Source organism: Uloborus diversus, chromosome 2 (genome assembly GCF_026930045.1).
Source record: "Uloborus diversus isolate 005 chromosome 2, Udiv.v.3.1, whole genome shotgun sequence".
NCBI classification, from domain to species: Eukaryota; Metazoa; Arthropoda; class Arachnida; order Araneae; family Uloboridae; genus Uloborus; species Uloborus diversus.
In genome coordinates this window covers 145,310,377-145,598,734 of record NC_072732.1, presented here as the reverse complement: position 1 = coordinate 145,598,734, position 288,358 = coordinate 145,310,377, and the positions used below count along the sequence as shown (strand labels likewise).

Genomic DNA, 288,358 nt, shown 5'->3' with positions numbered 1-288,358 from the left:
TAGAAAAATATTATTTAAAGCTTTTAATGCTTCATCTTATTTCAAAGATGGTCTTTCTTGTTATGAAACTTTTCAACGGAAAATTCTAAGACTGGATTATTTTCTGATTAAAATATGAAAACGAAAGGCGTCATTACCAAACATACATCGTCAAAAGATAATTAAATTTAAGCCTCAAATAACGAAAAAGAAAAATATATTTATTTATTTGTTTTTTATTTTAGTTATTTATTTGTTTTTGTTTATTTTTTAATTTATTTTATTTATTCATTTATTTATTTTATTATTTATTAATTTATTTTTTCAATACTATGTAAACCGAAAACCTCATTTGTACTTGATTTAAATTAAATGTTAAAATACTGCAAGAAATTATATATTACCCTTGCGAAAATTTGTCATTGTACAAATTGATTATTGATTACTTTAAAAAGTGAAAGAACGAATCGAATTAAATAAAGCCGATTGTTGTGAAATAAAGATAAGTAAAACTTTGGTTTAAATGCGGAAAAGCCTTTAAAGTCTAAAATTCGAACCTCCCTTCACAGAAGAACATAAAAATTGGTTTCCGATACCTGGCAGACCATTTAAAATATCGATTAATCATTTCCCTTTATATCATTAGCTGTGAATAATAATTATTATGAAGCGATGAAAGATATCAGCTCTAGTTCGAAAGAGTGGCATGAGGAGATAAAAAAAAATCAAACGGGAAAGCTTAATTAAATCAGCATTTTGGTAAAAGATTATTATAATTTCTCCTCCGGTCATTTCCTATAATGAGAAGCCCCAATCATTAAAACTATATTTCCTTTTTATACTGTCTTCGAATTAACTTTTGGAATGAAGAGATCAATAATAATGAAAAAATGGCAATTTTCCTAAGATATGCGAAAAGATAATTAATGGAAATTTTATGTCCATGAGTGGATGACAAGAATTTCATAAAAACTGAGATTTAATTAGCGTTTGAGAGCAATTTGCAGATTGCGGAAAATAATTGTAAAGTTTTTTCTTGACATTTTTTCCCGGTTCATTAGGTTACCTTGTTCTTAGTGTTGGAAAAAAAAGTTTAAAGTTCTAATAATTTCTTTCTACTAATTTGAATAATTGAGTTACAGAAAAATAGGGTGAGGTGCACTTATTGAAAAGACAATAGAAGAAGAAAACAAAAATTTTAAGGAAATATTCAACTTCGTTTCCTTCTCAAAACGTAATTTAAGAAATATAATGATGATGAATCAGTTCATTCCATGACATTAAATACTAACTGCTCTACTTTAAAATATTAAGTCTCTGAACAAATTTCACTTAAACGAATTTCATATAAATTAACAAGATCCAGCCCGTTAAAAAAAACTATTCATTCTTGCAACAAACTTATTATTCGAAATTTCCTCCACCAGTTCACGCCAAAAGGGTTCATTTATGTACCATATTTCGTTCGATTTCATGCAGTAGTTTTTGATCTAGAGCGGTCACAACAAAAAAAAGTCGGACACACATTTTCCAATGAATGTGGAAATGGGCTCCTCAAAACATGCAAATTCATTAAAAATCGAAAATGTTGATGAATTCAATACTTTTTATACGGAGAAAGTAAAAAGGAGTCATGCGTTAGAAAAAAAAGGAGCGGCGATTACAAATTTGCTTCTACTTGCATCTGAGCTTTGCTTCTACTCTCAGAAATATTTTTCAACCTTGATCTTCATCCCTCCTGTGCAAAATTGTGGCTCCGCCATTGGTTCAAAATGAAAAAGTCAATTTAACATGCGTGTTTTTGTTTTTTCATATTAAACTTTCTTTAAAGAAATTATTTTGCTTTGTTCATTCATTTTGAATTACCATTGACTTTGTTAATTTATATTTATTTATTTCGCATATTTGGTTATTTATGCGCTTGATAGAATTACTAAAACTCACTGCCTAAGAATTGAAGGAATCCTTTTAACAGCTATTATTCCTATAAAGATTTTTTTGTGGATTGTGAAAAAGAATAGAATTTTTTTTTCGACAAACCGAAGATTGATAACTCATGTTAAAAACATTGCTGTTGTGCAAAAAATCAGGCTCGTTTAGCTCTACACAACATAACTTCTGTATGCCGCCGTCAAAACACAGAGTGATTTAATTTATTCCGATTTCTTAAGTGGTAATAAGTGCGACATATCTGCTCAAGGTCAATAACAAAAGCGTCGCTCTTAGTTGTACTTCACAAAAAATAAGGAAATGACACAATTCTTTCATTTAAAATTTCGCAACATGTCAGACAAGAAAATTTTAACCTTGAAGTGGGAATATGTTTTACGCAATAAAAGTCGAGCAATTGTGCAGCATCTCTTGATTTCGAATCAAGTTTCCTGTTGCGGAAAACATCTGATGGGTGTTAGTACGCAACGTTTAGCCTCTTCTAGCTTTTTCTTTCAATTGATATTTAACTCAGATATTTTTGAGATCCATTAAAAAATGAATTTGATTTTTAATCACAAATTTTTATGTCTTGTTTCTTACGTCAAAATGCCTTCAAAAGGTTTAATATCATTCAAACCGTTTTTATTTTAAAATTTGCTACAATATTGCCATTCCACGGAAAACGGTCATTTTGTCCCACACGTGACGTCTCTTACATTTCATTAAAAAAAATACTTTAAAATATTAATAAACAAATTTTTTCTGCTTAACAAATAACAAACTGATGTATGATTTCTTATGCAAAATATTTTGTCATCACCCTTTAAAATTATTACTTTTTAATGAAATATAGGAACCGTCACGTGCGGGACAAAGGGCTGACTTTTTCGCGGAATGGCCCTATGATGCAACCGAAAAGAACTAAGCTACTGAGTTGTAGATGAAACTTAATTCTGATTTATTTAGTGTCTTAGGTAAAAAATGTTAAGCACTTTTGTACAAGAATTTTGGATTCAAATTTCAAGTACGCTTTCTTATTATTATTATTATATTTATTTATTTTTTTTTTCATAGATACGAGTTGATCTATATTTTTTTAGCAACATAGACTGATATCTCGCTTCCCTCCTGGTGAAAAGCACATGACCTTTTCCGTAACAAATTTGGGGGGGGGGGGGGGAGGAATGAAAATTTTGCAGATACGGCGCTTTATCTTCCCACGGCAGTGTAGCACTCCCACACTTTTGTCAAAACTTGTCCTAGCTATAACACTGCTAAAATAACAACATAAATGCAACAAAACGCAACAATAAGGATAACAACAGCACAAAGAAGCAATAACAAATTATAGACACTTGTTTTAGAGTTACAAACAGAGGTGCTCACATGGGGGGGGGGGTCATGGCCTAGACTGCGCCATTGAAATTTTTAGGAGGGGGTCTTTTGAGGGGTATTTTTCTCGTTTTTTGGGACGGAGAGCTCTTGCTTTTGAGGGGGCGTGCGCCCTTGCTCTTAGGTGGGTAGACTCCTATGGTTACAATAAACCCCTTCTCAATGAAAAAAAAACAACATCTGGATCAAAAGACATCCAAACAAAGCCTGACATGTAGTTTAAAAATGTATTTCAACATTGCGTTTTTCACATTAAACCTTCAATTTTAATCGACGTATTTTTTTAAAAACCTTTTCTAAATATACTTATGTTATGTTAGGATTTTCACTATTTTTATCCTAATCTTTAATAATATTTATCACAATTCAAACAAACAACGCTTATCATCTTCACTTGACTTGAAATATCAATCAAAATATCTTTCTTCTCTTCCAAGACTTTCACTGGAATACTGGAAGAAATCAACCCATTCTTTTATGACGCAATAAAGTGACTCCACGCGCGTTGAATTTAATCATGTTCCAAACGAAAGAAGCAAGCTATTACACACGTCACTTTCACTCTGGTCTCCCTGGTTTGGATTCTTTCCATCAATTCTTTTTCCTTTCCTTTTCACTCACTCGTTCCATATCTGGGCTTGTTTATAGCAGAATAAATTAGTTCGCATTTTCAAACCACCTGCTACGTCACCTGCTTGTGACGTCATACAGCGTGATAAGATTTTCATAACTCATCATTCTTGATGTGAAAATTTTTCCGGTTAATACCAAAGGGAATTTTTGAGTGCTCTTAACACACCGACAGCTTTTGATTATTAATCTCCCATAAGGTATGTTTATATTTATTTAATTTTCCTGAAGTTTGAAAATTTTTGATTTTTTGTTTTTGTAAAAGTTTACAAAAGTTCGTGAAATAAATGTCATTTGTGATGTTTTTTACCTTTTGGATTTTCGTAGCTTTTTCAAGGCTTTGTAATTTCCAGCTTGATTTCAAACATTAAAAGGATTTTTGAATAAATTCAAAGATAATGTTGGTAGCTTTATTTGAAAAATAATTTTTTAACTGTGTTCTGACTTTTTCTTCTAAATTTAATCAAAATATAAAAAAATAATTTAAAATGTATCACTTATATTGTTACGGTGGTGAATAAATTAAACACAGCTTTAACACAGGTCTCAATTTAAAAAGATAACTGGAGAAACCTCATTTATCACACGCATATATACATAAAAGACGATGTTTTTTCCTCGCTTCTCTTTTTTCCCTCGGTCCTCCCCCTCCCCTTTTTGTGGTATTTGTTTAAAACATTTTGCTCACCAAATACTCACCAAGACCAAAGTTCAATTTCACTTTAAAATTAACACTTCTGCAGTTAAGAAAGAAATTAATAAATAAAAATTAATTTACTTGTAATGAAGTTATTTTTAAACAGTACTCAACAAAACTTTAATTCTTGTCTTTATTAGGAAAAAATAGTACTTTTGAAAATTAGTAAAAGTACAAGTAAAACTTCGTACTAAAATTCCTGCGTTTTGGTTTTCTTTTCTTTCATTTGTATTCATAAAAATAAGGTTTTTCTTACTGATATTAATTTCTATGACTAGAAACCAGACTTTAACAGAAGTAAAATTTGTTCTTTAAATGGAAATTTTTGTATCTTGAATTCAATGAAAAGTAAAATAGTTCTTGGAAAAATACACGTATGAATTTTTTAAAAAAAGCTGAACTTTAGAGTTTATTATTATTTTTAAATTTTGATAAATGAAAAGATGCGTAAATAAACTGAACTCATCACTTCATTCATATTTTATCATCAGTTCTGTTTAACCTTCTAGCATTCTAATTTGAACTTTGAACTTTCGTAATGTTATCCATGCTTCATCCGTTTTTCCTTATCACTTTCGAAAGTGCTCGTGCCCTTTTTTATTTAATTTTCAAACTTCCGTGTAAAACAAAAAAATAAATAAAAATAATAATCAGTTCTGGAATCTGTGTCTTATCAATGGCTGAAGAAACAAACGTCTTGTCATTTTATAACTCTAAACATATTTCTGTTAGTGTTTTAAGGGTTAATTCCAAAGTTTCGGTTACGCAGATTTAATCTTCTTATATCTATTTGTTGACGTGGAGACGAGAAAAATATAGAGCCTTTTTTCTAGTTTTAGCAAGTGGTAAATTCACATTTGTGCAGGCTGAACAAAATGGCTCCTAAGTTTTTTTATTCAAAATAACTATAAGAACGATTTACAAAATTTATAACTTCAAGCTCTGCAATTTGTAGTTCTTTTTTTTTCCTTTCCTTTTTTGAACAAATATACTGGTGCGATTGGTAAATACTTGCCCTGTAAGCAAATTTAATCTCATGATATCTAAGTGCGCGAGTTCATTATTTTTCCAACTTTTAAACTTTCATTTTCAATTCACCCGAACAATCTACACTATAAAATGAAACGGTTTAAGTTGAACACTTGCGATGCACTGCTTTAGTGATAAACTTACAAAGGTTGATTTATATGATAAAGGCTAACTTGGTGCCCGAAAAAAACGGTCAACTTAGACAGGTGGTCAACTTAAAAGGATGGTCAACTTCACAGGTTTTACTGTATGACCAAAAGTATTGGGACACTTTCAAAAATTCACATTTTTAAGGATTTCTCAAGAAATAAGAGGCCGATTGCTTTGAAAATTTTGTCACATAAAAAGTATGCTCCATCTGTCATTTTGCAATAAAAATTATATCACCCTTGCGTTTCGGAGGTCAGTAGCAAATTAAGGAAAGCAAAAATATTTTTTGGTCATCATTCATCGTAAATAGCTGAGAATAAGCTGTAAATTTCAGAAATTAGTTAGCTTACTATGTACAATCATTTTTCGTACTTTTGAGAAGGTATCACTGATGTTCACGAAAATATAAGTTTTTTTTTTTTTTTTTTTAACTGCAAATTTAATTGAAGGTTTTTGGCTCATAACACGCAAAGTTTTTCAACAAAACTTACGAAACTTACAGAAAATTTCACAGCATACAAGAGAAGCATAATACAGAAATTTTAAGTCAAAATGTTTAAAATTTGATAAAATATGGACATTTAAAGCAATTAATTTTTTCAAAAGATCGCAATTTGAAACTTTCATAATTTAAAACCCAACTAACTTCTTCAACTCAAAAAAAAATCAGTTCATTTTCTTAGAAATTTAGAAAGTTATCAGCGATCTAATAAGCCGAATTTCAATGATTCTTGGGTAGGCGACGAACCGTGAGGAGTCGCTCGCAAGTTTGTAACATTTGCTTGCAATCGTTCAGTGTGATTCATGATAAAAACAGCTTATTTGCTAACGTTCCCTCATGATTTGTAGCCTATCCAAGAGTTATTCAAATTCGGCACACTAGATCGCTGATTTTTTTAGATATTGAACTGGAATTTTTTTATGAGTTAAAGAAATAAGTTGGCTTTTAGATTATGAAAGTTTTAAATTATCTTTCGCGCATGCGCAATGAAAAATTAATTGCTTTAAATGTCCATATTTTATTAAATTTTAAGCATTTTAACTTCAAATTTCAGTATTATGCTTCTCTTGTATGCTATCAAATTTTCTGAAAGTTTCGTAAGCTTTGATGGAAAACTTTGCGTGTTATTAGCTAAAAACCTTCAAATAAAATTTGTAGTTTTGAAAAAACTGCTTCTATTTTCGTGAATATCAGTGGTACCTTCTCAAAAGTATGAAAAATGATTGTACATAGTGAGTTAACTAATTCCTGAAATTTACAACTTATTCTCAGCTGTTCACGATGAATGATGACTAAAAACCATTTTTGTTTTCCTTATTTTCTTACTGACCCCGAAAACGCAAGGGTGATATAATTTTTATTGGAAATAGACAGTTAGAGCATACCTGTTATGTGACAAAAGTTACAAAGCAAATGGTCTTTCATTTTTTGAGAAATCCTTAAAAATGGGAATTTTTGAAAGTATTCCAATACTTTTGGTCATAAAGCGTAGTTTTCCATATTTCAGAGAAAAAAAAAGTCAGTGCTTCATCGTAACTAATATTTCGTAATTTATTTTTATTTCCGTTCTTTTTTAATTTTAATGTTTATATATATATATATATATATATATATATATATATATATATATATATATTATATATATATAGTATATATATATATATATATATATATATATATATATATATATATATATATATATATATATATCTGTCTGCCTTACTACCCATTCCAAAATTTTATTATTATTACTTTCATTTATTACATTCAGTTCACGTCTCACGTAACACTTTCGAGTGTTACACAAAGCAATCAAGTTTGTAAAAACCAAGAAGTAAATTACAAAATAAGATTAGTCAAAGCAATCATCTCCTTACCATGTAATTCACGCACATTTTTATTCGTATTTTCTTTAATTTTGTTTGAAAAGTTTATTAATTCGAGAAAAATACATGAATGAATATGAATTATTTATCAAAGCATTAAGCATAACAAATTGCTTAGATAAAAAGTAAGAAATTCTACTTTAACTTTTGAAAGCATAAGTATAATATGCTGAATTTGATCGCCGGGGAATACAAGGTAAAGTGAAATAATTAAGATAAATTACTTCCCAAATTGAAAGTTTAGTTTTAAAATTACTGTGCATAAAGCAAAGTATTTTATAGTAGAATTTGTAATTAAATTTTATGTTTAGTTTTGGCAGTAAGTTTGAACCTTCAAATAAATGTAGAGAGTTATCATTTTGCCCCATATTATATGGTTCAAAGTGACAGTTAAAATATTTTTTAAATGAAATATTTTATTTTTATTATTAAAAATATTTTTCTATCAATGATTTAAAACGTGAAATCATTTATAAATAATGATTTATAAGAAATACGTCAATAAATAATTGAATGAATAGTTTAATACTGTGAGAATAAAGAAGCGAATCCTGACAGATAAATGCATAAGTCAATGAATAACTTAACTCCGACCATACTACAGCCAAACCTCCCCTAACGGACACTCCCAGATAGCGAACACTCCCCGTTAGCGGACAGTTTCTGAATCCCCAGACTCTCGATATAGGCGTATAATGTATTTCACTCCTCGATAGCGGACACTCCCGTTAGCGGACAGTAAATCTGAAGAATTTCGTTTTATTTTTCTGTGTCTGGTAAGATTTTGCTTAGCACTACTTTTGTGTGGAAACATTTTTTCTACTCCTTTACGATGTTCTGGGGTTAACCGGCACCAATAAGAGGATTAACACCCCTTTTTCTTCGAAAACATGAACCATTCAAGTCAAAGCTTATGAAAGTTTTGTTTTCATTTCACTCACGAAACTCCAGAAAAAACAAAAGGTAAAAAATCTTTCTTCTTTTACGCAGTACTTTGGTTTATCAGTTTGCATAGGGGAGGGAATTTATTCAAAAAAAAAAAAAAAAAAAAACTCTCCTGCAACTTAACGGTACCCCCCCCCCTCCCACTAAATTTTGGGAGACAAGCTTCGGCGCCGTGCTCCCCCCCCCCCCCCGTTTCCCTTCAGACACTGATGAAGAAACGGTACAGTAGTAGTAATAGTGATGAAATAAAAATGACATTTCGCTATACAGTGGCCAATAATAAAGATGTCCTGGATTATACTCAAGGTTTAGATCAATTTTTCATGCAGGCGGATGATTATAAAGGATTAGAACTAGCCAACAAACTAAAAATTCATTTGGGGAAAGATTCAGCGAGGTATTTACTTAGTGAGTAAGTACACGATACACTTATGTGTAGACTTAAAATACAAAATTAAAATGTCATGTAAATTCAGATTCCCCAATAGTGGACCCTCCCTGTTAACGGACATCAACTTTGGTCCAGTTGTCCGCTATTGGGAGGTTTGACTACATGGAAAAGGTGAAAATCCGGTTGACAGGAAAAGCGGGGCGCATCTATTAGTTTGCAGGGATGCCAGCCTTTGCTTACAGATTTGTGTTAACCTCTAAATTAACCTGAGTCACATTGAACAAAGTACGTGCTTTTTTTTTTTTCTCTCTTTTTCTTTCTTCCTCATTTAGATAGGATCGTCTCAACTGGCGCTTGCCAATTCCATATGGCTTACGTGGGCAGAAAATACTTGTCTTTTAAACATTCGTTACACGGAAAAAATTAAACCGAGTTATTTCTGAAAAATATGGGAACTTCATATTTACATAAAACATTAAAAGCTTTGGGGGGGGGGGCGGCACAAATAGACTTCCCGGGAGACACCCATGCTAGAAACGCCACTGGTTTATAGTAAACACGACATACGATGTTAGTCGGAACAAAAGTTTTAAGTGAACTACGAAATGTCTTCTGAAATTGATGCTCAGGAAGCCTTATTGAACTGAACTAACGACGCGAGGTTCTTACAGTTGACGTGATGCTATTAAATATGCATTTCAAACATGCTTCACCAAGATATTACGCGTGTGTCAGTTTCGTGATCCTTTGATACAGATTTGAAAGAACGTGATACAGAATGAATCTGTTATATCACAAAATTTTGCCATTTTGAAAAGTTGGAGAATATGGGTGGCAAAGTAAAATAGTTGAGATAACTGACTTTTTTTCAAAAGGAACAAATTCAAAATTTGTCATGAAAATTACAGTATGTAAGGAAAGAACAATGTATACTCTCATTGAAATACTTTTTTTTGTTTTTGGCAGTAAATCTGTACCTTAAAAAAATGAAAAAGTTTCATTTTTATTTTTGCATGGAGCAAAGTAAAAAATAAAATCATTCTTAGTAAAATATTTTTTATTTGACTATTAAAATATTTTTTTTACAAAATGAATGAATAAAAAAGAAATAAGTAAATAAATAATGAAACATTAAATGAAAAAATAAATTGATTAACTGATGTATTGAAAATAAATGTGTGAATAAAATATTGAATGAAAAAAAAAAATAATGAATAAATGAACAAATAAGTGAATTAATGAATGAAGGAATGTAAAGGAGTTGATTTATGATTAAATACGTACCTAACTCATTTAATGAATAAATGAGCAAATGAGATGAAATTACCCTTTCCCCCGCGTGCACTTGACAAATGGTATTAAACATGAATAATATTAACAAAATAACTCGGCATCACTAGATCTCAATTGATCCTTAAAATATTAATCTCTAAGACTTTACCATTACAGTTTAATAACAAAAACCTTTTTTGAAAAGAAATAAAAAAAAATGTTTACAACAAACAACAAAAATTTTTTTTAATAACAATAATAAAACAAAATAACGCAGTTTTTTGATAAACCATATAATATTACTACATTGATTTTGAAAATTACTTGCGTAATTATCTACCTTAAATCTCAAGAGCATTTTATCTTTTTTACATGGAATCATCCATATTCTAAGAAGTTGGTTAAAATGCTGTTAGATAGGTGGCGCTGCAAACTGTGAAAATATTTTGTCATTTCACTTTGCCCCGCTATTTCACTCTACCCCACATTCCCCTACTTCAGTCATTCAGAATAGCTTTGAACCACAAGTTCTGTATTTTAAACTGTCCCACTCACATTTTGAATAATCTTATTTTTTATGTTGGCAGTGCTGTACTAGGAAAAAAATATTTGGGTAAACTTACCTTGGCTGCTTTATGAGACTCATTTAAAGAAGGTAGTTTGAAACTAACTTATAATACATTTGCAATATTTTTACAATTAAAAATATATATATATATTTCGGTGACGGTGTCCCCCGCTTCTTCCCCTCTCTCTGAATCAGCAGTAGCACTGTTTGATAGTAAAAAAGTAATTCAAAAGTTTGAAAAAAAAAGGGGGGGGCCGAGATGGGTGGGAGGGGGGGGGGGTAAAGTAATTTTGACTTATAGTTTAAGGGTGTAAGTGCTAAGGGGTCTTCTGAACGTGGAATAGTCACAAGTACAATTGCTTTGATGAAACATTTTTAAAATATAACGGATAAGAAACTTATTTCACTACCTCGCTAGGAATGTGCAACCCTGGGACAACTGGTTTTTTAAGTCAAATATACTAAAAGCATTGAAGTGGCTCAAATGTAGCTGGTCTGTAGGTTAACCTGAATAACTGTACTATTTCATCATGAACTAGAACTGCGAATTTTTTTTTTTTTTTTTTTTTTTTTTTTTTTTTTTTTTTTTTTGAGTTTGCGATAGAGCCGGAAAGTTAATCAGTTTTCATCAACCTCGAAGAAGTTGTTATCTATTCTTTTCAAAGCAGGCTTAAAATTTTGATTAACAACTTTCCTTTCTCGTGCACAAAAAACAGGGATTAAACGAGAATTGTTATTTAAGAAAAGGACGCATGTTCTTTTTTTCTTTCTTTTTTGTGAACTACAAGCGTCGTCTTGGGCATTTTTCACTAAAAATACATTTAAATACCAAGCTTTATCACAAGAATAAGCTATGCTGCTGAAAGTGTGTGTTAAAAAAATCCTGTGGCTCCGCATATTTACATAATGGCATCTTCATAATGATAGTTTTTTTTAAGAATGTATTTTTTTGTCATATGGTGCATTAAGAACCACTTTTAACTCTAAGTCTCACTTAAATAGAAAAAAAATCGTATTTTTCTTGCATTCATTTTCAGCAGTTACTTTTTTAAGCTTCTAAGAGCCCAAGTTTTTCTAAGTAATTAAAATAAAAGCAAACAAAAAATTTTCTTGTATGCAGACATCGTCATATGAATATTTTGAATAATTATGACCGTAGGAAGAAACACGTAAAAAGAAATTCCTGGAACTGACAGGAAAGTTATTAAAAATCGAATCCCATTTTTTCATTGGAAAAGTAATTTAAATTCAAATTACGATGTACATAAATCAAAATTACTGAAAGAAAACAAAGATATTTTTCAACTTCTGGCACGACAGATGCCGAACAATTTCTTTTGGACCCTTAGAGAAAATAGAATGTTGACCTATTTTCGGTTTAACTTGTGAGAAATAGCCTATTTTTTCGTAAAATTAAACATGAAAAAAAAATCCATTTTTGAAAAAAGAAGACGGAACTTTTCGTAAAACACCATTAGTTTCAAAATAAAGGAATACAGGGTGTTTCAAAATGAATAGCGGGGTTTTAACATGTTATAATATTTATTACACCAAACTTACAGACACAAGTGATATATCAAATGAAAGAGAAACTCAAACAGTTTTACATAATAGCCTACAAGTGTTCAATGTGAGTACCATTCGTCACTCGGCACACGTCAAGACGATATTCGAGTTTTTCCCAAACTTTGATGAGTGTCTCATTAGTAACTGCTGCAACAGCTGTTTTAATCCTGTTCCTTAATTCGGGAAGGTCGGCTGGCAGTGGAGGCACATACACACGGTCCTTAATAAACCCCCAAAGATAGAAATCACACGGCGTTAGGTCAGGTGACCGTGGAGGCCATGGGAAACAAGCCCTGTCATTAGGCCCCTTACGGCCAATCCAGCGGTCGGGTACAGTTAGGTTAAGTCAATCACTTAACCTAACGTTGCACAGTAACAACAGATTCCGTCTTTGCAAACTGTAAATCACAAAACGCTTTCTGTTCTTTAATCGCCATCTTTACTACAAGCGCTTTCTAGCGGATTGCAGCAGAAACATTCCACGCATATGCGTACTGAAGCCAACAAACAAAAAACTGTTTGAGTTTCTCTTTCATTTGATATATCACTTGTGGCTGTAAGTTTGGTGTAATAAATATTATAACATGTTAAAACCCCGCTATTCATTTTGAAACACCCTGTATTATACATTGATGGATTTAATTTCAAAAGTAAAATATGAAAATACGTGGTTGAGTTGGCGAGAATCGGTTGACTTGTGTATCATTTGAGCCATCTATGATATAGTCATGGCGAAAAAATTTAAATAATCGAAGCATTCTTTTGCATTTGATGACCATTGAAACTGGAGACACGTGAAATGTGCCACAATTTCAGGAATTCCATTATTAACAGGTTGTTAAAGGATCGTTTTTAAATTAAAATGAGTATCAATTTTTAAATGTTTAATGATAACCCCCATTTTTTAATATTTTTAAGATGCCTTAAGCCTTATTTCATGCTTTTTTTTCTTCTTTCTTTTACGCAAGGGATGTGTTCCAAGTCTCCTCGCGTAAGTCAAAATGTCGCGTTGTGGAAAAACGTTTTTAATAAATAAATATGCTCAATTATTTTAAACATTTATAAACACCCCTCAAACTGATTTAACCCATTTCTTAACTTTATATTACCTTTTCTTACATAAATCTTTGCTGTATTAATTTTTTTTTATAAAAAAAGTTGTGTTATTCAACGTAAAATACTGTTACAATGTACAAAATCAATGGGAGAGAGAGGCACAAACTGAAACAAAATGGTACGTATAGTGTGTGCTCATAATAAAATGCAGCGTGCTGTACAGTAGTTATGTTCGACCCACATTTAGTTGTTCAAACATATCAACATATCTCAAAATCTTTACGTTTTCTTTCATTGTCAGAAACTTTCTCTTTGTCTGTCCATTTTCACAAACTTTAGATAAACAGTCTGCTTAGATGACAGTAGGGGAGGGTGGCCCAAAGTGAGTAGGTTTTCGAAGAACGCTCGAAACTTGCAGTTTTTGGATTTTAATCGCAACAATTTTGGTTTTATTTCCTAGCAGGGTTCTTGAACTTCAAAATAAAAAGAGATTTTTGTATTATTTCACACCCAATATTTATTTATTATCAAACTTTACAAACATTTGACAAACCCGCTTTGCCCTACCAGGGAGCCCAAAGCGAGTAGGCTTAACTAGTTTTGGTTTGGTACATTTGCCAATCAAATATGAAGTTATAAATTATTAAAATAGTTAACTAGCTACCTTCCGTTATATTAAAAAATATAAAACAGTTGTACTTATCCAATTTAAAGTCAGCACATTTGTTTATAAAACACAAAGAAATAAATGATTAAATTAATAGACTAATTGATTTCCATCCCGAAAAATAACTTTTTAAAGTTATACTTGTCCTATTGAAATAGAAAATCTGAGTCAACACACGATTCAAGAAATTATCAATAGATATATGATTAAATTCTATACCCGGTTTACCCAAAGGCACGTTTTTTATTTCAATAATCATAACCTTAAATTAAGAATTAAAAAAACGAATGACCATCGTAGTTTATAGGTGGATAATGTCAGAATAAGTTAATATTATTGACTATCAAAAAAAAAAAAAAAGCTGGTCTTTGACTAATCACAAGTTACAAAACTTTTTTTTTTTTTTTTTTAATGTATCATTTCATTTTGAATTTTAAGCCTGGTTGCGCCATGCAGCTTCACTGCTGCTCGCTGTTACTGATAATAACTCGTGGGTGTTCGGGTAAACACGACGTACGTATTCAACGCCGCTAACACTGCATGGGGGGGGGGGGAGGGCACACGAAGGCCTACCCGTTTTGGGCTACCCTCCCCTATTTTATTTTCACTTTATATTTAAAAGAAAAAAAAATTAAAAATGCGGAATGATTATTTGGGAACACTAACAGAGCAATGTTTACGATGTGGGGAAGTTTCACAATCAGTTATACTGAAGGAAAAGTCCATTCACGAAACCAACATTCAGTAGCCAAGAACGAAGGCGATACTCAAAGCTCCACGATTCTCTTCCAAAAATGTTCGTGTTGCGGGTGAGAAATTCGCTTTAGCTCAAATATTCTTTACTTGGGAAAAACTCGTATTTAGCCATTTCGTGTTAGTGAAATCGCGTTGTAGCGCGGGTCGACTGTATTTGAGTTCATATTTTTCTCTCCCTTTCTTTCTGTTTCCCCCGAAGGTGGGTATTCCCCCCCCCCCCCCACCACCACCACCACTAGCAACCCAAATTCAAAATAATAGAATATCTAAACTGTTTGGACAAAATTCGTACCTGAGTCGGGGAAAATGAACGCAGGCAAATTAAAAAGAACAAAACACGTTATTCATGAATGGGCAAATCAATTTCAACAACTTTGAAGATTTTAATTTAACAACTTATGGTTCATTAACACATTGGAAAAATAGATTGATTTTTTATATGGATCAAAAAATTAGAATGATTTATTCATTCCATGAAAAAATTTAAAAAGTAACGAAAATATTTGTATACCTGTTAACCGATAATTTGTCGCAAGTATGAAGCTTGGCGCACGGATAATTTTACGCCTTTTTAAAAGCGCGTATTAAATAATTTTACGCCTTATTTCTCAAAATGGGTCGTCAATGTGATAAATAGGGAAAAAATAAAGTTACATACTGTATCATTGCTTAAAGTTAGAAAAAAAAACATTTAACTAAATTCAAATGAACGTTTTACAGCCTACGGTAAGTAAGATTTTGAAGGAATATAGAAGGACTGACCAACTAAAAAGTAACCGAAGTAAACGAGATAGAAAAATTATAACAACTGGCAGAGATGAACCAAAATCAAAGTGAATCGATCAAAATAATCGTTGAAAAATGCTTCTTAAGTCCATAGGTGTTGGAAAAAATCTACAGTTATCATGTCTACGCCAACTACACTTTGATAGTTGCATAAACTGCAGTTGCAATTGCGGATGAACGAAGTAAGACTAAAAATAAACATAAAGCAGAAGAGTGCACGACTCTCCAGGAGCAAAGAGAAGCTCATACAGGGGCAACAAGGTTGGAAAAGTATTTATTCAGTGATGAATCTTTTTTTGAAATATCTGTGAATAAAAAAGGTGTTCGGGTTTGGCGTTTAAAAATTAAAGCTTATGAGAAAACTTGTGTAAGACGTTCTCTCAAATTTAAGACATCGTTTATGGTGTGTGGGTGCATGAGGGCTACTGGAATCGGACGATTGCACGTATCTTAAAGTAAAACAATGTGTGACTTCCACTGTTTATCAATAATACAGCATGATACTTCATCTGAGGCACAGCAGTGACACATTTTATCTTTCAGCAAGATTCTACTCGGTGTCACATCTCTAAATCAACTCGCTGATTTTAAACCCAGAAAGAGGAATTTCGGTATTAAACTGGCCAAGCAACTCTACCGATCTCAGAAGGATCACGAATTTGTGGTACCGTCAAATCTAAGGAAAGCGGTTCAAGACCGAGTGCCCACCAACAAAATTGAACTCGTTGCAGCATTGAAGAGATTATGGAAACAGTTTCAAAAAATCGATGAATGTAAATAGGTGGTAGAATCCATGCATGAAAGGATTAAATAATTGAGGCCCGCAAAAATGACGAATTCAAGTATTTTTATTGTTTGCTTTGAAAATGTCCCCCTCCCCCCTTTAATTTTAATATTCTGTTTTTTAATACTCAATGTAAACTCTCATCACTATAAACTTTTGGATTATTCTGTCTAAGATAATTTTTAAATAAGTTTATATAAAATGAAAATGTACACTTTCATTTATATTTAAGAAAGGTGGCACGTTCATTTATTTAAATACCTAATTTACACTTATTTTTGGTTAAAATACACTTTTTTCCAAAAAGGGAAAAATATTTTATTTTGAATTTGGATTGTATTAGAGCACTGCAGCCCTCTTTCCCTCCTCCCGCGGGTCAGTGCGCGAACAAATGTTTAATTAAAACAAATACGCAGCTCGCGAAACTATCGTACTTATTTCGTAAATGGTGTACACATTAAACCGATTGACGATGATCATGAACTTCTGAATTTTCACTTTGATGATTCAATATATTGTTACAAATTCTACAAAAAAAAAAATTATGCTTAATTTGTTGTAATCTAGCTAAATTAGGCGTTTATTCCATTATTTTTCTTCTAAAATTATCTTAGTAACGTAACCTGTAAATATTTTTTTGTAATGTACATACAACCCCTTAACATTCGTCTGAAGTATAGGGTCCCCGGATAAGATTTGTGAATGAAATAAAAAGAAAATATGAGAAATTTGTAGAACTTAATAGGATTTTCTAGATATTACTTCGCTCGGTATAAAACGCCGGGCGTCTTGTGAATAAGAGCAGTCAGTTGTGCTTTTTAACGGTCTGAGATTCGTCTGGGCCGTTGTTCTGTTTATTGTGAAGCATTTTGCGCTGTGTTTTTGCGTATTTGGATGTAAATATGTGCAAACGTTGAGTTTTACTGTGTTATTTGGTATTTGCTTCATTGCTGATGATCGATTTAGCAGTTGTAACTACATTTCCTGTACATAGCTGTAAATAAATCTCCTGTGCTTTTCTCAAGAACTGTGTCATCATTCAAAGAAAGTTTGAAGTTGTATCACGAACTCTTAACAATATCATCAATTCAAATCTCTTCAACGAAATTATTCATTACTTTTTGATTTCATTACCCTAATGTGTAGTTTGTAGTAAATATATCAAGGTCTTAGGTCTTTCCCAGAATCGTCATTTCATTATTTTCCAGGAAGGGGGAGGGGCAAGGGGTAAATACTCATAGCGAAACGTGAAATAATTCATTTATTAAGTAAAGGTCCCGAAAGGGAGGGGAGGTTGGAAAAATCTCTACATATACTTACTTTGGGGAGGGAGGGGTTAAACCCGTTCTTACGTAATATTGTCGAAGTCGATATTTTATATCGGAAATCGTGCGGTCAAGTGGTTTGACAGGGATTATATTTCATCTGCGTCTAGAAGGAAAAAACGTATTACAAGGAGCTGGTTTTTATTTGTTTTACAAAGAATGACCAGTGTAAAATGTGATAAAAGAATCGTACTTTGTATGGCACGTTTTATTTTTAATCAGTATCGCATCTTTTTCAAAAAAGAAATATTGAAAAAACATTCAGTCTAGCCTTTTAACTTTTTAATAAATATTTCTTTACACAGAAAGGTTTAATTTTTATAATAATGAATTAGTTACGTTTCCAGCAACGTAAGATTCGTCATTTTATTATTTTGAAAAACGAAATGGAATCTTGGAGGAGGGGTTTGAAAAATCTTACGTACTCTTACGTAGGGGGAGGGGCAGTGGCGTAGCTAGACCCGACTTTCAGGGGGGGTTACTTCTTTTATATATATATATATATATATATATATATATATATATATATATATATATATATATATATATATATATTGTGTGTGTGTGTGTGTGTGTGTATGTGTAATTGCTTGGAATTTTTTCTTTTCTTCTTTTTTTTTTCTTTCTCTTCTCTCTTCTTTTTCTCTTTTTTTTTGAGACTAACTTTTCGGGGGGGGTTTTGTCCCCCAAACCCCCCCCTTAGCTACGCCCCTGGGGAGGGGGGTTCAAAAATTGCCAAAAACATTCATACGTTATAAATGGCCCCTAAGTTGTGGCCAAGAAGCCAAGTACCAAAAGGAATCGTAGTGCTGCCATCTTTTAGTATCTAGATGAATAAAATCAGATGTTTCATAATACGTAACAATACTTTGGTTTTCGAAAACAGTTATTTATTTTTTGTCTTCATTTATAGACTTTAAATTATTTTCTTTTTTTTTTTTTTTTTAAATCGCGAACCCTGTTTAAATAGAATAAAATAAAAATCTATGAATCCGCATATTCCGTCGAATGCCTTTAGAGCAAGGTTGGGTTTTGGACTGTCCGAAACTGGTTTAGGACAAGACAGGTGGTTTTTACCGTCGAAAACTGTCTTTAACTGTCCAAAACTGTCTTTAACTGTCCAAAAGTATGCTAATGCTAAAGGGGTGTAATCTAATCAATTCGTATTTGCTGCAATATTCATAATGCATAAATATAGATATTATGAAGTTTAAAATATTAATTAGTATTTATTAATTTAGTAGTTATTAATAAGTGTTTGATAATATTTTTCTCAAATGTTCATTTGAAAAATATTTTACTTCAAAAAAATTACCAATAATTCTAATATATAAAAATTTCCTCAGGTAGCAGTTAGTAGAGTAATAAAAGGAAATTCGCAACACTACCAAGAGAACTAATTTCAGTTCCATTAATAACTCAAAGGAATGTTATTGAATGTGCAATATTTAAGTGCAAAAAAAAGCTTAATTTTTTAATGATTTTTTCAAACGAGTTTTACATGACGTTTTAACCAAAACACTGATATTTTAAAACTTGTGGTATTCCTTTTTTATTCATACTAGCGGCTCATCCCGACTTTGTTAGATTTGTTTTAAAAAAATAAATCTATCTTTAAAAAATATTATGCTGTAACTATTTAATTTAAAGTTTAATAGTAAGCAACATTTATTGTTTAGTTTTTATGAGATTTGAAACAAATTGATTTACCTCATTTCCTGATCAAGAGAGAACAACATATAATTCTCCATGAACAAAACAATCTTTCCGTACGCACCATTTTACTGCGGATCGTAAAGTTGTACGTTTGAACTTCAGATTTGATGATGGTGATGGCATAAGAAATTTTCTTTCGAAATTGCTGTCACTTAAATTGGAAAAGCAAATATGCAGGGACCATGCGGATGCAAGGAACAACTGATCTACTGCTGACGCAGTAAAAACAATGCTCTAAATCATATTATTTTTGGTGATTTTAATTGAAGTTCAATTGCATTTCATAGATTAGGGAAATTAAAGTCGCGCAATAAAATTATTGGGATATCGGCTTTAATATCAAAAGCATGAACAGAAGTCCGGAGAAGTTAAGTGAATTTAGGAATTTATGAACATAAAGCACAGCGTTGTGGTGCCAAAAACTATTTCCCTCTCACATATCCACGTGTAATTTTGTTGACAAACAGTCTTGGTTTCTGGATAAATATCAAGGATCAAATCATTTTGAGAGAATTTCACAACTCATTTATTTTGATAAGATATCCTTTTCCAGGAGTTTTTCCCGTTACTTACTTGTAATAAAAGATTCTAGTAACGCTTATCACCACGTCCTAAACGGACTCTTATAGTTGTTTTTAAGATACGGAGACAGTAAAGGGCTCCCAAAAGGAAACGACTTTAATCAGGATTGAAGTATATCTGCACGCTCTCCTCTAGGGCACAACAGGTAGAGTTGGATGAAAAATCAACGTCAAATACGAAGGTTCAGCCTCTTATAATTTTGTCTGAACCTTTTTATCCTTTTAGGGTTCTATTTAAACCATCTATAGCTAAACGGTGGCTCATTGAAAGTTCGTCCTACATTACGAGACACCCTTTTGAAAAAGTTCTCTCAATTGCCAGTTTTTTCTTGTGGAAAATACGGAGTCTTTCTGGAGGAGATATTCAAAGTAGTTTAAATGTGGAATATTCAGTTTTTGAACCATTGAGTAAAATCCCAGCAGTTCTGTAAAAAACCATCGCAAAAGCCACTCTGCCTGTTGATCGATTATTGGCTAGTGTTGAATTTATAAGATTGTCCAGTTCCACCGGGTATGCCGAAAAACATTGGTTTGCGTCCCTGGTTTTCATGGATTAATCTTGTTTTTATAGAATTGTTTCCGTTCATTCTCTGTGGCGGTGGCAAACTAAAATCCTCTATTGAATTTCCGCTTCATTAACAAATTTTGCCTTTTTTTTCAAAATATTAGATTTCAGTTTATACCCTTTGACATTGAACTACAATCTTAGTATTTCTGCTGACGCTCTCCTTGCAATATGTCGTGATAGAGATGTTTTTTAAATATTTGCCATAAAGCAATAGGATTTAAAAGTTAAAATAGTTATAAACAAGTGTCTGAGTTTAGGAGTGGAGTCAGAAAGTTGCATGTATTAAATAAAGTTAGTTTCCAAGATTTTTCTTCCTCTATAAGACCGAGTTATATACATGTTACATAATTGATAGATTGGCAGGACCTTTAACTGTCAAAAGACTGGAAATATGTTGGACCACGAAAATGTTCTAAATGAATTCTTAAATGACAAAATTCCGATTGGCTAGAAAGATGAATATTGTATATTCTAACTAAGAGATGAGTCTTTTTCAATCCAATTTAATTTTAACCTTTTTTACTCGTTTTCTTCGGAAAATTTGCTTTCTTTCATATACCGCTGCTTTTTTTTTTTTTGGCACTTTCTTTCTGATATTTTCTGGTAATAGATGTGTGAGCTATATTATTTTATATCGTTGCTATCGTCGTATATAAATGCTTAAATACGGTCATCAAGAAGAATATTTCTCCAAATATTTTTTTTCCTCTTTGTCAACTTCTGTCCTATCGAATGTTCTTTGTTCGTCATTGTCAGGGCCCGATCAAGCCAAACTGGTGCCCAGGTCCTGAGTAGATGTTGGTTCCCCCCCCCCCCCCATGAGAAAATCCGCGCAATTTTAAAGTCAATGTTTCATACTAGAAACCTAATTACTAGAAACTACATTTTAAAGGAACATTACTACATTTGAAAGGAAATCTGGGATTTGAATACCAAACACTTGATAGTCACCAAACTAATCAGAGTTAAAATTGCCTCTTAAGGCAAAAAAGAGTTAAAAAACAATTTAAAACTGCAAAAAAAAAAAAAAAAAAAATCTTACTAATTCTGACATCAAGCTTTAACAAAGCTTCTTTCAGGCTTTAACAGAGGCAAATGTGTCGATCAAATAATCGAAATCTATGTTTGATGTCACAGAATTTTCAATGGTCAATAAGGAAAATGCCTGTAAATTATCCTGAGAAACGCAGCTTCTCAAATGATTTTTTATTCTTTTCAAAAATGAAAAGGAACGTTCACTGGAACAGCTGCTGATAGGCAAGGTAAAAAGAAGCTGCAGGGGTGAATCCACATTCGGAAATGTATGTGTAATTTTTAGTGATCTTATCCTTTTAAAATATTTTCCAGGAGAAGGGTTACCTTTTGCAAAAATTTGAAAGTGCGTTAATTCTTCTGGAAAATGTGTTCATCTATGTCATCCCAGTAATTATTTTGAAATTCCAGAGCTAAGGGACAATGACTTCTTTACGTGAATTGTTTTTAACTTTATGAGGTTTCGAGCTGATTTAAAAAAAAAAAATAGAGCCTCCTCTCCCTTAAAGTTGATCAAAAGTAAAATGAGCTTTAAAGAAAAAAAAAGGAAGTAAGTAAATTTAGGCTAGGCTATTTTGGTGCCCCTAAATTTGTGGTGCCCAGGTCCGTGGACCTGCCGGACCATGCGTTAATCAGGCCCTGGTCATTGTTTTAACTCTTAACTTTGAATTTTCGGTACTTATGTATGTGCAATTATTCTTTGAGTTGAGAAATTTCTAAACAAAATGTCCTTTAGTGAATTCCTTAGCAGATGGTTTTCATTTCGATTTTAGTATGAATAAAAAACCTGAAAGGATAGCCCAAAATGCGTGCAACATTACAACTTTCAGAAACATGGATTATTATTGTCTGTCTTCACTACTTGGATTCAAATACTAATTTTCCCGAAGCGAATCTCAGTTATAATTCATTTAAATAAATTTCGAGGCAAAAGCACACGATGATTCGAAATGATTTGCTATGTCCAAGGTAAATAGAATGCTATACAACTTATCTTCTTCAGCCTCAAATACATGCAAAGCTTTCGGCGGTTCGTAAGCTGACATCGTGATTTTTTTTCTCTCACATGTTTCCATTCCTCAGCATTCAGCTTGAAGAGAAACTTTAGCCATTTTGTTATTGCAACTGCTATACAATCGGAGTTGGTTTTTACGTTTATAAGAAGAAAACAGTACGAAACGTAAACTGGTGGTGAAGACAAACTATTGTTTTTAAAAATTAGTATAAGTACATATATGCGTAATTTATAGTTTACGTCACTCAGTTAGAATGCATCTTTCATATAGTGAAAGAATTCTTAGAATAGTTGCAATGGTTTCGAAGATTACCTCGAACATATAAACACACAAAAATAGGCCGTCTCTCTTTATAATATTAGTACAGATTTTTAACAATACATTCTGCAATTACAAAAAATTGTGATTTATTGCATTTAAGTCAATTTCTGAACTATATTTTGAACACTTTCTTTTGCACACATGCATAAATGTCGAAAAATTTGGTTTATGAAAAAAAAAAAAAATAATTTGTGCATACAAGTAATGAAGAATTTAATTTCTTCGTAACTAGAGTAAAATACGCTGTATAAATATATTTGAATGTTCACATTGAGTAAATATGTTTAACAGTCAACTTTACAAAAAAAATATAATTTTGACACATTTTGTTCTGTTTTTGATATTTTCTCAGAAAATATAGTTTCTCAAAAAAAAAAAAAAAAGAAAAAGAAAATAGTTTTGCACACTTTCGAACAGTTTTGGACACAAGGGTTTTGAACAGGACGGTAAAAAACCTTGGCAACCCTGATTTCATTTGTACACATGCATAAACATAGGGAAATTTGGTTACTATTATCAAAAACAAAAATAAATTAAATTCATGCATACAAATTGAAGTTTTAATCAAGAATTCACCTTCAGTGATGTAACTATATTTAAAGCAGATGCATAAATAAGTTGAATGTTAACCATTGAATAAAAGTTCAACATAAAACATTATTTAGATACATTTTATTCTGTTTTTGATGTTTTCTCACAAAATACAATTTTTCTCAAGTTATAGTTCTGGACACTTTCGGACAGTTTTGGACACAAGGGTTTTGAACAGGACGATAAAAACCTGATTTTACCGTGGTTTTTACCGTAGTGTTCAAACCCTTCAAACCCTGCTTTAGAGACAAAAACATTGCAAGAAAGCAAGAATTATAATTAAGAACAGAGCAAAACGTACAGAAAAGTTCAATCATAGTAAATCAAATGTCTATTTTAAAAATGGCATACAAAGAAGAAAATCCTATCTCACTCAAAAGCTCAGAGAACTTCCTTTTTTAAAAACAAATTTCCTTTAAGAAAAAAAGAAGAAAACAAGGTCAGAGAAATAAAAGTTTGCTATTGTATTTACCTGCATCACAAAAATTCACACTTCCTTTTCGTCGTTGTAACCAATAGATTGAATACTAACTGATAATTAAGAACTTTCATCTGAGCCTAGTCCATAAACTACAGTACCAAATAATAAAGTAAGAAATAGGAACGCCAAAAAGCACAAATTGCAGACATGTGTTTCGGCGTTACAAGAAACGCCTTTTTCAATGCAAAAAGTAATGAGCTTACGGACAAAAAGACATCAGACAAAATCCAAGATCTCGATAAGCAAACAGCTCAAAAGATAAAAATAGTGAATTAACCAAACACCAATGAGAAAATTATAAACCAAGAAAAAACCAATAGGAATGCAAACAAAGGGAAAGAGTTCTCTCACAGGTACAGTAAAGCAGAAAGAAAGATTTCAATTGAACCAAGATTAAGCCAAAGCTAAAACAAAAAGAAAATGTCACTTGCGGTTCACGGTTATTGGGCGTTCCTTGTAACATCGAAACACGTGTCTGCAATTTGTGCTTTTTGACGTTGTTATTTCTTACTTTACTATTCAGCACAAAGGTACTATCTCACAGTACTAAATGTCTGTATAATATGTAACACATTTGGATTTGTGGAGACTGATTGGATGTTTTCTTTTTCCTTCTTTACTTTTTTAAATGAGCAATCATTTAAAGTATCTTATATAAATTTCAGGTACATGTATCTGATCAATTATGAAAGTTATTTAAGATTAAATAATAATTTAAGTTAATTTAGTCTCGAATATATTGTCTTTTCTAGTTTTATTTTTAATGCCTTTTTTAATTATTTTAGCAGATTTAAATTTCAAGAATAGAAATTTATTATGAAGTGGAAATATTTTGTAATTGCTGCTATAGTATTCATCTCCATCAACCTAACTGGTGAGTGCAATAAGTTTTCTTTTATACTTTTTTTTTTTCAGTAGACCCTCGTTTTACGCGGGTTTATTTAACGCGGTTTCAATTATACGCGGTTTAAGATTTGACACCTTTATTTTGTTTTACGCTGTTGTGGCATTGAAAACAGATAAAATATTCCCTCTTTCAAATTCCAAACTCCTGAGGTTGCAGATAACAAGAAATATACTGCATTTTGGCATGCTAACAAGTGAGCTTGATCCACTGGAGACATTTTTTTTTTTCGATTGATCCCAGAGCCCTTTCCAAAGGTAAAGTTATTCAACTCGCATAATTCAGAGCTCACTGAAAGAAGAGCTTTTAGAAATGACAAAGGAGAACGAAACCAACGAGGATATCGACATCGATGACACGCAACCAAAAGCTTTTACACTGAAAATTTTGAGCCATTCCTTTGCAATGGCAAATAATCTTTGATTTATTAGTGAAGGAAGGTCCCGTTGTGAAAATGACACAATTGATCATTGAAGCGTCAATGCCCCACAAAGAGCTACAGAGGATTTTTTTTATTGAATGCCAAAAGAATAACATTAGCAGCTCTTTTTTATAAACACTAAGTTAATTCATGTTCTCTTTATACACGTCGGGCAGATGTATCGGAAGTACGCATTAAACTTATTATATATGTTTATTTATCCCTAGAATGATGTATTTCTTTCATCTACAGAACCTAACTTCTATTCTAGCACTATTATTAAGTTTTAATTTACGCTGCATTTCTGTGGGAAGTAAGTGATGTAAATGATTTTCGTGCAACGTTCTAAAAAGACTGTACGGCAGCGGTTCCCAACCCATAGGTCGCGAACAGCGTGTGATTTGGCCGTGGACATTGGTAGAGAATCTAAAACATCAAAATAAATCTCGGGGTCTTAATTTCCATTTTTTGCGAAAATTCACGTACTAGATGTGCCGTCACTCACTCGTGAGCTCTTCCTGGCTCATAGCCAATAAGGAACTTAAGATGAAGATTTTTATCATTTCTTGGACTTTTCCCCTATAGTTGGGGATGAAATCTTATGAATCAGAAACTTCTTTAAAGAAAATTGTCAAAGAAACCAGTATTAGCTTCAAGTAAGAATTGCTCCTCTTTTTTGAACTGACATGACTAACCAGTGAGTTGAAACTTTTTAGAGACTTTTTGACAACCTACTTATTTGAATGAGACTTTTCATTGCCGTTTTTAAAAAATAATAATAATAATGTAGAAATGCATTGAATGTTGCGAGTTATTTGAACCATTTTCAATCGAGATATCAAGTTCCTCGTAGGGGAAAAAAAACGTCAAGGATTCAAAAATCCTATGCAGCTTTAACTTTTGATGACTTTAACACAAAAGAGCAGTTTTCGTAGCAGATCCCCCCCCCCCCCAGAAAGTAAATTTTGGCTGTGCAGAAAATTTATAGCAGTTAGTGGGCCTCAATGGTGTTTTCTACAAAACTGGTGGGCCGCACAACTAAAAAGATTGGGAACCGCTGTTGTACGGTGTTATTATCAATGCCAAAAAAAAAGTTAAACTGTAAACCAAGGCTATGTAATTTTCCTCTGATGGTTCTATTTTTTCAGCCTTGTATGTAGTAATTTTTAATTATTGCAACTACATTACACCTAAGTGATAATCCCCCCTCCTCCCCCTCCCACCAACACAGACCAATGACGCATCCCCCTCTAAATGCTGTCAAGAATGAGACAAAAAAAAAAAAAAAAGAAAAAAGAAAAAATGCTCCTGAAACACACATTAAAAATTTCCATGACCATCCCGTCCCCCCTGGTACTCCTACACTATATCTTAGATAAAAATCTAAATGATAAATTATGTGTAAGCAGACCCACTATTTTAAAATTTCCCGATGGGGGTGGGTCAGAGTCACTTAGTGCATATTATGTCGAAAAACAATAGAAACCACTCCCACATGTATAGAATTAATTGATTTCTCACAGACAGGGGTGTCAATATTCCCCTCTTGACCCCCCTAAATGACGGGACTATGTGCAAGAAAGTTTTATTGCAAATTTGTGCCTCTCCGAGTTTGATATTCTTTTTAAAAAATTTTAAGTATTCAATAACTTTATTTTACAGTTCACAGCGTTTTTCTTTTAATGCTTTGCTTGATTACTTTTTCGAAATGAGTCTTTCAAGACTAAATTATCAATTAAGTAGGGAAATGTTTGCTTTTAAGATTGCTTTTCCTTAATGCAGGTAAATTATGCAAAATGTATTAAAGCACAACAAATAAAATCCTTTTGTGTAGTGTTATTTCAATGAATGTCAATTCAAAATTAATATCTTGCAATATTTACTCATTTGGCGTAAGTATTTGCTGAGATATTTCGAACATCATGTGAAATGAAGATAGAGATAAAGCTTTATATATAACAGTGAGAACAATTTGCGAATAATTGGAACTCGGGAAGAAAAAAAGAAATTCTATTAGGCTAATAGTTTTGCATCTTTAGAGCATTTCTTCTGGAATAATTATTCCTGCTTTGTTTCTCCCCGAATTACGAATAAATTTTATTTCATATCCAAAGTGAAATTAAATTTATTGCAAGTTTTACTTATAAAATTTAATGAAATTTCTCTCTTCTTCGATTACAGTATTTAATAGTACTGAGATTTTTATAAGAATTGAATTTCATTTTCACAAACTGTTCAGAGTTAAACGCGAATTAAAACGAAATATTTTTTAACCGTTTTATTTTAATCCATAAAATCAAGCATGTGTCACAAACACTGATGTAAAGCGTCTGAACTGCAGTTTTCATTAGTCTTTAAGATTTTGCAACCGAAAATATATGTTACAACATAAAATCGTACAAATTTGCAGAGAACAGCAAACACGTGTTTCGTGGTCATAAAGAACTTCTTTTTCAATATAAGGTAGGTGCGGGTAATAAGGCCGATCTAAAGGAGATTTGAAATAAACTAAAAACTATTTATCCGAATTAACCAACTTGTAATACTAATTAAACATACAGATCAATTCTTGCAAAAAACTAACAAAAAATCACCAGTTTTGCAGAAAACAATCATGAAATAAAACATTTTTTAAAACCTTGTCAGTTGGCCTTATTATATTATGCTAGGATATAAAGGCCAAAGGACTTTAAAACCCTTAAATAATCAAAATAAACTTTTAATATTCATAATTGAGATCAATTGTAATACATATGCATTAATCATGATTAAAGTCTTCAAAATGACAAAAAAATTCTTTGTTTAATAACTGACAGGGCAATCAAAATTTCTTTTATCATGGACTGTCATACTGACGCATTCCTTATGATAGGATTTGCCGCATTTTATATATAGTCTCATGTCATTCATTTTATTCTCTCCCAAGTGTGTGGCAATACCAAATAGCATCGTTTTCTTAGTATCATTCCTTCATTGGGGGTTTGCGTCTTTTTTATTTTCTTCTCTTTCTTGCTCCTGTCAAACAAGTCTTTGATGACTGTGGTTCTCTGTTAATTCATGGCTTTTCTTCTAACTCTTGGTGTTTTTTTTTTCATAATTTTCTCTGGTGTAGGCATAAGCTCCTGAAATTCTGTACTTTTTAATGGAGTGAGTCGCACATTGTCTTTTTCATCGTCTGAGCTAGAACCGTAAACCATGTGGTAAAACTTTTCAGAAGGTCTGCTTGGGGTACTACTGTAACACTGAACCAATTAGTAAATATTCGTAACTACTTATAAACATCCATACTATATTGTGAAAGATTTAAAATAAGACGCAAAACTGACAAACATGGCTGCAAAAACAAAGAAGTATGATAAGGCCTACGATCCAATTTGGTACGCCTTATTAGCCGCTGACATCATCCACAAAGAAGCACACCAAAGTTCAATAATTGCTTTATCTATATAATTCAGGCATCAAAGATTGATAGAAGCATTGACAACAGAAAACTGGAGGGCAAAACTGTATCTAAAATTGTAATATTTCAAAGGTATTTAACATTCAGTAGGACGATTTTTTATTATTCGTGTTGCACAACCGCTCCGCGCTAATGAATCAAGTCACACTGGTCGCAACAAGTGAGCAACATGTCGCGACCAGTATGAAGTGCCATCTATGAGTGTTAGCTATCTACGAGTGCGTCCTTGAGTGGGTACGAACATTTTAAATTGTATTTTGTTGTTTAGGCCTTATTGGCCCACAGGCCTTAATACCCGCACCTACCTTAGAAGAGATGAGCTTGTGGATGAGAAGTCCACCAACAATCCTTTTCATCCATAAACTACCACTTTTTCGTTGAAAAATGGGTTCAGTTTTAACCCCGGAACACCTGTGCAAGTTTGTGGGGATTTAATGTTCTAATATGTTCTTTTAACTTCTCTGCCCAAATGTTTTTTTTTTTTTGCAATACATTTGCTAAAAATTGATAAAAACTTGTTTTTCAAAAAGATGAAACTATTAATTAACAGGGATGCTTTTGGACATGATTTCTGATCCATAGAGATCAGGATTGTTTTATTTATTTTTCAAATGTATGCTTTTATTTTTTTTTTATTAATTTATTTTTTAAATATATTTATTTATTTATTTGTTTATTTATTTATTTATTTATGTTTCTTTTATTTTCATTACTTTTTAAATGCTATTTATACGTTTTGTGATGTTTCATTATTGATTCATGATGTTTTCTTTTACTCTTGCAGAGCAAACAAAACTAAATCCAGAATCGGATGGACACCATATTCAAAAGTAAGATATTTTCGCCAAATTAAAAAAACTGAACTGTGATATGATGATTTCAGAATCCCTTGAAATAATTATTTAACTACTTTAAATATATTTTAGTAATCTTTACAGAAAAACTAATTTATCTCCTTCACTAAATAGTGCTAGCTGCAAAAAAAACTAGTATGTTGTGACCATCACGAAACTTTCTTCTACATCTTTCTTATGAATTCTGATCCCTCCCTAGGCTTGATGAGAAAGCAATATTCAAGCAAAAATAAAATTACGTACATAAAAAGTTGTCGACCGTTCCAGTGGGGCAGTTTCCAAAGATTTAAAAGTATTTTTGTCTGAAAGAGCATGTTTAAAAACGTAGGATCTGAGCATTTTTTAAATAATTTGCTTAAATTTAATATTTTTGTAAAAAAAACTTAAATGTGTGCACTTTTATTGTTTATATTTCTGCCGATAACATCACAAATCATGAAATGCCATTCAGTGTTGCCATTCACTGAGCAAAATATTTAATTCGCATCTTTACTCACGTGTATTGGCAACGATATGGTTGATAGCAAGCGTAGAGTGCAATGTTTAATTCGCTTCTTGATTATCGTAACGTAGAAACGCTGTAGAAAGATGCGCCAAAATTAATCATTTGTGACGTCATCAAGATCACGCCTTGTTTGAAAAATCGGACATTTTAAAAAATTAAAAAATAACTGTTAGGAAAATGGGAGTATTTTCTGGGTCCACATTATTATTTTTGCTTATTCTATCAATTTCAGTGACTAAAAGCAAGGCTTCACTTGATACGCGTCTTATCAGGCTCAGTCATTTCAATAAAAGTTGTAGTATGAAACCAATCAATCAAGCAAAAAACCTGGTCAGACTCCAGTGACATCTGGTGGATTTTGTGGCAACTTTTAACTATATAAACAACAGATAAGATTATTCTTAAAGAGAATAGTTATTCGAAATTGAGTTCAAAAGTATTTGAGTTAATTTAAAAGCGGTTTTTTTTCTTCCTGAGGAAAAGTGTTTGAAAAGATATTTTAGGCAAAAAGTGAAAAAATATGAAACTTTGTTTTCAAGAAAAATTAAGTTTGGAATGTTGTGATTAATTATTCCAACTTTTCGCAATAAGCATTTTCAAAATTATTTGAGTAATGTAACTGCAAACCTTCAATAAATATAAGTAGGAGTGAGCATTTATTGCAATTTATACATTGAATAACAATTTCAAACGAGCTTAAAAAGAAGTTTTCTGTTCTAAAACGTATGTGAATAAATGTTTTGGAAATACTGTTATTTTTTCTTTTGGGGGGGAGGGGGGGGGGGTAATTTCTGCTTCCAATTAATAAAAAACAAAGATTGGAAATTTGGCTCTGAATGAAATAATGCGTAATATTATATAATTAAACATTACATCTTATGGACGAAACCATACTGTCTATTAAACGTATGAACTATGCTTAATAATTTGTATCAAGAAAGAGTATTTTTTTGGTTTTATTATGCGAAAAATTAATTACATATGCTTCATCAAGCACAACTGATAAATATATTTATCAGTTAAAACAAAAAAACAAATGAAAGTAGCGATTGTTTCTCATAATTATTACTAACCCAGGCAACGCCGAATATTTTTGTTAGTTGATAAATATATTTATGAAAACATTCAGAGAGCTTTTAGTATTTTTTTTCTTATACTTTAAAGTTTAATTCAAAATTAGTTATTTTTTAAAAACATGTTCTGAAAATGATGAATAGCTCAATTTGATATCTTTAGTTTTTTTACAATAAGAATTATTAAAATGCACAAAAAATGCATACAGATACAATTTTTCTAAAGAAAAGTAAATAGAAAAGATATCAAATAAAAATTGTCATAAAACTGATCGTTAGTATCGATCATTATAAATTACAATTTATATCATAAAGGAGTACGTTGTATGTTAAAAAACAAGAAATTTAAATCATTTAAAAGTACATTGAAACAATAATGAATTCACCCATAAAAACATGCCAATAAAAATTTCAAAAAAGGGAAACATGGCAGCTTTTCATTTTAAGATTTTTATAAACCTATACATTCCAGCCTTTAAAAAAATAATAATAAAAATTCCTTCTTTTTTGAACAAAACTTTTGCTTGTTGAAAAAATAAATAAATATAAATAATAATAACAGTTAAAAAAATAAAAACAAACATGTTAAAAAGGTAAACTGTATTCCAATGTTTACGCATTGTGAGGAAATTTCAAGGGGAGAAACTTCGCCATATAAATACATTATTGCACAAAAAAACATGAAAAGTTCCACAAATTTTTAAATTATTTGTTAAAGATCAAATTTTAAAAAAAAGGCCGTTAAGTAGCATAAAAAGTTACATTAAAATGAAAAAAAAAAAAAATTGGGAAATTAAATTAAGCTATTTCGTAATCCGCCAAATCAAAACTAAACAGTATTAAGAAGCAACCATGTTAATGTATTCAGCCAAGGATCCATTAAAGTGTAAAATAATTCGCCAGATAAATGTATTAATTAATTAAAAAACAATAAAATTTCCATCAAAGTATCAAAAGAACAAACATTGGCGACAGCAATTTTAGCAATAGAAAAAATTTTCGCCAATTTCACATGTTCCGTGACTCGATAATTCCCCCATGATTTTAAAGTGAATATTAAATGGCAAGAAATATAATGCTGTCAAATTTTGTGACGCCAAAGAATTTCATATATGTGCGTCACGATGCATTTCAACTCTTGGCGATTATTTTTCATTTTATTTGCTGTCCCCGTATTCGGTTTTTTGGTTTCAATAAAATGAAGCTTTTATAGTTGTCAAATATAGTTTGTTCAGCATATTTTTTTTATATTTTACTGAAACTTTTAGTGTCGTTTCGTGGGTAGTTTCATTTACTGAGAGGATTATTGAAACTTTTAATAAATAAATGGTAATAAAATTATATGTAATAAAACTTTAAATGCTTTCGATCATCGAATTTATTTATGTTTCGATGTAGTATGTTATTTTGTTTGTTTTTTTTTTCGCGGATTTTTAATCAAAACAAAGTAAAATAATTCGCCAAATAAAAACGAGATGATAAAATAATATGAGAAATCTCGTTAAAATGTTTCGCTAAATCAATTTCAATTCTCCATTATTATGTGAAATAATCAGCAGAATAAATTAACCTTAAGCTACTTTCTAGGAATAAAATATGCCTCACTCATCTAAAAAAATTAGGTGCGTAAAAAAAAGAAAAAAAAACAAAACGAACAAATAAAATAGCAGCAACTTTTAAACAAAGCAGCTAATACACTTTTTTCCATTTAAAAAAAAATTCTTCAACAGCTTTCAAAACGAAAAAAAATAATAAAAATTAATACCACGGAAATATAAGTTCGTTGCTTGAGGCACCTGGGGCCCTGCCCCTTATCCTCTGGTGTGGTATGTTGATAGTTCCCCGGTTGGGGCCATGGCTTTATTTTGGCGCAGAAGATGGTTGCGTGGATGTACGAGAGATGTGGCTTCCTCTAACGGGAGTACCATGATGGTTAGCCGAAGGCTCTTCAAAGTAAATTTCAACTAAAGCTCTTCTTTATTTAAATAAGTTTAAGTATTATTTTTTTTCGCTTCCTACATATTTTTTTAAAGTTTTATACTTTTTTTTCCCCGTGGGGGATTTCTAGGCTATTTGAATGAATAAAAATAAAATAAAATTAAGACAATGATAAAATGTTGATAAGAAATTTAAAAAGAAAATAGTGAAATGAAAATAGATAGGAGCAGGCTCCCAGCCAGAGTGTAGCACAATAACTAGAGTCGAAACGAGGTATGAACCCGATAAGGGATTCACTCACCCCGTTTCGAAATTGAAACTAAGCTAGCAGAGCGCGAGGCCTGCGAGAATTTGCCGGATCCAATGGATCGTAATTTGGAAGGTTGTTAAGTAGTGGATTGCCAACACGGGGGATGTTGTAGTGAAATCTCTTGGCGAGCTTTTTGCAAAAGTTGTGGAGTGTCGGGATGCCAACCTCTTCCACCAGCTTGTCCGTACGGACGTACCAGGGAGGGTCGCACGCCGCTCGAACCATCACTCTCTGCAAGTTCTGAACTCTATTAAAGTTAGAGATTGCAGAAGTCGCCCATATGGGCGCTCCATAGGTAATAATGGGTCTTAGGCAGGACTTATAAATGAGCAGTTTATTATCCGTTGATAAAACGCTTTTTTTGTGCAGGAGAAAATTTAGTGGTTTTTTGGAAGTGAGGTACTTCTTGCGTACCTCTTCAATGTGAGGTCGCCAGGTTAAATTACGGTCGAACGTTATGCCTAAATATTTCGCCCGCAGAGACCAATCAATCGGGTCGGTATAAAGATGTAGTTTAATAGGAGGGAGCTCAGTTGTTCTTGTAAAAAAGCAGGTAGCTATACTTTTGTTGGCATTAACTTTGATTTTCCAAGTCCTTAGCCAGATATCTAGATGTGTTAAGTGGTTTTGAATTGCTGAAAAGGCTTGATAAAGTCCCTGAGCGGAGGCTAGTATGCAGGTGTCATCTGCATAAATGGCAAGATGCGTGTTGTCCATGTGTGGGATATCGTTTGAGAAAATTGAGTAAAGAGTTGGGCCTAAGAGGCTGCCTTGAGGCACCCCGGCCCGTAAAAAATTAATAAGCTCATTAAAATAAATACATCCTATCAAAAAAAAAATCGTTTCTTTTTCCCCTGTTGCCAAAAAATAATTTTTTAAATGAATTAATGCACTTATCAAGATAAATAAAAACAATAAAATGTCAACGTAAAGAAATTCGGAACTCCAGCGCTCGAATACGCTACCTTGCGGTGATTTACAAAACTGCCGATGGAACTAAAACATTACCACGTTGCGTTCCACGTGTGTCTGTTAACGTAAACACAGGCAGTTTGTTCTGAGTATTTATTAACGCAATCGATGTGTCTTAGTTTGCTTTCAGCTACAAAAATTGTTTCGTCCCTTAGTAGTATTCTCGAGCTTCTCAAAATAATATTAGTTTTCCTTATTTCTTTCAAAAAAGTATTAAATGGCGGAAGGGTAAACAAGAAAACTCTGGATTAAGAAAATTGGATAACGTTATACCAGGTAAAATTTTTTATTGTTTTGTATGAATTTGTAAGAATATGAGTTTTTTTTAATCTTAAATTAATTTAACTAATCATATTTTACAGCAGCATTTAGTTGGAATGGACAGTATGCAAAATATTTTCTTGAATTTATTATCGTAGAACAAAATGAAAAATGTTTAACCGAGAAAGAATTTATTTTATTCCTTTTATTCTCAGCTGAAAGGTTTCGCCAAATTTGTTTAGGGTTATAGTTTTAGTATTGTGCGAGCAAAGTAGCCTTGGCGAGATTTCACGTTTTTAGTTAAACCATTTTTAATTTTTATCATGAGTGGAATAAAATGATAGTAAGATTACAGAATTCGATAAGTAAAAAGAAATAATGGTCAATCAACTGAAAAGAAAACTACCACCATATATAAACTGTGAATACACATTTTATTTATTTTGTTCTGAGTGAATTTGAATAAATATCAGTTTTTCAATTCGATGAAAAAAAAAAAACGAACTTAACAACATTGACTGGACACTTTTCCTTAACCTAATTCCACATAAATGATTTAAATAACCTTTGTTACTACAGCATTCTACTGAAATAGACAGTATGCAAATAAATTTTCTTGAAAATATTTATCGCAGAACAGATTGAAAAATCCAGAAAGAACGTTAAGAATTGGAACAATAAAAAATAAAAGTTCGCGAAAAATCTGTTTATAGGGTTATGGTTTTAAAATTGTGTGAAAGAATAATGTATCTTGACAAGATTTCGCATAACAGGTAAATCATTTCCATGACGAATGAATTAAATGCATGATTTCTTTGGATATCCAATCATATAGTCATAGAAATAAATTATCTAGTGTTAAACGTTACTCTTGACAGTCTGCCACGTATGTGCACTATGTGACAAAAATGTCAACAAATGCTGGAAATGTCACGAAACTGAACTGAATATGTACTAATGTATAGAAAAAACGGTACAAAATGAAAATGCCGTTCGAAGCGAACCAAAAATTTATGAATTCCGAATTCAGCATCGTGAAAATGGCTGCTTCAGAACAACTTACTGTGTGTTCTGCATTAATTGTTTACTTTCGTAATACTTTTTGGTTTCTAATCTCTTTCTATATGGGTCAGAATAACCAAAAGACTTTGAAAAATCTTTTCAAATGAATAAAGCGAAAAAATCATACATAACAACAAAAATCACAACACTTTTAGCGTTTTCTTCGTTACCACATGCGTTTGTTTTAGTTTTTAAGTCCGCCATTAGACAGTGACTGCAGTGCCCCCTATAGTTCGTTGGAGTTGAGAATACTTTTCATTGTCAAAAAAAAAAAAAATCGTCTGCGCGTATCTTTACGTGGAGACATAAATGACTTCGAGTTTATTCCATAGACTAATAATAAGAGTAGACCGAGCTATGGCAACCCTTTTGCTGCTCATAAACCAAACCATGTGACTGGTGGATATCCTAGCAACAGCGGGCGTTAATCGTAGCAGACGATCAACGCCAGCGCGAAATAAAATAAATAGAATTTATGGAACACGGAAGAATGATCTTTTATGGAGTCCGATTTGTAAATTTGTTATTCTAAGTTGTAAATATTTTGTTAATATAGTGAGTTTTTCGTTTAGATAGTATTGTGCATTTTCTTTAGTCAATTTCAATAACTCTCTAAGCAATAAAAGATGCAAGCGACCAAGAAGAATCAGCAAACGGTAAGATTTTTACCTACAGTTTCAATTTAAGATACCGATTAGTACATTTTTGCATTAACGCAAAACGTTTACGCCATTTCGTTCACGCCAACGCTGACAGCTCCAAATGAAATAAAAGTTACCGAAAACTGATCAAAAACTATTACTAATGTCAAAATAATGCATAACTAAAAGAAAAACAGTTCAATCTCTGCACCTGGAAGTTTTTTTTTAATGAAAACACATTGTCTTAAAATACATGTCGAGTGCCAAACTATAGATAATGCTGCCATCTAGCAACCATGCTGACAAAGTCTTCGCCAAGCCCTTCCACTAGTCACATGATACATCTATGAACCAATTTTCTTCATCAGCAAGAATGAGAAAGCTCGGTCTACTCTTATTATTAGTCTATGGTTTATTCACCGAAAAGTAAATACCTAAATAAAAACTTTAGCGTTAAAATAACAACAAATCACATCAACAATAATTATTTCACAGTTAAAGCGTCGGAGTCGGAGTCAATCTAATTTTGGGATGAAGGAGTCGGAGTCGAATATCCAAGAATCGGAGTCAGTCATTTGTCCGTGTATAAATTTTTGCCAAAGCTAGGAAGTCATAGTCGAAGTCGGGGAGTCGGAGTCCGATTAATTGTCGGGCACAGGAGTCGGATTCGGATTCAGGTGCCCCTAAATTCTCGGAGTCAGAGTCTGGAGTTCGGCGTCAAGAGCTATTTCCAACAAAATTTGTTTGAAGTAAATCCGCCTTCAAGTACGGAATCTACATTGACTTTCAGTTTCCCCGTAGGCGCTAATGTTAAGGGATTTGAACTGTTCAAAATTGAACAGAAAATTGTTCAAATCAAAAAGATATTTTATATACAAGTTTTTCATCAAAAGCTTTTTCCTACAAAGTTTGTTTGAAGCAAATTCGCCTCACAGTTCGGAATTGCCTTGAATTTCCCCGTAGGAGCTAATGTTAAGTTTTTTCAAACTGTTCAAAATTGAACAAAAAATAGTTCAAACCAAAAAGCGAAATATGGGAATGAGGTGTCCTTGCCGAGATCTTTCGAACAAAAAAAAGTTTGTTCGAATCGGACTATTCATTCAAAAGTTATTAGGGGGGGGACAGACAGACAGACCGACAGACATTTTTCCCCATCTCAATACCCTACTTTCCAATTTTTAATTTTTCGATATTTATTTAATTATTTTATTTATTTTTTACTTTTTTTTGTTTTTCGTTATATTTTTAAGATGCATTAAGCCTTCTTTCATGCTTTTTTCTTCTTTTTCTGACTTTTACTGGGAAAGTAGGCTAAAAAAGAAGCAAACATACGACAATGTAAGCCTTATTTTTTAATTTTCGCCGACGATAATGTAAGAGCAATTTTTCAGTTTTCGCCAAGTTAAGGTAAAGAGAAAATTCACCAAGCTGAGCGACGTACCTGTAACTAAATAATATCAAAAGAGCAAATATGTATTACAGTCTCACCGATATTGTGAAGATAAAACTATTATTGTCGAAATCTTGACGATTGTGCCATTAAATACCTCCTTTAAATATGCAGTAAAATGCTATAGAATTTATAAACAACAAGGTTTCCGTCTGAGACATTTTTTTTTTTTTAATTTAGAGGAAGAGTAATGTTCGAACCCTTCTCGATATCAACTCACATTAAATGTCTCAAAAAATGTATACGTAATCTCTGGGTCCGACTTACTAAAAGTGAGACCAAGACTCAAAATGCTTTGGAGTTCCCTGTGCTTCAGGGATGCATTTTACCAGAAGTGAACGCCAATGAGAAATAGTTGAATACTGAGTTGAGACCAGTTTTACCTAAAAAAGGAAATTAATTTTCCTTGAAAAACAGACTTGGTACGCCGTTCCGGTATCAATTTACCCTGTACTACACTACTACACATCGGTTAACCATATCAATGAAATTTTAGGTTAAAGATTGAAAAAACATCACTTTTTACAGCAGAAATAATACGTTAACTAATGTAAACAAATGATTTCACCCGGTCATACTACAGCGCCATCTTACGGGCAAGGCGGCGCCTTTGATCTTTTGAGAAATGACTGAGCCTGATAAGACACGCATCGAGTGAAGCCTTGCTAAAAGTAGTACTTTTGACTGAAGGAAACAAATCCATTTCCAAATTATCGCAAAAGCAAATCAAAGAGCGAAAACTGAATGTTATTTTTAAAGCCTTGCTTAAATTAATTACAAATATTTTATTTGTTAACAAACATAAGATGGCAACAGGTTAAAATTTTTAATTCAGTGAGAAGAAATTTAAAAAGACATGGCCGACCCTTTATTTTTTCTTCCATTTCTAATATATAGCAGAAAGTATTGGATTCGTACAAATTTTCGAATTTCGAAGGATTTGATCGTTTTGAGGTGTGCTGAGTCTGTTTCGACCATTTTTAGAAAATGTCTGTCTGTGTGTGTGTATGTTTGTGTGTGTGTGGCCGGTTTTTTGTGGCCGCTCTACAGCAAAAACTACCGCACGAAATCAAACGAAATTTGATACACATATGTGCTTCTATGTGAACTTGTGGCCATTGGTTTTTGGCGCGAATTTCTCCAAGGAGGGTGGAGCAATGGGACGTTTCTTGAGTTGTGCTTGCTTGCTATTCCCCAGAAAGTAAGAGACGGAATCAAACAAATTTTAGTCCATATGTTGCCCTTAAGATTTGCAGGTGCTAATTCAATTTTGGTGTCAGCAGCTCAAACGAGGAATGAGCTATAGAACGTTTTTTGTCGTCAATTGTGACTGCTGTATCTCAAGAAATAATAAACGGAATCAATCAAAACAAGTAGCCCTTAGAGGGTATATGAGCTGATTCTATTTTTGAGACGCTAAATCCCGGTTATCACAAATTTGCCATTTCAGCTGCGCTTGAGCGCGGACTTAGCTGATTTCAAAAATCTTGCTAAAATTAATTACAAACATTTTAAATTTGGTGATAAATATGAGATAGCAACAGATAACAATTAGAAATCACAAAGTTTTTTTTGATTTAGTTTTTAGGCCTCGGTAAAGATTGAATTTTGCGTCTCAATTATTAATGGATTCGGTGTCTGATTTGTCTGTCCTTTTTTAGGACCAAATTTTTAACCTCAGAAGAGCGTACTACAATTGCAGCATCACTTCCAATACAAAGCCGAACCCTCAACTTAAATAAAAATGTATAATACTAAGCTGTTTCCGTCTAGCGTAAAATATCCGCTAAAGACGGATTTCTGTACTAATATTCCAATTATTTTTGAAGTAAACAACGTGTTTTACTTTTATGTTAAATAAATATTTCCAAAATAATAAAGATTGAAGTGTCAATTTTCTCTTAAGATAATCAGTTATTCATATCCGTAGTTTCATATAATACTAAAGGAGTCGACAGACGTTGTTCTGTTCAAACTTCGTAAATTGAAAAGTTAAAAAAGTTCAATAAACCATCAAGTGTTTGAACCGTTTTGTTGAAAAAAATAAGTAAAAAGAAAATGTTTTAAGCTGTGCTTGGTGTTAGAATGCGAATATTTATTACAAATTGATTTATCTAATGCCCACTGAAGAGTTGTTTTATTAACTATTTTTTCTCCCGTACTTGATGGTTTGTTCCTTCAGCCATACTCAAAGGATAAAAAGCGTCCTCAGATATTAAGTGTAAAAAACCAACTACCCATCTAAAACAAACGGGAAATCCCGCTGCAACATCCCCATATGAAAAAGAATAAAACGAAAGGATATCGTTTTAGAAAATGATAAACGTAAAAACAGCTCTCTGAATGAGCGAAAATCACTCATTACCCCCTCCCGATGTAAAATAAACACATTCTTCAACTAAAATGACTAAAAACTCTTTAAAAACGAAAAGCAAGTCTTTGCAGTTTGAAATATTTCGCCAAATAAACAAATAGTACAATAAATTACATTAACAGTAGCTTTAAAATGTAAACAAATGATCATGCAACTCTATTGTTTATAGCCAAAGTCGCCAAGTCACCACGTTACTGTAATCCAGCCGATCAGTGAGCGAAGCCAACTCCGACCGATTAGCAATCCGATCTTTTGAACGAAAACTTTTAAAACTTCATATATTGTCTAATTTGTTCTTTCCACCCAAGATAAGGATCTTCAACTGCACTGATCTTTTGTGTACAGAACTACCCTATTGTAATTTATCTAGGACGAAAATAAAATTTGTTTCGTTTTTAGATTCCATCATCTTTTTCTTTAATAATGTACTGATTAGTTAAATAGTCCTTAATATATTCTTGACATTGGTGCCAAAACTCAGATGGATTTCAGCCGTGAAACAAATGTTGCTAGGTACGGTACTTTCTGATCATTTGTTTAGGAAAACCTAAAGCACCGATCCGGTCACATGGTTCAACTACGACGACAGAACACACGTTTTGCGTCAACTTTCCGGAACTTTACTTTAAAATATATCAGGGGATCTAAAGTCGTTGCTTTCAAGAAATGAAGGCTTCACACTCTCTCTCTCTACGTTTTATCTGCTCTCAATTGACATATCACAGTAGGAAATTTCATTACAAAAAGCAGAGCTGGCTTTCTTATTGTCCTTTGGCAACGGGTTAAATATTTATTTCAGTTCTTGCTCAACAATAGATTAAAATAAATATTAATCATTTGGGAGATGTAACCATCCAATGTTTAAATTAATTAATTAATTAACAAAAACGTTTTCGAGTGGATCCATCGCGGTTCGAAACCATGCTTGCCACAACTTAAATACACACAAAAAATTGATCAAAATCGGTCCAGCCGTTTAAAAGCCTTATGGTGACAAACGTCCGCACAGAAGATTTTTATGTATTAAGATATCACGAAATCGCTGTGAAAATATTCTAATCGCATTCATTAATTTGGTGGGACTCTCGCTCAGCTTAAATATAAACAAGCAACACGAAATCTTAAAACAGAAAGCCCAAAAAGCTTAGTCCGCGCGCAAGCGTAGTTGAAATGGCAAATTTGTGATAACCGGGATTTAACGTCTAGTATTCTATTTACGCTTTAACAGCTGAGAAAGGGGTGGCGCAATCGAACGTTCTTTTTTTTTTTTTTTTTTTCCATTGTGAGTGCCATATCTCAAAAAATAATGCTACGTTCTGTATGAAATTTGGAATAAACGTGAATCCATATGTAAATAGGCGTTGCTTCAAGTTTGGCGCCAATCGCGTCATGGGGGCTAATTTTTTTTTTTTTTTTTTTTTGAGCAATCAATTGCTTATTGTTCTCATTTGACTGTTTTTGGCGTGCTATGATTTTGTTTTTCCCCCGCCTCCCTCTGCCAGCACCACCGTCGACCGGCCTCACGATGCTGCTCCTCTAGCGAAAACCGTCTCTAGGTTGCATCCATATCCTACACACACGCGCATACATACACAATTACACACACACACGCACACACACATATACACACAAACATACCCACACACTCATGCCTGCACACAAACACGCACACAAACGCGCCTGCACACAGACACAAACACACACCTACACACACACACACGCTCCTGCACACAGACACAAACACACACCTACACACACACTCACACACATACCCACAGCCCACACACATGCCTGCACATAGACACAAACACACACCTACACGCACACACACACTCATACACATACTCTCACACACACACATGCCTGCACACACGCAAAAAAACATGTGATAGCGAAAAACATAATTTGAATTCAAGATGTCGAAATTCAAATTATTATTATTATTTTTTTTTTTTTTGTGAATAAAAATAGCTTTATAAATGCAACAATAAGAAAGATAAATCGTAATAGACTGTCGTCTGCGTATTTCGCGTGATTTTAATTGTTGGAAAATGACCAGAAAATCGCGATGATGTACACTTTTGAACTGTTGTCATCTTCTGTTTGTTAACAAATAAATGTGTTCAGTTATTTTAAGCAAAGCTTTTAAAATAATTTTCACTTTTCATTCTTTGCTTTGCTTTTGAGATAAATCGGGAATTGGGATGGTCGTCGAGTTTTGGCGTGTGTAATTTTGTTTTTGCTGGGAATATTGCTTCCTCGTCAAGCATGGGGAGGGATCAGAATTATAAGAAAGATATAGAAGAATGTTTCGTGATGGCCACACCATACTAGTTTTCTTTCTTTTCGAAAATTTTTACGCAAAGACTATCTTTAGTGCTTTTATGTTCATGTGATGTATAGTTTTAGTATTTCATTAATGGCTCCTTTTTTATACTTTAGGAGAAGCTGCAATTTTCGCGGAGAAGAATGCACAAAAGATGTAGAATGCTGCACTGCTCACTGCACCTGTCTTAATGATTCTTGCAAATGTGGCAGTAGACCACGAGTCAAAATTGCAAGATTTGTTGCAGAAAGTTTGACTTGTCGCCTATGAAAACATACATTTGTCAAAAAAGAAGTGTCGCGTTTGATTCGTTCGTGCCTTTTAAAGATATACATTCGTTGCCAAATGATGTTTCAGTATATAAATATAATATTTACATATACATATTGTACATAGAAATATTAAATATTTTACATTGTTTTATTTTCTGCTGTTTCTTTACTCGCAGCAACCGCATATTGGTTTGTAATTACAATATTGGCTTTACTGTTACCACATTTCTATTGATTTCTTTTTGATTTCTTTTAAGCATTTACAAATTATTGAAATTACGGAGGCAGTTTTTTTTTTTTTTTTCATTAAATCTGTGTTCATCTGAAATTTCTTTTATTGCAAACGAAGATATGAGAATGACATAGTTCTGCGAATGAATGGTCGATGGATGTTACTCTGTCTACCTCACTTCTATTTTTCGGTACTCTCTCTTGATCAGGAGTGGATCCAGAGAGGAAAGTGACTAAATATAAAGTGACTAAATGTAGCCTAAAGCTGCATTTTTGAACTTTTATTCCGAAAAATTCGACCTAAACCCATTATTTGTGCCCGAAAATTGTTCTTTGACCCCGTCCCCTTTTTTAAAATGACCCGCTCCAAAACCAGAAACTGGATCCGCCCTTGTTCTGAAATGCTGTTTACTTATGTTTTTCTCCTTTTTCTTAAAAAAAAACTTTTGCTTATGTACTTTTTTTTTTGCAAACTAATAATTTTTCAATGTCAAGCGTTTTAAGAACAATACTGATCGAGTTTTTATTTAGGAAATGCGTTTTCAAAATTCGATATAAAATTCTTAAAACAATGAAAAAGGTGATAGTGGATTCTCTCTTCAGGGGTAGAAGTAGTCCTATATATCCTATATTTAATATATTTTCAAAAAAAGCATCAAGAGTCTCTTGTATTTCCTATATTTTTGCCAATTGTCCTATATTTCCTATATTCTCATAATTTGTTATAAAGATTTATAGAAAAAGACTATTGAAAAGTCTTTAGGTTACTTGATTTGCACTTTATCTCGCAAGTTGACAAAAGTTAATTCAAGACTGCTTAAAAATAAGATACATAAGTATAACTTTTTTTTTTTTTTTTTTTGAAATGTTTGCCGGCATCCGTCTGTTTAAATTTTGTTTTAAGTGTAGAGTATTTTTGACAGAATTTAAAATTTTGTTTTAAGAGAAAGCTACAGTTATCCATATTTTATGACAAGCTCTTCAAACTTTTGATAAAGCACTTTGTTAATGAATCTTCACTAACAACAAAATGTTTTGACAATTCAGCCATTATTAATACAAAAAAAATCTTTTTAAAATATTTAAATGTAGGTAATTATGCAAAGAAAAAAAAAGAGATTAATATAAAAAAATTTCAGGAATGGGGATTTGATGTACTTGGCAAAAGATGAAATGCAGAAAAATGTTAGGCAAAAACTTTTCCAAAATATAAATAATCAATTAAATGTAAATAGATTTCAGATTGTTTAAATTAGTTTAAAATATTTTTTGTATGTAAGTAAACTTATTTTCTTATTACATTATTCTTTCAGGAACAAGAAACTCATTCTAAGTATCATTTTTATTTGGATTTTTAAACTGTATGCAGTATGATTCATTGAAATCATTGATAAAAATTGGTGCAAAGAATAATTAGAGACAATAAACTATGTATTTTGTTTATTTTTTCACATCAAAATCATTCATAAAACATGCCCTATATTTGTCCTATATTTTTCATGGAAAATGTCCTATACATTACAAGTCGACCACTTCTACCCCTGTCTCTTGGATCAGGGGCGGCATTCCAGCATTTCATTTGGGGGGTCGAGTTTCTTAAGTATGAATTACCTCAGTATGGAACAAAACACATATTGGCTAACAGCAAGTAATCATGATATGGGCTTAGAATTAATAAAAATTATTTTTCAAAAACAATTTAAATTTTTGTGACAAAATTTGTAATTTATTTTGTAATGTGTTATCATACAAAGTATCTTGATACTACAGTTTTCATCTTTTAATAAAGTTTTGATGCCTGATCTTTAAAATACGGAAGAACAGGAAATCTGGTTACTTATTTTCTACTAGCTGAGCTGATTGGAATAGTTGAAAAATAATTAAATCGAAGTTACGTATGAAAACATACATTTCACATCTTGCTCGTCAAAATCACCCTGGTAACTTTAAAAATTGTTATGGTCTTCATTTTTCATCATTGAACAGTCTAGTCTAGTCTAGTCTCTAAACAATTCTTCTTGCCTCATGCTATAAATTTTACTCATAATTGAAACATTTTATTTTTTGTTTTCAATATCCGACCCAGATAACAGGGAGCTAACAATACAGGAAAATATTTATCATCAAATCTTGTGCTAATTTTATTAGAAACTGATTCTATTATTTTATACAATATTTTTAATAAATATGCATTTTGGTCACCTCTTCTCAAGTCATTTGAATATTTTTTGCGTTTTTGAAAAATTATCTTGGAGTAAGAATTTTGTTGAAATGATCCACACACTTGGATGAAATGTACATCTGCGTGAAATTTATTAATAGTTTCAATTGTACACTGTAAAAAAATTCCGAAACGTTGCTGGTTTCCGTGGAACGTCTCGGGATTTCACACGTTTTCACATATTTCCCTGTAAAAACAAGTATCATCACAAAAAAGTATCCTGAATCGCTACTAGTTTCACGCGTGCAGACTTTTCACTGTTGTGGAAAATATTTTTAGCAACCAGTTTAAAGATTGAATGAGCGTGTTTATTAGGTGTATCGGCCTAAGGTTGCTTTCGACTTGTCCAGATCGACTAAGCTCCCAACGAGAGCGAAAATGTCAATGGGTATCTACAGCTTTGCAAGGCAGGAATTGCAGGCAAGAAATATGCTTGGTTCCTTCTTGCATAGCCGTGGTCGTTCTGATTTTTATGGAGCCTTCTTGGTAAATTAGGAAGGTTCAAATCAATTACACTAAGCCTACTTAATTTTTCTAGAAGGCTCCTGGCTTTAACAGGGCACATTTCGCACGTCTTCATAAAGTTTCAAGGTTGATTTCAGAAAGGTTACTGACTTTTAGCGGAAAGCGTTCCTGATTTTTCCAAGATATATTACTGGAAGAAATTGGGCACATCAGCTGCCCATTATTTTCCAGGAACGTTTCTGAATCGTTTTTACAGTGTAGCTTCAACATTCCAAAAATTAATTTTAGCTGATCGAAGATGTTTTGATAGAGCAAGGCATTGTTCAAAAGCGAAGAAGCATTCAAACGAAGACGTGTTAAAGTATAGTAACTTTTTCATTATTGAAAAAGTCGTTTTCCAAAATCACTGCTTTGAAATTATCGAGGAGGGTTTTTATAGTTTAAAAGACCATCTTCACTCTAAAAACGATTCAGAAACGTTCCTGGAAAATAATGGGCAGCTGATGTGCCCAATTTCTTCCAGTAACATATCTTGGAAAAATCAGGAATGTTTTCCGCTAAAAGTCAGTAACCTTTCTGAAATTAACCTTGAAACTTTATGAAGAAGTGCGGAATCTCCCTTGTTAAAGTCAGTCATATCTCCAGAACCTTCTAGAAAAATTAAGTAGGTTTAGTGTCATTGATTAGAAACTTCCTGATTTACCAAGAAGGCTCCATAAAAATCAGAGCGACCACGGCCAAAGCTATGCAAGAAGGAAGCAAACATATCTCTTGCCTGAAATTCCTGCCTTGCAAAGCTGTAGCTATCCATTGACTTTTTCGCTCTCATTTGGAACTTAGTCAACCTGGACAGGCCGTAAGCAACCTCAGGCCAATACACTTAATTAACACGCTCACTCAATCTTTAAACTGGTTGCTAAATATATTTTCCACAGTAGTGAAAAGTCTGCACGCGTGCAACTAGTAGCGATTCAGGAAACTTTTTTGTGAAAATACTTGTTTTTACGGGGAAATGGGTGAAAACGTGTGAAATCCCGAGACGTTCCACGGAAATAACCAGTAAAGTTTCGGAATTTTTTTACGGTGTTGTGTTGTCTCTTGAAGAGAAGACCCTCTTGTGTCACTTCAAGATTGCATATTCAAAGAGCCCGCAGGAAAGATATTTGTTGATGTGAGATATTTTTTTCAACATTAGTATGTATTTTTAAGAAGTATAATATGAAATCATACTATGCATTGAGTAGCTGAAATGTTTTTCTGGAAAAAGAAAATAGTGGTGAACACTCATTAAATAGACACACTTAAAATATGAGCGTAACAATGAATGTAAGATACCAAGGCATTTTCTAGTGAAAATCATGCAGCCGCACCACTGCACGAGCCTCATAATCATAATTGCACAGAGCACACAAGAATGAAATATTTAGCCTATATGAGGAAATTACGTCTTTAGTTAAAATTAACTGTGATTCTTCATCAGTTTTTTCTGTTCTGAAAAGGCCGGTAAAGGATTGATGTATTTCTAATAAATCATTCAAAAAACGGAAAACACTTGCGCATGTTTGGAAATGGGTCAAGTTTCATCAATAATTATGGAGAACCAGCAAGATTCTATTTTTATGAACATTGTTTTGCAATTTACATAAACTGAAGTTGCTCATTTTTTATCATTCCTCTCAAAAAAATTGGGGGTGCGACCGCCCCCACTTGACCCCCCTATTTGCCGCCCCTGTCTTGGATAAAATACCGATTTTGACATAGAAAAGTTAAGGAAAAGGGAAAAGTGTTTTACTCAGGTTAAAAAATTCCATATTGAATCATGTTATTACATAATGCAAAAATCTCATTCTTTGTTGAATTTTTAACCAACACTGAAATGTATACTACTAAGATATCATTTCCTATCCTATACGAAATATGGTAAATTTGCTATATTTCATCAAGTAAGTGATTTTCATTAAGAAGTGCGAGTACTTCATTCATACAGAACTGAAGTGAATAGCAGCAAATCCTACTAAAGAAACTCTCTAAAGTTACATTAGGAAATCCTCACCGCAAAATCGAAGTGAAAAAAAAAAATCAGAAAATAACTCTTTTCTTTTTGGTGACATTAGAAAGAGTTATCTCCTGTTTCAAAAAATAATTCTTCGAGTCAGCGGCGCAGCGAAGGGGGGGGGGGGGGGGGGTGAAAACACCCCAGAGCTATTGATTTAACATAAATGTAAATTGTAACACAGTAGTTTATACATACGAAAGGGCTCTTTTGATCCAAAAAAAAACCTTTAGAAGGTATTTTTGATCAAAAAATCCCCTTCAGAAGGTATTTTTGATCAAAAGGTCCCCCTCAGAAGGTACTTTTGATCAAAAAACCCACTCCAGAAGGTATTTTTTTAATCAAAAAAGCCCCCTCCAGAAGGTATTTTTCGTCAAAAAAAAAAAAAAAAAAAAAAAACGCTCCAGAAGGTTTTTTCAACAAAAAAAACCTCCAGAAGGTATTTTTGATAGAAAAACCTCCTCCAGAAGGTATTTCTGGCTGCGCTAGTGCTTGGAATTAAAATTCGAGTGAGTTAAAGTTTACGTTAACAACCAAAAGTCAGCAGGGAAGAACATATCTAAAAGTAATATAGTAAATATGGATACAAAGAAAAAAATAATCATCAAAATACATTGTCAGTGATTTTTCAAATCTTTATTCTTTATATTAATACTTATTTCATGAGAGTATTATTCAAGTTAACTCAATTTATAATGGTATCAAGGATCGAGGCTTATTTTCTGTGAAAGGTTGAAAAGTATGGATGTTATTAGGTGCCATATTTACTATTAGAACGTTATTAGGGACATTACGTTATAAGGGATAAGATTACGTAATTAGGAATATACATTTTACAGTGCACTATGCAACAAAAGGTCAGAAAATTGACACAAAACTAATTTTCATCTAAATTAGTTCGTGAAATCTGTTTCTGCACTAAAAAACTGTATGGTATTCTGCAAAGCTTTTATGGAAATAAAATGACCGATTCAGAATATTTTTGAAGGTATAACAACACATAAATGTTTGTCAAATTAATTTTATTGGGACAAATTCTAGATCAACAATCATCATCGTGTAAAAGTAAGCATCTTACTAATAATCATTTCAAGAAACAAAGCACAGTTTAAGATTGATGGGATTTAAAGTACAATGTAAGTAAATAATATCTTGCTTGGTGTAATTTTTGCTTGAACAGAAATTGAAAAAAAAAAAAATTGAAAGTTAAATGTTTTTAAGTGTTCATAAGTTTTAAACTTGCTCAACAAAACAAGTAAAAGTCTGAAGTTCAGCCATCCACTATTTCAGGAGACTTGAAACATGTCATTTGAGCGTTATTGCATAAAAAGATATTAAAGCTTAATATCATACAGTTCGAATTTTATCAATCAATGAGACAACTAGAAATACATATTTAGAAAAATACTTGCGCAGAAATGTGAAATAACATTTTAAATTGTCTCACGTTTTTGTTTATAAAATAAGAGCTATACACAAATCCTTTTTTCCAATACTGTGTATCTCAATTTTTCGCTTTATATGATATTGGTTTCCAATTTTTACAGGTACGAAAATATAAGTAACTGAAATGGAAAACTTCGGCAGAAACTATGTGATGCACAACATATTTATTCGATAAAAACAAAACTTTTCCCAGAACGTATTTAAAGAATATTCGATAAAACAACATCCTGCTGCACTCGAAACCTTTATGGTGTAGTATGCACTACGTGTTTAGAATGAAAGTGTTTTCTAAAAATAAAAACGGCACACATTCTGATCCAGACGTTGAATAAGGGTTGGAAATGATGAGCAATGAGCAGTGAAATGCATAAAAGAGTGGGGAAAAAATGGAATATTTGGAATCAATAATTTGAAAGAGATAGAAGTATCAAGCTTCGGATGAATGAAAACAATTTCAATTTTGCATCCACAAAATCGAGGGATAAAAAGATTTTAACAAAAAAAAATTAGGGGGGGGGGAGTTTAAGGGGGAGTTATTTTTTCCTTTTCTTCCAAATCTGGAGAAAGAGTTCCATTCATTAGTTGGAAAAGGTACTATGGAAGTAGTACATTAATAAAAATGCTTTCTAGATTGTGGACAGGATTATTGCCACTGAAATGAAAACGAAAATCGTTTACAACATTTTCAACAATATCCTGTATTTTAAAACTTTTAAATTGTGTTTTCTCCAATTTCTCAAAAATATTTTTCTGAAGAGCATGGTCAAAAACATGGGCTGAGTTACCCTTTTTTATTATTATTAATTTTGACTTATCTTGTCTCTTAAAAATAAATAATCTTAAAATATGTGAGGAGTTTACTTTCAAAACGGAACCACTTTTGGAAAAAAAGTTTTTTTTTCCGCTTTCAGAAGCTTTTATATAAGCCCTATTGACCCATGAATTTCTTTCTTCTCGAAGTAGTTTATATCTACTGTTAAAAAATGCGTGAACATCGGTTTTACCACCTAAATGGTGTATATCCATCCCCTTATTTCTAGCCAGGTCTTTCTTATCCCTTATTTATCGGTACCCACTCATTCACTTTCATATCAAGAGGGCACATATCCAGATTTTAATTTGAAAATTCAAAATCTAAATCTTCTAATTCAAAAGTAGTTCACAAATAAAATGGCGGAGCGAAGCATTGGCTGAGCGTGATACCCGTCCGTAGAGATCGCAGCACCTTGCGCAATGACCCCCCCCCCCCCTTGCATGTGCATTAGGGTGGGCCGCAAAAAGGATATTTTCTAGAAACAACTTCTAATAGCCAATAAAAATCTGTGTGTTGTCATCTAAGACATCTAAACATGGGAAAAGTAATGAAAAAAATTAATATGTCATGTCTTTAGATCGCGCATTGGCTGCAAAGTTTGATGAAACGGTAAAAAATGGTCAATATTCAAATATTTTTATAAAAATCCAAATATTAAAATTTTTGTTCTAATCCCGTTTTAATAGTCTTTTTTGAAAGTATTTGCATTCCTTTACAATTTTTAGTTCGCGCATAAGCTGCAAAGTTACCTGAATTCAACCAAAAATCGACGTTTTTAGCTTATTTTGTATATTGCAGTGTTTCTTCTTTTAGATCCCAGTTATACATTTTTTACAGTAAATGTGCACTGTACTGCTTTTTGCTGAAAATGCAATTATATTGTGTTGCATTAACAACCCAGAACCCACCCCAAGTTGATGGTTGCACTTTGTGTTCCACCCTGCATTTCCTAAGAAGAATTATTGACAGGACTCATACATTTGTAAAATAACTTATAATCATCATAACTATTTGGTTTTGAACAAGTTTCTGCGTTTCGATCAAGATTTGAAGTTAGACTTGTGACTCAATATTTGCATTGATGATCGCGAGCATAAAGATTTTCACATTAATCCATATCTTGTCTCATCCCTAAATACTCTACCTACCGACTCACTAACCAGTTTAATAACACATTCTACAGCCGGAGTGCAAAAGAGGAACATTTACTGATTTATGGGTAAATCAACAACTGTTTTTGTAAAATTAAATATTACTAACTTAGAAAGAACTCTGTAGGAAAAAATCGAAGTTTTGGAAACTGAATTAAAAAGCGAGCAAAAAGTATTTGAGGGATATTGTTAATGTAGTATATAAAGGAAAATGTGACTTTGATCTCTCTTTCACAAAACTAAGACGTTTCAGTCATTAGCTTTCGTTAACTTATGCTAACGGATTGCCGGGCCTGTATAATATTTAAACTAAACTTCTAATGGAATGAAGGCCCTTAAACGTTATGCTTGTATGGTTTAGTATAATTAAAATTTTAAAGAAAAGAACAAACTTCCGGGAAACATGGACCTGTACACTTATTTAAAGTTACAAAATCTTCAAGTCAAATGTGTGGAAATCTTTCAAGCATCGTGGATCCGGTGATTCAATAAAATGCTTACTTTGTTATTTTTAAGAATGTTATTGGTCATGGCAGTGCACTAAATGCGAAATATAAAGGAATTAGATTATAGTAGGGTATCTATACAATGCAAAAGACTACCAATCAAGAAACACTTCTAAAGCGAATTTCTTCCATCAATATTAAAATTTGAAGCTTCGAACTACAGCAGTTAGTTGACAGGTCAACGTCTTTACTTCCTCAGCTTTAGTGATGATGTTAAACACGCCCGTGTCCAGGATTTCATAAAGGGAGGGGTTTTGGTTTCAATATTTTTTATTCTTTGCTACATTGTCAGGAAAGCACAGCAGTGTGTCATACACTTCATTTTCCATTATGCCCCAAATTAGTTTCAGAAAAGTTCTGCGATATGTTTTTTAATGCTCAATTTAACTATAAAAAACACACACAAAAAAACAAAGGATATTGTACAATAATTTGATGGGAACGTAAGCGCATGGACTGATAGGAACGTAAAGGAGAATATACCATTTGTCAAAAATGTGTCTTCCCATCAACCCTGGCTGCAATCCTCCTTTTATCCACCTTTTGCTTCAACCGCATATCGACCGTTCCCAAGCGCATATTGACCGATCCCAAGCGGTAATTCTGTAGACGTGCTAATTCTTTCGTGAACACTATGTGGCACCACTATTTTATTGTTTACTAGTGGTACCCGCACGGCTTCGCCCGTAATAGTAAATTAAAAGGTCTTTTGGTTCGCCTGTATATTTACAAACGATGTGTAGTGAATTTTCTCGCCAATTGGCTTGTGCCCACGTTACGGTTCCACGTTATGATAATTTCGTATCTCGCCAATTGACTTGTGCCCATGTTACGGTTCTACGTTATGATAGTTTCGTAATTTATTCGTCCATCTTATGATATTTTTTTCTTAAAATTGGAATAGAAAAAGAACAAAATCGAATTTTCGAAAAATCGCTTCGAGGTGCACACCCCCATGCTACGTACTAACTTTGTGCCAAATTTCATGAAAATCGGCCGAACGGTCTAGGCGCTATGCGCGTCACAGACATCCTACAGACATCCTACAGATATCCTACAGACATCCTCCGGACAGAGAGACTTTCAGCTTTATTATTAGTAAAGATTTCATGAAATAAAACTTATATTTTTGTTGAGAAATTCAGTTTAGCTTTGTTTTTAGTGTGTGAGAAGAAGATATTAAAAGTAATCAGTCAGTGCACCTATTGATGTGTAATTAACCAATTAATTAAGAAATAAAATACCTTAAAACTTCATAGCTAATATAATTACTATCTTTTTTTTTAAATTAAAAAATAAAAATCTTAATGTAGAAATTCGAGAGAAAATGATCTATGATACCTTATCATGTGTCGATAGGTTTTATGACGGTGTATAACATATATTTAATGCTCAAAAGTTTACTTTTCATGTTAAAAATTACATTGGCTTTTTTTTTCATATATAATGGGGCATTTAACATAAAATGAAAATGATTATTTTTTTGAAAAAAAATTCTGTTCTGTTTTATTCAAATAATCATGCTTTTAATTCTGTCCCGCCTGCTCCCCCTCAGTTCTTATATTATCAAAATTAAAAAACAAATTATGGTTCAATGTTTCTGATTATGAACTCAAAAATAATTTCAAGAAAAGATCATCATTACCCTTATCAACTTAATATAAATAAATAAAAAGGCAAATTGAGAACCAGAAACTGGTATTGGATTGTAAACTACTAACCAGGCTGGTCTTATTCATGCAATCTGCATGCATATCCTCCAGACAGCATGGTTATCCCTCCCAGAGGCTGCTGTTTTGCCCTTGTTATGAACTCATCAGTTTGGAACAGTCAATAACCATGCTGGAGGCAAATATCCTCTTATTGGTGCTCAGAGTACCAACAGACTGGCAGTTAAATTAAATTAAGAAACCCAGCGAGAAACACCAGCAATGGTGTTCTTGGGTATTAAGGAGTAAGTTACTGCCTTAAGCCAGAGCTAAGGCAAAACTACAGTTAAACCTCTTGTTAAACCGCCCCTCGAAAAACCACCACAGTCGTAATTCGCCAAGAAAGATTATTTAAAAAAAAGTTATGTATAGAAATGTAATACAAATTCTCTCATTAAATTGCCACCCCTCTGTCCAGTACTGGACAACACCGCAGTCTCTGGATGAGATAACTGGGCTGTTGGTATATTGCATAGCACTCTTTCGAGATTTTTTTTATGAAAGCTGCTGAAGGATTTCATAAACATATATTAATAAACATATTATATATACATTTAATTGAAAGTAACTTGCCTTTGTATTGTAATTGTCAATTTAGCAGTGCATCCTGTACAGAGCCTGATCATTCTGATATTGGACATAGAGCACAATTCTATTTCAGGGCCCCCTTAAGGCCCGACAAAGGTTTTTGAGAACACTGGGCATGAAATTCATTTTGTGCTCCACCCCTCCTATTCCTGCTTATTCTATGTAATGAAGCTATAAAGTATTTCGATACTTGCGTATTAGCACAGCCATGCTAAATTTGGTGGTACCTCATGTCAAAATATAGTACTATATATTTAACAAGTAGAAGTGATATAGTATACAATAATTATTAAAGATGTAGTTGGACTTTGCCCGTTGCAGTAAACCGTAAATATTCAAGTTATCTATGATATAACTTTTAATAGTAGATACAGACTAAACTTGGAGTGGTTTTAGGATTTGCACAGAGATCAAGTTTTTAAGGGGAATTATTATCAACAAATAAGAGATTTTTTTCCTTGTCTTAGCATTTGCAAAAATATCAATGACATCATTGCACTCTAGATTCTGAGGAAAATTATTATTTATTTTGAATTAGCATGATAAATAAAGGGGATTTTGGGCCCCCCTGAAATCTAAGAGGAGGGGCCTGTGCCACGCATGCCCCTGCGGTAATCAGGCTCTGATCCTGTATGCTTTGAAGGACCATCCCCTGGTCTTCTGTCTGTCTTATGCACACAGCGATAGCTGATTTTGTATTTATTAAATCTCCCTTATTTCGGATATGTTGTTGCAACACGCCAAGTACTTTTTGTATCTTCACTGTATTGCTGTAACCAGTTCTGTGTATAAAATTAACAAGCATATTTAAGTTAATTCTGTATAAGCCATTCAAAAGAGAAATTGATTCAATTTCTATTAAAACACAAATACAATTTAAAAAATCTTTAACCTAAAAAGGCCCAACATAGCAATTAAGTAAAGAACGTGTAAGTATTGGTGAAAATAACAACAAAACGTAAAGAACAAACTAAACAGAAAATTAATTTTAAAAAATGCTGCAAAACATGGGTAAATAAAACTAAGGGGGAATATGTTCCCCTCTACCCCCAAAAGGAAGCGATCACACCCCCATCACCAAAAAAAAAAAAAAAAAAAAAAAACATTGGCATATATATATATATATATATATATATATATATATAAGTGTGTGTGTTGTTTTTTTTTGCAAAATAAATAAATAAATAAATAAACTAGAAAGCCTATTGTAGTACTTTTGTAAAAGAGCTGTTCTGACTTACATTTTCACACTATATATATATGTACTTCCCCCCAATACTGCATATAATGTTATCTAATTGATATAGTTGTAGCAATTAGACCGTTGATTAAATTATTAATTACAACGTTAAATCTATAGGCACATGGATTGTCACATTTTTTTTAAATTCCAATAATTTAAATCGGCTGTTCTGTCCCTTTAATAACATTTTTTTTTCGGGTTTATCCGCAATTAAATTAAAAAAAAAAATTAAAACTTACATTTGCAGCATTTTTATCAGTGATTTCTTTGACTCTGAAAGTTAAATTTTCATTTTGATCGTTTGTAATATTAATATTTGAATAAGTAAAGCCGGATGGTAAGCTATCCATGGTTAAAACTTCAAAAGACATAAGACATTTTTAAAAAGAGCGCAAAAAAATGATGAAAAAGTAGTGGCGCCATCTATCGAGCACGGAAGAAACCAAGCCGTCTTACATAACATAGCGTAGCTTACAGAATTACCGCTTGGGAACGGTCGATATGCGTTACTTCCGATAAATACACTTCGATTTTGTATCCATTAGTTGAAAGTTGTTTACCAGAAGATATTATTAGAATATGAGAAAGAAGCATGACTTTAAAAAATGAAAATACTAAAGAATTAAATAAATTGACCTCTCTAATGAATTTTTTGAAAACAGAGGTTGAAGGGGAAGAAAGAATTTCCTTAGCGAAAGAAAGTTTCAGCTTCGATTCGAAGCGAATGAAGAAACATTCCTCACCACCTCGCCCGAGTAGAGGGGAAGAAGAGAAGATTCCAACTGCATTCGGACTTTTTGGTTCCACAAATTCGAACACGTGTGTATTTTGTGAGAAGAAAAATCATGAATCATCTGCTTGCCGATATGTGCTGAAAATGAATTTAGATGATAGAAAGAAGATATTAATGAAAAAGGGCTGTTGTTTTTGCTGCCTTAAAGTGGGTCATAGAACACGAACGTGTAAAGTAAGAATTAATTGTGAGCGATGTAATGGAAAACATGCAACTATAATGTGCAACGAAAATAAAAACCAAGAGCGCGATAAAGTGAAAACAGACGTGCTGAAAGGGAATGACGGTCAAAATGCTATCAATGACACAGTGCTAAATAACCGCACTTGTAGTCCCAACATTATGTTACAGACTTTGTACGTCAGATTACGAGGCAACAAGGGAGGGAAAATCATGAGATGTCTTATTGATTCTGGCTCCCAACGGTCATATCTGAGCAAACGAGTCGCTGAAGAAATGCAATATGATCGTCTTAAAGAAGAGAAAGTTATACATAATTTGTTTGGTGGTAAAGAACACACAGAAAAACATTACCGACACAGAGTATTAGTCAGCAGTATTAACAAAGAATATCACTGCAATTTTGAGGTACTTGACCAAGAAAAAATATGTTCTAAAATACCAACTTTGAAGTCAGATCCATGTGCGCAAGAATTGAACAAAAGAAATATAATTTTGACAGATCAATTAATTCCAAAAGAAACAGAATCTGAAGACATAGATTTATTAATTGGAGCTGATGTAGCAGGTAAGCTTCTCACTGGAAAAGTCATAGTTCTGCCATGTGGACTCGTAGCTGTCGGAACACATCCTGGATGGACCTTGATGGGGAAGATGTCAATTGATGATCCTGATGACAATTCTACAATGGTGGTAACGAATTTATTTATGAAAGATTTTACCATTACAGAAATGTGGAACCTTGATGTGATAGGCATTACTGATCCGATCATTAAAAAAGACAAGGAAGAAAAGGATTTGCAAATGAAAATGCAATTTCAGAATTCTGTTTTTATAAATAATGAAGGACGGTATGAAGTGGCATTACCGTGGGCCGAAAATCGTCTACCATTACCTACAAATAAAGAATTAGCGCTTAAACGCCTGGAGACTTAGCGCTTAAACGCCAACACGGAAACTTTGCTCTCAAAATTTAATTAATCGATATGATGAACAGGGGCGTGTCGAGCCTCGCAACTTTGGGGGTGGGGGTGGGGGGGGGTGCAGAATTCTCAAATTGCCGACTCTAGAAACAAAATTTGCCGACTTCGGAAAATTTGATTTTTATATATATATATATATATATATATATATATATATATATATATATATATATATATATATATATATATATATATATATATATATATATATATATATATATATATGGGTGGTTCTTATTTATATGGGAAAAAAATCGGAATTTAACAAGTGACGCCCCCTAGTTTTGTGACACTATAATAAAAAGTAACTTGTGCAAAATTTGAACTCGATCGGTCAATAATAACACGTGCCCCTAGGCCGTTGAACTTTAATACTTTTGATAATTTTCCCACAAATCTTTCGAATTTTTACTTCAGACCCAGTACGTCGTTTCTCTTAGGTTTTCAAAATATTTTTACAGTGAGGTAGCACTAAAATTAACCTTTTTAATTACTTTATATCATCTAAAGATTTTACTTTGAATAAGAATGAAATAATGCTTTAGAAACTTTCCTTAATCGTACGCTTTCCTCAATGTATCTCGATAGTGTGTATTTTTTCCCGATAGTCTTGGACGGTCTGTAAAATAAATTGCTTTGTGACTCATACAGTAAAACCTGTAAAGTTGACCACCTTTATAAGTTGACCACCTGTCTATGTTGACCGCTTTTGTCAGGAACGGAATTAGTCCTGTCTTATATAATGAAGGAAAACCTCTGTAACTTGTCCACCTCTCTATCTTGACCACCTGTCTATCTTGACCACTAATGAACCCCAAATTTGGTTTGGAGCATTGTAAAAAACCCTTTGTAAGTTGACCACTTGGTTTATTTTTTAAAATTTTACTTAGCAAATCATTTTATTATTTTTTTATAGCTTTCCAAGAACATTTTTGATACCAGACCAGCGTTTTACTAACTAAATGAAACTGTAGCATAACTAAACCTCCTATTGAGTTTAACCACATGGGAAAACTATTAAGAACCCTTTTATTCCTCAAACTTGTTTTTCTTTATGAAAACATGTGTCAATAAAAAAGTACAAAGTATTTTTTTCCAGTTGTAAAATTTCGTGACAACAATTGTGCTAAAGAGTAAAGTTACTTGCATTGCAGTGTTTCTGGTGCAAGGGATTAAGAGATACGACATTTTCATTCTCAACTGCTTTTTTGAACTATGAGAGTCCAGCTTGTTGCTCTTTGTGTTATAGTTTTGCATAAAATGGCTTCAAAAAGAAAGTTAGTTGAACTTGAGATTGATAAAAAGTATGAAACATTAAAACTAATTGAAAAGGGAGAAAGCTAGAGAAAATTAGTTGACACATACGGAATTTCTAAAACTAGTGCCTAATAAGTGCGCCAAATTCAATAAGGAGTTATTTTGTTGAAAAGTAGATCATCATGGGGTTATAAATGTATATGAGAAAAATTTGCAGCTTTTGAGAAGCTATGAATTTTTAGGAACTATTAATATCAAATGAGTAACTTTTCATAAACAATAAGGTTTTTTTTTTTTTTTTTTGATCAATTTACTGAAATTTTAAATTTGCATGACACATTATACGTCATTCTGGGAAAATAATCTCTAAAAATATTTGAATAACATTTTAAATTATTGTTTCAAAGTAATACTAAACAAAGAAAGTGAGTTAAACAGAAAGAGTAAGTGTCAATCAATCAAAAAATGAATACATGGTGCAAGAAATGACAAAAAAAAAAAAAAAAATTACCCCCTCCATAAGTTGACTACCTGTCTAAGTTGACCACCAAAGGACAGCACCGCAAGTGGTCAACTTACACAGGTTTCACTGTATTTGGTAAATTAGTTGTGAATTTCTTCGATTAATTGTGCTCCTCTTTCAGTTGTATCATTCACAATTTTCAGTATTTTAACAATCTTCCCTTTAAATAGCTTAAACATTTTGCCGTGAATCAGGATCAAATAGGAAAAAATCTTTTAGTATTTGCAACTTATCAAACAATTTTATTGACTCGTAATTGATTCTATAAAGAGGAAGATCTTTACTAAGAAAGTATTCTATATCACCTATAATGTTATCTGAAATTTGTTAAACAGTCATCAGACACGTCTTCCTTATCACAAGCATTTTTTGGACTAGTCGTTTCCAATCTTCAAAGTTAATTCCTTCATCCAATACGGACAAAGCTGCTAGTTTATCCTCTAAATACCATAAGTGATAAATGAATTTTCCAGTCACTCTTCTGCTGCATGTTTGTCGTCATTTTGTACGCTGCTAGTTTTTCAGATATATTATTCAAAGGAGCCTCGATTGGGTTGCTGCGAAAAACCATATCTTCATACAGCATTTAATTGTAAAACAGCTTTGTAAAACGGCATTGAAGGGCTTTCTTTTCATGTAAGGTCAATTTAAATTGTTTCCTAAATATAAAAATTTTCAAACAAAAATTCCTTTTGCCACCTATGTGGCTCAGGGATAAGCTCCAGGTTGCCGAAAACATGTCCCTGTAGGAGGAAATTCACCAAATATTATTACAAGTTATGAGAACTCTCTGTAATATTTCTCAATTCCGCTTTTTACGAACAATAATATGTCATCCACTTCGTCTTTTAGACACTACAGCTAGAACAGTTAGCAATAAAGAGCTATCCTCTAAGATACCATATACAACTGAAGAAATATCTAAGGAATTCCGAGTAACTGTTCAGTCTTAGGACCTGAAGCTATCACGGTAATCCTGTCGGCGATTTTCCAGTTACATCTGGATGTAGCTTTGTATCCCAGTGAATAACTACAAAATCTAAATTTAAATTCATAAAATTTAATTTTACCTCTCGAAGATTTTCTTTTGCTCTCTTAAGGAATGTACAATTGATCACTAGGTCATTTGGATTTACATCTTGATTCCTAATGGCATTTGTCTAACAGTGATGATAGGTTAGCAGATATTAATAGTTGTCAAGCTTTTTTGCATTGAGGTAAACCAGCTGTAGAAAATAAAAGTTCAACAGTTTAGGATAGATATCCATTTCGGTTTCTAAATCTTGTGAATCGCAATAATTTGATGATAATAAAGGACTATGTACTAAAGTAGAAGAAAATTAATTTAAAGTATAGATTTCTACATTGCTCTGATCTGGATATTTTTTTAAAATTTATATTTTAGCTATGGAAAATAAAGTATATTTTTATGTTAGGAGTAATCGAGGATTTTTCGAAATTTATATTTTAAAAATTAAAAACTGTATAAGCATTTAGGTATGTTTATAACTAAAGAACAGCGAATTAAAATATAATTGCAATTACTTATATTTGTAGCATTGAAACCGTGCGACTCTATTTGCCACACCTATTACATACACAGGAAATTTTGTAAATCAACACCCCCAGAGCATGGAGGAGGCAATTTGTTGCTGTCAAAGATCATTCATTAATGGTCTAGACCATTCATTAATGGCCTATAGAATCCCTTGTGTCCATCTTGGTGGGAAGAAACGTTCCCCTGCTGCTTGGTTGGAACAAGCGCAGAAGAGCAGTACGCTTGACCCAAGGCCATTGGTGTACATGTACCCTCTGTAACATGTTAAATTTTACAGAATGAAGGTGAGAGAATGGTCGGTCTGGAAGTAGCAGCACCTATTGAGGTTCAAAATTACTTTAAATATAAAACGTTAGAATTATTTTTACACAAAAATGAGAAAATCCGCAATCTTTTCTTCAAAACTCGAAAAAGGGGGCCCTAGGGGCACGTGTTAATATTCATGGATTGTCTTAAAATTTTGCAGGGATCATTTATTTGTATAATGGAACAAATTGAGGGGGCGTCGCGTAAAATATCTGCAATTTTTTCCTGCATCAAAGGTATCTTGTTCCAATTTTTCCAATTAGTTAGAACAGCAGATATAAGGGTTTATAATTTAATGAAAGTCCTATGATTTACTCAATTGAAGCCCGGAGCTAAGCAGCGAATTATTTCTAGAGACCACGAGTTTGAAAACGACTTTTCAAACTTAAAAAACGGCCGTTTTCCTATGTAAAAGATGCAGTTGAGCTGTGAAATTTCGTATATGTCAGTTTGTACTGAATGGGATTTTTTATTCTTCTGCATAGAACAAATTGATGTTTTAAACATAATACTGAACCAGCATCCAACACATCTAGGGTTCTGAACTTTTCACATTCCCCCTTTGAACACTAATGTGAGATCAACTCCACCCCTGGGATGTGGTAAATACAAGTACGTAGTACAATCGGAAAATCGCAGTTTGAAATTGAAGCTGAATAGAAGCACTGAAGCTACTCGTAGTAATTACATGAAAATACAAATAAGTTTGTACACAAAATTTAACATTGCGACACATTCCCACATTATTTTAAACGTATCAATGTAACAACACATGAAAGAAATGAATTACATACATATTAACTTGAGATAGAAGTTTTACACCACACATCAGATACAGAAGTTTCAGTTCAGAACATCAGTGGGAGGGCTCAGCCGCTACTTTGTTTTTTAATATTAGGTTGTAACTGTGGCAAAGCGCTCCTCAAGTTACTTGTAATGCCTTACTCAATATTTTGGTTTCTCTTTATGTTTGTTTTTGCTGAAATTTAGATTCAAAGAGATGTGTGGATGAAATCTGTACTACATGTCCTAAAAAACGATAATAATGAGAATATTTAAAATAAGACCACAAAAATATGACCGCGAAAATTATAATTGAACTCTCTCTGTGTTCTCTCTTTCTCTCTCTCTTAACATTCAGGCCTCTCTTAAAATTCTACGAGCGCAGCGAGCTCGGAACGTGAAGTGATCCGAATGAAACTGATGCAGGTTGGTCAATTTATCAAGTCACAATAGTTTTCGAAAAGTCAAATTAAATTCAGCAATCAGAAAATGTATAAGAATAAAATTTAAAAAAAAAACTCGAAATGCAATTTCCTTCCCGTTGCAAAGCTGCAAAGATGTTCTCTTCACTTCAATGGCTGGGTAAAAAATTAAAAACAATTAAATTAAATAAGTTAAATACGCTGCTCTTAATTCAAAACCTCATGAAAATATTTATATTGAGAAAGAACGATTTAATGAATTATACATCATGTGATTCACAGTATGTACATGATTATGAAACAGTTCATAAATTATCCTACAGCTTATTGGCTTTTTTTTCGCGTTAACATTACTGCAACAAGTCAGTCAAATGTTTTAAAATGTCAAACTACAGTAGACCCTCGTTTTACGCGGGGGTTACATTCCACGGAAATGCCGCATAAATCGAAACCGCGTAAATTGATACCTAATACTAGTGTTAAAATAGGGGTTTTGATTCCGTAGGTAACAAAATACTTCATTCTTGTGTTGACTAATTGTATAATAAGCTTAATGTGTACTTATATCGACTTTAATGTACAACATGCGTAAAGAAAACAAACTAATTTCGTGTTCTGTTTATAAAGAGGAGCTGGCTATGATAGTCTTTTGGCAGTCATCAAGAATTTTTCTTTGTAATTCTTTGCAGAGCATTAACGCATCCATGATCACTTGCGTCATTTCCATGATAGAATCTTCCTTCACTAACAAATCAGAAAGATTATTTCTATTGTCTAGAAATTTCTCAAAATTTTCAATATGAACGTTTTTGGTTGTGCGTCACCGACGTCGGTATCCTCGTTGGTTTTGGCCTCCTTTGTCTCTCGTGAATGCTCTTCTTCCAGTGAATTATGAACTGTGTGAGTTAAATAACTTTATTTTTGGAAAGAGCTCTGGAACCAATCGCATAAAATGTCTCCAGTGGCTTAAGCTCGATTATTAAAACGCCGAAATGCAATTGATTACGCGTCATCTGCAATCTTTAGGAGTTTTTGAAAGTGGGGAAAATTTTATCTCTTTACATTGCCGCATCTGCGTAAAACTGAAACTCATCCGAGTAAAATAAAATACATACAGGTGTCAAATCTTAAATCGCGTATAATTAAAATTGCATAAAATAAACCCGCGTAAAACAAGGGTCTACTGTAATTATAAAACTTCAAAAATTGCTATTGAAATTTAGTTTTGTATTTTTTTCATCCGAGTAGAAAATTCTTTAAAGTCGTTTCATGTCAGATCAACCAAAAATTAAAATTAAAGAACAGAGGGGGGGGGGGAATCATTCTCAACTTGAACATTTCAGATTTTCATGAAATTTTTAAAACTCTTACTCATTGACATCTTACATTTAGGCACATTTTTAAAAAACTTAAGAAGTACAAACTTAAAAACTTAATGAATACATCCAAAAAGTTCAGAGTTGGACATTGAAAGGATTAGCAGTTAAAGCAGTTACTAAACTTTTTTTTTTTTAATCAGAAATCTTATTTAAGTGTCCTGCATTATTTGCTGTAACTGCCGATCATTTCATGGTACAATTCTGAAAATTTTTGGATGTATTCATTAAAATACATTGAAAATTATATTCGTTTTTCTAGAAAAATGAATCGTATTCAATAAAATCATATTCGCCTAGAAAAATTCTTTTATTTTAAAATTTAGAGGAAAAGAATTTTTTTTCGAAAATTATTTTAAGTTATTCACAAAATTAGAGTGTATGCAATTCTCTCTAAAAGGGGCTGTTATACTACTTAGTTGCTCCCCTAAAACTTGAGTCATTACGTTTTTAAGCAAGTTTTAGCAAATATTTTCCCACATTATTTGCTGTAACTAGTGATCCATTTATGGTTCCACTCTGAAAAGTTTTGAAATGTGTTCATTGAAATACATCAAAAATCATATAATTTTTCAAATGTTTTTATGAACACTACGTTTTAATTTCTGAATTTTAAAATTTTGTTAAAAATGTTTCTTAACAAATTTGAAAAAATAATTACTCGTTATTTATGAATGTCAGATTAAAAAAGAAAAAACATCTAAATTTAAGGTGTCAAAGAGTAAGATTTTTGGAAGTTTCATCAAAATCTGAGGTGGACAGATTTTGCTGATTTGACATGAAAATTAACTTTTGAGAAAAATTATGATTTTTCTTTGTTTGATAAATTTGCTTGTCATGAGGGATTTCTATAACTATATTATTTATTTATCCATGCATTTGTTTCACTTCACATTTCACGCAAAGAAAACCTTAATTGGAAAATATTTAGTACATTTTTATTTCAGAAACGTAAATTAAATATTCATATTTATAATGTTAATCATTTTAGTTGCTTGTATAGAAACTGATTTATACATATTGTGCTTCTTTCAACAACCTGGCTGAATTATTTTATTTAAATAATGCATAAAGATTGCTGGTCTGCAAGCATAATAAAATAAAAAAATTGCGTAGGATCGATTTCTTTTCATAACGCAAAACTGAAACTTCGCCTCCTTTTTTCATAAGGTTGATGCATCACAGAATTTTGTTTTCGATACACCCTCTTATATTTTAGTCAAAACAATTGAAAAAAAAACGTTTCATATACTTTGAAAAACGGCAACCCGTGCCGACTTGCTCCTGAAAGTGGGAACCAGCACTGTGTTTGTGTACTAGACCGAATCGGAAAAAAAAAATTTTTTTGGAAAGTTCGAAACTTCATGTTGCTAAAACGTTGCCCTTATAGCCCCACATGTACCACAAAAATATTTATCCAAGTCAAAAAATATTTAGGTGTCCTGCAGAAGGCCTAAAACTTACTTTGAAAAAATTGATATATATATATATATATATATATATATATATATATATATATATATATATATATATATATATATATATATATATATATATATATATATATATATATATATATTAGGGTGGCCCTTAGCTATAGGGTATTTTTCGAAAGTTATAATTTTATTGCTCCCAACCTCTTATCTTGTTCCAATGAATAATAAAGCAGGCTGTGTAAAATTTCTCTTCATTTGGACAATTTCTAGGGGTGCCGCAAACGACTTGAAGTTCAGCAAATCCTAGAAATCTCGTGCTTTTTTAACAATATTTAATTTTTCTTTACTAACACAACAGCTTTTAGAGGATAAATACATTTTATTATGACAAATAATTTCTACAGAACCAAAACACAGCGGGAACAAGCGAATGTTCAACATTATTTTTTCCTAAGTGAGGATTTAGTAGCAGTAGGGTATCTTTTGCGATCTTCAGCAACAATTTGTAAAACAAATTGTTTTTCATTTTCATCTTTTGTAAGAATATTGTTGTATTCCTGAATTAGTTTGACTCCTCTTTCTGCAGCATCATTCACAACAATTATTTTATCAAGTTTTTCCTTTCCACTTGTGTAACCAGGGTCATCTTTCCAAGTTGAAGGGTCTTTGTTGAGAAAATCAGAACTTACAGAAAATCGGGTGAGGAAATGTTTTGTAACAGGTGTCACAAAAGATGAAAATTCGTTGTTAATAAACTTAGAAAAATTGTTTTGATGTGGAATGTATCTCTTTTGTTGGTTTTCTGCTTCTTGCGATTCTTCATCTTTATCTGCTTCCAACATAATTTGTGCCATGTTTCTCTTAACCGAGGTTGGAACATTATCATCAAATAAGGATAGAGCCATAGTTTCAGGAGCTAAGTACCAGAGATGTTTTGAAAATTTTTTGAGAGCAACAATACTGATTTCTGTATCAATATCCTGGTAATCGATCAGTTGACGCATAAATAGGAAATCGTGATATGGAGCTTTAACTGCTTCCGGGGAGAGAAACCAAGATCGAACGTAGACTCGAGCAAGAAAAATACATATTCTTCTCAAAGAGTTCTTCTCCCTTTCAGATAAGGGAAACTGATCCTGAAATAAGTAAATCTTGAGTGCATAAATGGACTTTGACATCCACCTAGCATGACTTACAGCTCCTGGCTTACGAAATGATATTCCACACTTTGGAATACCCACCAAGAAATATCATACTTAATTCCAACAGTTCTCGGTATTCATCGCGCTGTTGTTTCCGAGCTGAAAGGTGTTATCAAGAAATTCGAGCATGGTTGCACGAATATCATGAGGTACTTCATTGCTACCAGTGGTATAATTTTTTTTGTCGAGTTTTGTCCAAGTTTCTTTAAATCTTTTGAAAAGTGGCATGTCTGGACCAGAAGTTGCACTCATTAGAGAGTCAAAACATCCCTTTAAAACTAACTCAAAAATGTGATGATGACAAGGAAGGTACAGCAGATCACGATCAAACAATTTTTCTAGATTAATACAGGCACCATTTATTCGGCCTGTGTTGCTGGCTGTTGTATCACAGCAAAGTGCTTGAATTTTATCGTTTAATCCCCACTTTTCAACTGCTTCATAAATAGCCATGGCTTGTTCTTCTCCTGATGAGGATGGGATTTCAGGAACTCCCAACATTTGCTCCTTGCCTTGGAAAGTTACTATTATTGCCAGTCTGTCAGTGTTTTCGACTCCTGCAAGTGTTGGGAGCAATTTTCCATCCCAGTGTAAGACAAGCTCTTGGCAATCATTTAAATTAAATTTTTTCTGAATTTCCGCATGTCTTTCTTCTCTAAATTTCTTTCGGAGGCGTTGAAGAGAAGTTCGATTAATGATCAGGTCTTTAGTATCAAGTCCAAATGCTTCTGCAGCAGCTACCAGTATGTAAATTCCATTTCTATCTGTGATTTTACATCTATCAAAAACTTCAGATAGACGAGGAGTAAAAAAATGCAATGTACCTCTAGTTTCTGCGTAAGTCGTACTGTACGTACTCTCAAGTGTGTCTATATCAGTTTCTGGTAATTGTTTATCAATGACAGAAGAAGGACTGCTACTGTCGTCAAAACCGTCACTGCTTGGGTTGCTTGAAACTATATCATAAGATGTGTCGACTAATTGTCGTTCCATTTCTTCATAAGTTCGTTTCTTTCGGGCAACTTCTGTTCTGTTTTTCTTTGATTTCCTTTCTTCTTTTTGTGTTAATTTTAGGTCAACACCAACCATGGAGCCCGGGTCTTCCTTTTTGGCGCTGAAGAATTAGAAATTTCCTATCTTCTTCAATTTTGATGTCTTCTAAAGCATTTGCATGAGCAATATCGAAAAGATCGTCCATAATTTCTTCAAAAGAATCTCTTCTCATTTTTCCTTTCCCTGAAGTTCTCGAAAAACTTTTCTGCAAATGTTTCCATTCATCATGGAGTTTGACTAACTTGTCAACGCAGTGATCCGTTCTTTTAGTGGGAATTCTTGCCTTTTGCCAAAAAACAGATACTTCTTGAATCACTAATGTTGCACTTTCTTTTTTTGTCATATTTACAACTTTTATATTGTAAAAAAAGACGCTCAAGACTTGTCTATTCGATGGTAGCTTTGCTCCAACAATTTGATTAGAAATGTTGCCAACAAGATCAATGTAGAAATCTTTTCTCAACTTGTTTAATGAGCTACCGGAAGACGTTGATGCCATTTTGCAAGTCGGAGTTGATAATGACACGAAAGTCAGGCGCAAGTTACCAGCAGCACTCTTGGGGGGCTAAGGCCCCTAGGGGCTCTATTGTGGGCAGCTGCTCCCACGCTCACCCAAGGTCGTCTCTCACCCCCGCTTGACTTTTGACCTCTGACCAAATGTGGGGTCTTCTTCGGAAGGGGATGGTGGGAAACGGTTAAGGGGGATGGGAGATATACTGGACAGAGAGAGGACTGATGTTCGCCTAAAAGATGTTTCAATTGGAACTCTTATTTTGTACAATTCATCAAATTTTCTTCTAAATAGATGTAGATCATATGTATTGTGACTCTATTTAAAACTTGGGATTAAAAAGCAGCAGTCTTTATCATATCAAAGCAGCAAACTACCGTAAAAATGAAACATGTTCTCGGCTCGACAATTGATTTGTTTCATGTATTGGAATAATAAACGATGGAATGGTAATGATGGTAATGAACAAAGACAAGGTTATACTTAGTTAGAAAATAATCAAACGAAGCACATAATAAAAAATAGAGTTAATTTAAGTTTATCCAATCATTTGGGAAAAAAAATAGGATTTGATTAATAATACAAACATTATATTTACTATCATGGTCCTAATCCTGATATATATGATAATACTCAAATTATATTTTTAATTAGTTTAAAAATTACTCATAAAATTAAGTGTGACTACAAAAATAACTCAATTAAAAAGTTGACAGGGAAATTTTCATAAGATTGATGTAGAAACAATTGCAGTAGCAAGAACGCGTCATGAGTAGTGAATGGTGTCTTGGTCAAAAAGCTTTGATACCACAAAAGACGTCAGAGGAAAAAGGGGGAAAGACATAGAAAGTCTCTGAAAAACCAGTTAGAGCAAAATAACACCTGTAAGAAGATATAGGTACGTCAAAAATGTAAATATGTGAGATGCTTTTTTTTTTTTTTTTAACTTGAAAAGATTTGAAAAATTCCTTTTTTGGAGAAAATTTGATAATTTCATGCTTGTTGCGGCACCCCTTAAACTTTTCCGATTGAGCTAATATTTTGAACACATCATTTTTTTGTCCATTGGAACAAAATAGGGGGTTGGGAGCTAACTTTTTCGAAAGTTGAAAAATAAGGGCCACCCTAATATATATATATATATATATATATATATATATATATATATATATATATATATAATGTAAGGTAAATTTTAAGAAGTTATCAAGCTGAAAAATATGGATTTTTTCAACTTTAAGTTAAATTTTTCATTTTTAATGTATTATGTATAATTTTTTAAAAAGTAAATCGAAAAAAAATCCATTTTTTGAAGAAAATCAAATTTTAGGCTTCCTGCGAGACACCTAAATGGTTTTTTTTTATTTGGATTAATGTTTTTATGGTACATATGGGGCTACAGGCTACAGGGGCAACTTTTTATAAACATGAAGTTTCGAACTTCCAACAAAAATATTTTTCGATTTGGTCTAGTACACAGTGCTAGTTCACACTTTCAGGCGCAAGTCGGCACGGGCTGCACGTTGTTCAATTTAAATGAAACTTATTTTATCATTCGGTAAAATTTGGAGTTTCGTTCGATAAATTGAAAATTTCTTCCTTCCAAAGATTTAAGTTCTGGGCACCCCTTCAAGTAATATATAAATATTTGAATGCATTACAATTTAAAAAAATAAAAAATTATTAAAACACATTAAACTTACCTCAAAAAAAAAAAAAAAAAACAAAAACTCATTGTTGATTTTCAGGCATAAACACACGATTAGAAGAGAAGTAGATGAAGTACGATCAGGAGTCGGGAATAAAAACACTATGTATAACGAAAAGGAAATGAATGACTAGTACTTAGTCCGGAAAAAAACCACAGACCTTCCAAAAGTATCTGTAATTGGCTGAAATCGTCTGCACACAAACTGGTACGGAAAATAAAAAAAAAGAAAAGAAAAAGTAAATAAATAAGAGAAAGAAAACCCAATTTTAAAAAGAGCATGAATACTTTCTTGTCATTTATGTGCTGTACGAATGGCGCCTTTTCCTATTTCATATGAAAAGAAGAAACAAAAGTGAACTTTTCCCAGACAGCTTCAAAAGACAGTCATAAAGCCCCACCCGCACACCCCTTCCCCTTTTACTATAATAAAGATCCCTATCAGAATCCAAGAGAAAGCATCAGTTTCGAAGAAGGAGGAGTACATGTCCTAAAGGCTTCAAGTCAAAAAATAAAAAATTATTAAAACACATTAAACTTACCTCAAAAAAAAAAACAAAAACTCATTGTTGATTTTCAGGCATAAACACACGATTAGAAGAGAAGTAGATGAAGTACGATCAGGAGTCGGGAATAAAAACACTATGTATAACGAAAAGGAAATGAATGACTAGTACTTAGTCCGGAAAAAAACCACAGACCTTCCAAAAGTATCTGTAATTGGCTGAAATCGTCTGCACACAAACTGGTACGGAAAATAAAAAAAAAAAAAAGAAAAAGTAAATAAATAAGAGAAAGAAAACCCGATTTTAAAAAGAGCATGAATACTTTCTTGTCATTTATGTGCTGTACGAATGGCGCCTTTTCCTATTTCATATGAAAAGAAGAAACAAAAGTGAACTTTTCCCAGACAGCTTCAAAAGACAGTCATAAAGCCCCACCCGCACACCCCTTCCCCTTTTACTATAATAAAGATCCCTATCAGAATCCAAGAGAAAGCATCAGTTTCGAAGAAGGAGGAGTACATGTCCTAAAGGCTTCAAGTCGGACGAGTCGGACCGACAGACCCCACAGAGATATTGTCAACAACATAACGCAAAAGTTCGAGTGAAAAGTGAGACCATTCCAAGACCCTGCAGCTAGATGGTCAAACACAGACTTCTTGCTTCTACACCGCTTCCTGTTGGGGTTCAATTCTTGATGCGAGCCCAGCTTTGTTAAACGTCGTTAAGCTGAGCATTTTACTGATTCTTTACTCTACTCTCCCTCGTGTACAAAAAAAAAAAAAAAAGACGATTTGAGCGAAATCGAATAGATGCCGATTCGTTCCATTTTAGAAAACTGCAGTTAATTTTTTTTTCTACTTTTTTAAAATTTGATGTGCAGTCTGAGATGGCATGTTAAGATAATTCTTCCAAATTGCCGACTGATTTGCTAAAAATGCCGACTAGGGAAAAAGTCTGGGGGGGGGGGGGTCTCACCCCACTCACCTCCCCCCCCCCCTCGCCACGTCCCTGATGATGAAGTTTTAAAAAATTGGGAAGATTCAGGCATAATCGAGGAAGTGAAACAAAGCGAAAATATTTATAGCGGACACTACTTGCCTCACAGACCAGTGATTAAAGAAAGCAGTTCTACTCCCGTTCGGCCTGTGTTTGATGCGTCTGCAAGAACTAAGTTTTCGCCGTCACTGAATCAATGTTTAGAAGCTGGACCCAATTTAATTGAATTAATCCCATCACTTTTGCTAAGATTCAGAGAGAATAAATACGGTGTCGTTGCAGACATAGAAAAAGCTTTTTTACAGATTAGCATTAGGCCACCAGATAGAGAATATCTTAAATTTTTCTGGTGGAAGAACATAGATACAAAGGAACTGAAAATATTTCAGCACACCAAAGTTGTGTTCGGAGTAAATAGTAGTTCATTTTTATTGGGTTCAGTTTTGGATTATCATTTTCAAAATTGCATGAAAAATACAGAACACGATCAGAAAGTTGTAGAAAAACTGAAACATAGTTTTTACGTAGATAACGTTTTATCCAGCCTTGAACGTGAAGCTGAACTTCAAAATTTCATTGAAGAATCTCGTAACATTATAGCACAAGCAAAATTTAACCTAAGATGTTGGCAATATTCGAACAATAAAAACCCTGAAGTCGAAACAAATCTTTTAGGATTGATTTGGAACCGAAAAACGGATACAATTAAATTGAGTTTGAATTGGATAGAAGACCAACATTTTGACAAAATCACTAAACGAGTGATTCTAGCTGTTACACACAAAGTGTTTGATCCAGTGGGTTTTGTAAGTCCAGTTCTCCTTCTACCTAAGCTGATGTTGCAAGACTTGTGGAAATCTGGAATATCCTGGGATGCAGAAGTAGACGAAAGCATGAAAGAAAAATTTCTTCATTGGTTTGAAGACCTCTGTCTGCTAAAATAAGTCTCAATTCCACGATGGGTGCAGTGCCATGAAAAGAATAAGAAATCTTGTAGCATCCACTCGTTTTGTGATGCCAGCGGGCGTGCCTATGCTGCTACGGTATTTTTAAGAATCAAGACGGACACAGAGGTTGAGGTTCACTTATTAGCTTCGAAATCCAGAGTGGCTCCTGCCAAGCAGATAACTATACCTCGTCTTGAATTGATTGCTGCCACTGTTGGAGCAAGACTATGCACATCAGTTTTAGAAAGTTTGCAGTGGCAGAATGTTGAACTTACATTTTGGACAGACTCGACTGTTGTCTTGTCTTGGATACAAAAAGAAGAAATATGGACAGTTTTCGTGGCTAACAGAGTACGTGAAATAAGGAAGTTAACAAAGCCAAATTCATGGAAATTTGTGAAAGGAGTAGAGAATCCAGCCGACCTTCCTTCCAGGGGCTGCTCAGTTAAACAACTGCTGGCGATGTTATGGTGGGAGGGCCCGCTTTGGTTAAAGAAGAATGAAGACGAATGGCCACAATTTGATTTGGTTTTCAATGATGAAGAAATTTCTCGAGAAAAGCGAAGGAATGCTGTGATAAATACCAAATCAATGTGGAAAGCGAAGATATGTTTCACAGATACTCAAATTATCCGAGACTCATTAGAATCATTGGATGGATTTATAGGTTCTACTTGAATTCGAAGTCTAAAAATTCTTAACAAAAAGGAAATCTAAGTGTACAGGAGATGGAAAAATGCGGAAAAATGTTTGCTAAAGATGGTACAACGAGAATCATTTCCAGAAGGAACCAATGAACAACGAATTAGACAACTTAATCCCGTGTTTGATAAAAATGGTCTCCTAAGAGTAGAAACGAGAATTCTTAGAAGAAAAGATAAAAAGGATTTTCGATTGCCAATAATTTTGCCATCGCAACACCGAATCGTAAAGCGTGCTCATAGAAAGTAAACATCAAGAACTTAGGCATGCAGGAGTTCAGGCGCTGATGAATCATCTCAGAGAGAACTATTGGATTCTCCAGAACCGGAAAACGGTTAGAAAAGCTATCTCGACATGTGTACGATGCAAACGATTCACTGTGACCCATTCAGAACCGAAATGCCCTCCTTTACCTGAGGATAGAGTTAGAGATGCAACAATATTCGAAATCACAGGAATAGATCTTGCTGGACCGTTATACTTGAGAGACGGAACGAAAGCCTGGATAGTTCTCTACACTTGTGCTGTGTATCGTGCAGTGCATATAGAACTGATAACCTCTCTAACTGCAGAAGCCTTTTTCTAAGCATTAAGAAGATTTATTGCTAGACGAGGAAGACCAGAAATTTTATATTTCGATAATGGAGGCAATTTCGTTAAAGCTCACAATGAATTAAGCAAACTAGATTGGGGAAAGATAGAATCACAGTCGTCGCTGAAGAAAATAACCTGGAGGTTCATACCACCTTCAGCCCCTTGGTGGGGTGGATGGGTGGGAGCGGTTGATAGGTACGATAAAGCAAATTCTGCGTCGAGTTTTAGGTCAAGCTTCACTGACTTACGAAGAGCTGAACACAGTAATGTGTGATATCGAAAGCCTGATAAACTCAAGACCTTTAACGTACTTGTCAGAAGATGTAAATGATTTGGTTGCACTGTCTCCTTCCATGTTCCTCCAAGAAACCAGAGAATGCGGCGTACCAGATATCGATATAGTAGATGTCACCTACTTGCGAAAAATATATTCATATCCACAACGAGTACGTGAAGACCTACGAAAGAGATTTCGGCAAGAATACCTTGGACAATTGAAACATGCAAGAAAATGTCCAAAGAAAGCTAAGCCTCCTTCTGTAGGCGAAATTGTTCTCATATAGGATCAGACAACCTAAAACGGTTGCAATGGCCTCTTGGACGAATTCTTGAAGTCCTTACCAGGCAAGGATGGCATTGCCAGAGTTGTCCGCATAAAAACTGAGTCCGGAATTGTCACACATCCTGTGCAACGTGTGTACAGTTTAGAAATAACAGAAAACGATGAAGGTTCACTTTTAAGAGATAAAGCCACTACTCGGAAGAACCAGGAACCAGTGGTAACGCGAAGTGGACGAATAGTAAAAGAACCCAAGAGATTAGGCTTCACAGCAGATTGAGTTCTTCATTGGTGAAGAGCTCAAGGTGGGAGGATGTCGCGATCAAGGTTAGCCTTGAACTTTTATTTTTTGAACTTTTCCTTTCGCCCACCGCTTTCCTGATTTGAAGTGAACTGATTGAGATAAAAAAATAAATAGAATCGTTAGAACAACGAAAATGATTTTTTAATTCAGTCCGATTTGCAAAGCTTGTTCTTTGAATTTGTAAATATTGTTAATATATTGAATTTTTTTTCGTTTGATAGTACTGTGATTTTTTTAGTCAATTTTAGTAACTCTCCATGAAGTCAAAAGATGCAAACGCCCGAAAGAATCGGAAAATGGTAAGATTTTTACCTGAATTTTAAACTTAAGATACCGATTATTACAGTAGCGAGGCGTGTATGATTATTGGTATTTATATGCTAGAGTAAACGTTAACTGAATCTTTACTATGCCCCTTCGACGAAAATAAGGGAAAATTTGAGCAAATTTCGGAGTTTGAACGGGGCAGAATCCTCCGTTTTCATGAAGCTGGACTGTCTTATCGTGCAGTAGCCGCTCGTGTGCAGCGTAACAGCAGCACAAACATGCGTGTTTGGAAGCAGTGGGCGGACTTGGGTCGGAGAGCTCGGAAATCCGGGAGTGGACCCCGAAATGTGACGTCAGCTCACGACGACAAATACCTGGTGCGTATGGCGCTGACGGACCGCACAACTTCTTCTAGACAATTGGCAGCACAGTGGTCAACAGCAACAGGTGTTTCATTGTGTGTTTCATCAAGTCGGAAACATCTGCTGCAGTGTGGGCTGCGCGCAAGGATTCCTTTATACAGGATCCCTCTCACGCAAAACCATCGCCGCCTGCGGCTACAGTGGGCCAATGTGCATAGGAGCTGGCGTGCTGATTAGCAGGTCGTCTTTTCTGACGAATCCCGCTTCAATTTGTGGCACTATGATGGCCGAATTCGTGTCAGGCACTATGCCGGTGAACGGCACATTCCGGAGTGCATTATCGAACGCTACAGTGGACGAACACCCGGAGTTATATTCTGGGGTGCCATAGCATATCATGGACGATTACAATTTCAACGAATTGTCTAGAATTTGAACAGTACCCGACACATAAATAAAGTTTACAGCCCCAAGCTATTCCTTTCCTGCCAGGACTCTCAGGGGCTGTATTCCAGCAGGATAATGCCTGTCCACCTGTCGACAGAACTGTCAAATCCTACCTTGATTCGCAGCAGGTACAGCTTCTTCCTTGGTCTGCATATTCCCCGGAAATGTCACCGATTGAACATGTGTGGGATTTCGTTGCGCGGCGTCTCTCCTCGTCCTGTTGCTTCGGCAGACGAACTTTGGTTGCGCATACCCAGCTAGCACACGAACATTGGCCCAACGTTATCATATTACATTGGACCAGCGTCGGCATCTTACGTCGGAACGTACCTTAAAACGGTACGTCGGAAAACGATTATCCAACGGTTGGTTATTGGTTAGTTTCAAACGTTATTCTAATGTAAAATACAACTGTAAACTAACCATTTACAAACGTAATTACGATGTAAAATACAACGTTCAACCAATGTTGTTCCAATGTAAAATACAACACTAAACTAACCATTTAAAAACGTAATTTCGATGTAAAAAGCAACGCTTAACCAACATTTTCTAATGTTATTCCAATGTAAAACACAACAGTAAACTAACAATTTCCAAACGTAATTTCGATGTAAAACGAGCTGATGTGTGCATCACATGACTTCCTTTTACACCAATTTAATGCTATTTCCCTATTATTGCAATTTTAATGGGATTCTCTCTCTAACTCTTTAAATATCACTAGCAATGGCCACATTGAAAGCAGATTTAAAAAAAAAAAAAAATCGCCAAATTTTTCGCCAAGTTGGCGACAAAACTTGGCAACCAAAAGACTGGCGATATATCGCCAAGTGACCGCCAAATTATAACACCACTTGAGTTTGCATCGAAATTAACAATGATTTCCCCCCAAAAAGGTGCAAAAGACCCCTTTAGAAACACCCGAATGCAACCAAAATAGGAGGTGCACAACTAGACCCCACTACGAGTCTATGTACCAAATTTCAACTTTCTAGGACATACCATTTTTGAGTTATGCGAGATACATACGCACATACGCACATACGCACATACACACATACGCACATACATACAGACGTCACGAGAAAAGTCGTTGTAATTACCTCGGTGATGGTCAAAATGGATATTTCGCGTGTCTATACATTCTTAGGCACTTTTCCGCATGTGGTCGAATCGAAAAAAAAACTCAACATTCATTTGGGGGTGAGCAAAATGGAAATTAAGGGCGATTTTTGAGTGAAAATTTTTTCGCGAATACAATACTTCCTTTTTTGTAAAAGGAAGTAAAAACAACGCTTAACCTACATTTTCTAATGGTATTCCACTATGAATTTCAACGCTAAACCAACTATCTTCCAATGTTATCTACTTCAACTGTAGCATTGATTAATAAAATAAGTATTACGAGGTGCTCTTAGAAGAGCGAGTGTAAAGAATAATTTTTCATTCGTATTAACATAAAATGATAAAATGGCTGAATTTGACATACAATTTCTCATTTCTCTATCATTTACAAACGTTTCAATAGAATATGAACAAAAATTAAGATATTGATGATAATTCTTACCTTTTATTTTTCTGAATAATTACTCGAAAATTATCTTCATAAGCATACATTAGTTTCTTTTTTTCCTTTTCAGGAAATATTAATTACCAGCAAGGTTATTCTTAAGACAGAATAAAATTTTTGACTGTAAAATTCTGCCATGAAAAATAACCTAGCTTGTTTGAAGGTTCAATTTTGCTTTGACCTGAAATAAGAATTAAAAATAAATAAATAAATAAAAATAAAAAATAAAAAAAACATACGCATACACATTCAGTTAGAATCTTCATAACAATTAAAATGACGTGGGTTAAACTTGAATATCATGAAAACTACTTATTTTATTGTTTTGTCGAACTATTATACTCTCCCATTTCATTCAAAAATTCATGTTCATTGACTTTTTTTTTTTTTTCATTTTAGTATTAGGGAAGGAATTTTAATGTATTTTATCCATCAACGAGAAAAGTTCATGCAAAGACATAATTTTATTTCTATGGTAAATTGCACATATATTGTGCGTTTAAAATTACCAAAGCTAAACAAAGGAACAACATGAAATTCTAAAACGAATTCAAAGCATTCACAAAATTCTGTTAAAAAAACTAGTTAAAGCATCTATCAAAAAAAAGAAAATCAGTTCGAATGAGCAAAAATTTCAAGAATTTCGATTCATCGGAGACCCTTCCCCCCCCCCCAAAAAAAAGAGAAAATTTCCCTAGAAACAACCTCTTCCAAAACCTCCTGACAAAATGAATTTGTCGAAAAAATTCTAGCAGTTTGAAACAAGAAAAATCTGGGCCTGCACAGCCACAATCATTTGTCGTGCTTGGAAAACAAATAAAAGTAGAATGCATTTAATAATCAAACACACACATACAAAAAAAAAATGTTTTATCTTAGTTTTAAATTTATTGAAAGAAAGAAAAATAGTTGGAAAAATGAATTGACTTACTTTGGAAGACTGTAGTACTTGTGAGATTGAACGACACTCGCCGTGAGCAAGTACGACACGTGTGAATGTGTATGTGACCCTGGAATGAAAAAGAAAATGGCTATGCCCCTGGCGCACTCACTCCTCCCTCACCCCTTTTTCAAGTACTGGGTCTCAACAAGACTGCAGAGGCGGGGGGGGGGGGGGCTTATGGGACGCATTACGCACGCTTCGCAGAACGCGCAAATCAGCAACCAGCTTACAATAAATGGGCGTAAATGTGAAACAGGTTTGAAGGTTAGAAATAAGTTGGGAATGCGTTTAGTCGGATATAGGTTGGTTTTAAACCGTTCTCCGATGCTTCAAATGATCGGATGAGCGTATGAAAAAAACCAATATCTAACCAAAACATATTTCCAACCATTACGATGCATTTTCAACCTTTCTCCAACGTAAATCCGATGGTTTGTGCTACCTGGGTACAAACAATGGGTGCGTTCGACGAACCTCACCGGTCGATAGGTAAGTAACCGGTGACTTACCACAGCGTTCTATGATCAACCGGTTACCTCACTGGTTACCATTCTAAGGTTGCGTTCGATGAGCACGACCGAGAGCGACCGGTTAGTTAATCACGTGACAACTAATGATCACGTGCTCCAATCAACCAATCAACTGCTTAGAATGGTAACCAGTGAGGTAACCGGTTGATCATAGAACGCTGCGGTAAGTTACCAGTTACTTACTGGTTAACCGGTGAGGTTCGTCGAACGCACCCTAAGCAGTTGATTTGTTGATTGGAGCACGTGCTCATTAGTTGTCACGTGATTAACTAACCGGTCGCTCTCGGTCGTGCTCATCGAACGCAACCAATATGAAATACTCTTCCGCATCAGATATTTAAACTTTGTTTCCCTCCATGCCAAGTCTTGTAGCAGCTCTAACTGGAAATTTCATTCAACTATGATACTTCCTTCATGGTGTTGCAATTTTCACAAACAGGAGTGTATTATTATAACTTTTTTTATTATTATTATTTCCCCCTTGTTTAGGATGGCAATACACAACTTTTTTTTGCTATTAGAAGTTGCTTCTCGAAAATATTTTTTTTTTCCGGCCCACCCTAATGTGCATGTTCTTTTATCAGTTAGGCAAGCGCGACGTCAAACTGTGTTTACTATAAATTAATATTGAATAATTAATATTACTATTAAATTGCGATTAATTAATGATTAAATTGTGATTAGTTTTGTAAACATTGTAATCTATTAATATTAATGCCTACAAAGTTGTTATGTGAATCGGCTTGGGCGGTTTCATTGTTCATACACTCCTGTTATAGGGGCCTTACCTTTGCAAAAGGAAAGAAGCTTTTATGTTTGCTTTTTAAAGATGCATTTGTGCATATGAAGATTAGTGCATTTTTGCGTACGGTGGACACAAGCTAATTTTTTTATTTTCAATGCTTTTACCCGAAAATGACAACTTTAGAATTTTTAGCACATTTTTACCCCCCCCCCCCCCAACAGGATATGATCGCCTAGTATCGGTTGATTTGATGACGTAGTTGTGAGTTCGAGATCTCCGGCTGGTCTTTGCGAACAAACCTGCAATCGCTAAATAAATCAAGCAGCTGCTTCGTCTATCCATAGCCGAAACCACGGCAAAAAGAAACTGTTTGGTCTTGTGGTAATTTAAAAAAGTTTCGTCATTATTTCATAGTGCTGTTTTAAAAAGAAATCAAAGAAATTTGCTACCATTTTTGCGCTTTCAAGTAAATTTATAATTTTTTAAATGTTTTATTTGTTTTCTATATCTTTGTTTAAAAGTTCATTTGCAGAAATTCTTATTTAAAGTATTGAAATTTTATTAAGAAAAAGTATTAAGTTGATATATTTTAGATATGCCATCATGGATCATATTTTAAAGAGAAATTAAGTTATATTTTCTGCATATTTGAGTGTTATTTATTTTTACTTCCTTATATTACATTTTTACTTACTTATATTCTGCCTTCCTTTCCTAATAGTGCACCTGAAATAAAAAGTGGTAACCAATGTTAAAATGGATTAAATGCCACTCACACGAATAAACGTTTCATGTTGTGTGTGAAGTAAAATAAAATATCAATGGAAGACAAAACTGTCAGAAGTTTGGTGCTGAGAAAGGAGTTCTACAAAGATTAGTTGTTGAATTTCATCTACAGAATCAATTGTCTGTTTCAGTTTTTTGAGAAAATGATTCATTTTGTTAATCCTCCGACGATGCTCGACTGCACACCGCGGATGCCATTCTCTTATATTGCATGTAGTTAGGATGAGAAAAGTTTTTTGCCTTCTCTCCCTGATCTCGCACCAAGTGTTTTTCATCTTTTCAAGCACCCAAAGTGCTTTTCTACTGGCAAACAGTTCTGGGATGATAAGGACATCCATTGTTACCTAGCGGTTGCTTATGCAATCAGAATTGTCTTTTGAGGAGCTGCATGGTAGGGTTATCCCTTGTGGAAGCCTGTGTATTAGGGGTTAGTGAATTTGTGGAACTTCGTATACTGTGACTTTGAAATCTTCACTGTTTATAGGATTTGCTGCAGAGTCGGGGTGGATTTAGTCTGTTCAAGGGGTGGTGATTGAAAACTGTAAAAGCTTCCTCCCCTCAAAACTGTCATGTAGGGGGGAGGGGCAGGGAATCAACTGCCCCCTTCTTATCATGTATTTTAAATACTAATCACCCCTCACAAACTTATCGCCCCCTTGAAGTGTTAAATCTCCGCGTTGGGGGCTATCACCCCCAGGGTTGGAAACCATTGTTCTAAGTCATAGCAAAATGTATTTTCAGTATATGTAACAGCATTGTGTAGACCATGGAAGAAAAAGGTTAGAAGACACATATAGAAATATAAAAATTATTAAAGTTTGAAAAAGGGGGGAGGGGCGAGTTTAGGTTCAATTGAATAAGTGGGTAACCCTGACCATCCTCGACTACACAGTCCAAACTTAAATTTAAAGCAAATTTGTGGAATGTTCTTGATTGAAATTAGTAGCAATAGCTAGTAATTCTTTCAATTCTATATATTGGTTTTAGAAAATGACGATCATGGAGGGGGCGGTCGCCCCCTTAGTAAATCCACCACTATGCAGAGTCCTGTGGTCCTACAGTTTGCAGATATGTCCAACACCACTTGATGAGAATGAGAGCATCTGAACATGTGACCTTTTACTAGGACTTAACAATGGTGGTGTATGAGTAAAAATGCAGTTTGATCAATACAGTTCTTTACAGGGCTGGATTTAGGGAAGGGCAGGCGCCAGTCGGAGCTACTGCCCCGGAGCCTCCACAACAAAGGGGCCCCCCATAATAAAATTTTTACAAACTATCCTAACTTTCACGGGTCGAAAATATCCGATATATACATATATATCAAAATATTCGGATATATATCAAAGTATCGTATATTTTCGAAAATATGATGATCTTTTCGAACCTTAATTAGGGGCCTCCACTCCTTCGTTGCCCCGGGGCCTCCACAGTTCCAAATCCGGCCCTGGTTCTTTATTTACTAAAAGTTAGTTCTAAAAGATAGTATCATCTTTTATGTTGCTAATTAGAGCTTCCTTTCTGTTCTGTGTTACCTACACAGCTCCAATTGCACATTGCAGTTTATTTATTATTCTCGCAAATCTCGAGACCAAGATGAATCTTGCTCGTTTTGCTTTGATTTGCAAAGGTTTCAGTTAGCTTTTTTATGTTTGATAGAATTCCATGTTATATGCTTTATTTCTTTTTCCTCTGATTAGCACAATGGGAGTTCGTTCATACAATGAAGAGCTTCCATACTTGGAAAAGATCAACAATGTTTGCTGGAGGATTAAAAAAGGCTTTGTGTCAAATATGAAGGTTTGTGGCATGCATATTTTTTTTATTACTTGATAAGCAACTAATTTATATATTTTCATTAACATAATATTTTTATTTCAAAGGAAAATTGTTTTGTTTTTGATATTCAGGGGTCTGGCCAGAGAAAATTTGGGTCCGTTAACGGACCCTTCACAAAAATCCGATCAACCAAAACGGACCTTTCACAAAAATCCGATCAACCAAAACGGACCCTTCACAAAATTCTAGTAAACAAAAACGAATCTTTCACAAATTGTTTATTGAAAGAGCAAATCTCAAATTAAAATAATACAGCATATTTAATAGAGGAATCAACTTATACAAAATCGGCACTCTTGTGATGCTCCTGCAAGCCATAAATAATTACTACAGCCATAAATAATTACTACCGCCAAATAAATATAATGCCTGTTGTTGGTTTCTTTGAAATAAATTAACAGCTGAAAGTCAGTTTGGTTTATAATTTTGCTTGTTTGTTTTATGCAGCGGGGGTGTTGTTGTAAACTTCTTTGGAAAAGCATCTCTGAATAGGTGTAGTAAGCACTTTTCTCCCCACTCATGATTTAATCATCAATAATATACAGCGAAATGAATTTAGAACTGCAAAGGATAGTATGGATGGGGCGGATGTGATCGCTTCAGATAGGGTTACAAAATTCAAACTTATCGCCACTTAGTGTCTGGTGGTGCGATGTTAAACTGTTATTTTGGGAGAAAGTTATATGGGTTTGGTTTTTCGATACTAAAAAGGATAATTAACTTTAAATAAACTTTTATTTACCGTTATTTTTTTCTATAGATGCCTACATTTTGAAAAACTCAATCTTTTTACATCCGATATGAGAATCATATTTTATTCTTTTTTTCAAGCTAACTTCGCTTTATTAGGATGCAAATAAATGAAAAGTCTCTTTATTTTTGTAACAAAGCTTATTTCAAGTTTTTAAAGGGGAATTCCATTTTCTTTTATGAGTCAATAATTAAAATGCTGAATCGATGGTTTATTTTTTATTTTATTTATTTATTTATTTTTGCTTCAACTGTGTCCAGATATTAATGATATGTTTATCATAAGACTCTAAAATGCAATTCAAAAGTAATTTTATCAAAAATATTTATTTTACAAGCCGTTTTTATACTTTTGATTCCTTCACTTTGAGTATTGCAATCTCTTTGCATCCGCTGTGGAAATCTGATTTTTAGAATTTTCGATGTTTAGTACGCTTAGTTAAGTTGTAAACAAATAAAATATTTTTTTATTTTTGTGAAAATCATGGAGTTTATAAGGTTTGAACGAAACTTTGTGCTCTTAAACAGTGTCTTTGGTTAAAAAGTTAAATGCTGAACCCCTGCCTATTTTTTTTTCTTATAGTTATTTTAAATACTGTACAAAAAAAATTTCTAGTATAATTTAACATGATGTAGAATGGTAGATAAATATTGATACTTGAGGGGTGCCCATCTCCCAGGGAGCGATGCCTCCCCCCTCTCCCCAAATACAAGAAAAACAGTCAAGAATGATATTCTCAACTGAAAAGAGAGAAAACACTCAACTTTAAGTGTCAATGATGCAGTTTCCACCATCTCAAGAGTCTAAACTTTCGTTTTTACAAGAATTTTTTTTTTTTTAAATTATTTGATTTTTCACAAAAATAATTGATTTTTCACAAAATTATTTTAATTTTCACAAAAAACGGACCCTGTGAAAAATCCTGGACAGACCCCTGATATTGTCAATTATGTTTAATGCCAGATTCTCAAAATTCAATGTTCTGAAGATATTTTTCATGAATGTAGTTAGTTATTGTAGTTTGCATAGTTTCCTCTTCACATTTTACCATGTATTATTTAACTTTTTATACGAAAACTACATAATATAAACAAATTTTTATGTTGTACCTTCAACTTTCTTTTTCTAGGTGCAACTGTGTTGTTATTTTTGTTCAAGTTGCGTTGTATTTTTCAGCTATTGTAAAACAAATCAATACCTTAAATCAATCATGAGAAGCTGCTCCTGTTTAGATGAACTTAATCTTACAAGAAAAGTGAGGAATTAAATTAATGATGATTTGTTGGATAGAATTGAGTATAAAAGTCAGGGTTCGTACGGGTCATGGAAATCCTGGAAAGTAATGGGGGAAAAAAAAACATAATTTCAGACCTGGAGAAGTCATGGAAAATTGAAATTTTCATTGAAAGTCATGGAAATTTATTTCAAGTCATGGAAAAAGTTCCTGGACAAAGAGAAAGGAACAGTAGCTAAAGGAGCATTAGAAATCTTGAGTGATTTAACAGTACAGCACATAAAAGCTATTAAAAGTGGAAAATTGAACGATCCAAAAGGCAAATCGGAATTTTGAAATCTCATTACATCCACTTCTGTCGCAGCCGCTTGCCATTTTTTGCGATGTGATTTTACTGCCTGGACATCACTTATTTTGAATTTTATGTTATTTTCAACACTTCTTATGTTTCATATCCTGTACTAGCAAAATTTCACGTTCTTAGTTTTGTCACGCCGACACAACAAAAAAAGCAATTCAATTGCGTGCGAGTTCGATTCCATCACTCCTAAGGACTTTATTATTAAATTTATTAGAGTTTATCTTAATTTGTTGAATGTTTTAGAAAATAAAGATCTTAAGTCAGGCGATAGAATACAGAAAAAGAGGAATTCTAATGCTCTAAAACAGTAATGCCCAACATACGGCACGCAAAACTAATCTATGCGACCCACTGCTATGATCAATGTTGGGAATTAAACGTGTTCTGGAATTTCTGAATCTATTAATTTCTATGCATTTGAAAATATGCAAATTTGTAAACAAAACAAATATACTTTTGAATCAGAAGATTGATTCATTACTGAATGGTTTTTTCAAAAAAGATCTGGTTTGGAAACATAAAGAACTAAACTATGTGGCTTTACTTCAAAGAACAAAAATACTGTCAAGTTACGTGGATGATTAAAGCACTATTGACACTAAAAGGTAATTTTTGAAGCAAATTTATTGAAACTTAGTGATGACTCATTCAACCTTTGTCCCATTCAATATCATTCTGCCTGTTTTTAAAAAAATATATCAGACATTTAAGCATCATCATATTCGTTTCACTGCATTTTTACTTTACTTAAATTTATATAATGAAGACAAATAAGAATAGTAGAGACGTCCCGAGTAGCACTTAGGCCGAGTAGCCGAGTACCGAGTACTCGGCCTTTCACTACTTGGCCGAGTACCGAGTTACCGAGTACTCGGCATTTCACTACTCGACCGAGTTAACAAGTACCAATTATGTTTTAAGAAGAACCACTGACACACATGTGATCAATTTTGAGCTTATTGGAATAGTAGTATGGACCTCTTTGTCCATATAAAAGTTTTTAAAACTAAATTCCTGCTGAAATTTAATTTCACATTATTTAAAAAATTTTGTTTACATCAAAAAGTTTACAAAAAAATTATTTTTAAAATTAAAAATAAATAAATAAAAGGTATGATTGATCAAGTTGGAATTAAGACAAACTATACCAATCTATTTTAGTTCTAGTCCGCCAAACATAAATAATTTTTAAAAGCAAATAAAGCAAATGTGCAGGAACACTGCACACAGGTGTTTCTGCGCTACAAAGGAACGTCTTTATGAGTGCATAAAATGTGAGCTAAAGAATGTAAAGACATTCGCCAAAAAAATCTGACTTTTGTCGGATGCCTTTAAATCTACAAGCTCACATTTTGTGCATTGAAAAAGGAATTTCCTGTAACGCCAAAACATGTGTCTGCAGCGTTCCTGCACTATGCTTTTAATGTTGTTTTATTTCCCTTTTTTTAAGCAAAAGATTTTTTATATTTCTTATAACTAATTTTTGTTTGTAGCAAAAATCTATTGTTTATGTAAAAATTCCATATTTTCTATACTTACCTTTTTTGCACAATTTTTAATAAATAAGTTTCATTAACTTTGGGGGACATTAAAATCAAGATTTATTCCATCAAAGCATTAAAAACTTCATTATTCTCAAAATTTAAACTTGACTTGTAAATGATTGCAGAATATTAAATATGCTTGCGCTTTTTTATAAATTTTAATATCTGTCTTGAACAATATTCAATTTTTTGCAACTACTCGGTATTGGCCGAGTATCTGATCAAAATTTGGCCGAGTACTGAGTACTCGGCAAATTGGCCGAGTATGCCGAGTACCGAATAGTTACCGAGTACTCGGTACGTCTCTAAAGAATAGTTTAGTTTTTTAAGTGTGCACTTATATTTTTTCCATTACAAGTAAGTGCTTCAATGAGGCTGTGGCATTCATGTAGACGTTTTGCTAATGCTCATTTCCAAATATTACCAAGTTTGAGATTAAATAGTGCTATTCGCTTCGTGTAACGAGATCATGAAAATTTTCATTGAAGTCATGAAAAAGTCTTGGAAAAGTCATGGAATTTTTTCATCCAAATAGAGTATGAACCCTGAAAAGTGAATTCTTACCCAATTAATTTAAAAATTTTTAGCAGAGCATGGCTATAGAATTCATGAGTCATATGTACGACTGAGTCATATGTTGAGCTCCCTCATAGTTTCCGATATTTTCATATTGTCTTCAGAAAATTTTACTTTTTGAGTCCACTACCACCCCTCTGTCAAATGTCAAGTTTATTGCCGGATCACTTGGCTGAATTTGATAGTTGATTCAATTATTTTAGTTTTTTGATATGTACATGACATCTCCAGTTAGTATGTCACTTAACTGCATCAATAAGTATGCGAAATCTTAGAATCAGATTACGTTTATTGTTCTGATAAGGAGCTTTATATATTGGAGCTTTAGAATTATCTTTCTTTTTCCATAAAGTTGCAATTTTCATTCATTAAAAAATATTTTCAAAGATCATATTGATTTTTTGTTGTATACCTTTTGATGTCACTTTGTCAATGATATGCTTGAAATAATTTTTTTGAAGATGATTAGTAAAATACCAGCTATAAGTATATTTATATATGCCATTAAGAATTCAACTAATTCAATATACAATATTTTTAGTATAAGAAATCTAGCTTGTACATTTAATAAAAGTGGTTAAGGTATGAAAACAAAATGTATATTTAAATATTATGGCTCTTAAGATAAATAAATATCTTTGTGCTGAATAGTAAAGTCAGACCAAACAACGTAAGTAGAAGCACAAATTTGTAAATTCTTAGTTTAAAAATTTTTCACCAAACTTCTCCAAATTTTCTCAAAAGTCCCGATATTTTTTATAAACTCACGATCATTGCTGCTAGCTTCAAGTATGGTTGTTGAATTTGATTAGCGCACTAATCTTAAGGGACATATAGGTCCTCCTTTTTCTTTATTTCTTCAGTAAAACTCAATAACACACTATTTTTTAGAAACAACTATGAGCAAAGTGCAACAACAGACGTAAACCCTTGAACCATTCTTTTAAAATTAAAAAAAGCTAAATGACATACTTAAATTCAATGAAAGTGTTATTGATTTGTTTAAAAAATAAAGAAGTAAAAATAAATGAAGAAACAAAAAAATATATATATTTTAAATATAAAAATGTACTTTTCTCCGAATCACCCCATCTCTTAGTGATGCGCTTTAGTTAAAAAAAAAAAAAAGTACTATAAATTAACTTGTAAGTAATTTCATATCTGCGCTTAATTTTCAAAATTTATTTTGTGAAACTCCATTTAAATGTTGAATGATTCACCACTGTCTCACAGTTTCAATGTTTATTTATTTTTGCAATATATTTTGATTGATATAAAAACAAAAACATTTTAGGTGGAAGGAATATTTTATGTGAATAGTAAATTAGAGAAACTGATGTTTGATGAACTTAGAAATGCATGTCGCCCTGGTAATATTGGAGGATTTTTGCCAGCAATGAAGCAAATAGGAAACGTCGCTGCTCTCCCTGGTATTGTGTCCGTAAGTATATCCTTGTGTAGTTTTTACTTACTTTGAATTGAAATATATATTTGAATTTGTTTCGATAACATTACTTCTTGGTGCTACTTCTTGAAAAAAGAAAAGTATAGAATTCAGAGATTTGCTATGTGTAACCTGTAGATTTCGTGTTAAGTAGTTTATAAAAGGTATAACATATTTGGTAAAAAAACCACTAAGGTATGTATTTGCACTGTAACAAATGTTGTGGAGTCAGAGTTAAGACCAATCTCTGAGCAAAAGGTGCTGGAGTTGAAAACTAATTATTTCCTATTTCCACTTAGTCTTTTGTGTCCTAAAACTTGACATTTTTTAATCTGTAACAGATCTGTAACAATTTAATAGATCTGTCCATATTTTATGCTTGATTTCATTTTAGGCATTGAAAATGTTTTCTCTTCAACATTATCTGGGAAAACTCATAAAATATTTATGATTATACAGTAGAAGACCGTTATAATGCACACCTTGGGACCAGAGCTTTTGCATTATACAGGTTATTGCGTTATGTAGATCATTTCACAAATTTTGAAACTAATATTCAGAATACATGTATATATTAGCACTTCAGAATGGGTTTTATCTGCAATGAGTATTAAATCACCAATATTACAATTAGTTATTCACAAATAAATATGTTCCATTATCAAAAGAAAGTGCATTATCCTGCACTTCTAGCTTCATAGTTTGCATAACAGCTGCATTTTCAAGAGCCGTCTGGTATTTTCTGTTTACTATGAGTACTAATTTTCAATTTAAATGCTTTGAATTAAGATGGAAAGCTGAAAAACTTCCAAGATTTATTTTGCCTAGCACTTTTTATGTTTGTAAAGCAAAACAAAGGGATTTTTAAACTTCAAACCTATTCCTTACTTCTGAAAAGTTGTGCGGTTTATAGAGAATTGTTATATAGGTCGGCATTATAATGGTCTTCTACTGTATATATATGTAAATTTCTGTTACTATTTTGCTTTAGCACTATAGAGAGAGATGAACTTGTGTGGCCCCTCTCATAGTTTGTCGTTCAATAAATCATATAATAAATAATTGAAAGTGATGGAATTTTCTGACTTTTCATAATCTAACCCTATTTAAGTGTGCTTAGTCAATAGCCTCATAGTAGTGTAAATATTGAACATAATAACATAGAAAGAAAGGAAAAGCTTCAATAACAATCCCTGAGGTATTTTAAAGTAGAAGTAGATTTTTTCCTTTCTCCTACCCAGTATAACATGAAAAACTGCTCTACACTTTCGTTTCACCTTTTCTTTCCCCTATTTGCAGTCGGGTGGCAGTCTAAATGTTGAATACTGCCGGCTACTCACCAGCCAAGCAGTTGGGTCTGCTCTTCCAGAGAGAAATTAGCTCTTAACACTTCAGCATGTAGAGATTACACTACTTGATCATTATTGTGAATTCAGTTTATATTTAGTCACTAGTAGTACCCTCATGGCTTTGCCTGCAATAGAAAAATAAAAGGTATTTGGTTTGCCTGTATATTTACAAATAACGGATGATGAATTTCTTGCCAATAAGCTAAGTTAATTTGCTCGTCCTTGTTATGATAATTTACTCATCTTTGTTGTGGTAATTCGCTCAGTGCTGAGGAATTAAATTCACCAATGGTCGTTCGTAAAAATAAAATCATAGAAAAGGAACAAAATCGAATTTTCAAAAAATTGCTTCAAGACGCACACCCCCATGCTACAAACTAATTTCATGAAGATCAGCAGAACGGTATAAGCGCCGTGCGTGTCACAGACATCCAGATAGAAACTTTTAGCTTTATTATTTGTAAAGAAAAAGACGGGGCCGCCGAGAGCTCGACCCCGAGCCCTGGGGCAAAATCGTAACTTGTAGCCCCCCCCCCCTCCAACCACTAAAAAAAAAATCCTGTTGACTGCCCTCTTTACATTTTAGTAATCTCAAGTGCACCTTTTATACTGCAACATCAGCTTCATAGTAATCCTAGGCATCGTAGTGGAAAACAATCTTATTTGGTAGTTTTTTCTTTGTAAAAAATGTAAAAAAAGCTGGTTAAAAAAAAGCTAACCACTCTAATGTTAAACAAACATCTTGGCCTCGACACTTTCAAAATTCTTGAAGTCATTAATTTTTATTCTCAAACGTATGTATAACAAGAGAGAGAGGGTCTACATTTTTGTTTGGATGGGGAGGGACTGTCACTACTAGTATCTCACAATCAAATTCAAAGAATTGCATTGAGTGGGGAAAGAGGATAGAGAAATAACCATTTGAACCTACAGTCATAAGTGTGACATTTGCGAAGATCCTCCTCCCTCGAAAAATGTTTGAAACTATTGTTCTAAAATTGCAGTTTACACTATCACTGGTAATGTTAGGAGGAGGTGAGGTTCAGGGATTTTTATGAAGGGTTAAAGCTCGTAAATTTTGCCTTGTTGTTATGGAGGGGGTGAGGTTAGGAGGAGGTAAGGTTCAGTGGGTTTTATGAAGGGTTAAAGCTCGTAGACTCTGTCTTTGAAATTTCTCGAAATTAAAGTTCAAAAAATGGAAGTTTTTGACGATTTTTAAAGAGAGGGAGGGGGTGGGAAGAGAGAGAGAGAGGAGGATCGGGGATGCTCGCTAATTTTTCAAAAATGGAAATGAAATATCCTAAAAATGCTAAGTTGCAAGCTATCTTTGTTAATGTTTTGGAAATAAAAGAGGTTTGAGCAACCTTTCCCCGGAAGGTTTTTGAATTATAGGTGTTAAATTTGCAATTATAAGCCCTCTTTGTAAACATTAGGGGAAATGTTTGGATTCGAAGCCTCTCTGCCGGAAGTTTTTCGGAAGTGAAAATCCAAAAACGAAATCTTAGACGTGTTTTTATGATGTAGAGGGAGAGAGGAATTTTAAGTCCCAAAACAGAGTAGTAAATTATCTTTGATGACGTCAAGAAATGCTGGAGAACCTTCACCCAGAATTTCTTTTGAAATTTAAGTCCTAAAAATGAAATTTTATATGATCTTTAATTATGCTAAGAGCACAGTAGGCACTCCTCCGAAATTGTTTTTTGATTTTAAAATCCTAAAAACCCATTTCTTGGCTATTTTTGATGAAGTTAGAAGATGGGATGGGATTGAGGACTCTTTCCAGAGTAGTCCCAAAATTAAGTCCTAATAATGCAATTACAGGACAGCTTTTAGGATAAGGGCTGGAATCTCTCACAGAAATTATTCGAAATTAAGTTCCAAAAACCGAATTTTAGGCGATTTTAGACAATGTTAGAGGGGTGAATTCGGGACTCTTTCGTGAAAATTTCTAGGAATGGAAGTCCCTAAACCAAGTTGAACCCTATGTATTTTAATTTTTAAACTATGCAGTGATGTAATTTTAAATGTAGGGATAATGTCACGACCCCATAAGAAGTGCTTGGGGGCGCGACCCCAAGTTTTTGAACCCCTACCTTGATGTCACCCAATTGTGTTCCAAGCCCGAGTAAAAGGAAGAAAGCGCTGTTTTTCGTGGTGGACCCGCTACTTTTTCCTTCATAGAAGCGTCTCTGCAAGATAGCCCCCTTGAACATGCAGATGTTTAAAAATGGGCTAAAATGTGGAATGAGAGATCTTTTTACTTTTCCGGCACCAAAAAGAAGTTCAGTTAGCAGCACATACTCTGAAAAATTTTTTTTTTCTTTTTGAGGAGGTGCCCGAGCCTCCTCTCAGGCCGGGCCCCAGGGATTTTGCCCCTGCTGATCCCCCTCTCGGCGGCCCTGGAAAAAGATAAAAGAAGGTAACATGGGTCATTTGCACTTTTTTAGGAGGAAATTTTCAGGTATTCAGTCAAAAAATTTGAGCGGACCACACCGGCCCCTTCAGCTTTTCTAAGTATATGGCAGTTTTAATACAAATACAAAAGTGACGACCAGCAACAGGCTCTGGGCCCAGCTAGACTGGTCCTAGTCAATTTACAATCCTTGCTCATTACCACCTCTTTTGGTAAGCTGTTCCGAGGTTCGACTACCCTGCTAAAATAATTTTTCCTAATATCCATGTTAGCCTGAGATTTAAATAGCTTAAAACAATGACCCCTTGTCCTGTTTTCAGTGCTGAACTTCAGCCCCATAACATCTTTCGTTTTAATAAATTTAAACAGCTGTATCATGTCCCCTCAATCTCTTCTTTGCTCAAGACTGTACATTTTAAGCCTTCTGAGCCTGGAATTATAATCTAAGTAGGAAAGTCCCCTTATTAGCCTTGTAGCCCGCCTTTGAACTCTTTCCAATACATTAATGTCTTTCTTAAGATAAGGAGACCAAAACTGAACAGCATACTCCAAATGGGGTCTTACCAAACTTCTATATAAGGGCAGAAGAACTTCTTTAGATTTGTTTGAAATAGATCTATTGATAAACCCAAGCATCTTATTGGCTTTGTTGCTAGCAATGCTGCATTGTTGGCTAAACTTTAAATCCTGACTTATTAAGACCCCGAGATCAGTAACTTTATCTGCCTGATTAATGACTGAACCTTGCAAATAATAACTTGTACCAGTCTTTCTAGGTGTCTTCATTCTAAAAATTGCAATCTCTTTGGGAATCAAATTTTTCTCATTTTTGTTGTTGACTATGCTTTGCTAAAAGGCAAACAAATAAAGTTTTGTTTTATTTTTATTTGATTGAAAGTTTTTTAATGAAATTCTGTGCTCTTTACAAGTGTCAAATGAGGCAGTGAGATGCAAGTGGACTATTTTAAGTTTTAAGTAAAATGCATTTAAAGATCAGATCCTAGGTAGGCTTTCATTGAAATTTTTTTTTCTAAATCATGCTGTACAGCAGCACCTATCAGGGCTACTAGTACAATCTCTTTCCCCAAGACAGGAGAGTTTCACCTACCATTTGTACAGGTTATCTCCAAATTTTTAATTTTGCCACTTGCCTCCCTTTGTTTCTCACTACCTCAAATGTCAAAAAGTTAAATATGTTAAGAAATTACCTGACAGTTATATGGTATCATTATTAAGGATGACATTTTTCATTTTCTGCATTACTGATCTTCAACTCATCTTTAAGTTACTTGCTTTTGTCGTCAATACCGTTAGTTGTCATGCTACCGTTTATGCAGGGGTTTTAAAATGACCTTATTCTTAAAACTTCTTTTTTTTCTTTATAATTTCAAACTAGAAATCAATTGGTCTACCTGATGTTCATTCAGGATATGGCTTTGCTATTGGTAATACCGCTGCATTTGATATGGATGATCCAAAAGCTATTGTGTCACCAGGTAATTTAAAACAAATATTTTATGTTTAGTATTAAATTTATTCAGTTAGAATCTGTTTCAATTAATCCTAATTTTCTTCTAGGTGGTGTAGGTTTTGATATTAACTGTGGTGTTCGTCTGTTAAGGACAAACCTGATGGAAAAAGATGTTCAGCCTATCAAGGAACAACTTGCACAAAGTATGTTTGATCACATTCCTGTTGGAGTTGGTTCAAAAGGCATCATCCCAATGAATGCCAGGTAATATAATCTGCTTTAGAAATGCTGCCTTTTTAAAAAAAATTTAGTACTCTGTATCGTCTTCTCAGAGCAACAGCATGATATCTTACTGTTATTCCTGAGATGAAATGTCTCACTGTTGCTCTGAGACGACGATATAAAAAATAGACTTTAGCCCATACATTATGCTGTTTACATGAATTGCCTTACTGAAAATGTCCATAAATCATTTTGAAATAGACACTGTTTGCGTATTTGGGACCAGCAGAGGAGATTGATTTTATGTTCGTTTACTCATAAATGCAGAAAATGCAATAATAATGGTGTTCCATATTTTCCATGTCAGTTCAAACAGATCAAGTAGAAATGCTGCAATTAGATCTGAAAATTCTTTTGTTTTTTCTTTAAAGATAGGTGCAAGGGTATGTACTTGATGTGACTTCTACTCGGAGCAGAGCTTTGAACCCTTAGGATACCACTATGTGGATCCCTGGGAACTGCCAAAAATTTCAGTTAGGACACTGCTGAAATTTGTTTCGATTATCGGGCTCTACTAGTAGTCAAAGAGGGGACAGTACAATAGACCAGTGATCTCAGTGCTCGTGCTCATTTCAAGCGCCTCCTTTTTTACTTCATACTTCATGTACTCGATGCAAAGTGTTTCAAAAAACAAAAACCTTGTTCACTAATATGTAAATACAGTAGAGAACCAATTACAGTAGAAGACCGTTATAACGCACACATTGGGACCACAGCTTTTCGTTATACAGGTTTTTGCATTATATCTTACCAGCGGTTTTTCACGTCTTATCACGCCGTAGCAAGTTCCCGTCGAAAGCGTTTTACACGTATTTTTCTGACACTAAATTTTCATTGTCAAACGGTCCAAGGCGTAGAATCCTGCGTTTCCTTTCCCCTCTCCTGAGAGCGGCACCCCAGAGCGCAGGGGCCCCACCTTCTGTATTCACATTCGCAAACAATGCCCATTCATCAGGTTGGGGTTTCAAGGTTCAGTGCATCCTTCTTATCAATGCAAAGATTTCTAAGCAAACCTTCTTGCTATTTATTGTAAGTATCTGCTAGAAACAAAACTGTATTCCAAGAATGAAATATCCACTTCTCCTTCTTCTAAGTTTAAAATTTACATTTAATTAATAATTGTGCTGTAAATGGATGCAACATAATTTAATTGACGACAATGACATTCAATTACATTTCAAATAAATAAATAAAAGCCGGGAGATTTCAAATTGAACGAAAACAAACTAAGTATCCTTTTGGAAATAAATTTGTAGCTACGGCTTTATTCGCTACTAACATATAATTTAGGAACTTTAAGTGTTATAAAATCACAATACTGTAATGAAAACAAAAGAGCGGAAATACATGTAAAAGATCAATTTTCAACTTTTATGTGCACTTACGTCACTTTTACGCACATTTAGGCAGATGTTGTACTCAAAACACATTATAAAAAATATTTAAAAAAAAAAGGGATATTTTTTTCAAATTCATTTACTCTAACTGATCGGCCTTAGTTTTGGTCGCAAATTTCTATCGTTAATATGAGAAACATTTTAAATTCACAGATTCTGTCTAATACTTCAGCTTATAATTATTTTAATCACAAAGAAAACAAACAATTATCTCTTATCATACAATTTCAATTCTGTATAAGTAAAAAAAAAGACTAAATAAACAATATATAGTAAGAGCAAAAATTTTGCACAACACCAGGCGGCTATTGTGTTAACTTTAATACAAAAAAAAAAAAAAACTTCAGTTGTTAGCAAAGAACAATAATAATATTTTTTTATTGTTATTAAAAATTGAAAAATATATGAAAATGAATAGTTTTCAAAAATTAAATCGTTTGTAGCTTTTTTTTTCAATAAAAAATAGAGAGTCTAGGAATTTTTTTTATTGAGATGGGGAAGAAATTCAGAAGAATTGGACCTGACTAAAGGAAATTTCTATGGAGTTGCTTGAGATCTACAGTATTTTGTAGGAAGATGGAAATGGGAAAAAGGTTAAGTGAGAATTTAAAACTATTTTTTTATATAAGGAAAGGAATAATAATAAATAGAGAAAAATAAATGAAAGTTTAAACCATTTCATAATTAAAATAAAACTTCAGCAGAGCTTAACTTTTTGTACTTTATTAAGCAACAAATCTAGAATTTTCATTGATCTCAATTTGCCCAAAGCCTGTTATTTATCTCAAATCACTGTTTAATCTGTGCAATTGCTAGATACCAGTCATATGATCTTTCAATTCCTTGGAATAACTTATGAAAAAATAATTATACAACCTTGATTTTTATAGAAAATCATCGGAAATTCAGCCATAATTTTTGGCTTAAAAATTTAAATTTTCACAAAAACTTCAATTATTTTGAAAAATTAAGCATTTTCTACACTTTGACATAAGAAAATCTTTAATGCCCTTACAATAAAAGTTAGCTATCATCCAAATATCTTTTCATTTTAAGTAATCCAGAAATATGATTGTGTGTTGATAACGGAAAAGGTTTGCAAAATGTTGAACCTCCCCCCCCCCCCCCACACACACGCACAACACATCCTAGTTCTAAGAAAATATATCTCAGTTTACTCTGCAGTTTATAATTGAATTTGGATTTTCAAAGATGATCCATTTTACTCAACTTTGAACGCTTAGATACCTAGTTATGAATGAAATTGCATTCCGGTAAATGAGTCTCTTAGGGAAAAAAGCGATAAATAGTAGATTTGAGGAAATATTTTACATTTCAATGGAATTTTTCTTGTAACAAGTGTTTTTTTTTTTTTTTAGCTATTGATCTGGCAGATTTTTCTGAAAAGTTAATGGAACTCTCATTATATCGCGCGTTTAAATCAATAGCGCTTTTAATCAGTCTTTTCAATTTCTTTTTTTTCTTTTGACTTCTGTATTTTGCTTCTTTCCCAACAAGCGCGATAAAATGACCGCCTTGGTAATTATCTGATTTGACTTTTTTTTTTTAGCTCCAGTTAAACGTTTTTTTTTTTTTTTTTGTTTTTAATTTTCAAGCCACCGTTTTGCTCGTAGTAAATATCAAGGAAAAATCTGAGACCAATTCTTTCAGCAAAATTTTAAACAATCAAAAAATAAAAAGATTAATAAATAATAATAATGACAATATGTTGAAAAAAAGAAAACCATGTAACCAACGGAAGAAATTCAAACAGAAATTCTATTCCAAAAACATATTGTACTACACTCAGGGCATTGATCTGCAAGATACACCATTTTTAGTTTTACAAAGAGCTTTTGCCCTCGATAGCTTCAAGGACACATTTTATTTACAGGTAATGAAAAAACCTACAAAATGCATGCCCATTCTGGCATTGTACTTCTAAAAGACTTTTGTAGAAGGATAGTATATTTCTTTGTCCAGAATCGTATTTTACTTCATTCTTTTTCACTTCCTAATATCAATATACTAAAGGAACTAGTAAGATTAGATGGTGTTTCTTTAATAATAGCTTTGTTAAATACGCCATAACTCAGTGAATGTTGGATATAGTATTTGTTTTCCGATTTTCAAACGGGATCATAGACAGTCCCGATTTTCATTTCAAAAACCCAGTGTCCTCACCAGTTTACTTCACGTCTCGGTAAAATATAAGTTTCATTACAGATGACCAAAAAAATATAAAAATCATTAATCATGAAGGATTATTTAAAATAATAAATTTGTCATTTCTGTACCTCATAGCCAGACTGACGTTAAGTTCAAAAATTTGAATTTTCTGTTTATTACTACTAGGGTTCGTCGATATATATCATGATGTATATCCGATATTTATTCTGAAAATAACATGATATTTTGATATTTTCAATATTTATTTTTCCAACTACGGTATTTTCAATATAAAAATTACATTAATCATAGCAATATCGCTCATTTATTATTAAAAACAACTAAAAAGTCACATACTATAGTTTTATGATGTATTAATACACATTAATATAACAAAATAATATATTCTTTTTTTTCTTATTCATAAAATTATTAGTAATGTAACAATTTTAATGCATATTAAAATTAGATAGTGGGAAAATTCCAGAGGTAAAGGGGAAAGTTATTGCTGAGGCGACTGACTGGGAAACAAAGGGTATAATTTTGGGAGATTCAATGGTGCGTGAGGTGGGAAACTCAATAGGCAGAGTTAAGACGTAAGGTGGCTAGATGTTGTTTGCCAGGGGCTCGGGTGAGAGATGTAAATAGGGTTGCTGAAAAGAAGGGGGTATTTAATAAAGAGGATGTAGTTACTTTGTGGGTGGGAACTAACAATGTAGGCCATAGTAACAATGATGAGTTTATAAAGGAATGGGATTCCCTGTTGGACAAAGCAACCAACTGTTCGGCAAATGTCCAAGTGGTTGGTTTGCTTCCCAGGTATGGAGTGCATAGCAGTTGGTTAAACCAACGGGCTAGGTGTATGAACCTGGTACTCAAGGAAATTTGTGTTAAGCGTAGTATCAGGTTTATTGATGTGTGGAGTAGATGTAAACGAGATTGGATTGCTGGGGATGGCCTACATCTGAGCTCTACAGGGGTCAAAATGGTTAGTGGTCTGGTTTTAGAGGCTTCAGAATCAAAAAACTAAGTTGGAATGGGGGGCATGGTTTAAGGAGCAGAATTCGAAACGGTACTAACTATCGGGATTTTAGTAGAAACGGAAATAGGGTGGCTAATAAGAGAAAAGATTTTAACACTTGGGATTCAAACAATCGTGCAGCATTAAATAAAAGTAAGATGGGCTTACTTAAGGTTTTTCGTACAAATGCTCGTAGTATTAGGAACAAGATGGAAGAATCGAAAAGCATAATTATAGACGAGAGGTTGGATATTATTGGAGTTACCGAGACATGGGCTACCGAAAGTGATGATGATTTATTATCTATTGCTGGGTATAATTTGTTTAGACAAGATAGAGTAGGTAAAAAAGGTGGTGGGGTTTTATTTTATGTCAGAGACACTTTAATTTGCAATGAATTGGTAATTAATGATAAACCTAATGAGATTGATATGATTTGGCTGGAGTTGATTAGTAATAAGGGCAAAAAACTACGTTTGGGGAATATTTATAGGCCACCCAACTTAAGCCAGGGTCAAGACGAACAGATGTTTAGTATTATTAGTGACATTTCTAGCAAGGGGTCAGTCATCATAATGGGAGATTTTAATTTTCCAGGAATTGATTGGAATAATTTTTACCATAGTAATAGCAGAGAAGAGGATTTTTTGAAAGTAATTGGTGACTGTTTCTTAGATCAAATTGTAACTCAGGGTACTCGACAGGACGCGATTTTAGATCTAGTTTTCTGCGACATGGAAGGCTCTGTTCAGGGGTTATGTGTAGGGGAACACATTGGAGATAGTGACCACAACAGTATTAGGTTTGGGATTAAATTTGATATGCACAAAGTAGAGAATTTTAGGTTTGTGCCCAATTTCAGAAGTACTGACTTTGTGGCACTTCGGCAGAGTTTGAAAGCAGTTTTTTCTTCTGGATTGGACAATAGTGATGTGAATCTTCAGTGGGCTGAGTTTAAGGAAAATCTAGCGAATACGGTTAGGGATCATGTTCCTTTTAGGAGAAAGGGTGTCAACACTAAAATTTGGCCAATGTGGTTCTCCAGGGAAACTAAAGACGCTCTAAATTACAAGCAAGCTGCTTTTCATAGGTTTAGAGAAACAGGTCACAGTGCAGATTGGCTCCAATATTGTAAGGCAAGGCGTAAATTTAAGTATTTGGTACGGATTCAGAAAAGAGAGTTTGAGCAAAGACTGGCAGATAACATAAACAGGAATCCCAAGAGGTTTTTTGCATACGCTAATTCGGGGAAAGTTCGAAATAGTCATATTGGGCCACTGGTTGATGAGCACGGAATTTTAATTCAGGACGATAGTGATATTGCTAATGTTCTTAATAACTTTTTTTCGAGTGTTTTTAACGATAACTGTATCTCAACAGTTGACACCAACAAGAGACAAGCTATAGTACAGCTTGAGGACTTTGTATTTTCCAGGGATGACGTTTTACTTCATTTGAAAAAAATTAAAGAGACTAAGGCTCCGGGGCCAGATAATATTTATCCGAAAATTTTAGTTGAATGTGCAGAGGAATTAGCAGATGTAATCGCAAACATTTTCAATTCTTCTTATAATTCGGGGACAGTGCCAGAGGACTGGAAGCTGGCTAACATTACACCGCTCTTCAAGAAAGGGTCTAAAGGGAGTGCAGGAAATTATAGACCTGTGAGTCTAACTTCGGTGGTTTGCAAAATTTTTGAAACATTGATGAAAATTAAGATAGTAAATTTTCTAGAGACTAATAATCTATTGACTAGTTTTCAGTACGGTTTTAGGAAAGGTAAATCTTGTGCAACTAATTTATTACATTTCTATGAGAAAGTTACCATGGCTTTGGACAATAAGAAGCCTGTAGATGTTGTTTACATTGATTTTCAAAAAGCTTTCGATAAGGTACCACATGTTGCTCTACTTAGCAAATTAGCTGATATAGGAATAGGAGGGAAAATTTTCATTTGGGTAAAAAATTGGCTGACCGGAAGGAAACAAAGAGTTGTTGTAAGGGGAAATTATTCTAATTGGAGTGAGGTCTTAAGCGGGGCTCCTCAAGGATCAGTGTTAGGGACTGTTTTGTTCATTGTCTTTATGAACGATATTCACAAAAATATTTCTGGGAACATGAATTGTTTTGCTGATGATGTCAAAGTTATGGGGACTGTAGAAAATGAAGAACAAGCAAATCAGCTGCAAGAGGATCTAGATCATATTACGGAGTGGGCTGATAAATGGGGTATGGCTGTTAATGTTGGGAAATGTCAAGTGCTACATTTAGGGCATGGGAATAAGTGTACAAGTTATTATTTGCAAGGTTCAGTCATTAGTCAGGCAGACAAAGTTACTGATCTGGGGGTCCTAATAAGTCAAGATTTAAAGTTTAGCCAACAGTGCAGCATTGCTAGCAACAAAGCCAATAAGATGCTTGGGTTTATCAATAGATCTATTTCAAATAAATCTAAAGAAGTTCTTCTGCCCTTATATAGAAGTTTGGTAAGACCCCATTTGGAGTATGCTGTTCAGTTTTGGTCTCCTTATCTTAAGAAAGATTAATGTATTGGAAAGGGTTCAAAGGCGGGCTACAAGGCTAATAAGTGGACTTTCCCACTTAGACTATGATTCCAGGCTTAGAAGGCTAAAAATGTACAGTCTTGAGCAAAGAAGAGACCGAGGGGACATGATTCAGCTGTTTAAATTTATTAAAACGAAAGATGTTACGGGGCTAAAGTTTAGCACTGAAAACAGGACAAGGGGTCATTGTTTTAAGCTATTTAAATCTCGGGCTAACATGGATAATAGGAAAAATTATTATTTTAGCAGGGTAGTGGAACCTTGGAACAGCTTACTGGAAGAGGTGGTAATGAGCAAAGGAGTAGACAGTTTTAAGAGGGCCATTGATCTTCACTGGGGATTGTAAATTGACTAGGACCAGTCTAGCTGGGCCCAGAGCCTGTTGCTGGTTGTCACTTTTGTATTTGTATTTGTATAAAAGTACCTAATTAAATATTAAACATTGGTTGGAAAAAAAGAAAATGTCTTATGAATGTGCTCCTGATTGTTGCATATTTTTTTTTCTGAATCATATAACTGTGTAAAAGTAGCTAACAGAAGACAAATGAGTAGAACAGCTAATGCTATATTAACTCTATTAAAATTGACTAAAATGTAAAATGAAATATTTGATATGGATAATGAAAGAAACCTTAATTTTAAGTCTACATATTATAATAATAATTAAAGAGTGATTTGAGGATGAATTTACTATTTTTAAGACATTAGTTTGTGTTGATTGAAAATATCGGATATATATTAAAATATCGGATATTTTAGATATTTTCGAAAATTGCACTCACCAGGCATTTTTTTCTCTCCTGTAAAGTAGCGTATGTGACTCACGTTAGTTTAGCTCTAAGGTACAGATAAAGGGTTTTCTACTGTATCCGGGAAGTTCGGGACCATCGCCATCCCGGGTATCTGAATTTCCCGGTTTTCTAGATCGCTAAAAAACTCTGTTGACCGATTGTTTAAAAACCTTAAATTACTATAATAAATAGTAATACATATTAAAATAAGAAGAAAACAGTTCAAAAATGATCATAATTACTATCAGACATATTAAAAACTACTAGTGAAAGAACAATTCAAACACCAAATAACTTCAAGTTATTCATAAGACCTGAGACCCTCACATTCTCTCTCTCAATCTGAAAAAGAAAGAACCCACCACTTTTCGATGCTTTGAAGAAAAAAAAATGAAGGGGAGGGCTAGAAACAAATTGTTGAATGTAAATGTGTGATTTTCCTGCTATAGTGTATGAAAGAATGTTTTCATGACCGGGCTTTTTTTTTTGAATTTTATAAAGTTTTTGTGTTTGCGATTACTATGGTTATTGATTACCATTGTTTCTTGCAATATCAATAGGAATTTGATTTATGAGTTCTTGCAGCCTTATTACAGTCTTGCGTTTAACGATTTCTAGATTTCACCATCAACCAACTATCCAGAAAATTCGCAAATCTGGTTTTTGACGTTTCCTGCAATTTTGTAGTGTCACTTAAGCTCTAAACGGCTTTAATTTTAAAGGCCGTCCAATAAAATATTGCATTTGAAAGTGACAATATTCATTTCTTTAGTTTTCAGTTGAAGTAAAACACGAAAATTTCCGACTTACGAGTGTGCTTCTTAATTCAAAAAAATGTCGGAAATTTTGCCCAGCGTAAAGGATAACTCTTTGAAGTTCGTTTTTTGTAAACATTTTCCCCAGTTATGCGTGAGTAATATGGTATTATTAAGAAGCAGTTCATATTCTTTTAGGTATTTCAAAAAAATGCTTAGTTTTTCAAAAATTGCCAAAAATGCGTATTTTTAAAAAAATGGCGTGAAAATCCCCAAAAAGTTGCCGGTTTTTTGGTTTCGGGATAAAAGGTTCTGCACTGTACACAAATTCTTTAAAGCAAGGAGAAGGAAGCAATTGCCGGTGCTCTTGGTCCTAAAAAGTCAGACCTGGTATGAGAAGAGTTCTGAAGTGCAGAAGAATTATTGAATGTTGTCATTTATTTTTTTCATCTCTTAATGTATTTGAAGAATGGGGAAGAGGGTGTGGGAGGGGGTAAAGGGGGAGAATTTCATTGAATGCATTGCTTTTACTTATTTAAATTTTTAACAAGTGGCAAATATTAATTTTGGGTAAATGGAATTGCAGCCAAGAAATACCTTTAAGCATGCTAAAGTTTTCCTAAGGGAGGAGGCAGACTTCATTTTCTGGACTTTATGTAGATATCGTGTAAAATTTGTTTTGAATGAAAGATAATGCAGAATAATACCCTTTTGCATTTTATTGTTGTTTAACATTCATAATATCAAAGACATGTTTTGCATATTGATTTTTGCAGAGATCTTGAAGAAGCTTTAGAAATGGGAATGGATTGGTCCTTAAGAGAGGGTAATTTATCTTGCTGTTCTTTTCTCTTTCTTTCTTGCATGTTTTGTTCTTGCATTTTGATGGTGTAATTTTGAAAATATATAAGGCTAATTCTCAATATTTTATTGAATCTATAAGTTTCATTTTCAAATTATTTTACAAATTAAATGCTCCTATAAAAATATCAATATTTTTTCAATAAGCTTTATTCAAAATGAGTACTAAATTTTTTTTTGTTCATATTTTTTAAAGCATAAATGAGGCTGTGAGAAACAAAGGGATGTAGTGGGCATTTTCAAGTTTTGAGTAAAACACATTTAAAGATAACATCCTAGGTAGGCTTTCATTGAATTTTTTTTCTAAATTATGCTGTTGAGCAGCACCTATCAGGACTACTAACACTATCTCTTGGCCCAATATAGAGGAGAGGTTCGCCTACCATTTGCACTGGTTGTCTTTAAATTTTTAATTTGGCACTTAACATCCCTTTACTTCACATTGCCTCAAATAAAGATTTTATCTTTATAATATTAAAGTACTCTTATCAGGGCTTAATTTGCATTTGTATGCTCAGCTCTCTCACTTCTTTTCAATTTCATGTGAATTTTTTCATAATTAGTAGAAATCAAACTATGTACGTTCAAATAAGTTCTGGAGATGGTAGGGCTCCTGCAGTCTTTTTGTTAGATACAAAGCCCTGACTTTAATACTTGGTTTGCAACAAAATTCATATTTTTGTCATTTATCTAATTTCTCTAAAGCTCCTAAACTTGTACCAAAATTTTGCTGGTGTTTTCAAAAAAAATCCATGATTTAACTCCTTGTACTTGCTTAGGGAAAACTAAAGCATCCATGTGCCATTAAATATAGGTACTTTTTCTCATCACCATTTTTGTATTTGTTGAAATTTGCCTGGGGAAATGGAGGGGGAGTTATTCTTGGCAGAAAACCAGTGACCAATAGAAAAATTGAGGAACTATTCAATGAGGTACTGTTTTCATTGTAAAAGGTTTTTTTTCTATAGTATTCTTAAAAGAAATTCAATGTGTCATGCTTCCTTATGTTCCTTTTCTTGTTCCAAAATCCACATCCCAAGGTCAGTAGAAATGTCATTAAACAGGGGAATAACTGCCTATTGATGTTGAATCATCTTTTTTCCTGCAAAACTCTTCAAAATTTTAATATTTGTAATATTTTGATTTTCTTTGAATTCACTTGAAAATTTGAATTGCTTAGATTGTTGTTGTGTGCCAGCTAAGCTGGCACTTTTTAAGTGCGCTGCTTCACTTTTCCAATTGTACCTCAATTTGGTGTGAAGTTCGGCTTCCAGAGTACACACATGCTACAAGGACCCTTTTATAGGGTAGGCAACCATTCACAACAAAAGAACACATTCATACAAAGACAGGAGAGAGAAAGTACATCTATGCCCAAGCTGGGATTCAAACCCGGGACCTCCCCATTGCAGTTGCTCTGACCACTAGACTGGATGGCTGCCTAAGTTCTTAGGTGGAAACAGGATTTTTGTTCTAATACAATTCTCAATCCTTGATGGAGGTAGCCATCTCATTGGGGCCTTTGAGCTCTGCCATCAGGATATACATAACTCCTAAATTTTCTGTAATGTTAAAAACATTGACCTACTGCTGCCCATAGTAAAAGACTTTAAGTGCTAGTTCTGGCATTGGAGAAATTCTGTTTAAAGTCAAAGCATAGGGCTGAGACATGCAATTTTCTTTGGAAAGTAGGAGTTTAAACTACTAGTCAATGAGACATACTGTTTTTTCACTCTTTCAATGCTATTCTTCTCTGACCTTAGCTCAATAGACCTCTAGTTGCAGTGCTTGGCTCTGTTGACCCTCCGCCCCCTTCCTTCATTTCATTCTCCTCTGATAGGCAGAGAAAGGTCTTTAAAAGTGCCCTTTTCTTTTTTCTTGATATATTTTGCAGTTATCTGAAATAATTGATTTACAACTAATACTATTTTTCTCTTGCACCAGTTCAATTAAATTATTCTTCAGCAAATACCCTTCTATCCCTAAAGACTGTCAGATTTATGAAATGTTTATTCTCTTTTAGAACAGTTAAAAATAACATACTAAACAAATTATAAGAATTATTTTAGAGAAAATTATAATTTATTAAGTACAACATATTTTAATACCTTTATTACTATATATTTTTGATTTTTTTTTTTTTTGAAATGGAGTCAAAAAGCTGTATTTTTATATTGTATTTTTTTTACGCAAGGTTATGCATGGGCTGAAGATAAAGAACATTGTGAAGAATATGGTAGAATGTTAAATGCTGATCCAGCTAAAGTTTCCATGAAAGCTAAAAAAAGAGGTTTGCCTCAGGTTAGCAGTTCAATAAAAATATGTTCTAATATTATTAATTAAAAATGTATAATTTTTTTTTTTTAAACCTATTTTTAGTTTATAAGAATTTTAATGTGTTGAAACTTATTGTCATTCGAGGAAAGCTTTCCTTGGATGACTTTTCATCCAAAAGCTCACTTTTTTTCATTGAAAAAGGTGTTTCTTGCTACTCCAAAACACATGTCTGCAGTAATTTGCAATTTTGTGCATCAAAATGTTGGTTAATTGATTCATTTAATTTTCAAGCACAAAGGTATTTATTCGTTATTTAGTAATCATTTATTTGTGTCGCTGAGAATGAACTACCCTCTAAAACACTTAAAAGCAGCCAAGGGTGTTTGTGTACCTTTTTGAATATCCACAATGCTGAGAGGGGGGAGGGGGCTCCAGTGTTCCCGTGAAACATTTGAGAACATTGAGGTAAGCATAGCTATAGCTGAAGGTTCCTTACATCTCATTTTAGAACCTTTTTTCAATAAAAAGATTGGATTGCTAATGCATCAGAGTTTGCTTTGCTCGCTAATCGCGTGGACTGCTGAGTTAAGCAATACATTTTAATAGCTGTTAATTTAATGTCTTATTTATTTTTTGGTGAAATATTTTAAATTGCAAAGATTTTTTTGAAGGTTTTATAATAGGTGTGTATTCAATTTTGTTAAAGAAAATGATTATTTTACATGGGGAGAGATAGGTGATTTCCATTTATTCAAAGAACTTATATTAAATTCTCAGAACTGGTATAGTGTGGGTATTGCGAGTGAGTTATAAAAGTGGTTTGTCTTTTCTTGTGTACATGGCATATTGAATAATTCTCTAAATTTCAGAAGAAAATCATGCCTATGCTAATTAAATTATTTGGGTTTATTTTCCCATTCTCTTTCCAGGGGTGCCCACAGGGGGGGATTATGGCGCAAGTTGCGCCATCAAAATTTTTGGGGGGGGGATTTTTTTCCAGATGTTTTGATTTTCTTTAGAACATGAAATTTTTGATTTTTGGAAGGAAAAAATATTTAATCTAATTCAACAAGAAATAGATGCATAAGTAATACTTTTTTCACGTACTTTTACCAAAATTTAATACCCGTGTCTCTTTTCAATAAAGGGAACATCAGAGACGGGATGGAGTTTGTGCGCGTTTCAAAGCTTGATCAGACGATTTGCTTCCTATTGAATTTATTATAAATCTTCCGAAGTAGAACAATTCTGATTGATGAATATGTATGACAGTGATAAGAGGGAGAGAGAGATCAAAAATGACTAAAATAAAAAGTTTTCTCCTCTCCTTAGTTTATTGTTTGTAATGATTCTGACCACTATGCACTTGTCTTTCATTGATTCATTTGCACATTGACAATCGTTAAGAACTAGTTTTGATGTTTGCGAATAACATATTTTTAATCCCTCTAATCGACAATTACTATAGTTTTCTCATAAACTAGCTTAAGTTTGTGTAGACTTTTTCATTTCACTTTACTATCATCTTCTCTACCATTTTTAAACGGATTGGTTCAATTTTTCATTAGATGATTTTTATTAAAACTTTCAGTGATGTTGGTTTTCGCCGATGGAAGCATAGAAGGTATCTGATATGCATAGAAGAATATTTGAATCGTTAAAATTCTCGAGTTCTGATTTTCCATGTGTGCTGAATAGCTGAATCCATTTTTAAGGATTTACGAAGGATATCTGCCACAGGGTATATGTGTGCTATCCATCCTTTTTGACTATGTAACTTCAATTTTGGAAAACTTTCAGGAGAACGCCCTTCACTGTAACGCCCGAATAACACCATCTTTATCATCAAGAGTCATCTAAATCTGCGTTTCTAGAACTGCAATTTTGAAAAATTTATAAGAAAGAGCCCCTGATTCCCCCCTCTCTTCTTAACATAATCTAAGAGAATCCTAAAATTGCGTTTTGGAGTATATATTTCGAAAAACTGCCGGTTGAATGGCACTGAAACTCACCTTCCACTAACATTATCAAAATCAGGGCCGACGCCAAGGGGGGGGGCGGTGCTACCCCCCCCCCCCCCAGTTTTTAATAAGGGGAGCCGCCAATTTCCTTTTAGAGATGTAAAAACGAAGGAAAAGGAAAAACTCTTCGTTGTTTTAAAAAATAAAATAGTAAATACAAATGAACAACTGAAATAATAGTGACAAAAAGCATTTTTGTAGTAAAATTTAAATGGAAAAAGTAATGTTAAAATACCATTTAGGAACATCCATGATCTCTTTTAATCAGATTGTCAAAGTAAGGGCCGCGGAAATGTGAGTTTCAAACATTTTTAACACAAAAAATAGTATTCAGTGCACTATTCACTAGGCCACAGAGTGGGTATGTCTGCTTAAGCGGAAACTATGGACCTGGCTCAAACTCAAGTATTGTGCATGAGTAAAATTAGCATAATAGGAGGGAGAACCGGCGAAAAAACTAACATGGTGCACGCCTCATCTCTCGGCTGCCCTGGTTATACAAAACCATGCTTCATGGTTCTTCAGTTAAAAAAAAAAATAGATAAATAAATAGGATGGCTTCATAGGGGCCGCCGAAACATTTCCCATATGTAATTTTTTTGATGAAAAATATTGTTCTGAAAATCGTTGCTTAGTGGAGAAAAATGCCTGGGTCGCAGAAATATATTTGAAACAGAGAGAGAGAGGGGGGAAAAAAACAGTTTAATGCTAAGAGAGATTAAAAATATTGTGATGAATGATCACACCAGGAGTTCTAAATATTTGAACGTAAAAATCGTGGGTAATTCAAAGCTTAATCAAGAGATGCAGAAGTAACATGTAAAGTAAAATGAAGTGGAATAAATAAGACCTAAGGTATCGCACAAAATTACCACATCCGTTCAAAATGTTAAAAGTTCTTTTTCTGGGGCCACAGACGCTTGTGTTTCAAGAAAACAAAAATATTAGGCTGGAAATTGACAATTTTATGGTGGAAAATCCAAGCAAATAATCGTGTTTGGCAAACTAAAATAGGAAGAAAGTATTACCACACTATGTTTACCAATAATTAAAACTTAAAATGAAGACAGGGAAGTAGACAAACTGAGGTGGACAACTCCAATTCTTTCTTTTTACGTCCCAAAAGCTGGTCAGGAATTGAGTTTTTAAAACATAGGCCTTGAAAAAATTTCGGGAAAACGTTCTAAAACCCATTGCCTACTCAATTAATCAATCATCATCATTCACGGCCGAATAAATTTCGTGTTTTGGACTTTAATTTTAAAAAAAACTCCCTGAGGTCTTTCGAACCTGACCTCCTCCTAATATTACTAAAGATCCTCAAAAATTTTATTGTCAAGGCTTCAGAAAATTTTTCCAGAGAGATCTCCCAAACTCCCCACTCCTCTAACAGTATTTAAAATCGCCTACGATTGCGTTAATTGAATTTCAATTTTGAAAATTTTTCAGGGGTGGACTTCGAATCTCTCCACCTATTAACATTAGCTTATCAAAAATCTTCTAAACCAGTGTTTTCTACAGATCGGAAATTTTTCGAGAGAATGCTCCCCCCCCCCTCTCTCTCTCGCCAACATCACCGAAAAACGTCTTAAATCTCGTTTTTAGTGCTTCAATTTCGAAGCATTTTTGTGCGTGAGCCCCTTCAATACTCCCCCCCCCCCCAATCCTCCTTCAGTGAAGTAAGTGAAGTAAGTTCGGTAAAGCTTAAATTACGTTTTCGGAGCTTTAGTTTCAAGAAACTGGCGGTGCACTTCATTTTAACAAAAAAGTCAACAACCACATTTTAAAGCTTTCATTTTCAAAAACTTTTGGAGGGATGGCGTTCGCATCTCTATTCTCCTTAATATCACTATAAATCGTCTAAAACTGCATTTTTCGAACTGCAATTTTCAAATTCCCCCCCCCCCTTTACCTGTCGCAATCAGAAATAATTCACAATTACGTGCTTGGAGTTTGAAGAAGTTTGAAAATTTATCAGGGGATGACTTCGAGTCTCTTCCTCCTGTAACATAACCATAGATCGTCTAAATCCGAGTTTTTCAACTAAAAATCTTGAAAAATTGCCGGGGGAGAACCCCCAGACCGCCTCTCATAATCAAATATAACGTACGATTGTGTTTTGGGAACCAAAATTTCTGTAAAAATTATTGGATATATTGGACCTCCTCTCTACTTACTTCCTCTCCAACTTAAAATATATTCTAAAGCTGCGTTTTTATATCTTCAATTTCGAAAAAAATCCAGGAGGTAGCACTTCGACACCCCCTATTTCTGATTGAATATTCTCCTTACAATTAAATTTATATTACTTGTATTAAGGTCCAGTAAAATGACTATCCCTGCTAAACCAGAAGCTAAATCTCTCTCTCTCTCTGCATATTGGAACATGCGTTTTAAACAATTAAGGGGCAGCCAAATGTGTACCCCCCTCCCAGTTTTTTGACCTAACGACGGCCCTGATCAAGATCTATCAAAACTGCGTTTTTACGTAAAGCTACATGTTCGAAAATTTAAGTGGAGCGAAACTTTCGTCAACATTATTAAAGATCGTCTTAAATTTCAATTTAGGGCTTCAATTTCGAGAAAATTCCGGGAGAGCTTCCAAAAACTCTTTTTCTTAACGTCACAAAGGTCGGCTACAATTGTAATATTAGAGGATCAATTTCAGAAAACTGCCTGTCCCCTAACCATAGATAGTCTAAAATATGGTTTTAAAGACTTATCACGAAAATTTTCCGGGGGCGAGCCCCCAAATCTCTTTTTCCCCTAACATTACCACAAATAGTTAAAAACTGCGTCTTTAGAACTACAATTTTGAAAACTTATCGGAGGAGAGCCCCCGAACCTGCCTTTCTCCCTAACACAACGGTAGACTATTTACAATAGCGTTTTTGAAGTTTCAATATTGAAAAATTACCGGAAAGAGGCCATCAAACCTTTCATCCCCCATACATCACCAGAGATCGTCTAAAACTGGTTTTAAAAATACATTTTCTAAAATATTTTGGGGGAGACCCCCCCCCCCCCCCCCGTACTCTCTAGCTAACTGACTATTATATTTCTGTTTCAAGGTTCATGTTGCATACATCTAGTAATCACTCCGTCCCTAAACAGAAAGTTGAATCCATTCTCCCTGAAATTATTCATACCTTTGAAGAAAAAAAAAGGTGCAGCAAAACTCAGGGGTCTCCAAAACTTGTTTACTCAAGGTCCACGTTGCAAATTTTGGGAAGGCGAGGCGGAACAATCCAACAATATTTAAGTTCAAATGGTATTTGTTAGCGCTCCCCCCGACCCCCCCCCTTCGGAATTCGACTGGAAATTAGATATTTTCAAAATTTATGTTTAACCCGATTCGAAAGCGAGAAAAATTTAGGGGGGGGAATTTGCGCCATTCAGCTTGGGGGGGATGGGCACCCCTGTCTCTTTCACTCAGATATTTTCTGATTTCCATCCAGCAGAATTTATCAGTTAAAGTTGTTGTTTTAAACAAAGTGTTAATGTAGATTTTCTGATGTTTATGATTTTATTTTAGCTGGGTACACTTGGAGCAGGAAATCACTATGCAGAAATTCAAGTTGTTGATGAAATTTATGACAAAAATAGTGCTAGTAAGATGGGTATTGATTCAAAAGGTCAAGTTTGTGTCATGATTCATAGTGGAAGTCGTGGTTTTGGGCATCAAGTAGCAACAGGTTTGATTACTTTTATGTTTTCATTTTTAAACTAAATATTAACTTCCACCTATGCTGTTGCATAAGTGCAGTATCTGCAAATTTTTCATTTTTCTGCATTTAAGCTTTATTGTACAAGCTTGCTCATTTGGTTTCCGCTGAAAACAAAGCACAGGAAAAGCGTCAAATACCAACATTTCTGTATTCTTAGTATGGAATCCAAAATGGGTTCTTTAATTATCTCTAAAACTCATTTCTGCAGATACTGCACTTTACCTTTCTGTGAAGTATTATGTATATACAGTCAGACCTCGATATAGGGTCACCCGCTTATAAGGTCTATTGTCTATGTCATGTATTATCGGATATATGGTGAGGTCGTAATACATTAATCGCTTATAAGGTCATTTTGTCAGATTTCTTTGAATGATTTCAGTGCCTAACAGATTCACTTCCAAGAATTCACCGTGATATACGATCCTTAAAAAGTCGTTTTTCCTATTAACGTAGCACAGAATGCAGTAGCAAGTGAGCATTACTACAGTGATACTAAAATATGAAGCAGTAATGCGGGCACTCAGCGTGTACATATTGCACTCTTTTACCAGTCATGAGAAGCTGAAGAAATTTTCAGAAAATAATTAGAAACCATTTTGTTTAAATTAAAGAAAAAACACATTAGTCCTGTAATAATGAATTTTAAGTAAGGTAAGTTGCACATCAGTTGCAGCTTTACTCTAAATGAAAGTTTTAAAAAATAATTTGAAAATTTCTTATTGAATCCAAAAATTTAAATTGGTTCAAATCAATTTAACTATAATAACCTAATTAACTGATAGTTTTGAACGTATTAAATTTTGAAGTGATTTAATGAATTAAATGTTTATTTATCAATGAATATATATGAATCGCTTATAAGGTCAACCCGCTTATAAGATCAGTTTCGTGAAGTCCCGAGGGGTGACCTTATATCGAGGTCCGACTGTATAGGGCTCAATTTGTGGCAGAGGTGAGATTTTCAACAAAGATTTGAGTCTGAAAACAAAATACAATGCTATACACTTCTATTGTTCAATCTTAAATGCTCCAATTTAAAAAGATTTACTTCACAGCACTAAACTCTTATGAGATATGACAAAGCTTAGAAAAACAGAAGGATTTACAAAGGAAAGAAAAGAAAAAAAGAAAAGAAATGCAAATGCAAAGTAGCTTTGCATTTCAATATGATGCATAGAGAAAAAAAGAAACTCATGACTAAAGTCATCTGAAGTGATGAAAATCAATGTTCAATATCTACTAAAAGAACTTTTTTAAAATTTTACTCACTTTTTTTTTTTGAAGTAAATGCTAAAAGGTCTATAATATTAAGCAAAAATTATTAAATGTTTTATTTGACATGCATCTTCAACTTAGTATAAATTTAATTTAGGAAGCATGCAAGGTGTCATATGTTTTATTCTCCTCAAATTTTGCTTTTTTATGTTGATGTAAAGTCCTTTTTTAAATTCAAATATATATAAATTAAATATTCAATGAGCATACTATTATTTCAGTCATAATGAATTCTATTCTTTGTCTTATTTTTATGTATTTATTTGGTAGTTATTTTTCTGTGATGAAACAATCAGATCACTGTTTGCTCGTTGTTTACAGTGCTGTCATATTCATGCATGGGATGTTTTTTTGTTCAGTTTTATGTTCATGCTTTAATGTTTATAATAAATATTTCTCTTAACCAAATGAATCTTGAATCTAAGAAAAAGATGATAAAAAGGTGCTTCTTGATTTAAAATATTTTTATTCTACTTTTTCATGTTTTACACAAAATATTATCGGTAACAAAGATAACTTCAGTTTGATAGTATCAATAAAAATAAAATGAAAAAATTATCTTTGAATTAATGTACACAATGCATGCAATGTGCAAGGAAAAAGAAATTAATATTTTGTATACCTGCCTATTTATTCTATTTGTCAGTAAAAAATTTAGAAAATGAAGATTCTAATGCTTATTTAAATTAGATGCTTTGGTTGCAATGGAAAAGGCTATGAAGCGTGACCAAATTGAAGTCAATGATAGACAGTTAGCTTGTGCTCACATAAAATCTCAAGAAGGTCAAGACTACTTGAAATCAATGGCTGCTGCTGCAAATTTTGCTTGGGTGAACAGATCTAGCATGACTTTTCTCAGTCGACAGGTAAAATACTAGCTATTCATAAGAACTAATGTATTTTAAAATCTGAAAAATAAAGTAGATATATTATTCTATATTTTCGAATGCATTGTTACATTTTAAAAAATGTATATTTGTTCTCAATAACGGATTGGATTTTGGCAAGTGCTATTTTATACTCCAGTGCAAGAATTTGGACTAGCGAAGTTTTTTTTTTATTGTTTTCCCTTAACAGTGTATAAGAAATACAATCATATATCAAGTGAAATTTGAAGTGTAACAATTGGCATGGTAATGCATTACCAAACTCTTGGTTAAAAATTAAAAGTTGCAGTTTCATTGAGCAGTTCACGGGGCAGTGGCATAGCTACAATGCTGCATGGGTGGCACAGAGGGCAGATATTGATGGTATCACCCCATGAGAAGTGTTAAAGTAAAACAAAAAGGTCATTTAGGCTTTAAGTATGGATTTTAATGCAATATATTTGAATAAACATTAAAAAACATGTAGGTATAAATGCAGAAAAATCAATATGTGATTAATTAGAACTTTCTTTCTCTTTGAGTATTTTAGAACTCCTCGATTTTGGTTTATGACAATATTGCATTGAATAAATTTTTTTTATAAAACTTGCCCGAATAAAAACTATGGGGGTGCTGATCACCTCTAGAAATATTTTTTGAGGTGTTAAAATGCCCGAAGCATTCCCACTTCTGACTAACCTACTGTTCCAAAAGCATAAAAACTGGAGGTATTTTTCTATTACTTTATGCACTCTTTTGAATTCCAAATTTTTGACTATTTTAGCTCTTAAAAACACACAGAACATATTTTTGAAAGGAAAGACAATGTTCAGTTAAACATGGCATTGAAGAACCTACTTGTAGTTCTTGTCTTATTTTAATAAATTTTTTTTCGTGGATTATATCTGGGTGTCACCAACTGGGGACAACTTTGGCAGGCCTCCTCAACTTAGCTAGGCTGAAACCCAAAAGGTTTCACAATACCTTACCCTCAGTCAAATCTTATTATGCTCAGATGTCACAGCACTTTGAATGTCATTTCATTTTTCTTAACTCTCAAACTTGCAGCATTTAACTTGAATGTTAAGCAGTTCTCAATTCCATTGAAAGTATTTTAATGTTATGTGAAATTTCTGGTTACCAAAAGGCTTTAAGTTGCTCAAACAGGATCGAATTTTACATAATACCGTATTTTCCTGCGTATTATCCGCAGGTTCTAAAATCGGCCTGAAGAAAAAAAAGTTTCGTATAATCCACGACGGCGTATAATCCGCGGATAATACGATGCAAAAAGATAAAAGTTTGAATTTAACATACCATTTGAGCAACTAAACTAAAAACGTGAAAAAGTAATTACTTTGAAGGCATAATCAAAATTAATCTGAAATATAATCTAAAATATAATGATTTCTTCTTGAAATCTTGATTATAGTACGCTAATTACTTGAAAAACAAAGAGTCAAGACAAAGGAGCAAATGGTCTAATCTTGTGCAGATGGCTACCTATTGCGCTGTAATGTTGCTTATTTTACATGACTTGAATCGCCAAGAGGAACATTCAAGCAACGTAAAATAACCAACATACAGGCAGGCAGCGAAGAAGAACATGCATGTTTCGTAAAATAAACAACATTCAGTCCGGCATATGGTCTCAATCGGTTAATCCTACTGTAAAAATATTGAGGTTCAATGTGTTGGTGTTAAGGGGGAAAAAATCACAGATAATCCGCGGCTGCGTATAATCCGCACCTCACTAACTTGGCCTTTTTTAGCAGATAATACGCGGATTATACGCAGAAAAATACGGTAACTAAAATTGTTAAGTAGTGGAACCTTGGAACAGCTTACCGGAAGAGGTGGTAATGAGCAAGGAAGTCGATAGTTTCAAGAGGGCCACTGATCTTCACTGGGGATTGTAAATTGACTAGAAACCAGCCTAGCTGAGCTCAGAGCCTGTTACTGGTCGTCACTTTTGTATTTGTGTGAGTGAGGGATGTCCTCTACCTGCTCAGGAACCCACTTTTGTGAACCCACCGGCTGTATACTTAAGTCCTGAAAGCAAAAAAGACAAAGGGAGAATATATTGCACCCCCGCAAGCACAGCCGACTCTAGTAGTTCTGCTGCCCTAGGCGATGCTGACAAGTGCCCCCCCCCCCCCTTTGAAAAATAAAAATAACAGCAAAGTTTAATAATAATATTAATTTTGTTAAAATAATAGTTGAAAAAGTTCCAGAAAGGGTTTCTAAAACTTAATGTGTTTGCTTTTCTTTGCAAATAATCCCTTCTGTGTTTGCTTTTCTTTGCAAATAATCCCTTCTGTTATTCCTCCCACCGCAAAAAAAGTAAAATTTTCCCCTGATTTATTAAGTAGAACCTGGGACCAATATTTCCCCATAGTGCTCAATGAGATATTGAGCTTAGAACATTTTCACTGTAACGTACAAATATTATTCTCATACCTATATTATTAGGTCAGCCCTCCTGAGCTCTTTTACTGATAGCAAATCCTATTAAGTATTTGTTTGATTGTTGCCATATTGAAATGTATAAAATTGGTAAAACAAAATCATTGTAGAAGAAATGCATTGTATTATTTTTTAACAGCACGCTGTTTTAGTATTTTAAACTCAGCAATATATATATATATATATATTATATCTTATGTAATGAACCTTGTAAATGTTCTTGCAGGCTTTTGCTAAAGCATACAACACAACACCAGATGATTTAGATATGCATGTAATCTATGATGTGTCCCATAATATTGCTAAAGTGGAAAAGCATTACCTCGATGGCAAAGAAAAAACGTTACTAGTGCACCGTAAAGGGTCAACCAGAGCGTTTCCACCCCATCATCCTCTTATCCCAGTTGATTATCAGGTAATTGTTATAGGTATTTTTAATTTCATTTTCTTCAAAATTTATATTGTGTTAAATCTTCTAAAATATTCTATTGAATGATTTTAAAAAGAGCCTAAGATCTGAGGAATTAATTGATTTGTGTGTATATATATATATATATATATATATATATATATATACATTATTGAAAATGAATATTTTTACTTTAATAAAAGTTTATATTCACCTACATCTTATAATGTATCTGTCAGAAAGTTGTTTATTTCAATCAAAAGGCTTATTTCATAAAAGGGATAAAAATGGAATGTATTTTGAGAAAGAAAAAAGCAAGTTTAAATATAATGCAGTGCTAATATTTACAGGGTGGTTATAATTAAAGTTACGCTGTTAGTGACCGTTCTACCTATCGGATTTCGATGAAACTTGGAATATAGATTATATAGACCATGGGGAGCAGGATTATGCAATAAACCAAATTAGTTAAAAAATCTACCACCAGGGTAGAAAAGGGCGCATGAGTCAAATAAGACGGAGAATATGTCACAAAATCGATTTTGTTTACAAAATTTGTTCAATGTGCATTCCATTTGAGTCAATTACGTATTCAAAACGTGTTATAGCATGAGCCACAGCTGCACGAAGGATTTCCCTATTAATAGCATGAACATGGCGTCTTATGCTGTTCTTTTATTCAGGCACCATCCGTCTGTTTCCACCATAGACCCGATCTTTCAGGAAGCCCCACAGCCAGAAGTCACACGGATTTAGGTCCGGCGATCGCGGGGGCCAAGTTGTAGGAAAATTCCTAGAAATTGTCCTGTCATCACTGAAATGCATACGGAGCAGTGCTTTTACTGGACGAGCAATGTGAGGGGGTGCACCATCGTGCATAAAGACAGTTGAGTCCAAACACGCTCGTTGTTGCAAAGCAGGAATGACTTGCTGCTCAAGAAGGCCGCAATATCAGAGACCTGGCGGTACACCTTTTAGGACTTTGGGACGGGCTCTCCTCGAAAAACTAAGGATCGAGGATGAAATCATTAGTGAAACCACACCATACGGTAATGTAATCAGGATGCAGTGACTTTTCATACACAACATGGTTGTTGCTGGATGTTTTACGTGTGTAGAGCGCCCCTATCGTCGATTTTTGAACTTTTTTTTGTATAATCCTGCTCGCCATAGTCTGTATAATTTATATTCCAAGTTTCATCCAGGGGTGATTGTGAGTTCATCAAAAAATATCTGGAAGGTTCAAAACGAGAACGGAGGGAGGGGAGAGGGGTAATCTTTGGCCCCTACTATTTAAGTGCACCTTTGCCATAGTATTAAATAGTTCTGAGTCAGAATATTGTGTGTACATTTGATTAAATTTTTAATGGGTTACGAAGTTACTTTTGTGCTGGTGTTATATAAATTATCTTGACATTTGTCCATCTTAAGGGATATAAGTGACCATCTTAAGGCTCTTGCAGGTATGTTTGATGAGTATTATATAGTAAAAAAAAATTGCGGAGATAGGGAGATAAAAGCATAACAAAAAAAACAACAACATAATTCCCGTATTTTCGGACATAAAAATACCGGAAATACGTCCAAAAATACCGGAAATTCGGTAAAATACCGAAACACAATCACCCCTGTTCATCGAAACCCATTTAGTAGAACGGTGACTAGAGGGGTCTAAACAGGGTAACTTTAATTATAACCACCCTGTATATTAAAGCTTTTGGCTAAATCTTATTAAGTAAACATTCTAATGCAAGATTTAAAGAAATATATATCATGATCATTGACCCTGTAGTTGACCCCTGGAGCGATAGCCTTCTTTAGGAACATAACATGTTCCAGTTTTCCAAATATCTTCCTCCATGTGATTTTTAGTAGTTATGTTTCTTCTCGTTATTTTTGTACCAAGTGGTGTTTCATTTTATGATTTTTTAGCTGTTTATCTCTGTTCCACCCCACTTGCTTGCTCCTACCATGGCAGATTCTTAATTTATGCACTTCAGATATAAATAAATTCAAAGATATAAAATTTATGCAAAGATATAAATAATTTTTCCTTTCAATTTTGTATACATGGTACGATCCAAAAGTAATGAACCTCAATTTATACTGATGCATGCACATGCAGCTTGCTGCTTTTAACAGCGACGGTGGTGAGGGTTGTTTGCTTTACACCGCTATGCAGGTCAGTTGCCTCCCAGCTTTCGGAGCGGCACCATCGGCCTTAACAGTAACCCCAATATGGTGATTCGTGACACAGTGATAAGAAAAGTTCGTCAGAGCAATGCAAAGATATCAAATTATGCTTCCGGTTTCCTTCCCAAGCGTTTGCAATGCTTCAGCAGGCGCTTCAGACTGAATGTTTGGCTTATTCGCAAGTTGAAAAATCGCACAAGGCCTTTCCAGGTAGTGGTGACTGACGAACCCTAGACTGGACGGCCGTTCTCGGCCCGATCTGACGTAAATTTGCAACGAGTGTGTGAATTTTTGAACAGGGACCTGTGTTTGAGTCTCTACGAAGTAACAAAAGCCCTGAACTTATCAGAAACAATGGTGCAACGCATTGCTACGGAGAAGTTGCACATGCGGCTTGTGGCCTCCTGACTTCTTCTTGTTTCCATTATTAAAATCATCGCTGAAAAGGAAATGTTTCGACTCCATCGAGCACATCCAAGCACATGTCGAGGCAGCTCTTGCAGATACCTTGAAACAGGACTTAAGGGATGCCTTTGAGGTCCTGGAAAAGCCGCCTACAGAAGTACATTGTTGCCGGAGATGCTTAGTTTTATGACTATTAGGCAGTTGTACCGATCAGCTTAATAAATATGTTTTTTTAAATGAAGGCTCATTACTTTTGGATTGCACCATGTATCTATGAGTGGAACTTTTCCATCTTAAGGCCCTGCTACTAAGATTGTTTGTGGTCTTTCATTTTAGCAGAAATGTATCTCAAGTTCCTCAAATAATGCTTTTTAAATTAATGTTAAATGGTTGTGCCATTACTACTACTGTATAAAACTCTTTGTCAAAGTGGATCAGCCACCAGATTTTCATTTTTGAAGCTTAAAATGATTAGTAAACACATTCGTTAAAAAAAGCACTGTAAAATAGCAAAACTTAAAGTCAAATGGGTAATGTGTTAAGAACTAAATGATAATTTTTAAATTCATTGTTTCACGATGCTTCTATGAATATGATGGAATTCCCAAGACATATAGAACTAGAAATATAACGTTTTAAACAAAGTTTTAAATGCAATGATAAGCCTTTGTTCACTGGAGTAGTAGCAATTTCATTGTTGGCACACAAGTGATTTAAAATTGTTTATTTGTTACCAATCTGGAAATTATTTTAATCTATACGAAAGGCTTTTAAAAGGATTTTCAATCTTTCCTTGTGATTCTACATTTGCAACTGGGTAATTTTTCATGTTTCCCATATTATCAAGAATAAAATTCAAATCTATTTAAATTTTTATATGCGCTCTGACCAGTGAAGTTCATCTTAATATGAGGTTGATAATCAGGGCCAGTGTTTTTTTAAAATTTTAATTCAATATTAGTTTTTGTACATATTCATTTTTAATTGAACCCAATAAAAAAGGGAATTCATACTTAAATAAATATATATAGTTTTTGTTATGAAAATAGTTGTGGTGTGTTCAAAGAAGTTTCTTAAACCTCGAATTTTTTAGTAAATATATTTTGGTTTAACATTTTTGAAATTAATTGCTTCTCCCCGTGTTTCAAATTTTTGTGTTATTTTCTTTTGAAACAGTTTGTTACATAATTTTATCTCTAAAATTCTTAGTTAACTGGCCAGCCTGTTCTTATTGGAGGTACTATGGGAACTTGTAGCTATGTGTTAACTGGTACAGAAGAAGGCATGCGAGGAACATTTGGTACTACTTGTCATGGTGCAGGTCGTGCTTTATCTAGAGCGAAATCTCGCCGAAATTTAGATTACATGGATGTCCTAAATAATCTTGCAGAAATGGGAATTTCAATCAGAGTGGCTTCACCCAAATTAGTCATGGAAGAAGCTCCTGACTCTTATAAAGATGTTACAGATGTTGTCAATACATGTCATGATGCTGGCATCAGCAAAAAATGTATTAAATTACGACCTATTGCAGTCATTAAAGGATAATTTAATAATTATAGAATTGACATTTCTTTCTAATCTTTATTACTTCACCTTTGGTTCACTTTTTTTTCAGCTGTTATTTGTTTTCTAATCAACATATTCTGCTCAGCTACAAAAATACAATAGTGTTTTTCAAGAAAAATATTTAATTGGAGCAATTTTTGTATAAATTTGGATAAATCTTAAATGATTCTTGATAATATATAAACAGAGCTCTCCCCCCCCCCCCCCAAAAAAAAAGGCATAAGAACAAACACAAACTAGCTTAATATCTCTCTGACCAAACAGATGAAAATTTCTTAGGTAAAAATTATGTTGAAATTAAGTCCTATTTCACACCTAAACTGTGTCCTTTACTAATCTTAGGAAAAGTAATAGACAGCATTATTTCCCCTTCTAAAATTGTAATATAATTTGCACTTGGCTCATTTTTGTATGATTTTTAAATGTTGTCAAAAAGTAACTTTCATTGTTCTAACCTTGGAAAGTAGAAAGTTCTTGCATATACAGAATTTATCTGAGTAAACAGAAAAAAAATCCTAAAGCTAAAATTTTTCATAAAGCTTGGAAGGTGTGAAAATAATTAACGTAGGGTTTGAAATAAGGATATCAAGAAATGGCACAAAAGGTAAGAATTATATATGACTTTATTACACATCATCAAGAAATTTTGCAAAAGGTGATATTATATATTACAAATCTTTTGTACAATAGTATCTTTGGTAAAATTCGTAATAAACACTTTTAAGTACTCAAATACTTTGTGTTCTTGTAAATTGTTGACACAAAGGGGGAAGTCTTATTTGCACTTTTTACATAAACTCATCGAGGCAGCTTGTCTAAACATTCCATTTAAGAAAACGTCATAAATACAACATAAAATACATTTAACAATGCGAATAAAATTACATTATTTTCTATTTTTTTGCTATTTATCATATAAGGGTTAAATTTGATTCTAACAAACAACAAGATAATATATTTTAAGACTTTGTATAACTTTTTATGAAAGTGCTAAATTATTGGCAAGTATACAACAACTTTAAAAGGCAATTGTACAAGGTGCAGTTTATTATTATTTATAATTTTTTAAAAAATTAACAACTGCTGTTTAAACTATTTTATAATTTAAACTTCTCTTGTGAAATAAGAAAATTCATAAGAAATTTCAAAAAACTAGGTCTGATTAGAAGTAATAGTTTTTTTTTTTTTTTTTTTTTTTTTTTTTTTACAAGGGAAAAGTTATTTTATGCCCTTGGAATTTAAATTTTTTTTCCTCCAAAAAATTTAGTGGAATTAGTAACTGTTTGTCATTGAAACATTCTTTTAAAATTACGCTCTTTCTTTTTTCATGAAAATCATTACATAAAATTTTTTTAGTAGCTACAAAAAGGAAATATTTTGAATAATAAATTTCTACAGAACAGAACTGAAAATTGTAATGAAGCAATTCCTATTAATATTTTAATTTCTTCTTTCATGTGTTCCGAACACTAATTTTGTGAACAGTAATATTTTTCATGACAAATTTACTATGTCAGACAAAGATGTCTGTTCTAAGACTTCAGAATGGCTATTAGCAATTATTGTAAATTTGTGCTTTTAATATGCTTTTATTCAAGTTAAATACCTTTTTAAAAAGTCTACTTTTCTTAGTTAAATTTATATGGTATTACTAATAGCACATTAAGTAAGAATGAGTTAATATTCAATTTATAGCTATTTTAAGCTCTAAATGTATTTGCACAGACTTATAATCAGAATTAAAAGTGTAGACTTTTTCTTCCTTGAGAAAAAAGGATTATAATATTCAAAAAACTCATGTAATTAAAACTCACACTGCTTGTGCAATTTTATAAAGACTAATTTTCAAAAATGTATATGTCTTCCACCTTAAAAGCAAGTAAAAGTTGACATGTTTATGTACAAAAATTACTTTCTGCTTAATGAACAGTGACAAATGCATTTCAATTTCTCAAACATGGATATGTGCTTTAATTTAAAATAGGATATGTAAATGAGTTAACGCAAGTTTGACAATAAAATAATTGAATATTTAAGTATAATAGCCCTTCCATTAGACCAGCCTTTTTTCTGAAAGCATTTATTTATTTATTTTGTAACAATTACAGTTACAAGTTCGTCTATAACTAAACAAGCTTACTTTCCCATATGTTAACAAAAATTTTCTAGCAGCAACCATATCTCTCTTTCAATATCTCGCTTCAATGTATTTAAACCTAAAGAGCAATTTTTGAAAACAAAATTTTAAAAACAATGTCTTTAAACACTCCAATTTGAAAAAGTATTTTTGACTCGCATTATTATCTCAAAAAAAGTGGAGGCGGGGGGGGGGGATGCTAGTAAAGGTACGAATTTGATGCTGTCAAACTGCCAGCATTATGTTTAAGCAAATAGTTTTTTAAAGTATTGTAAATGCAATATATATATTCTCTCAACAGGTAAGTGCGCAGAAATAGAAGAAACAAACTACACAGGCGAGGAAGGAAAAGTTCTTCCAAGAATTCTGTACACAGATAAATGTTTAAAAAAAAAAAAAAAATCTTAACCATTGCTAATGAAAAACTCTAATATCAGCTTTTACATTTAAATCATTGCTAATATGAATAGCTATAAAGCTTTTTGTAAAAATATTTAAAAAATGCACATGAAACCTTTCATATCAAAAGTGTAATCATTAGCAGTTTTGTAGCACTTTGATAGAATGAATCAATGTTAAGTGAATTCAATCTAGCTTTCACCAGTGTTAAGTATATGAGAAACTACATTCTAATTTTTAATCATAACTTGTTTCTCTTTCTTGAAACAAAAACTAAGAACATATTCAGAGTCTCGACAATTCAGGTTTGTGGCTTGGCACTAAAAATAGTTTAAGCTGGTTGATTTTCAGATAAACATGTTTAAATTTATCCTGCAGGCATCAATGTTAATTTCGAATTGTTCAACAAATACCCTTTAATTACACAAATTTAAAAAAAAACACAGTTTTTTGTAGTTTCTTCATCAAATTATTCAACTGCAATCAATATTTCAAACTGCTGAAATAATATTTTTTTTAAAAAAAGAGAAGAAGGTGCTTAAGCCCAATATCTTTTGATTAAAAAAAAGATTTCTCTTTAGGGGAGTTGGAGGGCAGACAGACTGAGAAACACACATCTCAAAATAAAATAAAAATTTTTTTTTCAATATTTATTATTATTTAATTTACTTTGACCTTTTAAATTTTATTTAAGTGCTTTTTAGGAAAAATTTTGCATTTCCTGCTTTTACTTTTATGGGAAAGTAGGCTACAAAAGGACGAGTTCAAAAATTTGTAGGGTCTACAGGCTGAAAGAAAAAAAAAGGGTTTCCCCCCAAGATTTTTACCCAATGAGGGTATGATTTTTTAAATATTACCAGAGTTAATAATTATCTAAAAGTTGTTTTTTTTTACTATACAATGAAATGAACTTTTAAAAATTAATCATTAAAGGTAAAAAAAAAAAAAAAAAAAAAAAAAAAACTTTTTGCAATCTTTGCATTTGGTATAAATTTGTTCAAAACACAAAATTTACATCATATATTTCAAAAGTAATGTCATGATACATTTAACATTGCAAAACAAATACATACAAGATGAACTGAACATAAACAGACTGGATACTTCAACCCACCCAAAATTTCCTAAGGGAAACTCTGTATATATTTATATATGTATTTAATTTGCAAAACTGTACAAATTAACTTAATAATTACTTGATTTAATTTCAAATGTAGTAAGCTTTTAGTTCTTTTCTATTCAAGAACTAATAGTATTACACAAATTAGTTATAAAACAAAAATTTTGTTGGTGTATCACATGAAAAAACGGAATGTTAAACGGTTAGTTCTATTTAAGGGATGTATTCAATGTCTTATTTTTTGCTGACGTTTTAAAATTGGTTTTAAAATTTCAAATAATTTGTGTTTGTTCATGAATAAACTATTCTTTATATCCTTATAACATATTGAATTTGCATATTCTTGTAACATATTGCAATTGATGAAGAAACACAGACACAAGAGCTAGTATGCAACTAGAGTGTGCTTCTTCATCAAAAGGCAAAGACTGGCTGTCAACATGAGAAGGCAATGTGGGGGGGGGGGGGAAGGGTTCTATATTTGGCATCTTTCTTATTACATCATAGTGGAGTTAAAGTATGCGTTTAACTAGGTTTACTTGCTTTAAATTGTTATGATCATCAAGCAGCAGTAGTCAAAACCATTTTCATGTGTACAGTCAAAATATAACTTTAGGGCACTCTCTAGTTAAATTCTAACTCTATGACTTACAACATAAAATTTTAATTAGATTATGTTTTTCCTAATTTTGTGTGACATTATAGTTTTAATTGGCATTAGAGTTTCCCAACTGTAATGCCATTCATAATACATTTCAGGAATCGTAATTTTTTAAGGGTTAGTTTTTATTCAAATTTATTGAAATTTGTGTTTTAACAAATTTAGAAAAACCACTCATTTTAATCATGTAAAATGTTCATGAATAATGCAGCACTTTTATTCAAATTATACCAAAGTTTTATGTAAACATTTTATTTGTGGAACATAACTTCATAATCGGCCAATTTACTACTTAGACTAACATATTATTTACAAAATAACTTAAATTATTTTAAAAATTTTAGACCACTCAAGACAGCAATAATTATTTTAATAGATTATTCATTATTATTATACAGATTTATTGAAAATTGCAATAAAATTAAATGTTTTATAATTATGTTCATATTTAATATTTGAAAACTCAATAGAATTTTTTTTTTTTTTTTTTTGGAAGCGTTTGGTACTGAAAATCGAAGACAGTACAAACTTAGAAAATAAAAAGATAAAAGCTACAATTCACTTTAAAAACTCTTAAAAAACGTTTTTAAAATGACATTAAACTAAAAAGTGCTTTGAGTAATTCTGAATTAGTTTGTGTTTAAAAGTACATTTTTTAGCTAATCCTATCAAAGCTGACTTTTTATCTATTTCTTTTCAAGGAACTATTTTTTAGTTCAATCTGAAGGAATAAGTAAATAGAACTTTATACAAATAATCTCTTCCTGTGGCTATTGGAGATTTATATTTAATTTTATAAAGTGCAAAGTAGATAATGCAGTTGTGCCATAGTTATTTAGAATTAGAAGTTGAAGTTATTTACACCTGAAATTTCAAGCAGTTTTGTTTAACGTCAATGAATTTTGCTGTTGATTCTTAATGTGTCTGCTATGAGCAAATTCAGGACAGGGAAAATTCTGACCCCATTGCAAAGAACAAAATTAACTCCTGAAAATAAAATCATGTCTGCCACCAAAAAAAAAAAAAAAGAATTAATTTGAATTTCGACATCTTGAATTCAAATTATGTTTTTTGCAATCATGAGTGTGTGTATTTATGTGTGTGTTTGTGTCTGTGTGCAGGCATGATTGTGTGTGTAAATGTGTGTATGTTTGTGTCTGTGTGCAAGCATGATTGTGTGGGTATGTGTGGGTGCGTGTAGGATATAGATGCAACCTGTAGACAGTTTTTGCTATAAATGCAGCATCAGGAGGGGCCAGTCGACAGTGGTGCTGCGGAGAAGACGGGGGGAAAATAAAATCAAAGAAACGCCATTCAAAGACCAAACGGAAAAAAAAAAGCAATGTGATTGTTAAAAAAAAAGGACTTAAATAATTTGTATAATTTTTTTTTCATTATTTTAAAGCCATTGATTTTTGCAATCAATGGCTTTAAAATATTGCTGATGATGAATTAACATCTTAGATAAAAATATGATGAGTTATAATGAGTAGCAGATTACTTCAGTTTTCTGCCAGTAACAGAAAGCAATGCTTTGAGATTTCATTTTACATATGGGAAAATTTCATTCCTATATTCCTCTTCATTCTGATGTTATGCTATAAATATACCCTCCAACATTGGTCACTCAGTCATCCATAGCTCTTACTGTACTATGACTTATGTTACGTAACATAAACATACATTCAGCATCTTAAAAAAAAATCAAATATGGATGTCATAACATTTCAAAAAAGTTTAGTGTAGATATTTCCAAATAATTTTAAACATTTATTCATTTATAATCTAACTAATTTCTGAAGAAACTATGGAAACCCCTTAGCAGTTAGAAAGATGTGTGCATGAAGTTTTGAGCATTAAATTGTCAAGAAATGAAATAATGAATGAAAGAAGAAGGAAAAATGAAAATTTTTAACAAGATGTTTTTTCTTCCTTAAAATACCCAATTCCAGCTACTTTAATTCTTGAAAAAACAGTGTATAGCTACAATATTTTTAATGAAACTATGTAACTCATAATAAAAGAGATCAACACTTTGAAATTCAGGAATTAAAATGTGTCCTGAATTTAGGAGTTGATAAACTATTTTATTATGAAATAAAACCAAAGGTCTTTGAAATAAGTTTCTGATTACATAGTATTTCTCAACCGTTAGTCTGTGAACCAGAACTAGAATGTGGAACTTGGCTGCCAGTCGCAAACTATTTTTCGGATTTTGAAAGCCCTACCTAAGATTATTAATACTTCTCAAGTATTTTTCAAATATAAGCCAAAGTACACAAACAATGCATACATCATATGGCAATACATAAAATATGCAACTTAGTTTTGAAAGCAATTGCAAATTTTACTTGATTAAAGAAATCTTTTAATAAATCATGACACCTGCAATGTTACCACATTTGAAAGAGTTTGAATATCTCTGGAGGAACTAAAAGATAATTTGTACAACTTAAGATTAATTAAATAAATTACCTAGTTGTAAATTGTTTATAACTGATGCAGTTATGTGGAAATTTTACAGATTTACTGGCATAAAACGTTGAGAAACATTGATCTAAAATTGTACTGTTATTTTTTTCAAAATATATGTGCAAATCTTTTCCATTGTCCCCTATTTTAATTGTTAAGATTAGTAATTGAAGTAAGTTTAGTTTAAAAATTAATTGAATAATAAACTTATAGCATTTCCTGATGCAAATTAGAAGGTGCAATTCTAAATAGGTGAAACACTATTGTGGCAGATTCATACTATGCATCACAGTTGATAATGTAGAAACATCACATGAAGATACAAAGACTGAAACATGCTAGCTTTGATTTTCTGATAAGCATAAGACTATTTTTAGAAAAAAAAAAAAAGATTTTTCTTGGAAGTTCTTGATTGTTCCCATTCTTTTTCTTTTATGAGGCTTAGATACTATGCAAGTGTGAGTTTGTGTACCATGGAGACCCTGCTCTCATTACCAAGGGCCTATCTAAATTATTCGATATTGGTTGTAGAGTTTTTCTTTTAGATTTTTAACTTAAATTTTAGCTAAAATTTAAATTACTAAGAAAACCCTTCGTGGTTTGAAAAGGGCTGCAATGTTTTCTACTATTTTAATAATGCTGTATTTTAATTTGTTTTACTTAATTTTTTAACACAACATCTGACTGTTAACCAGGGTTTGCGTTTTTATTTTTTTTAAATCAAAAAAGTCTGATTATTTCAGGCAGTAGATGAATCTATTCAGCTTACTTTTCAAACTAAGATAAGTTCTATAACTATTCAATACATTTTTAAGATTTATAAATATGTTATAATACTTCAATAAGAAGTAATTTTGTTTTATGCTTTGCTTAAAAATATGATTTCCATCATCATGTAAGTTTTTGTGTAAAAGAATATGTTGAGCAATTACTTTTAATAATTATATCAGTGATGGTGTATGAGAAAAACTGAAAATTTTGTGTGGTTCTATACTGAATTGAACTGAATTTTGGAGTAAAAGCAATATTGCAAGAAGGAAAATCTGTTTCACACACATCAAAAGGGATCTATGTGGTTTTGCCGGTTGAAGTTAAGATTGTATAATGCAGTGTAGTTAAATTTAGAGCAACACATTCTAAAAATGCAAAATTAATTTATAAAAAAAATGAACTGATTTTAATTAAGGATTTTGATAAAAAAAAATCACTTGATTCAAATCAATTGATTTAAATCAATATATTTTTAATCAATTGATTTAAGTCGACGAAGCCTGCTGTTAACAAATCTTTTTTTACAGTAAAATATAACTAAGTGACACTAATGTTTAGAGAAGGTATTTAAAAATAAAAAATGTTATCCATATCTTACGTTATTTTAGGTAATTATATAAAAATGGTTTATAAATTTATAAAAACTGCTTGAAATTAACAGATGGTATCTAGTTATTTTTCTCTTATATATATTTTAAAGGATGAAAAAGCAATTCTGAATACCCTGAGACATGTAACTTTATCAAACTATGGAGCAAAGAGTATGGGTGCAAATCACTGGCCCTCTTCCTTGAAGGCACTGAGACAAGAGAATACATCTTTTAGCTTCTTACAAATAGGGATCACAGACCCAATTAAAATAAATACTTTAAAGTCTGTAAAATTTCATCTCCTCAACAGCTCGTAGTTATATTTTTTCCTCCATTTTTCTGTAAGCAGCAAACTCAGAAACTTACAGCGTTCACAACATTAAACAATTTTATTCCATAGTGAACCTGAAAAACAAAGTAAATTTAGTATACTATAAAAAGCAATTATACATACATCTCACAATAACTCAAAGCGTTATAGCTTAAATATTCCTCTTGAAGTTTTCATTGTGTCCCCCGTTCTTGAGAAGGCTGTGGGAACTTCCCATAACTCAAAACTACCAATAGTTCAAAGGTTTTAACCTGTCCCTCGAGACTTTGAGTTATCGAGAGTTGACTGTACACAGTCATGTCATAGTATTCTTGTAAAGTTATAAGATGCGCTATTTTTTTTTTGTTGTTGATCTTTACATTACTTATTTTATATTTTTTGTTTGAAACTAACCCATTTGATAGCACACAATCTTTGATTGGCAGACAAAACATCTTAAAATGATTTTTCTAAAGCAAAAAGTTATTAACCCTTTCATACATGTTACTTGTTGAATGAGTGTATGCAAACTGCACAGGGCCCTGTTACATCCTCAAAAAATCCAGGCTCTCCAAACGCTCTCCTGCCAGAAAAATTGACTGACACATGATAAATTACACTTTAAAATATATTTTTTGACTTTAAACTTCTCTGCAAATCATAAGAAAAATACTTTAAAAATCATAGTTTAGTTTAGATATGGTTTATAGTTAAAAAATCACTTGGCAATATTGGGTTTGAACTGAAAAAAAAAAAAAATACCATCAAATGTCCCAAAATAATAGTAAAATTGCTTTACTATTTAAGTAGTAGTAAAACTTGATAACTTGATTCATGACAGGATTAAAAGAAGTAGGCATTTTCAAGAAAACTAAACCAAGAACTAAGAAGATGACAAAAAAAAAAAAAAGATGTCCTACATTTTTGAATTCCAAAAAAAAAAAACTTTTTATGTTCTATTAGATTGGTAGGTATTTACAAGTGCACCAATCTAGTAGAAAATAAAAATGTTAAAGTGCACTGAAGATGCTACTAAAAAAATAAAAAGTGGGAATTTTCTTCATTATTGACAACTACAGAATTTCAGTTTGCTTTTATAGTATTTTAGAAGATCAAATTGGGTATGTTGCTAAATGGCAACTCAATGTATTTTTGGTTTGATTGTTCAAAGTAATGTTTACGTTGAAAAAATATTTAGTAAAAAAACTGAAATATTAGTAATTGTATCATACCTTTTTGGACATAACCCTCTTTTATCTTAAACAAGTTTCAAAGCACTGAATTCAGTTCCAGAATTTAAGATAAGCCAAGGGACATATGCCATCCCTTCTTGTTTTGTTTGATGAAACTGCATGAACACAGAAAATAAGTATTGATTCTTTTTGTATGTGTTTGGTACTATAAATCTGTATCTTCGGTACCATAAGGACTCTTATCCAATTTTGAATCTGTTTGTTCAATATTAAAGGTGAGATTTTTTGGGGACAATCTACTATTGCCATTTTCTGAGGGAAAATATTCTACTGGTGGGTCACATGTCCGCAGGTTTGAACTGTCATTTTCAGAATGTATAGCTGCCACATTGTCTGCTTCAGACTGTGGATTGGTTTCGAGGCACATGTGAGGCATACTTTGTCTTCGCTCTAGCTGCATGATGTGATGGGCAGCTAGGTCCATTTCTTCTTGGGTCAAATTGATTGCTTCAGCTAGTTCACGCTGGGTCGTTCGAACAAAATCTGGATCACAGTACTTGCCAAGTCCTTGTTCTAGGAGTACCTTTAATGGATGAAAATATTAAAATTTATGTAGAAAAAAATATAGATCCGTAAATAAAATGAAATATGCAAATATTGTAAGACTAGTGAGGAAAAAGTTTAAAATGAATAATAATTGGACGTGACTGCTTCATAGGTGTCAAGCATGCACCTATGAAGCATGTGGTTTATTATTTGAAGTTAAATTGTTGACATTTTTTATTTGCTTGTTATATGGAGTGCATTTGGAATAACATTTAACAGGTATATTTAATATTAGATTGTATCTTAAATTATTATGCATATTTTTAAAATGATATGAGCTTATATGCAATGACTCATGCCTCTTAAGATATATTCCCTCTTGCATTTTCAACATTTTTTAGTCATAACAAGTAGAAATAAAGTATATATTTCATGTTTAACTTTTAAATGCTTTTAATACATACAGTGAAACTTCGATAAGTCGAACTTCGATGAGTCGAAAACTTCGACAAGCCGAAGTGGTTATTAATTCCCGTCCAACTGAACGGAGAATGCATGTTAATTATTTTCGATAAACCGAATTTCGTTGAGTCGAAATATTCGATGAGCCGAATTTTTCCCCCTGACCTTGTCAAATTTTCCATGTTAATGTAACTCTATAAGTCGAAATCGTTTTTTTCTTCTGTATGAACAAAAAGAAAAAAGCTGGCGCCACTGCATTGCATCAAAAGGCGTCTAGACCAAGTAGATCTAATAAATAGGAATTCGATATTTTGTAGGTAACCTTGTAAATGTTTTATCTTTTTTATTCCTAAAGGTATTGTTTGCTTCATTTTTTTTTTCTTAAAAAAAAAAAACCTGCACAGGGGGAAACCAAAGCTCTGACATTGCGGAGCCCAGGACAGAAAAAAATAGAGAAAGGGGGGGGGGGGCGGTACATTTAGGACTGAAATATCCACTTTTGGGGAAAAAAGGTCGGGCGGGGACTGTTGTCTCGACAGAAGGGATTCTTTCTCGAATTAGCGTTTTGTTCTACAAAGCTGTAAGGTCGTTCTAAATTTGCTGTTTTTCTTTATGTGTTAAAGAAAGCGTGTGATTGAGGGGCTGTCTCGCTTATCCCTCAAAGTTTAGACCTTAAAAATATGGCTAAGAGAAAACTTAAAATTTTAAATTTGCAAGAAAAAGTTGAGCTGATCAAAGAAGTCGATTTAGGCATAGCAAAAAAGAAGGACATTGCATTGAAGTTTGGTGTGCCTTCAAGTACGCTTTCAACAATTTTAAAAAACCGAAATATCTACCTCCAAGCGGTTGCTGACGAAAAATTTAATGCAAAAAGAAAACGCCTTAAGGATGGAAGGTATCCAGAGCTTGAAGAGGCCTTAGTAAAGTGGATGCTAGTAGCGAGAGAGAAAAATGTTCCGTTATCTGGACCAATGCAGAACGTGAAAAAGCAGAAACTTTCGCAAAAAATATCGGCATTTCAAATTTTGAAGCTAGCGCAGGATGGCTAGACACATTTAAAACTCGACACAACATTGTGTACCGAACCATTTGTGGCGAAAGCGCAGTAGTGGATGAAAAAATTTGCGAAGAATGGAAAGGAAAAGTATTAAAAACTATTCTAATGGAGTACAATGAAAATGATATTTTTAATGCAGATGAGACGGGACTTTTTTTCAAATGTCTCCCTGACAAAACTTTTACTATAAAAGGTGACACATGTTCGGGTGGAAAGTGGAGCAAAGAACGCATAACTGTTATGGTAGCAAGCAATATGTCAGACACGGAGAAGCTGCCTTTGCTTGTTATCGGTAAGGCTAAGAAGCCAAGATGCTTTAACAGCGTCAAGTCTTTGCCAGTCGATTACACAAGCAATAGTAAAGCCTGGATGTCTTCAGAGGTGTTCAATTCTTGGCTTAAAAAATAGATAATAAATTTATCTCAGCTGGAAGAAAAATTGTAATGTTTATTGATAATTGCCCTGCACATCCCAAGGCAGCGGCAAATAACTGCAATTAAATTGGAATTTCTTCCTCCGAACACAACTTCTATCATGCAGCCTATGGATCAGGGCATCATAAAAAATTTAAAGGTTCACTACAGAAAACGTGTTGTATTAAAAATTCTACAGTGTCTGGAAGAGAATTCGGTTCCTTGCATTACTCTGCTCGACAGTCTCCGGGAACTGCGGAAAGCATGGAGTGATGTTACACAACAGACAATTGTTAACTGTTTTAAAAAGGCTGGTTTTGTAAAAGATATATCTTGTTTGGAGCTAGATAATGAATACGAAGAAGACGAAAATATGGACGATATAAATTTTCAAAGTGAGTGGAGCGTTTTACAAAATAAAATGAACATTCCTACCAACAGAGATTTTATAGATTTTGTGTCAGTTGATGACGGAGTTTTAGTGACTGAATACCAGACAGATGAAGAAATTTTATCAAGCATAACGGAAAAAAGCGAAAAAGATTCTGGTGATGAAGAGGTAGAAGTATTTGCGCCAGTGATAAAATTACCTTCGATTCAAGATGCAAAACGAGCAGCAGATATATTGCGCGCTTTTGTAGAATCGCGTCCGAATGTTCCAGACTCTCTCTTTGACGCATTAAAAGTATCCGAAGATTATTTAGTGAAAGAACAAATATCCGCGCAAAAGCAATGTTTGATTACAGATTTTTTTAAAAAATGATACCTATGTCTTTTTTGGTAAGTTAAAAAGTTGTTCATTATGCATACAAATTTAAATTTGTTTTTCAACCTACATAAATTCTTTAATTTTTACAATTATATGTTAATTATGTTATGTATGTATATAGTATCACTGGTACATTATTTTATCACTTTTTTGAGCATGTTATAAATTTTTTGAGTTTTAGTGGTATCATTTTCTTTTTCTTCTATAGTTTTGGTTTTGTTTTCGATTAGTCGAATTTTCGATAACTCGAATTTTTTTCGCGTTCCCTGCAATTTTGAGTTATCGAAGTTTCACTGTACTATTAGTAAGTAGATTAAATTAATTAATATTCGTCTAACAACTGTATGTTATTAATAATGCAAAATTAGTGTGTTATGCTAGTTAGTAGTTGAATATCATATGAAGCACTTTAATTCGGCTAAAAGAACATTTTAATCTTGTACACTTTTTTTGTAACCCATTCTTATCTGAAATATGAAAATTGAATATTCTTGAGTATATTATGGCTGCCCTACTTTAAATTAAATGTTTCTGGTAAATAAATAAAATGTTTCTGGTAAGGAAATATATAAGTTTTTATATTAGCATTACTGGTCTATTTCTGTGATCACAATTTTTATACAGGGTTCATTTTCAAGTTTTAACTTTTTATTCATTTGTGTTTCTATTCCAAAGGAACAGCTCTAAAATTTTACTACTTGTTTTCAGACAGCCATTCTATTGCATTCAAGATTTGAAAGCAACAAAATTTTTACTCAGCTGTCTGAAAAATTTGTTAATTTCCTGTATACTCGATTTACACTTTCCATACTCGAATTAGGGTAGAATGAAAATAAATAAATAAATAAATAAATAAATAAATAATAATAATTTTGGAATTTCAAAAACATTGCTTTGTAGTGCCAATATTTTCTCATTACAGTTTTAGCCTGCTAGGATATTTTTGGGTTCTCAAAAGGGCTCCAAAAATGCCAAATGTGTCAAAAAGTGATCCTTTTTAAAAAGGTCAATTCAGGCAGTGAGAAGCAAAGGGATGTAAGTGGACATTTTCAAGTTTCGAGTAAAACGCGTATAAAGATTACGTCCTAGGTAGGCTTTCATTGAATTTTTTTTTAAATCATGCTGTACAGCGACACCTATCAGGGCTACTTAGTACTATCTCTTTCCCCAAGACAGAGGAGGGGCTCACCTACCATTTGTCCTGGTTATCTCCAAATTTTTAATTTTTCCACTTGTGTGTATCCCTTTGCTTCTCACTACCTCAATTCTCAATAGAGATTTGAACTTTTAGAATAGAGATATGACTTTTGCCAATTATCTTATTTTTTTAAAATAAAATTGAAAATATTTCATTTTAAAAATGTTTCAGATTGTAAAATGTTATCTCTATGAAACATTTTCTCTAAGAATAAGCTCGATAAATTTATATTTATTTCTTTGGGTTTTTTAGAAGCCCCAAAAATGGACACAAAATTGGCTATTTTTCCTTGTTATAGGAAATTTTTGTTTTGTAAAACCTTTCTAAGTTTTCACATGTGACTTTGTAACCGAATAAGTATGTTTTTTAAATTAATATTTTCCCAAAATATAATTTCTTCCTGCTACTGAGATTTTATTGCTAAAAAGGTTAATTTATCAAATGCATATTACATTGCCAAACTTCACATTTGAATAACTAACTGTAAGAGACCTGAACTAATTTATCTTAGAGAAATACGTAAGAATATCAATCACTTTACATTGAACTGATTAACATATAAACTCTCATAGCTAAATTTTCATTGTTAATTTCATTTTCAAGTTAAAAATGAAAATTTTCCTCTGAACTGCAAAAATTGCTCAAAATTATATTTTATTTTTGAATTTTTATTAACAAGAATCATATTAACCTTTTCAATAAGTAGAGCTATTTTTCAAGATCAAAGACATACCCTTCCTATAAGACTTTCTGCACTTCCTATAACATCAGCATTTGTTATGTCTCCAGATTTGGATTTTATAGGAGAATCACTACTCCATCCCAATGAAGTATCTCGTGATCCTATAAAGTAAAATTATATTCATTGTAATTATTCAGAAAATACTCATTTCTCAAAAATCATTGATATAAATCATTAGAAAAGTACACAAGAACAACTGTTTGAGATAAAAATGTGCTGTTTTCAACACTTTCATTGGATAACTAATAAATTTTGAATAATACATTGTGCTCAAAAAGTTTGAAACATCATCTTAGAGGGCGCTGGCTGCCGAAAAATTATTACAATACTCTATATAGCGGCCCTTTGCAGCAATTAAGTGGTGTATTTGGAGAAAAAAATTTGCAGTTCAAATAGCTTGACGTGCATTAGACATGGTTTTGCTGGTCAAAATCTAAACTTTTGCAGATGCGTGAAATTATGTCTGTAATGCAAGTGACACAAATTTGACTGAGATACTGCCATGCGTATGTAATGTGTAAATTATGTTCTGTGTTCACATTATTGCTGCCAAAGGCGGCTATATTGTGCTGTTTAGTTTTTTGGCTGCCAGATCCTCTAATGGTAATACTTTAAAATATTTGAATGCAATGTATTTTTCAAAATTTATTTTTTTCTGTTAAAAATGCTGCAAACAGCGCATTTTTATCTCAAACCATGTTGTTGAACATTGTACAAAAAAATCACATCCTTCAGAATCAAGGAGATCTAGCTTTTGGTTTTTGAGAAGAAGATTATTAAAATATAACCACACAAACTGAAAATATTGAGTTCATAAATGCTATATTCGGGCACAAGTAGGGGATATAAGGCACTTCCTCAATATTTTCTCAAAGTTGGAATGCAGTTACCCCAACATGCAGTTTTGTGCAATTTTGGTTGCTGTAGGAGGAAGAGGAGTCATGACTCATGACTCGCCCCTTAGATCCATGATTGTTCAAGATCGTAAAAGCTATTGTCATTCCCAGACTATGTTCCACTCTTATAGTTTCAGAAATGCTATTTTAGTGATTAAAACTAAATTCGTTAAACAACTATTTTGGAAATATTACCATGATATGAAGCTCTATGAGTAGGTATGTGTGATGATCCATCACCCAATCTTCTTCGCTTTTTCCACTGGTCTGTTGATGGCTGGACACCAGCAACTGCCATGGCTGGCAGATGAGCAAAGCAGAGTGAGGCAGCAATGTGCCTCATGTTACATGGCTCCCCACTGTTTGGCCTAGTTGTGACTTCTGGGGGATCTTCCGTGGACGAACCACGAAGATCACTGCAGCTATGAGTACTGGAAGACTGTCGAACAAGTATTGGGCGTTCACTGCTAGTTCTTTTTCCTATGCAGGGCAAGCGGAACGAGGCTGTTGCACTTCTGGCAGAAAATCTCCTAGGAGGTGGTGTAGGCGGCCTTAAGCTTGCCATTTCTTCATCTTCCTTTACACAAAGGCTAAAGAATGGGACAAATAAAATATTCAAAATCTAACCTAGGCTGTTTTGCTGTTTTATCTGAATTAGTCTAGTTGGGTTTTATACAGTGCCTAAATAAAATAGGTTGATGAACAAATGTAACAAATAGAAGCACATTACCCTAAAAAAAAATTTCAGTAAATCAATGCAAGAAAAACAATAAAGGAAATGAATTAGAAAAATAACAGAGGATTGATCAAAGTAAACCAATATCATTTGAAATCCAGTTACTGAAATGGAATCTTAATTTTATATGGTAGGTAATTTAAACAAACAAGAATTGGTTATTCCACTATTCATTATTTTTACCTCAAAAGGCTTGTATCAATGACTCCATTCTTATCTGAAGATGACTGACTTAGCAGGCTGGAATTGTGGCTTTCAATGCTTTCCACTTTAGCCAAAGGACTTGGGCTTGTCTGATTGGATCGCAGGGAACGAAGTGGAATCGTTTCTCTACCAGGTGATGGTTCCCTAGTCTCGAGGGTGAAGCTGCCTTCGTAACTGCTGCAACTGCCCATAACAGAATAGTTTATTTGGGAAGCATTGGGAGGATTACTTGCAGAATCTTGAGGGGAATGGATCGGGGACTGGTACAAGAAGATATCTTCAACAGAAATTGAGCTGCAGAGGTCAAGATAAAATTTCATGCACAGCCCAAAACTTAGACCCAAAAACAAATTTCAGTTTCAGGCAGCAGCTATCATATGCATATTAAAACTAAATCATATACTTTTCATACTAAAACTCAACTATATAAAAAAAAACTTATTAAAAATATCAAAAATAGACTACAATCACAGTAAAAATAAAATGGCCGTATCATTTTTTTAAACTACTTCACGGCACTAAAATTTGATCAATGAATAAAAAATGCAAGCTTATTATGCCATTATTTATAAAATGTAAAATATATCTAGCATCTACAAAATACAAATGCTTAAAATAATAAACAAATATATTTTTAACCTGTTAAATTTCCAACACAATGCAAAAATCACTTCCGACATGCCATTGAAAAACTCCTGAGAACTAATTGCAAATTATTTAAATTAATGAAACTATAAAAACACCATCATCCAAAAATCATACATGAATACAGGGAACAGAAAAATACTTTGCTTACATTTTGTCACACTGATTTCTTGCAAAGGGTTGTCAAAATTCAAATTTATTAACTCCATGCAGGGAGTACATGAACAAGATTAAATGATAAACGAAATGGAAGGCTCAATCGTATTGCTGTATGAAGATAGAACTAAAAATCTTTTTTAAAACTTGTTATTAAAGTATTGTAAAAAAGGAAAAATCATTTTCAGAACAATGATTTAATTCAATATGATATGCAAATACAGGAATATATGTAAAGTATTATATATACAGTAAAACCACTCAAATGCAGGCACTAAGGGGACAATTTTTTTGTCCGCAATAGAGGCATCTATTTGCCTTGGAATCGGGGAATTAAAAATTGTCGCCATAAAAGGGGTTTCTGTTAGGAGGTGTTTTACTGTATTTGGAACAAACATTGGGACATAGTTTAAAATCAAAGAACTCAAAATATAAATCATAATTACTTACTTTAAAACAGATCCAAATGTTCATTAACAAAAAAAAAAAAAAAAAAACTATACCATTTAAAAACAAATTATATCTATACAAGGGAGGTAAATAGCGTTATGTCATTTTTGAAACTAACTTTAAAAACTGCCATCATAAATGTTAAAAGCCATAAGTTGAAAGATTATAAAAACCACATAATATAATTAACGGCTATAATAAAGCTCATAAATGACAATCCAGTCAACAAATGATTCATTGATAAGAAAAGGGATGTAAGTGCCAAAATTACAAATTTCATGATAACAATTAGTGCAAATGTTAGGAGAACCTATCCTCTGTTATGGAACAGGAGATGGTGGGAGTAGCTCTGGTAGGTGCTGTTGTACAACTAGATTTGGAAAAGAAAAATCAATGAAAGCCTACCAAGGACCTGAACTTTAAAACACATTTTACTCAGAACTTTATGAAGTTCACTTACATCCCTTTGCTGCTCACTGCCTCAAATAATCATGACAAAAACATTGAAACACGTGTTTTTGGTTTTGGAACAGTGCCTTTAATCCCCCAGGAACAGATATACAGTCAATAATCTTTAAAATGACTTCCCATTACAGCAACTAATGCCTGCAGTCCCATTTACAACTAAATAGATGCAATGTTATTTTAATGTCTGTTTTAGAACTTCCGAACTGAACCGTTCATTCTAATATGACGTCCAAAACTGAGTATCAACTTTTTTGGAATTCTCAAGACTGTCTTTTTGAAAACTAGTATTTAACCACTTTATGTTTCTTAGTGTATACATTGGAAGGAGTGAAGAGCTTGGTGAAAGAGCTAAAGAGTTAGTGAGAAATGAACACAAACAATAAACATTCCCCTTTGAAATTTTTTCCCCTTTGAAAAAGTGAAAAAAGGAGAAAGGATCTACAATAGCTAAATAAGAGGAGAAACTTTAATATTTTGAAAAAAATAAAATAAAATAAATAAATAAAGCAGAGCATAACTATTTTAATTCAAGAAATGACTGATCTTTGCCAGTTTTCAGTGTATTTTCTGAAAATATTGCATGTGTAATTTATATGTGGCATTGTGACATTAAAAAAAAATGCAATTATTTATTATTTAGTTGGTTGTTTATTTATTTTTTTAATGAGGCATAAATAGCAAAACTTATTCCTGTGTTTTAAAATGTGATTAAAAAACATGCAATATCTTGTACAATTGCATCATTGCAACATCTGGTTATAATCTTGATATCTTGAAGACCTATAACTTGAACATTCCTTTATCTCAAAGCTTTCATTGTGTCTCAAAATCTCTTGAGAAGGCTGTGGGAGCTTCTCATAGCTCAAACTAGGGATAACCTGAAGGTTTTAGCACATCCCTTGAGAATCTGAGTTATTGATAGTCAACTGTATAACAAGATTTTGTTTGGACTAAAGGGCCTGTTATAACAAACTAATTTAATGTGATAGGATGTAATATTTATTTATTTTTATCGTTTATGCAATTTACTTTTGGATAAAGTAATAATTATTGCAGGATTGTTAAATATTCTTAATACCACTAATTACCATTTTTAAATATGTATATGGTTTTAAATATTTATGTTACTGAAAAAGACATAAAAATAAATCTTGGTTTTATCCAAAGGAAAAAAAATGTTTTAACCAGAATTTTTTTCTTTCTTTCTTTCCTAACTAGAATTACCGTCGAACTCGCTTAAAAGGGGCAGGAAAGGACCATGATATTTGCTTCTTGTAACAGAGTGCTCGTAAAAAACAGGTTTGCAAAAAAAAAAAAAAAAAATCATAATAACTCATGCATATTTGGTTTAGTTGCTTTTTATTTCAGGACAGTTCTGAAGATAATGATTAATTTGCTTTGAAGTAGTCTCTTTCTTATTATTTTTTGATGAACATTCATAGCAAAAGACATCATCATTTACACCCCTGATTTTGAAAACAGTTTTTCTACACATCAAAAACAATGGAATTTGTTGAGGGTAGTTAAGCTTCAAATTTCACACATTTGTCATTAGCATTGTAGTTTTTTTTCACCTAAATTTGCTTAAATTTCAGTTTCAGTATCTTTGGAAGTGATAACATTTGTGTCAATATATGTACAGTCAACTATAGTCAATGTATAATTCTCAAATGCTTTTCTACAACATAAATTTTGAAAATTGGGCTGTCATCACTCGTTCTCAGGATTTATGACTCATCACTAACTTTAAGTTGATTTCAGGATGCTAAAGGATTGTTTCCAAAAAATAGATAAGCTGACCTGAAAGTCAATTGAAATTTTATGAATTCCAAAAATCTTGCTCGCTTTCAATGGTGTTTGCTTGTTAAAACAGAGTTATGCTCCCATAGCTGTAATTTTATACCAACCAAATATTTCTGATTTCCTTGATAAGTCTGGGTTCTTGTTAAATCAGGGCTTGTTATAAGCGAGTTTGACTGTATTATATTAACCTTAACAGGAAGTAAACAATATCAGCAGAGCCCACTCTGCTCTCTGGTAGCAAAACTTGTCATTTGTATGCTTCATAAGATATAGCTATCGTTATCAATTCATCTCAAACAGATTCCTATTTCTTTTCAAAATTCTTACCTGGATTTACTTCCTCTTTGTAAAGCAAGAGGTGATGTGACGGTAGCACCACTGGAGTCACGAGTAAAACGAATATGATTTCCAGGCACATGAACTTTTTGAGAAGGTGACTTGGACACATCCAAAGAATTTGTTGGAGATACTTTAGCATGGGATCTGGCAGTGTTTGTTTTCAGCGATCGAGTTCGCTTCAAAGGAGGATGCCGAACAGAATGCCACATGTGTCCAAATAAAGAATGGTTTCGCTAAAATTAAGGAACCATAAGAGAAATTAATATGAAATTAAAAGAATATTTTTTGCTATCTTAATATCCTTATTTAGTAAAATATTTTTTCATTAAGTATTCTAATTGATATTAACTTTAAGATTAATGTCATGTATTGCACTAGACTTTTAGAAACCATTTTGATTTTTATTCAAGTGAAGCACTTTTCATAATTTGTATATGACAGATTTAAGATTTTTTCATTTAAATGAGATTTTTTTAATTTTCAAAGAAACACAACAATTTTTCCAGGCTTTTAAAAAATGACACTTGCAAAAAGCGCACAAAAGTACCATTACTCTCCAAGGAGCACCTTTCTAAGACTCTATAAGCACCTGTTAAATTATATTTTTTTAAGACGTAATTTCTAAAGAGCCTCAGAAGTCTGTACAAACTCAGGCGAGAACACTAATTTGAATTACTTTCTAACTAACTAATTTCACTACTTTCTATTTAAAATTTGATTTCTTTTGTACATTCATACATCATTTCACTTTGTATAGCTAGCTTTTTTTTTCAGTTATTTAAAATAGTTGAAAAAAAAATTGAGAAAAATTGAATTCTTTTAAAGTTAACATAATCTAAACTTCTTGTAGTTTAAAACTATGGATATATTTATTCTGCATGTTCCGCATTTAAAAATTTTCTAGATACGTATTTTAAAAACCTGAATATTGTGCTAGAATTATTGGAACAAGTTTCATGCATATTTCATTATCTTGTTTATAAATTTTTATTCACAAAACAGTGAAATAGTGAAACATGCCTCATTGAAAAACAAATTAGTCCCTATGCTTATCAATCTATTTTAAGGTAGACTAACCTGAATGGAACAAAAAATTCACAATACAGTAATATACTCCATATTTGAGTATTTTTCAAACAAAATACCTGTCAAGACGAAAAAGGTGACCAATTTTCAGCTTAAGTGTTTTGCTTGCAAAAGAATAAGCTTTATCTATCACTCTCTCTCTCTTGTTTTTGCTAAAACTTATTTCCAGGTCATTAACTTTGTTTTCCAGGACTGAGAAGAGCAAGAGTATTTCTCACAGGGTTGTATACAGGGTGTTTCAGTTCAACATTTCAGAACACATAGGATGGGTAGGGTGCATCCTGATGACTCAAAATCATATAGTAATGGGGGTCGGAATTGCTTTCCTGACACTGCGATGTACACAGAAGCACCATAAAGAAAGAGATTGTGAGTGAAAAATGTTTCTAGTTTTAAAAAAGCAAAAGGTACAAGGGCAAAAGTTTGTGTTCGAAGTTTTTTCCCCAGGCACCACCTCACATCTTTGGCGCATGGAACTCTGAACAGTCTGGAATACTCTTGGCATATCAAAAATTTCTCGAGTCGAGAAAACTACCCCATTGCTAGATACCCCATTGCTAGATTATTTCAAGTCGTCAGAAAGCATCATGCCCATTCTAGGAGTTCTGAAACATTTGACTGAAACACTCTGTATACTCTTTTAACTGACTTATCGCTTTAAAAAATGAATGGGTGCAAATTTGAACAAAAGTTTGTGCTCTGGAGCGATGCACATTTTGCACTGATCATGGTCACTACTTCTTCTTCCATACACACTTACTCGTAACAACATGGCACTGTGCAAAGATAACTCTCTTTTCAACCTGTACAAGGTATATGAAAATAAAATCAGTTGTAATCTGTTCATAGAGACTTGGAACTACTCTAAGAATCTAACTATTGTTAGTGACAAAACTGTGGGCATTTGTTAGAAGCTTAAGCTAAGCTTTGTGGTGAAGCTGCTGATGTTGATCCTAAAAATGTTAAAAACTTTGAAGAGCAATAGCTTAAAATAATTGAAGGGTACGAACTGGAAGTACTCCATTTCATCACATAGAAAATGGTGATGAAATGGGGTTTTACGGGCATTGTCAAGCAAAATTTTCTGCATAGAAAGCTAAAGCTGTGTAGTTGGGGAAAAACACGTAGCTGTATTTCTTTATGCATTTATGACTGGGGAAGAAGAAAAATCACAAAAAAAAAAAAAAAAAAAAAAAAGCTGTCAAAACCCTGCAGCTTAAGAAAAAAGAGTGAGAATTCAACTAAAAACTTGTATGGCAGCGAAATTTGCGACAGGGTGGTTAGTCAGTTTTAACTTCACAAAAAAGAGAAACTTTTATTATTTCTAGATAATGCAAAAGCGGTCTAGATAATGTCATGTGTCATCTTTATATTGAGTTCAACAATGTAAAATTGGCCTGCTTTACAGTAAACACCAAATGTGTTACATTTAAGTGTGAGATTAAATTAAATGCATTAAAATTAATGACATTACATGATAAATTAGCCATTGAAATAACATTTGGCAGAGTTGAAAAATTTATCCTAAGTCACCTTAATTTTATAAAATTTATCCTAAGTTGATGAGAATCAACAATGCTTAACCCTTAACAAGGGAGGTGCAGTCTCACAGACCGCTCAAAAGTTCATCCGATCACCCCTATTTCATTTTCAGTCCGATTGAATGGTTTTTCCCAATAGCTTTTTGTTTTGTGACCTTGAACACCCCCTTGCTTATCGGTATCTTTAAGCATGTCCATCTTGTTTAAATTTCATTGCATTCTTAGAAGCAGACTGTGAGACCGAACCTGCCCTTCAGTGTTACAATTTTTGGCAGTAGTAGACATGGCTCTTAAAGTTGGAAACCGCAGATATAGGTTCATTTAATCTTATCTGCAGTATGTGGTAGAGATTCAAAATATTCTAGATGAGGTTGAGAGTTGTCTGAAATGTTCACAAACGTTATGCAATGATATTCTAGGCACAATGAAGGCTGAGTTATTCCTCGAAATACAATGCAAAATACTAACAGTTAAAGGGCTGTCAAAAATTTCCAGTAACGTGATATAACCAATTTTCTGGTACTAAAATGCTCTGTATATATTAAAGAACTTAAATGAAGTCATTAATAAATAATAGATCATTTTTATTACGAGTAGATAGTTATTTACTACAGCATATGATTTTCTCGAAAAATCTATATCTGATATTTTATAATAAAACTATTTTATAAGACAATTATGTATGTGATAGTTATTACAGTCGAACCCTGATTTAACGACCCTCTATTTAACGAATTTCGGGATTTAGCGAATTTTTCTTTTCCCCTGACTAAAAGGAAGGCAAAAACCTTTATTTACTGAATAACAAACCTCGAATTAACGAATTATTTTAACAGCCAATTTTTTTTTTAAATTATTAATTTGAGTTATTAATATTGGATGGCTTTCCCATTTGCTATATCTATCTTGTCCGAAGCAGAAAGATACTTGGAACCTGTCATTTTTGACGGGCGAGGGGGTAACCAATGCTGCATCCAATAGCGATTCTGATGCAGAAAGCGATAATTAACTTCCATTAAAACTTACTTTTTCTAATGCTTTACATTGCCTGGAAACTAAAAGCATCTTTTATGCAGCAAGCTGTAAATGATACAGTACTTTCTTCTCTCCATAAAGTCGAAAAAGAACTGTTTCGAGTCAAATGTCAAGGGAATTGTCAAACATCTATTCTTCAGTACCTTAAAATTTCAAATTAACTAGCATGTAACTAGTTGCAAAATGCTGAATAAAAATGTACACTTTCTAATTATGGATATGTTTGTTCAGTTGCTTATTAGGGCTTTTAGATAAGGTAAATGCAATTTTTTTATACATTTTTTTTCGCACACCAATATTATAAATAACCCCGATTTAACGCATAAAAGTTTTGGTCCTGATGAATTCGCTAAATTGGGGTCTGACTGTAATAAAAAAATATTTTAATGTTTGTTTGGAAAAATGTATGTTATAAATGTTAGACAAAACATGTTCCCTGATTTGTTTTTTTTTTTCAAGTACATATACATTTGTTCAAGTTTGACTGTTGCATATTGCTTGGCAGTAATTTCTGTCAGTTTATAAGAATTCATTTAACACTGAAATAAGCAATAAAACGACAAATTTACCTTAAGATTACCCTATAAATATATAAAGTAAATATTAAACATAAATTTTAAAACAGCCCTTTTTTGTGTATTGTAAATGCTTGTAAGCATAAACTTTTACACTACACAAAATAAATTATACATACATAAAATCATCAAATATTTTGTTAATTATACTCATTCATATTGATATATTGCAAATAAATCAACATCATGAAGGATTTATTTGTTTTTTGAGTAAAAATAGCAAAAATACTGTTAAATTGAACAGCAGCTGTAAGAAAATATTAATTAGTGTATGACGAGTTTATGCAGCAAGTTTAAACACATTAAAAAATCTACGATTTTGATAACACTGCTTGCCCTCTTATGATTACAGCTTTAAGTATTTTTTTCCCCTGAGTTTGCTTGTGTGTTCATATGTTAAGAAAATTGTAAGGTAGTACAAAAAATAAATAAAATTGATACTTTATACATTTAGCCTAAAATGTACATACTCATCTGTTCTCATGGTGAAATTTTAGAAGTTAGATATAAATTGAATTTTTAAAACAGATTTACGACATTACAGTTGTTACACTTAGATGAATATCCCCTTCCCCACTTAAAACTTTTAATGACAACCATTTAAGGCTAAGTAATTCAGTAGCAGTAGTTTAATATGCCAACATCTATGATTGCATTTGTAAAGCAATTTGGATATAGTAAGACTTACTTATAACCAAAAGAACTACCAAAATAATCTACTGATCATTCTGTTCAAAAATCTTCTCTTCTTGAGATTAGTTGGCAATAAATTCATTTCATACTTCATACAATGTTATATTAATTTACTTTATCATGATTCTACACAGATTGCATTGCAAAAATATCAAAATTATCAATTCATGAGCACACAAGCAGTTCTAAAAGCATGAGAACAAAACACCACAATGAAATTCTGAGGGATAGCAAAAAATCACAAAAAGTGTTGCAATGTAACAATAGAAGCAAAATATTCAAAATATCAAAGATGAAAACATCAGTACTTAAGAAACCTATTTCCATCAATAACCACCATGTTTTAGGATTGATATCAACAAAAATACAAGAGGGTCCCATGCATAACAAAAACACAAATATCATAAATACTTAAAAACATTGGGGAAAAAAATATCAAAGGGCTTGCCATCCTGCAATATCAGTTAATGGAAAGTAGGTTGTGTCAAAAGTAGGAAGTTTCAATTTTGAAACTTGGAACAATGGCAACCCTATGATTGGACCACTTTTGCTTGGGCAACCCCATTGTTTTTGTAATATTTTTACCCACATTTTTTTATATAACTTATGTGAAAACTTGATGATGGTAAATTACTCATTTCTGGACATCTTTCAGACCCTGGCAACCCTTATTAGTTCACATGCAATAGGTAGGCAACCTTACTTAAGCATTTTGTATACAACTTTCTCTTTATTTACGATAACAGTTTTTGGAAACTCAAAGAGGGAAAATCACCTAATTTTTGAACTTTTTTAACGTCTGGCAACCCTGCTTAGGGATTGGAAAAAGATGAACAACCATACTTTAGCATTTTATTTACAGCTTTTACTCTTCATTTATGATAACAATTTCTAGAAACTCACTGAGAGGTAAATTATCTCCCTCTTTGGACACCTTTCAGCCACTGAGTACCCTGATTAGCAACCCTAAAAAGTTAAGGAACCTTGCTTAAGCATTTTATTTCCATCTTTTACTCTTCATATATGATAAAAATTTACGAAAACAAGATGAGGGTAAGTTACTCATTTTTAGGCACCTTTTAACCTCTGGCAACCCTGATTAGTTCACGTGAAAGAGGTAGAACATCCTACTTTCGCATTTTATTTACAACTTTTACGCTCATCTATGGAAGCAATTTTCGAAAACTCAATAAGGGTAGGTCAAGCTTAGTGGGATCTTGGTCTACATCTTGTATGCTTTTATATTGAAGTAAGCAAAACATTAAAAATTGTAGAAAATAAGCAATATTCGTTACATTCATTTGTACTATCTGTCAGAAGATGCGTCATACAAATGGGCAACTCTGCAATGAAATGTAACATTTCAAAGGTCAATATTCCTGAAAAACTAGTTCGAATTTTCCTTTAGAAATTAAAAAACTAAAATGAAGTTGGAACTAAAAAATTAAAAAAACAATTGTTTTTAGGTCACCTAAAATGAAATCTTTTAATACAATCAATACTACTAAAATGAGAATATAAATTAAATTCTTAGAAAAAGTTTTTTTTTAAATTCTTTTTTTTAAAATATATATATATATTCAATAGTACAAAAAAAAAAGTAAATAAGTAAAGTCAATAGTAAAAAAGAGATTGAAATAAATAAACGTAATTTTGTAATGAAAATTAAATAGATCTATCCTTCATTTACAGTAATGAATATCTTATTAATTATGATGCCCACACAAAAAGTTATCAGTTCATGAAATCCAAAACTGGTATTAGTACAAAAAATTGTAATTTTGTACTTTCATACAACATATTACCTGCCAAAACCAACAATATAGTTAAATAGGAAATGTGTTTAGAAAATATATAAATTTGGACAGACTATTAACCTTCTTTCGAGTGAAAATTATAAATTAAAAAAAAACCTAATGCATATTCAAAACAAAGGAAGAAAATATATCTTCCAATTCTGTATAGAAATGAAAAGGCTTTTTCCTGTCCAAACCAAGTTATTAACCCCACAGATCATGAATCTAAAATAGCTAAACTAACCCTATGTGCTGGCTCTGATTCAACATTTTCACTTTCTTCTACTTCCAGACTTCCAGAAATAGCACGACGAATTTCTGGACCAATTTCATGTAGTGTGCGAAGCCCAGCCTGAACAATGGAGAGCAGCTACAATTAAGGTTATTTGATGTTACACACAGGACAATCACCACGAAACACAACAATCACAAATTACAATATATACAAGCAATACAACAATCATTTCATGCAGGAATATATGTATTACAAGCTCAGAGCAAGTATACAGAAACATGCAGATTTTTTTAGGAATTCAGAACATCACCCCATAGATTCAAGTTTCGGAAATTTATGTGCAATTCCTTTTGAATTCTTAATTTTGAGTGGAAAGTGATGCTTTATCCCTTACTTATACAAATAATAGCATGCTATATTATGAAAATACTAATATATATTTGCAATGCTGTTATACTATTTTTTGAAAATGTATGATGCAATAGCATCAAAACGAGTAATGAATTCATAAAACGATTAATAACTGATGAACTGAAATTGGATAACTAACATACTTTATAAAATTAATGTTTGCATTGTGCATGCAAAATAGCTATCAGAATTTCGGCTATGCACAACAAGGCTTTTTCCCAGTGTAAAGTGGACTGTAGGGAGCATACTAAAATGCAAATACATTCTTTTTAAATTCATTCTCTAACATTCAGATGCTTTGTAACACATAAATCTAAACGTCGCAGTTCAAGAGCAACATTTGGGTAAAATAAAAATAACACATGCAGCTTGCTTATTTAACATTTTTAAACAAGAACAACATGCAACATTAATAACAAGTATCACATTTTTATAAATACAAAATATATAAGGAATATAAAAATTTTAGTATAAAAATATCAAATTTAGAGAAAAAGAATTCAAATTTCATGTCAATGAAAAACAATGACATTAAGGAAAATAATTATATTTCAAGCATCAATTAATTGTTCCACATGGTAAAAGAGTCCTAATCAGTTTTAACATTAAGCAAAGTGCTTTTAATTCAAAATTAAAACTTAAATTTAACTGCCATTTCATTTAATTAAGAATTGTTCCATCTACAAGACACACAATTTTTTTAAGTTAAAATTTTAATAAGCACTTTATCTTAAACTATACTTTCTAGTAAAAACATTTTTCTCTTTTTTGAATTGAGTATTGAAGCAATGAGAAAATTCTTGCATTAATTAATGAGGATAAAGTTAAGACCCCCCCCCCCCCCTTTTTGGCTCACCATGATTTTGAAGAAAAACTTTCTTCACTAAATTTGGGGGGGGGGGGGGAGAGATTATTAAGCTTATATAAAAAACAAGTTTATTAAAGAAATAAACTTGATGTAAAATTTCTAAAGAGAAGATATTCATAGCTATTTGCTTTTTAATATGAAAAATATGTTATTTTTAAACTCTAAATCTGGCAAAAGTGCAAAATATTAAAAAAATGAAAATGATGTGAAAAAAAAAAAAAGTTGATGTGAGCATCACATGACTTCCTTTTACACCAATTTAATGATAATAGCGCCCTGGAGTAAGCAAGGAAACACTAAATATTTTCACCCCTAGTTTTTGGCGAACTGAAGCAAAAAAACGTTTTATGAAGATATATTTCCTCATTATAAGCAGTTTTAATGCGATTCAGTGGTTAACTCTGCCAAGTTGGCGACAAAACTTGGCGGCCGAAAGCTTGGCAATATAGCACCAAGTATTTGACAAATTATAACACCACTTGAGATAGCATTGAAATCAACAATGACTTACCCACAAAAAGGTGTAAAAGACCCCCTTAGGAACATCCAAAATCAACTGGCCTAACGCATTTAGACCCTAGTGAGGTCTACATACCAAATTTCAACTTTCTAGGACATACCATTTTTGAGTTATGCGAGATACATACACGCATATATACATACGGATGTCATGAGAAAACTTGTTGTAATTAACTCGGGGATCGTCAAAATGGATGTTTCTGGTGTCTGTACACTTCTAGGCATATATCCACGTGTGGTCGGGTCAAAAAAAAAAAACCTCAACGCTCATTCGGGGGTGAGCGAAATGGAAATTAATGCCGATTTGTGAGTGAAAATTTTTCGCAAATACACTTCCTTTTTTGTAAAAGGAAGTAAAAAATGAAAAACAAAATGTCTTTTGTGCTACAATAAAATATGTTTTTATATTGTATTTTGAACTGTAACTAAAATTATTTTTTTAATTTATTGAGAGTCTTGTTTTGAAATTAGTATTGCTATGTATTAAAAGTGAATGACATTAAAACTTTTAAGAATTTTAATAAAGTACAAACTGAACTACTTCCAACTAAAATTAAAAGCATTAAGAGAGATAAAATGTGGTATGCTATTATGAATGCATGGAACACAATTGAAGCTTTACTTGTCAATACTTCAAAAACTAAAATATTGATAATTTACATTCGTCAACCTTTTTTGATATTTCTTATTATTTATTATAACTGATCTAAATTAAGAAAAGTAGCATGGTGAAATTTAAAATTCTCAAACAAATTTCAATAATTCAGCATAATACTGTATAGATCAAATTTTAACTGCATATTTACAGCAACTGAAAAACAGTTACTTGGAGTTAATATACACTAAAACAGTTTAATTTAATCTTATGACAAAAAATATTCCAAAAAAAAAAAAAAATTAAAAACATAAAACAGTAATTAAATGACAAAAGTTTTTTTTTTTTTTTTAAATCTTTTTAGGTACAATAGAATCCTTTTTAAAGGCATATATTTAACATGTATTGATGGGGGGGGGGGGTGGAAACGTTAAGTCCAAAAGCAGAATTTTTACAACTTGGAGTTCAATGCTAAATTAGTTTGCCGACAGAGTGGTGTATTGATCAGATGATGACCTCTTACACCCAAAGCCGCAAGTTCAGACTTGGCTCCAGCTGGTGAATTTCCAAGATGCAGAAAATCAACAGCACCCATATCATATGATTATGCAGCATGTAAAATATTGTTCCAGCACTCATTTGGCTACAAATACTCTTAGCAATATAAAATTTCTAGTTCAGTTTCACATCTAAGAGACCCTAGATGCCTCCATCTGGTGGGGAAACTGGGCGTCAATATTCTAGTGGTAATGGCATCTGCCGATAATGATGTCATATGAAAGAATGGATTGGGGAATTTAGGAAAGAACTGGGGGTTCGTACCAGGTCTGCAAAAGGCAAAGCCTCAAACATATCCCCATTAAAACAAGATAAAAAATAGTTAAAATTAAATTTACATGCTAACTACATATTTCTTTTTCTTCATAAGCATTTATGCATAAAATTTTATATTGAACTGAATGTAGCAAATATGTGATTTTCAGTTAACTCTTTTCCATGACATGGAAGGTACAATGAAGTGCTTTGAAGAAATCATGTATTACTTGATATTTTTCAGATTGAGAGTTACAAAATGTGATAAAAATGCAGATAGAAAGTTCGCAATTAAAAAAAAACCTTTTAATCAAATACATTACAACATAATTGAATTCATTTTTTTATCAATTCAGTTTCATCTCCCTAGTTTGAAAATGCATTACCATAGAATGCACATCACTGACTCCAGCAAGGACTGATTTATACAATAATGTTTTAAAGAAAAAATGATCAACATAATTTCTTAATGCATTTTATTTCTTTTATTTCTGACCTTTAATCATTAATACCAGGCTAACCGATGCAAATATTTAAAGCTATAAATATTTATCTAGATATTATAATTAATTATCTTTCATAGTCTACAGGCATAATAAAAGTACATTTGAAACAAATTATCACAAACTAGCCAACTTTGATTGTTTTTACTACAATACATTTATCATTAAAATTCTTCATTTTTATTGAAACCCAAATGTAAGAATTTGGAATTGAAAACTACACTTTTCACTACACAAACATTAAATATAATTAAAATAAATACTAAAAACTATTATTAGTTTATTTCTTATTGGCTAATAAAAATGTTATTAGATATAAATGTATTATTTAATTAATCCTAACTATACTTAATGAAAATTCACACAAGCACGTAATATATTACAAATGAACTAACTTAATTGCAATTATTATCCAGTTGCTTAAACTGGGGAAAAAATATTGAATAAAAAAATAAAATTATGTATTTTAAACTTTGAACATGCAAAATATACCTGCAAAGCTACTGTAGTTTCTTGACCTTTATGACTAGCTTCATGAGATCTTTCTTCTTTTCTTTTTTTAAAACGCCTAAAATAGTCTTGGATAAGGAATGTTGCATAGAACTTGCCAACAGTTACATCATCATCAGCTGTAAATATAAAATCAAACCTGTATGTAACATAATTAAACTTTTGATAATTGAAAAAAAAAAACATTCGCTGGAGTGCTAATTGTTTAAAATATTTAAATTATACAAGAACAATGTATTTTTCAAAAAATTTACAGTTTACATCACCATAAAATGACTTTTAAAAGAATTATAACCAAAGGAGAAACTGATTGATTTGTTCTTCCAATGTCAGACATGTATTTAATATTTATGATTTCATTGATTATCATTTTGAAAAAATTACCAGTCATATCTAAACTCAAAGAAACCAGAAGAATAGTCTGCAGAACCAAGTACAACAGAAAAAAGGAAGGGGGAAGGGGAAAACTTGATAGTAATATAAATAATAAAAGCTCCTGCTTTAATATGGTGAAACTAGAACTACCGTATATACTCGCTTATAAGTTGATCTCGTGTATAAGTTGACCCCCTACTTTTAAGAAGAAAATTGGGAAAAAATTGAAAAGCCGCATATAAGTCGACTTTCTACTTTCTGAAAAAAACAGGAGCATTTACCGTAACTTTTTAGCCTTTATTTCACATTCAGATCATGTAAAATAATAACAGAATGTGTAAGTATTTACTTCTTTACCATCTGTTTAAAAGGGTTGAAATAAAATCAGAAAAAAGAATGTTTTTTTCCAAAAATTGTTCTGGGAAAATTTTTAGAAATTCTGCCCTGCGTATAAGTTGACCACCGAACTTTAAACCTAATTTTTTGTGCTAAATTTCTCGACTTATATGCAAATATATACAGTAACTCTATTCCCAAATCACAGCAGATGTCTCTACTAGCAAACTAATCTAAAACGCTGTCTTTTGCATAGGAGAAGCTTTTTTTTTTAAAACTGTTTGTTGATCAATAATCAGCTGTTAAACTATGTATTTGCTTTGAAAATAAAATAAGAACAAACTTCAATTGTTTTATAAAGCTGAGATGCACAACCTACGCGGCACAGCCCGCGGCATAAAAACTTTTTCTGATGAAAATTGACACAATTAATTTTTTGAAAAAAACATAAAAGTATTGTATTTTACCTCCTGCTGGTGGTACTACTTGATCAAGAAGTTGTTCACTTGTGCGCTTCCAGATTTTCCGTATTACAGCTCGCAACTCTTCATTTGCTTCATCGATATTTCCTAACATTTTAAACCGCTTTAATTCAAATTTATATATGTAAACACAGACATACAATCAACATATTCTTGAGCAGTAGAAATCCAATAATTTCAATTACATTGAAAAAACATTATTAGTAAAAAAAAGTCAAATAAAATAGCTCAAATTGCAGTTAAGGTAGACTACTAAAATCAGTGGACAAACTTTCTGGCAATGTATTAAAGAAAGTTACTACTGCCAAGAAAAGTGTTTTACAACTGTATTTTTATCAAAAAAAAAAAAAAAACTATGAGCTGTTCATTTACTGATCAGTCTACTCTAAATAGATTTGTATGTGCCATCAACTATCAAACTCCTAACTATTACACAGGCAGATGTATCATCGATACTGTGGATTATCCATAGACATTCATGATATCTTTTTTATGATGGTAGTTTACAGATAATGTAATAATGAAAATAGACTTACAGAAAGAGTATACATACATTATGAGCAAATGTAGGAATTTCTATTAGAGTCACAATCCATAACACAAAGCTTATAATATTTAGTTATAAGATGCTGTTAAAAATGTTAATCTTAGAGACAGAAAATGATCTCGAAAATCAAAAGACAAAAGCAATTAGCGACATTTATAAATTAAGGTTACCATTAAAGTAGACAATTTAAAAGGAAACTAAAAATTCATAAAAAAAGTTTAAATGCACTGTTGTACAGATTTCTATCTCTTATCAGCTATGTTTTGGACATCCAATGAATGTTCATCCAATTTTGCAATTCCAAATAATTGAAAGCTTCTAGGGTAACGGCACAAGTAAGACAATAGTCCAGTAACAGATAGTCATAAGTTTGGATTTAAATAATAAGAACTTTAGGCGAGTAAACCTGATGTTGTGACCCATGAACACGGTGCAACCATCTAATGTCATTAGAGTGAATTTTATGAGCCAGTTGGTATTTACAAGGCAGTGGTGGAAGGTTATGAACAGCCACCATGAGGTCTGCCGGTGTTTCATGTTCATTTGAATTTAATAAGGTTTTAGATCTAAAAATAAAGAACTTTTGCACATTTTGAGGAGAAAATGGGAATTATGTCCATTACCCATCTTTTTTCTCATCCTATCTGATACTGGGTATCATCAGAATTGCAGGTGCCTGTTATTGGAGGTCGATCCATTTTTCGAAACTGAGCAAACAAAAACAGGATAAACTAATTCAGAGGATCTAGAAGCAGCCAAACGTTACATGAGATGTTGTTGCATGAGAGAAAAATAGTTTAAAAAGTCGAAATTCATATAAAGGCTCAGAAAATTGAGTTAATTTGAGAGCGATGTCTTAAGAATGCCTGTAACTTGTGCCGTCACCCTAGTACTTTTTTGTTTCAAAAAAAAAAAAAAAAATTTAAATGTTCTATAGATTATATTCTATGTTAGATAGACAAAAGTTCAATGGAAGTTTTACATTGGATCCGAAGCTATATACCTTCTGTTTTGATATGCAAAGATGTCCTCACTAGGGCAAATAAAGTTGCATTGAACATAACAGTGCCATCACTGTTCAGAGGCATATTCATAGAAACAAGTTTCTAAAAAAAATTGTATAGTATAAAACAAAATGCAGAAAATAAAAATAATAATAACACAAAACACATACATTAGGTATGGATGCCAAAAGTCAGTTCTAATTAAAATTTAACCTTGCTCTTTTTAACATAAAACTAGGATATAGATTAGGGAAATTGGTTTGCATAATAGTAAACCATGATAAAATGACTATGAAATAATAATTTTTGCACCAACTGACACTTGAAAAAAGGCAGATGTAAGAAAGACAAATCTGAATCGAAAATTTCATAAAACTGTTTCCAAGTTACAAGTGTGAGGATAAAGTAGCAGAACTCACTTACAAATATTAATTAACTAAATCTTTATCTAATTTTTATCATAATGTTTATACAACTGAATTCATTGATATGAAAACTTTATGTCAAAATACAATGGTTATTAGTGAAAGAATCAGGGTCAGGCTTGAATTGGTAAAATAACTTAGGAAAACAGTAAACGCTGGCAAAACAATAATAATAATAATAATAATAATAACCCCTGTTCACTAACTAGAAAGCAGTGGTTCATTATTTGTTGTTGAAAAACATACATACTATTTTGATATTTAGGTACAACTGAGAAACAAACATAGGCATATTTTTTTCTTATACTTTACTTTAAAACAAAAGATCTCTGGGGATTATTTCATGTACACCAATCCAGATTTCTGTTTTGCAAAGTTAAGGGGCCCTAACGGGACATTCTGCATACTTCAATATACTTATGACAGCACTACACTATGAAAAAAAGAAGGGAACGTTCCTGGAAAACAATAGGCAGAAAGTGCGTCTAATTTCTGCCAGTAATATGCCTGATAAAAAATCAGAAAAGTTTAATTAGTAACATTTCTTATTAACAAAGATAGCTCTAAATAAAATTTCTTTTTGTAAACACGCCGTAAGTCAATATTATTTGTAAGTTGACTTATACTCTTTAAACGAAAATGGATTCATATGTTCGAAGCTAAGAGAGAATTGCAAGCAAATGGTGAAACTGCTTACTCGGCTGCAATTCTTGGAAAAGCTACAATATCCAGAGATGGTACTTTGCCCTTGTTTCGGGCTCAGCTAATTTAGAAGGGTCACAAGGTAGCTGAAGGCAAAACACCTAGTTCGAAGCTGAATATCTTTTCACATTTGTAGATAAAAAAATTTAACAGCAGCGAGAAGAAACATGCAAAATCTCGGAATGTTGCCCGGAAATAATCTGTGGCATTTTGGCATTTTCTTACAGTGTGTAACAATATTCAAGTCCATACTTACAACACTGCCTTAAATTTAGGCTTTTTGGAAAAAAAAAAAAAAGAAGGCAAGTTGACATTGAATATTGAGGCAAAAAAGGTTATAACACACAACAATTTATAAAAAATCTAACAAAAGAACATACTTTACAGGCTACTCTGTGAGGACATAACTTTCCAAATCCTAAAGGAGGAGAAATTTTTCTGAGCAATGTAACAACGTCCAGATGCTTTATCCTACCTCTAAGAAAATAAAAAATGTATTTTCACAAAACTATTAACAAACAGCATGTCAAAGTAAAATAAAGTACTTTAATAAGTAATTTTAAAACACACAGGTTAAATTTTTTTTACTTTAAACCAGACAAGATCAGTTACTCTTCAACCTCACATGAGAAATGAGAAAACTTGCAGCGGAACAAAATGTAAAATGCTTCAAAAGTGTTATTGTACATGAATTTTAAATCAATAACCAAATATTGATAAACAAAGATGCTTTAATAAAATTTACTTATCAATATTTCAACTAACATGTTTTTATGCATAGATGTTAAATGATTATTCATACATATATCAGAACATGTGGTTATAAAACACTGTTCAGAAATAGTGATGCCCAAAGACATTTCAGTTACTGATATATGATATTTTCAGTCATCAGTTTCAGTACTGGATCAAGGATTTTTCCAACCTAAGGCTGAGAATTGAAACCACTCAGACACATCTTACTTCAAGGGTTTAATTGCATTTCAACTAAAAAAAAACACAGATAGGATGAATTTGTCACCCCCAAAAGTTAATGCCCAAGGCAGCGCCTTGACTTGCTCCCCCCTAGATGTGGCACTAATCAGTTTCTATGCAAATTTTAGTACTTTTGACATGTTTTACCTGTCCTCAGAGTTTGCTAAATTTTATGCATTTTTAATTATATACAATTAATTAAATACAATAAACTAAGCATAATTTATTTTGGGAGCTTACTTTGCATCTGGATCATATTCCGACCACAGTCGAATGAATTCATCTAAGTGATGAGGTCCTAATATTGACCAATCACGAGTCAAGTAATCAAAATTATCCATTATTACAGCTACAAATAGATTAATAACCTGCACAAAAAAAGATTTAAATTTAAAGCATAATAATAAATTGTTGAAAAAATGAGCATATTTATCTGAGATTACTGAGAAATTTACAAATCATTAACAAATTTTGACAAAAATACAGTGCACAATGTTGTATGCAATAAGTGGTTCAAATTTAAATGTAAGTACCTATAAAGGTATAACACATTCGAATACTTGAATACTTCTTGTAGGAATAAGAGTAGCATAGTCAAAAAATCTGGTATTAAATGCAAGAAAATTTAGCAGGCACTATCGCTAACTATAATATAAGTTTATTATGCAAATACAGTAAATACAGTAGTACCTAAAAATAATGGACAGCCACCAGATGGAAGTTTTCTCTATTATAGTTAGGTGCTTGCTAGCAGAGAAGATTACCTCTTGAAATTTTGCTTTAAGTTTACAGCAACTCGCTTTATGAAAAACTTCAGTATTAATTTAAATACCATTATTACCATGCTCTTAGAGAACTAAACTAGTTCTGTGTTATTTAATGCATTAAATGTGTAATTAGAAAGTCCTTTTATCTTGAACAAAATAATGATTAGGAAGATAATTTAATAAACAAGAAATTTCATTTCAAAATTTTAACTTTTTTCATTAAAAATCTGTTTTTCAACGGGGAAATATTGGACTTGTTTATGGCTGTATTTCTCTCAGACAGTGGTGGCGCTAGGAATTCCCCGACAGGGTGGCAAACTTGCCCAACAGGGGGGCATAGCCAAATTTTACTTTGCAAGATCCCCCCCCCCCCCCAGAGCCTGATCATCCTGACATTGGACATGGGGCACATTTCTATTTCAGGAAATTCATTTTGTGCCTCCCCCCCATTCCAGCTTTTTTTTATATGTTGAAGCAATAAAATATTTCGATACTTGTGTTTTTACACAACCGTACTAAATTTGGTGGTACCTCATATCACAATGTAATATATACATTCAAAAAGTAGAAGAGATATAGTAGTATACGATAAATATATAAATGTGGTTAAACTTTGCAGTAAACCGTAAATACCAAAATGATCTATCATATAACTTTTAATAGTAAATACAGACTAAATTTGGAGTGGTTTTCTGATTTGCAAAGAGATCACACTTTTAAGGCGAATTTTTAACAACAAATAGATTTTTTCCTTGTTTTGGCATTTGCAAAACTATCAATGATATCATTGTACTCTAGATTCTGAGTGAAATCATTATTTATTTTTAATTAACATGATAAATTAAGGGGATTTTGGCCCCCCTCCCTGAAATCTAAGAGGAAGGGCCTGTGCCCCACATGCCCCTGCGGTAATCAGGCTCTGCCCCCCTCCAATTAAAGTGATAAAGAAACTAATCATTCTTTGCATATAAAAGTACGAATTCCCTATAAAAATTAAAAGCAAAAAATAAAAAAATTAAAATAGATAAAATGAAATATGTATGGAAAAAAATCAAATTTAAAATGCAAAACATGAAACTAGGTTTTTGTGAGCAGGGTCATCGCGAGATCAATAAACTAGAACTGTCTGAGAATCAGATATTGACGAAAAGTCTGACTATGATAATTTTAAGAAATTGAAGTCCAATAAACGAACTTTTAGTCGATCTGTAATGGTATTTTATAGGGAGTGAGAGCCGAGGTGCATCCTGAAAAAGTTTTAAAATTAAAGTATCGAAAACGCAATTTTAGGTCATGTTTGGTAACGTTAGGGTGATGGGGTTAGTGACCAATTAAGATACTGAGGGTTCCCCCCCCCTCCTTCCCGTAATCAAACCTTATAAACACACAAATTTACGGAGGGAAACTCCAGGGCTCAAGGTTATAGCAGTGCTCATCCACTAGCTCAAAATATTTATTGGGGAGCAGAGAAACCCACATCTTAAGTAAACAAAAGAAGAGCAACTAATATTAAGTTAAAAAATTCAAAAGAAACTTGAGTTCGATGCCTAGCTTTATATTAAGATGAACCTCGCGAGTCAGAACACGTATAAAATTAAATTTATTTATATTTTCTTTCATTATATTATTTTTCCGGGATAACTTGGGAAAGCATGGAAAAGGGAAAACGATTACAGCTACCAAGTTTTGCTAGCGCAAAAGCAGAATCAAGAGAAAAAATTGAAAATATTTTGAAGAGCCTAGTTTGCTAAAACCCATTACAAGTATTTTATTTGATAACAAATAGAAACTGGAAACGGGTAAAAATTTTGCGCTAAAAAAATTAGAAAAGGTGCAAATTTTTACGATTTTTTAATTAATTTGTATGGTAATAAAAGGTCTACATCGATTAGGCCTAGCTGGTGGTGGATGGAGCCGGCGGGCAACCGGGCTAATCAGATAAATAATCATGATAGTTTCATAGGGGCCGCAAACATATTTCATTCCTAGATTTTTACAAATATCATCGTACAAATCACAGCTATTTGGAGGAAAATGTGTGGGCCGCCGAAGCATGTTTGAAATAGAAAATAAAAGTTAAAATGTAGTGAGATTTAAATTATTGAAATGAATAATCACACCAGCAGTTCTAAGCAAGACTGCGGAGTCGGAAGAAAAATGACCGACTCCGACCTCCGACTTCGGGAATTTTAGAGCCTTCGACTCTGATTCCACAAGAACTGGCAGGGTTGCTGATTTTAAGTGAAAATGATCGACTCCGACTGTTGAATTTTTAAACCTTCGACTCCTGACTCCGACTTCTTTACCTCAAAATCAGTCCGACTTCAACTCCTCACCGTTGGTTCTAAGTTTTTGAATGTACTAAACGAAAGTAATGTGTATGTGTGTGTGTTTTGTGTAATCCAAAAAAAAAAAAAACGAAACTTTATAATATGATTGGCACTATGCTAAACTCGGTAACGAACGAAGGTGAAAAATCGCGAATCTCGTTTTTCAAATTCAATGGTTTGCCGTAGTACTCAAAAAGGGCTATTACTACTGTACACTCCCGATTATCCGCGGAATTGAGTGGCTCAGGTACCGCGGATAAAGAAAGTCGCTTATAATCCGAAAAAGGTTTAAAACCAGAGGTAAAGAAGACAGAAATTATCTTTTGCTTGACAGTGATTGTATTGTTAATAAAACGTGAAACGTTTAAAAGAGATGCGGCATTAAAAAATACTTGTATTTCAAGTTCTACAGAACTAAAATAAACTAAAATTTAAATCATGAGTAGGAACTTTCCGTCAACCTAAAACATTCAACAGCCCAGAAGTGAAAACAGTGACCACAACAAAAAAAGACCCCATCAGATAATTCCCAGAAGACCTGTAGGCGTTTTCCTAACCTTTCTCAATCGGAACAGATGATAAAGATAATGTCTTACGCTCTTTTAAACTAGGGGTCTTCAGTAAACACATGTGTTTTACCGAAATCAGCTGAACGCTTTCCCTTGAGGCACGTGTCAAAGAGAAGTTGATGACAATGCATACCGACTTTCGCGTTTCTTGAGAAGGAGCACTTGTCGTGGGAAAGGGAAAAAAAGTCTGGGACGAATTGATTTCAGATCCGCGTTTTTGAAGAACAGAATTTTTCAACTATTTTTTTTTCTTTTTCCGAGACTTTCGCGGATAATCGAGAGTTTACTGTACTTCAAACAATAAGATTTACACTTAATGTTGTTTATAAAAATCAAAAAATTGAAAATAACTAAAGCGTCTGGTGGACAAAAATATTGTTTCGGCTCTCCTGAAAAGAGCCAATTTTCATATTCGGTAGTTCAGCATAGTGCCGACGATATTACGTCATAAACAAACTTATTAAGTATCAAAGTGATTAACATTAATTGCACCAGTTTCTTTTGTGTAAGTTTTTTTTTTTTTTTTAAATTAACTATATACCTAACTTTTTTATTTTTCAAATTTTTTGAAGCATTCATAATTCGAAAATGCATAACCATTAGTTTCAAACTTTTTATTGAACATGCCAGTTGAAATAGGTCATAATTTCAAATTTTAAGTTTTAATTCTCTTTCCAGACTAAAGAGGGAAAATGTAAATTCAAAGTCTTACCCCAAAATTTATCTACATAGACCATTTTTGCAGATCTACTGAGTCGGAGGGAAAATGGCGGACTCCAACTCAGGGCCAGATTTAGATTTAACGGGGCTCTAAGCCATTTAAGGTATGGGGCCCCTTTTGCAGTTTTAACAACGTTTCTCTCGGTGGTGTAAGAGATGCATTTTTTAATATTTTTTTTTCTCCTTTACTATGTCTGTCTCTTTCATCTTATACATACAGCGATACAGCAATACTTTAATTTTGGATGATCGTGTTTTAATGTGTTTTCCCTGATGTCCTGTGTTGGATCAACCTTAAGAGGGGAAATGTTATCAAGAAAGTGACACATGACTCCCCTTTAAGTGGAGTACAAAATATTCCCAATTGGTAAGAGGTCCGGGGATTTCTTCCCCGGAGGAAATTTTGAAAAATTGATATAAAATTCTGCATTTTGAAGCCTTATAAGATGTAGTTGGAACTACAAAAATATCAGGACAGAATTAGGCAAACAAAACTTTGTTTAAGTTATAAACTCTTTCAAAAATTAAGATAATACACAGTAAAAATTGTTTTTGATTCGAAAAACCAATGACAGCAGTCGACAGAGAGAAACAGCGCGGGAAACGAAAAGCCAACGCATTGCTTCGTGCTCACATTGGCTTTCGATACAATTAGTTTTTAATCACCCCTCTAACTCACCGACAAACAATTCAACTCCGACTCCTTTACCTTAAAACCAGTTCGACTCCAACTCTCACTCCGACCCCGCAATCACTGGCAGTGTTACAAGCATTGAGGGAAAATGACTCCGACTCTTGGAATTTTTAACCTACAAATGCCGACTCAGACTCCTTGTCTCCACAATCTGTCCGACTCCGACTGCGCAGCACTGCTTTTTTACACTATTTTAGTACTTGAAAAAAAGCATATTTAAAAAAAAAGAATATAGCTAGCAAAAAAAAAAAAAAAACTTAAACAAGATTGAGTCTGGTATCAGTCTGTAAGTTGGTTTGATCGATCTCGAAGGAGCAATGTTGACTTTTGAATTGGACTTGGTCCGATCAAATGATTACAGCGGTCTGGGCTAAGCGCAGCTTTTACTTTAAGTTAGAAACATGAGTTTCGACTAAATGATAACATCTGAAAAAAAAATAAATTTGGAAGCAAAATGTATGTTTTCAATTGCTTTTAACACATAATTTATTCATTTATTTAATTTTGCCTTTTCCAAAAGGTTCGCCCCTCCCCCAAACATTTTTCTCAAAAAGAACCCAAACCCGATGCATTACCAACCCGACGTTTAATAATCCAATGATTGTTTAGTTGTGCCAAGCCCGAATGTTTAGTAAATCATTCTCTATTCCCAACAAAACTATTATGCAGCCTACAAACAAGATCAATATAAGTTTTTGAGAAAAATGTATTTAAAATGTTAAACATCTATTTGCTTTTATTATATTAGGCCAAAGAATTTTTTTCCTGCATTTAGCATTTGCCGACAAGACATCATTGCACTAAAAAATTAAAACATTAAATCTACTTTAGTACACTTCTTGTATGAGGTAAAAGGATCGTTTACTCATCGATATGCTTTGTTGCAGAATAATCAACAATAATCAGAAAAGTTGTAAATAACTATAGTAATAACTTACTTGTAACTTCTGAGTGAAAATAAAGTACTTTAAAACGCATCAATGAGTGCGGTCTGCGCCTGCACACTTGACATGCTGATGAAGAGCTGTTTAGCGAATGTAATGGGAAAGCAAAAATCTCCGAAGCATGTGTTTTCTCCCCCGATGACCCCCCCCCCATCCCCTCTCGTCTCGTCCTGGCTATTGTCATTCGGTACGTATTTCTCTCGTAACCCGATGACGACGCCTTAGGTCTGACCGGTAATCACCACTGCATTCTGCAGGGACGGGGATGGTACTCTTTTAGTCTAAGTGGACACCCTGAGGTCAAAACCAGCTCATCGACACCCTGCATCGACAAACAGAAATTTCAAGGATCAAAACACCATTTCCCCCGAAGCAATAGCTATATTTTGTCACCATCTGGACGACGTTATATGGACTCGGGCTAACCTTGCCTCAAAGGAGATTGATTTTTTGTTCATTTATATATATATATATATATATATATATATATATATATATATATATATATATATATATATATATATATATAAGATACTTCTACTTTTTTCTACTAATTTTTTTTTTCGAGTTCATATATAAGAAAATTTTATCATTTACGATAAACGCCAAAGCAAACAGATTCCCCGACGAAATACAAAATTTTCCCCGACGGGGGGGGGGGGGGGGGGGGCAAGACGCTTCCGACGAGGGGGCAATTGCCCCCCCTGCCCCTCCCTTGGAGCCACGTCTGCTCTCAGAGTTTCCCTTTATAAAGGGGGGGGGGGTAAATTGCACTCCATCTAGCCCACGATGAAAGGTTTCATTGATGATCATTAGAAGAGAACAAGTTATTATAGCACGTTTTCATATTAGTCATACTAGATTTACTCGTAGACATCTCTTTTGCAGCAAACTGCCTCCAATATGTAACACATGTCATGTCAATCAGTGTTGCATATCCTTTCCGATTGTCCAAATTTTAATCATATTCCTTTCAAATTCTCCAATCATTTTCATCCATCTGTGAGGGAACTGTTGGGGGATTTTCTCCATCTTAAATTGTTCCCCTTCCTTCAGGAGATCAGATTTTTGTCTTTGATTTAGTGTTCGTCCTTGGTTTTGTCTTGGTGCTTTTATAAATGTTTTTAAATTGCTCAACATTGTCTTCATGTTTTCATTTTTGGCTTGTTTTTCAAAATTCAAAACTTCATTTATATGTCTATTTCAGCTAAACTCTTCAAAATTCTAGAAGTTTTGTGACCTTTACTCTGAATAAAATTTCATTTTTTGGCATTTTTTTCTATTTACTAACAATTGTTTGGCGCAGTATAGGCTATTAAGGCTTTTGCTCCAATAAATTAAACATGAACCAACTAAAGAGATGTTTTGCTGTTTGATAGTGCCTGTTAGAAGAGGTTTTACTGCACTGACTTTCCTAAAATACATAAATTAAAAGCAAGAAACATAATTGGACAGATCAAGGAACTTACTAAAAATGAGCATAGGATATAAAAAGAGATGAAATATGGTAATGCAACTTCAGATCCACAAACATCTCCAAATGATTCATCTGATCTAGGATCACACTTTGTTGTTGGTTTGTTCAAACAAGCTAACATGATTTCTTGCCAACCTTCACCAGTGGCAGATCTAAAATATATTAGTTTTATTATAAAATGAAAATTTAAGTAATTTGCACACGTGTTAATTGCATCCAGACACAAAATACATTAAAAACAATTTACACTGAGCATTCAAATATGCATTTACGGTATAACTCAGAACAACTTATCATTTTTACAATAATAATAATAGTAGTAACTAGTCGACCCGTGCGGAACTCCGCACTGTACTTCGAATCGTTTCATAAGGCATTTCGCTCTTTAAAAATTTCAAAGAAAGAATATTATGAAGAAAAACCGAAAAAAGTAAGCGCACAAGAGAAGGCATGTAATTTGAAGACATCAGTAACAAAACCTCGTTAAATACAACATTGTGATAATTTGATCATCGCTCCCCTTTTGGTTGTACGTATTTTCAATGCAAATATAAATATCATTAAAAGTGCGGCTGAGTGACACGTGAAAAATCAGTAATTTTACATGTGAAAAAACAGGTTGTGGCAAATACAGTCCTGCCCATGTGAGCGTCTGATGGAAAAAAAGAAACATTAAAGAGATATTTAGTGGCACGGATTCGAACTGGCGCCATTCTGATTAACAGTACGACGCTCCAACAAACCTATCAACTGTGCCTTCCTTTTCGAATGCTATTCATTGAAGGAATGCGTTATAAAGCACAGTAAAAAAGTTTTTCGCCGAAAAAAATATAATAAGATCATGCATCTATGTTTTGTCATTAGCCAGCATGATACGATTTAAAATTATTCGTAAAACATGGAATTTGATTAAAGAATGAGGAAGATCCACGTAGCGATTGAAACAAACATTCTAGAGAAGTAATAAATTCAGTTGAAAAAATAAGTGTTTTATTTATGAATATTCAACAATTTACCATAGCAGGCTTCTTTAACCTGTACGGCTTAAAAGCCCGCACTTGTTTTTCTTTTAATCGAACACTTAAAATTCAAAACCAAAACCAGTTGAACTGAGTCCGTTTTTTAAGTGTAATTTTTCGAACGTAGACAAAATGTTTTTTTTTTTCTAGCCGAAAGCAGAGGAGTAGAAAATGATTTCTTACTAATGAAGTTGATAATAATTTTAATGTTTTATATCGTATCGAATAAATAATTAAAGATTTACTGGGTGAAACGCGTAGTTTCGATTTGGCGTAGTATTTTTGCATTTGTACAAAAGTTCGAACACTGCTATTAGAAAAATCTACATTTCAGCATACAATGAAAATGTTTTTCTGCACAAAAAGGATTCAATTGAGGTATATCTAATACTTTTTTTATGCTTACATTATGCTCAGTGGTCTGGACGGAGTCAAAGTTTTAAAAAAAGGGAACAACATCCTTCGATTAGCAGTCAACTTATCTGAATGATAACTGTAGCCTGAATAAAGGAGTCGAAACACCAAATAGCATTCCCACTGCATTTTTTTTATTACATGTGTTATCTGTTGTATGTTATGAGTACATGTAATGCGTAATATTACTGTAAATTTTCTATTATGTCGGACAGCCCGAACTGGCCCGAAGTTCATATAGTTTATAGCCGAACGCTCTACCGAAAAAAAACCCATAGGTAATTTTAATTTTTTTTTCTTGCTGAGAAGTGTCTTTGTTTCTGAAAATTTTTACAATTTGTTATCGCAGGCTGTTTGAACCGTTATGACTTAGATGGCAGCACGTGTTCATCATTTGACAGCACGGTTAAAATACAAAATAATTTGAACTAAGTTCTTTTTTAAGCGTAGCTTTTCAAATGTAGTAAAAATGTGATACGCTATTTGTTTTTTTTTTTTGCAAAAAGAAGAAAAATATATATATTACCCTTTAAATTGAGGTAGTATTTTTTTTATTTGTACAAAAAGTCAAAAACTCATTAGAAGAATCTATATTTCAACACATATGATTAATTATATTTTACTGAACAAAAAACAATTCCAATGTTGTCTAAAATCTTAAACCTGATACTTATATTTTCGCTTACATTATGCTTTCTCTTCCTGGAGCCAAAGCTGAAAAAAAATTTAAAAAACCTTACAATTGAGTATCAATTTAGCTCTGTGTTGCATCAAGTTTTGATAACAGCTAGGAGCGTTTCTAACTCATGTTTCCCTCATATTTGTTATTCATTGCTCACGTAATGCGCAATATTTTTCTAATCTTTTGGTGCAGCTTGTCCGGACGTGGGCCCGAACACGCATTCTCCTGGTTGCCAGTCGAACGCTCTGCCGATCAAGCTATTCAGCTCTGTCCGTAATAGTGCAAGTTAAAGTTATAAATTTAACCGAAAACCTCATTCTGGTTCTTTAAAACAGGTATTTTTGCCCGAAAAAACAATCTTTAGACCGTGGGTCTATTTTTCGTCAGTAGCCTGCACGATAAGCTTTAAAATAAGGTGTAAATCATAGAAATTAATCAAGAATTGAGGAAAATCTCACGTAGAAACCAAAAACAGGCTACAGAAATAATATATAAGGATAATAATAATAATAGACATTTATAATTTACCATGTTTAATTCAATAAAAAATATCTAATATAGTTTCAAAATAATACTAATTTTACTTTCAATACTCACCTAAACAAAACTAAAACTGCTTGTGGAAAAGTTTGAAAATGATTGTTTCTATGGATAGCAGTTTCTGGATCCAACGCGATACGTCCAAACATCTGAAATTTTTTTTAAATAAAATATGTCAAAAAATAGACAAAGAATGCACCTACTAGTTAATTTAGCATGGAAACGAATTTTAAAAAGAGTTTAAGCAAAATATGAATTGCATGTTTACCTGCATCCCTATGACAGCGTATATGAAGAATAACATTACTATCAATAAAGCTACATAAGGCAAAGCCTGAAATAAAATAATATATTATTAAATTTAAAAAAATAATAATCCCATTTTTATATGATTACCAATATTGACTTTGATTATTTTTATAAAATGAAATCATTTAGTTCAATTTTACATCTATACACAGATATCTATACAAAGAATATGCTTTCGTAACGGCCTTTTCAAATTACATTTGCAAAGGTATTTTTATTATTGAAACAAATAATAGAAAGTTACAGAGTAATTTCTTGGGAAAATTTGTGTATCTCACTAAATGATAATTTTTAGGAATGAAAAAGTTATTATTTTCTTTTGCTTTCTTTCGCTCTTTTGTAATTATTTTCATTGGTTGAGCACCTAAATTTCGGTGATTTCATTTTAAGTAGTACTATCCCTGAAAACTAATAGATGCGTCCACTTTCACCTGTAAACTGGATGCTGGCCTTTCCATCTCATCGGTAGTCAGATTGTACAAAGAGATTCCTATTCCATATAAAGCCATAACATTGTAATTTCGTATTAAAAAAACAAAAACTTTACCTTTATTGACCAATTTTATAAAAGCGGGTTTCCCAACCTTCGTATGCAGTAAACAAATGTTTTATGTGGCCCATGTTAGTCTTGCTTTGAGGTACAGATATTTATTGTAACACATCAAATTTGAAGGACAACCTCTCTGATAAAATGGCAATTTGCCCCCGTCATACATGAGATTATTTTCTCATATTCTCCCCAACATTAGCAAAAACACTAAATAAGACACAACTAATGATAATTTTGTAATATTCTGGGCTGTTGTGCCATGGTTTGAGTGTTGTTACCCCAAACATTTCGGCTGTATCAGCGGCAGCCATCTGCAGTGTTTTACGTGGTCGAAGCTTCCAGGGAAGTGACTTCCCAGCAACTGATGCAAATATCGAAGTGTCACTATTTATGTGGGAAGAGCAAGTTCTAGCTTCGTTTTGGGTCAGGATTGGCTTATGAACATTTGTCCCTGTTTCTGGTTGGTTGAAACTTGAGCTCTCTTCATTCTGGTCGGGGATTGGCTGCTGGATGTCCGTTACTGTTTCTGTTTGGCTAGAAGTATTTCTCAGGATAATCCGTCTAAGTGTAGCATGCCAGAGTTTTGATCTTAATTCCTTATTCCCTTTTGTTCAAATTGTTGGGATGTTTGAAAATTTCTATAGCTTCTTTGCTTAATCTAGTGTAATAATGGGAAGTCCTTGAAAGTATTTTGGTTTCTTTGAATTTAATGTTATAGGTGCCCTCACTAAAAGTGTGTTCCTCGACTGCTAATTTCTCACTGTGGCCAAGACGACAATTTCTTTGGGGTTTCTTGATTCTTGCAGTAATGCTTCTTTTTGTTGTTCCAATGTAGGTCAATCTGCAGGAACATGGGATCTTGTAAACTCCTGCAGCGGACAAAGGGCCTCTCGCATCTCTCACTGATCGTAGTAAGTGGCTGATTCGATGGGACTTGAAAACAGTTTTAATGTTGTGTTTTTGCAGCAGTCTTTCAATTCTGTCGGTGACGTCCTCAACGTAGGGGAGGTAGGCAGTAGATTTGACCGGTTCTTCTTCAAAGCGTACCTTTTACCTCCTCTACCCGCAGATGGCCGCAGCAGATGTGGTCAAAACATTTGAAGTAACAACACTCAGACAATGGCAAAACAGCCCGGAATCTTAAAACATTATTGACAACGGCTGTTGAAAGCCTTCATTCTTACAGGACATAACTAAATTTGGAATTTCAAAAACCTTATTCAAAGAAGCACACACAAGTAAACACAATCATTAATTTATTTTACTTAAATATATTTCTCATACCTATAATTTGCCATTTACTTTTACAATAAATAACCTTTCTACTGATACTTAATGTAAATTACAGAACATGAAACACTAACCAAAATATTGACTAAAACTGTAGAGGAATTATTTATCTAGTGTTACATTGTACACAAAGTCACACTCAGTAAGATTTTTAGCAACTTCTGCAGCAGGGAAAATCAAGTTTTGAAGCAAAAAATACCACTTTTTTATCAGAGAAAAATTAAGTTTTTTAGCAAAAAAAAAAACACTTTCATAGCGAAAAAATTGGTTTTTGAAGCAGGAAAAAAAATGTTGCAGGGAAAATCAGGTTTACCAGCAGAAAAGAAAAAGAAGTTCCAAAAATTTTTTTATTCTTTAAAAACTTTGAAAAAAAGAAGAAAATAATAAAAAGAAAAAAGCTTGCTGACCCAGAAAACAAAGCTGGTTGGCATTAAATCTAACCAACATTCCTCATTTTAGTTTTGGCTTCTCATCAACCATGTGATACTTATCATTTTGTTTAAAATTTACTGATGCAAAAGGAATGAAAGGAAGCAAATATTTTATATAATGCAATAAAAGTCTTACAGGACTTCAAAAAATTCAAAACAAAATATTTCATATGAATATTTGAAATTGTTCTATGTAATTCATGTTTCATCAAAATAAAATGACTTAAATCTAATTTTAAAATGCAATACATATAAGCTCCATTAACCACACAATCACACATCATCCACATAAAATGAATTTTGATTCTTTTATTTAAAATAAAAGTATTTTAGTAGAAAATGAAGAGTAAGAGACAACTCCACAATACCAGATTCTAGGCCCTTACCGAAAGTTGAATTTTGTCCATTGCAGTCATCTAAAAAGACCTTAGTTTTTAAACAAAATATTTTTAAAACTACATTAATAAAAGTTATGATGTTTCATAGTTCTAATGACTAATTTGATTACTAAAACTTTAAGAAAGACTAAAAATAACCTCTGCATTTAAGTAACTCAACATTTTAGATTTTTTTTTTCCAATTTATTTCCAGAACAATAGAATTCCTTGATTTTGGAATTCAATTGGGCATAGCAAAACAATGCAACAGATAGTTCTGAACAAAAAGTACACTATAATAACGGGGTTGAAAATAACCATCAACACAAAGTTATTAATTTCTAAGCAATAGAAAGGCACAGTAGACAAAAATAATTGAGCGCTACAGAAGTGGATGTTAAGAGCTTATGAAGGCAAAAAAAAGGTCTAAATAACAATGTTCCTTGCACAAAGGTATTTATTTATTGCCTAAACACATGCTTGTTATGCAAAAGCATAATAAGGGCCAAAACATGTAAATTTAAAAAACAATGGAACATTGCAAAAAAATAAAATAAAAAATAAAGTAAACAATGAAAATTCATGATTTGATACGGAACTAATTAAAAAAACAACAACAAAATAACTTTTGCAGCCAATTTTTCTGTTAAGCGCAATTGGCACAGAAGTATGACTCCTGTACAAGTAATAAGAGAAAAGTGACAAGAAAAAAGTTACCTGGAAAGATTTAATAAAAGTCCATAATAACGTTCTTATACCTTCACCTCTGCTTAGAAGTTTTATTAGCCTCATGACACGGAAAAGACGAAAAAAGTTGATGCTAATAATATTTGTTCCAGGCTGAAAGTGAAGTTATTTTTTTAAATAAGGAAATTCACACTAATTTAAAATTTATTAATCAAAGTAATGTTACAAAAAACATAATTAGAAATACTGTTGCACTTGGAATAAAAATTAAAAAATATTTTTTGCAATGGCCATTACTGATAAAAAAAAAAACCAATCGAGGATTGATTTACTAAAAATAAATCTGCAATATCATGCTAAATCAGAAACCTGCAAAAAAAAAAAAAAAAAAAGCTGAATAACTGATAAACATGTGAAATGACTATTCAACACACAAAATACTGTTCAGATTATAGAATTTTAGCTTTTTAAAAACTACTCTTACATCAATATATATTTAATATTAAATAGGAGTTCAAATCAATCAAAGTATTAAGTTATAGGAAATAGTAAAAGACCATTTCTTAAAAAATGTGCAAAGTGCAATTCAAATCAAGTTGTTTGGTTTCAACCTGATTTAGCTTAAACTTATAATGTAAAAAGAGAACATTTTGTTTCAAATGCTATTCATAAAATCCTGAGTGTGGATGCAAAGTTTCATTTTGATCAATAAAGATTTCCTTTTATTTGAGTACCTTAAAGTGTAATTCAGAATTAAGCTAATGCAAAGCCAAATGAAATACTAGTCCTGCAAAGAGCAGTACCATGGGAATGCAAGTGAATTGCAAAAATTATAATTGAGAAGTCAATCAAATCTTGGCCAAAGCTCTGTAGGCACACTTGTTATACGACCAGAGGGAATGAAGACTATTGTTGAAATTTTGATGCACACACAGACACTTATAAAAATTGCCTTTATTTTTGTAAGTATAAAAGGAACAAAAAGTGTATAAGTGGGTAGATTGTTTTTTGCACTAATCTGAAAGTTTTAAGACGAGGCAATTTTAAAAAAAGCTAGTATGCATTTATAATAGAAAATTTATATCAATTTTGAGTGATTTATATCAACCCGGACAAATTTTGGGCACACTGCAAGAAATCAACAGGGCATTTAACCACCCACTGGATTACCCCCCCCCCCTCCAATAACTATTTTTGTTAAACCAGTAATCATTTGTTTTAACTGCTTCAATATTTCTATCTTACTTATGAATTCATTTGTTTAAACGTTCTTATTTATTTATTGATAATTATTTATTTTAAGGTTTTAAGTAGTTATGTGGAGCTTTTAATCCTGATTTTTGGCTATTTGTTTTACTTTAAAGTTATATCAGCAAGTAAACAAGTTTCTCAGAATTCAATTTTTTAATTTAAGATTTTGAAAAAATAGCCAAAACTGTTCTCCACAGTAGATCTTGGCTTTGAAAAGGGTTTTGACATTACATGGAATCGGCTTAATTTGGTATATGATAAAGCCTTCATTCCATAATTTTTACAAGTTTTGGCATGTTTTTGTGGTATGAGGGTTTTCTTTTTAATATTTTCTTGGTTCTTGCCTGCTGTTCAACTGCTTGAAATTTTCTATGAATTCATTTTGGTCCCATTGAATTAATTTTATTTCATTTGTATTAATTGAAAGTCATTTTAGATTTCGTTCTGTGGTCAACCAAAATGCATGAGATTTTTGTTCTTTTGAACTGGTCAAAACATTTTTTGGGAAAAGGCTTTACTCAGTTTTCACAGCATTTCTGGTTAATCAAGTTTCTTACAGTGGAAGATGTTGTTCGGCTAAATTTTTGTTCGGACAACAAGATCAGAAGTAATTGTTTTAAACTTCTAAACTCTTTAGCCAACCTTGATATCGGGAAACATTACTACTTCATTAGGATTGTAAGCATTTTGAATAGTTTACCAGAATAAGCTATTGCTTGCAATGGGTGATATTTTAAAGAGGACTCTTGATTTTCTTTGGGAATCCATAATTTGGCTGGCTAGCTTGGCCAAGAGCCTGTTGCTAGCAGTCAGTTTTGTATTTGTTTTGATGTACACAAATATGTGAAAAATTAATAAAAGCAGCAGTTTAAATATTCAGGAGTTACTAAACAATATACTATGAAAATACAAAAAAAACCACCATTACAGATTGGTTAAAAGTAACGAAAAATGACTTACATTAACTTCGGAATAAACTATATCTATAAAGCTCCCTAATACGATGATAAAATCAAATACATTCCAAGCGTCTCCAAAATAATTCTAGATGTGATGAAACAAAAGGCAAAATTAAAAACCTGAATCATAAAACATTACTTTGCATTATGACACTATATTGAAGAACTTTAATATGGATCAAGTTTGCAACATAATAAAATTCATTCTTTTGATTTATACATAATTAGAAAATAAAATTTTCAGAATAATCATTTTAACAGAGCCTAAAACTAAACATTTTGAACACAGAGAAGATTGTTCACCAGACCGAGGGTCAGAAAGGAATAATTGCTCCCCCCTCCCATTTTGAAAAATCAATATTTAAATATATGTGGAAGGGTTTTTGCTGCTTTGTGAGATAATTCATATTGAATTAATAACCTCCCCATACCCCTAGAAGAATTTCCAACAGCGAGCATTCTCTTCTGTAACTTTTGCGCATAGAGTGTTCACAAAAGTTTGGAAAAGGAGGGAGAAAAACAGCAATATTTTTTTTAATATGTCAAATTTTATACATTCCTGCACTTTAGAAATATCTTGCCTTTTTAACCACAACTTAATCTAAACTTTAATCAACCATCTACTTTTACATCATTACCCCCAGTGCCCCCCCCCCCCAATGTGCAACCCCAAAATATCAAAAAGACCTCTACCCTCCCAAACAGTGAAGAATACCCCTCCAACCCCCTACCTAAAAATTTTAATGGCGCAGTTGCACCATGACCCCCTTGTAGGTGGGCCTCCTGTGATTACCCAAGTAAAGAATAAAGTGTCTGAGTTGAATTCAATGAATCTTTCACAGGTGGAAGTCTTCCGCCCAGACTATTTTATAGGAATGGATCGGAGAAATTTCCGCAGAAGTTCTATCATCCGGTACTGAATTTTAGCCTCTGTTTAAGATATGAAGATGTGTTGGCAAAAGTGTGTTTACTCTAGGGGGGAGAGAACTCTAAAATAAATTTAAAAATGAGAAAGGGATTCAATACTATTTGCATTTATTTACATTATCATTAATGTAATATTGCATTAAAGATATCCTAAAGCATAATTAACAGCTTAAAATTTACAGCTTAAATTTATAAAATTCCTAAAATCAGTAGAAACTAAAATTCTTTCAAAATTGTAATTAATTGAACTTTTAGTAATACTGCAATAATAAACTTAGAATTTTTTCAAAATATTGTTAGCATTTTAGTTTAAAACAGTTACACTTACCTTAAATTTAAATGCTATTAGTTTGAGGAGGAATTCAAAAGCAAAAACAGCAGTAAAAATCATATTCATTATATCTAAGGCAAATGTATAATCTTTAGGCTGGCCATAATACTAAAAAGGAATAAAGAAAATTACATGTGTGGTACTTATTGGTTCACATTAAAATAATAGATGAAAAAATTACTATTTTAAAACTCAATAAAACACCATAAAAAACTATCTTTCAATTTTCACCCACAAATTCGGTTTAAAATAGTTTTCTGCTTACTTTATCAGTTTTACTAAGTATAGCACAAAACTGCCTAGTTTTAAATATTTTTTTTTCTTTTACCCTTTTTTTTAAATTTAAAAAGATCAGTGGTACTTGAAACCCCTGTTTGAAACTATAGAATAAATTAATTGAAAAAAAAAAGAATATGTTGTAACTGCAATCAACATATTCGATAATTGAACTAAATTTACAATATTTCAACACATCTTTAACTTTTGCTTTTAGATGTTTCTATTGTGGATACATTATTAGTAGTTATCACAAATAAAACTATAACATACACCTATACTGTTATGGCTAGAGAATTGGGTAAATGTTATTCAAGCACATATTGTATGGCAGCATGCTTCATATTTTTTGTCACAGTACAAGATTAATGTACAATCAACTATTTTATATTAAAATTATTTAAAAAGTGTAGCTTTTGATCTAAAATAACACATAACATTTCATTCATTTTACTTGAGTGACCGTAGATAGTACTTGATTGACATTGCATCTTGACGATATCAAATGTAAATGGCATTGAACATCAAAGGATATTCAACAGTGGAGCTAGTCAATTGCAGAACTATTACAGTTGAATTCAAATAAAACAAGCAATGCCTTTAAACACATTTTATTTAAGCATAGAAAAATGAAAAAATTGATGAACAAACAACACATTAAGCAGTAAGTTACTGCCCTTTAAGCAAGGACTAAAGTTTGCTGAAATTTTAAGAATAATGGCAGTTTTGGTATGAAATGGAAGACATCTTTTACATGCAAAATGCAATTTACTGACAGCTCAGTTATGACAACCAAAGACAGCAGTTTCATCTTTGTTATGGATTCGTCAGTATAGAATAAACTAAGCTGGAGGCAGATGTCATTACATTGAAGCTAAGAGTGCCAAAAACTTAGTAGCTAAAACCAACTTAGCCCACCAGCGAAAGTCCACAGCAATGGTGAGGCAGCTGGTACGTTAAATTTTATTTAACTAAGGTCAGTTGGGGTAAGTGCGGTCTTGGGGCAAGTGCGGCTTAGGTTAATAAACAGAAACCGGGAAAATCTGCAAGGCTGCTTGCCATCTGGGTAGCTAGGTAAACGTTATTACTTTGCACTGCGTGCGTTAGATCGCGCTACTTGAATGGTAACTCTACTCCCTCCCTCGTTTCCTAAATTTTCTCGTTCCCACTACAGTGCCATGTTGTTATGGTTCGAGAAATCATTGTTTCTTCTGTTGTTGTTCTCACTTTTTCGTGCTTCCAAAACACAAGTGCAACTATTTTATGTCTACTTTTCGTATTTTTAAAGCTGAGATTTATTATTTTTTACTTTAAAATCAATTAATTTGAGGGCTGCACTTGCCCAAGAAAATTATATGACTGGGAAAGTGCAGCCCGAAAAAAAAGGGGATAAGTGCAGCCTCGCATTTCTTGGGGCTGCACCTTCCCATTAATCTGGCAATGTTCTTTTATGACAAATATAATTTGCTTGCAACAATTTAATGAAGCAATTTAATTAATTTTTAATTCCTGCATCTTTGTCTAACTAACAATAGGTGTCACTAGTCTATATTGCTCTAATATAACTGCTTATATATACTGCTCCATTATATTAATTAAATTATTAATTACTATACTAAGTGTACTTATACAAAAAAATATGTTCAAGTTCATCAAAGACATGTTACCTTTTGTCAGTTGTATAGTTACCTTTTGTATTATTAAGTTGATATTTTATAAGTTCGTTGATATTCAAGTTTTAAAGATTATTCCTTGATAAGCAAGTTTTGTTTTTGTTTTTTTAAGCTTGTTAGCATAATAAAAGTTATCTTTCATGTTCTTTATTTGATTTAAAATAAAAACTTCATAACTTTGTTTAATAATCCATTGTTCCTTGAACGTTCTTCATTTTACATTGACAGGTTTCGTTAGGAAAAACGTAATAACTTCCCAATGAATAGGTGAAAATAAAAGTAAAAAAATCGTTTTTAATCAGGAAAAAATACTCTATTGATTGCATTTGCCCCTTATTTTCTCAAACAGTTTTTAAAAAAAATTCAGATAGGTGATGCTCTTGCCCCACTTGCCCTTATTGAGAAAGTGCGGCCCTAGAGCACAATAGTTTAAAACAATTTTTTTCAACTTTTTTACCTGCAATGATTTTAACAGGCTCATGTCTTGGGAAACGCCCTAAAACAGGTAACATATGAAACAAAAATAATTTTTTTTTTTATCAAGTCTTGTAATGGCTAGGCCTTAATAAAGTTGAACTATACAATTTAAGGGCTGCACTTCCCCCAACTCACCTTACCAGCTTTTTGATACTCTCGGTTTCAACCAGATAAAAATTGCCTCTAGCTCTGTTTGATGAGTCCTTAACAAAGACTTAAACTGCAGTCTTTGGCTCATAAACGGGTTGTTGCATGTAGACAACAGTGAGCAAAGAATAACTGGAGATCAAAAGTTTTAGTCTATAATTTCAAAACCTTTAAGTTGCTTAATTTACAAGCTCATTTCTTATTTTCCAATGATATTAAACATTTTTGATAACTATTATTCAATCTAATTAAGTTAAATGCAAAAAATTTAAAGTTAAGATAAACTAAAATTATTTGGGCATTTCAAATGCAAAATTAATAATAAAAGCAACAATAAGTTGAAATTCTTACCTTCATAGCTAAAGCTAGAGTATTGATCATAATAAGAATAAAAATAGCGTATTCAAAGTATTGTGATGTTACAAACCACCACACTTTGTATTGAATTCGATGTTTGGGGATATAGCGGCGAACAGGTTTGGCTTTCAGAGCAAATTCTATGCAGTTCCTCTAAAAGGAAATAACAAATTTTGTATTCATTCAGTCATCCAAAACACAAAAACTATAAATGCACACATCAGTTAACATTAACTTTATCATCAAATGTAATTAAAAAAGGAATCCTCATTTTAGATATTGTTTGACTTGTGATAAAAAATGTAAAATCTGGGCAGGGTTGAAAATCTAAACATATTGTTTAACCTGTTCGCGTCACACGGACGCTACGCAACGATTCCTCTCTTATCAGCCCAGTGGCACTTCCCTGCTACACGTTCTGATCGATGCTGACGTCCCATATATGCTTTCTCGAAATGGAACAATTGAATCGAATATTTAAACGATAATAGATGGTGCTGAATGGCTGTAATTTTCATCATATTTGAGTCACAAGGTATTTGACCTTCATGTACAAGCATCAGTTTCTTGTTTGGGCCTCTCCATAGGATGAATTTTTTTATGTAAACAGACTATATCACTGCGCTGCGCATATGATTTATGAGGTCTCAATTGCTCTTGTTTATATCTTTGCTTCTCTTTTGTTACCAGTAATTGAAAGAGATATACATCTAGCTGCATAAAGTATGGAGGGGGAGGGGAGGAAGGTTAAAATATTTTTGCGTACATGTGTTCCAGACTATTGGGATTCCCCCGTTCAATGAGAGTACAGGAATGATTTCAAGAGGCACTGAAGTATGTGATTATTTTTGAATCCTTTCTGATATTGTTTTTCTTTATTTATTCTTTTTCATTTGGAGACTGAGAAACTGCAATAAAAATGGTTAGCGAAGTGAGTGAAAAAGAATGTTTTCGAGTGCATTATGAAGTAGTTTTGATCTTGTCGTGTGGGAATTTAACTAGTTTAAATTTGTTGACCTTAGTTATTTTAATTAAAATTACATAAGGAACAGATTTTTTTGCTAAATTTCTTTTTCTTTGATTCCACACTCACAATGTCTAACTCTAACTTTGTTTTTGTGCACATATCATTTAACTTTGTGCATAGTTAAAGTTTTAGTATTCTACTTATTTCACTCCCTTCTAATAATGTCATAGTTTTTATATTAATAATTAATAATCAATAGTACATTGTTTAAGCAAATTAAAAATTTGGAGTCATTATTTTGAGATGCTGATTTTATATGAATATTTTTGTAAAGTTAGGCTTAACTGCTGTAAATGCTCAGGCCGATAGCAGCGTTCCATTTTGGAACGTTATGTGTAGCGCATTCTCAGCAATCATTTATGGTCAGTTTCGAGATATATTGCCAAGTTGGTGAAACACATGGCAACAAAATAAGATGCCAAACCCATTGAGAAGAGTTAAAAATGGAGGGAGTCAAGCCTTTTGTTCTTGAAGCAAAGATTCCAAGTCTCATGAAAGATTTTAAAGCAAAGCATTGGTAGAAATCAGGTTTAATTTGCTATTTTCGTGCAAAACCTGTCTAGCATTCGTCACAGTTGAATCATGTGACTTAAGATCTTTGCCTCAGCTTTTCCTAAGCCAATGATTGAACTTGTCTCCCTCCAGTTACTAATTCCTGCTCTAAGACCCAACCCAGTGTTAGTTTGGGAATATTTATATAGAAGCCATGTTAAATTTGCCGATCTTTGTAATAGGAATCTCTGTTGTAAAACTCTTTTCTATATCAATTTGCAACAAACTAGGGGGTGTAAGTATTTAAAATGTTTTTTTCTGCTGAATCAAAGGCACTGTTATATTGTATTTTGCCCTCATTGCAAATTCTATTTAGTTTTTGCTGTAACAATTTCAGATATCAGAACTCAGCAAAATGTCAAATTTCTTTCATTTTAAAAGTGACATTCTCTTAAAATTGATTTAAAAAAACCTAAACACTCATAGTAGAAATATGCAGTTGCAAAGTCTTACTTCTAACATGCATACATGATGCCCCCATATCTTTTGAGTTATGGAAAAACATTGAACATTTAACTGGCGTACAAGAAAGTAATGTGGTTTCTATACCACATTTTTTAAAAACAATACATTAAAAAAAATTACCTGATTTTTATCCAGCTCACAATTTTTAAATTCTTGTTCTCCTTCATTTTGGAAAGTTACAATTACAAAACCAACAAAAATGTTTACCATAAAAAAAGCTATGATAATGATGTATACAATGAAGTACACTGCTACCAATGGATTGTAATTATAAATAGGACCAATATTTTCTGCATGCGAATCTATAGCCACATATAATAAACTGAAAAAAAAAGGAAAGACAAAATCAATTTATTTTGCAACATAACAGTTGTTTACAAAAAAACATGATGAAGTAAAAAATAAACCAATACAAAAATATGTAACATTATTCAAACACTGATATAATTTTCATTGAAAACATAAAATTCATGTTGATAATTGTTTAAAATGTAAATAACATTTTGCATAGATAATACAAAATTCACAGGAAAAAATCACCATTTCTGTATGCTTTTGTAGGTGTAGTATTGTGATAATTTTTGAAGCAACTGTGAACCATTTTTGCAATGAATATAAAAATTATGTGCAGGCAAAAGTATAAAGCCTTTTTAGGTATTTTTGTTATTATTTTATTTTATTAATTTATTAGCGTTTAATAATACTTTTTGGAAAAACAATCATATTAGCATTTATTAACTTATGTCTAACTGCAGTCCTCTTCCAGAGACTGTAGTTTAGACATTCTTGGGAACTCATCAGTCCGAAAGTCATAACCAAACTGGAGGCAGATGTCCTTTCATTGAAACTGAGACAACGTTCAAACTGGTAGCTAAAATTAATATAACACACAGCACCAGCCTTCACCCAATGTTGCGGCTCAACTCATAAAGTGCACAGCCTAATTACGACATCCAGAGACTGCAGTTTTGTCTTTCTTGGGAACCCATCAGTCTGAAACAGTCATAACCAAACTGGAGGCAGATGTCCTTTCATTGAAACTGAGACAACGTTCGAACTAGTAGCTAAAATTAATATAACACACCAGCGCCAGTCTTCATGCAATGTTGCGGCTCAACTCATAAAGTGCACAGCCTAATTACAATATCCAGAGACTGCAGTTTTGTCTTTTTTGGGAACCCATCAGTCTGAAACAGTCATAACCAAACCGGAGGCAGATGTCCTTTCATTGAAACTGAGATAACGTTCAAACTGGTGGCTAAAATTTATTTAACACACAAGCGACAGTCCTTACGCAATGTTGCAGCTCAACTTATAAAATGAACAGCCTGATTACCATGTAAAGAGACTGCAGTTTCGTCTTTCATGGGAACTCATCAGTCTGAAACAGTCATAACCAAACTGCAGGAGATGTCCTTTCATTGAAACTGAAATACGTTCAAACTGGTCGCTAAAATTAATTCAACACACTACCAAGAGTCTGTATGTAATGTTGCGGCTCCAATCATAAAGTGAAAGTAAAAGCTTTAGGTAATAGGCTGTAATTATTGCCCCAAATGGGCGGTAACTTACAGCATAATAAAGTAATCCTATGCTGTAATTCTGTTTTTCACTTATATATTTATTTTTACTTTCTTACTTTTTTACAGAAAGCTGGATTAATTTATACACAAAACAATGAAAGATGGCAGTAAAATTGAATGCTTAAAAAATGTAATTTTAAGTTATAAATAGAATTTCCTAAATGTTCAGCAACACAGTTAAGTAGAAAGATTTCCTCAAGCAAATACAAACATATCAGTCGTTAATTACCATTAAAAACGTATATATACTTACCGAGGCCAACCTTCGAAAGTTGAAACTGTACAAAGACTGAGCATAGCTTTGGCAACATCATCAAAATTAAATTCATTATTTTCCCAAATTCTATCTTCTAAAGAAATTTTTAATGAATCACCACCACCTTGGTAAAGAACAAATTGGCCCCTGAAAAATAAATCGAGTATTAAATAAAATTATTTTTCAAAAATAAACCTTGAACTTAAATTACATTTTAAAATGACTCAACTCAAAAAATACAGTTTTCTAATTTTACTTTGATGAATTAAAAGTAAATATATTATTATTTTTTTTCACACTGAGTAATAAGTAAATAGTTTTAAAGGACTTCATACTTAATATATTTTTTATCATTATAAGTTTAGTATAATTTTAAATTTGAAGCTTAGTAACGACTGATTATTCTGAAAAAAAGTTTCCCACACTCAATATTTATTTTGCAAAGCAAAAGACCCTTCTAATCTAATTTTTACCAGCTCTTAATCCTTCACAAACAACTTTATCAATTGAAAAAACATCTAAAATCGAGAATAAAAAGTCAGAAAAATTGCTGTGATTAAAATATTTTATTGAGCAAATAAAAATGTGTTACTTAAAGATAAAATAGAATATATATTACATTTCAAAAAGTAAATAATGGCTGCCACAATCACGAGTGCTTATTTATCTGAAAACATAAGGAAACTTTTAGGGCATAACATCTAAGAAATTGTTTGGATGCTTTTTTTTACTTATTTTATTTATTTATTTTAAAGAATGCTAATGTGTTAATTTCAAGAAAAGTAACTACTGGTTGACAAAGAATACAAGGCCGCCTACCTAGGAGGGAGGGAGGAAGGTCAAGGCGCAGACTGCGCCATTGAAATTTTTAGAGGTGGTTGTTTTGAGGGGTATTTTTTTATTTTTGGGCGCTCTTGCTTTTGGGGGTCTTTTCAACATTTGGGGGGGGGGAGGGTTTGCTCTTAGGAGAGGGCAACCCTAAAGAATTTTTAAAAAAGCACAAAATCTTATATTGATGAAAAATATTGTCATTACAGCCTTTCATTTCTGAAATTATTTTCTATATTTTTCAGAGTTATTTATTGCCTACTCACCTGATAATAAGAGAAGGAGAAATATTCTTCAAAATAGAGCAACAGTTTTCTTCACTTTAATAATTCAATAGCACACAGATGATTAAGATGCATCATGATTTGATATGCTACATTTAACAATGTCTCAGTCAACAATTAACATTAGAGTATTCAATCTCACTAGGATTGGTCCCTTGTTGTATGGAATAAAAAATATAATTCATTGTGGTTCATATTGTTATATTACTTTAAAGTTGATATTTAGTTAAATGCTATTTGAACTTGAGTTTTCAAAGTTTTACATAACATTACCAGAAAGCTGATTTAAAGAATTTTTTTTCCCTAGAGCGAAAAATTTATTACCTAAATTTAAACATCAGGTAAATTTTGTTCTATACTGAAGCAAAAACTTCCCACACATGTTATAACTCTACACACACAATAACTTTAATGCTCACATTGAAATAAAACAATTCTGAAAGCTTAATCTAGTTGAATCAACAAATTAAACATATACTAAAAATATGTAGCTGTGCAGTTTGTTTGTTTGAATGTGCTAATCTCAAGAACTACTGGTTTGAATTGAAAAATTATTTTTGTGTTGAATAGTCCATTCATTAAGGAAGGCTTATAGGCTATATAACATCACGCTATGACTAATAGGAGTGGAGCAGCAATAAAAAATGTAATGAAAATAGGAAAATTTATAATAATAAAATGCTTGGAACTTAGATTACGCATAGCCACGGTGTGTGGAAAATGTGGACTTCACGATCCGTTGGTCATAGGTTTAAGTCAGCCATGAGGCAAATCTCGAGGGTACTTTTCAGAGAAAATCCTAAACGATGCTAAAATTTGTAAAAAAGAATATATATACGTATCATTGTCTTATTTTTCTTATTAAAAAAAGCTGAAGAAATTGTTTGTTTAAATGTGCTGATCTCATGAACTACTGGTTCGTATTGAAAAATTCTTTTTGTGTTGAACAGTCTATTTATTGAGGAAAGCTATAGGCTATTTTTTAAATTAGGTTGACCGAAATGTTTGTAATTTCAAATTAAATGTTTAATTAATTGTTTAGTTCTATGAATTCCTAATAGATGGCAGGGTAAGTTAACTCTCGGAGAGGGCGCTGGCTGACAGTGTCGATAGCTGCGAGGAACAATGCCCATGCTACGCTGCTGTGATCGGCGAACAGATTTTGGAATGCGTTTTTCTTTCATGTTCAGGTGCATAATTTGATTTTGTAGGATTTTTCTATTGGGTTTTGTTTTCCTTATTTCTTCAATGTTTGTTTTTGTTCTTATAGTTGAAGACAGTTATTTATCTAAGTAAAAAATATGATTTGTCGTATTATTCAATTGTAATTGTTCTTTATAAGGTTCTTATTATAGCATTGTTTATTTGTCAAAACACTTTAAATTGCAGGGAGGAAAAACCACTTCACTTGCTAAAGGGCAGGGTTATGGTAGCGTGGCTGCTTGGCGCGTTAAGCGATGAACTATGTAGTTGAAGGATTATTTTGAGTTTTAAAGCTACTGTTAATATTTTTATGTGCTTTGACAAATGGTTTTAAATTTCAAAGAGGTTTTAATAGGTCTTTTTGAAAAGGTGTGTATGCATTTTAGTTGAAGAAAAATGGTCATTTCACATCAGAAGATAGGCGGGGTTGAGAGGGGGGGGCATGGATGTTTTTTTGTTCAACAGATTTCTTTTTACTTCTTAGCACCGGCATCACCATGTGGGCACTGATATTGCTTAATACTAAAGCAACAATTCCACTCACTGATATTTAACTATTATGAGTTATTTAATTTTTCATAACAACAAACAACTAAATATAAAATGCTCACCGACATTCTTCCTCAGTCATTTTAGATTCATCATTGCAACGATAAAATTTTCCCTAGAACATCAATGTGACACGATTACAAATAGAAATGAAAATTTTTCAATATATAAATACAAAAACACAAGCATTTCTCACCATTAACCTATATTTTCTGAAATTATTTGGAGGGAAAATATTAATACACAGTTAATAACACAGGGCATTTATAAAAAAATATACATACACATACATAACTTGAAAGGGAGAAAAATATGTTATAAGGAACACCATTAAAACAAATTTTTCCAATGTGCACCATATACTTTTGCATTCCACAAATATTACTAATTCACAAGTGTACAATCAAAAGCAAAGATAGTATAGATGATAGCTGAAAGGTGCCACCAAGATTCATACAAGATTCTCTGTGCTCAAATATTGGTTATGTTAGTCTCATTCCCACAGTAGAATATTCACCAATTGTTATTCCAATTTTTGTCGTTTGTTAAATGAATGTTTAACGATTCTCATTTTTAAAGAAAACATTTTGACTCAAAAATATAAAAATGTTTATCACAAAATACACTGGCCTTCAAAAGTTTAAGTGTAAAATAATTTTTAGGTTAACTTTATTATTTAGATTCAGAGCATGGATCTTAAGACATTTATGCATCTATTTATTGTTTTTCAATATTTTAATTTAATGAATAGTTTATGATTTAGACAAACACAACAGTAAAAAGTTTCTTTCTTTTAAAAATGCACAAAAAATTGATTTTTGTTTTATACTGTTTGCTAAGATTATTTTATGTTTTACACCTTTTTTTTTTTTGCTTGGTGTGTAAGCAAGTCAAAAAACAATAAACTTTAGAAATAAAAAACTTAAGGTACCTTACATAGTTTTGAAGAATGGTCAACATACTTCAACAGTTAACTAAATATAACAAACATGGCTTTAAAGAATAACCAAGTATTATCTGCTTAGGCTTCTCAGGTGAGCTGATATGGCTCCCTGGTGGTGATGATGCAGAGAAGACGAGGATAGACATCAAGAAAACAAAAAACATTAAAAAGCAATTCTTAATTACTTGCAATGGTTTGAGAATAGCTTTCACACCTTATGATTTTACTTTAATATTTTATCAAACATAAATTTAACTAAAGTCTTGTTAATGCTTATAAACAAAAGCTAACTAGTCGTAGGATTTTAATTGTACTATTTTGATAAATTTCAGAAAAATTCAGAGAAGCTGGCAAAAACAGTAAAAGAATGATTATTTGAATTTATTGCTGATTCAGTGTATAATTGATTAAAATTACAAGTTGCAACTTCTGTGTGTAGAAAAAAAAATAGTTGAGTGGTACATTAAGTTAAAATTCGAGTTAATGTTTGAGTGAAATAAAAGTTGATTTAATATTCAAGTGAAATTAACAAGTAGCTCATAAATAAACAATATTGATAGTTTTGTATAAAATTTGCATAAAGATGATAAAAGGAACAAAACTGAAAAAACTTCTACTTTCATAAAAATAATAAAAAAATTCATAAATAGAATTACAGCTTCAGTCTTAATATTTGCTCTATGTTTCGGTTAAGGCTGTTTAATTTACACATTTTTAATTACAAAAACATTACATATATTTGTTCAAATTATAATAGGAACTGTAACTGCTGAAATAATTGTGACCAACCTTTTGAGCAATCAAAATCTTAGAAAAATCCAAAATGTTTATGCACAATTTTATAAATGCTATTTCTCATTACATATGACCAAAAGCGCTTTATAAAAATCAAAGCCAGAGCAAAGTACAAACAAAAAATGTAGTACATTGTTAGTATATACAGTTGCAAAAATTGGAATTTTTAAATACCTTTCAGAAGCAAGCAGCAATTTCACAAGGAATTGAAGTTTAGTAAATTTTTGATTGCTTTGCATCTCTATTATGGAGTTTTCATTAATAACCTAAGTCCTAGTCATTCTGCTGCTCTTTTTGACAAGGAGAAAATCTTGAGCATATGTGTCTATCAATGAAGTGTTGGGAGAGGGAGAAAGTTATGTTTGCAAAGATATAAGATGTAAACATAAGAAAGGAATGTCTCAGATGTAAAGGAAAAATTCTTTAGAAATGAATTTGATTTAACAGTTTTTGGATAAATTAGAGAAAAAAATTGTTTGTATAGAGGAATTCTGACAACATAGTTTTGAGCAAAATAGCTTCAGATAAGTCATCTAAAATTAATAAGTCCTAGAGGCATGCAATATTTACTAACGTATAGGTTTGGGAAATTTCGGCCATACTGTTAACATGACACTTTTTTCTTTCATGAAAGCTCATATGAAAAATTTTATAAACAGTTTCATACAAAAAAAATATATATTCAAAACATTATGCCTTTAGCTTTTGAAGGCCAGTGTAGAAATAATTAATACATTTCCGAAGTTTTAGCCAGAAACATTAAGCATCGTTAGATTTTATATAATTTTTTAATTATAATCACATATAAAGCGAAAATAATTCTTTGAATTATCAAAAATTTATGGTTGTTTTAAACAGTTTCTGGATTATTTAAAACAAACTTTTAGTACAAAAACAACAGAGAGATATTACACAGTAAAGCTACAAGTGTTACTATGTGAATTACTAAAAAGTGCATTGGTGCAGTAGAAGAAGAATGAAAGCAGAAGAAATGCAGGGAGAGGGTTAAAGGACACTATATACATACACAAAACAACAAAGTGTGCACAGGTGCAAAGAATGCTTGAAATATTTCATATTATAATTGTACAATAGATATTTTCACAATGTCATACTTTTATGCTTCTCATAAAATCTCACATAACAACAAATAGTTAAGAAATCAAAATTTTTAACTATTTTATAAAGATAAATTCAGCTTTTTAGATGACAAAAATAACTTAATTCAAATATGATTAATATTAATAAGATAAAAAGAAAATAAATCAGACAAAGAATATTTTTTCTAGAGAGAGAATAAAAAATAAATACTTGGTTTAAAACTCAACTCTCAAAGCACTCTTTCCATCTCATATATGAACATGACTGAATAGAATCTAAACTGAAAAAATTGCCTTAGGATTCTGCTGACAAGTAACCATATTGTGCTCTTTGCTACTAACAAAATATTTTTTCTCAATTACGTTTCTCTGTTGCAGTTGGAATTTCTTTATTAAGCATTAAATAAGGAATTCCTATCAGCAAGTACTTACTTCAAAAGTTGAAGATTAAGTTAGCAACCACACATTCGTTAAAACCATACTAATGAGTTTAAACAAAATCCTGTTGTGTTTCTGTAAAATATTTGAAAACCATTTCTTACTCTACCCTCATCACTTAAAAAACAAAGTGTTTTTCTCCTTCACAAAAAGAACCACTTTTGAAAAACAATTTTTTGCAGAAAAAATGAAATGTACTGGCATATCTAATACCACTAGCCACATAGGTATTCCTAGTGGTCCATCCTGCTTCCCACTTTTAGTTAAAAAACTTAAAATTCTTAATAACTTAGAAAATAAACATAAGAGAAAAAAAGTTCATAAGCTGCCAATGAGGTGGATACAACAAGTGCATTGCATACGATAAGTGTGTGTCTGTGTTTTCTTAAACATTTTACCATGTTTTGGAGAAAATAAACACAAAGAAGAAATGAAAGAATTTTGAAAGATGAAAATAAATTATAAAGAACATGCTTCAAAAATGATCTCAAATGTGTTCAATTTTTAATCTTGTGTATAAAAAGGTTTTATATTTTTTAATCCCAAATTTTGAAATGGGTTAGTTTCTCCGATTTGTTTTTTGCATTAATTGTTATTTTAAATCTAAATAAATATCAATAAAAGTTTCCTTTTTAATTTCTTAAAGCATTATTTCACCTGTAATTGAATTCAGGGTAACTTGTATGTAATGCAAGGGGGGGGGGGGACTTGTATGTAACTGATACATACAAGCAGTGGCATAGCTAGGGTGGGGCAAACGGGGCAGTCTGCACCGGGCGGCATATTTTTAGGGGCGGCGATTCAGCACCTTTGATGTGGAAAAAAATCTAAATAAGGGAATCATACTTTAAATCTATTACTGGAGACAAAAAAACCCCATCAAAATGTAAGGTTTTGTTGTGACTATAACCCTTAATGTCCACTAAGACAGACTTAATTTCTATTTTTAAAAGGATTTTGTAAAATACAGTAAAACCTCTTTAAGTCGTCACTCGAGGGACAAAAAAATTTTGACCACTTATGCGGAGTGACTACTTATGTGGAGTGGGAAATAAGGAAGGGAAAAAAAAACTTCTCACAAGCACTTTCATGAATAGCTGTAAAAATCAGTGAGAAAAACCAAAAGCCTGTGTAATCTATGTCTATAAATTAATGGAAACTTTAAAAAGAAGTAAAAAACACATTATAGTTACCTAGTTTTATTTTCTTTTACTTATACATTACTTAATCATAATAACTCATTTTAATGTACTTACTGTTCATTAAAAGAACCCATCAGTGTTGACTGATGAAGTTGTTGCTTACTGAAAATAACTGTCTTTTAACGTGCTTCAAGCTTTAAATTCTGCTTCTATTGTACCTATAACAAATGTTAAATACTGACAAACTTTCTCCAGGTATTAAAATTTTGTCTGCCTTGCTGGATGGAGTTTGATTCATATGATTGGTACTAGACAGAGTCGCAGCAAGAAATATGCTTTGAATGACTGGAAGTGAGGAGCGAGATTTCAAGGAAAAATAACTATCACACAGCATTCTAAATCTAACACTAGTTTCTAAGATCCGATAAGAAAAGAGAATTTTAGAAAACAATTTTTGAGTGACTAGTTAACCGGGGTAAAATTAAATTTGGTGACCAGTAAAAGAGGATCATTTTACATTACTGTGAATGAGACCTTGTCGGGACCAAAGGAAAACGACAACTTAAGCGGAGTGACCACTTAAACGGTTGACTACTTATTGAGGTTTTACTGTATTTGAGAAAAGACCCTGTCTTCCTAAAACCACTAAAGGCTAAAACTGACTTCAGTTTCGATGAAGTTTCGGGGGAGAACTTCATCCCCCTAAACGTTACTCCTAACTGAGGTTCTTGATGTAAATTTAGAATATTTCACAGAGATAGGCGCCTACTCCCCCCCCCCTTTTTTTGCAGGAAGAATACAGATTAAATTAGTTTCCCCTTTCTTCCTTAAATAAAGCTTTCATTTTTTTCAATAATTTTCGACGGTTTAATGTATTAGATATGTCTCAATGAAAGGGTGGCAAATAGAGGAACTGCCCCGGGTGGCAGAAACTACAGCTACCCCACTGCATACAAGTTCTATAAAATTACAGATTTCCAATTGTTTTTGACAAACTTATTTCCAAGTGATCAAATACTAATACAAGTTTAGACTTAGAGTAAAATTCACATTAAATTTCAATGTTATTCAATTGTTGTTTAATTTTAATGTTACAGGAATGTTATGACTGATACATACAAGTTCAATAAAATTACTGATTTTCTATTGTGAACTTATATTTTAATGTGAAGGCTGAAGACCATGTAATATATAAGAAATCATTTTTAAAAATTCATTATATTTATATAAAAAAATAGAAGACAACTTAAAAGCAATGAAAAATACTGGAAACATGTAGAATTTATCTGTGACAAGTATCATGAGGAAAAATGATGAAACATCATGTAGCAACAAAAGAAGAATCAGTTTTTGAAAGGTTTTTTCCCCTTCGCTTTTTTTAGTTCGAATAATTATTAATTATTAATTTGTCAAAAATATCCTGAATTCATAATTGCAGATAACTGTTTCTTTTATTTATCCTTTATAACAGTGCATTAAATTTTTTTTGAGGTATTTTGACTTCATTACACACATGTTAAGCATAGTACAAAATTGCATTAGTTTTCTAAACAATAATTATGTTTTTTAAGTAACAATTCAAAAAATTAATAAACAAATAAATAAAATAAAATCAAAGAAGGCCCTTTTTAGCTAATTATTATGTCTAAGAAATGGAAGCAGTTTAATGAGGTTCAACAGTAGATATAAGTTTTTTTTTTTTTAATTATAAAAGAATATATTTAATATAGAAAATCTTCATTAGCTATAAAGTAAGTTTTAAAAAAATAATGATAATATATAGTGATAATTTAGAAGCTTAATAATTTTTAAAGCAGAACACATCTAAAAAATGGGAAAAAAAATAGTTGAGAAGACATTAAAGTCAGAAGAAATGTTTATATAGCACGATTTAGAAGCACTACATACCGTCATATAAAATATTTCAAGCATTTTCAAAGGTGCAACATGCCACAAATGACCTATGTGCAACGTGCAAAACTAGCAGCCAAAAGGTATTCTAAATCTTGAAGAAATTTTGGACAGGATAGAATACTTCTGAATCCATGGAAGTGTATTTGAAATATATACTTCAGGACTTTCTGAATTCCATTAACCAGCTTCAAAAATCAATTTCCATAGAGGTTTATTTATTTATTTTTAAATTTTTTTTTTTATTTTTATGAATTGACTCACAAAAGTCAAACAACAAATTTTCAATTCAATAGTTAGAGCAGTCCTACTCAATGGCAGCAATACACGGAAGCTAACTAGACAGCAAGAAAAAGAGCTTGATGCCTTTCAAACTAAAAGCCTGAGAAAAATACTAAACATATACTGGTCAAATAAAATATCCAATATGGACCTAAATAAACGTAAAAATTGCAAGCCCATAACCACACTGGTAAAAATGCACAGATAGTCATGGATAGGACATGTTCTCAGAATGGAGGCAATAGATCCAACATGAACTGCTCTCACGTAAACCCCTCACGGCAAGAGGAAGCGCGTGCATACAAAACTAACCTGGCATCAGATGGCCATACAAGAAAGAAATGCCTTTGGTTGGATAATCTGGTGGAGTGCCAGGGAGGCAGCATTAAACCAGCCGGGATGGAGTGCCACGCTAGCGGCATCATGTGTCATTAGGCATAAAGAGAATCAAGTCAAGTCAGGACTTGCTGAATTCCATTAACCAGCTTCAAAAATCAGTTTCCATAGAGTTATTTTTTTTTAATGAATTGATGAAAGCAATTTTAAATCTTATTAAGAATATTGTAATCATGATACAGTACACCCTTTATATCTCAAACTTTGATGTCTGAAAACTTAGAAAACTCCACTCAATCCATTGGATGAAGATTGAGGATTAGTGTCCTAAGTTTTACAACAGAATCCTACAATAGCATCCTAAAGTTCTGCTTAAATTGACTCACATGGAAATCCGTGGCTATTGAACAGAAGACACAGTAGAAGAATTCAGAATACTTTTTCAAAAGAAAAAGATATCATCAAAGTCAAAAAAAAAAAAAAAAAAAAAAAAACTTTTTAAGATGCATAAGTTTGAATGAATAGATTGCAGGAATTTTATGAATCACTGCTAGACAAAACAAGGAAAACATTTTAAACCATTTAACATTTGGAAAATGTACTTCCAGGAAAAGGGGAAAATAATGCCCATGAAACTATTCTGATAGATATTCTTTAAAAAACTTATGTTAAGAGCTTATTTTGTCATTAATTTTCAGAAGATGTGCATAGCACTTCAGTTTTACTGGAATAATTTTCATCGAACATTGACATTTCAAATTATAATATCTTCCCTTTGAGTTTCAAATACAAGAGTTGACTGAACTTAAAATGTGCGAGGAATTCAAATTAGCGAAAAAAAATTATTTCAATGTAAAAATTCTTTTCATAATTCCTTAGAAGAAAAGTACATACTTGGATGGGTTAGTAAACAAATAAAGCGTTAATCACTCTCGGAGTAACTGACCTCAAGTTAACAGATGATTAGGTATGAACTATTACTACTATTGGTGAATCCCAGAGAGATGAAAGGGGGAAAAATCCTTAATTCTAACAGACTTAACTGTTTCTAAAAGGAGTTGGGACATCACTAGGAATTGATATATCTACTTGGTAGAAATCAACAATATTAGTAATATGATTTACAGAAGAAGGTTAATGGATGATGTATCTTATCAACTAGTTTCTTATATGATGTCAAGTTTCACGCTGGCACAGACTATTTTGCACATAAGAACTGCGCACAATGCCACAAAAGCAGACACAGTACTTCACATTGACTCACAAATGAGGCCACTCTTTTTTCGTTTCAATATGTTACCTTGAAGAGTTGTACTCCGATCACAGCAAACATGAACTGAAGCAAGTAGGTGACCAACATGATGTTCCCTATAGTTTTGACTGCTACTATGACGCACTTGACTACGTACTAGAGGGCAAAACAAAGGAGGTAAAAATTCAATAGCCGTTAGGGCTGCCAGGTTTTCAGACAAAAGAAAAAGGATTCCTTAATAATGAATTTAGTCTTCAGAAGCATGATATGGGCAAAAATTATGCATCAAACTTTTGCTCGATAACTATGATTTTATCGAAAAATTAACAAAATAACAAGAAAAACAATATCTGATTTGAATTATAACTTTTAAAATATAAACATCACTAAAAATATAACTTTAAATTACTTTACCTTAGTAGCATAATAATACTTACTATTTGCAACAAAATGTGACCTATTTTTATAAGCAGATGATAAAAGAGTTAATACAATCACTAAACAATATCTTTCCCATGGATATTTCACTTTACAATACACAGAGCTTAATACACTACCTGAGCTATAAAGAAAATAATTCAGCTGAACACAAGGCCAAGTTGAATATTATTTAGCTGCATATAATAATGTATTTTCTAAATATGAAAAACTTTTTTTATGAAGTTTTTCAAAGTAATTTTGCAACTTATATACTTACGCATCAGTTGATATCAGTTAGTTAATAAAAGATATGCATTCACACCTTTCTTCCACTCAATTATAAGACAGAAAAGCATAATTGTCAATGATTTCACGTTGATTTTAATTTTTATAATTTATTTTTCCACAATTCAGTACTTGAAAAAATTTACACTTTATTAAAACTTCAATATAAACTGTTCAGAAGGCAAAGTAATTAGGTGCACGACTTCCCTAATTTTTTCATATTATTTTCTGCAGTAGTGCAGTAGTGCCAAATCTATGAATATGAAAAAAGTTCTAGCTAATACCATTTTAAAATTTCACTATAGTATACACCACTTATCAATTACTGAAAAAAAAAATCTTTTTTTTTTTTCCAACTTCTTATTCTTCAGACTCACTAGCGCAGGCAGGAATACTTTCTGGAGAGGGTTTTTGATCAAAAGTACGTTCTGAATGGGTTTTATTGATCAAAAGTACCTTCTGGAGGGGATTTTTTTTATTTAAAAAAATACCCTTTGAAGGGAATCTTTTGATCAAAAGTACTATCTTAAGAGGTTTTTTGATCAAAAGTACCTTCTGGAGTGGGGTTTTTTTAATTAAAAAAACCTTCTGAAGGGGATTTTTTGATCAAAAATACCTGCTGAAAGGTTTTTTTTTTTTTTTTTTAAATCAAAACAGCCCTTTCATATGCATAAACTACTGTATTATTATTTGCATTAATGGTAAAATCAATGCCTCTGTGGGGTGTTTTCACCCCACACCCTGCTGTGCCATTGTTCAGACTTAATTACTTTGGTTGCTGAACAGTTAGTACATTAGAAAGATTTTCCAATTTAATACATTCAAAATTAACGTGATAAATCTAGAAACTTACAATGAAAGAAAATATATTTAAAATTCCAGATTGAATGTAGCATTTAAAAAAAAAATCACACCAAAAACCAGAATGCATAGTTTGATTTTGAGCCTGGCAACTCTAACGATTAAATGTGATTAGTAAAGGGAGAGGGAAGTGAGCATATTGTAGAAGCTGTTTACACTACATACAATCCTACCTTTAGTAATTGTACTCCAATCACCCCAAACATGAAGTTTAGCAGAAAGGTCACCAACAAGATGTTGCCTATAGTTTTAACCGCTACAAAGATGCACTGGATTACTTGCTACATGCAAATAAAATATAGATATCACTCTTTTCTAATCCCACCGAATGTTACCAACAACAGCGGAAGATACAAGATCAAAAAAAATTTTCTACTCTAAACTTTTCTAAACTAACAGCATATTATGCTTAAAATATAGTTAATATTTTTGCAGATTGTTATAATTGTAAAGAACAATCATACATAATGATTTATATACAAAAACTCAAGTCAAGAACAAGATCAATCATGTAAAATAAATTTAAGTGTCATTGAAAAATAACACAGAAAATATAGCTAACAAGCTTTTTCTTCAATTGCAGAGAAAGAAAAGAATAGTTATTTGGTCTTAAACTAAGCCCATTAACTATCAAAATTTTAAAATGAATTAACGAAGTTAATAAAGAACATACAAAAAAATAAATAAATAAATAAAACCTGCTCTCAACTTTAAATAAAAACTAAAAATAATTTTTATAAACTTATGGAGAAACTTCAGCTTTGAATGTATTAAGGTCATAAAAACTTAAAAACTATTTTGTTGCTCTAGAATGGAAAGATTTAGTTAAATGTAAATTTTATACTTGTGCTAATACCATTTAAAAACCAATTTTATACAATTTTTGAACTGTAATGCATCATTATATACATATGAATCAATATAAAAAGTAGGTTGGGATAAATTCTTCAATGATACAATAAGGATTTTAAAAGTGTTTCATTTTTATTTCAGAGAAGCGATAAAAGTGTTAAAGAAAAGATTAGCTGCATAAGGATATGTGGTAAAGTCAAAAGATATGTTGTACATTGTACTTTTGTATAAATTTTCTTTTATACAAAATTACAACTTTCATAGGGAAAAAAGGAAATTTATGAATTTACATTATCAGAAATACTGTAGAACTAATAACACTCACTCTAAACTATCAAATCTGATTTCTTTTCTACAGAGTAAATTTGTATTTCCTATTTGCTTTTAATATGTTTTAATGTACATTTATTAACATAAATATAGGAAAAATTTAAGAGCACTGATGCAATGGAAGTAACTGCTTTCTATGAATTTACTTTAACAGTTAGTTTTAATTTTTATTTTACTTCATAAAACATAATTATCGGCAAGAAGGTTTATTGTTTTAAAATATCTTGAAAGTATATTGAAGTATTTTTATCTCTTTTCATTTCTGATTGTTGCTTTTTCAACAAAATTTTAATCTTACACCCTAAAATATCATAACTGCTGTCATCTGAAGGGTGAGAGGTGGTTTATGGTGGGTAGCCCTTCTGTGGAGAGGATATTACCCATTGTTATTGATATGAAAAGTAAATTTCAAAGCATAATTTCCCAGTCATTAAAGAGAAATAAGCCAATACCATTAAATATACCATTAATAATACCATTAAAATAAATTAGAAGTTAAAAGGATAAAATAAAACTCATTGAAACATAAGGCTTTGGATACAATAAGGTCAAAGAATTAGAAAGCAGCAAGATGTTAATTTTTCCAGCAGATAGCACAACCATTTGTCTTTTGCTCTTTTTGTTGATGTCTAACAGAGTAAAGGGCAGAAAACTGGAGACTTGACAGAATGGAACACGTTGCAACTAGTCTCCCTTTTTCCAATTTTTCTTTTAAATCAGATCAATTTGAAAAAAAAAAAAAAAAGGCTGACAAAATAAGCTTTAATATCATAAAGACAGGGAGAAAAAAAGGAAATAAAATATTTTTTGCTCTGAGGTCATTTAATGCTTTAAACTCAGAATATGTTGGAGAGGGAAGTGGAAATATTAAAAAGCCAGAATTCTTTGGTCACACTAGTCTTCAGAGAAAAGTTGGAGGAATGCGACAGAGCAGCATTTATGATCAAATAAAATGTGAAAAATTATTTTTAGCATGCCCAGTAGATCTAGCAGCTACAGACTATTGTTGATACATTAACCAGTTAAGCCAAAAATATTTATTCATTTTTTATTTCCCCATAAATACAGTGCTGTTCCATTCTTCCCTTACATGGAACAGCAACAATATAATAAGATTGCCAATGCAGCTTAAAACCAAGAATTGTGAGAGATTTATCCACAAAAATCCTCAATCTGTCTCTCTTAACTCTCATGTCACCCTTCCTATAAGAACTTATTTAGCATTATTCTCAGAAAACTAGAGTTTAACAAGTGCTGACTACCTGCTGCTCAAAGAAGATGCCAGTAAGAGGTGTAATACATTAAGACGTTGCTTTAAAGCAGGATATATAAATTCCGTGATTAAAAAATGTCTGCTAAAGTAAAATAAACAACAAGGAATGTTCAACGTTGAGTAGAAAACTTTGCTTCAAGGCATGGCTAGAATTAACTCTAAACATAGATTTAAGTAATTAAGCAATCAAGTTTAGGGAATTATGGGTTTCTACAGTACATTAAAACTATACCATTTAATGAAATTAAAATGAATGTGACTGACTATGAATGTAAAAATGACAAACCAATAATCTAAACCCGTGTATTAAATGCATGTAAATATGAAAAAAGGGATATTTTTAAAATCAAACATGTCCTTTTAAAAAATGATTTTTTTTTCCTCTTTTAAAACATTAGTAATTAGAGAGACTTTCCAATTTTAGATAAGCTAAATTTGTATATTCTAAACAAAAATTTCTGATAACTAAATAAAAATAATCAAAATAAAATCAATAATGTGAATCTGAACTGAATATATATTTCAATGAAATTTTAATGTTATGAAAGTTTGGGCTCTGAGCACTGGTTTGTCTTTTTGCAGATAACAAACTGATGTTAAAAGCATCATAACATTATATTCACGACATAAATTTTAAAGTGATTAAACTTAAAAGTGCAAACAAAAGCAAAAGGTTACAAAATAAAAATGTTAAAATTGATACATAAAGCTCTTATTTTCAATTCTTCAAAATTGATGAGTAATGAAGGACAATGATAACCCTCAAAATAATTAGGTAATAAAAAAAAAAAAAAAAATTTAAAAGCTACAGTAAAAAGGCACTTAAAAGGCTAATTGTAGAATGGATTTTAATGTAACTGAGTTAAGTATGAAGGTTGGTGTTAAGTTTGATAGATTAAAAGTGGCAACAGCAGTTGTAAAACCTTTTAAAATATAATTACATTCAAAGATAAAAATATGGCAATGTAAGTAGTGAATGTGCAGTCAGTAAAAATGTACAGTACAACCTTGATATCTCAAATCTCTCGGGATGGGAAACTTTTTCGAGACATCAAGTTTTTGAGTTATCAAGGTTTTTAAAAAATTACACTAGTAACTCTCACATTTACACACACGTACGCTATATGCATTTATATATGTACTATGGGACCACTTCGAATTACGATCAATAAAGTAGTCTTCAATATTTACTGGATTTGAAATTTTCTAATTGTCGAAAGTGCGCAGGATGAGATTTTGAAATGAGCAACTATTTCAACTTGGTTTTTTCACCTAAAAATTTAAAAATTCTAATTTTATCTTTAACCAATAACCTCATATTCAAAAAGTTCTCCGCAGCCCTTTTGTAGGTGTTAAAAAAACTGAATGATGAAAATGAGGAACGCATTTTCCGTTTTCGCTTGAAAACTGACGGACGAAAAATCGAACCCCTTTCCTCAAAGCAGACAACAAGTTCGAGAGAAATGAACAAAGACTCTAAACTTTGGGGAAAACACAGCACCCCCTTCATACCAACACTCCCCTATTATCTTGTCCCAATCCCCTATTCACAAAATTTCCAAGAAAAGGGATGAAAAACGTTAAGCAATCGTCTCTGAACTAGTTTTACTACAAAAATTGCCAAAGCAAAACGACAATTGAAACTTGCTTCTGTGCAAAAATTTCGACATATCAAGGGTTTCGAAAAATAAACTTCGAGATAACTATGGAAAATACATAGGGGTTTTTATGGAAAATGCTGGGGAAAATTTTTGTTTCGAGACATCAAAGGTTTCGAGATAAGGAGGTTCGAGATATCAAGGTTTGACTGTATATGAAACTTAAAAACAGGCATTTTGTAAGACTAGTTTGAAGAAAAATAAAATGAAGAGTTTGATTTTTTGTAAGTAGGCGTTATGGAGATTTTATTTAAACATCATTTCTATTGAACCTGGGGTTTAGAATCGTATATGTACGCATAAAAAAAGTTCATTAATTTTCACAATGTTCGACGAAAATTATATTTTAATACTAGCAGAGATTTCGGTGAAATTTTCAGTTGCTCTAACAGTTGGTTTAAGAAAATGATTTTAAAAAAGCTTTATAACCTTTAATCCTTTGGCACGGTTAATGGCTCGGAGAGGTCGCAGTACTCTGAGAACACGAAGAATTTTCACAACTGAGAATGTTTCATTCCTGGAAAAAATAAAGGCTGTTAAGTGTTTTCTCAAATAAAAGTAGCAACAGTTTGCTTCAGTAAATAAAGTAGAAGCAAAGCTTTTCAATTAAAGAGATAACTTACTTGAAATTAGAATTAAAAACATCAAACAGAGGATAAATAATCATGAACAAACTTTTTTAAAAAATTGAAGAAACAATTGACACATTTAAAAAACAAATGCCGTGTAATCCCTTTTTCAACGACTTCAAGGGGCCATATATTTTGTTTGTTGTAACGGGAATTTCATTATAATGGAATCCAAGCAACATATCACAAATTAAATCGGGACTGAAATTTAATTTTGTTGAAACGGAAATTTCGTTGTATTTGTATTCATTGCAACAGGATTTCACTGTACATAATTGCCAACTGGCACCCCTTCCCTTCTTCCCCCTACCCTATACATAGAAAAAAAAACTCTTCACAAAAGTACTGTTAAATAAATTCCAGAAAAAGTATACAGAAATACAGCTAAAAAAAAATATTTTTTTAGAATAAGTAGATACAAAAAAAATTATAAATTAAATACATGTCTTGATAAAAATAATTAACTAGTAAGCCTATGCAAACACTGGTAAGGAATGCATGTGCAACAAGTGCTACAAAGAGATGGAAATTTTAGAATTTTCCGATTAGCCAATTCTCTAGTGTTTGTTGATTGCTACAAGCGTTTGAAAATATATTAACAACATAGGGCTTCAGTTGGGACCATTTAAAAAATTCGCTACAACTTGTATTGTCACATCTCGGGTTTGCTATAGCAGGTACAACTGTATTGGACATAAAAGAAAGTAATAAAAATAAAATATAATGATAAGAATAATTTTTAAATCATGAAAAAATCCATGAACTGTGTTGGCAAATGATTGAACAGAAAGAAACAAAAGGTATAATTATTATAAAATATTAATTAGATCAGAAAGGGATAGAGAACCATTTAACTTAAAAATTCATCATCACTTACATAAATTATTTTAAGAAAAAGAGAGATTAAGCAGATTTTTTATGGGCAAGTGGAGCATGATAGCTAAGGTAGCTGCTCCAAAAATTTGGACCCCTTATCAACCTTATCTTCGATTTCAACACACACATTTAAAAACACATTTTTTATGATGCTTTTCTCTCTCACACTTCAAAACCACCTCTCAAAAAAAAAAAAAAAAAAAAAAAAAAACATTAAAATTCTCAAGCAAAAAACTTACCCAAAGGCAAAAGATATTAGCGAGACTGACACAACAAGCACGTCAAGCAGGTTAAAGTAACTTCTGCAAAAAGATCCTTTATGTAGAATAAGACCATATGCAATTGCCTACAAAAGTAAATACTATTGCATTATAAAGCAACGTTAGATCAGTATTTAAATTCAAAGAAATGAAACATACATACATACTTTTAAAGTTATTTCTACAGTGAAGACGGTAGTAAAAAAGTAATCAAAGTAATTCAATATCTGTAAATAAATAACATGCTGTTAAGTCATTGAAAATATGTTGAATGGTATACTAGATCAAATATATTAAAAATTAATTTTTTAACTTTTTTTACAGTGAAAATTTTTTTTCTTTTACAAACACATAACAACAATCAAGACATATCCATTTCAACTGAGATTTTTTCTGCATTACATTTCACTTTTATGGCATGAATATATATTACAGTTACTTTTATAGCAACGATAGTAAAATTTCTGAAAAGGGTGAAATCAATGTGATTGTAATAGGTATATCCAGGTCCACCATTTCAAATGTTTCTGGGGGAGGGGGGGGAGTGTATTATACTCAATGGAAATTTTATTGGAAGATAACAAAAACCAATTACACGCAAAAACAATTTTTCAAAGTTGGGGTTGGGGGGGAGCAATTGACCCCCCCCCCCTAAATGAGGGGCTGGGTATCAGTTGTACAAACTGTCTTCTGTTTATTAAACTGTGGCAGTGTATGATGAAATCTGGAGCAAGTAACAGCTCAGATTGTAAGATTTGATCCTGGAGAGGAAGTGTCACAGCTTGGCAACAGGGTAGGAGATGGTTTAGGCAAGGAATCAAGAAATTTTCACATTTGTACTTCAAATTCAAAATGATCCACTAAAATAGGATTTCCAATACTCATGGACATTTTAGCTCTTTCCAAATTGTCCTATCACTCTCTGGAACATGAATGTTTTTCATTTCTGCTAACTTCATCACGACTGGTGGTGATTGTGAGCGAAATGTAACAGAGTCCAAACGACTGTTTTAATATCTCAACAAACATTCATTTTACACAAAGAGAGCACCTGTTATAAATCCAAATGTGTTGAAGTAGGTTGGATTCACACACTCACATAAATATCTTTACTAATAATAAAGCTGAAAGTCTCTCTGTTTGGATATTTGTACGGATCTCTCTCTGTACAGATCTCTGTCTGTCAGGATCTTTGTAACGCGCAAAGCGCCTAGACCGTTTGGCCGATTTTCATGAAATTTGGCACAGAATTAGTTTGTAGCATGGGGGTGTGCACCTTGAAGCGATTTTTCGAAAATTCGATTTTGTTGTTTTTCTATTCCAATTTTAGGAACATTTTCTGGTGCAAAATTTTCATAAGATGGACGAGTACATTACCAAGTTATCATAACGTAGAACCGTAACATGGGCAAGCCAATTTGCGAGAAATTCATCATACATTTTTTTGCAAATATACAGGGGAACCAAAAGACCTTTTAATTTTCTACTACGGGTAAAGCCATGTGGGTGCCACTAGTACTAAATAAATCCACAACAGTATTAAAGCTAGACCACACAGAGATGTAGGGTGAACTGGAAGTAGAAACAGAATACTTCATTTTGTAATAGTTATGATCAGCAAGATGTAAAATTGTAGCTGCTTAAGCATTCTCTCTGATCCTACCTATTACGAAATTAAGTGTTCTGTTTCTGCTTCTGTTCATTCTCCATCTCTCTGTAGTACAGTTATATGAAAACTATGCGAAGAGAACACAACTGTGATTTATTTACCTTGTTTCTATCTGAATTTACGTGTAAAGGGTCTTCTGCAGCTAGCATGGCACTACTGATTAGTATGAATCCGAGAATAATGTTAGCAAAATAGTTGTGATTGACAATAAAGTGACATAGCCTGCGAAACCTAAATATATGAAATAAAGAAAAAAATATTTACACAGTAAGAAAATTGTTCAAAAAATACTCTTTGTCTGAAACAATATTTAAGATCAGCTATTAAAATATACTTACCTGTTGTTGTGTGAAAAAATAAAAAATGAAGTATATGCTGGAATGGGTTTTATTTTAGTATCTATATGTATATCTGAAAGACGTCTGGGTCGAGCTGTAGAAACTGATGCTCCATCATCGTCATCATCATCTTCTTCATCTGCTTCTCCCTCTTCCATAAACTCAACTGTAAAATCGTGCTTATGCAGTTTCATAATGAAATTTGTAAAAACTACATTATTTTCAAAAGCAAGTACATTTTTGAAAATCCCTAGAAAATCCGAAAAACTAGTATTGTCAGGAAATACAACTTAATATTTCCCCACAAGAAATGTATTAGCACATAAACATACAAAACAGATAAGAAATATCATGTATAGTTCTAATTCAAAAAAAAAAAAAACTTTAGTAATATTAAAAAACATTAAATCTTTGTGAAATTTGAGAAAATGAAAGTGTAACACCCAAAATAGATTTGATATTATTTAAACAGTTATTAAGAAGTTAAACTGCTCAGTATAAGCTCTACTGTACATACCTAACTTCACATCATTGTAAAATACACCGCCAGCTCATTTCCAGCCGAGGACTGCAGTTTCGTGCTTATTAGCACTCATCAGCCCGGCATAGGAAAGTGATTGAGCTGGAGATGGAAAACCTCTTAAGGAAGCCAAGAGTGCGAAACAAACTGGTAGCTAATATAGAATTAGCAGACCAGACGAGTGACCGAAGCAATGGTTCGGTTCAACTCGAAGATTGAACGCGAGGCAAGGTATATTCAGTAAATTACCACCCATTAGCCAGGGCTAAAGCAGAAATACGTAAAATACACCGCCAACTATATACCTTGCCTCGCGTTCAATCTTCGAGTTGAACCGAACCATTGCTTCGGTCACTCGTCTGGTCTGCTAATTCTATATTAGCTACCAGTTTGTTTCGCACTCTTGGCTTCCTTAAGAGGTTTTCCATCTCCAGCTCAATCACTTTCCTATGCCGGGCTGATGAGTGCTAATAAGCACGAAACTGCAGTCCTCGGCTGGAAATGACTCAGCTGGCGGTGTATTTTACGTATTTCTGCTTTAGCCCTGGCTAATGGTTGGTAATTTACTGAATATTCACATCATTGACTAAATGTATCGTCTGTATTATTAAAATCAGAAAATTTCAGTTCATGCAAAAGCATGATATAACTAAAAATTTTCACTAACAAATTAATCCAAGATTTTTTTCAGAAAATTAATATTGGTTTTCTTTTTACACAATATATATATATATTTTTACCAACTTGTTTATTTCTTCAGTAAGATTAATAGTTTTCACACAAAGAAGATATTAAAAAAGAAAGAAATCAATGAAAATAAAAATCAACTTTTTTTTTTTTCAAAAGATAGTATGGATGCAAAAAATTTAAAGAAATTTTGGGAAATTACAACCTAACTACAATTCTACATGAAACATAAAACTTATTAGAGAAACCAGGAATATCTATCTACATTTACTAGCATCAATTACATTTAATGCAGAAGAATTTGTTATTTTACAGCATTATTTTCCCCCTTTACCTCATTATAGTTTATTTACCTCTTTTTAATTTGTGTTTACAATTTATTTCATAAAAGCAAGTTGTGCAGAAAATTCCATTTTGATACAGACAAGAAAGTTATGCTGTGCATTTTTAATGCACGTATTTAAATCTTAAAAAATTGTTTTTGTTAAGATTAACAGATTAACATTCTTTAAGCAAATTTATTAACTTGCTTAACTTTACTTGCAAATAGTTAACATGAAGCTGTTGACTACTTTACCTGCAGCAACTTCAGTTTCGGTTTCAACTTCTTTCTTCTCAGTTGATGTATCTGGTGGCTTAATCTAGTGGAAATTTAGGTTTTAATCGGTTGTTCAGGTGTTAAATGTGTCATTAGAAAACAATAAAATGAAAGATAAATTAATATCACATCAAGAAATTGAATGTATTTAATTAATATAATTTTTTAATCTTTTAAACCAAAAATATGTATATGAGCCAAAATTTTAAATATTTTTCTAATCAAACTTAAACAATTTTTTCTTCAACATAATATTTTTCAAAAGATCTCTAGGGCAAAAAAAAAGAACATAAAGTGAATAACTTAGTTTTTATTTTTTAAATTTATTTTTAAACCTTAATTCACAGTTCTGAGGGTTTTTTTTTTTTTAAATTAAGAATTAAAGTTTTTCTTTCCGAAATACTCTTACAACTCTCAAATGGTTATATGCAAACAATTACCAGAAAATGTTTACACAAAACTTGCAAATTTGAGTTAGAGAGCTATTAGTTTTTTATGGAAAGAAAAATACATAAAGCAAAAAAAAAAATGCACAAAATGCTATTTTTAAATTTTTTTTCCTGCATAAATAAAATGAGAGACCATTAGTGAAATATGAATTTGCTGTTCAATTTATTAAGTAATTTTATTCTTTTATTAGAGACATACACAAAATGAAACATACTACACTGATCCAACTTTTATACTTAACATTGATCAAACTTTGTTGATAGACTTTTAAGCTACATCTGCTGCTCTCCTACTTTTATAATATCTTTGGTGTCTTGATCATAGTGTTTTAAATTAAAATTTTGCAAAAAATTTGTTCATCAGAACTACTTTTGATTGTTTGTTTTCAGTTTTTTATTTTCAAGTGAAATGAGTGAGTGAATAACTAAATAAGTATATTTGTTGCTATTTAATTAATTCTTCTTTGATTCATTCATTTATTGATTGTTTCATTTTTCTTTCATTCATTCCACTGTTTATTCATACATTCAATAATAAATCAATCTTGATTAATTTGATTTAATATTGCCTGATTAATTTTAATGTTAATAAAATTCTGATTCAATTATAGTCTAAATTTATTTTTATTTATTAATTTAGCTACTATAAATCAGTTTGAACCAAAGTAATATTTTTTCGGTGTCTATCCAAGTTAGTGTGAGCTAACTTTAATCATTGTCTCCAATTGAATTTAAATTTGAACTACAGTTGAATGAGATTAATTGAGACTACTAACCATTTGAATTGAATATTTAGTTGATTTTATGTCCAGTACCGACTGGCCTGGCCAAGAAAAAAAAGAAGCTAGAAGCCATGCTGATATTCTATACATCCAGACATTCTAAATCTCTATATATTTTAAACTATTCTATAAATCTTACACACACACATAAATACACCCACCACTCTATATTATTACCATATAGTTTTTACAACTTGCAAGAAAGAATGTACATATTTTCATCAAACTGACAAGTTTTTCGAGTTAAGTAAGGGAAGAATAATAAACATACACTGTTGAATATTGCAAATTAGTTAACTACAACAAAAGCAAAAGAACATTATTACCAAATTCTTAGAGGGAGGAGATAAGTGATAATAAGGTTAGTATGAGAAAGTGGGATAACAGAAACTTATGCATCATTAATTCAAAATAATACTAAACTAATGCGATACATAAATGCAATTAAATGCTTGATAACATTGAACCTTTTATTTTAAATAACAATAAATATAAAATGAGAATGCAAATGAAAATAAAATAAGCAAGAATCAAAAATACTTACAGAATTATCAGGCTTTTCTCGCTGCCTAAAATTACAAGATAGTATTAAGAAAAGTTGAAACTTAGCAAGTTTCTATTTAAATAAAGTATGTATATTTGTTCTTATAATTTCAAAATATTTATTAGCGTGAACTACTACGTTTATTAGCTAGGTAATTTTCCAAAAATACATCAAGGAATTTTTGTAATGCTTATGGGAGCTAAGCTCCCATACTTCTTTTCAATTTTATGTAAATTTTTATCTCATTAGACTGACTTCAAATTGTTTATGATTGAAAATAAGTTGTATAGAAGACTATAATGTTCCTGCACTTATTATTTTCTTTTTTAAAGCAAAGGTGGCAAAAGTAGAGAATTTATGATGATGATTTATGAATGAAAATGACTCAGGAAGTACAGAAAAATCAACTAACAATCAAAAGGATTATAATGGAACCATTAAGAAAAAGTACAGTCGAACCTCCATGTATCAAACTTCCACATATCAAAATTTTCTATATATTGAAATCCCAGCAAACTTCTATGTTCATTACATAGAAAAATTGTTTCTACATATCGAAAAAATCTCTATATATCGAAAAAAATTTGAGACATTAGTAGATTTTTTTTGTATTTTGGACTGTTTGTCTCATGAAAAATGAAGGTTACAGAAGAAAATTATGTTCACTAAAGGTTGCTATGAAACTCATAATGAATCTGGGGTTGAGAGGTGTGTAGATAGGTCATTGTTCCGTTCTGAAGTTCTTCAAATTCCTCAAGTTTATTTCAAGTCTTAGTTGTAACCAGTAGCACTGTAGCTATCCCTTTTGTCTGTTGATTATCATTCATAGTCTTTTTAGCTTCAGTAAAAAACATTCAAGTTAAGTAGATTGATTTTTTACTTTTCTCTCGATTATATTGTCAAAACGAAAATCCTCTAACATTGCGGATCAAATTGAATTGCCGAAGAATGAAGATGTATGAAGGAACAAAAATAATTTTTAAATCATTAATTTTCATTTAATCTGATGCTCGTATAAATTATAAATAGGATTTCATACATGAAAATTAGCTTTAATTTTAATTTTTTAGGAGATTTTTATGATAAAATAAGATGGTTTCCATATATCGAAATTTCTATTTATTGAATTTTTTTCCAGCAATTTGCTACTTCGATACATGGGTCCAACTGTAATTACAAAAAATAAGTGATAAGTAGTCAAAAATAATAAGCAGTAAAATATATCGAAATAAAAGAGATAAGTAACATTGCAATTCATGTGTTAGAATAAAAGTTCTTTAACAGCCATGCAACAGTTATGCATTAATAACATTTGTAGACTAAGGAGAACATAGTGAACTACAATTTTGCCAAATATTTGGTGTTCGACCAAATCCAATTGGAATTTTAACCAAACATTTGGTATTAGGCAAATATGCTATTTCGTGCTTCCCTAATTTTTAAACTTGTTTCTGCAGTCAGGAAGACAAAGAGAAAAGCCTAAATAGGATTCAAATCGAAATGTTCGTTGATTTACTGGGTAATATCTTCTCAATATTTTTAACAAAACATAAAAAAAGAGAAAGGGTTAACCTTTCTATTTTGCTTCTTTGATAATTTGACCAATATTTGATTGATTTTGATGTTTCTTATTTTAACGATCCTTAAGAATCAGCATCAAATATGTTCACTTGATAGACAATTTTTACCACAGAACCTTAAGCCCATTGACAACTCTCAAATGTAAATTAAAAACAAAAAAAAAATCTATATTTACTCTAAACTCATTAAATATAAAATGTGACCACCTTTTCTAATTATCAATCGCTTATTTTCTAATTTATCAACTATTACGGTGGGTTCACCAACCTCGACTGGTCGACCAGTGACTAACCGCAGTGTTCTATGATCTACTGCAATTTAAGCAGGTTGATTGGTTGATTGAAGCACATGTGACATTTTTGACCAATAATAAGTATTTTTTCACCTGCATGTTATTCGTCTGACGTCACTAGTTGTCATGTGATCAACCAACTGGTAGCTATCGGTCGAGGTCAGTGAACCGAGTCTTACTAACTCAATTCAAAATGCATATGCTTTGTTTTTCATTACAAGACTTTGAAAAAACTGAAGATTTTTTTTTTATGTTTGAAAATTACAAGTTCTTTTAATTATTTAACTACTACAAAAGGTTTTGAATAATAAATCAGTAAAACGTCTTAACATTTACTAAAACTTGGAGTAAAATCTGCACTTTTTGAAAACATAGCAAATTTTTCAACAATCGACTACTTACATTCGAAAAAATATATTATGATTCATTTGTGGTGTTTCAGGTTTTGAAATTTTTTCAACTGAACAACTAGATGAAGATATGCTATGACGTTTTTTCTTTTTCCTCTTTGTTGAATGACGGTTGTCCAAACCATCAAAATCATCAAGCTCCCTCGAATTGATCATGCTCAATTCTTTTTCTATATCATCTTCCTCCTACATTGGAACAAAAGGAAAACTTATCAATTACTCTGTTAAAAATAATATTAAAATAATGATAAGTAAGAAAATATTTAAAGTACTGAAAACGTAAAGGAAACTATTTAAAAGAAACATTGCTCTTTTAGTATCTTAAAGAACTTTTTTTTGGGGGGGGGGAGGGGGCAGAGAATGTTAGTATTAAAAAGGTTGGTACTTGAGTGAAATCAAATTTTAGCTTTAAAGTTTTGGGGAGCAATGAAAAGCAATTTCAAATAACAAAAGAAAATTAAGAACAGAAAAATGTCAGAAAACTTACAACATAAAAATTGGAGTTTAAAACTTTTAACAAGAGGGTGCATTAAGATTCTACTGTTCTTTATATTCAAGAAGAAGAATTATTTATTTATTTTTAAGTATATGAGGAGAAAATGGTGTTAGATATAAGAATTCAAATCTAAAAATCATTATGATGTATGCAATGTTTTTTTAGGTGTCAATAGTTAAAACAAAGAACTTCGAGGTGTATTTCTATAATTTAAAATCCATCCAAAGAAATAAAGACTATTCTGGGTAGCACAAGATATGTTTCATTGCCATTTAAAATTTTAGGCACCAAGTTTGGCACCTAGATCATAGGCAATAAAAAACTATTTGGAACCAAAATATACCTGACAACCCTATATTCAGGAGTCTCCAAGAACAAAGGAGCAGCCAAAAAAAAAAAAGAAAGAAAGAAAGAAAATATCTCTAAAAATAGCCCCGTCCTTAAAAATTTCAAATGTACACACTGAGTCATTACCCCCCTCCCCCTTCCACCAGGTAAGTACCTCTGCCTTCTTTCTAATACTGGGTGGGAATGTCAACTTCAAGACTTGGAAGCAGAAAGCCAAGTTTTCTATATAAAGAAGTTTAACTAAACTGCTACATAAACTGTAAATGCATAAACTACGCTGTCATCAGGCAGAAAAATAAATGCTTTTTACTGGTATAAGAGTTCTATGTCTCACAAGGAAATGACGAAATTTTTTTTAAGAAAAAAAAAAGAATGTAATTAAATGAATACCTTTTCTATAGCTGTGAGGCTTTCGGCATCGGCTAAATTATCAACAGCAATAGCTAAAAATACATTCAGTAAAATATCTAATTGAGTTAAGTATTTTTGAACAGCTTTTTAAACCAAATGTAAAATTAGCAATAATGCCAATAGGTATGATTACAAGAAAACTTAAGTATACTCATCAGATTCAGCTACACGGGAAAGTAAAGTTAAACATATAAAGCATTCCTTAAAGGAATTGAATTTGAGAACATGAACATTAAATTCGAGTTTTATTCAAGCTCAATCAAACTAATATCAGTTTAATCAATGATAATCAAAATTTCAAATCATAATATGCTTCTTGGGTAAATATGGATACATTATTCTTTTTAAAAATGCGACTGTTATTATTTGTGGTGTTGACCCAAGAGCAATTGACACCCCCCTCGTATTTGATGCTAGCTTTAAATTTAAAACCACACCATTTCTAGTATTTGTTTCGAGTAGATGTGTGTTACGAAATTTCTATGATTGCAATTTAACATTTTCATAAATAAAGCGTTTGAAAACAGTTACCTAATTTTAAAACAGATATGCCACAAAGTACGAGTATTTGATGTGCAAAAATTAATGTTCATTTTTACCAAAACAGAATTAAGCAATAAATAAAATAACATTTTTTTTTTAATTCTGGAATTGGAATCTTTTTAACAATTTTTTTTATAATTTCCGCCATAATAAATTTACATTGCATTACATTATACGACACGGCGGAAAAAGTGATCTAAGTTCTAATACAAGGGGCCCTTCTTCTTTTAATTCATGTTGGGTGTGTTCCAATAGAACTACCGGTCCACGGGTGCTGGTTGATCTCTAGAGCCACATTTATATTAAACAACTGAAAATCGCCGAAAACATAAAACAAAAAATAAAAGTGAAATTCGTAAATCAGGGCAGCTCTTGCCACCCAATAACGCTCCCGAAGTCATAGCCAGCAGGGGATCAGGAGTCTAGAACACCCCGGAATTTTTAAAATTTTCCATGCTGTAAAAAAGCCGTCAAAAATTTCGTTTTTCGGACATAAACTGGGAAAAGTGCAAGACACCTCCCCCCCCCCTCAATAGTACTACAGATCATCTGAACTCTCGTTTTTAGGGTTTCAATTTCGAAGGAATTTCCGTTGGAGCGAAAATTACCGAAGAAGGGCCCCTCCTTCTCCCATTAGCATTACCGAAGATCTTCTAAAACCTGTGTTTTAAAAGCAAATTTCAAAAATATTTGCCTGAGGAATGTCTCTCCGCCCCCCTCCCCCCTCCCCACTCTTCTCAACATTATTAAAGATTTGTCTGAAATTTAGTTTTTGGGGCTTGAATTTCGAAAATTTTCCGGAGGAGAGCTTCCGAAAACTTCTCCCCGTAACATCATTGTAAGTCAACCAAAATTACGTTTTTGGAGCTGCAATCGGAAGGATTTGCCGATCCCCTTAACGTCACCAAAGATGGTCTTACAACCGTGTTCTGAAGATTTCAACTTCAAAAAATTCACAAGGGAAATTTTTTTAACCCCCTGGTCTTAATCAAACAGTGTTTCCCTTAAGGATCTCAAGCCACAGACCTCTCCTCCTCCCCCTCTAAAAAAAAAGAAAAAGCACAAAAAAAGCACACATCTTAACACCTGAATTTTTGGACATTTTTTGTAATAAATTAGACAAATGACAATATCTTGATAAATTGAAAAATAAAGCATTTTTAACAATATAAAGGATACAATTTCCACAAATAAACAAGATTATAAAGTAAATGCATGCTAAAACGCCTGGTGAACCAACTCCTCCATATGCGTTGATGCCATGATACATAACTTCATTCCAATCTTCACCAGTTAAAATCTGTGAAGAGAAAAGAAGGTCAAAACTGTAGGACTGACCTTGAAAATAAACTGCAGGTGATAATTTAAAAAAAACATTTTAAGTAGCGAAAAAAAAAAAAAAAAAGAAAGAAAGAAAGAAAAGAAAAGGAAAAAATATCGCACGTAATGTTTCTCTTAATTATAAAGAATTTTACGATCATTTGTCTCACCATAAATTTCAGTTACTAAATTAAAATAAAGTAACAAGAAATACAAACGCTTAGCTTTGCGCAGACAATTTATAATCATATTTAAACAATATAGTATTCAAAAAAAAAAAAAGAAGTAAAATCAAAACGCCTAAAAATACTGAAAGAGTGAAAAAAAAAGAGTGCTTGCCTTTGCGTAAAGAGAAAAAAAAGTAAATATTAAAAAATAAATGAATGAATAAATAAATAAATATACCAAGTTGTACACTCCTACTTTAAAGAATAACAAATAAAAACCTTACCTCTGTGCATACCAAAAAATAAATAAATAAATAATAAATATAATTAAAAAAAATAAAAAGGAGGAAAATACTATTATTCGTAGAGCTGAAATCTGCAAAATTATTTCATACTATTTTTTTGGGGGGGTTTACAAAGAAACAATTTCTCGACACAAAAAAAGTTAATTTTAACATTGCTGCTTAGTGTCGAAAGCTAATTACTTGTATATACTGAAGAAAGGACTTATAACCCCAAAACAAGTGCGTGTAATAATTTTGCAATTTTTACCTTTAAAAACGTTAATTTTATCATTTATGCCATAACGCTAGTTTTATCATTCATTTTAAAACGTTCGTTTTATCATGTGTTTCAATTTAAAAAACATTCCATTTCCTTTATTTCAACTAAAAACACAATTTTCACATTTTCCGGACTTATATTTGATGTTTTCTAACGCTATACTGTTACATAACTTGTGTACTATCCAAAATATGCAAGCATTAGTCTTATTTTTGGAAACGTTGAAGAAAAATGGGTCAACATTAACGTCTTTGTTTTAGGGCCATACAAAATTCTAGGGCGTCATACAGAGTCCGATCATCTTGACATTGGAAATGGGGCACACAGAGGCGTAGCTAGATCCGACTTTCGTGGGGGGGGGGGTTACTTCTTTATATATATATATATATATATATATATATATATATATATATATATATATATATATATATATATATATATATATATATATATGTGTGTGTGTGTGTGTGTGTGTGTGTGTGTGTGTGTGTGTGTGTACATTTTTTTAGTATTGAAAAAAATAAGAGGGAGGTGAATCTTACATACTTTGGGATGGAGTGCCCCAATTCCAATACTTGTGTGAAACAAAACAAAAGCAAAGATTTTTTTTTTTAATGTTATGGAAAATTCAACTTTTTTTTCTTTTCCCTCCATTTAATTTAAAGTGAAATTTTCTAGTAACGGTCTTGTCAAAACCAGTCTATCCAAATCAGGGGGGAAATCAAATATCTGATGAGCGTGTTCCGTTCATTTCAGTGTGACTGCTTAATTTAGAGGCTAACACACTTCTACAAAAGCTGGCAACCCTGAAAACTAATAGATACTTCCATTTCCGCCTGTAAACTGGATGTTTGACTTTCAATCTCATCCATGGTCAGACTATAAAGACTATTTTTACTAACTTGGTTTGCACTAAAAGTATGAAATAAAATAAAAAAAGACTTCTTGAATTATAACCCGCAAAAAATGAAATTGCTTTTCATATCGTTATATTTATATGTTGCTTTTCATGTATTTACATTTATGCTAATTCTAAAGCAGCTAATAAAATTTGAATGAAAAAAGTTAGGGAAGAAATATAGGCGGTAGAAAGTTATTCGCTCAAATGCATACCATCTGTTCTCCTCTCAAGTCTTTATTTTTAATTTTATTAGCTGCTTTAGAATTTACATAAATAGCTATTTGGGAGAGCAACAGTAATTTTCGTGTATTATAAACAGAAGTCTTTTTTATTTTCTACTTTTTAATGCGAACCAAGCTAATAGAAATAATCTAGATTCATTTCGTTTTTAAACATTTTATTCATGTAATGCTATGCAGTTTTTCTTTTGAATTAAAATAAAATTACCTTCAGAAGGGTTCGATGGGACTAATGCTGCTTTGCAGACTGTACTTCGTTTTCTTCAGATAACATTAACTTTCTCTTTTTAGAGCAATCCTTTTCGTCATTTTAATTTTTTTTCTTTGGGTTTAAAAAAGCTTTTTATCGGTTTTGCTCGCTTCATTATGCAACAACTTTCACTTAGAATGTACTATTTTAACCAGACTGTACGTTTCCAAAAGAATATGCAGTAAATACTGGCTGAAAAATCAATGTGATTGCAATGGATACTCTAGTTAGCAAAGGTCGTTTTGACTATGATCTATGACACACACGAGACCAGACCAACAAAAACCTCTACCGCTTCGAATTCCGGTTATGCTATCATTTTTGAATTCGAAGCCCAATGATCTTAAAAGCAGCAAACAAAAACATTTTCTTCAACTCAGAAACAGAGGAATTGTCTTCAAGAGCTGAGGAGGCATGGAAAAAAGGGAGAAATGCATTCCACGAAGAGGCTTTCCAGGAAGATTAATTAAAGGACAGTCGTTTCGCGCACTTTCTTGGCAGAAGAGTAAAGGGGTGAAATTCACAGGTTTGACATGTAAAAAAATGAACATTTCAAGTTCATGGTTAAAGGTCATTCAAGTTAAAAGCCATTTCGCTCTGTTATCTGGATTACTACTGTTCTTTGGTTGCTCTCTTTCTTAAAATTGTGATTCCTTAGAAAACCGAAATGATTGGAGTGAAAAGAAAGTATAAGTTTTTTCAAGTGATGAAAAAAAGAAAATCGTAGAATACTGGCCAAGTTAGATTTGCAAAAATTGCTAACCTCAAGAGGATAAATAATGAATCAAAAAAAAAAAAAAAAAATCAGGGACCGAAAAGCAATAAAAGACTTCCTTGAAAAGGATATGCTTAAAGTTTCTTTTACTGTCAAAATGATTCCTTAAACTCGCAATAAAGCACTTAATAATGTAATAATAGAATAAATACCTAACAAAACTAATAAAGAGGAATTTTAATCAAGAGCCCATATTGTCTTTAGTATCTATTTCAAATTTTCACAATCATAATTCAAACTTCTATAAAAAGTTTCTTAAAGCCCCCGTATCTCAAAATCTCTTTATCTCGATTTTTTTTCTTTAATGTGAAATTCGATATATATATAGATTCGACTGTATGCAATATTCCCACTGCGCGGCTCATAAAATTAAACATATTTAACAATTTGCAGAATCTATGACAAAGAAAGGCTGCATATACGTGGATTTAATAAATCAATCTCATTTCTAAAGTGAAGTGTCAAATTTCACTCAATTATCAAAAAATTGTCGCAGCACAGGGAGGCGTCTTTATGCTTAAGGGTCACACATGGAGCATATTTTCAATGGCATTAAGGGGGGGGGGAGCGAAGTGAATTTTTGACCTTTGTTACTCAGAAAAAAGTCGTTTTGATTTTTTTTCTTTTTTTTCTTTCTTTTCTCTCTTCTTTTTCCCTTTTTTTTGAGACTAACGTTTCGGGGGAGTTTTTGTCCCCAACCCCCCCCCCCTTAGCTACGCCCCTGGGGCACATTTCTATTTCAGGGCCCCCATAGGGTCCGACTAAGATTTTTTAAGACACTGAGCACGAAATTCATTCTGTGCCCCCCTCCCCCCATTCTCGCTTTTTTTTATATGCTGAAGCAATAAAATATTTCGATACTTGCGTTTTTACACAACCATGCTAAAATTGGTGGTAACACAATATAATGCATACATTTTAAAAGTAGAAGATATATACGATAAATATATAAAATGTGGTTAAACTTTGCCCACTGCAGTAAACCGCAAATACTAAAATTATCTATGATATAACTTTTAATAGTAAATACAGACTAAATTTGGAGTGGTTTTCTGATTTGCAAAGACATTTTGAAGGGGAATTTTTATCAACAAATAGATTTTTTTCCTTGTTTTGGCATTTGTAAAGCTATCAATTATATCATTGTACTCTAGATTCTAAGTGAAACCATTACTTATTTTTAATAAGCATGATAAATTAAGGAGATTTTGGGCCCCCTCCTGAAATCTAAGAGGAGGAGCCTGTGCCCCACATGCCCCTGCGGTAATCAGGCTCTGACGTCAGATAGCACGATAGAAATGCAAAGGATCAATTTTTCTTCGAAAATTTAACACTAGAAAGACGGAAGCGGTCATTTTGACCGCAAACGATTTTCAAATGCTCATATTTGCTGCGTTTAATTTTCAAACTCTTTTTCCTTCATTGACTTTTCCTAACTATTTATTAAGATTTTACAACAGTATTTTTTTTCCTTTTAGGATTATTATTGTAGTCGCTGTAAATGTGTATACCTAGAAAGACTGACTACGGTCATTTTGACCGCTAAGTGAACCTTTCTTTATGCATCCGTTTTCTTCTTTTTTCGCTTATCAGTTGTGTGTACTATGGACTATTGTTAGTTGTCAGGGTGAGTAATGTTCTTTTGAGCTTGAGTAGTACCTGTTGGTCAGGTTTAATTCTTTGAACTGTTAGGAAAATGCGAAACACCTGCTGGTTGCATGGTTTCAGTTTTCTGCTATCTGCACAGGGGGCAAAGTTGGGAAAGGTAAATTTGAAAAGCATGTGACTGGACACGTGAAATTACTTTGGGTCTAAAAAAAAAGGAAATATAAACAGGTAAATTACAAAAATGTTTGCTGGAATTGTTTTGTGCACCAAAACATGTGCTTTGCTTGAAGCATTGACGTTTATTTTCTTCGGTGATAATGAAGTGCTCAGTCACATAATTATCTTCATGATGTCGAGATGAACCGTTGACAAGCAAAACTTATAGGAACATTAACTCCTGAAACTGTTGCAGATTTATATCTAAAACAGATTATGGTTTGAATGAACAGTCTGACTTATCTGAAGAGAAATATATTTCTAGCGATGAGAATAGTTTGCTTTCATGAGATTATTGCGAATATTTTTCGGAGCCTAGATTTGCAGAAAAGGATTGTTCTTCTGAGTTAGAATGAGAAGAAACCTCGCTAATAAAAACTGATGCTCAAAATTTAAAAAGTAGTGAAAGAAAGAGTGAAAAGGGTCCGACGCCGAAAAAAAAGGAGAAAATTTCAAAAACAGAACTCTTATTTCTTCAATTTCCGCCAAGTCATCCCCACTGATCAATTTTGCTGCATATAAATAAGTAAGTACCTCAGGAAAAAGATTAAAATAGTGTGAAATTAAATTACGCGGAACTAAAACTACGAGCATTTGTTCTAACTTCCAAACAAAAAACTGTTAATGACTAATATACAGGTGACGTGATAACATAAGTATTTCGAAATACTGTAAAAGAAAGTAATGTACGGTATCTTGCGATATTAAGATATTTTTAAAATCAAACACATGCATGGTTGATTATAGTACTTATTAGTTATTACATGCTAAGAAAATTTCCTCTTTTTTGTACAAATTTCCTCTTTCTCAATGCCAATTGTGTAAAGCATGTGTATTTCACTTGATCGAACGTAAAATAAAAAAAAGCTATCTGAGACTTATTTGCAGACTATATTAGGATTAAATTGTTAAATTAAACTTTGATATTATGAAACAAATCTTTTCTATGGCTGAAAATCCCAAAAGGAGGAAATTTCTATTATTTTAAGTATTGCAGTCAAATTGACCGCTGCTCGTCTTTCTAGGTATACGCAAAACGCCGTCTTTCTAGTGTTAAGCTAAATGTTTTCAGTAAAATTTAAACTATTTGAATTTTGAAAACTGATAAAATCTGTATCACATTCCAGCAAAGATAGGGAGTCAAGTTGTTTTTTCTGCGTATACGCTGCGCTGACAATGAAAGAAGTTTTACAAAGTTCTGCATCGTTGAAGACCGATCTCCGGAAAGCCGAACAAAGGCCACATTTTGATGAAATCTTTGTTTTATGTTTTATTTTTCCCTCTCATAACTTATATGTTAATTTTAACTAATCTTTTACCATTGCACACTATTTGGTCTAAAATTATTTTTACTAATTTATTTCCCTTTGAAACTCATTTTATTACTGCCAATAAGTCATTTATTAGTAATAGTATAATTAAAAATTTATTAGTATTAGTACAGTCATTTATTAGTATTAGTGTCATTAGTATTATTAGTGTCAGTAGTATTATTACATATATCTTTGCAAAATTGAACTAAGCCCCCCCCCCTTTTGATGACATCTTTGTTTTATGTTTTATTTATTCCTCTTATAATAAGTGTTAATTTAATTAGTCTAATACTTGAAATTATGCACTATTTGGTCGAAAATTATTTAAAAAAAAATATTTCCATTTGAAACTGTCACTTTATTAGTGTAAAAGTTCACTAAGGTTTTCGTTTTATTCGAAAATTAGACTTAAGTCGTTTTCAATGACACTTTCAATCACGGAAATTGGATGCAAATTTGGTTATGAAGTTTGAATATGGAGCTGAGAAAGGTTAAGTTCTTCAGTGCTCTTGAATGGATGGAGATGCTCAATAATATGAAAATCCTATTAAAATCCCGGCATAAAAGAGTACTAGGGATTGGGAGTAGGTAAGGTGTTCGACTATCTTCGAACCTGTCCCTGAGCAAATTTTCAGCGGCTGCAGTTTTAAATAAAAGAGCTAATGAACATTCTGATTTCATGTTCCTTCCGTACAATCAATCATATTTTAAATCCAGTAGAACTTCAATTATCCAGATTCACATTGGGATCGGACCCTATTCGGATAATTGGATTTTCCGGAAAAAGGGGTGCATTTTAATCAATTACGTATGTATGCGGAAATTAAAAAAAAAAAAGCTATTTTGAAAGAAAAAGAGCACATATTTAATCAAATTGAAAAGTAACATTTTTCATGCTAAGTGTACTGACAAGTGCTGTACATTAAAACAGTATTAGTATATTACTGTAAATGAATGTCATTGCTTCCTGAACATATCGGTCAAAGTAAGCTGTTTGATTAAATCCACGTACGATAGAAGAAAAATAGCGCGCATGGATACAATCAATATTTTGCAAATCGCAGTACGTTTTCCTCCAAAACTCTTAAAGGGATTCGGAATATCAGCTATTCCAATAGTTTGAGCTCGGATAATTGGAACTCTAATGCAGTAACTTACTTGAAAGACTGTAAGAAGGCTTTGCCAGAAGGAATCGAAATTGCTTCGCGGCTTGTCCTCGTAAGGATTGTTGTTGAATTTTCCTCCGAACACCTGCATCCCGAGTAAGGCGAAAATGACAATGAAGAGGAAAAGTAGTAGTAAAAGACTGGCGATGGAACGCATGGAGTTGATAAGTGACGCCACAAGATTCCTGAGTGAAGCCCAGTATCTAAATAAGAGCAAAATGTCGAAAAAAAAAATCATGAATTTTCTGGAATTAATAAGGAATAGAAACATGTATCTTTGATTTATAATATACTTAATGTTTGAAAAATTACTGCACTGAAATCAACTAAAAGCACGTCACTTTGTTTTGCCTTTGTTTAACTAGATTTATTTGGGTTAGGGTTGGCATTAATTCTTCATGCAATGACATTAAATAACTTTTTGAATAGGACTGCTTGCGCCAAAAAATTGTTTTTTCTTCGTTTTATAGTAAAGTAGTATTCACGACTTTTCGTTCAAAATTTCTCTTTTTGACCATTGGTTTATTTAAAGTGTTAACAATGTTTGCCTTGGTATTAAAACATTCTGATTATTCTAACTGTAATTTTGTTACATAATATTTCAATTTGAAATACATATATGTTTTTTTTTATTTGTAAATTGAAAAAGAAATGAAAACCGTTCAAAAAAGATGTTGATGCTACAAAGTGTGTTCAGATTGTGTGAACAAAGTACGTAGCAATATCCAAATCTATCCAAATCTACGAAAAAAAAAACAGTTTTTAGTTACATGTTAGTCAGAAAAAGTGAAAACTTTTCGATTGCTTCATAAATGATTGGTTGTTTAACTAAATCGAACGAACTTTCTAAGACGAACTTCAGTTTATCTTCATGTCAATACTTGAGGTCTTTCAGAACAGTTTAAAAATTTTCAGCCGAAAACAAAACGTTAACAAAGCATTTTCCTGACTACACCAAGTCGTTTATTCGTTTAGTATAAATATACTGTTATAGGAGAAAAAATACATTTTTGAGTTAAATTACTTACTTAGTGACTTTGAAGATACGTAACAACCGGACGCATCTGAGCACGGACACTCCAAGCGGTGGCATGACATCTGAGTATGTCAGCACAGTCTCTAGGATGGAACTCACCACCACGAAGCAGTCAAAGCGATTGAAAAGAGAAACAAAATAGCCTTGGATACCCAGACTGAAGAGCTTCAACAGCATTTCCAAAGTGAATAGCACAACAAAGAACAAATTCGCACATTCTGGAAAATAAGAAGTTTTTACCTGATGATCAGGTTTGCATAAAATGAATTGATTGCAATAAAATCTTTCAGAAAAAGAAACTTCACTGCAAGAAAATTCCGAAACATCACTGATTAGTTTCGGGCAACGTTCCGAGATTTCAGATTTTCATCAACTTCCTACGAAAATAAAGTATTTTTGTAAAATTTCCTGAATTTCTACAGGCTGCTCGAATGCTGTGAAAAATATTTTCAACTACTCATATAAAGATTAACTGAGCGCATTTATTAAGTGTATCGCATTCAGTTCAATAACAGCGCTTCCAGATTGACTAAGCTACCAATGAGAGCGAAATGAAAGAGTCTGGATTCCGTAGCTTTGCTTTGCATGAATTGCAGGCAAATAAGATGCCTGGTACTTGATTGAAATTCTATCTTAGCTTTGATCATAGTCGCAATAATGCTGTAGGAGCTTTCCTGGTAAATCAAGAGGGTGCCAACCTATTTTCCACCTACCTAAGTTTTCTCTAGACGTTCCTGATTTTTTCCAAAAGCATGACTGGTTTTTACCGGGAAGATTTCTGAATTCTTTAGAAACATTGCAGTATAATATTAGCAAGGATTTTAAGATAAAAACATTCCTGTTTTTGTAAGATATGTTACTGGCAGAAATTAGGCACACATTAGCTGCCGATTATTTTTAAGGAACATTTCCGAATTGTTGTCACAGTATAGTAATGACAAAGGGTTTTTTTAGTAGAGTTATTTCAGAAAACAAATGACAAATACTTTTAACTTATAAAATTTCTGTTTGATAATACGTTGAAATAAGGCTCTAACGTTTTACTTTGTTGCAAACGGAATGCAAATTCAATATCAGCAAATGCTAAAAACTAAATTATCAGCAGTATAAAAAAACAGGGAGGGCAACGGTACCACTAACAGACATGCTTAAGACATTGCTCTCAGGTTAACTCAATTTTCTGAGCCTATTAATGTATTTAGACTTTTAAAACTATTTTTCTTTCTTGCAACTGCATCTCATCTAACGTTTGGCTGCTTCAGGATTCTCTGAACGAGTTAATTCTATTTTTATTTGCTCAATTTCGAAAAAAAGGTCCGTCCCCCAGTAACAGACAGCGGAAAATCTGATGATACCCAGCAACAGATACGATGCGGAAAGGATGCATAATGGATAAAATTCCCCTTTTCTCTTCAAAACGTGCAAAATTTCTTTATTTTTAGATCTAAAACCTTATTAAATTCAAATGAACATGAAACACCGGCAGACCTCGTGGTGGCTGTTCATAATCTTCTACCACTGTCTTGTAAATACCAACAAGCACATAAAATTCACTCTGATAACACTAGATGGTTTCACCGTATTCATGAGCCACAGCAGCATCAGTTTTACCCGTCTAAAATTCTTATTATTAAAATCCAACTTACGACTGTCTGTTACCTTACTTCGGATCAAGGGCAGATTCTGGTTTTTGAGAGAGTCATTATTGGAGAGAGAATTTAGAACTGTAATATTTAGGCACAAATAGAGGGTCTAGGGGAAATTTTTTGAAAATTTTCTCCAAAAATCAGTATCAGGCCATCTCTGGTCGCTTAAAAGGAGGGTCATGTTCTCTATGAATGGCTCCCCTAGATTCGAGTTTGCTTTGAATTATTCGTCTCCTTTCATGAATAATTTAAAAAAGAAATCGTTAAGTCAAACAAATTGTTGAATATTAGATGTAATGCAGCCAAATACCATTTTTACTGCATTTCGTTTTTTTTTTCTGTCTCTTTGCTTTTAGTTAACTCACTTCTTGGTTTTTCTGGAGCAATCACGAATTGCCCCAGATTAACCAGATAATTTGATAATACGTTTTGCTAACGTTTAACATGCAGGGAAAGGCTTTATTGTGACAAGGCTGAACTGGATCCGGTCACTTAACTGTTTTACTGGTAAGACTATGTCATTTCAGGGGAAGGAAGAAACGAAAAAATGATTGAAAATTAACGCTATCCACTGCAGTTTAGGGTTAATTCACTGGAGTTACGGTTAAAATTTTAAGTATCAAAATATCACCAAACAGGAAATATTGCTTCGTTCAAATATAGAAGAGTAGAAGCAATTTTTATCCGTCATATCTTGACGGGCGACTTTCTAGTTAATAATAATAATAATAATTTGAAAGGGTAATGAATTTTTATTTCTTGCTTTAGAAATAACATAGTACCTGGTTTTGTAAGCAAACAGTTTTGTTCATTTACCTTTAAAATTATTGCTTTTTAATAAATATATGAATGAGCTGTCGCGTGTAGGACAAAGTGGCGGGTTTTTCGTGGAATGGCCCTACAGATCTTTCCAATATGATCTTCCTTTCGCCTAGTTCACTGAGCTTTTTCGAATAATTTTATATTAAATAAATTATATTTCAATATCATATTGCTCATTGGTCCATCATAGTTGTAGTTTCAAAGTTGTGATACATAACATTTTAAAAACCACATTATTTTACTATAAATACAATATTTAGTCATCCTTTAGTCAACGTTAGGGAAGGAATTCATTTTTCAAAATACGTACCTTGAAAATAATCTAACCAAGGGGGCTGACTATTGTGTTCAGAAGCTAATGTTAAAGTGTTTAAAAAAACAAGTACTATCACGCTCCAATAGAAGGCTTTTGATTTGACCATCCTTCGACACATTCTCCTTAATCTTCTATTGTTTCTACTTAGTTTCTTCCTATGAATGAAGAAAAAGAATCATTAGCTATAAATTCATTACGAAGAAAGAAGAATGCAGCTCGTAGTTTGGTTGTTATATAGTTATTTATTTGACTAAAAATTGCAGTTATTATGCAAATTATCTTAGAAAGATCTGTAAAACTTCAAACTTTTATTTTGAGAAAGAAAAACGGCCACGTCAGAACGTTTTGCGGCTAAGGATAAAACAGTAAAAAAAAAAAAAAAAACATTTTATCCGTTTGCCTTTTAGTCGTGTGTCTGTTCAATTGTTTTATACTCTGCAACTAAAGAGTTAAAGGTTGTAATGCCATATGAGGCAATGAGAAGCACAGGGATGTAACCGGACATTTTCAAATTTTGAGTAAGGAGCGTTTAACGATAAGGTCAGGTAGTCTTTCATTGAATTTTTTTTTTTTAATCATGTTGTGTAGCAGCCCCTACCAGGGCAATTAGTACCATCTCTGACCCTAAGATAGAGGAGAGATTCACCTACCATTTGAATTGGTTATCTCTGAATTTTTAATTTTGCCACTTACATCTCTTTGCTTCCCACCGCCTCATATGGGGTCGGTTGTACTGAGTATTGAATACAGTAAACTCCCGATTGTCACAGTTTATCTGCTGTCTTTCACAATTTCAGTTTATTTTCATTTATTAATTTATTTTTTGCGGCGATAATTTACTGAAAGATAAAAAATGCAAACGTTTTAAATCAACACGCGCAAAATCTATTTTTAGACATTCCTATTTCTGTCTTCCTTCTTCCATCCAATCACATGAAACCTCCTAAGATTACCAAAACTTGAGTTGAAACCCAATTTTTACATCTACACTCTTTACCCGTGTTAACCAGTGACCGGACCAGTTTTGTTCGAGAAATTTCAATCCTCACCTCATAAATATTTTCGGTGGAACGTAACTTAATTTGTGTGCACGACTTGCTGCGTATACGGGTAATTCGTTGGCAGTAAAGTTATTCCTTTTTATCGTTCACTATTTTCGTTTTACGTATACACTGTTACTTTTTTGGCTAAAGCTTAAATTTGTGTGAGTTTTTTTTTTTTTTTGGCTATTGCATACACTGGCATCGTGTTTCGCCTATTTTTGAGAATTATCTGCGTAATTCGCTTATCTGTGGTTATCATGTCACCCCCGACAGCGAATAATCGGGCGTTTAGTATTCTTGTTGGTAAAAAATGGCAAATATCTACACAGCAGCTGGTGGCTGTACTTTGCAATTCCTTAGAGACAAATTTCACATATGCGCGTAATTTTAAGAAGGATAAACTACCTTTACCTTAAGGACTGTCCATAAATGATGTCACACTTTTTTCAAAATTTTTGTCCCCTTCCCCCTTTGTCCCACACTGTCACATTTCACCTAACCTTCTCCCCCCCCCTTATAACATGTCATGTTATTTTTCATAAACGTTATCTTCTAAAAAATGTGTGATGGCACACTTCTTGTTACTCTCTTCTCCTTGTCACAAACTGTCATACTTTCAAGAACCCCCCCCCCCCCCTTCCGCTTCAAAGCTTGACGTCATTTGTGAACAACCACTTGTGTATTTTTGTACTTACCTTTTTGTTGCCCACCATGATGGAGAATTAATGATATCTAAGCTATTTGTTTCTGCTGGTATATCTATCCGATCTATATCACGTAAAGGTTTACCTGAAAGAACAAAGAGGTCAAGCTCATAAAACGATTTAAATCATCAGTAGTTTAATACCGTTAGCAATATTCCGGGAATTTACATGACTTAAATGAAGTATTACATAGTATTCTGCTCGATGTCCCTTTTTCAGGGATGAAAATTTATCCAAGGAAAACTGACTCCTGTTAGAAAAGCTTTTGACATTTCATCCTAAAGATAACACTTCGTTGCATTAAAACAGGGGCTACTTGAAACCCCGAAACACGTGTCTGTAATTAGTTTGCGAATTCGTGCTTGGCATATTTTGTTTACTTTTGTTATAACGTATTAGTGAGAAAAAAAAGTTTTCCTTTTAGAGGAAAAAAAAAGCAATAAAAATGCATAAGCTGCAAACTGTGAGAAGGGGAAACTAGGGAAATTAACAGTAGAGGTAAGCAGTGAAGCGTATATTAAAGGATTTCCGATTCCGATTCCGAGTCACAACTGACTACAACTGTATTTATGTCGAGGACTGCATACTAAGTGCCTTGCCTCCATTATTTTTTATACCGATAGATGGCAGCACCATCACCGGATCGAAGTTAATGAGAATTTAGAACTAGTCCAAGAGCTAATAGCTGCCTGGTGCTAGCACCCCCAGAGGTATCGTTTCACTTGGAGGATATTGAGACCACGAACATATTTAACGCCGCCCAGTCCCCTTTAATGACGACGGTGGATCTTCGACCATCGAGGTTCGAACTCAGGATCCTCCGGCCCCGAATCCGACACTCTACTGATCGGGCTACCACGGCCCCATATTAAAGGATAAAAGTCTTAAATGGAAAACAAAATAGGTTGACTTTTTTTTTCTAAAATTTAGAAAAAGCAAAAAAGTGTGAGGATTTAAAAAAAGGGGGGGGGGAGAGTTTATTTAGCAATAAATGAATGTTTTGAGAATTACTGCTTAAATGTAGAACACACATCGAAGCATAAGAAATACAAAAAGAAAAAAAATGAATCAGCAATTCATAAGTAGTTTTTACCTGACTGCGCGTGCGCGACGCAAAGGAGGGTAATGTGTTTATGAGTCTATGTATGTATGTTTGTTCCTATGTGGCGTTGTACAGGCTAAACTCCTTGGTCGATTTTGATAAATCTTACCTCAATCGATTATTCTTAATCTTGGGAGTGTCACTAAGCACGTGACAGTAATCAAAATTCCCCATATCAACAACCAGTCGCCATATTGTCAATTCGGGATCGTTGCTATCGAAACACTACCTGCATTTGTCGCACGATCGTGCGACAAATGCAGGTAGCGTTTCACTGCCTAAATTTTTTGTTTACTAATTCGATTTTCATCTCTAACATCTGTTGCATTTGTTTTTGGCGTGATTCAGGGTACTGAGTTTCGTTACATGTACTCTCTTGACGAGCTTTTTAGCCTACTTTACAAGTAAAAGTCAGAAAAAGAAGAAAAAAGCATGAAAGAAGGCTTAATGCATCTTAAAAATATCGTGAAAAACAATAAAAAGTCAAAAATAAATAAAATAATTAAATAAATATCGAAAAATTAAAAATTGGAAAGTAGGGTATTGAGATGGGGAAAAATGTCTGTCGGTCTGTCTCTCGGTCTGTCGGTCTATCGGTCTGTCGGTCTGTCTGTCTGTCCCCTCCCCCCCCCCCCCAATAACTTTTGAATGAATTATCCGATTCGAACAAACTTTTTTTTTGTTCGAAAGATCTCGGTGAGGATACCTCAGTCCCATACTTCACTTTTTGATTTGAACTATTTTTTGTTCAATTTTGAACAGTTCAAAAAAAACTTAACATTAGCGCCTACGGGGAAATTGAAGGCAATTCTGAACTGTGAGGCGAATTTGCTTCAAATAAACTTTGTAGGAAAAAGCTTTTTATAAAAAAACTTGCATATAAAATATCTTTTTGATTTGAAAAATTTTCCGTTCAATTTTGAACAGTTCAAATCCCTTAACATTAGCGCTTACGCGGAAACTAAAAGTCAATGTAGATTCCGCACTTGAAGGCGAATTTACTTCAAACAAATTTTGTCGGAAATAGCTCTTGACGCAAAACTCCAGACTCCGACTCCGAGAATTTAGGGGCACCTCAGGCACGTAGCTAGAACTTTGTTAAGGGGGGGGGTCCAAGGTTTCACTAACTTCAAAAGAGGAGGCATGCTAAAACAAAATTAGTAGCTCATATTTACGTTAAAAAATAAATCCAATTAAAACTAATTATTAAAATATGATAATTAACTAAAATTAATTAAATAATTGAAATTGATAGAGCATTTATTAAAAAATTATTTAACAAAAATTTTACATTAAGTGGCAAAAAAATTAGTCAGTTTATAAAATTAACATTAAACTAAAAGTTTTCCCATACTAAGTTTTCATACATGGATAGAAAAATTCCATCACATAAGCTTCCTCTGTTCTGATGCTTTGAAAATGAGTGATATAATTCCTATTAATAAAAAGTTCACAATAAAAGAAAATCGGAAAACGAAAACTGTTCTATGGATTACTTGGAAAACGCAGGTAATAGTTTAATAAAATATTAAAGCTTTGTAATATATTTCAACAAAATATGTACAAGTCATTTTATTTGAAAAAATAAAGAAATCTATATCTATCGAGTCGAATGTATAACTACGAATGCAATATAACGTAATTCCGCCACCCTGTCCGATTTGAACAAGATTTCTGGCAAAATTCAACCACCCTCTCGACGAAAATATTAGCAAGGTTTCATTTAAAAAGCTTGAACTAGTTCTTTATTTCAAATAATCAGTAATCCAAGTTTCAGCACAAAGGTATTTATTTGTTATTTAGTTCTTTATTTATCTACTTTATAACATTCTTTTGATTATACGAAATTGAATGAAGTTTCTAATTTTATCCGTTTTTAAAAACTTGAACAAACTATTAACTCTTTGATGGATGGAGACTTCCTTTGTTGCAATCATTAAAAAAAAAAAAAAAAAAAAAAAATGCGTATTGCCGTTTTTTTTAAATCGTTATTATTATTTTTTTGCAAAACGAATTGGTAAAATAAGCTATCTTAGGATCCGTTATGGTATTTTTTTTTCTTTCTAATGGGGCTTCGTTAGCGGCCTTTTCGGACCTAGTGCGAACCACCGATATGGCATCTAGTCTTTCAAATGCTACCATTAAGGCGCGGATGTGACTGCACAGGAAATTTCGATGCCGAGTTTCCACCAGATGGAGACACTTGAGCTCTCTTCGGTGCGAAACTGCACTAGGGGTTTAATTTTGTCAAGCCAAACGAATACCTGAGAGATCTTTTACCTGTCGAGTAGTGGAATGTATGGTGAATGAAATTAAGCATCTATGTATTTTTATTTTAACAACATTTTGGAAAAAATGCAAATGATTGCTTTTTATAAATGTTTTTTTATAAGGTCATGAATGATTTAAACATTATTGGCGATTTTCCTCTGATGTTTTGAATTTGATGTTTCATTTAAAAGATCAAGAGGAGGCATCGCACCCACCTATCTCACCACCAAACACGAGTTCAGTTTATTCTGCCAATACAAAAAAAACTTCTGTACAAATCAGTCTTTTTCAAATTAAAAATATAATTGTAAACAACTACAGGGAAAATGGCAATATACTCTATTACGAATTATCGTGTCAATATTTGATTATAACTTGGTTACTTTACTGTCTTTATTAGCAGTAAGCAAGTGTTCGACTCGAAAATTCCATGATTTGGAGTCAAACGTCAAATTTTGATCATTAAGGTAATCTTCGTCCCGTTTGCGATTGCGATAATACAGTAGCATTAAATTAGATACATTTTCAACAATATGTAATATGCATAAAGCTAGCCAATTTTTGAAATCAAAACTTATAAATTCCTTAAAGCCTCAGTTTCTAAATTTTTTGCTAACAGTCATCTGATGTTCAAAAGCCTAAAGACAATCTTTTGTAAAAAAAATCTTAGAATGATTGTGGTTAAAAATCCAGTAATGATTTAAATCTACCTTCCAAAATTCATCTAACAATAATAACACTTCTGATTCTTTCATTTTCAAATTGGTATAACTTCCATTCTAGGAGCGATTTTGTAATCATCATGTATTCTCGAAAGCATATCATATTTTATAACGTAGGTATTGACTTTTTTTTTCTTTCTTTTATGTGATGTTAGTAAAAGATATTCTATTGCAAGAAATAGCAAATAATTTTAACTTGAAGAAATTAAGAGTTAAAAAAAAAATCTAATATAGACGTGAAAAACACAAGAAAATGTACCTCGCATTGACCTTTTTTTAATTATATGCGTAGTAAATAGCAGAAACTTTCACCTAGTAATTTTATAGTTAAATGCACATGTCCGTTTTTTGTTACGTTTAATGCTACCTTCGCAATTTACTAATGATGGATGCATAGACGCTTATTAAATAATTCCTCAGTAAAAAGGCGGTAAATACTAATCAGAAAATTTATTCCAATGAAACAAATACAAATATGCTTTTCTTGAAAAACGGAACAACATCGAAGAAAGATTTTTTTCTTCAGTTAAAAATGACTAGCTGCTCTTCTCTTGGGACCATAGACTCACATTTCAGTAAGATTTAAAAGTACGAATTTCTAATAATTACTTTTAAATTACATGTGTTAATATGGCCGAACTTGCAATTTCATAAACTGATTACAGTAAAATATTCAAGTAATTTTCAATTTCATTCTTCGCTTCATAAAATTTTGATACAGCGAAAAGTAATTTCGTTGCATCAACTTCAAATTTATTTATTCACTTATGTTCAAAAAAAAAAAAAAAAAAAACGAACTTTTCAGGATTACAGTTTAAAAGTTGTAAGCTTCCGGGGAGATAAGTAATCTATTATTTTTAAAAATAAACTAAAAGTTTAAATAAGATTATTAATCAAAATATAAAATGAATCTGAAATAAATCATACCAAAAATATAAAGTTCAAAAATAAATTAATAATTAATATTTATTTTTTCTCATCCTCAATCACACGAAATGTGTAGAATTTTTTTTTCGTTGCTGTCGGAACTTAGTTTTTAAATGGGAAAACATATTAACACATAAATTGCTCGTATTGTTAAAAAAACTTTAAAAGGAAACACTACAACTTACCTAGTTTATGTACACTTAATTTTCTTCTGATTACAATTTTGTTCAAGATATGTTTCCTATAAGCGCGTGGTAGAAAAAAACTGTGTGTTAAAACAGAAAATAATAGGAATTTCAATTACTAATTCACCAGGGATGCACCTCACTCTGGCTGTCCTTCGTGCAGCATGTGTCTAGAAAATCAAGTCCAAACGGGAAAAGAGTCAAAACGAAAAGAAGAAAGAAAGAAAACCACCCCAATGAGACTGGGGAATGTTTGTTTTCAGTTACTTTGCCGATGGCAATTTGGTGGGCTGAGGGAGAGGGGCCGAATTTCAAGGTCACAACCCAGTTGGGTTGAATTGGAAATTCGTCGTTTTCAGACGGATTCTTCGCGACACAGGAAGAGACCGGCGGCAACTCGGAACCGCAGTTATTTCACGAGGTTCTCGTGTTCCGAATTGACTCGGACGCGGGAAAATTGTCGATAAATGGGAATATTTAAGGGAAAAATACCGGGTTTCATAAAATTTCTCTCTTTGGAAAATTTTTGTTGTCGTGAGGTGCAACAACCGAGGAAAAGCAGACAGTGGTCTTTCGGGAAGGGGGGGAGGGTGTCCGGACCCCATGGAACCCCCCCCTTGGCTACGTCCTTGGGGACCTGACTCCGACTCCGGCTCCTGTGCCCGACAATTAATCGAACTCCGACTCCCCAACTTCGACTCTGACTTCGCAGCTTTGGCAAACATTTATACACGGAGGGCAAATGACTGAGTCCGATTCTCGGATATTCGACTCCGACTCCATTATCTCAAAATGAGATTGACTCTGACTCCGACTCCGCAGGTATGATTTTAACTGCGAAATAATTATTGTTGATATGACTTTTTTTTTCACGCTAAAGTTTTAATAGCGTGATTATAAAGTTAGGTATTTAGTTTTCGGGGAATAAACTCGAAGTCATTTATGTTTCTACATAAAGATATGCGCAGACGATTATTATTATTATTACTAGCCTGCGTGCCCGGCGTTGCACGGGCTACTTAAAAAATGAAAGAACTGTTCAATTGATGTTTTTGTATTATTCTGACATCAGTTTCTAAAGCGCTAAGGAGTAAATAATTACGCGTAATGCAAGGTTTGCAAAACACCAGTAGAGCATATTTTTGGCAAAAACCTCTTTAACGTTAATCATATTTATCAATAATACAAGTTATGAGTATTTTCAAATAGCACAAAAGATGAAAATATATGCATTCTCAACTATAATATGTGCTCACTTTAAACGTTTTAATTTAAACTGAATTAAATCTGATAGAATATATCTGAAATATTGTATGTACAATTACAATCAGCTTTTTACATAAAATGACACACTTTTTTGTTGATTACGTGAAACTAAAGCACCAAGACTTATTAAATACCAATAAGCATTAATTTAATATCAAGCCATCAGATTCCAATTAAGCTTTAGTTAAAATCCTTAAAAACAATCTTTTTGTTCAACTCTGTTTCACTTAAAGAAATCCAAACAATCTTAATTTAACGTGTTCTTTTAACGATACAAACTGTATTGCAAAAATCGAAACAGGAAGGAAAAAGAGATTTATTACAATTCGAAAACTCACCCATGTGACGGAAAAAAGTCCAACAAAATAAACATAATTAGTCGCACATCCTAAATGTACCCAAATATGAGGCCGGTGAATGATAAACTTACACTTCAATCAATAAGCATTACTAAAGAAACATTTTTCATATGCTGAAAAGAGTTAAGAACGTTGAATGTGAAAAAATAAGAAAGGACAGACGATATGTCCGAATACAGCAACCAATTTTAAACTAATTAAAAATGAAATTCTAGATGGAAACGTTGTTTTAAGATTTGGACAGCAGCCAAAAAAATCTCTTTTGACACAATTATTAGAATTTTATTTGCTCACCCATATGCAAAATGGCAACAGGAAATAAATAAAAATTCCTGAATAGCGTTATGTTAATTAACGTTTTAATTAATATATCCGCTAATTAAAGTCGTACAATTATGAGATTGGTCCTATTGTTTTCTTTGGAAAATTTCGAATTGATCGGTATCTCGTTTGACTTCCGATTCGCAGTGGTTCTCGAGAAGATCGATCTTCAGACAGACAGACAGACAGACAGACAGACGGACGGGAACAGATTTTAATATTATAGTGGATTTTTTTTTTTTTTTTGACAATGAAAAGTATTTTTTTAAGTTGACATTTTATTGTTTTTATTTATTTTGGTAAGTGCATTAATTCATTAAAAAAATTATTTTTGGCAACAGGGGAAAAAGAAATGATTTTTTTTTTTTTTGATATGATGTATTTATTTTAATGAGCTTATTAATTTTAATTATTATTTTTTTTGTTTTGAAAGCTGTTGAAGATTTTTTTGATGGAAAAAAGTATATTAGCTGATTTGTTTAAAAGGTGCTGCTATTTTATTTGTTCGTTTTTATTTTATTTTATTTTATTTTATTTTTATTTATTTTATTTTTATTTATTTTATTTTATTTTTTATGCATCTAATTTTTTTAGATGAGTGAGGAATATTTTATTCCTCGAAATTAGCTTAAAATATTAAAAAAATATGTTTGAAACAATTTGCGATTTTAGCTATTTTTGAGAATTTTGATCAGGTACTAGAATGTAGTATGGGTATACGGGAAAGTAGGCTCGTATAGTTCTAGACAGAACTTCTTGTTTAGTTTTAGGAGAAAGATTTGACTTACGACTTTTCCGCGCTGTTAATATAGCTGTGATTGGCTTAAGTTCGCGCATTTTTGCTAAGGTCAAGCATATGTAGCTTTAAGTGAGTAAGGTCCCTACAGGGAGTAATAATCATTAGTTCAGACCACTACAAGTTACTTAATAACACTCATAGCATAAACCCTCTCAATGAAATGAAAATATTACGAAATTTAGCGTCTTATAATCATAATAACTAATTTAATAAACATTAACTAAAAAGGGTGCAAATTTTACAAAGGGTAAAAAGGGTTTTTCGTAAAAAAGTATTTTTCTTTTATTCAATAAAGATTACTTATTAACTAACAAGAAGTTCTGTCTCGAACTATACGAGCCTACTTTCCCGTATACCCATACTACTTTCTAATACCTGATCAACATTCTCAAAAATAGCTAAATTCGCAAATTGTTTCAAACATATTTTTAAAATATTTTAAGCTTATTTCTAGGAATAAAATATTCCTCACTCATCTAAAAAAAATAGATGCTTAAAAAATAAAAAACTAAATAAATAAAATAAAAAAATACGACTAAATAATACAATTTTTTCCATTAAAAAAAATCTTTAACAGCTTTCAAAACGAAAAAATAATAATTAAAATTAATAAGCTCATTAAAATAAATACATCATATCAAAAAAAAAAAAAAAAAAAATCGTTTCTTTTTCCCCTGTTGCCAAAAATAATTTTTTTAATGAATTAATGCACTTACCAAAATAAATAAAAACAATAAAATGTCAACTTAAAAAAATACTTTTCATTGTCAAAAAAAAAAAAAAAAAAAAAAAAAATCGCCTGCGCATATCTTTATGAAGAAACATAAATGACTTCGAGTTTATTCCCCGAAAACTAAATACCTAAATTAAAACTTTAGCGTGAAAATAAAAAAAAAGTCATATCAACAATAATTATTTCGCAGTTAAAACCATAGCTGCTGAGTCGGAGGCGGTGTCAATCTCATTTTGAGATAAAGGAGTCGGAGTCGAATATCCGAGAATCGGACTCAGTCATTTGTCCTCCGTGTATAAATTTTTGCCAAAGCTACGAAGTCAGAGTCGAAGTCGGGGAGTCGGAATCCGATTAATTGTCCGGCACAGGAGTCGGAGTCGGAGTCAGGTGCCCCTAAATTCTCGGAGTCGGAGTCTGGAGTTTGGCGTCAAAAACTATTTCCAACAAAATTTGTTTGAAGTAAATCCGCCTTCAAGTACGGAATCTACATTGACTTTCAGTTTCCCCGTAGGCGCTAATGTTAAGGGATTTGAACTGTTCAAAATTGAACGGAAAATTGTTCAAATCAAAAAGATATTTTATATACAAGTTTTTTATCAAAAGCTTTTTCTTACAAAGTTTGTTTGAAGCAAATTCGCCTCACAGTTCGGAATTGCCTTGAACTTCCCCGTAGGCGCTAATGTTAAGTTTTTTTGAACTGTTCAAAATTGAACAAAAAATAGTTCAAATCCAAAAGTGAAATATGGGAATGATGTGCCCTCGCCGAGATCTTTCGAACAAAAAAAAGTTTGTTCGAATCGGACTATTCATTCAAAAGTTATTAGGGGGGGACAGATAGACCGACAGATACACGCATACACACACCGCGCCTTTAGGAGGGACATGAACCATTTCTAGAAACAAGCGAGTGGGGTACCGGGAGTAGCCGCGCATGCAGAGGGCGGTGGGGTTGAAAAAGGAACCACAACACCAAGGACGGCAAATGAAAACAATTAGCAATCTTGATTGCTCAAAAAAAAAAAAAAAAAGAGAGAGAGAGAGAAGGGAAAAAACACTTTTTTAAGTACGTGTATCATCGTAATTTAAATGTAATGAAATATTTAAGTAAGGCATTCAAAAGACTACTAGGAAAAGAACCTCATTAGTAAAGAAAGAAAAAAAAAACTTTCGCAATGCCTTTTAGCTTGTCACATGAGGGAAACTATCCCTGGTGTAATTTAAAATGCACCTACGGCGTGACTCAGCCCTAGTCCTAAGTGAATAAAACAACTAAACCTTGCACGAAAAAAGGAAGAAGGGAAAAGCACCATTTCCAGAAGAAGAAAAAAACTTTACAGGAAAAGAAGTCTAATCTACAAGTCACTTAATGATGCATCCTGATCGGTGTGGTGCACTAAATGATCTTTATCGCACTCCTGTGGCAGCGAAAGAAGAAGAGCTGTGGAGATCGTATCTTTCAGAGAATAAGGATTCTTTAAATGTGGAGTGACAATTGATGGAACTTTTTTCAAAACATAAAAGAGTCCTTATTGTCAAAGGAAGATGCAAATGTTTAGATTAATCATTTTGGTGAAAACAAGCGAAGTATGTTTGAGTTGGTATGAGAAGTTGTTGAAAGAGAGTGTGCCAGACTAAAAGATAGAATTCCCCCCCTTTGTTGAAATTTACTCGCCATTTTGTGTCAACTGTCAATGTCTTTTACGTGGTATATAGGTAGGAGCAACTAGTTCACAGTTCATTGCAGTGTTGCTCAAACGCTTTCATACTGTCGTTTTTCCGCGCTTTTCAAAGTTTAGTTATTCTATTTCAAGTTGTTAAGTTCCTTTTTCTGCTTTAGTAATTTAAACTTCGTAATTTTTACACCATTTTATTTTCTTCTCACATTTGAAGATTTCTACTTAGTTATTACCTCATTATAGGAAAAACAAGTAGTTTTATTGACTGGGTTTAAGTGGGGATAATGGCTCAGCAGAGGCTGCTCCATTGAAACATTTGAAAGGGGTGCTTTAATGGCCATTTTTGTTTCGTTTCTTGGGCATCTCGATCTTAGAGGGCTAAAGTAAAATAGGGTGCGGGGTCTCGTCATCACTCCTGGGGAGGGGGGGGGCATCTCTGTTATAGAGACTGGTGGCAGTCATTTTAGAAATGAAAAGTGTTGATACCCCAAACACCAACATACGCTTTAGGAACTATACACAATCATCTATCTATAACCCAGCACAAGTACATAGGCTTTTAAAGTAAGGGGGGGGGGGGGAAACAACTACCCGGATTCTCTTGTGGTAATTAGGAACGGTATCTGTGCATTTTATTAACAAAGCTTTTCAAAATAATCATTCTTATGAATTTTTCTCCATTCTCTTAGGGTGACCACAAAAGAGGGAGAAGCGGGTGGGAGGATTAATGGCGCCATAGACTTTTTTTGGGGAAGGAACAGTAAATTTTAGAGGGTTTTAGATCTCTTCTTAGAGGGACTTTTTTCGTTGGGGAGGCAGGTGCTCGGTAGCATTTGAGGCAGGCGCGCTACTATCCTGGGGAGGAGAACCCCTTTTTTTATTATGAAGAAACAATTCTTGCCATGTTTCCAAACTTAAAAGTTGGGATTCAAATACAATGTTGTATTAAGTAGCATCTCTGCTGGGACTTTAATTTCAATAGTACTGAAAATTATTGACAGCGGTCAGAGAAAAAAAAGGTTAGTAAGTCATCTATGTATAAGAGCTATGTAAGATTTTAAAAATGAACCTACTGCAGGATTTAAATATGCACGCTAACAGAAATTGCATTTTGATAGTAAATAAATTACTGGAAAAAATCAATGACAAAACATAGAAAAGGTGTGTCCCCCTCCCCAATTTCGCCGACACGAAATCCCCTCCCTTTTCAGCTTCAATCATATCTATATTAACGGGGGGAGGGGGAGAATTTGAAATGTCGGCGAAACTGAGGGTAAAAAGATAGAAACATCTTGCAGAAAGAAATAATTTCCTAAATATTACATAACTATCGTTACAGGACTTGCTGCGCGATGCTCTAAAAAATTTTCAGGCAGAACATGACCAAAAAAAAAAAAAAAAAAAAACAACAATTATTTCGTCAGTAACATCCAATATTTAAATTAACAGGACTTGCCCAACATTTTAATTGACAGGAGTTGCTGTGCGATGCCTTAAAAATTTTCAGGTAGAACATGGCAAAAGAAAATAATAAAGAAAAACAATTATTTTGTCAGTGACATCCAATATTTAAATTAAATGAATTAGAGTCCTCTAGTCATATCAAAAGATTTCAAAATAATATTTTTTAAATAATAGTATTATTTGTAATAATAAAACAGTCGAGTCCGTTTATTCCAATAAACGGACGTTTATTGGAATATCAGTTTAAAAAATATCGCGCTTGATGCAATAAATTTTCGCGGTAGTAATCCCTCGTAATTTGTCATTTTGACCCCGGAAAATGGAATATACTGCTTATAAAAATAATTTTCCGTTACAAATTGGCTATTACATTGAGCGGTCTCGATTGTAATGATAATGGTATTTCTTTTTATTATAATCAGAGAACAACAAATTTTGTTTCTTAGCATCATGTAATTTGATTTTTAATGAAAATTAAAGAAAAAAATTAAAAAATATCATGATAGCAATTTTAAAAGTACAGTAAATCAGTATAAAATACATGTCGACCATGAATAAAATTCTTTTGAGCTGTTTTTTATCGGAAAGAGAAGGAAAAACTTACTATTTCTAGAATCATCTTTATTTTCTTTATCATCTTGCTCAATGTCCTCTGAAAAAAAAAAGGATTTTGATACATATCTAATAAAAATTTTGGTTTTAGGAAAAGGAACACTTTCATCCAAAGAAGTGTCATTGTTTTGGACACAAGAAATCATTTCTAATACTAACCTCCTTGCGTTATCCAATCCAGATAACCTCTGAGATCGTCTTCAATTTGTTGTTTTTCCCGTAATTTATGAAAATCCCCACGAGCTTTCGCTTTTTCCCTTTCTTTTGAAAATTCCCTGTAACCGAAGTTGAAAGAATCAATGCATACAAGTTTACAAAAAAGGACAGGGTGAGAAACAGAACAGTGGAAATAGAAAAAATAGAAAATATACAGTGGGGAAATTTTGAACCTTTAGTATAAATATAATAACAATTGTCTGTTCGTAAAATATTTTAAAATAACTTTTTTCTTTGGGGGGGGGGGCGGGTAGGATATCCCTCATTCTAAAATCGAAAGCAAGAATATTTAATGTTTTATAATGCGTCAACATCGTTTTTATGTGAAAAACATAATCAAGAAACTGGAAGACGACCACGGCTATCGTGCTAAGCACAAAAGTCGTACCTGCACTTTTTTTTTAAAATCAAAATTGAGTTACGGTCACCAAGTGGTTCTTTGTCACATATTTCACCTAAATACAATGTTTTATGTTCAGATGTTCGTGGGAAGTATTTTTTTAAAAATTCCAAAAAATTCCATCTGAGCCAAATACATGGAGGTACACAACTTTAAACGGCAATTTCTCATTTTGAACTCGGTTGCAGATGCAACTTTTGCGCTTAGCATGGCAGACAGAGCCTCGCATATTGCAGAGGAATTAGTTTAACGCAGTCAATAAAACTATTTACAGAAAAAAAGAAAGAGAGAGGGTTATAAGTTTGGAGCATGCATCTGTATGTCTGTTTTGATTCATGCCTTTTTATTGATTTATGCCTTTTTAATTTTTAATTTAACGTACGTTTCTGTTTTTCTTAAGGAATCAACTGTATACAAGATATTAAGGTTACCATAAAAAACACGTCATTGTATTGAAAGGTGATTTTTATTACTCACCCACTAAGGACACCAAGGACGAGGTTGAGCACAAAAAAGGAACCTATTATGATTAAACTAATAAAATAAATCCATGGCCACTCATTACCTACAGAATCATTTATCTGAAAGAAAAAAGATATTTGTTAAAAACATCGTTATAAGTCATTCTAAAAATGTTGAAAAATGTAACGAAATGAAAAATAATGTGCCGAATTCGAAACAGAAAAAACAATTTTTATACCAACGTCCTATGGACGCATAAAAAATAAAAAGCATTAACAGGTGAATCGTAAGGCTTTTGAGAAAATTTCAAGGATCTTGATATCATATGAGGCGTTTTGAACTATACTATACTCCAGATTAAGCGGTTTAATTAGGAAACATGCGATGGTAATCCAGCTAAGCCAAAATCCGGTTGAAGAGGAGAATGGAAAAAATATATCTAATTCCTAAAAAAAAGCCCTATTTAAAACTGCCTTGAACAATTAAAGATCAAGCTGCGTCATACTATTAAAGAACAATTAAAATAACCATCCTCATATAGTTAATGGCGAATTCACTGATCGACTAACGCTCCTGACGTCACCAACAATGAAACTTGTACCATGGCATGATAATTTGATAATATTTTTTGGTAATGTTTGACATGCAGGGGAATGCTTTATTTTGACGAGGCTGAACTGGATCCGACAACTTAACTGTTTTACTGGTAATAATGTCATTTCAGGGCAATGAAGAAACGAAAGTCGCAACTCCAACGATTTATAGGGGGCACTGTAGCCACTTTCTAATGGCGGACGAAAAAGGTAAAAACAAACGCACGTGGTAACGAAGAAAATGCTAATAAGCCTAGTAAATTTTGTTCGTATGCATGATCTTTTCGCTTTATTCTTTTTAAATTAATTTTCAAAGTCTTCTTGATATTCTGGCCCACGTAGAAAGAAATGAGAATTCAAGAAGTATTACTAAACGTCAAATACCAGGTTGTCCCAAAAGTTCTGCACCATACAAGCATCGAAATAAAAAGCAATGGTATCAGAAACGCAAAGTATTTTATTCAGCAAAATACAGGCCATTGTGATTTAGGACAGCTAGCCATCGTTGTGCCAAAATTTCAATTTGGTGATGATACCATGAGGCAGGTTTCGAATCGAAAAATTGTTGACAAGCGTGTGTCACCTCGTCATAGTCATTGAATTGTTTACCACACAGGAAGTGCGTCATGGAACGGAACAAACCGTAGTCGGAAGGGGCAATATCAGGGCTATAAGCAGGATGCGGAAGAACCTCCATGCAATCGAGTTCCTCGAGTTTCGCTTGCACTGTTCTGGAGCGATGAGCTGGTGCGTTGTCATGTTGCAGCAATACTCTCTTTCTGTTTGTCAGAGCGGGGTATTTCTGTACAAGTACAGCGTGAACACGCTCCAGTTGTTCGGCATAGAGGTCCCCTGTGACGGCACGGCCCGCAGGAACCAATTCGAAGTGAATAATGCCATGGATATTCCACCAAACACACAGCATGACCTTTTTGGCGAATCTGTCCTGTTTCGCGTGGGCCTGGGTATCTTGACCTCGTGGTACCCACTGTTTGCGCGTGTCTGGATATCGGAGAAACACCCACTTCTCATTCCCAGTAACGATTCGTTTCCAGAATCGATCATCCCTTGGGTTTTTCAAAAGTTCTTGACAGAGTTTCACTCTGTTATCGGCCTGCCGTTGGGTCAGCTCATGTGGACTTTGTCTCGGTCGCTTATTCCTGAAGTCCTGTTCAAGGAGCCTCCGGTACACTGTATTTTTGGATACTCCTATCCTGTGTGCTATCGAACGTGTGCTGGTTTGAGGTTCGGCCAGGATAGCAGCTGCCACAGCGGTCCCAATATCCAATTTTGGCCGTCCACTTCGAGGCTGCTCTTCCAGGCTCAAATCGCCAGACGAAAAACGTTTGAACCACCGAGATGCTGTGGATCGATTGATCATATCAGGTCCTTCAACGGCACAGATTTCCTCGCTAGCAGCTTTCGCACTTAGCCCTTTTTTCCAGAGAAAACGAAGCACGGCACGTGTCGCAGTTTTTGAATCACACATCTTTCGCGATGTCACACTACTACTACGGACGCTATTCTCCTCAATAAACATCCACACTATTCTATGACCTCTACTTGTTTCCCTGGTGGCAGTTTTGAGCGCATGCGCATCTTACTGGGTTATCCGATCCACGTCGCAATCTGCATACCATTGATGGTGCAGAACTTTTGGGACAACCTGGCATAAAAGCAAACTACGTAGTTCTTAGTTCTAAGTAGCCATTTCCACGATATTGAATTCGATATTTATCCGTTCTTGATGAAACTAAATAATAATTGTGGCCTGACAAAAATAACAATTAATGCTAGATAATTTAATTATATGACATTACGAATTATTATCAAAAGAAGATGATACTTTTTTGCCTTGCTTGGCTAGTGCTTATTGCTTTGCATTTGTAGCTGAGTTATTTCTCTCGAATTCCCGAATCGGTTAATTTAAAAATTTTCTGTTTTTATGTTTTTAATTTCTGAGTTATGATTTAATGCAAATCATCAACAAAATTCTCACGGATAATATGGTGACAGTTTTCTTTTCAGTTGATCTACCATTATTTCTTTTTACTTATCGAATTCTGTAATCTTTCTACCATTTTATTCCACTCATGATAAAAATTAAAAATGGTTTAACTTTTAACATGCGGAATCTCACCAAACTTACTTTGCTCGCACAATACTAAAACTATAACCCTAAACAAATTTGGCGAAATCTTTCAGCTGAGAATAAAAACAATAAAGTAAATTCTTTCTCGGTTAAACATTTTTCATTTTGTTCTACGATAATATATTCAAGAAAATATTTTGATTACTGTACATTCCAACTAAATGCTGCTGTAAAATATGGTTAGTTAAATTAATTTAAGATTTAAAAAAAACCCATATTCTTACAAATTCACACAAAACAATAAATTTTTTTACCTGGTATAACGTTATCCAAGTTTGTTAATCCAGAGTTTTCTTGTGTTAACAGCTTTCACCATTTCTCAATCAACTCACGTTTTAGAAGGAAATAAGGAAAACTAACATTATTTTGAGAAGCTCGAGAATACTACTAAGGGACGAAACAATTTTTGTAGCTGAAAACAATCTAAGACACATCGATTGCGTTAATAAATACTCAGAACAAACTGCCTATGTTTACGTCAACAGACACACGTGGAACGCAATGTGGCAATGTTTTAGTTTTTTCGGTAGTTTTGTAAATCACCACAAGGTAGCGTATTCGAGCGCTGGAGTTGCGAATAGCAGTCTACAATGAACGATATCTACTGGATTTTAGGGTTAATCCACTGGGATTAGGGTTAAAATTTAAACTATCAAAATATAACCAAACATGCAACTGCTTCGTTCAAATGTAGAAAATTTTTTCACCCATCATACATTGACGTGCAATTTTCTAACATTTAATAATTGACTAAATTTGTTAAAAAACGATTCGCATTTTGATTTGAACAATTTTAAGTTCGATTTTAAACAATTCAAAAAAAAAAAAAAAAAAAAAACATTAGCGCCTACGAAGAAGTTAAAGTTTTTTTTTAAATCCTGAACTTAAAGGCAAATTTGTTTTAAACAAATTATGCTTTAAAAAGCTCTTGATGACAGATATAGAAAGTATATCTTTCATTTGAAAAATTTTTCGTTAAATTTTGAACAGTTCGAAAAAAATTAACAATAGCACCTGCGAAGAAATTCAAATCAAATATAAACCCCTCACTTAAAGGCGAAATTGATTCAGACAAACTTTGTTGGAAAAAGCTCTTGAAGAAGAAAATCTATGGAAAAGCTCTTTCTGATTTGAACAATTTTTCGTTTTTATCAATTTAAAATACCTCAACATTAGCGTCTACGGAGAAACTTAGGTTCAATATAGGACCCAAACTTTAAGGCGGGGTTTCCTTCCAACAAACTTACTACCAAACGGCAAGACCTTGAGGGTCACGGACCTGGAAGAAATTCTGAATTTAGATCAATTCCCAGTAGATATGAGCCCTGGTAAAGCGACTTGACTGCATAGGCTCTAGTTCGACAGTAACGGGGGGGGGGGGGGGTCCAAAGTTTCTAGTTTAGCTCCAGGAAAAGCAATGTTTTTTTCCCTTTATTATTAAGCTTTTTTAGCCTTTTCTTGATATTACATTGCAGTATCACCCAACTGTATGCATTAACTGTATAGAATAATTTCCACCGACTCTACATTGTACTAACAGGAGACGAGACAGATGTTAGGAAAGCAAATTTTGTGCCAAAATTTCCAATACCAAAGAAAACGCTATTGCAGTTTCGTGGCCAAACAAGCAAATTCAGACCCTCCTTGCAGCCGAACTAGAGCTTATGTACTCAAACTTTTACCTGCGCTCATATCTAGTAAAATTGACCGAAATCCAAAAGTTTATCGAAATTCGTGACCGATTTTCCGGAAACGATTTTGCCGTCTGAACTACACTGATTTGTAGGATTACGGAATTGCAATGGCGTCTTTAATGGAATTCAAAACTTCGGGACTACTAAAATATCTATCTACCCTCCTATGACATTTGCCTTTTCTTTTCGGTACAACGAAGGGGAGGGGAGGTTGATTCCATGTTGTGAATTCATTTAATTGGCCTCCTATCCGCTGTTCGTTCAGCAATAGTATAGAGACGCTGAAATCGCCATATTTGTGTTAGTTCTGAAGCTCTGATTGTTCACCGTTGCCACGGTGAACAATCTTTTATGCATTTGTAACTTTTATGCATTTGTAAATAAGCTCTGCTACAGATACAGATAAGTTATATAGTGTCTCTTTAGTATTTATGAGTAACTTAGTTTAAATATTACCTATTACCATGAATAAATGTCAATTAATCGCCTTCTTTTATGGCAATGGAGAAGAATTCGTTCAAACAGGCAGTCCGGGGCAAGATGACGGGCCGAAACACGGGGCAAGATGACGAGCTCGTCATCTTGCCCCGTGTTTCGGAAATTATTAAATTAACTATGTTGTACATTTTATTAAATCTCGTAAACGCTTATTTGTCTGTGTGTTTGTTCACGCGACCTTGCGCTTCTATCTCTTCTGAGGTTAAAGGACGCATTGAATCAAGGGAGACGTCGTTCGAAAGCCGGCGACCAGAGGCTATTTATAAACTAGTTGACCAAATGACTAGTTGACTGAATAAAACCAAGCAAAGAATCTCCTGCTCTGTTGATTATTGACAATCATAAATTTCGCATAACTTTGCAGGCTATCTTATATTTCAGTGAAAAAAACATTATCATGTAGTTGGGATGCCACCCCACACATCGCATGGTCTCTAGCTCCTGATGCGTCATTTCTCTGTCCATTAAAAACCTACTATAGCCAAGCATGTGACATCTTTATGATCATTCATCTAGGACAAACTATCAAAGACAAAAAAAAAAAAAAAAAAAATAGTAGCCTTTTGAGCACCGCTTACTTCAAGCCAGCTACAGTTGGAAATGACGATAAAGGGTTTAAAGAATGAGGGATCAAGACTCATTATTATCTTGTTTTTAGTGGACTATGATGTTGTTGGCGATTAAACTGAGAATAACAGCGCTAATCCTCAGACCTAGGGAGTGGAAATGCAAAATAAAAACCCTCCAGACGAAGCAGAAGTTATGGAAAATGCCGATTCCGATGCATCAAAGAAGCCTGTTAGTGTTTCTGATTTCAATGCATTGCCTAAAGCAACAAAATGTGAGAAAAAAAAAGAAAAGAAAGCAGAAAACTGAGCTCAAACATTCTTACAAGCACACCCATCAAAGAAATGTCAGAACAAGGAGCAAAGCGGAAGGACAAAAAAGATTATTTGAAAAAAAACAGGGAAAATTAGCTCGTAAAGCTAAAAAGGGAGTAAAAAAATAGCAACTAAATTCCTTTAGGTCCAAGTTTATTAAGTTCAATTCATGCCAAGCAATTCAGTTGCATCAACTTCATAAAATGGTGTTAGAAGATGCCCTGCTTGTAAAGACGAATATTGTGACCCTCCAACAGAAGAACGGACCTAGTGCTGTAAAAGTCAAGAGTGGTGGCATGAGGCATGTTCCAATTATGAAAATGGCATTTTTACTTGTGTCTATTGTTCTCTGCACAACTTAACACTTCAACATTACGCTCCAATAGGTTACGCTTAATTTGATACTTTGTAAGCTGTAAAAACACAGTTATCATTTTTAAAACTAGGTAACATATTCAAAACATAAAATGTGTTCAACCTTTTTCAACGTCGTCATCTTGCCCCAAGGTCAAAGTCATCTTACCCATGACGATTTGTTAAGGTCACAAAAAAATAAAAATTTTCTTCGTTATTCTTATTTGAAAAATTAAATGGTAATATATTTAATATCACAAAGAATTACTCTAACAGCTCATGTGAAATTAATTTTACTATCCTTAAAAATGAATTAATAAACAACAAAAATTGTTAACATAGTCATCTTGCCCCGGTCTCCCCTACGTCTGTCCGCTTTACGTTTCGAACGTGATATGCGGACGATGTCTGAATTACGCTTTAGATTGCAAATCCACCCATACGGAAATGTTGAAATTTGAGGAAAAGATGCAGCAAGTAAGGGTGGAGCTCCTTAGTAAAATTTTATTCAATTTACATTAGCATGTAAGCAAAATGACAACACTAATATATATCAAATTTATATATTTATTTCCCGACAGTGGAAACGATAAAAAAAGGATTAGAGTTTTTCGCATCCATGAGTGAACGAGTTCCAAGAAACGTCTGACAGATAGATACACATATCTTGTTATTGTAGATGTTGTTTTAACTTGACGTTAAAACGCGGATATCACAAATGTGCCACAGCAACTGCGCTTGCACACGAACTTCGCTCATTGGGATTTCTATTCCATGTTGCTTATTTATATTTAAGCAGAGCAACAAATTAATGAATGCAGTCAGAATATTTTCACATCGATTGCGTGATAGATTGTATAAAACTACAGCTATGAATATATTATATATTTATATATATCTAACTGGTATACTTTATAATTGAAAGCGAAAAATGGCACCTCAATATTTATTGATTTGCTTATTTTCTAAATTAATGCATTTAACACAAACATGACACATTATGTTTTTCAAAAATGTATAAAATATTAGCGTAAATATCCGTGTTTTGCAGCGATTCGTTATAAATTGTGTGTACTTGATTTAAGCAAGACTTTTGAAATGAGTTAGTTCGCGCGCAAGCGCAGTTGCTGTGGTAAATTTGTGATATCCGCGATATAACGTCTAGTGGTTGTTTCATGCTTTTCGTATTCTTAATAGAATGCAAATGCTACAAAAATGCATTTACCATTGTTGGAATCACCAACTTAAGCATAGCAAGAGTTAACAATGCGCTAGTGTTTCAATGTATTGATGACAAAGTAACTTTGTGTGCAAGAAAGAGAGAGAGATACCAGCTGTCACTTGGAATCCAACAATAAAACTACGTATTGGTGCATTCATGTCAGAAAAAGTTAGATAAATTTCCCGTTGAATGCAAAGAATAAGTTTCTGAATAAATCGTAAATCATTAATCAAATTTGCTACCATGCTTTTCTACATCATCAGTTGCATCATCCTATCTTTAGCTTATGTGTTTTTGAATGACAAGATTGCTGGCATTATTTTAGTCCTTTTTCTGTCTGCGTGGTTTTCTGAAGAAAAAAGGCATCAAATTCCTGTACGAAGAAGTATTCCTCTTGGACAACAAGTCAATTTCGCTGCAGGCGATATGAATTGGAACTTATACATGCCAGAACAGCGATAAATTTTGTCCAAGAACAACTGAAAAATATACAGCTTCTCTTACTGAAATGTATTGTTACTTTTAAAATTTATAGTCATGTACTGATTCGAAATAGTATCATTAAAGTATTTTGTAAATATCTTTCTACATGAAAATGTGAGATTTTTTCCATTCCCCTCAAAACAATTTTGAAAAATACGATTGTTCATCCCATTTCACACACCAAGTTTGTTTTATTTCATTATTTTCAGAACGCAAATACACTCATTTTGGCAATTTGTGCGGCACTCACGCAGTTTTATAATTACATTTTTGTAATCAAAAACCTTCAACAAGGTTGGATTTTTTTCTCTCTTATTTCAGGTTCAAATAAAAAATATCTTAATGAAACTTGATTCGAAGGAATGAAACTTGATTGGAAGGGAAAGAAACTTACATTGTAAAGGACGTTTGTCCATCCTTCATTAGTAACGCACTGGAAGACAGTGAGCATTGCAAGTCCAAAGTTATCAAAGTTAGTGATGCCGAAATTGGGCCCTTCCCAGTACCCCGTGCATACTTCATTATTTGTTGCGTTGCAATGGTAACCATTTTCACCGCAAGGGTGCGGCTCCTCTAAGGCAAATTCTCCTGTAAGTAAAAGTTATTTTAGAGGAACAAAATTGAAAGTAATTCTTTTATTTATTTTAGTCGAATATCCCTTCATCACACTATTGTAGTAATGTGAGATTCTGGGCTATTGTGCCGTGGGCTGAGTGTTGTTGCCCCCAAATTCTTCGACCGCATCTGCGGCGGTCATCTTCAATATTAACGTGGTCGTAGCTTCCAGGGAAGCAACTTCCTTGCAACTAAATCAGTTGCTAGGAAGTCGCGCCACTGTTGACGCCACTGTTATTAGTATACGGAAAAATTGACACCTAATGAAAAAAAACGTAAAAAGTAGATTCGGGAGACGTGAAATCGAAGTTTCACTGTATATATCTACTTATTGGTATCATTAACATGAATATTTACCCGTGTTGTTGTTCAAACACGTCTCGTGCATCTTTCCAGAGAATAGCTCTAGTCCTATGATGGCATAGATGATGATGACAAAGATGACAAGAAGAGCAATGTGAAGTAAGGGCACCATGGCACGTAGAATGGAATTCAAAACTACTTGTAAACCTGTGGGGAATTAGGACTCACTTAGTGAATAACCCGAATAAACATAATAGCAGAATCGTTTAGAAATGTTCTCACGACAAAGTATTAGTTAAAATGAATGTAATTGTCGAAAGTTAACTACTATCCAAGCAGCTCGATATGAAATTTATTGGCCCCTCACTGTACCTGATTTTTCAATATTAAGAATTTTGGCAATAAGTTGTAATTTGATTAAATTAAGTTCCAGTTTTTTGTTGAACCCTTTAGTTGGTCCAGGTCTCATTTATGATAAAATACAATCGATACTTATTATCATCCACATAATTTCAAATCATGTTAAACATTCATTATTGTCAAAATAAGACATAATTTTACTATATATCATATTTTGTTCGATTCTCTTTAATGTACGACTATATTTAGTTTGGTAAAGAAAAAGAAAATGTTTTTCTTTCTTTTTCGTGATAGTTGGAGAGGTTTATGATTTGTTTTTAATTCTTACCTATTTACTAATTTCAGGAAAATGTTTAGACTCCATTATTATGTTATTATTATCACTTTGAACAATATGTAGAAGTTTTGATACGTTTAATATTTTTCTTGTTATTGCTATTATTTTTGCTAACATTGCAATTTTTTATTCGGAAAAATGGATTGTTTTAGTATAAGTTGTTGCTTTACATTTTCGATCAGTTCGGATACTAAATTGAAACAGAGTAGTTCTTGCTCTTAATTAACTAAATTTCTGTTTGATTTTCAACCCAGCCTCAACGTTTTTTCCTTCAAAGTCAGTTCAAACACTCTCCAAGTGGTAAACTTATCTTCCAACAAAATCTTCATCAAAAATGCTGATTATGCCATAGTTATAGCTACGGTTGAAATCCAAGAATGCTAAATGCATCTCAGCATCAAGATTCGCATGAAAAAGTTCATTATTAGAAAAACCTTCTTTTACATAATAAAAACAATCAAAAACTGATAAAGTAACAAATTCATATGAGCTTAACATTTTTTTAACGAAAAATCTAATAAAATAAGTTTGTCACGTTTCTAAAAAATAGAGTACACTTTAATGCTTGATTTTTTTGACTTACTTGGGACACCGGAAACTAACTTAAGAGGTCGCAGAACACGAAATGCACGTAAGGCTTTCACATCAAAACCCTCTTTCATCAGTGCAGAAAGAGCTGTACTAATAATTCTGAAAGAAAAATAAACTTTCGTTTGAACACAAATTAAATAATACGTGAAAATGAAGTTATTATATACACTTTAATCTCTATGATGCATATTCGAGGAAAAACTGAAAAGCTTTAAAACCTTGAAGCCCGAAAAGCTTAAGGTCACAAATATGTTGAACAACATCATTAAAAGTTATTGCTTTAAACGAGAAATTTAAAGGAGAGGATGTCTTTTTGTCACTCACATCAATGATTTCAACAGATCTGATATTCGAATTCATAACTCTGCAGCTTCCAGTACGACGCTTAATGGAGTGTTTCCATTCGCAACTCCAACGAACTATAGGGGGCACTGCAGTCACTGTCTAATGGCGGACGAAAAAACTAAAACAAACGCACGTGGTAACGAAGAAAATGCTAAAAGTGTTGTGACTTTTGTTCGTATGTATGATTTTTTTTGTTTTATCCTTTTTAAATCAATATTTTAAGTCCTGAGGATATTTTGGCCCACGTAGAAAGAGATTAGAATTCAAGAAGCATTACTAAACGTCAAACATTAATGCAAACTACGTAGTTCGTAGTTCTAAGCAGCCATTTCCACGATGTTGAATTCGATATTTATCAATTCTTGATAAAACTAAATAATAATTGTGGCCTGACAAGAATAACAATTAATGCTAGAAAATTTAATATGACATTACAAATTATTATCAAAAGAAGATGATACTTCTTTGCCTTTTGCTTGGCTAGCGCTTAGTGTTTCGCATTTGTAGCTGAGTTATTTCTCTCGAATTCACGAATCGGTTAATTTAAAATTTTTCTGTTTCAATGTTTCTAATTTCTGAGTTACGATTTAATTATGTCATGTCATGCAAATCATCAACAAAATTCTCACGGAAATATGGTAGTAGTTTTCTTTTCAGTTGAATGACCATTATTTCTTTTAACTTATCGAATTCTGTAATCCTACTACCATTTTATTCCACTCATGATAAAAATTAAAAACGGTTTAACTAAAAACACGAAATCTCGCCAAGGTTACTTTGTTCGCACACTAAAACTATAACCCTAAACAAATTTGGCGAAACCTTTCAGCTGAGAATAAAAGGAATAAAGTAAATTCTTTCTCGGTTAAACATTTTTTATTTTGTTCTACGATAATATATTCAAGAAAATATTTTGATTACTGTCCATTCCAACTGAATGCTGCAGTAAAATATGGTTAGTTAAATTAATTTAAGATTTTTTTAAAAAAAACCCATATTCTTACAAATTTATACGAAACAATAAATTTTTTTACCTTGTATAACGTTATCCAAGTTTGTTAATCCAGAGTTTTCGCTTTAACCATTTCTCAATCAACTCACATTTTAGAAGGAAATAAGAAAAACTAACATTATTCTGAGAAACTCGAGAATACTACTAAGGAACGAAACAATTTCTTTAGCTGAAAACTACAAAAATCAAACTAAAACATCGATTGCGTTAATAAATACTCAGAACAAACTGCCTGTGTTTACGTCACACATGGAACGCAACGTGGCAAAGTTTTAGTTTTTCCGGCAGTTTTGTAAATCACCGCAAGGTAGCGTATTTGAGCGCTGGAGTTGCGAATTAGTCAAAAGTACTACTTTTAGTCACAAAAGTTGATAGAATAAGGAAAAAAAAAAACATGGAGCGAGGAAAAACTTTTTTTTCAAAGCGTTTATTTTTTTAATTATTACTTTTTAAATATCTAATTTTTCAAAATAAGGCATGGTCTGTATGACGTCACAAGTGATGAACTTTGCGCGTCATTCCACTGGCGTGCTGAATGCTTAAGCTTACTGTCTACCGCGGTTCCAGGTTATGCGATTCCAGACTATCCAAGCAGCTCGATATGAAACTTATTGGCCACTCACTGTACCTGATTTTTCAATATAGAAAAGTTTGAAGATATATTTTTCTTATGATTATTAAGAAGTTGCGCTTTACGCTTGATATCAGCCATATCGTTGCCAATACATGTGAGTAAAGAAGCGGATTAAATATTGCGCTCTTCGCTAATGGCATCAGTAGTGAATGGCATTTCATCACTTTTGATGTCACGTGCAGAAGCGTAAAATATGAAATTGAATCTGTGTACTGATAAATGTAAATGTTAAAACATATTAAACTTTGTGAAATTATTTAAAAAATGGTCAAATACTACGTTTTTAAGCATTCTCTTTCAGATAAAAAATACTTTCAAAATTTCGGAAATGATCCATTGCAATGATTATCAATAAAACTCAAGTATAATTCTTAAAAGACAGAGGATGAAATTTATCGCGCCCAATGCTTCGCATGTGAGCAGTTGTCGGTTGCCTATTTACGTGTCAAGTAAAACCTTCTGGTTTATTAATGTTTGAACAAGACATTAAAATAAAACAAGAAGTTCCGTCTAGAACTAAACAACCTACTTTCCCGTAAACCCATTTCTTCTTTCTAGTATCTGATCAATATTCTCAAAAACAGCTAAAATCGCAAATTGTTTCAAACATAATTTTTTAATATTTTTAGCTGATTTCTAGGAATAAAATATTCTTCATTCATTTAAAACATTAGATGCGTAAAAAAAATAATAAATACATAAATAGGAGAACAAATAAAATAGCAGCACCTTTTAAACAAAGCAGCTAAAACACTTTTTTTCTATTAAAAAAAATTCTTAAACAGCTTTCAAAACGAAAAAATATTAATTAAAACTAATACGCTCATTAAAATAAATAGATCATATAAAAAGAATAGTTTCTTTTTACCCTGTTGCCAAAAATAATTTTTCAAATGAATTAATGCACTTACCAAAATAAATAAAAACATAAATAAAATATCAACTTAAAGCAATAATTTTCAGTGTCCAAAAAAAAAAAAAATCATCTGTATGTAGAAACATAAATGACTTCGAGTTTATCCGCCGAAAACTGAATACAAAAATTAAAACTTTGGAGTGAAAATAAAAACAAGTCATATTAACAATAATTATTTCACAGTTAAAACCATGGCGTCGGAGTCGGAGTCAATATCATTTTGGGATAAAGGAGTCGGAGTCGCGGAGTCGAATATCCAAGAATCCCAGTCAGTCATTTTTCCTCCGTGTATAAATTTTTGCCAAAACTACGAAGTCAGAGTCGAAGTCGGGGAGTCGGAGTCCGACTAATTGTCGGGCACAGGAGTCGGAGTCAGATTCAGGTGCCCCTAAATTCTCTGAGTCGGAGTCTGGAGTTTGTCGTCAAGAGCTATTTCCAATAAAATTTCCTTGAAGAAAGTTCGTCTTCAAGTAAGGAATCTACATTGACTTTCATTTTCCCCGTAGGTGCTAATGTTAAGGGATATGAACTGTTCAAAATTGAACGGAAAATTGTTCAAATCAAAAAGATATTTTATATACAAGTTTTTCATCAAAAGCTTTTTCCTACAAAGTTTGTTTGAAGCAAATTCGCATCACAATTTGGAATTGCCTTGAATTTCCCCGTAGGCGCTAATGTTAAGTGTTTTTGAACTGTTCAAAATAGAACAAAAAATATAGTTCAAATCAAAAAGTAAAATGTAGGAATGAGGTGTCTTCGTCGAGATCTGTCGAACAAAAAAAAATTGTTCGAATCGGACTATTCACTCAAAAGTAATTGGGGGGGGGGGGAGAGACAGACAGACCAACGGACATTTCTCCCATCTTAATACCCTACTTTCCAATTTTTAATTTCTCAATATTTATTTAATTATTATTTTTTTTTTTGACTTTTTTTGTTTTCTTGTAATATTTTCAAGATGCATTAAGCCTTCTTTCATGCTTTTTTCTTCTTTCTCTGACTTTTACTGGGAAAGTAGATTAAAAAAAGGAGGGTGTTTAAAAGCATTTGTATAAACAGACTTAAAACTCCTTTCTTTAATTGAACGAATTTACAACTTATTCCATGGTACAGAGAGTAAACAAACAAAAGATGAAGAGTTTTATTTTTATCATTTCCACATTAAAGTAAATTATTATTTTATTAAAACTATTACTCATTTTTAAAACTCTGGAGTGTAATATTCTCTTCAGTTCATCATAAATAGTGATTATAAAGGGAAACTAGAAAATAAAATAAAAGCTAATTAAAACTAAGTATGAAATTTCTAAAAAAATTCCAAACTTACTTTCTTCTGTTAAAAAATGTGAATCAATAATATAAAGTTGAAACATCATGGATAAAATTAAATAAATAAATAAATATATGAATACAATTTAAGAATTTTAATTATAATTTAAGAATGCATATAAAACACTATTTAAATTCCAGCGCAAGGGAGTTCAAATAATAATTTTAAAAAGAAGAAAGTTAAAAGTAAACATAAGCCGGGACAAAGAGTGAGCACTTTTACTTAATTACAAATGAAAGACGGGGAAAAAATTCAAGTTTAAACAGAGAATCGAAAAAAAAAACAAAGTGAAGTTCTAATAACAAACAACTTTGAAAAGGAAAACAACTGACTAAAAGAAATTAACTACCTTTTCTTCTGACTTAAAGGTTTGATTTCAAAATAATCAAATATACATTTCTGTTTTTAGTCGTTCTTCTTCTTCTTTTTTTTTCTAACTTGGTTGCTAAGCGTTAAGCTTGAAATGTAAAAAACAGCATTACGGGAGAGAAAGTAAGAAATAAATAAAAATAACCGAATAAATAAAACATTTAACAAAAAAATCCCAGCTTTTTAGGAATTGTATTTACAAGAAATAAAAGAGAAATATTTTTTAAAGCTTTCAAGGTTGAAATAATATTGTATGTTTTCGTTTCTTTTCATTTCCTTACCGAAGAAAGTATTTTAATGTATTTACCTTTTTCATGAATTACATTAGAAAAATAGAGAGTGAATAAAATTAAAGCTACCTGTTTAGAAATACTTGGAGATTGTTTTAATGCCATTTAAACTTGGTACACATGTTATATAGACCAAGGGGATGTCCATAAATGTCACAATATTTTTCAACATTTTTGACCTCCTTCCCTCTTTTGTCACAGATTGTCACATTTCACCTTACCCTCCTCCCTCACCTTTGTCACCCGCCACTTTTTTGTAAACATAGTCTAGCACAATATGCTTGATGTCACATTAACTGTTATACCTTCTCTCCCTCTTGTGTCATAGTGACACAGTTTCACGACCCCCCTCCTCAAAGCGTGATATCATTTGAGGACTACCCTTAGAGAAAAAAGAAACATGCAATAAGAAACTACTAAGATAGAATTTTTACCAATTGTGAACACTCATACACATTCAACACCGGTTTAAATTATTATTTTTAAACTGTAAAACATCTACTAAAACTTGTAAAAAGAGTTAATCGAAGAATTCAAGCAAGATTCTACAATGACCTCAAAAAATACCGAATAAGAATGGTAATCTATGATTGCATACAATTTTCAAAGAACTTTCAAACTATCCTTACAGATTAGTAATGTTATTAATTAAATTAGCCTTATTTATCATTGCGAAAAACCGACTGGGAGATCTTGGAACATAGGATACGCAGCACAATAACTACCAACTCAAATGTTGAAACATTTGAATTGATAATTATTTGTAAAAAATCAAAAACTCTGGTAATATGGTAATATTCATCTGGTGTGGCTTAAGTACAGATATTTTCTATGCTGTTTTCAGGACTATAGGTCATTAATCTTTTTAGGTAGACAAACAATTATAATTTGAATGAAGGTAACAACTTTTTTTCATGCTCCTTAAAATATTGATTTTTTTAAAAGTACAATATTAATCTGATTTGATGCTTTGTTGTCACATTCCTTAAAAATTAGGCAATTTTTTAATTGAAGGTATTCGTATGTTGCCACTGTTATGTTAGGCTTAAATAACAGAAAACTATAGTTTAGTATAGGGTGAGCTGAAATATATACTTTAGAAGGGGTATGTTGAAACAGTGTTTCAATGACAAGTCCATTACCTCTTCTTGCTTACGATAGTATATAAATACTTATTTTAAATTCTCTTTTCTGAAATAATATTAGTTTGCTGAGTTCGCCGATTTAAATCAGCTAGATTTAAATCACTTGGTTCTTAAAAGAAAAAAAAAAACAGCCATATAAGTCAAAAGTTTTATTTTGAATTTAAAGAAGAGGACTCCATGAACTATATTTGCATTTTAAATGAAAGTTTTGCAAAATGTGCAATTTTTTACATCAAATAACAGACACATCCCTCAAAAAGCAAATTATTGGGGAAGATAATTGCTCGTATGAGTGGTGTAAAAGAACGTGAAAAAAAGAGTGGTGTGGTGGTTAGACGCTGGTCTCTTACGCCCAAAGGCGCAGGTTCGGTCCTGGCGCCAGTTGGTGGATTTTCAAGATGCGGAAAATCGACAGCATTCATATCGTGTGATTATGCAGCATGTAAAAGATCCCTCGAGTACTCGTTTGGCATGGAGTATCTCTTGGCAAAATCAAATTCCTAGTGCTGTTTCGCATCAAATAGAGCCCATGTGCCTCCATCTAGTGAGGAAACTGGGCGTCAAAATTCTCGTGGCAATGGCATCCCACCGATAGGGGTGTCACGAGAAAGAGTGGTTGCTATGCCCGGGGATTGCACTAGGTCTGCAAAAGGAAGTGCCTCTTCCGCAGCCTCATTAGAAAGAAAAAAAATAGCTCATTTAATTATGTTCCAACTTTTCCCACTGTTTACCAGCATTCCCCACCATGGGGCATACAGGAACAGTTTATCGGCTGTTACATTAGCATTCATCATTTTGTGACATATGCACTTAAATTTTTTTTATATTTCAAACTTTAGCTAAGATTAGCTGTACCTTAAGCCGAAGTGTGTTAATCAATATCTTTAATTAACTATTAATTACTACGACAATAAAAGTAAAAAATTTTCCAACATGTCCCACTTATCCAGATACAAGTTAGAGCAAAAATGAATCTACTTTGCCTTAAGAAAACCAACTACGCTTTAGATGTTTTTCTAAACATAAAACTATTTATTACAAGAAAAAAATAAATCCCCAGAATCCTTGTTGCCAAAGCAGCAATTGATTTGGAGAGTTACCCCGTTTTAAGAGAATATTGTCCCCATTTTCTTTAAGACATTTTGATCGAAGATTGAAAATGAACGAACGACAAACTTCGTTTCCTTCACCCAGCTAATCTTGAAATCGATTACAAAGCATGCCATCTGGTTTCATCTGAGAAGAGATAACAAGAGCTGTAGGGGGTTAGGATTTTTTTCTTTGTCTCCCGCGCTATCAAATGCCCTTCAGCTTTTGCTGTATTTCTCGGATCATTACTAACTTTTTACTCAACATATTTTTTTCGATGTAAGCAGATTTTTCTGCCTTGGTTATAATTGACGAAAAACTGGTTCAAGAGTCATTCAAGAGAAATTCAAAGGTAATGCCAAGTTTGGAATTTAATGAACTGTTTTCAAACTAGTTGGTTTCAAAACTAGTCACTATTAACTTTAGTAGTGCATAATTAGTTTCAGTTGCTTAGCAAAAATAGTTTAACCAAAGAAAGATTAGTTCAAATGTTACAATGTTAGTAAAATTTGAAAAAAGCTTGAAATTTAATGGGGAGGCCAATTGTAAAATTTAGTGGACACTCCTTTTTAAGCAATTTTTCATCAAAGAAAGTAGGAAATCTATTGCGAAGCTCAAAAATTTCATTTTTTTTCAGGGGAAAAATGTTGAAAATTCACTCAAAAAAAGGAAACAAAAAGGAGAAAATATGTATGTGTGGGGGGAGATGGAGGGGGGATATTCATTTACCTTTGTTAAGGCACACCAATAGTTAAATGTATTGGACTAAAAACATTTAAAAAAATAGAAAAAAAAAAAACCTGGTGAATCATATTTATAAAGTGCTTTTGAATTTAACAACTACAGTGTTTTAAAATGATGATTACTACTCCAAAAATTACACAGAAAAAAAGTCCAAAATAAAAATTAGATATAAAGCATCAGATTCAATGAACATTCTTAAAAACAAAATAATTTTCATCAAGACAGTAGCATTTTTTAAAGCATCATGAAGTTCAAGTATTTCTAGACTTTCAATCCATGGAGAGAAAATGAAGTCATGTTAGAGGAAATCAAAGAGTACGCAAAATACTAAATTTAACTATTTGCAAATTAAGCATTGTTTTCCACCAGGCCAATAGAGTTAATGAAATCTTTATGAAAGCCCATAGTTTTATTATTCTTCTTAAATGAAAAAGCTGCTCTAAACACCGTTAAAGATTGATTTAACTTGAAGAAACTTAACGTCAAATTTAGTGAGCTATTTTTAGTTTGATTTCATCAAGACCATCAAATAGTAAAACCCAATAATTTAATTACTCTGAATTGAATTCTTACACTATTCAAACGAAATACTCGTGTATCAAAATTTAATTTAGTTGCCTATCTTTGACATAAATTTTCTGGTTTATGTGCTTATGTGGGATGATTTAAATAAGAAAAATAATGACTTGTATAGGTGAATATACGCTCTTTGAATTTTAACGGTGCATAGAATTTTTTAAGGTAATATAAATTATATTATTGTTATCGTATGGTTAGTTAATCTTTACTAATAATAAAGCAGTAAGTCTCTCTGTCCGGAGGATGTCTGTAGGATGTCTGTAGGATGTCTGTAGGATGTCCGTAGGATGTCTGTGACGCGCATAGCGCTTAAACCGTTCGGCCGATTTTCATGAAATTTGGCACAAAGTTAGTATGTAGCATGGGGGTGTGCACCTCGAAGCGATTTTTCGAAAATTCGATGTGGTTCTTTTTTTATTCCAATTTTAAGAAAAAAAAAACTATCATAAATTACGAAATTATCATAACGTGGAATCGTAACATGGGCACAAGCCAATTGGCGAGATACGAAATGATCATAACGTGGAACTGTAACGTCGGTACAAGCCAATTGGCGAGAAAATTCACCATACATCATTTGTAAATATACAAGCGAACCAAAAGACCTTTAATTTTTCTATTACGGGCGAAGCCGTGCGGGTGCCACTAGTAAAGAATATTGTCTTTAATTTGGCCCATACAATCAATTCTCAATTACTGTTTCATTTTAGCATTAATAAGCTGAAAATAGTTAAAAAATGATAGCTGAAAATAGTAGTCCCTTGGTTTCCCTTTTTTCCGATTTTTTGTATAAACACGTTCAGCGTTCTTCTTCTTTACTAATAATAAAGCTGAAAGTCTCTCTGTCCGGAGGATGTCTGGATGTCAGGATGTCTGTAGGATATCTGTAGGATGTCTGTAGGATGTCTGTGACGCGCATAGCGCCTAGACCGTTCGGCCGATTTTCATGAAATTTGGCACAAAGTTAGTATGTAGCATGGGGGTGTGCACCTCGAATCGATTTTGTTCTTTTTCTATTCCAATTTTATGAAAAAAAAATATCATAAATTACGAAATCATCATGACGTGGAACCGTAACATGGGCACAAGCCAATTGGCGAGATACGAAATTATCATAGCGTGGAACCGTAACGTCGGTACAAGCCAATTGGCGAGAAAATTCACCATACATTATTTGTAAATATACAAGCGAACCAAAAGACCTTTAATTTTTCTATTACGGGCGAAGCCGTGCGGGTGCCACTAGTTTTAAAATAAACTGACAAAATATATTTTACTATAATCGTACTCCTGAATAAACATCAAAACATATTTTATCAAAACATATTAAAATAATATTTATTAATATGCAAAAAAAAGTTATTTTTTAAGTCACAGAAGAATAGTGTCACCTTCACCTGGCAAAATTGAAAGAATGAAATTTAACATTTAAAATGCTAAAGGGTCTTCTTGACCGCAAATAATCCGCGTATTACAGGCTAACGTTAATAGCAAGCTAATAATTGTTTCGATCAAATTTCAAATAATACTGCATAAATTCTCGTTTTTACTGCCGCAAAGCGTGCTTGATTCAGTCGTTGCAGTATTTTCCCTGTTAAGTATATGTTTTTATAGTTTATCGTTTCCTAAATGTAAGTTTGTAAGTATTAAGTTCTAGTAAAAAGAATGTGTGATGTTGTTTTTACAAGTTACGAGTGATTTTGTCACTTCTCTGACGTCACTCCTCTGGCATTTTTTGTACCACTGGGAATATATATTCATCTTACGATTATAAAGCTTAATTTTTTATTTGTTCTAGTTGCTCATTTGAACTCATATATCATGATGGACATTAAAAAGAAGAAAACAGAGAGAGAGATAGACTGGGAAAAAAGCGTCAAGCCGAAAGATTACTTTACCAAAATATTAAAAATGATCCGGATAAAAATTCTGAATTAAAAGAGAAAAAAAGCGGAAATATTATATAAAAAAGAAAAAGAGACAAAAATTAAGAGAATAACATAGATAACTCTGCTAATAGTGTCACTCCCCTGACAACATTTTCCCCTGGTACCTATGAAACTAAAATTTTTTTTTAAATCTTCTGGTCTTCATCTTTACAAAATGAAACATAACGGTAACTAGTGAAATAATGAATATTAAACTAAACTGATGAATCTTTCTTTGGGGACACGAAAAAATTATTTACCGTGTGTTCACTCGTATAACAAATGCATCAGGAATAAAAAGTATCAACCCGAAGTATTTTAAAAATAGCACGTGATGACAGTAGAAAAGTCTAATACTCAATTAAATGCACAAGCTAACCTTATTGCTTCTATTACAATGTAATTTTAAGTGCTGAATAATTTAATACCATTTTACTATTATTGCTGAATTTCCCCCTGAATCTTTTGCCGAGTAGTCAGCAGTTAGCGAAAATTCTCGACTTTCATTTTGGTTAGTTTTTAAAACAAATGAAAATTCTACATGTTTCCTTCTTGAAGACAAATATTCAGTTAATTCTTTTGGCACTGCAAATAAAATGCCAACATTTGAAAATTATAACCAGGCTCATTATTTATTTAAATTCGTTTGCATTTTACGCTAAATTAAGTAGGGTTATTATTGAGAACCAAGTTCTATGTTTCTAAGAACAGCACAATTTTGGATGTAAGCAATTTTAAAATGGATTTAACACACTCAGCAATTTTAAAGAAATTTTCTGTCCCGGTTTAATGCCATTACATTTCTTGAATTCCGATGCAACGAAATTTTCGTTACAACGAACAAAATTTGCGCTCCCTTGAAATTCGTTGCACCGAGATTTCACTGTGTAATTATTTGTTTAATTGTGGCCGCTTTCTAAGTTTCTTAAGAAACAAAACGTTTAACTTTCAAAATCGAGGAAGCAAGTATTAAAAAACTTGTGATGACTTGACGTTGAATTTAAATAATTACACATCTTAAATCAATCAAAAAATAAAAATTCTTCCTTTCGGCTCGATTTGTAAATTCCAGTTTTTGTCTTCTCAAATATGTTCCGCATTACCTCACTCTTCAGCTTAAAATAATAATAGAAACTCTTCGTTACGGTTGACAGTTAAAAGTTTTCGGTAATGTAAAAACAGTCATCCATTAAGAAGAAAATGAAATCAAAAATTTTCGAAAGAAGTAAAGATATTCTTGGATGCCATGATGAAATTTTTCTGAGGAAATTTCCCAAGAGAGTTGACGACTCGAAAAGAAAGACAACAAAGAACACTAAGACTATATTTTTAGTCCACGATCGCCGGAGGTTGAAAACAGAAAGAATACTTTGGAGGGAAAGGCATTTCTGAGCATAAAAAAGGAAAGTTTTGGAAATGGCTTAAACGACTCTATTCTGATAGGACCATGAAATAAAGATAAGCTCGGAGTTTGATAAAAGAGCCCGTAAAGATGATTTTGTTCTTTAACGCCAAAGATGCAGCTGATATTGAACTAAGCTCGTCACTGCTAATTCCATTTATTCTTGTTTTATCCCTTTTCATCACACGAGCTGTTTGCTTTTTGCGTTATAAATCCGAAAAATCAAACCGGGCTGGTTCTTCTTTGTATTTTCATTTTCTGACTTATGGGCAAAGAAACTAAACTTCGATAGTAAATTAAGTTTTTGGAGCAAAGTTGTGAGCTAATCTAATGCACGCATAATTGATTTTCATGATGTAAATAAAGTATTCGCCATATTAAAGAATTTACTGTACAAAAACTTATGTAACATATATTTGAAGCAAGGCAACCTTAGAGCAGGTAGAAGTAAATGAAGGTAGCTAGTCCAATCATTGACATAGCAAAAGCTGCGGCAAAGACCTCAAGTCACGTGACTAAACAACGACGAATGATAGACACGTTTTTGTTGATACTAGAGAAAAAATCCCGATTTCTTTCAATGCTTTTCTTTAAAATCTGTCACGTGACTTGGGGTTTTTGCTTAACGAATGAGCGTCTCCGCTCCCTACATTTTATCTCTTCTCAATGGCTGTAACCAGACTTTTGTTTCGGGGAGAGTTTTACCAAACATATTTCTCCTGAAATCAAAATAATTAATTGAATTTGATTTCATTCATTTATTCTATTGATTTTTGTTACATCGGTTATTTAAAGCAGGTGAAAATGATGAATCTATTTAATGAAGTAAAAGAAAATCTGTGTACATTATATAATTTCCTTGTACCCTAATTGAATACTGACGTCTTTTTGATAACTCAAACGAATGGCTGCTTGTACTCATTTTCGAACATTGGAAGCAATACTTTTTAATTTCTTGAAAAAAATATAGAAAATGTTAAATATAAATAATGGTCCCTTTCAAATGTAAAGAATTTTGATGATTTTGTCAGCATCAGGTTTTCAAAATCCGAAGGAAAACACTGCATTGATTTGTAAGAAATGACGTTCACAATAACTGCAAAAAATACGTAAATACCGCAGCACTGAGTTTGTACAATTTTTCAATGATAAAAATTTTATTTTGATACTGAGAAAAACAATAAAAATAAATTAGTAATAATTTATTAAGCAAAAAAAAAAAAAAAAAAAGAAAAAAAAATTTTTTTTGGAATGATTTTGAAACAATTCGGAGAGAGTTTAAACCCTAAAAAGAGACCCCTTGAATACGGCCTTGATTTGAGGTAGATATTTATGAAAATTATTTACGTCAATTAATATCAGTGCCATCAAAAGCAGCACTTTGAAAAATGCCAAAACGACCTTAGTGTTAAACTTTTGAACTGTCACATAATTTAGAAACTCTTATTCTGATGTAAAATGCTCAACTATCTTCAACTGGTGCTGCAAATACTGCCCTTTCTGTACGGTCACACAAGATATTGAGAGGTGTAATATTGGTAGGTTTAAGTGTGACAACCCAAATTTGAAAAATGCGGGATCAGTGCTCACTTTGAAGTTTAGGGAAGTAGTTTCATACAAAAATTTATAATTGTCTTTGCGCTATATCCATATAATACAACTGTATCCAATTTTTTGCTAAGTTTGGTTACTAAGGTGAGAATATTTTTAGAACTTAATCACATTGTAACCAAGTTTTTAAAAATGCGTAGGTGGGCGTAGTGATTAAGCATTGGCTTCTTACGACCCACGATCGCGGGTTCAAACTCGGGTCCAGCGCAAAGCACTTGAAAATGCGTAGGTGGGCGTAGTGATTAACTTCAGATCAAAAGAAATCATCATGCATTTAATTCATTCGTCATGGAAATGATTTACCTGATATGCGAAATTTTGTCAAGATACATTATTCTTTCACACAATTTTAAAACCATAACCCTATAAACAGATTTTTGGCGAACTTTTATTTTTTATTGTTCAAATTCTTAACGTTCTTTCTGGATTTTTCAATCTGTTCTGCGATAAATATTTTCAAGAAAATTTATTTGCATACTGTCTATTTCAGTAGGATACTGTAGTAACAAAGGTTATTTAAATCATTTATGTGGAATTAGGTTAAGGAAAAGTGTCCAGTCAATGTTGTTAAGTTCGTTTTTTTTTCATCGAATTGAAAAACTGATATTTATTCAAATTCACTCAGAACAAGATAAATTAAATGTGTACTCACAGTTTATATCAGATATTTTTGATTTTACGCTGTTGCGGATGACGATTCCAAATGATGAATTACGCAAATAAAAAAAATACACATAACAAACTATTTGTTTTGCCCAAAATGAACACATGGAACGCAATGTTTTAGTTTTGTCGGCAGTTTTGTAAATCTCCGCAAGGTAGCGTATTTGAGCGCTGGAGTTGCGAATATCTTCTGTTCACAATTTGTTCATAATTTAGTCGTTGAAATTTTAACTCTTGCCCAACTTTTAATTGTGATGCTTATTATAAAGAATTGAAAACGTAATAGCTTCAATTTTGAGTTGATCAGCCATGCAAATTATTTCTTTTGTTCGAAAGTTTTAGGTAAATAAAATTAAACATTTCGGTGAAAAATATTTTATTTTTACATATTTAAAGATATACTTCAAGAAACAACTTCCGAATCGATGTGATATTTTGAGGGGTTAGTTTTGTTTTCTGTCATGGCAACAGTCAGCAAAATGTCCATTCCGTTTCAAAACTCGTAATATTTTTATGGCAGCAATCCAGTGCACTAAATATCTGAGTATTCAACATAGACTAATAATAAGAGTAGACCGAGCTATGGCAACCCTTTTGCTGCTCATAAACCAAACCATGTGACTGGTGGATATCCTAGCAACAGCGGGCGTTAATCGTAGCAGACGATCAACGCCACCGCGAAATAAAATAAATAGAATTGATGGAACACGGAAGAATGATCTTTTATGGAGTCCGATTTGTAAATTTGTTATTCTAAGTTGTAAATATTTTGTTAATATAGTGAGTTTTTCGTTTAGATAGTATTGTGCATTTTCTTTAGTCAATTTCAATAACTTTCTAAGCAATAAAAGATGCAAGCGACCAAGAAGAATCAGCAAACGGTAAGATTTTTACCTACAGTTTCAATTTAAGATACCGATTAGTACATTTTTGCGTTAACGCAAAACGTTTACGCCATTTCGTTCACGCCAACGCTGACAGCTCCAAATGGAATAAAAGTTACCGAAAACTGATCAAAAACTATTACTAATGTCAAAATAATGCATAACTAAAAGAAAAACAGTTCAATCTCTGCACCTGGAAGTTTTTTTTAATGAAAACACATTGTCTTAAAATACATGTCGAGTGCCAAACTATAGATAATGCTGCCATCTAGCAACCATGCTGCTAAAGTCTTCGCCAAGCCCTTCCACTAGTCACATGATACATCTATGAACCAATTTTCTTTATCAGCAAGAATGAGAAAGCTCGGTCTACTCTTATTATTAGTCTATGGTATTCAACAAACAATTCAAAGGAAAATCTCCTCCTTAACGCGTGCGTTCCATCCTTTTCGAAAATCGCTAAATGCTAATTCAGAAACGAATGTTAAGGGAGCAGAATGTGCTGTCAATGCATTTAATAAAGTCTTTTTTCCCAAAAGAAATAAATAAACGTTAATGATGATTATTGATTGCTTAAAGGTATAAATGAACAAAATTTGTTTTAAGGTAAGAGGTTGGTCAATGATTATCCTTAGTTCACAATTTGATTAAAATTAAGCAGTTGCTGAAATTTTAATTGTTGCCCAAGTATTAATTGCAGTGTTAATTATAAGGAATTAAAAACGTAAGAGCTTCAATTTTGAATTGATCGGTAATGGACATTAATTCCTTTACTCAAAATTTTTAGATAAATAAAATTGAACATTATTGTCAAAAATATTTTAATTCTACGTATTGAAAATTATGCTTCAATAAACTACCTTCCAAATGATCTCATATTTTTGGGGGTTAGTTTTGTTTTCCGTTTTTACAACAGTTTGAAAAATGGCGAATCCGTTTCGAAACTCGTAATATTTTTATGGCAGCGATCCAATGCATTAAAAATCAGAGTGCACAGAAAAGCAATTCAAAAACAAAATCTCCTCCTTAACGCGTGCGTACCATCCTTCTCGAAAATTGCTGATTGTTAATTCAGAAACGAATATTAAGAGAGCAGAATATGCTGTCAATGCATTTAATGGAGCATTTTTTCTGAAAAGAAATGACTGAGAATAATCTTGGCAAACGAATAAGAGAAAATATGCAAGTTTTTTCTACTTGGTAATTGAAAAAAGGACAAAAAGAAGAATTTTTTTTTTTTCGCTTGTCAAGAAACAAATGATAGCAGGGAAAAAAGGTTATGGTGATACTGGAGAAAGATACATTGAAATCAGCATCAACATTTTGCATTTTGAGAACCTCCAGTATAAATATTTTAAGTCTTTACTATTTAAGTAATTGAAGTAAAATGAGAAAGAGTACGAGAAGTTGTTTGCTAGAGTTTGATGTTTTCTCTGTAAAGAAATGCTAATTTTATTTTGTCTTAAATTCCTCCTCTAATACAAACTTGACGTAATTTCTGAGCTTGCTAAATAGACAACACTTAATTTTTTCGATTAATGCATCAAATCGAAAAAAAAAAAAAACGTGTTTATGAGCTGATCGGGGACATAGATATAAGACATTTAGCTTAAATTTTATTCATGCTTTATTTTAATGAATATTGTGACGTTTACTGAAGCAAAAGCAAACATCCAATTTGGAAAAACTCTCAACGAACTAGGCTACGAATAAAAGCAATATAAACTACAAAAGAACCATATAAAATTGTCACAGATTCAACTCAAAATTCGTTTTTTTAAACTATATATATATATATATATATATATATATATATATATATATATATATATATATATATATCCCGTGAAACGCCTTTATAAGTGCATAAATTGTAAGTGAACATGAACTTCGAAAATTTTGGCGTAATCATCCATATTTCTGTGCTTTATCCATGTTGATTATGCATTTCCTTTACAGTTTTGCGTGAAGAATATTTGATCGTTTTTATGAATTCAGAGTTTTTAAGCTCAGCACTTTACGGGGTACGGGAAGACTGCGTTAGAATATTTGGCAGACTTTTTTTTTTTTGACTTGTGCTTCAAACTATAATGATTAGGATTGGGTACTACATACAAACTGCAATGTTCTCGAAAATATATTTTCTACTTAAGCATTATAAATGAACTACAGTTAAAATTTCTTTGGTATAAAACATCACGTTCTTCCACTTAATAAGACATATTTGTTCGAATTATAAATAAATCATCGTAGATTTGAATCATCAAGCTCTTTATATAATAGAGCAAGGCACAAAATTTACTTCTCTCTTAAGTATTTTTTTCTACTTTTAGAATTACACAAGAATAATAATTAATTCAACTTAGATTTAAATCATTACATTCCTTCATTAATAGAGCAACGCACAACATTAAACGCTCTCCTAAATATTTTTTTTTACTCAAAAGTTATACGCGAATTGCGTTCAAATCATCACGTTCCTCATTTAATAGAGCAACGATCAACCTTTAATGTTCTCTAAAACATTTTCTCAACTTAAAAATTGCTTAAGAATTATAATAAAGTCATCGTTTATTTTAAACATCAGGTTCTCCATCTGATAGAGAAATGTGAAACATTTAATGCAATCTTAAATATTTTATCTACTTAAAAATTACATACAAATTATGTATAATTCGTATGTAATTTTTAAGTCACGTTTAATCATCACGTTTTTCATCTAATAGAGGCATGAACAACATTTAACTATGTCTTAAATGATTTTCCTGTTTAGTAATGGCATACGAACAATGATCATTTCATCGCAGATTAAATTAATTAAAGTCATTCCTAAAATAACACATATTATGCCCTGTGCAAACGATGAATAATTTAAGTGAGTTAAATTATATATTACAATTGAAATTTCTTAATAATTCCTTTTAAATGGTCAAAAAGTATGTTAAAATATCATGTATAATAAATTATAAAGCTAGCGTACTGTAACGAACTGCCGACATGAGGAAATGAAGCGCGATGAATTGATGTCATGTGGATTTAACGTTGCGATGAACTGAAGTGGAATCGAGAAAAAGATAAACTAAGTTAAGATTTTTTGTACATTGTAGCGTTGGAGTAACTTCTGAAAACCTTTAGGAGACTCTACGTTTTGACGCTCTCATTAGTGATTCAATCTAATTTGGAATTTAAACCGATCGATAGATTTTCGTTAATGCTTTTTCGATACTTTCGATTTGTTTACTGGCATGTGCGTTTCTAAAATAAATGGATTGTTATGTTTTTCTTTGCAGTATATTATTCCCGAACACGCATTGTTTACATAACGTGTAACAGTAAACAATTCGTTCATTTCAAATTTGTGCTACATATATTTTTGAAAGGAATTCTGTGTACATCTAAAATGACAGGGGTGCTCACCGGGGGGGGGGGGGGTCATGGCGTAGACTGTGCCATTGAAATATTTAGGAGTTGGGTTGTTGGTAAGGGTATTTTTCACTTTTTAGGGTATGGCTTTTGCTTTTGGGGGGTTTTCGTGACATTTAGGGGGGGGGGGGGGGGTGAGCCCTTGCTCTTAGGGGGTTGGGCACCCTTGAAAATGAGTTAAATTATGCACATGTGTATTAAATAGTGAGTTACATGCATCCATGGTAAGTTAAAGTGCAATAACTGCAAAATTTTCCTTTTTATTATTTATTTATTTATTTACATTTTTCTAATCTGTAAAACTTATACTTTATTGTACAAGCTTGATTATTTGGTTTCCGAAAAAAAAGTCAGACTAAAACATTTTCCTATCATTGATATGGAATGCAAAACGCGTTTACTTCTACCGAACGCCAGTGAACTGACCATCGAACTAGGTATCTATAGATTCGTAGTTTTACCATCTTTATGTTTGGCTATTGAACATAATCCTTTGATAATAATTAGCAAACTATCAATTAAAAACTATTAATTATGATACTCAGATTTCGACATAAAATCCCTATTTTTCGAAGGCTTTCCTCCATTCAAATTATTATTCAGTACTTCATCTCAACTTTCCGCAACAATGCCTTAAATTAAAAGCTGTAGCATGAAGAAAATCACTGAGAAGCAAGATGTGTTACCATTTTTTCTCTCGAAAATGATGAAATAAAATTCTGGCTTTTGTTTTGTGGCTTTCCCTGTAATCGGGGAATTTAAAATGTTTCCTTTTTGGTTATTTTTCCGCAATCTGTCGCAAAATGTTACTTTTTTTTCCAAGCCTGAATGCTGAACGCACGTCACTTGACATAACTTTATTTTTGAAGTGGACCGTACAAAGCCCGTGCGACGCAGCTTGTACTTGATAAAGAATGAGAAAATTGAGTATTCAGTGGTTGAATACAATTAATTTAACAACTGAATCTTGCTCAAATGTGAACGTGTAACAATGTGTTTAAAAGTTTAATATTTATCTTTCACTGAAATAGATGCATTAAATCCATATTGGAGTAAATTCGGAAATAAATATGAATAAATATTTCATAGCTCAGAATTTAGTCAAATAATGCAGACAAAGTACACAAACAAATAATAGAAACGCAGTTATTTCGAACAATTGGATAATGTTCTTAATTTCACCAAGCATCAGTTAAAATTAACGACTAAAGCAAAATGAAATTAGTAACAAGCTCATTGTTCTGCTGACAAGGAATAAAATAAAGTGAAATGCGAAAATGAATTAATAATATGAACCTGGAGAAAATTAATGGGAACGTGAAAAAGAAAATTGGGTTGTTACAAAAATAATTTTCAAAGGAAATAACTTTTATTCCGTTGAAGTTCATAAAAAACTCTATTTGGTTATTTTAAATGACAAAGCAAATCGAATAGTTACATTAGGTTTTGAATTTACTGAATAAAAAGCAAACATATATTAGCCCTCAGTCTTTTGCCAAAGCAAAAAAAAAAAAAAAACATTGGATATTGCTTTTGAAAAAACTTATAAATAATCATTATGGACATATGTATAAAATTATGCATTGTTTGATTTTTGGAAAGTGAGAAATACAAAAAGTAAAGAATGTAATTATGAATAAAAGATGGTTTTGGGTTATGTCTCTGCAAAAAAAAATGAAGTCGACTGCTCAAAATCATTCACTAAACTTTAATGAATTCCCAGTTTTGAGATTTTTTTCTTTCAGAAATGTTTATAGATAATACAAAGATGCTTTTATTCTTCATAATTTATATACATTTAATCATTTGACTGGTTTCTAGTTTTTACTTACTGAAAATAAACATAACGCCTGTCCAGAACTGAAATACTTTTACTACCATTTACATTCTACTAACACATATCCGTATACGTGTACAAACATACATTTGAACAATAGATTATTAGTTAGCACTAGATATCAGCTTTATTTACCAGATCTAATTCTTCTCACACTTAAAAAATATGTTTTTGCAAAGCAAAATATATCTTTCCCTCATAAGAGAAAATAGGTATTTGTAAAAATGGTACCAAATTCATTCATTAAAATCATTAGGCATTATGCATATTGTGAACGTAAACCATTAAAGTTTTTGAATATGAACGTATGTAACAAGTAGCTAAAAAAATTAGAAACTGAATTGCAAAATAAATCCAGTTTAAAGTCTTAAAACCTAATAGGTAAAAAAAAAAAAAATACACCGTGTAAAACAATTTTCATTCAATCCTTCTTTTAGATGCTTGGTTTAAAAAAGTTTGAACTATGAAACTGAGTTTGATTATTTCATATTAAATAAATTGTTTTACATTTTAATTGTTGGAAAAAAAAACCGGAGTAAAGAAAAGGTTTAGTGTCTAAATAATCACAAAAATAAGATCGTTGACGGCTTGTTTTTTTCAGCACACAATTTAAAGCAATTAAGTTAATAAGATTTTTGTGATTTCAATCTGGCAGTCTGCCCATTACAGTTAAACTTGCTAAGATTATTTAATTTGTTTGCTTTTTGTCCATAATTTTTCTGTTTCATTTAACAAAAAACTGAGAATACATCAAGATTTTCAGCGCGTTTACTCATTTTTGTAGTATTAATTTCATCTGTAATGTTACAGGCTTCTAATTGTTCAAAATTGGCCCATATACGATAATGCGAAGTATTACTGAACTAAAAAGCCTTTTGGTGCGAAAAAGAGAAACTACGTAATGTATACCCAAACCCATTTTTATGCGATGTATAGGGACCGCATAAAACAATCGCATAAAAAAATCGTTCGAAACTTCACTAGTACCTTAAAAAAATAGTTTTCTCAGCACAGTTATTATTATTTTTTTATGCGGTGGATAGGAACCGCATAAAAAAAGTCTCACGTAGAAAATAACCCAAAAAAAAAAAATTTACGCAATAACTAGGAATTACTTTTGGTGAACGAAATCAAAACAAACCAAGTGATGACAGTTTAAATAAATAGTCAAGCAAAATTTCTCGAATAAGGAAATTTTTAGGAGGTCACAGTGAATTCCCGCCGGGGTGCCCCTGCCGCAGTGATTGGAAAAAGTACATTTTTTTTTGTAGCGAACTGCAACTACAGCTACTTTGTTACAAATGTAATTAATTACCAACTACAACTACTTTTTTTTTTTTTAATGTAGCAACTAGTGTAATTTTAACATGCAACGGAAGTATTGATGAAATTTCGAAATAAACCAGAAATGAGTATTTTATGCTTATCCATAAGAATTTTAAATACTATCAGAAGTAATAATGTTCACTTCTTTACTAATAATAAAGCTGAAAGTCTCTCCGCCTGGATGTCCCGAGGATGTTTGGATCTCTGTGACGCGCATAGCACCTAAACCGTTCGGCCGATTTTCATGAAATTTGGCACAAAGTTAGTTTGTAGCATGGGGGTGTGCATCTCGAGGCGATTTTTCAAAAATTCGATGTGGTTCTTATTCTATTCCAATTTTAAGAACAAAATTATCATAAGATGGACGAGTAAATTACCAAATTATCATAACTTAGAACCATAACACGGGCACAAGCCAATTGGCGAGATACGAAATTATCATAACGTGGAACCGTAACATGGGTACAAGCCAATTGGCGAGAAAATTCGCCATGCATTATTTGTAAATATACAGACGAACCAAAAGGCCTTTTAATTTTTCTATTACGGGCAAAGCCGTGCGGGTACCACTAGTATATATATATATATATATATATATATATATATATATATATAACTATTCAACACAACATAAATTACATGCAATTAACAACCAGTACTTGAGGAAAAGACTAAAATTGATGATTAATTTTAAAATTTCATTAAAACTTTAGCTTATGTTCAAAGGAAATTAAAGAGAAAGCAGCGCGTATTCCTTTTCATAATTTGAGAAATTCCATTCTAATGCAGCATGTTATCGACGCTTCATTTATCTTAAATAATATCACTCTGCCAAAAGTTATTAATTACTCCAGCTGTGGGGAAGTTAACAATTGCTACAACTTTCCTTCATTACGCAGTTTTGATTTAAGAATCAAACAAAAGCTTTCTGCGGTGCAATCATGTTTCATGATGTGAATGTTTAATAGTACTTTTCCAAAATACGAGAATAGAATTACTTTTGCAGATAAAACTTTATTATAGGTTCTCGATTTCTACTTTGCAACCCTAAGAAGGGCATTTAGATTTGGTTTATCGTTACTTTGATACAATAAATACTTTTAAAAACTGTTTCATATAAAGAATATAACAAATAATGCGTCGTTTTATAGTTTTTACTCGAGTGGGCTAGTTGATAAAAGCTTAACAACGTTAATTAAAGAATGAATATGCTACATTTTATCTTCAAAAAATAAACTTCAGAATGGGGTTGTTCCCATCAGTCAAAAGTACTACTTTTAGTCACTGAAATTAATAGAATGAGCAAAAAAAAATAACATGGAGGAAGAAAAACTTTCATTTTCAAAACTTCAATTTTTAATTACATTTTTAAAATGTCCAATTTTTCAAATAAGGCGTGGTCTTTATGACGTCATAAGTGATAAACTTTGGTGCACTACACCACTGACACGCTGAATGCTTACGCTTGCTGTCTACGAGTTTCCAAATTATTATAATTAAGAAGCAAATTAAATATTGCGCTCTACGCTTGCTATCAACCATGTCGTCCCCAATTATTGCGAGTAAAGAAGCGAATTAAATATTGCCCTCCGCGCTAATGGCATCAGTGAATGGCATTTCATCACTTGTGATGTCATGTGCAAAAGCGTAAAAAATTATATTGAATCTGCGCACTAATTGAAATAATTGTCAAAAAATATTGAACTTTGTCAAATTAGTTTAAAAATGGTCAAATCCTATGTTTTTAAGTATGCTCTTTCAGAAGAAAATACTTTTAAAATTTCTTAAAAGACACCATTCATAAATCTATTGAAATTCAGTTAATTTTCCGTTTTAGGGTCATTATTCTAAATAGCCGCCATTTTGTCTCGCAGGGGACAGTTCATATATTTCATTCAAAAATAATAATTTCGAAAGGTTTTTCTGAAGGAATAACTTATACGTTTGTGATTTTTTAAGCAACGTAATTTTTGTTCACACATTACCCTTTCAATTTTATTTTTAAATAAATGCATGAGCTGTCACTTGCGAGAAAAAAATGTCAAATTTTCCGTGAAAGGCTCTTCAGCGATTTAAAATCACATACTTCGTTTCAATCTGAAAAATCTGAGACAAGATTTTTTCTAGATAAAAAATGATTAGATATCATGCATTGCAAAAATTTCTTACAGACATTTCCCCAATTTTTTGATTGAACAGGGTACTTGACTCTAAATTTATTAAAGGTAAACTGCATTGCAATTTTACCTTAAACTTGAGTGAAAAAGTCTGGTAAAATCGCAGAAATGTAAACATTAAAAGCAAAGGTAGAGACAATACATAGCACAAATAAATTTTCATATGTTTCAATAACTTGAATGAATGAAAAAAAATAACCTTGAATGAGAAATAAATAATATGAAAATAACTTGTTTTCTGTTTTCCATGTAAAAAAACTCACTTATATCAAACTAGTCGTACCCGCACGGCTTTGCCATAATAGAAAAATTAAAATGTCTTTTGGTTCGCCTGTATATTTACGAATAATATATGGTGAATTTTCTCGCCAATTGGCTTGTACCCATGTTGCGGTTCCACGTTCTCGCCAATTGGTTTGTGCCTATGTTACGGTTCCATGTTACGATAATTTCGTAATTTACTCGTCCATCTTATGATATTTCTGTTCTTAAAATTGGAATAGAAAAAGAACCACATCGAATTTTCAAAAAAACGCTTCGAGGTGCACACCCCCATGCTACAAACTAAATTTGCGCCAAATTTCATGAAAATCGGCCGAACGGTCTAGGCGCTATGCGCGTCACAGAGATCCTGACTGACAGAGATCCGGACGGAGAGAGAACCTGTCAGACAGAGATCCGGACTGAGAGACTTTCAGCTTTATTATTAGTGAAGATTAAACCTAAAGCTTCATTGATTTTTTTTATTAAGTCCGTTTCACACTGACAAAAAACCAGGCTTATTGTAGGTATTTTAAAACAGCTATAAGGAAATTCCCCTTTACTAAACATATACACATTTTGTAGTAATGGCTTTATCTGTACTGTTACAGGTTCTTAAAAGCTCAAAATTCGCCAATATACGTATACGTATGTTACCAGGTGCAATGCGGCATAGAGGAGGCATTGTTCCGATTACAGGTTGTACTGCGAACAGCTATTAACGAAAATCCTTGCAATCAGTAATAAGCTTGGTCATTGCATTTCCTTTGTAAAATTATCCATTAACACTGGTACCTTTCTTTTAGGCTATCTTTTATGCAGAAATTAAATGTTTAGAATTAAAAATGGGGCTCCTTTTGACTCTGAAGAACGTATAAGCAATTTAATTTACGCATTTGTACGTTATAACTTTGACATCTCTTCATTCCCCTGTTATTATACTGTATCAAGTACTTTTCCAGGTACATAATTAACTATAATTTTCCGAGCAACCTTTTCATTGTTACGAAATTCAAAACTTTTTGGCGTTTCCAAGTTCCTAAAACCGTTAGTTGAGTAGAATCAAAACGTGATTTCTACATTCAATATTGGGTTAAAGGATAATGAATAAAAAGAAAATCGTTCTATGAAATGGCTTGAAAGTAGCATTATGATGACAAAACTTTGAGAATATCGAAAAAATATTCTTTTTTCCGTAAATGTTTTAATGGAAAGCTACTTAAATGTGCATAAATAACTACTGACACAGCTTTACAGTTAATATAAATCGTATATATGATGTTTAAAATGCGATACTGCATTGTTAAATCCTATTAAATTTGCTGAAATTTTCATTTTATATTTGAAACAAGACTTTAAGAGTAAGCACTGATATCTATTTTTTATTTATTTATTGAAACCCCACCAAGTACCACCGTACCAACTCTGGTGAGGGTGGAACCATATGTGGTGATTGGGGGGAACAGAACAGTTCACGAACGGCACTCGCTGGAACAATTTTGATACATACAGAAACCAACAGAAAACCAAAACATTAAAATGAACTAAGTAAAGGGTGTCCCAAAATTAACGCAAGATTTGAATTTGCCGCCATTTTTGGAATAAATTGTGGGAAATCTTGAAAAAAGGACAGTTTGGCAGCTGAGGGTCTAGGGTTATTACAAATGGAGCGTTTTCGATTCTATAATGCGTTTTCATTATCGAACAATTATTTGAAAAATAATGAAAGTTTGGGCGGATCAAGCAGTTTACTGTTATTGGCGCTCGATATCGCAATTAGGTAATGCGCAGGTGGTTGTAGGATTGCTGACATAGACGTTTGACTTCAAATAACCCCATAGGGAGAAGTCTAATGATGTAAAATCACACGATCTAGGGTACAATTCATATCACCGAAACGAGAGAGTACACGAACAGGAAATTCCTTATGCAGTGATTAAATTGTTTCGCTGGCTGTATAAAAGCGTAACACTCCATTTTTACTAACCCTAAACTCCCAGCTGTCAAATTGTTCGTCTTCCCTGGCTGCCAACAATTCACAGCAAAAATTGTGGCAAATTCAAATCTTGCGTTAATTTTGGGACACCCTTTATAAGAGTGAAAAATTAAATAAAACTGGGATGACTGGTAAATACAATGTAAACGGCAATTTTGAAAGTTTTTAGGCTGGATATTTAAGCACTGATATCTTGAGGTTATTAACTGTTCTGATATCTTATAATTCTGGACTATGTTTCAGAAACACAGAATTTGTGGAGAGCACTCATTTAAAACGCTGATGCAAAATATTCAGTTAAAAGACATATCATTAGGCATTATCATTTATTTAAGTATTTCAAGGTGTAAAACTGTAATGAAAATGAATGTACTTACCCTATAATGACAATGACGAAATCCAGAAAGTTCCATCCATTGCGTAAATAGGCACCGGGGTGGAACAAAAAGCCATAAGCAATAATTTTCATAAAGCACTCGATCATAAAAATGACTAAAAAGAGATACTCGGTTTTTTCCTGAAAAAGAATGTATCATACTCAATGTAAAAATTCAAATATCTTCAATCTAAAAGGAAGAAAAATGATGCTTAAGTTTGAATACTTGCTTCAAGTTAGATTTTAAATAATCACAGATAATGAGATTGATTATTAAAAAAATTGTCAAAGTCAACTCGGTTTCAAAAAAAAAAAAAAAAACCCTAGAAATGCTAATACATAGGCTGTTTTGACAAAAGTAGTTAAAATGTTCTTTATGCTGAACATTGCGTGACATTTTATTCCATAAAGATAGAAATGTCAAGCTCCTAATGCAAATTTCAACAGTATAAAATTTTGAGCATTAAAACCATGTGGAAAAAATGCTTCATTTAAATATTTATTGAAATTTTCATAGGTTTCTTATTAAAAGTTTAGATATACTACGTACCAAAAAAAAAAACTTCATTATACACTGAAACTCTTTGATTACTTACTTCTTTTTCAACAAATTCTTCTCTTTTTAATTTGCATCTAATTTCCAGTTTTAAAGAAATATGTGTAGAATTTTTTAATGAAGCCCTAATAAAAACGCCTACCTTTTACTGTATTTTATTGATAGTAGTATAAAGTTTCCGAAATGTTTTCGTTTTATAATTTTAAATGATCTTCCTCCAATTATTTGGATAAGTATTTTCATACTAATCCTGAAATATATTACTATAGTTTCAAAAACATTTATATGCACACGTTCCGTGGTAAAATCAGAACATTCTACGAAACTTTAAAACTTGACTATGAGCATAAATATTTGAAAGAAAATATTTTCTTACTGACACAATTACTGTACAATATAAACTGACAATGTTTAAGTTTCAAACCCTTCAATGTAATTGGTATACACATATATGTTTTATATTACACAGTTTTTTGTTGAAATACGATGCTTATGGTGCATTTTTTAATCGTGTTCATATGTGCTCTAGGAATGTTCATATGTGCACAGCTAAAGGGGCACATGTGAACAATTGAATTTTTTTAATACCATAAAGCAAATAAATAATTTTAAAAAATTCTTAAAAAACTCCATGACACAAAAAATAATGACTATTCAATCGTGAGGAAATTTTTACTATGCAAAATTAATTATATTTTTTGGAGAAAAAGAATGAAAAAAATTGTTCACATGTAAATTTTTTCCTTCTATATAAATGTATTTTATTTAAAATTCCTTTATTACACTACACTCATTTCGAGTCATGATTATAAAAAAAATGATATAAAAAGTTCACTGCTTGAAAAATAAACTCAAACGTAAAATATATCATTGTTTGTCAAATGTGTAAAACGAAGCATAGAAGCCATAATTAAAAAATAGCCTCAACTAAAAAGATGTTGGTATGTTGAAATATTGTTTAGTTTTCTGTTAAAAACATTTATAAAGTTTTAAAAAAAAAGTGCGTCACGGGACGCTCGGTAGAAGTGATGACTTTCATAAACATAAATTATTATCATTTTTTAATCCTATGAAAGTAACAATTGGTTTATGGTAGCTATAATAAGAAACGAAATTTTTGCATTGTATGTTGTCTAAAAATCTTGCAAAAACTGCATCAAGTACAGTTCCGTTCAGCATTTGAAGATCGTGTTTGGGTTGATTGTATATTTCGTTGCGAGTGTTGTTGCGTCTGTTGCTGATGTTGATGCACATCTGCAACGACTTCCATTGGAATAGCCCTAAAATAAAGGTTTGTAAATAAATATTGAACGTATGAATACGCAAGAGAGAGAGAAAGTGCTTGCTGGTTAGATTTTTATTTAAAATTAAAAAAAAAGACTTTAAAATTGCTCTAAGTGAAAATTAATTTTATTCTTTGTTAGTAGTTTCCATTTAGACTACTTTTAAACATAAGTTTTGATATCGGCGCAAAAACAATAGATTAAATGACGCATCGTTTCTAAATATTTCGTTTATCAGAAAAAACACTCAAACTTACGAAACATTTTAGATTTTACTCTGTGATGAACAAACTAAATGTTTATTTATTATTTTTGTTTTCTCGACCGTCCCCAACCCCCGCATTACGGAGTCTGCGGGGATGAAGTTCGTTTAAAATATGTACATCTTATCACAGTTCGAAAACCTAAATAATGCGAGATATTTTTAGTATAACTAATCGCAAAAATGTTTTTGTTTTGAAAATAAATTTAAAGATTAAATGCTGTTTTAAATATATATTGTTTACAATGTTATTGGTATTATATTGTATTATTAAACTCACCTTTCGTTAGGAGATTGCGTTATGTTGCGACGATGATCCATCTTTTGTTAGTTTAATTACTTTTTCTACTATCACTTAACGCTTAAAGTTGACCCAAAGAGTAAAGAAACAAAATTTCCCCGACCATGCGCACTTCTGTCACATGCGCGAACGAAAGGAATGCCAGACGAGAGTTGCGCTGTTACGCGCGTTATGTCACAAATCGGTTTACCCTCCCATAAAAAGTTATGTCTTCCATAAATAGGACCTTACAGAAAAATGGAAAAGCAATACTACTTCAGAAAAGCAAAGAAGAAAAAAGGCACTTTTATTATTCAAATACTCTGTCTGTTGATTAGAAACATATATGCAGATAAACTCATCCATTATGTTTCAATACGAGCAAGGAATGAAATTTAAGGCACATTCAGGAAAGTAATGTAAGTAAGTAAATGTAAGTGTTTAAAACATGTTTCTTTAATGATGTATCAAATAAAATATTTAAGAAAAGGAAAAAATACTTACCAAATAATGATTAAGCTTATTCGAGTCCATACAAGCATGAGGCGTGTAGATAGCTAAGGCGACGCAGTTGCAAAAAATGGTGAGAAGAATAAGATATTCAAAAGGCGTAGGAAAAATGAGTTAAGGATTACATAACATTTGATAACATGAAAAAAAAATGTAATGACAATTTTTAAGACACAAAAATAGAAAATGCACAGTCCATAGAATTTTAAAACTCATATTTAAAACAACATAGCTTCAAGCTAATAAATGATTGTTTTCAAGTAATTGACCAGAATAATCTGCCAATCAACGTTTGCACCTGCGCACTGCTGATAGATAAATGCGTATCTAACTTACTTGGGGCTCCACCAATTTAGTGTATAGATTTGTACCGAAGTTTGGTTGTCTGTTATAGGAATAAATTCGATATCTTGTGGCGACTTTCATGGAAACTTCACCATTTTAAAACGAATAGTCTTGTCGGACTGATAGGATTTTTTTTTTCAAAATTGCCATGTTGAATAATTTTTGGCGATTGGATTTTGCGTGATGAAGTCTGAAAGTAATTTTGAATGCGAATTTAAATTTCACACTGAGAGAAAAAAAAATGCTTTGGGAATCAATTTTTTTTGAAATAAGTGTCATCACTGACGAGATAGCTAGAGCCGCGTCCATTAAAACGTGGGTCAGTGTGATGTCTTTTGAACATTTGGGTTCTTTCAAAAGAGATAAACAGCAACCGAAACGGAATAGGTTGCCCTCAAAAAGGAGACTGGGTTCGAAAGGGTAGAACCGAAAAAGAAACTAGGCACTCTCAAAAAGGCAACATAGAGCACCCAGCACCAAAAGCGCAACAGAGATGCAACATACTACAGAAGAGTTGCGCTCTACTAAAAAATGTAGAATCGCTACTAGAGGAGGAGGATAAAACTCAGCAGCAGCTCTTAGACCCACCTGCCTCTTAGATAGTGCTGCTAACAGTACCTGATAGTACAACTTGACATCTTGATGGTAGTGAGGGAGAAAACTCCATCTTGGACTGAACACTAAAATGCAAATCCAATGTGCTAAGTTAAGAGAAAGAAACATATAATAATTGATGTCATGCAAAAGATATACAGTTTAAAACAAAGTAATCCGATTAAATTGAAACTAAGCTGAACCTACGGATAATTGATAGGTGTATAAACGACTCTCCACTGCACTTGGTGAAGGCAGAATTTACAGATCATTCTAACGACTAAATACAACCAAAATGAAAGGATATTTCCATTCAACAATACTAATGCACAATTTCCTCACTGGGTTTTCTAGCGTGAGGCAAAACAGCGCTTTACTAGGTCTTTCTAGCACCTTGGGTCCTTTCCTTTGCGTTCTCTTCCGCTCCTTTGCTACTAAGCTCGTAGAAGCTGTTCCAACGGCGCCAGGTCCATCTCCAGCCGCTGCGGGGCCCTTGCCAGTGACAGCAAGGGCTTGTTGCCAAGCGCTCGAGAGGGGCTTGCTGCTCGTGGAACCCGTGACGTCGATGTCGCTTCCCACCACGTTCGCTTGCTTGACCATGGTTGGCCTCTTCGCGGCAGGTGGTGCAGAACAGGTGGACGAGGAAGACGACATCGACAGGGGATGGATGGTGGGCGATGAGGACCATAGCGGATCCTCCAGGAGGTTGCTGTTGCTGGAAGTTGCTACTGGAATGGAGATGTTGCTGAGCGTTAGCGGATGACGTCGGTTGAAGAAATAGCGTGATTGGGAAGGGACTTGTTGCTGTGGAGGATGGCTGGATGATGAGGCAGATAGGGATTGCTGGAGTGGCGGGTGAGGACGTGATGGATAATCTTGGTCACCTGAAACGAAACAACAGATGAAAATAAGACATTTAGTTATAACTTTGCAAAGACAGTAAAATATTAATAAGGATTAAAAAGATAAATAACCTTCCCACTGAATCTCTTAAATGTAGAGTAGACCGACCAGTGAATGCCCCCCTCCCTCCCCCGAGTGAATGAACAGCTTTTAGCTATTTTGAAAAAAAATAGGTTTGAAAACATCTTTCTTGGAGAATTCGACAGTAGTAACTGTTTTCTTTACATTTCCAGAAAGAAAATGAATAGAAATGTCGTGCTGGGGTGTTCATTCACTGAGTTGAAGCATTTTTTTTTAAATTTCAATCCACCAAAAAATCTGATGCAGAACTCTAAGAGTTCTCCCAAATTGTCATGATACTTACATAGATCACTTAAAGTAAATTACTGTCATTTGCCAAATACTACAAAATTTAACGAATTGATGAATTTTTGTCACCATTTTTGCCCAGGAAGTTAAGCGCTGTTTAAAGAGTCATTATCGAAAAATGCTGTCTCACAATTTATGTGAAGACCATTTCGTTGAAGGAGTGATGTGTTCTATTTATTTTTTAAAAAATAAGCTTTTAATGATGCGCTGGTTCATACCTTAGCTTACTACAAGGTATTAGCATATTGATCTTTCCATATGACTAACAGTTCTTTTCTGTCGGTAGAAGAACCAAAAGAAAACAAATTTCATTATTTTTTTTTCTAAATGCTTTAGGAGATAAACTGAAATTTACTCTGAAAAACCCACACAGCAAATTATTTAGATTAAATCTCATGGATACTTTTCTCAACCATCTTGTCTATTCAAAATCATTTTACAATCTCTCCTAACTTAATATTAAACAGAATGCATAGTTTCTTTCACAACGTAGATTATTTAAAGAACATACCATTAAAATTTTTCAGCACTTAAGTTTAAATTGGTTGAGGAAAACGAAATATACTAAATCTACTTCAGTATCTAATTTCTTGTTTGCAACCTCCCATCTTAGTATTAAAGCCCTCTTACCAATTACGACTCTGCAACGTACCATCAGAAGTAAGAATTGCTCTTCTTTTCCCATACTTATTTTTACTATGCAGTTTAATTTGTACCAAAATAATATATTTATTAAATTGATATTTATTTTTTTTATTCAAGTGATTGCAGTTTATAATTTCACTAAACGTTACGCCAATACCAATGATAATAGTAATTATTAATGTTATGACATTGTTGAAGATGCATTAACACTTCACTATGCATTTCCATTTCTCTTTTCAGCCAATTACTTTATACACTTTATTACCGAAGAATATGTATGAACTACAAAGACATCATTTAAAATTAATTAAGTAACTTTTGATCTTGCGTTTTTGAACATCTATTGCCTATTAAGATAATAAACATTACTACTCTAAAGTCTAATATCGCCTTTTTTCCCTAATACCGCTAATTTCGATGGTACTGCCAAACTTAAAACGTAATTAACAGAATGGTTAGATCACAGATATGATCACAAATTATTCAGTGGTTTCACAAAGGGAGAAACAATATGTTAGGGTACTGTACTTTGTAGACAGTGCCTCGTAAAAGTCAGGAAGAATGAGAAAAACGTTTTGGTCACCGATAGGGAAAAGCAGGAAAATTACACAATGTGTTGGTACTTATATCTAAACGAGAAAGCTAATAACGAATGATAAAAGGAAAATGATGAAATGGTGGCAAATGGCGAGCAAAAATACAGAAAAAAGGAATCGGAAATGGTAACATTAAATAAATCAGAAATACAATAGGAACTAGAGTGATTGGAACAATGGGAAAGCATGCGGTGAAAGTCAAAGAATAGGACAAAGCATTGATGGCGGTAAAAGGAACGTGCAGAAGTCATCGAACGGCAAAATCAAAGATAAAGATAATACACAAGAAACTGAGAATACAGAGCGATGAATTGACCAAAAGTCCTCTATTAATGGAAGTAGATTAGTTGCTAAGCGAAGGACATTTCGGTAGTTCGTGTTCTCTTTTTTCTCATTCAGAATAATTAATCAAGACTTTTTTGCTCTGTTTTCTGGCATTGAAATGTAGCAAAAGATTTATGATTTGAAAGCATTGTTACTTAGCCTGAAAAAGTGTTACTAAAAGCTGTTGTATTCAATAGCAACAAAAGAATTCGTTTAATAAAAAAATAATTGTTTGCTCCCTTTTTAGCGCCATTTTCAGGGAACGACTTACAGATTTCAATGCTTTGGGAATACAGCCAGTTGGAGCCCATAAAGAGATTCGGCAAGTTCCAGTTAATGACAGTCAGATTTTTTTTTAGAATTACATCATTTTTGAATTCAAAATTTAATTTTGCTAACTGCGGAAAAATAATAAATTTTGATAGAATTGTTGATGAGCGTGATGGAAATGATGTAGGATACAAGATACTTGTATAAAGTTTATTAAAATATGTTTTAAGAACCAAAGATATCTTATTGTTCGGATATCTAAACACGAACAATATCTAATTGAATGAAAGTGAAACAAAGCTCTAAAACAATTTAAATCTGTTTTTACAAAAGAAAAAAAAATAAATAAATAAAATAAATAAATAATAATGATAATAATAGCAATAAAGTAAAACGGATAAAAAAAATTAGATATTCAAAATATGTAATATGACCCATCCAAGAGAATAAAGATGTAACATCACAGAAAAAAGTGGCAGAACATCCTTAACAGTTAAAAAGGAAGCAAAACAAAAAACGAGTACGATTATGAAAGCAAACTATTTGAAGTTGCAGTAAATTATTTTTCTTTTTGCCTCCATTTTATATGACGTATGAAAAGAAAGCGAAGAAAATATGTCATGTGTCGAATTGTGTTCAAATGAAATTTATGATAGGCAAAAAATTTCAGAATAAATTACATTTCTAAAGAAACTTCACACAAAAAAATGATAACGTTAAATAGTTGAAGTTAATTTTTGTACGCAAACTAAACGTAAGCGAACAAAGTAGTGGCTTGCAAAAAGATAACAAAATCGTTTCTAGTTTTCAAATAATTTTACACAAGTTTCTATAGGTCACACGTTTGCGAATTTGAAAAACTTTCACAAACTTTAAACAATACATTTTTAACTGCTCAAAAGCTGCGTTTAAATTTCATAAATTGAAGACATTGGAAGACACATTTAACTTTCCAATTATGTTTCGTAAATCAAAAGATAGTTTTGAATTTCTATCCTTCTATTTTTATTTTTGTTCCAATTAACTTTTTTATTTCATTTGCCAATTTCCATGTCAATCCGCCTCGAAGGATTTCAGAGGATTTTTAGTATATTAACGACTCACTTAAAAACAACATCTGAAATTATTGCCTGTATTCATTGCATGCCGTAAACAGCAGTAAGATAAAGTTTTCTTATTGAAAAGAATGTTTAGTTTTATTGTTGCTATCGTGAGCAAAGTTGTACAAATAAAATCTTCAGCTTTAAATCAAAGATAAAATTAGTTAAAAGAGCTGGAAATTAAAAACACATTTAAAAGCAAATGGATAAAGATAAATGAATAATATGTAAATAGACAGTTTCTTATATACTTTTATAAAATTGTTGATTTAAGTGGACAAAATAAATAAATAAATAAATAAATAAATAAAAGCAAATGGATAAAGATAAATGGATATGTAAATGGACCGTTTCTTATATGTACTTTTATGAAATTGTTTGTTTTAAGTGGAAAAAAACGAAAGAAAAAAAAGAACATGTCCTTCTATGCATTTAAAAGATTGTTAGAAATAACGTCCCTCAAATTAATTAATATTGTAGTGACCGAAAAAAGAGTTTTAATCCTTTTTACTGGTTGACCCCTTTTTAAGGCTAAAAGAAATAAACTTACCACAAAATCAATTACTAAACACCATAAATAGTTTCCAGTTATCGGACTAAATATTAGATGATTTTACTGAATGATCTAAATGTACTTTGTTTCTTAAACCAATCTTATTTTCCAAAAATATTTTAATGTAATACTGTTTGAGTAAAAGACACATAATGTATTGAATAGAATGAATATTAAATATAGCTTTTGTTTTGAGATTTGTTAACAGAAATCTTCCAACAGTTGTTAAACCCGCAAAAATTGCGCCCCAATCTGTTCCTAAATATATTCCCAAGTTTATATTTAACAAATATTCTGAGAGGGACACATTTAAAACAGTTTCCGAGCACATTTTAACACTCTTTTCTTTTAGCACATTCGGAACACATTTGTGTGCACATTCACGCAACTAGAACACATTTTCGGAATAAAAGTGTTCCAAACGTTTTTCAAATGCGTATTAGGAACTTGCGGTGGTTTACGTTTTTGAAGGATATCTACCTAATGTTTCTTTATTTTAATTAGTTCCATAGAATCACTTGAACTATGAAAACTTCCTCGAAATTTAAGAAATAATTCCGATGCTTAAAAAAAATACATACCGTCATCTGTGCCTAACCATTATTTGCAGAGGTAATACAAACAAGTAATTAAAATTACAGAATCAGTGAAAATAAAAACTATTCGCCTTACTTTTTTGAAATACTGCTGTATCATATCAGTTCGAATGTGAAGCGTAAAACTAAAACTAGTGGGAGGAAAATGCACTTATTCGTTTCAGAATAAGTTCACTGGAGTGATAAATAAGACTGTTCTTAGTTGCAGATGAAAATCGATATTCTACAGTCAGTTCCTTTCACATTTTAAAGTAAATAAGCTTTTTTTTTCCCTGACATCTTTGAGTTCACAAATTTTTCATACACTTTTGTAGATTCTATTATCTGTTACAAATTTATTATTAGAAATAAATTTCAGAATAGAGGCATTATCAACGTTGTATTCTGAGAGTAAAAAATATGAATATAAATATCCTCAGGGCCATTAGAAAACAGCCATTTCTTACCCACACGTGACAGCGAATGTATTTCATTTAACAATAGTCATTTTAAAAGATAATGATAATATTTTGTTGCTTAGAAATTTTTACATGCGTTTGTGATTTCTTAAGCTGCAAAATTTGTTGATAACTTTTTAAAATTTTTATTTTTTACTAAAATACCGGGTGATTCAAAAGTCAGGAGCAATTTTAAAAATTAATACATAATTCGAAAATGAATAAAGATAAAAATATACCGCTTGCACTAAACAGATGAAAAAGATTTGGCTGGCAACGAACCAAAAATAGTTCTGTTAGCGATCAACAGATGGTGCTGTTGGATTTCTGAATTAGGATCTCGCGAAGCAACAAACGATATAAAAAGGAATAATGGCAGCAAGTAATGGTAGTCGAAGTTATATGCATCGAAATGCCGTCCATAGTTGAAAAAGCTCGTTTAGTTTAATTGTATTACAAGTATTATGGAGAAATGAAAAGCTATAACACCATCTGTTGTCGAAAACAGAGCTATTTTCGTTTCACTGCCACACAAAACCCGACTCCTTTTCGATTCGTTCAGTGTAAACTGCATCTTTTTATCTTCATTCGTTTTCGAATTACAGTAGACGCCCAATTATCCGGCTCGCGACTGTCAGGACTCCGTACTATCCGGCCTAGTAAAGAATGTTTGAAATCGGTCATTTGTAAAACTGGTCATAGAAGTGAAGGAAAAAATAAAGAGTACTGAAATGTTTTTCTTTTCCTACCCCCTGCCCGCAACCTCCGTGCATTGTGATCCCCCAATAATAATGCACCATCTCATCCGTGCATTGATGAACTTACGATATGATGGTGGCATAAGAGTTGTATTTTTGCCATCCAATGTAACAGCTCTTTGCCAACCAATGGATCGGGGTGTGCTTCAAATGCTAAAGAGAAGGTACCGCCGGCGATTTCTAAAATCCTTGTTGTTATTGTCCTGTCCAAAGAAGTGCAGAGTGCGAAAGGTTTAAATGACTCCAAAAGTCTTAAAAACAAGATCCGCTAATTCTGGAGCCCGATGACTGTAAAGGATTTCATGTGGTGGTGCTCCAAGTTGGAGGAGGGAGCGAATAATGGCCTGGCAATTAAAGACATGGTCCGGGGTTAGTTGTGAATAGGGACAGTGCTTGCAGATGGGATAGGATTTAATATTATTTGGTAGAATCTTCATGCCCTTGAAATGTCCAGTACGTAGCCTAGCTATTGTAGAAGAGAGGTTTCTTGGGCAGTGGAGGTCAGGGATTGTTGCCTTGCTGAAAAGCTGATTATAGATCCTTCGCCTGGCTACAGCATTAACGTCTTTAAAGGTGGCTGTTAGTGGTTCTAAAATCCTTAGTTTCAGCAATTAATAATGATGCAGATTACTTAACAACTTTGAAGAAAATTGACATGCTAGAAGTTATAAGATGGGTGGCCGGAGCATAGATTGAAGTTCCAAGCTCATCACTTTTAAAATCTTGGAACAATTTGTTAGACAATCGAGATGAACTTTGTGAGGAGTAATCTGAATTATAGAAAGAAAGCAAAAAGCTCGTTTCATTGCTTGAAAATATACCAGGATGCGGCTGTGTCAGTGAAGAGGCTATCACAGAATGGATGGAAAGTGACGAAGTTCATGAAATGACTGACGATGACAACGTAGAAATGGTTGTACAAGAAGAAATACCAGAAGAAGAGGAGGAGATCACAGAAAATCTCATCCCACACTCAGAAGGATTTAAAATGATTGAGGCAGCTCTTGAGTACAAAAGTCAGCAAGAGGAAGCGACTCTAGCTGATGTAATCTACTTGTGTAAGTGGAGAGACATTGCTTCTCGTAAAAGGGCTGAAAAGCAAAAACAGTTCTCCATCAAGGACTTTTTCTCAAAATGAAAACTGAATATATAGCTATTAAATAAAACAGTAAGTACTACTTCTGCTTTTGTTATTGATCAAAAATATATAATTACATGTGTTTTAAATTAAGTAGGGGGTGGAGTTAGAAGATGGAACTCCGTCCTCTCTATCCGGATTTTTTGTTATCCGGACTGCCAATCCGCCACATTAGTCTGGATAATCGGGAGTCTACTGTATTCATTTTTAAAGTTGGTCCTGAATTTTGAATCACCCTATACATTCGCAGTCACGTGCAGATCCAAATGGCTATTTTTTTCGCGAAATGGCCATTCAGTTAGTTTGAAATTTAACCCTCGTTAACTGAAAGTAAACTCACAAATACCGGATGAAGCCTTTTCATCGTGTTTATCCCTTTTTATTTTCGTGTTTCTTTTTATCCCCTGTTGTTAATGCTTCGCATTTTGGAAATAAAAAAATGGAGGCATTTCAATAAAGACATATTTTTAAACCTCGATAGTCAGCTTTCTGATTAATGGCTTCCTTCCTTCAATTAATCGGTGTTTATTATGAAGCTCCGGCAAAATAACAATCCTTAAAATAATGCCCGTCGTTTCGGAGAATATAACAAACCCTGCTTCTTGTCATGCTTTCGTCTCAAAATTAGTTAGAGAACGGAGGCTATTATTAATATTTATTTGAAACTTTTACCTAAGCAAACTCTGCAAGTTAATTAGAGTTTGCTTTTTAATTCAGAATAATGAACTTTAGCAATACTTTTTCTATTCTTGTGAAACCTGTAAAGAGCGTCATTAAGAAAGGGGATTGTCGAGACAATAAATGTACGTGAAATCAGTGAGCTAAAGATTGATTTAGTTTCAAGTATTTTTGAAAGAAAATTCAAAATAATAATAATCGTAAGTAATTTTTGCGTTAGAAACGAGTACAAAATTGAACTATTTAATTTTTCTTCCCGTCCATAAAACTTGTACAAAATGATGTTACGTTTTGAATTCAGCATTCAAAAACAATTTCCTGTTTATGTTTAATGGTTTCTGGTTATCTTTCTGGTTATGTCCTTGAGCTAAAAAACCAAAAATGTTGCACTACTGTGTTATTCAACAAAAATTCATTAGGAGTGATATTTTTGAATGAATGAATTTGCACCCTGTACTGCAAACATCGCTCATGTTTTAATCCAAGGTCTTTCATTTGCTGTTTTTACTGCTCAAAAAAAGAGAGAGAGAGAGACTTCTTCTAAAATGTAACAGCGTACTTTTGAAAAAAAAAAAAAAAAAAAGATGTTTTTATTGTTACTACTCAAAGTAAGCCAGGCAAAATTAAATTACTTTTTTAAGCAAACTCTTATGAGCAGGAAGTTTTGCAATTCATAATTTTTCAGCAACTTTAAAATGGAATAAAGTAAGGAATGCCAAAAAGGGTGCTCAGACAGTTGCAGATGCGTTATAACAAGATTATTAAACCTGAGATAAAATGCTTAATGAAGTTAAGTTTTTATTTTCAATGCTGCAATCTAGGATTTTATATTTCTTTACTAACTATTCCTTTATTTTCCTTTAGTCGAACGTACTACTCCATTTCATAAGAAAAGTTGCACATGCATACAAAATGCATTCGCTTATAAAATGCACTGTAACTTTTTGTGTGAATCATCATTAGAAAACCACTAGGATGAAAAGTTATTTGCCAAATAAATAAAAACAAAAAGTCATTGAATCGCATTAAGTTTCAATGAAACATAAAGCAAATTACTAAATACTTTAAAGTTTTTTAAAACGTTTAGTAATCAAAATAAACATATTAAATTTTTAAAAAGCATTAAAAATTCTATTAAAGTGTAAAAAAAAAAAAAAAAAAAGCATGAGAAGCAATTATGGTGGTGACGTAAACGTCTTATCTTAACCAAGGTAGAAGGTGAAAAAAGTTACTAAGTTTCAATGCACGAAGGCTTTTTTCTTCCAAGGTTTGAACAGTCGTAAAAACTAGTGAAAATATAATCACACTTCCTGCACATGCGTTGCGCAGTGTCTCTAGTTTACCTGTCTATTAATCAGATCGAAGTTGTCAGTTCTAAGAGTGCAGTGAGTTTGTAAACATGCTTAGAAAAATAGAATCTCCTGCTAAGAGTGAATGTCAAAATTCAATTTCTGCTTGGCTAATGGTTAGGATCCGCAGAAAATCGCCGATAAATGTGCAATGTGTACAAGAAAAGCTTTCACGACTAACAGCAATATGTAACAATGCTGTTGAAACTTAGAAGAAAGACTTATTCATGATGCACCTGCTGAACCATTGCAATCCAGACTTAGCTCCGTCCGGTTTTCCTCTTTTTCTTCATATAAAAATCTGGTTCAGAGAAGAAAAGTTTTGCTCAAACCAGTCTACAGAATTGACAGTAAAAGCAGGCAGCTGCCTGCCATATGTATAGTCTTGGGAAATTTAGGGACCCGCTATGACAAATGTCGCCATTAGAATGGTGACTTTAAGGATAAGTAGTTGGATTATCTATCTAAATGTTTCAAAATAAAATAACATTCATCTTCACTGTGGTTTTCGATTCGCTCCTAATCGGATCTTCAAAGAAAAAAAAAAAAAAAACTCGTATCTTTTAGATTAATCTTCTAAAAATATGTTTGTAATATTTATTCGATTAAAAATTGAAGCAGAAATATTTATTGCCACGAATTAGAAATTTAATATTTATCACTACAAGTATTTTACAAACGTGCGATTCTTATTTTAAGTTCAATCTCTTAGAGAGAACTGTTGTCAAGAACTTCTTCAACATTTCTACAACTTTTTCAGGCAGAAAATCAAATTCCAAATATGCTAAATTTTTATTAAATAGTTTGAATAATGTATATATATATATATATATGTATATATGCTCTAGCTAAAATATTTTTCTTTACAAATGCTCACAAAAATAGCATTACAGCATCAGCTTGAAGTAATGAAATCTCTTTTCCGATTTCGACGCAAAGCTCTTAAACCAAAATGAGAAAATGAATTCAAGCGTAAGAAACATGCATTGAAAAAAAAAAACGGAAATCACCACATCAAGGAATGTTAAAAGCTATTTTGAAGAATCCTTAAGAAAACTCTTAAAATAAGCAGAATAAATGGCATGTGTTGAAAAAAAATTAGTTGAATGCAATGGGAGTAGAACATTTTGTAACATTATATAAAAAGATGTAAATTATCTGCGCTTTTCATTGGCATAGGATGGATCGAATTCCTGCATTTGGGGATATTTTGTTATTTCAAATCACAATGTTTTTGAATATGTTGTGTACTTTTATTAAGTAGAGAGATTTAGAAATCAATACGCTGGCATATAGAGGGAGTTTAGAATGTTCAAAAGAATGGAAGTCAGCAAAGAAAAACATAAGTGAAATTTGAAAGGCAAATAAACCAAGAAGAATGAATTCAAAAATAAATTTCATTAGCTTTTCCATAAATATTTATTTTCTTAGAATCCTTTTGCATCGGTAAATTTATCTTTAAAAAACTATTGGATTTCTTACAAATTCAGTTTTTTCAACAAATACACTTTATCTGGTGTTTCAAAAAGGAATTGTAAGGAACTAAGATGTAGAAGAAACACAACTCAAGCATGTTATATAGTTGAAAATATAAAACAAAAATAGAACAGAGCAATGCTGGACATAACCTTCAAAGAAAGGAAAACTGAGTGAATCGCACTGTATTATCTGGTACGGGGTCGTCCACGAATAATGTCACGTTTTGAGGGAGGAACGTGTTTAGGACTTTGTGAGAGACAGTTTATGACAAAAGGCAGGGGGTAACAAGAAACGTGACATCACAGTTTTGAGAACAATATGCTTATGAAAATTAGAGTGACATGTGACAAGAGAAGGAGGGGGTAAGGTGAAGTTTGACTCTTAATGGCAAAGGGAGAAGGGGGGTCAAAAATGTAGAAAAAAGTGCGACGTCATTTATGGACAACCCCTCTTGTTAGGGTGAATCAGCAGCTCAAAAAGCTTCTTTAGACAAGGTGGTTAGGTAAGCTAAAAGTTGTATCTATACTACATCTACGGAAAAGATAGACCAATAGTAAATACTCAGGTTGCGAGAAGGTTTGTCACTATGCCACTTTCGGGGATGCTTGCTGCAATTTAAAAAAAAAGTAAACTAATAGTATCCGCATATGCTGTCTGCTTGGCGCAAAATTGTTCTTGTCCAAGCCAAACACGTGATTGATGTCGCCAAACAGTGCCTTTCTTTATTGACATCAAGTCC

The 288,358-nt window shown here is 32.5% G+C and overlaps 3 protein-coding genes across 3 annotated transcripts; 2 read left to right on the top strand and 1 right to left on the bottom strand.

Annotated features, from left to right (window-relative positions):
* The first annotated feature begins 79,279 nt into the window (after window positions 1-79,279).
* On the top strand, window positions 79,280-119,733 carry LOC129217394 (RNA-splicing ligase RtcB homolog). Its single transcript, XM_054851691.1, has 11 exons — window positions 79,280-79,400; window positions 81,421-81,520; window positions 87,320-87,466; window positions 92,628-92,727; window positions 92,810-92,966; window positions 102,458-102,507; window positions 104,737-104,843; window positions 110,376-110,535; window positions 112,537-112,712; window positions 115,405-115,593; window positions 119,395-119,733. The coding sequence occupies exons 2-11, from the start codon at window positions 81,425-81,427 to the stop codon at window positions 119,731-119,733; spliced, it is 1,521 nt and encodes a 506-aa protein (XP_054707666.1). The 5' UTR covers window positions 79,280-79,400; window positions 81,421-81,424.
* Window positions 119,734-129,612: 9,879 nt separating this feature from the next.
* Window positions 129,613-275,524, bottom strand: LOC129217393 (muscle calcium channel subunit alpha-1-like). Its single transcript, XM_054851690.1, has 44 exons — window positions 275,480-275,524; window positions 272,596-272,735; window positions 246,250-246,356; window positions 245,024-245,176; window positions 244,446-244,639; window positions 236,190-236,293; window positions 235,256-235,371; window positions 235,089-235,136; window positions 222,651-222,744; window positions 220,907-221,067; window positions 218,121-218,346; window positions 217,085-217,295; window positions 209,753-209,873; window positions 208,010-208,086; window positions 206,768-206,961; window positions 204,493-204,517; window positions 202,697-202,760; window positions 200,913-201,078; window positions 200,676-200,805; window positions 199,073-199,132; window positions 198,885-198,991; window positions 197,570-197,657; window positions 191,510-191,617; window positions 183,325-183,377; window positions 180,396-180,545; window positions 178,680-178,881; window positions 176,510-176,668; window positions 173,583-173,693; window positions 172,329-172,412; window positions 170,148-170,270; window positions 166,742-166,807; window positions 166,531-166,622; window positions 163,811-163,970; window positions 156,558-156,685; window positions 155,723-155,819; window positions 154,215-154,317; window positions 152,650-152,751; window positions 151,454-151,590; window positions 147,262-147,387; window positions 140,280-140,524; window positions 136,410-136,724; window positions 135,686-136,080; window positions 134,586-134,695; window positions 129,613-129,990 (listed from the first exon to the last, which is right to left on the bottom strand). Exons 1-44 carry the CDS (start codon window positions 275,507-275,509, stop codon window positions 129,613-129,615), a joined length of 6,060 nt encoding a protein of 2,019 aa, XP_054707665.1. The 5' UTR covers window positions 275,510-275,524.
* Window positions 275,525-283,008: 7,484 nt separating this feature from the next.
* LOC129216585 (uncharacterized) lies at window positions 283,009-284,113 on the top strand. Its single transcript, XM_054850799.1, has 2 exons — window positions 283,009-283,206; window positions 283,757-284,113. Exons 1-2 carry the CDS (start codon window positions 283,009-283,011, stop codon window positions 284,111-284,113), a joined length of 555 nt encoding a protein of 184 aa, XP_054706774.1.
* The last annotated feature ends 4,245 nt before the right edge of the window (window positions 284,114-288,358 follow it).

What these genes read in the sequence shown, in the direction of transcription:
- LOC129216585 (XM_054850799.1), top strand. Translation starts at nt 283,009, where the DNA reads ATGCACCATCTCATCCGTGCATTGATGAACTTACGATATGATGGTGGC. An exon ending in AGAAGTGCAGAGTGCGAAAG is followed by an intron (nt 283,207 to 283,756) that starts GTTTAAATGACT and finishes TCTGAATTATAG; the next exon opens with AAAGAAAGCAAAAAGCTCGT.
- LOC129217393 (XM_054851690.1), bottom strand. Translation starts at nt 275,509, where the DNA reads ATGGACTCGAATAAGCTTAATCATTATTTG. An exon ending in CTCACAGAGTAGCCTGTAAA is followed by an intron (nt 154,318 to 155,722) that starts GTATGTTCTTTT and finishes AATTTTTTTTAG; the next exon opens with AAACTTGTTTCTATGAATAT. An exon ending in TTTGCATATCAAAACAGAAG is followed by an intron (nt 152,752 to 154,214) that starts GTATATAGCTTC and finishes TTAAAATGTTAG; the next exon opens with GAAATATCGATGAAGCAAAT.
- LOC129217394 (XM_054851691.1), top strand. Translation starts at nt 81,425, where the DNA reads ATGGGAGTTCGTTCATACAATGAAGAGCTTCCATACTTGGAAAAGATC. An exon ending in TGGGCATCAAGTAGCAACAG is followed by an intron (nt 110,536 to 112,536) that starts GTTTGATTACTT and finishes TATTTAAATTAG; the next exon opens with ATGCTTTGGTTGCAATGGAA. An exon ending in TGACTTTTCTCAGTCGACAG is followed by an intron (nt 112,713 to 115,404) that starts GTAAAATACTAG and finishes ATGTTCTTGCAG; the next exon opens with GCTTTTGCTAAAGCATACAA.